The sequence below is a fragment of the Aptenodytes patagonicus genome, chromosome 17 (assembly GCF_965638725.1).
Source record: "Aptenodytes patagonicus chromosome 17, bAptPat1.pri.cur, whole genome shotgun sequence".
In the NCBI taxonomy this organism is placed as follows: Eukaryota; Metazoa; Chordata; class Aves; order Sphenisciformes; family Spheniscidae; genus Aptenodytes; species Aptenodytes patagonicus.
Window position 1 is genome coordinate 608,330 of NC_134965.1, and position 276,390 is coordinate 884,719.

The following is a 276,390-nucleotide window of genomic DNA, read 5'->3' on the forward strand; positions in this document are numbered from 1 at the left end:
TGGCCGCGATGGAGGGTGCTGAGCCACCCACCCAGGCTGAGCTGATGGGACCAGCCCAGGCTCGGCTGCCCCATGCATCGCGTGAAGGTTTAGAGGGGTGGAAGCTGCATCTCCCACCCCAACACCCTGTGCCGGGGGGAGGAGACCTGCGACCAGCCCACAGGGCTGAGCTCAGACTGTAACAGGAGGTGCCAAAACCTGGAGCACCTTCCAGCATCCCCATCCCCGCCGAGGGGTCCCCATGCGCCCTGGACGTCTCGCCCCATCTTTAGCTCTGCCGTCCCATGTGTTTTGGTTACTTGCCGGCAATCTCGGCCTACCCCCGCCCCTGGCAGAGCAGAGCACAGCCCACAACATGGCGGGGATATCCACACCCATCAACGCTCTCCAGGGTTTCTGCATCAGCTGCCACCGGAGGGGACAGGCACCGAGTCGGGTCTCATTGCCCTCGCCATGTCCCTTGGGGGCTCGCCGGCACGGAGGAGGGCTGCAAGGGGGGGCAACAAGCTGGGAGACCTGACCCACAGGTGACACACAGGAGCACCCACGGGTGACACACAGGGGTTGTGATTCACACTTCCCATGGGCTTTATCTTTGTCTTGCAGCCCAAGGAGCTGAATTGATGGGTTGAGGGTAACACAACATCTCAGGTTTTGGTTAAACACCCACGCCGGGAAAACATCATATGATATCAGATAATATTTTAATTGAGCAAACGCTTGGCAAAGCTCAGGAGCTGCAGGTTGACATTTGATAAACCCAAACTGGAAATACAAGACCGCTTCTGAGCTGTAACCAACCTTTGGAACAGTTTCTCCAGGGAACACGCTGAAGATGTTTGTCAAACTATTTAAGGGGGGGGGGGGGGGGGGGAAAGAGGCATTTTGGCCAAAAATAAAAATTCCAGTAGCAAACTTCTTAAAGGCCTGCGTTTTTCAATTAACAATCAGAAAGTGTAGTTCTCTGTAGAGATTTTTGTCTGTTTTGCTCAAGGACTTGTATTTCTGTTTTAATGCCAAGTCAAGATCCAAACACATCTTTGATTTTGCCCAGAGGCTGAAAGTTTGTATTTCTTCCTTTAATTAAAACAAAAAAAAAAAAAAATCAGGAAAGTAATTTTTGGCCGTTATTTGGTAAAGAAAAATGGAAAAATGCAATTCAGCAAAGTCTAGTTAACCATGGGAAGTCTCTCGTACAGCAGCAAACTGGCTCTCAACCTGGAGACAGACTCTAGGTCAAATACAAGTTACCAGCCTGGGCTGGGCGACAGCTCGGGGAAGGGTGGTTGCCGTTCCTGCAGCGTGCGCCGCTGGCGGCAGGCAGCTGACGATGGGAGCAGACCTTCCAGAGACTTACAAAGCTCCTCACCGTGCCACAGCGAGCCACCCCACTGACATACCCTTCTACAGTTCAGATTTAGCAGGCGTAACGCCTTCCACAGTGAGTTTTGTCCCTACAGTTTGGAGAGCAGAAGGTCCTGCCTTTGCAAGGTCATCGATGGACACGGATGCGCCAAGTTTCCATTTGCAGATCCAGCTGCCCATGCTCGCTCAACCCAAGTATCCAAAGGCTGTCGGAGAAATGCCAGCATGCCCCACGTCAGAGCAGAGGAAGGTCCATGAAAGGCACAGCTGTCTCCTGCTGGAAAAAACTCGGCCACGTTTATGTTTTCAGACCTATCTTATCCCAACAGTCAGGAAACACAAAGTTCTCCGCTTCTTGTAGGGAAGAGGCATCAGCTTCTGATCAAAGGAAGTTATCGGAACAATTTGTTCAGAAGACGAATGTCCAGATTTAAAGCCCATCAGAAACCAACCCCTGAACCGCTTGCCTTTGGCAAAGCATTACGAGGGAGGCATTGCCATCTAGTGTCGACCCGGGAAAAAGGACTTGGCAAGACATCCACCTCCCCTTACCGCCAGCCCAACGGGGCCTGATGGGGGGGGACAGTTTTAATACCCTCCTGGAAAAGAGCAACGCCAAGCAGACGGGACAAGGCTGCCTGTGACGGGAGGCCGCAAATGGCTGTGGAAGTCCAAACCCAAGAAGCCAGCCGTTGGACAAGCAAGAGCCCAGGCTTGTGATTTTTTAATCAGAACAAGTGATTTGAGTTTCCGGCCCAGCTCAGTTAAAAGTCTCGCTGACAACCTTCCATGCAACACTTGCTTTTCAGGTGCATATTATCACTGCATGCTATTCATCAGGACAAAGCATTGCAGTGTATGATTAAGAGAATTAGTATCATATAACGCCATTTCTTCCTTTCTGATCATCAGGAAGGCTCTTGGAGTCTTCTGGAAAAGAGGCAGATCTGGGGAAAAACTAATCACTGGATTGTTCTTAGGGGACAGATGACAAAACCCAAACCCTGCACTCCTTTTTGGTCTCTTTTCTTCAAACTAAGCAGCACAGCAGGATTTGACCTCCTCTCGGAGACGAAGCCATCCTTTCTCCAAAAGCACAGAGGACCAGAACAAGTAGACAAGCAGCAGGGTCCAGAAGCGTGCTTGCAAGGTGCTGCCAACCCAAAGCTTTCCTAACCCTTTTTTTTTTTTTTCTTCCCCCTCCTCTTTGGGACATCCTACAGAGAGGACATTTTATTTTAAGACACCGTCAGACCACGGTGGTAAGGAATCCAAAAGCCTTAAAGACGCTGGCAGAACAAGAACGCTTCAGACATTTCTCTCCTGGCAAGGGGCCGCCTTGGATCGGACAGCGACCACAGGCAACCCTCCCTGCCTGGCAAGTCAACAACAAGGCACTGAATCATGTTTAGAAGACATTATCCATCCTAGTCAAACACGGGCAGGACAAATACCATGAAAACATCGTTCTTGTTACCAGGTCCCTCCTCCTCCATGGCTCCTTGCTAGTTTTGCATTTACCTGCCACCATCTCACTAAGAAGCATTTGATTTTGCATTTATGAAATCTCAGCCACACCACGAAGGCGTTATGTTCAGAGAGACGCGGGGAGTACACAGCAGATTTTCCTCCAAAAGGAAACCGACTTGATCGAAGCTAGAGGAGTCAGCAATAGTTGTAGGGGATAAAGCTGGTATTCTTGAGTAATTTGAAATTTAGTATCAACATTCACAGGAACATTCAGCCAAAACAAAGAGCATAACATGCTGTTGCCCAAGAAGGGAGCTAGCTGTACAGCAACAAACCAGACCCTATTTCCAAATTCCAGCTCCTTACACTGAAAGAGAGACATTAATCATTCTTGCACAATAAATTGGCACAAGTCCTGCCAGCATTAGTTCTCAGGTTGGTTTATTTTCTCAGAACAAAAATATCAAACATAATTTTTTAAAGAACAACCTGTATAAACAATACAAAACTTCATGGCATCCTACTCCCATTTACGGATTCCCTAAAAGCAGCCCAGAACCTGCAACAGGTAGGATATCAGGAAAGAGTTTTCTTCAAAGAGTGTGCAGGGGAGAAGAGAGGGAACGCTTTCCTCTCTCCTACAGCAGGACTTGGTTCTTCTGGAAATAGCCTCAGAATTTGGCAAACAAAACCAACTTCAGGAAAAAAATCAGGTTGCGTATAAACACAGAACCTCCACTTCACACTCTCAAAACAAGACATGCTCTTGCCCCTTTTTCCAAAACATAGATGCGATGCTGAGACCTCTGTGTGCCCAGAGGTAGGTCTCCTTCCCGTCCAAGAACCGCTCTTTTCGTCAGTGGGCGAGGTCCTAGGATAACAAGATACCACAGTCAGTGTCCCACAGGCATCACCTGTACATTTTATTCCATTTTAGCATTAAGTGGTCAATCGTTACTAGCACACGTCTACAGTGGCCCTGAAAGAAACACCCAGAATTTTGTGGCTTAGCACAAGCGGAATGGGCGCAGTGAAATCCCCATAAAATTCATTCAACCTCCTCACAAAATAACTTGGAGGAAACTGAGTATTCAGTGACAAGAACTCAAAACTAGCAAGTCCACCTCAGAGATACCCTGAGAACACCCTTCAGGTCACCCGCTTTCCTGTACGGGGTCATCCATGCTACCCATCACTTGTGCTTGTCCAACCCTGTTCTGGGAAACCCAGTGCCTGGATACTTGCTCTTTGCCTTCGGGAGATAGTCCTGTGTCTCCTAGAAGATTCACCATTCTCCTCATCTGAGATTTCTATTGCTTCTCACCATACTTACTTGCTCCATCTTCCCCCCTTGCCCACACCCCCTTCCTGTTTGTAGGGCACGACCACCGAGAGGCCTGGCCACACCGCTGCGACACCGGCGATGGATCACAAGGTACCCCCAGCATTTTGTTCTTTGTTAGCTCTCCCTGCCCCATCACTCTCAGCTGCAGTTGGGTCCTCACCAGTCTTGGAGTCCTGGCACACACTGAGAAGGTGACAGATTCTGTACCCAGCAAAGCCTCTTTCTCTCATCTGCAGCCCCCACCCTATCCCTCCCCCTCTTTAGGGTCACAAGAGCTTCACTAGAAGGAAACAAGTATCTAGGCGTAGGGTCAGTTTTCTCTGGATATAAACCAGAACTGTTTCTAAGCTGTGACTCTCCCCCCCGCCCCGTATTTTAAACGGGAACCTCTTGGGTCACTCATCAGGACTTGGATCACCTGCCTCATCTTCTACATGGCTACACTGACCTTGCTGCCGAAAGCTCGCCTGCTCCCAGCCATGCTTTCCCTCTGCCTCTCCACCTGCAGACAGAACCAGCACCTTCTCTTCCCTGGCCCTCGCAAGCTGCTTGACTTGGTTTTCAAGTGCTGGTCTAACACTGCAAGATCTGCAGTGGAGCTGTGGTGCACGCAAGTATAATGTAAACCCTCTTGTCCCCAGAGCCATTAAGCACCTGGGATAAAACACACAGCACACATTCACGCTGCTTTCTGATCTGCCTGTTAACGTATTTCAGCATCCTGCTGCTCACGATGTTGCTGCAGCTGGCACCTCTGAGATACTGACGGAGGAATACTGACACAGAGGGTATTTCCCCGATTTGTCAGAGTGCAGATGGTACCGAAACACTGCTGAAAAGTCGCCTCATCCTCCATAGGATGAACAGCAGAAGGAAAAAAAAAAAAAATAATCAGAAAAATCTTTGGAAACCTTTCCACAAGATAACACATTATCCGTTTCCTGCAGAAGTTCTGAGGATCAAAGGATCCGAAGACGCCCTATCTTCTCTCCGCTCAGGAATACCAGGAGCCCAAACCAATTTTTGATACTCTTTCAGCAGCTGTAGCCACTACAGCTTGCTCAGCCGGCTTGGCTGCAGTGGCCATCTCTGCAAATGTAAATCAAATTACTAGTAGCAAAATGGGGAAGCCTGCTCCTTAGAGGATATCGACTTACAGACTGCTAACCAGAAGGCAAAAAAAAAAACCAAACCCAAAACAACCAGTATTTGTGAGGAAAACAGACGCTTTACAGACTAAAGGATGAGAAGATGAAACATCACATGACGCTCAAAATCCACACCTCATTCATTATATATCCTTGAAAGGCACCACAGGATCACAGGATAATTAGGCCTGCAAGGAACATCAGTAGGTTTCTAGTCCAACCTCCTGCTCAGAGCAGGGTTAGCTATGAGGCCGACCAGATTACTCATCTTCCTCCGATGACCCTGAAGAAGCCCGGTTTTAGTCGGTCTGTATGCTCAGAGCCACACGAAACCCGTGACTCAAATGCCACCCTGCCAGAAAACTATGAGTCTGAATCAGGACAATGTGCCCCCCTCAAGGGCTGCCCCCAATTTAAAGTTTGGGATAATAAAAGTACAAAACAGTCGAGCAACTTTCAAGATTGCCAGAAACACACGAGTAAAGACTTCTAGCCCAGCACAAACCAGGATTCACGGTAACAAGTCAGTGTAGAGCCACTGTCCCGGTTCAGCCAGACTCACGAAATCCCACGTTACAGTCTCATTTAACAGGCCACCTTTTATCGCCAAACCTTCCAAAACTGGGGGTTAACGAGGTTCATTGTAACGCAAGATATTCACAGTCAGCTTCAAGGCTGGCAGCGCTTTCTACTATTTACCCTGACCAGGAGAAGGGGGAGAGGAAGTTTCTAAAGAAGGAAAACTACCGGAGGACACTTCAGCTGATCTCTTCTCTTTGAAAACTTATCAGAAGTAGAAATGCTTTAAGTCATTTCTCCAGTTCACAGCATAAAGTTCTAGCAACTAGGACAAGGAAAGAAAGGTTTCTACAGTGGAAAAAAAATCATTATACTTGATGCGCCGTAGTGTTCTGCACATTATTAGAGAAAAGCGTCTTTGCTCCTTTTAAAATGCAACTGACTTCTACTCTGCTACTTGTCAGTCTAATGTTATCCCCACACAGTGCTTCCTTTTATGTGTCCCTGATAGGCATACTTAAAAGATAATCACTTGATGTTTCCACTGGCTGTTAGCTGTGGTTTGGGGTGTCTAGCTGGGTATAAAACCTACAGCTACTAAGACTTCTTGTGCACCATAAAAACAAAGGATCAAACTGTGAGTCTTCTGGTTTCATGGCTGCTATTTGAAGTAATAAAGTCTTTACAAGGAGCTAATTAAAAAAATATTCAAACTGAAACCCTAAAGCCATTTCAAGGAGTGTTTGATCAGTTCATCTCTTTCATTTCTACCTAATGGCTACACAATCAAAAGAGAAGTGGAGGGGAAACACACGGCCCTGAAGACGCAGAGAGTTGGATCACGTTCAAAGTGTTTGCTGCTCCTGCACGTAGGAGAACAGCGTGCTCCAACCAGGACTCTGCTCCAATATTTGTTTCCTTCCCTTAACAGCAGGTTGGCAGCAACTCAGCCACAAAAACCAGCAAGGCACACACTCGCTTTGAAGTTCAGACAGAAGTCTGTTGGTACCAGCTATTTTAATTCATGCTTCAGAAAGACAAGGCAGTCGATCATCAATTTACAGTAAGCAACATGCCAGGTCACAGGTCATTTATAATCACAGTCACCTTTACTCTGCATTAAAGCCATAATTAACAGTTAATGTTTAACTAAGGCTTTAAAGTTTAAGATGCTTTCTTGCATAAAGAACTGTTGCTGCCTCTTCCTCAGCTCCCCCTTTCCTGCCTCCATCTCTAGCAGGGATGCGGGGAAGTGTCATGTAGGCACCAAACACAGCAGATAAAATTTTCGTCAAAGCACGAGGAAACTGGAAAGTAAGAAGCATGCACTTAAAGCATAGCTCCTGCCAGCTCAGCCCTCATTACACCCATGCTTTGAAGCAGCAGCTCTCAACAGCATTGCACTGAGATAACCCTCAGTGAGAAGAGCGCTCCTCAAGAGAAGTAATCAAGTCATCAGCTTCGTGGAGGGCAGCCTGGAAGGCTGGCCTGGCTTTTACATCCCAGAGAAGTGCCTTTAAAGGATGTTCAGAGAAATGTAGCCTCCACGTCTGGTATGGGACACAGAATGCCTTCTTTTCAACACTTCTGTTCAAATCTAAATAGGTTTGTCACTGACCACGAAGAAGAAAGGAAGGAAAGTTTTGACTTGGTAGTCAGAAGGATACGGTACACCTTACACCACAGCTCCACATGAGCACGCTGGAAAAGGAGATGTCACGTGCACACATTTGGAGCACAGATCAGCAAAGGAGCTAAAACCTTCTTGAACAGCAATTGCCCGAGAAGTGCTTTTCACTCAAACCCCAACAAGTCCAAAAGGAACTGCCACTCTGGGATGACAGCCTGGAGAAAAAACACCGCTACCGGGAGGTGAACAAGCGCCTTCTGAAACGCACCACCTAGACCCCACGAGAGGTTACTGACAGGCTGCAGCTCTCCTGAGTGGCAAGAAGAAAGCCCAGCGACAGCTAGGGTGTTATCAGGTAGCTGATAACAAGATGTGCTGGGCAATCCACCCTGATATGAGGAGAAGAAACAGCTATTTACAACGCCAGGCTATTATGGTTTTATCTGGATAATTATTAGGGGGAACACGACATACCGCCATCCTAGGGAGCCTGTCTCTGAGCATGCAACGTGCCTTCAGAAAATTACCTAATTAGGGTACCGCTTATCTGCTACCTACAGAAGTGATTCTGCAGTCAGCCATACCCTCATTTCTCTCTCCGACGTGTTGTTTGGGGATGTCCAGCTGTTAGTGCTTCAAGTGGGCTCACTTTTATGGCCAAGATGGCTGTGAAGCCTATCTTCAGGGTACGGTAGCACACAGATGCTCGGAGACTCCCCACGTCTGAGGGCTTGAGCAGGCTCAGACTACCCCGTCACAGGTGCACCAGATGTCCAAAAGTCACAGATGAAAGTGCAAGGAGCAGATGCGCTACTCCTTGTTTATATAGCCAAGCTATATGAACTTCCATTGCCATCTGAAGATCTGCACTTACACGCTTTTTTCTCAGGATGTTTGGGTTTAGGGTTTTTTTTTTTTTGCAAGTCAATTTGTCACGATCCTCAGCTCTGCAAAGGATCCACAGCGAGTTTCAAGCACTGCCTGTATGCTAGACAGACAGCTCGTGGCAGGATGAATTCTCCAGAGATCTTCAACAAGTCTCAACTCCAAAGACCCTGAATGCTGATGACAAGTACTACCATCCTGAACCTGAGGTGATGGAAAAAGGATCTGTCAAGCCTGCTCAGATCTGTGACAGGACAAGGATACCTAAAGCAAAAAGGAAAACCAGGAAGTGCAGCCCTTTCCCAAGCATTTCTAGAACAAGTCCCTCAAAACGGCACCCAGACTAAGCAACAAAACAACTTGTTCATAGAGCAAGAGGTCTCACAAGAGGGACAATTATGGGAAGATGAAAGAAGGGATGAACTCTTCAACACACACTTCTGACTCAGAAGGGACTTCATCCAGCAAGTCTGGGCTGAAACTGATCCTTACAGCAGCTCCCAGTCCTTCAAGAGCTCAGATAACTTTCATGTCAATAATACTCAGCATTCTGTCAAATCAACAGGTCCCCGATAAGGCAGGGTGGGTAGTGGGAGAGGCACATGAAGGTCATGTCTACCCTTACTGGAAATAACTCTGCAGTTCTGCAAACCAACTCACAGCAGTGCCAAGACACTCCCTGCATCTTAAGCGAAACGCCTTTCTGAAAGCAGCGTTCCCCAAATCTGAAGCCCTCATTAGTATCTCCTACCTCTTGGTGCTGACAGCCATAAACATTGTCTTTTTGCAAAACGCTGTTGCCACAATGTCAGACACAGCAATCAATGCCCTGGTGCTGTTCAAGCAGTGATGTAGCCCCCCCCCCCCCCCGGTCCCCTGTCAGCTGCTCTGTGTCACTGCTGATGGAAAGGACACCCCATTACGGGGCTGCACTTGGTGAACAATGCTTGGTAGCTCACAAGCAGAGGAGTATTTCCCCAAAACCACAATGAGCACTTTTGAGGGCACTTGGTGCTCTTTTGTTAATCTCAGCTGTCTCTGTATCATCACAGCTACTACAATGCCCAGTTAGAACATTTTAAACTCTTCCAAAGTTTGTCAGTGTTTCACCGCTCACTCCGCTGGAGCGGAAACCTGGTAGGTCTCACAAGACCCTGACCAGCACCAGCACCCTCTCGTAATCAGGTGAGCATCTCACCTGAAGCCTAGGGTATCAGGTCATTAAAAGTTTGCAATTTAATCTGAACAAAGTGGAGACTGTGGAATAAGCAAAAAAAAAACAAAAAACAAACCAACCCATGGAAGGCCCCCCCAAAAAATAAATCAGCCACGAGGGCATGGTTCGCACCACCATCATCTGAAGTTTTTTATTCCCAACCATGCGTTGAAGTTACCTTCTGCTGTGCGCCAGCTCCCCTCTGCTCTGAATGCTGCTATTGGCTCTGACACCTGGTCCTGGTAACAGAGCCCTCAGTGCAGTGCCATGCTGAAGCAGCAAGGGACACCCACATTCAGTGCCACTGACCCCAGTGTGTGGGTAGGGTACGTGGGTACACTGGCCAGGCCACAGCTGGCCCATGCCCACGCACAGTGACTTAGATCATTGAGCGTGTCTGCTCAGGATACGTCTCTGAAATCAAGCACTGAAAAACCTCCTTCACTCTGTGGCGGTGGCAACGTCCTCCAAGCCCAGGAGGATACCCGATTCTTCATATAGGCACGGTTACAGCTCTCCACACTCAACACTCCTTCAAGAAAAGGGACTAGAAGAACAAGCACACGACAGTAAAGTATGGAAAAGGGCCCTTTGTTTTGAGGTGTAAGGCATGATCTTTTAAAATCCCCAGATTTAAGACTAAGAGAAATAGATAGGATAAAAGACATTTCTTCTGGTAGTTCAGAGAGAAAGTCTGGAGCACGCCAGATCAGCGGGACTGGTGGCCAGGCATGCCAGTTCTGCCTGGGCTGGCAGGAGCCCGGGGAGAGCTGCTTACCACCATCTGTAATGCCACAAGGACCAAAAGCGGCACTGGGGAGTTCTGTGCCTCAGCTACCCGCACAACTAAGCTGTAACCTGATCTCAGGCATATGAGTCACAGGCACCTGCGGCAGGCTGCCACCCGAAATCGGTTTGGTCACTACCTACTTGGGTGCAGGTTTATCCAATTTGCCTTTTTACCCATCAAGGTAACAAAACATTTTTACTTACACTTCGTATAGCGTATCGCAACTGAAACAGGAAGGGTAGAGAAAGGAGACTTTAAAAACGGTACTTCAGAGAAAACCTTAAAATAACCATGCATCTCCTTGCTGCTGCGAGTGAAGGCCAGTAACTCTGAATGCTCTGCAAAACTAAAGCTTTCTTCATAAAGAAAGTCGCACCTTACACATAGGCAATTCTCTTTAAACTCTACCTGCATGATAAACCAAGTATTATTATGGGAATGAAAAGAGCCCGGCACCTTTTCCACTCTCTACTGATTTGTGACAGCAGCATATTTTATCTTCCAGCTGCTGGCAAAAGCTCCGAGAAATAAAAGCCCGCACAGGGGTATTCACTGGGGGCTCAGCCGGTCCTTTCCAGGGAAAGTGTGCTGGGTGGCCTCAGGCAGGCAGACAGGAGCTTGAGGAGAAATGCAGCCAGGAACCCGCTCCTACCTCACCTGGGAGCTTCATGTTTGAGCACACAAAGGGGAACCCTAGGCTTTAGACACTTGCTAAATCTTGGAGAGGATGGCCCTGGGCTGGGCCCCAAGGCAGTCCTCTGATGAGGCTGGAGAACCGTCACTTCACTGATACCTTGGAGGACAGGCACGGTAGGGCACTGAGATATTGCATGGGTCTCCCTCCTTTCCATTTCATATCATCTTTTCACTTCTAAGCCCAGGCCAGACCTCCCGATCTGGGCAAAGCCACCCCTTGTGCAGTCAAACCAGGGACCCACATCCAGTACACCTGACCAGGAGGCACGCATGTCATGGGATCCCTAAGCAGAGGTGGTGCGGTCATTTCTCCACTGACAGTTTCTAGAAGAGAACAGAGCCAATCTTCCAGAGAGGTATTACAGGTACTACCGCAGGCGTGAACTGCAGAAGTCCTCTGAAAAAAAGAATGATGCTAGAAGGAGAGAGCTGGAAGGAAAACAAAAAACCCCAACCCAACAACCTTACTAAAGTGTTTCTCCTTCCTCTGCTTAGCAAGGAGAATACTTAATTAAGAGAATGCTTCAAGCCTTCCCGCTCACTCCAGCAATGCTCAGCATAAAGCAGATATTTAACAATTTCCTTTGCAGCACAGGACATCTCGGAGGTACAATAATTTGCATATTCTAAAGGAGAAGTGAAATTGCTGGTTCTCTGTTGTTCAGCTTTAGGCAGTGGGTAGGGACAGTATCGGCAGGAGGCACATTTTAGATCTGCTCAGTAATAAGGGAGAGCAGGAGGGGAAGGAGCAAGTTGCTGTTTACTCCAAGTCTGGCAACTTCCCAAGGCAGGAGTTTTGACTGTGTTATATACGTACTTCTCAGTTTATTTGCAAGTCTCTTTCAGCTTATTAGGTCAGTTTAACTGGCAACTGCTGCTGATTTTAAGCCCAATTATAGTCACTTCTACCTGGTGACACAGCCCCAGTTCTGCAGCCAATTCTCACCAATTAATGGCTTCAGAATTGCTAGACCCTACTATTCGTAGCAATCTCAAGTTTGACCTCAGAGTCATAGTTTCCTGCCATAATTTCAGTATTGTTTGTTTTCACTGGCACACTTCCCTGCGTGCTCTCAACTAGAGACCACTTCTCCTGTATATTGAGCCGAGATACACATTAGAGGCAAGCTTTCAACTTTGGCCCACCTATAATAAAAAAAAAAAAAGGCTCAGACTCATCTTTCTGGGATGAAACTATCACCAAGGACCCTCTACTAGAATCCAGACATTTCTAGGGAATTTGTCCCCACTCTTATAATTAAGTTCTCTTATCATGAAGGACCACAGCAATACGATAAGAAACTCCCTTTTTTTTTCTGCCGGGTCTTTCAGACAAGAACGAACAAAAAGCTCCAATAAGCCAGCGGTCCTCAGCCCATCCATCCTGCAGTTTAGGGGACACTGAGGAGGACTTTCAGCTATGCACGTCCCAGGTAACCTGGCTCAACACGTCTGCACCACACAAAGTGTACAGAGGCAGGCAAGTAACCCAAACCCAAAGAGGGGCAAGCACAAGACCCAAGCCACTGTGTTTGCAAAGAACTGCAGCAAGATGGATTTAAGAAAGTGTTTGTGCTTCTATTTCTCCCTCTGAGTATTTCTGAATTCCTCCAGCAAGCATCACAAGTATTTCACCAAAGAGAAGATTTATTGACCTGAAATTCCATTAAAAAGGAAGAAAGTGTGTTCTGAGCAAGATGATGTTTGCGGCAATTAGAGGAACTGGACTCTACAGTGAGAGGGACACAGAAAGACCAGGCAGTATGAAGATACTCAGGTGTGTCTGGGTTTGAATGTCATTATGCAAAACATACAACACAGCCCTGGATTATTCAGTACAGAGAAATGAAGCGTTTGCCCCTGTAACAGAGCAACTGCTGCAGAACTCACCGAAAGGCATAGCAAACCCACCTGGGAAGGAGGGGGATAGACGTAGCAGTGTTTCAGGAGGGAAAAAATGCCACAACTACAGCTCCGAGTCATTTAGCTGGTAAGCTGGACAACGGGTCAGGTCAACGCTTAACAAGCACCTGCCAGCTGGTATATAGGAAAGTTTTCCGTAACTGTTGCGATTCCACTGGATCATTAAACATGAACCACGGGCAGTGTTCACAGGCCATGTACTCACTCAATGCCTAAGACAGAAAGGATGAAGCAGGCCTGCCAGACCGACCGAGTACAGCTTGTGCCCCAAACTGAACTGGTACAAAGTTGTCAGAAAACATCAAAGAATGTTCTGCCTCAAGTCTGACTAATTAGCCGTGCCTTTGATAGAGAGCAGGAGCTCCAGTTGGAACTGCTTTGCTCCTCTCTGAATATGTAATGAAGTTTTTAAGCAAGATGCAGCAGCAGCAAACCAACCTCCAGCTAGCACAAGGCCCTGCCCTGCCAGAACCTCCTCCAGCAAGGGATTTTTCTTGCTATGAATTAACAGTAGATTCTTCTGTAGGTCTCAGCGATTTATGTTTGTCTGGAAGACTTAGTTTATTTTTAATACTGTAACTAAAATCAACTTCAAAGAAGGTTAGAAATCTTTTTGACTGACTGCTGTCCATCAGCTGTGTAAGGCGGGAGAACTCCAGGAAAGCACTGTACATGTGCACCGGTGGGAGCCAGTGGAGAAACTCTGGCTGAGGAACAGTTCAGCCCAATCTTTAAGCTTGCCTCCAGCAGAGGTTTCTCTTTTTCCCTTCCCCTTTGCACTTCTCAGTCTCCACTAACTGAAGACACTGCTTTACTTACAATAGCTATGTGCCATTACACCAACTGTGTGGAAATCAGCATCTTTGCAAGCCGCTTTTTGGGAAACAAGAGGCCACACAACCTTACCAGTGGAGGACCCGTCTGGCGACCCAGCAGATCACCACATTCATTCAGAGTTCCCACCGCAAAGCAGGGCCAGCTGATGCACAGATCGACACAAGAAGCTTCCCAGATCAGGCACCGTTACGTATTACCGTCAGACACGAGACCCCTGTCCTACAGGCTTCCAAACTGCAAGTCTGAAATTCAGCAAGTGGAGAATCAGAGCCTCTTTGCCAAGTCCAGAGCCACAGACTTCCTGCACACGCTGGCAAGACCGCTCGTCAGTCTTAAATCCCCCTTCACAGCTACTTGCCTGGGGGTAGGTACCTGCTAACAGACACAATGAGTCTCATCCTGAACCCAGGGCAGAAGAATTTGTGCTCCGAGGCAGTTTAGCAACATGCCCAGCTCAGAGCAGGGCACAGGGGCGGCGGGAGGGATGAAGACTACAGCAGGGAGGCACATCCAGCCGAAGAGGGTTGTGTTGCTTTAGGAAGCAGCCGTTCAATCAAACCTCTTCCTCAAATGCTACCTTAGCTTCCTCACAAGCACAGACAAAAGAGCCAACCTTAAAATGCCAGACCTGCACCTTCCACTCGCACTGCTACTGATGGAAAGGCTGCCAATACTCATTTTCTGTAAGTAGAAGAGGCACTGCCTGTATTGCATGAGAGAGAACGGCAGCAAACTCCGACAGCCCTGAGCTGGTGATGCTTTCTGACAGAAGGCTGCTGTCATTTTCCGCAAGTCTTTCCCTAGGGTTTACCCTGAGGCTAGAGACCAGCGAAGATTCCCACTCCCCCTTATACCCCCCCCCCCCCAAAGGTTTTGACAAAAAAAAGAACGATCAAAGAGCCTTTGTGCATTTATAAACCCGTCAATTTTGCTAGAAGATTTAAGGCTTTAAAGAGTCCAAAACATCTATTTGAAATTTTCTATACAAACAGGTTTTTTTAATATTTCAAAAAACCCAGAAATAAAATATTTAGATTTTTCTGAAGTGAGGCATTCCAACAGCTCCAGACAGGAGCGCTGGAGGGGAGGAGGAAATCCAATTCTTAAGTTTGACAGGAACAATTTTTTTTTGTTTCTTTTAATTGGCAGAGAAACAAGACTACACAGCTATTTCTCCTCCTGGCTCTGACAAGGAATAGCTGGGATGAGGAGCACAGGAAACAACAAAACCAAACTTACTCAAGTGCTGCCAGTTTCAGGTTCCTGTCCCACGCCAGCTTGCCTCGCAGGAAAGATTCCCCAAACTGATGATGTAGCAGCGTTTCACCCCACCATCCTGCCCCTTCCCCTCCACACACTCCCATTACTTTCTATTTTGTCCCCAAAATCCTCCCACGCAGAAGAGAAGCAGGTTCCCCACCTGAAAACAGTTCCGACATGACAGAGGTTTAGGGAGACCTCAGCTTTTTTTTTTTTTTTTTTTTTAAACACAACTTGATTACCTTTATTTCTGGTCAGCCAGAAGAAGAGTTGAGAGGGGCAAACATTCGGCAGCACATTTCTTTCTCCTTTTCCATGTAGTCCTTGTAGCAGCTGCAAAGTAGAGCACAGCATGGCATCACAGGCTGTGGACTGCCCGCCCAACCATCACTGCCACAACCAGAAAATATGTATTATTTCTTCTATATAAATTAGCCTAATGCAAGAGTGAGCTGGTAGCAAAGACGCAGCTCCTCCAAGCCCTTCTTTCTGCCACGTCAAGGAAGGAGGGCTGGAAACATTGTGCCTCATCCCCAGACCTTGGGTCTCTGCTTTGCTGGTGACTATTAGCTAAGTAGATAATTTGACTTTTGGTAGCCAGATGCTTTCTACACCAGTTTTGCAAGCATGTGACGATGCAGAGGAACCCCCACCTGTATCCTGTGGTCTAGTTTCACGTCTCCTCATTTATGCCACTCCTCGTGTGAGCTCCTTCAGCACTTTAGGAGACATCGTCCAAGTGCCCTACTCCAGGGTATCTACCACTGACACTGAATCTGGGCAGAGGATGGGTAGGAGACAGCAGGGATTTGCGTTCGGACTAAGTGGATGACAGGGCAGATGCTTCCTCCTCCGTTCTGACTTCCCTGCCAGCGTCACATTAGCATGGCAAAAGCTTCCCAGACTGCTCCATTTTAATCGCTGCTTCTCCAAACACAGCATCCTCTGCACCCTGTGCTCTCACCTCACTGGCAACGAGGTCTCACTGGTGAGGAATCCCTGAGCCAGAGCGTGACTCAGTTTGGGCACGGTCCCAGGGATCAATGGCTGCCCACACGGTCAGCTTTCCTACATCTGCTACCATATAAGGTCAAAAGCAAAGGTTTTTGTTGCAACGCACCAGCACAAGTGTGACCTTGGCTAATGCTCCCTCAGCCCCCTACCATTAGCACCACTGGGCCCAGAACCTCCGAGTGTTTCGTTCAGTGAAATCACAGCACAGCAAGTGTCTTCTGTTAAGTCTCAGACAGATGTTGCCACAACTGTCCACACTGAGTAGATGAGGGATGCCCACCTAGACTGTGGACGGCACACTCACACACCTACCACAGCAGGAAATCCAAGAGCCCCTCATTTGGAGGCACAGATTCATGCCAGATGTCAGAACAACCCCATTTTGTTCTGGATTTGATGCAACGCAAGCCTTCCAATAGAATTGCCAAATCCAGCAGCAGAATTTGCACCAACAAGACCACTACAGCTGGTACCAGAGACGCGTTCCACAAAATCCTCACGCTGTATTCTGCCTGTTGTTCTCCAGTGAAGTGAATTTTGCCAAGAACCTGGTTCAGCTGTTAAAGAGATGCTTTTCAAAGTTTTGTTTTAAACAGCAAAAGGTAGCTGTTGATGAACAAACAATGTTCCTTTTCACAAAGTATAAGTGTACTCAGTAAGGAAGTGAAAAGCCTCTAAGAACAACATTTTGATTCATATTCCATTTCTGAAGCATTTGCCAGATCACATTACGAGTTTTCTCAGGCAAGGCAGTTTGGCAACATTATAGGTTCTAGACTGAGGTATGGCATAATTAACAACACCCGATAACATTGTCTTCATCTATTTTATACTAATTCCACCCTTTGTCAGAGTAAAAGCAAAAAATACACCAATTTTAACCGGCACTGAAGCAGAAACTCCGAGACAACAGTGGTGTGACGCGTACTCAGCTTACTGACACACGCGTTACCTGTACGTGCTGCTGTCTCCAGAGTCGGAGCCGACAAGCCTACCCGCCGCTTCCCTGAAGGCAGAATGCCTTGTTGCTTCCTGGCAGCACAACCTCAACGTTACTAGCAGGACTTCTCTTTTATCTGCCAACATATTTCGAACGAGTCTAAGGGAACATGAGGCTTCTAGAATCGGGACTCCTAGCACTGTACCACGGGTCTTTGACACTGCCCACATGCCAGGCCTCCAAGAGTATCTAGCCAGCCATCCACATCTATTTTAGAACTACTTGCGCTCACCTAGCAATTTGGTAGCTACGTACCCAGGGGCAGATCACAATGAATAGAAGTGCTTTATTTCATATTTCCAGACCAGCAGCTAATACCGCCTTCAAGTTCTTTGTGCTTCAGAAGTAACAGAACAAGTTTGAAGACTTGGTGTTATCACAGACTACTAAAGACGACGTGGATATGTAGGACACCGACGTGCAAGGACAGCCCTCTACCAAAACATTACCTGGTGAGGGCACTCGGCCCACAAGACTGGCTTTTCCAGCCGCACCAACTATGCTAATAAGAGATTTTACTGCTGTCTACAAACCTTTTTGCAAATGCCTGGCGGCGACACACAAAAGAAGAGGGTTTGTATTCAAGGGCTGCTTTGTGATCTCTGAAGCTGGGGACTGCATCGCCTTCTGCGTCTGTGAACAGTGCCAGAAGTACAGCACACACTTTTGGGAATCAGCTAGTGCTCTTGCCAGTTTCAAAGGGAAGAACAGAATGAGGGCAGAGACTAGCGTTAGTCATGTTTTGGTGGGACTAGGGCATGACTAAAGCTGGCAGGATTGTGCTGTACTCAGCCTGCAGGCGAAGGGAAAGTTTGCTTTCAGGATTGCTCACTTATTACCTCCAAGACAGCAAGAAATTCACTTTTAACAAACACTAGTATTTGTAGCATTGTACACTGAAGCACTTGCAGTGCAGAAGAGCTGCTGTAATTAACCAACGCATCTTAAAGGGAATGAAAATCACACTTATTAATCCAGAACATTTCCAGCTTGAGCACTAGCCTACCGCATTTCATTGGTGTTGAGGCACTGCAGCAGCCCCTGTCTCCCCGTCATCACCCTGACCTGCCTACTCACACGGAGCGCAACACACGCATCCCCCCAGAGAAACTGTACAGAAAGAGTGGGTGCTCTCAGCTTCTCACCTATCACCTGTAACCGCTGTGTCTGCAAAATGTTTGAATCGGCTGTCCCCACACTAAGAGAAACCGTCTGCGTTTTCCCCAAGTCACTTACTGACCCAAGAGTTTCGCGTTTTGTTTTTTTAAACATTTTAAATATTTTTGAGTGGGTGTTCCAGCCTGTCTAAGCACTCTCTCTTCCACAGGGATGGAAAGGAGTTCGCTCACCTTGCCAACTTTTTCAGCTCATTGTTAATATCGTGGTTAAACGGCTGTATATGCTGAGCTCTGACCAGGAAATCCCGTGCTTTTTCATATTCTGTCATGCAGAGACAAGCCTGCCATTGAAAGAAGACAGATGCGTCGCAAGATAAATATAGACTCTCTGCCATTCTTCAGGAGTGAAACATGTGCAACCACAAACATTTCTGAGACAGATCCAGGTAGCTCAGGAATCCCCCATGAAAAGATCTGTGTGACAGATTTACAGAGAGACAGATTTTTCCAAGAGGTCAGACACAGGCAAACCACCTCGACTGCTGCAGCAGTTTAGGAGGCCTGGCCCAGAATTTAGTGGTTCTCCTCGGTTCATTCGAGGTTCTCTCCACAGTCAGTCAGGCCGGGGTATTCTTTGATGTGGCTACCAGAGGAACTTATTTTTGCCCACCTGGCCACACCTGAACAGCGCTTTGGCGTTTCTTTGGTCAATCTCCAAGGCCTTCTCCCCGTATGCCAAAGCTTGGGCAGGACGTTCCAGTTTCAGGTAAGTAAGTGAGAGATTCAGGAGCACCAGCAACTTGGAAGCATCGATCTGACACTGCTCTGCCTTACTGGAAGGGCTGCGACCGAGGATGGAGAACGCCTGAGCAGACCGGGAAAAAGAACTAGTGCACAACAAATCTGTTATGGAAGGTGAGAAATCCATCTCATCAGACAGCTACGCTCATGCTTCTGTTTACCTGGGTCAGTTAAAAATAATAATAATCAAAACTCTAAATATACTGCATGGCATTATCAGCATGACTAGCCAGCTCAGCCATAAGACTACAGGTTTAGGAACCTATCAAGAACTTGAAGTAGCAGAATAAAAAAAAAAAAAAAAATTACACCCAGGACTCAGATTTTAAGGGCAAAGATGGAAGAGAAATCCTACAGGGAAAAAGGCAATTTAAATTATTTTTGTTACAAAAATACCAAGAAAAAGCAACTCTGAATGGAGGGAAGAAAAACCTTACAAAACCTCGCTACCTCTGAAACAGCAGCAGATGCATTCCAGTTTGGGAATAGCTGAGTGTTTCCCTGCCTGGAGGGGTTGTGGAGTCTCCATCCTTGGAGATGTTCAAAACCTGAACGCACACAGTGCTGGGCAACCTCCTGCTGTGGCTGACCTTCAGCAGGGGGTTGGACTAGACAACCTCCAGAGGTTCCTACCAACCTCAACTATTCTGTGATTCCCAACTGGAAGGCTAAAAATAAAGTTAGAGTGCCCAGTGTGCCAGTGATATCTGTTTCCAGACCAAAGGGATTCTAGATTCCTTCTCAAAGCATTAATCAGCACGCTGCTGCAATACAAGGACATGCTGCATTACAGTGTCTTCCAGCAAAAGCTGACCTGAAAGGCTCAGCCACGCAAACCGCTCAGGGCTCACACAGCCACCGAGATGTACTCTTCTGTCTCAGCTAGAGCTCACAGGGAGCAAGCCTGAAGGAAAAGGGTTCTACCTATTTCTGCCAACCCTTCTCCTTCGTTTACCACTGCTGCTCACACAAAAGCAGGTACCCAAGATCTGTTCTTAAATAACAAACTATGCCTGGAAAATATAATGAAGTTATGTGATCTCTAAATTGTACTTGTTATGGTGAGCTAGCACTTAATAATCACTGCTTTCACAGTTTTTCACAATGGAAAACGCTTTTTTTCTGGTGTCATACCCTTTTGTATCTGTCTTTGGCACCCTCGAAGTGCCGCTTACGGTAGAGGTAGTTGCCAAACTCTCTCTCCGTGTCTGCCACTTTCAACACCTTTTGTAGCGGAAACGTATCCTGCTGCTCCTGTATAAAGAAATACCTGAATTTCAGCTCAAACAAAAGAAAAGAAGCAGAGAGCTCAGACAGGACAGTCCTGCACAGTCCCCTTCTATTCACAGAGCAGGAGCCAGCCCGTTGCCAAGGCCCCTGCAGCGTCCAGCCAGGCCACCACCACGTGGCATTCCCCTTCGCCAGGCTGAAACATGCCACTGTCTTTGTGCTGATAACTCCTGGTGAAGAGTGCTACCAAGCGGGTCAGGAAGCTCACCAGCACCAAAGGGACTCCAGGGGAGGGAGAAAAGCAGGAATTTGTTCTTAAATCCTGCCCCACTCTCTCACCTGCTCAGCACAGAGCAGACAGTTAACGCAAATGCTATTGCTGGCACAAAAGGTGAAGGTGATTGAAAGGCTCCATTGCTCTAATGGCTCAGCATCACCCAAGGTGGCTGCCTCACGCCAGCTCCAGGACCAGCCTGACACCCACACAAGACATCAACCAGCAGAACAAAAAAACAACCCCAACAATAATAAAAACAGATAAAAATCGAGGGACATTTTTTCTCCTGGGTTTGCAAGTTTGAACCAGCTCACAGAGAGAGGTCAGTTAGCCAGAAAGGGTGGGCAACTGGCAAGAAGGGGAGTAAGCTCTCTTGCAACAAGTGTGGCTGGCTCGCAGGGCTCTGTGCGGACAAAGCGGCCTGTGCAGCAGCAGGAAGGAATGAGGAGGGCCTCCCCCACCAGTGCTGCTGCCTGTGCCCCACTCACTGACCCACAACCACGGCCCAAAGCCCTTTACATGAAAAGGGGGAAATTAACAATAACACCGTAACTCACCAGGGAGGAAAGTGAAGGGTGAAGGAGCACTTGGGAGAGCAGCCAAGAAGCAGAGACAAAGGGTGGGGGCTGGGGGGGGGGGGGCACTTGAACACTGCAGACTGAACAGGATTTTTACAGACAGCTCTTACTGTTCCTTCAGAGAAATTCCTGGAAGCTGGTGCCCTCTAGTGAAACCATGAGGTTTCTTGTAAAGCTAAAAATAAATGGAAGTCGTTCCACTGACTCCAGCACACGGGAGCAAACAAAGGCAGCACCCAGCTTCTCCCTCTGCACAGGAGCGCAAACGGAGCAAGGCGTGCAGGGGCAGTCTTAGAGGGCACGTGTTTGTATCAGAGTGGAGCTAGCAGCCCAGGGTCTGGATAACTGCACCTGTAATTAAGCTACACATATGTAACACATGAGCGACAGCAACTGGAAGGAAAGACAACAAAGGTTTAGCCTCCAGATTTAGATCTCAAACCTTATTAAGGCAACTCACAGCAGTCAACTCAAAGAAAGTGTCAGATTCATCCGAGTCCAGGAAGTCCAGCACCTCCACTTCGAACATGACCGTGGCATTCGGGGGAATGAGAGGAGGACAGCCCTGCCGCCCATAGGCATAATCTGGCGTGAAGACAAATCTTGCCACCTCTCCCTTCTTCATCGTCAGCAGGCCAATTTCCAGGCCCCCCAGCGTAATGTCTGTCACAACAAGAAATGGAAGATCATGAAAATCACAAACCTGGAAACCCCCCTCAGACTCCAAACAACAATTTCTCCTAAAGCCTGGAGGGAAAAAAAAACAACCTTTGGTAGCTCGTGTCTCAGCAACTGCAATGGTCAACTGCCCCCTGTTACGGCTTAGCAAGGCTGTGGGACCAAGCACACAGTAAACAGCGACATCTCCTCTCAGGTGATTTAAAAACACCAAAACAAGCAGCTGCTTCAGGGCAGGCAGCAAGCACCCCCACTGCCATGAACAGCACTGGCACCGGCACCGCTGCTCACTCCCACAGTCAAGAGGGGCAGAGGGTGATCGGTTCCAGATTGACCATCACCTGTGTGAAGCAGGAGGCTTTTGGACTCCATTAACAAGTTTTAAGGGTTTCAAATAACCTAAAGATACTAAACAGCATCTAAATTAACACGTCTTAATGGCCTGGGCTTTATAACCCCAAGTCCCAGGACAAACTTTTCGGCTCAAACCTACCTTTTCCAAGTTTCATCAGCCCAGGAGACTTGCTGTAGCAGTTTGTGCAGAAGGGTTCATCCCAGTGTTCCAAGTACCCGGTGTACTTCACTGTGCAGCCCAAAGCGAGGAGAAGAGAAAAGCAAGAGTCTGATTTCATATGCAGTAACAGTACCATCGGAAGCACACCAGGAATTGGTTTTGCAACATCACCCTTTTATCCTGCTTTTCTTCCTTCCTTCTGCTGTAGAACAGCAGAGGCAGCACAAACTACCTTGTCTTTATACCAAAAACCTGGACACATCCAAGTAGCCAAGTGGTGTCGATTGTGTTTTAACATCAACACCAAATAACACGGCTGCTTCACAGTCTTGATGCCTTTCTAATAAAGAGATGCGATTTTGTGTTTCTAAGAACTGGAATGGAAGCTTCAGCTGTAGAAATTAAAATGCCCCAATTACCTGCAGAAACACGTAATAAAGTCTTTCCCAACCAAAGCCAGAGCCCTAGAAAGAGAAACAAAGGGGGAAGCGTACCCCTCCAAGCTCGGCCACTCCCCAGGGAGCTGTACGGGTAACTCCAGTTCTCACTCAGTTAGAAAACCCACTGTAATGGGCTTCCCTTGACACGGCACCAGGCCCTTGCACTTCAGGAACCACTTTCAGCTTCGAAATTCTGCTCTGTACTGTGAACACAGGTGGGACCTGGAAATCCTGCTTTTCTCAAGGTCAAGATGCCCTTTCATTTAATCTGTCAGCCACAAGAAGTTAAACAGAGTATCCCAAGTGCTAAAATACTGATAAGGGAGAGCAGTCCCTGAAACAGAAAGAAATACTACCGTATAACATAAGCACTTTTAAGTTCTTGTTCTGACCTCACGCTGAAGCCCAAAGCACTCAGATTTGCCAGCCAGGAGCACCTCAACGTTAGAGGCCCAGGGGATCTTTTACAACAGGTTCCATCCTCTCCGTTTCCCCCAGTGCACGCTTCAGGCCCAGCCACACCGACCAAAGCAAGGACCTTGCGCTGAGACGTAAATGACATAGAGGAGCACGAGACCCCGACTTCAGTCCACGCTTCCACGGATTTTAGGTTTTCTTAGTCCTGCTAACCACAGATTAAATTCAGCAGTTGCCATCTACAAAGCAAGCTGCTCAGGAGGTGGTCAGCGGAACCCGCAGGCTTGTACCCACGAAGCAGGGCACGACGGTACCGCAGAGTGCGCCAAAACCCCCGGGGAGCCCGGCTGCGAGCCGCCCTGCCCTCGCTGCCCGACGCCTGGCCGGCGGCACGGGGCAAGGGGACACAGGACCCTGTGGCAGGGGGGCCGCCCAGCCGCTGCCACACGGCCTCCCGCAGCCCACGGGAGGAGCGGGGGCACCTGGGCCCGCCCAGCACCGCAGGCCCCGGAGCCCCAGCAGTACCTGCCACAGAGGCGGCCGGGGGCACGGCCTGCCCGCTGCCGGGGCGCAGCTCCTCCTTGCGCACCCCTCCATCGCCGCTCAGGTCCCGCAGGCCCCGGCCCCGCGCCAGGCACTGGAAGGGGGACATGGCCGGGGCCCTCCCCGCCGGGCGCGGCCTCCCCTCGGCCGCGGGCTCGGCTCCAGACCCAGGCCCCACCGCGGCCCACCACCGCCCGGAGCGCCTCGCCTCCTCCCGCCCCTCACCCTCTCCACCAATCGCTGCCCACCACACCCTGCGCCCCCAGCCAATCACGCTCCGAGGAGCGACCGCGTCCCCACACGCTGCTTCAGAGCCACGCGCCGGCGCCTCGCGGGGAGGACACGCCTCTGCGCAGCTATCGGCCAATGGGCGATGGAGGCGTCACGGGGCTACGCAGTGCACCCTGGGGGATGTAGTCCGCGCCGCCCTCGCCCGTCGGGCGCGGCGGGGCCCGGGGCCTGCGCCGCCTTCCGCCTCCCCCCGCCCCGGCCCGGGGGCCGCTGCCTTGCCCCGGCTCCCCGGCGTTCCCACCGGGCCCGCGGGGGAGAGCAGCCTCTTCCGGGCGTTGTTTCCCTCGGGGAGACCCGGGCCGTCCCGCCCCGCCGGCCGCGTCTGCTCGCGTTCTCCCCCCCCACCCCGGGGCGCCGGCAGCAGCCCCGGCACCGCACCCACGGGCCGGGGCCCTGGGCCCGCTCCCCTGAGCTGGGCCTGTGGGCTGGGGGACCTTGGCTTGGGTGCTCCCGCGGCTGCAGGAAGGCCCCTTCGAGGGAGGGACGTCCCCGCAGCCTGTCCTCACCCGCCAGCCCCCCCCCAGGGGAACGGGTGCCGCACCCTCCTGGTTTACCGCGGCCCAAGGGCCCAACGCCTTCAGCCTGAGGCAGAGGTGGGAGCCCCGGGCTGATCCTCTAACCTCTGTCTCTGCTTCCCCCACCCCACAGCCTCCGGAGGGTTGCCCCGAGGCTGGGCCCTCCTGGCTGAGAAGCCTTCCTCATCCCCAGCTTCCCCCGGGCGATGCCGAGAGGGAGCCCGCGGGCTGGCCGCGAGTCAAGAACCAGGAGTAATTACACGAGAAACCGTTCTTTGCACAGTCAGACAAAAACACGCACGTGCCTTGCCCCGCACTGGAGGAGCGACGCTTTGGGTTTCCTTCTGGTCTTTTTCCAAAAGAACGAAAGGTTTTCACCAAACAACAAAAAAATACTGTGTCAACCAAAAAAGAGCTTTAGTTGGTAAGACAGGGTTTTGGTGAGAACGTTTCCGCTGACCCAAGCAGGGCGGATGAGTGAAACCCCAGCGGGACTCGGGGAGACTGGCTGCTCAGGGAGGCAAACACCGCCGGCTCTTATCAAGGCTCCTGCCCACGCAGTCATGTGATGTGTGTGCCCGTACCTGCGCGGCGGGGCGGTGGGCAGCCCTTCGCGGGCGTGTGTCGCTGTCCTCGGAGCAGGAGACGGGGACAAGAGGCTGCCTGGCCTCTCCCCGGCGAGCAGGGACATCCCCGGCAGGGGCTGAGGCTGCAGGAGGGGAGCGGCTCGGCTCCCCGTCCCGCCGAGGGGCCACCGGTCCCGCCACCTGCCTTGTCCACCCCTCCGAGGGGGTGGAAATCTCCGGCTTGATCGGGAGAAGCCGAGTGACGTCCGTCAGAGTCGGTGCACCGGGACGAGCGGAGCCCGAGCCGGGGCTGGAAGGAAGCAGTGCAGGGCACGTGAGTGGTGTGGCGAGCGGGAGGCTGTTATTTGGGTGTCCGGGAGGTGTTTCTGTGTGAGCAGGGGGAGCAGCTGAAGTTGGTTCCCCTGCGCGGGGTCCTACGGTGTCTGATGGGTCACAGGCTGACGTTCAACCTTTCCTTGGTTCACCAAGCTCCTATAGCAATGTATGATAAAAGTCGAGCTCAGGTCACAGCCTCCCCTCTCCCCGGGGAAATCACCGAGTCTCTGATTTCAGGTTTATTTTCTTTGACTTCAGGTCGTGTCTTTGACTTTTCCAGGATCTTGGCAGTTGTATCTCACAGTGCCCGGAACAGCAGGGGAGGCAATGCTGCACGAACCTTATAGTTCAATAGGCTGGCCACGTGCAGCCCCAGGGCCGGCGGGAGAGGCAGGGATTTGGGCTCGTGTCTCTTGGGGGTGCTGGCCCGGAGCGTGGAGCGCTGCGGGGACCAGAGACCGCAGTGCGTTTCAAGGGGGTGAGCTGCAGTCGCAGCCCTGCACGCTGTGCCTCAGCTTCCCAACCCTCGTGTCGGTCGAATCCAGCCTCACGGGTGTTTACTGCGTGGTAAACAGTGGTAAACAGGGACAGGTTGTCCCTGTCTCCTAGATAAACGTGCTCTTTATGATTTCCTTCTGCTTTTGCCTAGACACATCACTTGAGCTAATGCCAATCCTTCTGAGGATGTCCATGACTGAGACAATGAGCCCAAAGAGATCTGTAGGAACTCATACAGGCCAGGGTCAATACTGGAATTTTTCAGCAGAAAATCCCTCTCGGCTCTGTCTCCAGCCCTGACGCGCAGGCGGGTCTGCCCTGAGGTGGGCTGCAGTCTGACACACCTGCCAGGCAAAGGCCCCAGATGGGAACAGCTTGGTGGTGACTCCTGACACCTCAGGCAGATCCAGCAGGCATGGCCAGGTGTGGTCTCACATCCCCAGAGCCCAAACCCGTCGCGGGTTAAAACAAGCATCTCAGACTTTGCGTGGAGCCTAATGATGAGTTTGCAACTGTCTGCGCTGCTGCCGAGGGGGGTGGGGGGGTGGGGGGGTGGAGGTGTCTCTCTGTTTCGCCTTCCCCAGGTGCTGAGCTCCGTCTTCACTCATCTCTGCTTATCTTGCTCTTGGAGCAGGACTGATCTCCCACCCGTGTTTCCCTGGCCAGGTCTGTGTGGGAAGGTGGCAGGATGGCTCGGAGGATGAGCATCGACGAGCTGGAGGACCAGCTCCTCTGTCCCATCTGCTTGGAGGTCTTCAAGGAGCCCCTGATGCTGCAGTGTGGGCATTCATACTGCAAGTCCTGCGTGGTGTCGCTCTCTGGAGAGCTGGACGGGCAGTTCCTGTGCCCCGTGTGCCGCCAAACTGTGGACTGCAGCGCCTCGCCACCCAACGTCACGCTGGCCCGCGTCATCGAGGCGCTGCAGAGCCGGGGTGAGGCAGAGCCCACCCCGGAGTCCTGCCCGACGCACCACAACCCCCTCAGCCTCTTCTGTGAGGCCGACCAAGAGGTGATCTGCGGGCTGTGCGGCACCATCGGCAACCACCGCCGGCACAAGATCACCCCCATCTCTACCGCATACTGCCGGATGAAGGTTGTCAGGCAGAGCTGGCCAGGGCTCCTGGGGTGGGGGTTAGGGCACCTGCAGTGCTTGCTGGCCACGTGTCCCCTCTCCTTCGAGGGACAGGCTGGAAGTGATGCCAGTGTGGGGAGCACGGTCCCACGGCACAGCCAGATGTGGGGCAGGGTTCCCGGGCCGGGGGGCAGCCGTTTCTCAGGCTGAGCACGTCCCCAGCTGAAGAGGGCTCAGGGTTTTGGTGGTTGAACTGTGGTGGAGAGAGCCGGGGGCCGGAGAGCGTTGGCGGAGCCTTTCAAGACTGTTTCCAAATACCATCAAAAAGAGTCTGGAGATAAGGGCTGAGGCGAGGTGCCACAGGAGAGCGGGGAGGCAGGGAAACAGGAGCCCCGGCCAGGCAGAGTAAACAGCTGGCGTCCCCTGCCCAGCATCACATGAAAGTCCCAGGAATGGAAAAGCACGGGGCCACCCATCCCCTCCGCTCCTGGCACCGGGGAGATAAGAGCAGGAGGCACCAGAAACGCTCCTGCCCCAGCCAGGCTCCAGGCGCTGGGAGGGTGCCGCCGGCCTGGTGCTGTCTTGCGGCTGCTCGCCACCCACTTGCCACCCGCTCGCCCGGTACGGAGCCGCCACGGGGTGTGAGATACGGAGGGTTGGGAATGGGAGCGGAGACACGGTGCTCCTGGCAAGAGTACTTGGTCAGCAGCGTCCAGATCGGGGCCATGCTCTGAGCGCTCTCCTGCCTCTGGCAACCCCAAATCCTCTAGATCAAGAGAGTAAAGATCAGCAGGACATGCAGGGCCCCCGAAAGCTGAGAGGAAGCTTAGGAGAACGTGGCTTCTCAGGGCCACGTGCTCCTTGAGGGGCTGACAAGCACTGCCTGCAATCAAGGAGGCTGCCACAGAGGTCCCTCCTACAGAGGTGCTGTCTTTTCAGGAGGAGCTGTCTGTGCTGCTGACCGACGTCCACCAGTACAAGAGGAACCTGGATGAACACTTCAGCAAGCTCATCAACAACAAAAGCCGCATCGCAGTGAGTGTCACGTGCCAAAGGAGCCTGTGTCCTGGAGTCCTATGTGTCCCACACAGCCCCTGGAGCAACCTGTGCTCCTAGGTCTCCCCAGCTCGCCTCCTCTCCTTCTCTTCCCCCTTCCCTGGGAGAGCAGACAGGGCTTATCTTCCGCCCTGTTACCCGGGGTTCGCGTTCTCCACGAAACTCGGGGATTAAACATAGACCTGTTTTCGGGAAGGGTGACGTAGCCCTCTCTGGTGGCACAGCCCTGTTTTCGGAAGGGGTGAAGTAACCCTCACCGAGCGCCCTGGCTGAGGGCACAGTCACTCAGAGCTGCTTTGACCGAATGTCCTTGGAGGTGGGGAGATAACAGGTGGAAAGGACCCCACTCGGAGCAGGTGAAACGCCGTTGGTTTCACATTGATGCCTGGTTTAGCTGCGTGTCCGTTTCTCACGCAATAGAGGTCTCCAAGGGACCTCCTGGCATCCCTTCTGAGGCTAAAGCTTCCCAGTGGGGCTCCTCAGAAGGGCTCAACCCAAATGCAACTGGAGCTGCACTTTCTCCCCCTTAGCCCAGGACACAGGTTGTTCGCTGGGAGCAGAGGGATCCAACAGCTCTTTCAACGCTCTGATGAAGCTGGTTGGGGGCATCAGGAAATCAAAATCCAGGGGAGGAGAGGTGTAAGACAGGGGTGTCGTGGTGGTGAGCTGCTGAGGGCAGCAGGATGAAACAACATCTAGCCTGCTGTACAGAGCTGCTCTTTATTTGGAAAGCCAGTGGAGGGCGGCTTGGTGGGACACGTTCACATTGCTGGTGGCATCTCTGAAACCAAAAAGCGGGTGAAGGGGATGGAGCGAGGCAGCCCTGCACAGCCACTTGCTGTCTCCCGGCAGAATGAGGCGGATGTCTTCAAGTGGGTGATCCGGAAGGAGTTCCAGGAGCTGCACAGGTACATCGACGAGGAGAAGGCCACCTTCCTGGAGAGCATCGAGGGGAAGGCAGCCCAGCTCATCACCTCCATTGAGTCCCAGGTCAAGCAGACGTCGGACGCCCTGCAGAGGCTTAAGGAGATGCAGAGCTCTCTGGAGGCACTCGGCAACGAAAGCCAGCTTGATTTCATCCGGGTGAGTGCGCTGGCTAGTGAAGGCAGTGACAGTCAGCCAGGCTCTCCAGCCCTGAGCCTGCTGCTCATAGCCCTGAGCCCTGCCCTGGGCAGTGGGAACCCTCACCAAGCACAGCTGGGACACCACGAGAAGCGAGATGTAGGTGCCCTCTGTCCAGCCAGGGCTTCCCGCGATGGGAGAGACTTGCCCTCCACGAGAGGTGATGCCCTTAGCTCTCCCAGGAGAGGAGAGCCCTTGCCTCTCCACCCCGGGACATGGATGTGTACAGCTGTGACCACGCAGAGGAGCTGCCGTTCTGTCAGGCTCCCACCACCGATTCTCTCTTTCTCTTGTGTTTTCCAGAAATACGGCTCCTGCCAGTTCAGGTGAGTGGTGGGACCCAGCAGCAAACAGCATCAATGGGGATGGCAGTGCCTCCGCACCAGGGCTAGAGGTCCCAGGCCAGTGGGCATCTCAGCATTGCTGGGGCAGCCTTGCCCCTGCTGCTGTGATGGATAGCCACGGCCAGAGCCATGCACTCGGCCCCAGAAGAGGGCAAGAGCAGCTGGCGAGACACCAGCGGCTCCATCACAGACGGCAGCCAGGTGAGAAGAGGTCACACACCGTCCCCGCCACCTGTGTCACGGCTGCCCGTGTCTTTCCAGGTCAGAGCTCCCCAGCCTGCACCCCGGTGATGGCATCTTTAGCCCCGTGTCCTTCAAGCCGTGTTTCCACCAAGACGACATCAAGATGACTGTGTGGAAGCGCCTGCACCGCCGCGTCCTGCCAGGTACTGACCTGCCCCGCTGGCAGCGCGCCGGGTGCCCTGGCTCACTGGCGCGTGGGACAGGCCGCCCAGCCAGCGTCGCGCTGCCCCGGCCTCCGTCTTGCTCTCTGCTTGTGCGCTCCTCACCCCCAGGAGAGCTCCTGGAGCGGTGGCTGGCCGGGTCTCGTGCTGGTAGCAGCCTGCTCTGGCATAACGCTCCAGCTGCTTGAAGTTCAGCAGTGCCAGCTTGTCCGGTGGTGCCAGTCCCCGGGGTCGCCCGGAGCCGGACCCTGCCTGCTAGCGTGCCTGGAGCCTGCGTGCTTTCCTTCTAGCTCCAGAGACGCTGAAGCTGGACCCAGTGACAGCGCATCCCCTCCTGGAGCTCTTCAAGGGCGACACGGTGGTGCAGTGCGGGCTCTACCAGCGCCGGGACAGCAACCCCAAGCGTTTCAACTCCAGCAACTGCATCCTCACCTGCAAGGGCTTCTCCTGCGGCCAGCACTACTGGGAGGTGATCGTGGGCACCAGGAACCACTGGCGCGTGGGCATCATCAAGGGCACAGTCAGCCGCAAAGGGAAGCTCAGCAAGTCTCCCGAGAACGGCGTGTGGCTCATCGGCCTGAAGGAAGGGAAGGTCTATGAGGCCTTCAGCACCCCGCGGGCCACCCTGCCGCTGACCGCCCGGCCCCAGCGCATCGGCATCTACCTGCACTATGAGAAGGGCGAGCTGACCTTCTACAACGCCGACAACCCTGACGAGCTCAGCCCCATCTACACCTTCCAGGCGGAGTTCCAGGGCCAGCTCTACCCCATCGTGGACCTGTGCTGGCCAGAGCGAGGGCCCTACTCCCCCCCATCATCCTGCCTGTGCCCGCCGCGAGCCAGCACCCCCGGGCGCCGTACAACCACCCTGCCCCAGAGGAACCCACGAAGCCATAGCCTGGCCAGCGGGATGAGGCTGTGGCCGGGGAGGGCTGTGGCTGAGTCCCGAGGGCCCTCAGCAGAGGACAGTCAGGCTGCGTGCAGGGTTGTCCTCCCGTGGAAGCTGTGTGGTACTGCAGAGTAAGCTTCAGCAGCACAGGAGGGTCCCTCCCCTCTCCTCTAAGAGCATAAATGTCAGCCTTGACCTGTGAATCCCCATCCCTAGTCTAGGAGGCTGACCCTAAAGCTGGCCTGCGAAGATCTCCCTGTGCAAAGGAGCGCCTGCCTGAAAAGCGTGAGCCGTGAGCGTCCGGGGGCCTTCGTTGGCATGTCTTTCTTCTGAATAAATAGAGTTTGTGTCAGGCGAGCTGGCTGCTGGCTAACACTGGTACCGTCTCTGAGGAACCGAACCGCAGCCAGAGCTGAGCGGGCAGCTGCAGTGCCCTGCGGAGGCGCGAGGAGCTGCCGGGAGGGGAAAACGGGAGCCGAAAAAGCAGCTGCAGAGGTCAGGCCCCGGCGGGAGGACGCCGGCGTGCCCGGGGCACCGCCTCTTCCAGCTGCTCCGGGTTGTGAGCGGGCACAGGGATCCACGCGCAGAGCCTGCCCGGGTGGGACGCTGCTCCTGGGGCCGCGGGCTGAGGCAGCGTGAGGGGAGCAGGGCCGGGCAGCCGGACACAGCGGGGAGCACGGCCTGACCAGCTCGGCCGCCCCGCACGCAGCCCGGCGGCAGCTCTCCGACGGCCCCTTCCCTGGGCCCACGGCGAGTCGTCGTTCCCGCCAACCGCAGGGAGTCACCCGGGACCCCTTCCTAGGGCTCGTCACCCGAATTCACAACCAGCCCGTGCCACCCGTGGAGAGGCTAGGACACGAAATAGACCGTTACAAGGGTATTTATTCCTGCGCGTGGGGTGTCCCTGCCAAATCAGGGCACCCGAACGTGGCTTTACCCGGGGCTCTTAACGCCCTTCAAAGGCTCAGGCAGGACACAGCCGGGCTCAGCGCCGACGCCCGCGCCACCCGTTGCCAATCCACGGCAAAACCTTGCAAAGGCAAGACTTGCTCCTCGTCCGTTCTTCCCGACGGCCGGCCTTGCCGCCCTTAACCGACCCGCGATGCTGGCGGGGTTTTCGGGAGAGGCCCTTAACGGCCCGGCCTGATCTCGGCTGACCCGGGGCCATCCTTTATCCCTCGCGGACCAAGCATCCCGAAGCCAAATCCTCCTTCCCAGGAGCCGGGCTGCCCCTTGATTTGTTTTAATTAAGCGTTGAACCCCACCGGAGCTTCCCACAGCGGGTCGCAGCCGCTGCCCTCGGCCCGACCGGCGGCGGGGAAGCGGAGCAGCGTGCGGGGCCGCCCGCGGGGCGGGCGGCCCCGCACGCTGCTCCGCTTCCCCGCCGCCGGTCGGGCCCGGCCGAGCCCTCGCGTCTGCTCACCGGGCCCGAGCCCGCCTCAAAGCCGGCGGCCCCCGGGGCGGGTGTCCCGGCCCTCGGAGGCGGCGGGAGGGGGGTGGGGGGGGGCCGGCCCGTTCCCCCGGCGGCGCGGCCGAGGGGGTCCCGGCTCCGCCGCTCGCCCCCTGCCGGCCGGGAGGTCGAAGCGGCGGCGGCGGCGGCGGCGGCGGCGGCGGCGCACGCGGCCGGGCGGGGGAGATGGCGCTTTACAGCGCGGCCGCCGCCGTCCTGGAGGGGCTGGAGCGCGGCGACGGCGGGATCAAGACCCTGGTGTACAACAGCCGCTTCCCGGTGCGGGGGGACGCGGGGCCGGGGGCGAAGGGAGGAGGGGGCGGCCCGAGGTGGGTTAGGCCCGGGGCAGGGTGGGCCCGGGGCGGGGTAGGCCCGAGGCGGCGGGGCGGGGGGGGGGGGGGGGGGGGCCGGGGGCCCTGTCCCCGGGCAGCCCCTGACCGCCCCGCAGCACGTCCGGCAGCTGTACGCCCTGGTGTCCGAGACCCTCCGCTACTCCCCGGTGCTGGAGAAGCTGCTGGCCGGCGCCGCGCTGCTGCGGGCCGAGAAGAAGCTGCCCCCGCAGCTGGCGAAGGTAAAGGCGGGCCGGGGGGGGGGGAGGCCCCTCGGCGGCGGGGCCCGGGGCGGCCGGGCCCCGGGGCTCACCCGCGTCCCTGCAGGTGCTGGTGTACGACCTGCTCTTCGGCAAGGGCCTGAAGTGCGGGGGCCGCTGGAAGGCGCTGGCCCGGCGGCACCGGGCCCGGCTGGAGGCCGAGCTGGCCCGCCTGAAGGTGCAGCAGAAGGTGAGCCGCAACGAGGAGCTCCTGGCCCCGGCGCAGGCAGCCAGCCCCGGAGGTGAGTGGGCCTTGGGGCCGGGCGGTCTCCCTGCGCTGGCGGCAGCGGTGGGTTGTGTCTGACCCGACCGGCTCCCCCAGCCTCCCAGGTACCGCGCTACGTCCGAGTCAACACCCTGAAGACTTGCGTGGACGATGTGATTGACTTCTTCAAGCGCCAGGGCTACTCCTACCTGGGCAAGGCAGCCAGGTAAGCGCGTCTTTCTGCCGTCCCACCTTATCTGGGACGTCAGCGAGCGGCAAGGGCTTGGGACGAGGTCCTGTGGACCGGAGGGTTGTTGGTGCTCACGATGTCCAGGTTGGGGTCCCCATCACTCCCCACTCTTACCTTCTGCCTCTCCGGGCGCTGCCTGGTGCCGAAGTGGAGAGGAGTCGCGGGGCGAAGGGGGGGGTTCTCGGCCTGGGCTCTAGTGTGGGCACGGTGAAGCAGGACTGTGTGTTCATCCTCCCTGTGCCTCGTGGGCAGTGTGGAGGAACTGAGGGCCCTCTCCGGGAAGAAATTCTTGTTGGATCTGCATCTCCCGGAGCTGCTGGTTTTCCCTCCGCAGACGGACTTCCACGACAACCTGCTGTATACTTCAGGACACGTAATTCTGCAGGACAAGGTGGGGGAGCTGGGGAGCAGGAGGCTGCAGGGGCGGGAAAACCACCGACGTGGGTGGAGGGTCGGCCCCTTCCTCCATGCCGAGGGCTGGGCTTGGGCCGGCTGTGCTGCAGCGCTGGAAGTCTAAGCGAAAATTGTGAAGGCAGCCTGCAGCTGTGGGGTTCCCCTGTGGCTTTGCTTCCGTAGCCTGGAGGTACGGGACGAATTACTCTGAACTGAGCTGTAAACCCCCCCCCCCCCCCCCCCCCCCCCCGCGGGAGTTGGGGACCAGCAGCGGGGAAGAGTGCGGGGCTGTGGGCCGGGCAGAGGCTTCCGGCGGTGGATGGTGGCGGTGGGCTTGGCCCTCTGTTGCTGTGGCTGCCTGCCACCCCGCAGCGTCAGCCATGCCCCGAGGAGGGGCCGGGGGTGCTTGCTGCCCGCACCTCTCACGGGGGTTTGCCCTCTTGCAGGCCAGCTGCCTCCCTGCCTTCCTCCTCGGCCCTGCTGCCGGCTCCCACGTCATCGATGCCTGCGCTGCCCCCGGGAACAAGACCAGCCACCTGGCTGCCATCCTGAAGAACAAGGGGTGAGTGCAGGTTTTTATGTGCTGGGGGGGAAGGGGTGCAGGTGGCCCTGGTCCCCCCGAGCCCACAGAGAGCACAAGGAGAACGCGGCAGGAAGAGCTGCAGCCCGTCACCCTGCCCCGCTAACTCAGGGCGATGCCTGCTTCTCCCTAGGTGGGCTGGTGGCTCTGATAGCGCTGGGCCATCGGAAGGGCCTGAGGGGACGTGAAGTCACGTAGGGGTTCACTTCCCAGGCCCTGACCCCACTCTCTGCCCGACACCGGCCCTACTCCTGCCTGGGGGAGCAGCTCCCGAGCTCTGCCCGCCCGGCGGACGGCTGGTGGTTGGGGCTGCTGGGGCAGCCTGCCGCCGTCAGCACGGTTCCTGGGGCCGGGCGGGGGATGTTCATGCCTCTCTTGGGTGCCGGGCTCTGCCTTCAGCCAGATCTTTGCCTTTGACGTGGACACGAAGCGCCTGGCCACCATGAACACCATGCTGACGCGGGCTGGGGTCACCGGCTTCCAGCTGGCCCAGCAGGACTTCCTGACCGTGGATCCCGGAGACCCCAAGTACAGCAAGGTGACCCATATCCTCCTCGACCCGTCCTGCAGCGGCTCAGGTAACGCACGGGGCTCCGGCCGCCCCACCTGGAGCCGGGCTCTGGGCGCGTGGACCCCCGGGCGACGGCCGCTCTCCCCGCAGGGATGGTGAACCGGGTGCCGAGGGAGGAGGCTGCCCCGAGCGCCGAGCGGCTGCAGGCGCTGGCCGGCTTCCAGCGCAAGGTCTTGAGCCATGCCCTGAGCTTCCCGGCTCTCCGGCGCCTGGTCTACTCCACCTGCTCCCTGCACCGGGAGGAGAACGAGGACGTGGTGCGCGCCGTGCTGCAGGAGCGGGGCTCGGCCTTCAGGTGCGCCGGCCTCGGGGGGAGGGGGGGCGGGGGGACGCAGCGCAGGGTGCTGTGGGGCTCGGCGCTGACGCTTGTCCCACGCCACAGGCTGGTGAACGCCTTCCCTTCCTGGCCCTGCCGAGGACTCGCTGCCTTCCCTGGGGCAGAGAGCTGCCTCCGCGCCTCTCCTGCAGACACGCTCACCCACGGCTTCTTTGTGGCAGTGCTGGAGCGGCACGGGGAAGGGGCTGCTGCCCCCAGGTGAGAGGAGGGCCTGGGGGGGCTCTGCCTGCCTCCAGCAGGTTCTAGGGGGGGAACGGGACACCACGGCTGGGCTCAGGGCTGCCGGGGCACCCAGGGGGAGGGTGTTGCCTTCCTGGCGTGAGGAAGAGGGAAGACAGAGGGGTAGCGGGTGCGGGAGGGGTGGCCGGGAGCCGCGGTACCTCCGGTGCGTGGCTCAGGCTGTTTGCTCTTGTCCGCAGCTCCCTGCCTGCGGCAGCTGAGGAGAACCCACAGCACGGAGAGGGAACGAAGGCAGGAGCAGCTCCCAAGAAGAAGAGGAGGAGGAAAAAGCAGCGGGTGAAGGAGTGAAATAACGTTTTTAGGACTGCAGAGTGCCCAGCTGGGGCTGGCGGGGAACGCTCCTCCGCTGCCACCACTGCCTGAACAACAGCGGGGCCGCTGAACACAAATAAAGCTTTGTGCCAGCTGCAGCCGTGGTGGAATTCTGTTACGCCCCGTTCCCCTGGGACCGAGTGCCAACCCCCGGGGCCACCCTATTGCCAGGGAGGGGGAACTGCTCACCCGGGGCTGGCCCTCGCAGCCGGGCCCCGGTAGAAGGTTTGCCCCCAAAGCCCCTGGGAGGCAGGGGCAGCCTTGGGAAGTCTGCGAACAGCACCAGTGTTCAGCACACCCCCATTTCTGCACCCTGTAGGGCTGGAGGGCTCCAGCTGGATTAAGGGTGTTGCTTTACCATGTTCCCCCCCCCCGCCCCCCAAAGATCCTTACCCCAGCCTGATGCGGGGCTGCAGAAAGCCTTTGACTAGGGCTGAAACGGATTAAAGTTTCTTTCTCTTCACTGTCTTTTCCAGCATGTTTGTGCAGTCTTGCCCCGAAATTGCCACTGCTCATAGCAGAGGCAAAGTGGGGGAGAAAAGGTGAAATAGTAATAACAGCAGCACTAATCCCATCCATGCACCTGCCTTTGAACAGGGGACACACAAACAGGAGGGTGTTGGAGAGCAGTGCCCTGTACCGCAGCAGCAATGCCTGGCCCTGCTCGGACCCAGGAATCGAACACGGGCGAGGCAGACGTGAACACAGTCTTTTTATTTTAAACCAGGGACATAAGCAGCAAGGAAAAAAATTGCACATTCACACTAAAATCCTCATCAGCCACACCAGGAATGATCCAAGTCTTCAGTTTGAGTTAAAACCCAGCCTCCCCCTGGCCACGTACGGCAGCCCAGGCACAAGGGTCTCTCCCAGCAGGCTCTGCGTGGCGGGGAAGGGACGCAGCCTGGCTCCTCGCAGGGCTGGGCACTTGGGACCTAAATGGGGCAGCACCAACAGCCAGTGCTCCCCAGGGTGCCCCCAGCTTGTACCCGGCTCGTCCCCACCTCCCTCTGCCACACGGGTCTCGCTAGAGCTGACCTGGCCAAACCCCAGCCCCCGGCTCCCTCACCCCCAGAGCCGCTCTCCTGCCCCGTGCCGCCGCCGCCCGTGAGGGCTGGGGAGCGGGCGCTCTCCTGGCTCAGCACCCTGCCCGGGGCAGAGGGAGGAATCGCCAGGGGCAGCCCTCGCGTGCACTAACCCCTTTTTGGCTGCCTTCTCAAAGCCCGAGGACACGTTTGCCCAGGCTGGCTCCTCCTGCACAGGTCGGCCCTGCTCTAACAGCCCACTGCACCCCCTCGGCCACGCTGGTAGGGGGAGGCTAGAAACCCCCCTGCCAGCAGCGGCAGCAGAGACCTGCCTGCACGTCCTCTGCGCCCACTCGCTAAGGGGCCGTGTCCCCTCTGCGCCGCACAGAGCTCGGTCACCTGCCCTCCTTCCGCCTGCTGGGAGAGACGCCTTGTTCCTGGCAGACAAGAAAACCACTCGTCACCGTAACACGCAAGAGCTCCTGCTCCTCATCCTCAGAGAATGAATTAAAAAAAAAAAAAAAAAAAAAAAAAGAGAGGTTTAGTCACATCCACATACATCACATTTTAAAATTAAGGAGATGTTGTCACAGGCCGGGAGGAGCGCGCGGCGGCAGAGCCCACGGGACGTAGCTGCCTTTCCCCGGGACAGCTAGTTCCTGCGGGCAGAGCCGGGGCACGGGCCGGCTCCTCACCGGGCTGCGACAGCACAGCTGAACACTACCAACAGCGCTGCGGGGTCTGGCAACCTCACTGAACCAAGCTTGAAGGAATTCAAAGGCAATTTAGCTTAAATATAAAAATAAATTTTTATTTTGTTAAAAAATGTTTAAATATTTGTTTGTGATTTTTTTTTTCTTTTTTCTTTTTTTTTTTTTAATTTAGACTTCGGCAGACACACACACTCACACGGCTCGGAGAGTAAAAAACCCCGGCAGCAAAGCACTCCTGGAAGTGGCGGGGAGCCCGCGGGCAGGGGTGCCCGTCCCTCGCCCGGGGCAGGGTGGGGGGCAGCTCTCAGGTGACCCCCGGCTCCGGCAGTCTCTTCCCGTAGGAGCTCCCAGGCAGGGGAAGGGCCCCGCCCCTGGCTGGATGGGAACAGGGGAGGCAGCACCGTAGCTCCTAGGAGCTGGTAAAACCCAAAAGGATGGGGATGAGCCAAAAATGAAAAACAATTTGGATTGGGGGAGGAGGGGGGGGAACCCATCCGCTCTGGACTCCTTCCGTTAGTGGCTCCAGAGCACCCCGAGGTGGGGAAGGGGCACCAGGAGAGAGAGGAAGGGAGGGGAGAGACTGCCAGGGCTGGAGCCCCCAGACCTGGGTGTCCAGGCCCCGTCCCCCCTACCCCGGCTGCCTGCCTTTCAGTCACGACGACGAAGGGACAACTCCCCCAGCGCGAGTAGCCACGCAGTGATGCTACTGTCAACACCCAATTAGCCAGGGCGCGTCCCCTGCAAAGGGACGTGCGCCCCCCAAAAAAAGAAACTCCAAACAGCAAATCCGGCATAACCAACATGCCGCCACGCACACGGTTCAGTTCTTCCTCCAAACTCGATTCAATGAGCGCATGGAAACGGGAGCACGAATAAAGCAAAACAGAGGGGGCTTTACACGAGCCCGCAGCCCAGCGGGGAGCAGCGAGGGGCAGGGGGGGCCGCTCGGCAGCCGGGAGAGGGGTGGAGGGACCCCCATCCCCACCCCACGCCTCCAGCCGAGGTCCCAGGCTACGGCGCATCCTCGACTGGAGGTCTGATGGGAAATTAAGTCACAGCGAGGGAGTCGTCACCCAGCTGCAGAAGCTGGGCTGGTCACCCATGGCACCGAGACGCCCACGCCAGGCTGGCACTAACCGCGGCTCCCACGCCAGGCTGGCACTAACCGCGGCTCGTGTTCTGCGGGGACGGCAACAAAGCAGGACCCTCCGGAGGGAGCATGTTCACCAGGCCACGGGATGAAACAACGGGGAAAGATTTCGGGACCTGGTGAAGACGGCATCCCTCAGCAGCCTGGAACCGCAGCCGGCAGGAACGCAGCACGTCTCCAGCTGGGCTCCGAGCGGGGACGTGCGGCTCTGCCGGCTGCCGTGCCGCAGGGCAGAGGGCTGACTGTCGGGGGGGCGCTGGGGAGGAGGGCGCAGAAATAGCTAGAAGAAGCAAATGGGGAAAAATTTACACGTTATGAAACATGGCAAAATAAAGTGAGGGAAGAAATGCTGCAGATATGTACAGAGGTTCATCCAGCCTTGGCTGTGGAACTGTTCAAGTAAGAAGAGTTTGGTTTATCCCGTCCCACCCCGGTCGCTGCCACCCAGCACGGTCTCCGGCTGGCATCAGAGACGGGGGCCTGGCCCCATCACCACTGGTCCCGCCACGGGGACCGCTCTAGACCGGAGCCCCCCACGCGTGTGCAGGGGCTCCTCGCGCAGGCCGGCGGCGGGGGCCCAGCAGCACCAGAGGTTACTTTTTGCGGGTGTGCTGTCTCCGTGCCTGCAGCCGCTGGCGAGCGCCCGTCTTGGATCCTGCCCCGATGGAAAAGGCGGGGGTGGACGAACCTGGAAGCAGAAAGGTCGCTCAGGTCTCTGCAGCCTCACTCGGAGCTGGCACAGGGGGTAGCGTAATCCCCACCCCGGGGGGAATGGAAGGTTTTGCATCCCCCAGAGCCCAGCAGGTACCACCCAAGCCGGCTCCCAGAACGCAGCCTGGCCCTTCCGCCATCCCCAGCCCGAGGGGACAACACGACCCATCAGCTCCCCAAGGCCGAAGCACCAACTCCTTCCTTACCGAAGGAAGCGCCGACTCCTCCGAAGCCCGAGGCAGGAGTGCTGGGCGTCCCAAAGGAAAGGCTACTGCTTCCGCTCCCCACTGCTCCCGGGACAGGCGTGCTTTGCCCGAAGGTGGGCGCAGGAGTTCCTGGAAAGCAACACGCCACTATGAGCCACGGTCGGCAAAGGAAGAAGAGCCTGGCCTTCGGGAGCCGGCGGCACCCGCAGGAGGCACAGATATCGCTCCGGGGGCTGAAGCACCACAGTGCCCTGGGACCAGCCTCTTCACCCGAGAAGCCCTTTTAATGCAAGAAGTTGCGCTCTCATGGTAATCCCTGGGCTCTCCTGCCAGCAGGGCAGCACAGGAGGATTTGCAGGCCTGGGAGGAACAAAGGCCTCTGTCTTTCTAGATCAAGTAGTTGCTCAGCATGTGGGTTTCAGCTCTGTGGGAGGCGAGACGGCCCAGCGAGGGTGCAAAGCGGTAGGAAAAACCTCAGAGTGAGCAAGAAGCGATTGCAGTTGCTGGCTGGCAGCGTTTCTACTCGCCAAGAAGCTCCAGATTGCTTTTAAGCACTGGCAAGACCTTGGCTTCTGCAGGGCACCTGGCTGGGCTCAGCACTCGCACGGAGCCAGGGAGCTGGTGCATTCAGAGGGGCCAAGGAGCAGAATTTAAGGATTCCCCTCCACCACCGAGGGCTGGAGACCCGGACAGCGAGCGAGGGAAGCGCCTTCCCTTCACGCGGCAAGGCTCTGCACAGCACGAGCACGGGCCCCTCTAGGGCCGCCGAGCCCGGGGAGCTCAGCAAGGTCCAGCAGGAAAGCTGCCGCCTCAATCTAGCCCTGCCCTTCACCCCCTGAGAAGGCCCGTCCGCCCCGACTCACCTCCAAACACGGGCTTGTTGTTGGGCGTGCTGGGCACGGTGAAGGCAAAGGGCGTGCTCTGATTCTGCGCACCCAGGGCGCTCTGCGTCAGGGAAGAGCCAAACGGCGTTGCCACCGGGGCTGCCCCGCTCTGCCCAGCCCCGAAGCTGAATGCCACGACAGGAGAGCCACTGCTGAGGGCGGGCGTGCCGATTCCGAAGGCGCTGGCGGAGGGGCCCGGCTGGGTGGTTGCCCCAAAGGTGAAAGGAGAAGGGGTGGTGCCGAAGACGGCGGTGCCGGTGCTGCTGCTCGTGGTCTGGGTGGTGGAACCAAAGCTGGTGGTGGTGGAGGTGCCTGTCCCGAAAGAGAAGACCGACGTCGTGGTACCGAAAGCCGCCTGGGTGCTGCTGGTGCCAAAGGAGCCCTGGGCGCTGGTTGTGCCAAAGGCTGGCTGAGCACCGCTGCCGAATGCCGGCTGAGCAGCGGTCTGGGCCGTGGGGGCTCCAAAACTGAACGGGGGGCCAAAGCTGACGGGGCCAGCAGCGGGCTTGCTGGCGGGCGGCTGGCTCTCCGCAGCACCGGCGCTGAAGGCGGGCTGACTAGCTGCGCTGGGATACGGCGGCAGCGGCTTTGCGCTTGTGCTGAAGGAACTGCCAAAAGCTGAGATGGAGGAGCCAAACGTCAACGTCGCTTGACCTGTCGTGGCTGGGGTAGAAGAGGTCAGTGTGGTGCCCCCAAATATGCTAAAGCCCACAGTGGTGGCAGGAGCTGTCGAGTTTGAAGGTGCTTGGCCAAAGGCAGGGCCTCCTGGGACACTGGTGGTGGCAGTGACCGTGGCTGGAGGTGGCTTTCCGAACTGGAACACGGGCCCTGGGGTGGCAAAGCTGGTTTCTGTGCTGGGAGCTGAGCTGGTCGGGCCCCCGAACAGGAAGGGCTGCGACGTGCTGCTGGATGTGACAGCGGTGACGGTCAGGCTGGCGGTGGGGCCGGTGGAGGCAGGCGGGTTGAGTCCGAAGCTGAAGACGGGTTTAATGGTGGCATCTGTGGAGGAACTCTGCGTGGTGGCAGTCGTAGCTGCGGTGGTGAAGATGACGTTAGGGAGACCTGTGAATCCTGCCAGGGTAGTCGTGGAGGCTGCTGGCAGATCTGCGGCCGAGGTCGGCTGTGACGTTGGTTTGAAGGCGAAAGGAGAGGCCTTTGCTGGAGACGAAGCTGTGGTGACGCTGCCGAAGATAGGCTTGAACATGGTGGTGGTGGAGGGTGTCGAGGAAGGGCCTGAGCTCCCAGACAGGGTGACTGTGGTGGAGACGACAGCCGTACAGGGTGCTGTGCTCTCGCTTTTCGGCAAAGTGCCAAAGATGGGTTTGAAGACAGGGGTCGCGGTGGGCACAGCAGTGGTTGTGGTGGGCACAGCAGTGGTTGTGGTGGGCACAGCAGCGGCCGCAGTCATTGCCGGCTGGCTGGCAGGAGGGGTGTTCAGCATCCCGAAAAGGATGCTTGGCTTCGGGAAGGAGGGAGGCTTGCTGGGGGTCTGGCCCAGCTCCGTGAACGCAGGAGGTGCCAGGCTGCTGGGGGCCTGCACCCCCAAGGCAGGGGGGGCAGTAGGGGCAGGCGTGTTCAACACGGGCACAGGCTTGGTGTCAGCAGAGGTGGCAGGCAGAGAACTCGACTCCAGCGATACAGCAGGAGCGGGCGGCTGTGCAGCTGATGAAGGCGGCTGGGATGCTACCGCAGCTCCAGCGGAATCTGGAAAGGGGGAGAGAGCTTATTTAGGGACAGGGGGTCACCTACAGACAGCCAGCCCTTCTGCCAGGCACCCACCCCGCTGCTGCAAAGGCTCCCAAAGCAGTACCCGCCCGTACCAAACAGACCCAGCCCTCCACGCTTACCGCAGCTCTCAACAGGACCACGGGCTCAGTGTCCCCAAACTTGCCCGCCCCCAAGACCTGCCTGCCATCTCCGCTGCCAGCAGAGCACTTGAACGGGGGGTTTTGCCACCTGCCTCCCACAGAGGCAACGCAGAGCCCCCACTGCGCCTGCCTCGCTCTGCCGAAGTCCCGCTCTGCCGAACCTCCTCCTCCTCACCTGCTGGCACAGGCGCAGCCTGGCTGCTCTGCATCTTCTTCAGGCTGTCCAAGAGCGAGTTGGTGCTGGCTGGGGCAGGAGCTGTCGAGGCAGGCGCAGGCCCCGGGGAGGTCACGGCGAATGCCAGCGGCCTGGACACGGGCGTAGTCTCTGCAGTGGTGCTGGGGACCGCTTCTACTGGGAAGGAGCAAGAAATCAGGACCCGCAACTCGCCGTAGGGGACTAACCCTTAGCAGAGCTTCCCCAGCGGGTAGGGAAACTGCATCAACATCCCACAGCTCCGGCCCTGGGGAACCTCACCCATCACCCTGGGGACTCTGGGGCATGAGGTCTCCCGAGTCTGAAGGCACTAAGAGCATCCCCAGACCCGAGGACCAGGTAGGGCTGACCCAGGAGCTTCCCCAGCCTGCGCTACACAGACACCCCACGGCCCTGCCAGCCCTGGGTTTCTACTCCTTTGCCATCCCCTCCGCGTTCCCAGCCTGCCCTTACCAGCCTTATCCTCCAAGACTTTGTTGAACCACTGCAACGCTGCCTTCTTCTCCGCGTCCAGGTCCTCCGACGTGATGGAGTAGCCCAGCTGAGGCGGTGGGGGCTGCCAAGAGAGAGCAGCAGCTTAGCTCCTTCTCAGGGAAGCCGGCAGAGCCTCTCTGAACGTGTGGTGAAGGCTGGCCGTCGCAAGACCCGTGAAGCAGGTGGTTCTGCCACAGCACGCTACCGCGGAGCTCCGATCCCCATTCATTTTGGCCCCCGGCTTGGCGCTGAGGGCACGGCAGGCCTTCCCCAGGCCATTACCTGGTCCGGCAGCAGGCAGCACAATCACGCACAGCCCACCAGACACTGGGGCTGGGGATAGCGTCACTTCCCACTCGGCCAAGGACGGGGCCTCCTTCCTGAGGGCAGGCAGGTCAGTCTCCCCCCAGCCCTGCAGAAATTGCAGTGAGCACATTCTATCGCCAGAGGAGGGCAAAAGGGGCTGCGAGACAGCGACGTACCAGCGCCAGCTGGTCCCCCCGGCGAGACGACAGCAACTGGATCTTCCGCTTGCGCTTCCCACTGCTCCCCGATGCGGACGGCGGGCTCAGGGAATTCTGCTTCTTCCGCGCCGGCGTCTCCACCGCTACAGAAGGAGACAAGTCAGGACCAGCCCCGGGCAGAGGAGGCGTTTGGCTTGTACCAACAGGGTTGTCCCTTCTGACTCCTCTCTGCATGACCCATCTCAGAGGGGCAGAGCCAGGGGCACGGCTTTAAGCCGAGGACAAGGCTGCGATGCCCTGGAAGAGCAGCTGGCCGCAACACATCCCGGGGCAGTCTGTTACAAGAGCCTGCTGGGGCTCCACAGGGCAGCGGCCCCTTCCCACCTCCACGGACGGTCCTTGCACACTGCCTACCCGAACCACAAACCAAGCAAACTGCGTGAGCCACATCTAGCACTGTGCCACGGGACCCTATCTGTGATGGGCACAAAGGATTTCCTCTCCATTTTAGCTGAGGAAGCGTCAGAATAAGCTCAGCCTGGAATTTGATCAGGATGCTACTCGTACCACAGCAGATCTTGCCCCAAGGCTGACACCTGGACCCGTGCTGGCTTGGGGGCTGGCGTTCCCCCTTGCAAGCCAGCTCCCAGGCATCTGCTAGCACACCAACACTGTCAGCACCCCTTGCTTATCACCCGGAAATCCCTTTAGGGCAGTCGCTGAGGCCAGCAGAAGCGCCACTGCCTTGGGACCAGCACGTTCCTAGTTTCCAGGTGACATCTCAAGCCAATCCCACCTGCAGACCTCAGCTACCTCCTGTCCTGCTGCTTGCTTGCACCGGTGGCCCATCCAACCCGGGCACAGAGCTGGGGCCCACCTACGCTCACCTTTCTCTGTCTGCAGCTCCTTGTCCAATTTCACTGGAGTGGAAGTGTTGGAGCGATGCAACTCCTCTTCCCTGCACAAGTGGGAGAGAGCCAGTTAGGGTCAACCCCAGGCGTGGCCCTGTCCCCAGGGAGCAGGACGAGACCGAACACGCTAAGGACTCCCACCAGCATCCCTGGTGTGTTTCTTTGCCTCCGTCGAACAACAGACCTCAGGACAACAGCCTTGCCCTCACCACACCAGCCTGAAAGCAGCTCCAGGCAGAGGAGCTGCTCCCCTCCCCAGGACCCCAGCTTGGTCAGGCCGAGCCTGCGCACCCTCCGCAGGACAAGTCAGCCTCAGGGAGGCAGCCGGGGGTCCCGGATGGAAGCCGCTGCCCCTCGCAGGTTCCTGGCTTGGACCCACCCTGTCACCAGGGCAGGCGGTTGTGTCGGTTTTAGTTCTGACATAAGCTCAGGTCCTTCTCTGAGCCGGGAGAGAGGAGAACAAGGGCCTGCGCTCCGAGGCAGGCGCTAAAATACAACCCTACTGTAGCTCCCATGAATTGGTTTTGAGGAGATGGCAAAAATCGGGGCCTGTCTCCTCCCAACGTTTCGGCAACCAGCAACCCAGGCCAGGCCAACGCCACAAGGCAATGTCGCCTCTGCGGCAATCTGAGCCCTTAAATCTCTAACCCGGCCCGGGAGCAGGGCAGGGATGGTGCAGTTCAGCGCTGCCGCCAGGACCGCAGCGTAACAAGGTGGCAGGGACACCAACTGACACAACAAGGGGGGTTCCACACCGGTGGGTGACCCAGCAGCCACGTCTCAGAAAGGGGCCTGGACTGTCCCGGCTCCAGCGGAGAGCGGGACTTGGGCACCGGGATGGCTTGGAAGGCGACTGCCCTCTTCCCAGCTGGCATCGACGAGCAGGCGCTCGCCGGGTGAGCGGCTAGTTACCTGGCTTTCTTGAGAGGCCACTCCGGCGTCTGGGAGCGGGAGGACGCTGGGCTGGACAGCGGGGACACGCTCACACCACTTCTCTTCCACAGCTGGAATGCAGAGAGACCAGCAGTAACTCAGTGCGGGGGCTGGCAGGGAGCACAGCCTCCCATCCTCCTGCTCGCCTGCAGATTAAATCCCATCTCCCAGGGCCGTGGCTAACGAGCCCAGAGCCTCTCTTGCTTCAACACCGCTTAACTCCCCTCCACATTCCGTGGAGCACAAAGTCTGGCCGTCCCAAACTGAATCCGCCCTGGGAGCAAGCGGCCTCCAGGCTCGTTACAGCCTGGCCGAGAGGACGGGGAGGGAGGACGCTGTTGGTCAGACGCCGGCTCTTGCCTTCGTGCGGCACAGCCAGAGGCTGCCCGGCTGCCTCACCCTCACGTGCGCGGGGCTGCTTTGGCAGGAGCAGGCCACCTCCTCACCGGGAGCTCAGAGCGGACAGATCCCACCTCAAGGATTTTAGACTCGCCCCAGCCAGAGGAAACCTTTCCCTACCAATACATCCTGGAGGAAACCTTTCCCTGCACAGGCCGCAGAGCTCCATTAGCCATGGCTACATCCCATCCGTCACATTTGCAAGCCTGACCCAGGATGCAAGCAGTATTTTATTATAGTACAGCAGCTGCTGAGGGGACCTGGGTCAAAGTGGGAGTGCACGGCTCCAATACTTGCTGACTCCAGCTGAAAAGATGGCAGTGCAAAGTGATTCCCCCCCCCCCCCCCCCCTCCTTTCACCTGGATCTATCCACCCTAGCAGACTGGCCAAGGCTGAGTAGGGAGGGGGAAAAGAGCATCCTTCTTGCTTCGGTGTAAAACAAGCACTGCAGCAGGACAGCTCAGCCTGGGGACTCCCCCAGCAGCGTGCACCGAAGGACAAGTAACATTGCTGCCTTCTGCCGCCGGCCCAGCAGCCTGCCTAACCCACAAGGAGATGAAACCGCCCGGCTGAGCTGCGCTGGAGGCTCCCCGCAGCGCTCACTGCCAGGCACCCAGCGACACCGCTCTCTTCTTACGAGCCCAGGGTTTGAGTTACATGGGGCGATCCCAGAGGAGGGTCGAGCCACTCCGCACCGGGCTCCGGCGCTGCCTTCAGCAGGGTGTTTCCTACCTGTGAGAGGCCGCGGCTGGAGCTGTAGGAGCTGGCGATGGCGTTGCGGATGGAGCTGGGGATCCCGCCAGCGTACGTGTTGTTGAGGGAACTCATGGAAGAGGTGCGTGACCTCTTGTTTGAGCAGTCATCCGGGCAGTGCGAGACAAGGCCCCTCTTCAGAGAGCCAGGCCTAGAGGAGGTTAAAGACGACTTTATGAGCTCTCCATCACTCTGCCCACAGGTCCTTTAAATGCAGGGCGGGTGGAAGAAAGCAGCCCTGCTCTTTCTCACAGCGCAGGGCTTGGAAAGAGGCCTCAGCAGCAGCACAGCCCTTACGGCCACCGGCCTGCGCTCAGGGTGACAGACGGAAGGCACAGCCACAGCCTCTCTGGCCCTCCCCCGAAGCTGGGCTCCGCAAACAAAAGCCAAGCACCTTTTCCAGAGCCCACAGGCTTTCAGACCCCCCCTCCCAGCTCGCAGCAGTTGCTTTTGGCCCGAAGGGCACTTACTTGGGTATGAGAGAGGCAGGGGCACCGTTGGCTACCAGCGGCTCAAACGCCGACTGCCCACTTCCACTGCTATCGTGGCGCCTGTGGGAGAGAGGGCAGAAGCCTGTGGTTAACGCGGAGGCAGCAGAGACAGGGGCTGCCCTCCCAGCCTCAGAACACCCCTTCCAGGCAGGCTCAGCACTGAGAAAGCACAAACCTTGTTTTTTTTCTTGTCACCCAATACCCAAGGACAGAGGTTTTCCCCATCCACATCCTGCTGTGGATTTTCTCTCCACCTGGTCCTGTCCTCACTGATTCTCACCCTGAGCTGCCTCCTCCCAGGCACCAGCAGCTCCACCAGCTGCCTGCTGGGCAGAGTAGTTCTGATGTAACGAAATCTTTGCTCAAATCCGTTATTCCAAGCCAAAACATTTCAGAGTGCGAGCAGCTCATTTTTGGAACAGACCTGAGCTCCGAAACTCAGATCTCCTACCTCTTCCTAGCCAGTGCCCTGGACCGTTTGAGTCAGAAACCGAATCCCCCTTCCCACAATGATTCAGTGAAGATCTGAAGTCTGAAAGTCTTAAAGCAAACGGCGCTGCGAAGCAGAGCTGGAGGTGTACGATCAGCCCTGTAACTTAGCCCAAGCGCTTCCCTCGAGCTCAAGCATGCTGACCCCATCACGCAGGCGATCCAGCGCTCTCCAGCTGACGCAGGCTCCTTTCTGCCCTCAAAGGTCGCAGGATTTTCTGCCTACGAGCATTCTTCGTGCTTGCCAGGCTTTAATGCCCTCAAAATTGGCTTTCGTAGCAGAGCTAGGTATTGGCATGTTAAAAAAATAGAATAAAGAAAAAAACCAAACTGATCCTGTCTGTGCACCCATCCTGTTGTCGTCCTGCTCAGCTCTCGTGGGGCTCAGATTCACCAAGCCAAGGTAAAGGTTCAAAGGTAGAGGGGAAATCCAGTGACGGAGGAGAGAACGGTATGCTCTGCCGCAGCAGGAAGGCAGCCGGCGACCCCCTGCAAACCGCCGCTCACCCCGCTGCGCTCTCAGGGCCACCTCTAGCAGCAGCCCTAGCGCAGCACGTGGGGCAAAGCGCCTGGGCACTGCCCAAACTGCTCTTCTGTGGTCTCTCAGCTCCCCTGCTCAAGCCCAGGCAGGCAGCCCCAGCATGTGAGGGGCAGAGGGGCACGAGGTGAACAGCCTCCATGTACACAAGTGGGAAGGACGAAAAACAGGAGGGGAGAACGGCGAGGCAGCGCTGTGCCCGGGAGGTTAGAAAGGCTCCAGCAGACCTTGGCACTCAGGATTTATGCCTTGTCCTTCCCAGAGCGCTGGCAAAGACACTGCACCCTCATTTCTTCGAGCTCAGAGCTGGAAATCACTGACCTGGACTAACAAATGCAGAAGATAGTCTCTCTTGTTTACCCTTGTGTTTTTACCTCCTTTTGCTAGCTACAGCGCACGAAGGAAGCACGCAGATCTTTTAAAGCGCAATGCTTCCGCCCAGGGCTGTAAGACTTCGAAATCCCGTCTCTCCTGGAAGCCTGGGGCTGACTGAAGGATAGAGATGATGAGCCTACAGCAGATACAAGCATTTCCCACCACGTTTCCCCGGCCTGCAAACCCCCGTGATGACAGAAGCCACTTCCCTGCCAGGGAGTCCTGCCAGGCTTCCCCAAACCACATCCCAGCCGCTCCCAACCCCAGCAGCGCTGGGGAACACGCTTGACCCACGAGCTTGCCTAGACAAAAACCTAAACCACATCCCTTTGATCTCAAGGACAAAACGAAGTCTTGGAGAACTTTCCGACACAGCCCGGAGGGCCGGGTGATGGGGTGTGCTTCCTCTCTGCGGTTCACTTCCCCCAGCACTTTTCCAACCCAGGCTCCTGGTCACACCGGGCCCGGCGCACTCTGGGACACATCCCATTTGTCACCACTGAAGCGCCAGCCCCGTTTATGACCTTCCCAACACACTGGCAACGACCTGGACTGCTGGCTTATTACCTTCTCTTGCTCTCCTGATCGTTCCCAAAAGCCTGGTCCTCCTCCTCCTCCTCCTCCACAGCCCGCTTCCTGCTCTCCTTGATGGCATTTAGCACAGTCTCTTTTGCACATGGGTCCAGGCTGCTGTTGGCCGGGAAGGCCACGGGCGAGATCAGCTGCTCCAGGCTGCGAGGCAAAGCAAAGCAAGGCATTAGGCAAGCCGGGATCCCCAGAGCGAGATCCCCCCACCCAGTGCCCCGGCCGCCCCCACGGAAGGGGGTGGAGGGCTCTCCCGTGAAGCCTCTCCAGGAGGTTCGGACCACACAACGCTCCCTGCAAGGCAGTAACGCTCGGGATGGGGACGGAGCGGTCGCTGCTGGCCCGGGAGCGGTGCGCTCTCCCCCGGGGGACTGCTCCGGGCAGCGCAACCGGCTGAGGGCCAGGTAACCGGTTTCCCCCCCACCCCGTTCAGTCCCATCAAGGTGAAGTTCCTTCGGCCCTGCCCACGCCTGAGGCGAGGCCGAAGCGGGGCCCGGTCCCCACTCCCGTACTCACGCTGGGGAGCGGGCCAGGCCGGCGGCCGGCCGGGCGATCCTCACGGTGACGGGGCTGCGGAGCGGGCCGGCCCGGCGAGCCCAAGGCGCGCTCCTGGGCGAGCAGCCCTCCCAGCGGGCGGCGGGCAGGCCGACCGGCACGGCGCTTCGGGCCTGCGGCAGCGGGTAGCGGCGGCGCGGCGCCCGCGGCGGGCAGCGCGGGGCGGCCGGCGGGGCCCTGCGGGGACAGAGGGGTCAGCGCCGCCGGGGCGCGGGGCTCCCCCCCCCCCCGCCACCCTCCCGCCCTCCTTCCCCGCCCCCCCGCTTACCCGAGGCCGAGGCGGCGCGGCGGAGCCCTCGCGGGCCGGCCCGAGGCGGCGGCCGGGCCCCCGTTGGCGGCGGCTTTGCCGGGCGGGCGCGGCGCGGGCGGGCCGGGCCGCATCGCGCACCAGGCCCCCGCCGCGCCCAGCGCCGCCGCGCCCACCAGCGCGCCCCGCAGCAGCAGGCAGGCCAGGGCCAGCGCCAGGGCCAGCGCCGCCGCCAGCGCCGCCGCGCCCCGCCGCCCCCAGCGCCCCGCGCCCGGCCCGCCCCCCGCCATCGCCGCCGCGCCGCGCCGCGCCGAGCCGAGCCGCCCGCCAGCCGCGGCCGCCCGGCATGCACTGCGCGGGCCGGGGCGGGGCCGGGGCGGGGCCTGCCTGGGGCCGGGGCGGGGCTTGCCCCGTGTTTGGGCGGGGCTTGCCCGGGGTGGGCGGGGCCAGCCCCTCCCGGCGCGGCCGCGGCCCCCGCGGCTCCCCCCCCCCCCCCCCCCCCCCTTGTCCCCGCCTGGCCCCTGCGTGCCCCCACCCCGACCCCCCGTGTCCTCGTCCCGGCCGCGGTGTCCCCTGCTCCATCCCGGCCCCTCTGCCCCAGTCCCAACCCGCCTGTGACCCCGCCCTGACCCCCGTGTCCTCCCGTCCCCATCCCCGTCCCCCCACCCCGACCAGCGTCCCCCATCTTCGTCCACATAGCCCTGTCCCAGCCCACGTGCCCGTGTCCCCACCCTGACCCTCGGGTCTCCCCCATCCCGACCGCTGTGTCCTCCTGTCCCCAGCCCCCCATCCCCACCCCGACACCACATCTCCCCCACCCAGATTCCCACGTCCCCATCCCCACTCCAAAACCAGCGTCCTCGTCGCCATCCCAATCCCCATGTCCCCCTTCTCCCAATCCCTATGTCCCCATCCCCATCCTGTCTCCCACAGCCCCCCCGCACCGTTCCAGCCTCTGTGTCCACCCTGCCCCAGCCCCTACGGTCACCTGCATGTCCCCACACGCCCCCCCCCCCCCATCCTGACCCCATCCCCGACCACGTGTGACCCAACGCTGCAGGTACCTGTGGGCACATGGCCCCTGTCCGGCACCTGCCCGCTCCTGCCTGTCCCCAGTCACCACCGGCTGCAGGGGCAGCTCTCTGCACGGCCAGCCCCTGTCCCCCTGCCCCTGCTCAAGGGTGCCACCACCACCAGCCTGCTCTGCGGGGCAGGGCTGGGGACGAGCCACCCCACGCGGTGCTGGGGACCGTGGGAAGGCCACTCCGGCTGCCTGCGCCGCTGGGTCTCCGGGGCACATAGGTATCCAGGGGAGTGCTGCCCGCCCTGCTGCAGCTTCTGCAGCCCTGCTGTGTCCTGCAGAGCAGGTGACCATGGCAGGGACCATGGCAGCGACGATGGCGTGGACCATGCAGAACACGGCTGCGGGGATGGACCGTGGCTGCGGGGACAGGCTGTCACGGGGCTTTCTGCAGCCCAGGGGGGCCGGGTGGCCCTGGCAGGGCTGGGGGAGGCTGGGTGCTGCCCAGGGTGGGAGGGCACCCCGGGAGTGTGACAGCCTGCTGCAGCGTCACGCCTGGGAGGGGACGTTTCCCTGAGCATCTCCCTGTCCATGGCCTCCACGGGCCACCCAGCAGCAGGACCCCCGTGCCATGGTCCTGCCAGGGTGACCCTGCAGCACAGCCAGGGAGGGCAGGGTGGTCTGCACGGCGCCCCCACTGCAGCATCACCCCCCCCCCCCCAGGAAGGGACCGGGGCGGTGGGGAGGCCAAAGCCATCCCTGTTCCTCGGGGCCGAGCAGGGACCAGGTCCTGGTCCCCTCCCAAGGAACAACAGAGGTGACGTGCAGGGTGGCCCTGGGGACAGAGCTGGGAGGGGGACATCGTTGCCAGGACATCACCTAGGTCACCTCAACAGCATCTCCCCAAGTCATTTTTTTGGGGGTGCTGAGCACACCCATCAGGGCAGAGCCCCAGGACCCCCACGGTGACGCAGGTCCCCTGCCACCCACCCCAGAGCCGGCAGGGCTGGGCTGAAGGCTTTATTGAAAAATCGAAAACACACGACGTCGTAATTATTATTATACAATGAAGAAAAAAAAAAAAAATCAACCCAACCTGCAGTGGAGGGGCACCCCCGCCGTCCCCGTCACCAGCCGCCAGTGCCGGGGACCGGGCGGGGACACGCTCCCCCCGCCAGCGCCCGGCCGAGATACAAAGAGAAGGAGAAGTGGTTTTGGCCGAGAGTGGTGCCGCTGTCCCCGAGCCCCTGCCGCCACCGCGACCCCCTTGCCGCCCCCCGGCCCCGACCCGGCCTGGAGGCCTGAGGTAGTTGGGGGTACCCCGCGCAGGCGAGACCCCCCGCCAAAAGAGTGGGGAGGGTTTTGGGGCTCCCCCTGTCCTGCAGGAACGGCATGGTTGGTATTGCATCCGGAGGGGAGCCGGCGCGGGTCGGGGTACGGCCGTGGTGGGGCGTGGGGAGGTAGTGGGAGCTCCGGGGGGGAGCCCCGAGGTCCCCGAGGGGTCCCCAGCAGGCTGGGGGCACGGAGCGGGTGTGTTGGCAGCAGGGACGCGGGGACACCGGGTCCCTGCACGGTGGACGGTTGCGCTCTCCTGCGCGTAGGGGGTGGCAGCCCTGAGGCCATGGTGATGGCCTGGCCAGGCAGGGGGATGCAGGTGGGTCCCACTGCTCTGAGTGCCAGCCAAGGGCTGATGGACGTCACTGGGAAAGCACGCGGTGACAGCCCAGCTACTCTGGGCGATGCCACCACTTCCTAAAGGGAGAAAGGCCAAATCCTGCACCCCCAGCACCCTGGGGGGGGGGGGCGGTCTGGCTGTCTCCCCCCTCAGGAAGCGGCAGCTGCCTGAAGGCAGGGTGCAGGCAGCGATGCTGCCAGACCGGGAAGGACACCCTGGCCCTGCAAGGGGCACCGGCAGGACCATGGGGGCGGCTGTGGGGGACCGGGGGACATCGCTGCGCAGTCTGACGCCACCATCCCCGCCGCAGCGAGATGAGCTGGGGGTCCCGGAGCTGGCAGACACCCCCCTGCCCTCCGAGCCCCCTGCTGCAAGGCACAAAGGTTCCCCAGCTGGTGCCAGCCCCACGGTTGCCCCTGCCCACAGCAATGCCGGCACCGATCCCCCGTGCACTGAAGAGGGTGGCGAGGAGACAGGGGTGGCACCAGCCCAGAGCGAGCGGGCACGGGGAGCTGCTCGCTCTGGCTTCGGGGTGCTCTGGTTTTGGGGCACCCCGGCTGCCCCCCAATCCCTGTGCTGCTGCCCTAGAGCCACACCCCATCCCCAGGAGCTGGTGGCTTGTGCGGTAGCACCACGGTTGCCCAAACCCACGCCCAGCACCTTGCGGAGGGTTTATTGCTGGCATGAACACAGTGATCTGTCGGGGCAGGGCAGACCAGCTCTGGGGGGGGGGGGGGGGGTGGGCATTTTGGGGACCTGGGATGGGGGGGCAGGAGCTCACGGCAGCATCCCTCCCGCTGCCCACCCCATTCCCTCCTCACCGCCAGCTGCTCCCGGTGTTGCTGCCGGCACCCCGGTCTCACCAGCCAGGTTGTCCCACGGGAACGCTCCCCCCGGCCCTGCAGCAGCCAAAGGCACTCAGTGCCCCCGCTGGAAGGGGGAGCACACCTAGCACCAAGCCCAGCAGCACCCGAAAAGCTGGCTCCTGACCCGGCAGCACCCCCGGGGCCCGTGGCACCGCGGCAGGCTCCTTTGCAGGGGGGTGATGTTTGCGCCGAGCCAGGGACCGGGTTAAGGCTGGAGAAGCAGCGAGAGGCAAAAGAAACCCGACCGCTCTCGCTCAGCCAGAGCCGGCTCAAAGAGTTCTGAAAATCTGTGCAAAAACAAAACTAAAGGGTTAAAGACCCCCCCCAGAGACCCCCCCCCAACCCCAAGCAGCTCTAATAAATACACGTGCGGTTTGCAGCTGGCGTCAGGCCGGCGAGCCCTCGCTCCCGGCCCCAGGGTCTTGCCAGGCGGCTCTCGGTGCTCCGGGCGCTGGAGGCGGCTCTTGGCGGGGGGGACGCGGAGGATGTGTGCTTCGGGGTGGCTTTTGCACCGGTTTATTGTGGATCTTCCCAAAAGGCTGCACTGAGCTGGGTCCCAGCCCGCCGTGGGGGTGTCCCCTGCAGGCTGCTCCCGCCGCGGGTGTTAATCCGCAGCTGGAGAGGGGAGAGAGGGTAAGGGGGTGTGGAGCAACGCGGTGTCCCCAGCATCCCTCTGCCCCATCCCTTTGGGACCCCAGGGTTTCACAGGGCAGCAGAGCCCCAGCAGCACCCAAGCACCCTGCCCAGGGGCGATGCGGGTCCCACAGGCGCAGGTCAGGGTCCCCGTGGCTTTGCCCATGTGTGCCAACTATCCCCGGGCTCTGCTTGTGCCAGCCAAGAGTGAAACCCACGCCCGCCCGCTGCCTGGACTGCAGGTAGGGCTTCCCCATCCTACCCTGCTCCTTCCCAGAGCAGCTTCCCGGCCGGAGCAGGACTGGGATCCACTCACCGTCCTCCTCCCAGCCCTCCGCCACTCCTGCCAGCTCGTAGTGCTTCTTGCGCAGCTCTCCCAGCTTCTGCCGCTCCTTCTGCAGCTGGTTTTCCAGCTCCAGCACTCGCACCTGAAGGACATCAAGCATGCCATGGCCACCCCGCGCCCTGGCACAGCACCCAGGTGCTCCAGCTGGCACGGAGCCGTGCGGGGCAGGGCACCCCCCTTTCACACCCGTTATCTCCCCAGTATCAAGCCCAAAGACCACCGAGGTACACCCCATGAGTGCTCCAATGGCAAATGGTCCTGGGGAGGGGACCGAGCTCAGGTGGGCGCTGCCTGTGCAGGCAGGTGAAGGCAGAGCGACCCGCGTGGGCCACACCGGGAAGGGGAATTCCCTGGGGACGCCCCGTGCCAGGTGGAGGTGGGCGCTGTGGGGCAGGCCGGCGGGCACGCAGGAGCAAGGAAAGGCCTTGGGCTGTTGTGCCATGATGGGGACAGCGTCGGGGAAGGTTTGAGGACCAACTGCATGCGGCTCCTGGGAAAACCCAGCCGTTGCTTTCACACCTTGGGCTTTCCCTGCGAGCTGGAGGTGCCCGGGGCCAGGCAGCCGGGCAGGGTGCCCGCACCCACCGCATTTGGTGCCACCCACCCACCTCTCCTCCAGTCTGGGCAGCCTCTCGTTAGCCCAAACGAGGCACCAGTGGGTGTGTTTGCCAAAGCGTGGGGGAATCTCCTACCTGTGAGTCCATCTCCTGACGCTTGATCTGGGTGAGCGTCATGCTGGAGAAGTCCATGCTGTCTGTGGAGAAAGACACCACCAGCCCCCCTCGAGCTCCGCTCCCCAGCTTGGACCCCCCTGGCAACTCCCACGCCACTGGCAGGGTCTGCCACCACGGGATATGCAGGGAGCGAGGGGCAGCCGCAGGCAGAGACTACCAGGGCACAGACAACCAAAGATGGCGAGTGCGAAAAGCAGAGGTTTCGGGGCAGGTCTATGCTCCTGCAGCCCCAGCTTACCTTTCTCCTCCACCTGTGACTTCCCGGCCTTGGTGGAGGCCACCACGCCGGCCGTGGCCTGGTTGACGCCCCGGGAGGCTTGTTGGAGCTTGCAAAGGTTGGCGCTGTCTTTGTCTGCCTTCACCTACCGGGGCAGTGGGGAGGGGTGCGCTTACTCCCCGCCGGGCGAGCAGAAGACCAGCCCCACAATTTGGGGAGACCACGCAGCGCCCGAGGGTCACCCCAAACCACGGCCAGGGGAGCAGCCTCGCCGCTGCCTGCTCGGGGATGGAGCATCTCCCAGAGCTGAGTGCAGGCAGTGGCGGGGGGAGCTGCCGGGCGATGCAGGCAGCGGCGGGGGAGCCTCCCGGGGCGCCGGGCTCCTACCTTGGAGGCTGCCACCAGCTGAGCGGTGCTGGCTGCGATCTCCCGGGAACAGACCATCAGCTCCTCGAATGTCCCCTTGCCTTGCACCACCAGGTCGGCAGCGTCGCTGCGGGAGGGCAGAGAGGGGCTGGAGCATCCTCCCGCCACCCCCGTCCCCTCCCTGTGGGGACAGCAGGACCCTGCCATTCTCTCCCCCCTCCGGTGACGGAGGGACTTACACCATGACGGTGGCACCCCAGCCCACGGCCTTGGAGGCGGAGATGAGACCCTCGGTCCAGCGGGAATTCTTGGCGTAAAACTCCTTGGGGGACGCCACGCCCTGCCATCGGGAAAGGCACGGTCACGCGTTGGGGACAGGGGGGTGGCAGGGCCTGGGACCCCCAAACCCCCGCTCTCAGGGGAACGGAGTAAGTCAGGGTTTCATTTAGGATGTGCGTAGGAGCTGGGGAGACACCGAACCTGGGGGGTCACGGGGTCCCCTACATGGGGAGATCAGGGACCTCCGTGACACCCCGGGGACCGCAGCCAAGGTGAGACCCTGGGGCTGGGGCAGGAGCTCCTGGCAGCCGGTGTTGATGCCCCAATGGGCCAAGGCTCGGAGCAGCATGGTGACCCCAGCTGGCCAAGCACCTGCTGCCCCGTGCCCTGCCCGCACCCCTGCCTGCATCCCTGCCCCGGGCTCACCCGTCCGCTCTCCACGATCTCCCTCTGGAGGTCCTTGGAGGCCAGGACCAGGACGTGGATGGCCTGCATGAGACCCGTGCAGGAGCCCAGGATCCTGCCAAACAAACCCCACTGAGCCCCACTTGTGGGGCAGGGAGACCCCAGAGCTGTGGGGTAGCCGCTCTGCCTGTGGCACCAGGCCCCATCCTGCCCGCCTGGCTCTCTCCAGCGCCCCGGCCACCGCTCACCTCTCGTTCACTTCCAGTTTGACCCCGGTGTCACCAGCCCGCGCCTTGCTCAGCATCTCCTGGTAGAGGGGGGAAAGGCCATGCTGAGCCCCGCGCGCCATCCTGGCCTCGTGCCGGTGGTCCCGGCAGCCACGGCACCCATGGGTGCCTCGCAGCATGCGGCAACCCTCACCTCAATGCGGGCAGCCGCTGTTTCGATGGCTGCCGCCGTTGCCGCCATCTCCTTGTCCACCAGGTCACCCAGCTCCTCCTGCTTGACGTCCAGTCCTCTGGGCCGCAGCTCCTGGTGACGGGACGGGACGAAAATGACCGTCCAGGGGTGGCATAGCCCCTCCGGCAGTGCCCGCCAGGGCCTGACCCCATCCCACCAGCCTTCCTGGGGCACCCACCTCCCCGATGGCGCTGATCCGGCCCAGGCAGGTCATCACCAGGCTGCAGTCGGCACCTTCCACCATCCCCGGGTCTTGCAGGGCGCTGAGGTAGCTCACGGCCTCGCTGCCGCACTGCTTGCACATCTCCAGCAGACCTGCATGGGCAGCACGAGAGGCTGAGGGTGCCGCACGCGGGGACAGAGACACCCGGCCCCTGCCTGCCCCGGAATTCTGCCCGGCCCGGCCCCTGCCTGCCCCAGCATCCTGCCCGTGCCGGCCCCTGCCCATCCTGGCCCGTCTGCCCCAGCACCCTGCCCGCCCTTGCCCCTGCCCGCCCCAGAATCCTGCCCACCTCAGCATCCTACTTGCCCCAGCATGCTGCCCACCCGGTTCCCCTGCCTGCTGTGGCCCCTGCCTGCCCCAGCACCCTGCCCACCCCAGCATTCTGCCTGCCCCAGAATCCTGCCCGCCCCAGCACCCTGCCCACCCCGTCAGGCAGCACTCACGGTCAGCGGGCTCCATGGGGGCCATGTGGGAGGTAGCGCTGCCCTGCAGGAGGGTGTCGCTGACGAGGTGGGCGAAGAGGGCCAGGCAAGGCAACAGGGAGCCCACGGCTGCAGCGGGAGAGCAGGCGCACGCCTCAGCCCCCGCAGGCGCTGCCCACCCGGCCCAAGAGTGCCGGAGCTGCCCCTTTCCCCCAGCCCAGCCCAGCCCCTGCTCGGGGCTGCCGACTCCCACCTGCGCGATTGGAAAGGTATTTGCTGTGTGCGTCCCGCAGCCGCTCCACGCACTCGGAGGCTGCCAGCGTCCTGGACAGGAGGCAATCTGCAGGCAGACAGCAGGCAGGACTCAAACGCGGGGCGTCCCCGTGTGCAGCACGGCTGCTCTCTGCTGCCAGCACAGCCCGTAGGACAGCGGGGAGGGGGGCTTTGTGCTGTGGCGGACTGGGATCACGCAGGGTTTGGCAAGCACCGGGGAACTCACCCGCCGAGCCAGTGCAGCCAATGTGAGCGGGATCCTCCAGGCGACCGAGGGCATCCTGCACCATCCGCTCCGCCTCCCGCGCGGTGCCCTGCAGCAGGGCAAACTGCTCCTCGGCCAGGCGCCGCTGCAGCGCCCGCTCCCCGCTCTCCTGCCAAGCCGGTGCGGGCGTCACAGCCCCAGCCGCGCCGGCTGGGAATCACCCCCACACCCCACCGGTGCCTCCAGCTCTGCCAAACCCCCGCAGCTTGGAGGGAGGGGGATGCTGGGATGCCCCGTGCCAGCGGTGCCCCCGGGGTACCTTGTCTCTCAGCTGGGTCTGCAACGTCTCCAGCTCCATCTTGCTGCTCTCCTGCTCGCGGCTAAGCGTGTCCCGCAGCTGCTGCAGCTCAGCCCGCAGGGCAGCCATCTCCTCCCCATGCTGCTCCGCTGCCCGGCTCAGGCTGTCCCTCTCCTGCTCCAGGCCGGCAATCCGGGTGCTCTGCTCCGCTCCCGCCTGGGTGGCCACGAAACAGCGGTTGGGGATGTGCTGAGGGCGAACCCTCCAGTTTGGGGATTTGTTCATGGTCCAGGCTCGGGCCACCCCGGCCGTCCCTGCTCGGTGCATCGCAGCCCGTGCAGGTCATCGCCCTGCATCACCCGCCGCCTGGCAGCACCCTTGCAGCACTGACGGTCTCGCCTGGGGCTGGCTGAGGCTCCCTGGGAAGCCCTTTCGCTTTTGCCAGTGAAAATTCACTTTTATTACGACTGTCAGCATCCTGATGGAGGAGCGGATGAAGGGCGGCTGGCTGCCAGCCCCGGAGCCGGCTCTGCCCCAGCCCTGTCCTGCTGCAGCGTGTCTGCCCACCCCGGGGACAGGCAGCTCCATTTTCCTGCCAGCTTCTGCCTTCTACAATAGCCTGGAAACCCCTGCTGTCCTCCACAACTTCGCAGGCATGAAATACCCTCTAGCATGGCAGCAAGCCCGTGCGATGGGGGTATTTCAAGGCTTGCGATGTGATGGCACGCTCCCTGCCTGGGTTTTGCAGCAGGCAGAGCTGCCCTGCCTGACCCTGCTCTTGCAGGAATTTTGTTCAACGATCCCTGCTGCTGGAGGCCATTGCTCCACATGCTCTCGCACCCAGGAGTGTTAAACCCCCTGGTATGATCGTTAAACCCATCTAGATGTGGGGAGGAAGAAGACGGGGAGTTATCAGGTCAATGGTGGGTAACACCTCGCCCAAGCACCGTGACAGCAGGCAGACCTCCCCTTCGCCCGGGCTGCCCGTCCTGGGGCAGTGGTGGGGTTGGTGGGGGCCACCCATGGGCTCTCACCTGCGTGCTGGACTCCAGGGTGCCCTGGAGAACCTGCAGCTCCTGTCTGCTGGCTGCCAGCTCCCGCTTCAGTGTGTCCAGCACCTCTGCCTGCTCCTGAGACTGGGGCAAGAAGAAAGGTTGCTGGCACCGGTGCCCCATGGGAGAGCCCCCCGGCCATCCCTGGTGTGTCCCCCCGTCCCTACTCACCTTCCTCTGAGCCTGCTCGCTCACCCGCTGGAAGGAGTCCTCCAGCTCCTTCTTCTCCCGCTCCACGTCCCCCTGGGCCTGCCTGGCTGCTGTCACCTGCTTGGTCACCTCCGCATTCTGGCGACGGCAGAGAGGGAGCTCAGCAACCCCCAGCGTCGGGGGGCACGGCTGGGAAAGGGGATGCCAGGCGGGGTTTCGGGGAACCCACCTTCCGCAGCAGGTCGGCGTGGTTCTGCACCAGCTCGCTGTACTTCTCCTTCAGCTTGCTGTAGCGCTGCTCGTTGGCCTGCGCCCGCCCTGCCACACACGCAGGGACGCCGAGGTGAGCACCCGGAACCCCCACCCCGGGGCTCACCCCCACCCCAAGCCGGGTGCTGGCTCTCCCCGCTCACTTTCAATCTCCGTCAGGCTCCTCTGCGCCTTCTCAGTGTCCTCCCGCTGCTTCTTCAGCTCCTCCAGCTCTGCGCGCAGGAACTCGCTCTCGTCCTGCGCCTGCTGCTTCAGGTGCCGCTGCTCGGCCAGCTCGGCCTCCAGCTCGCTGGCGCGACCGCGCAGCTGCACCGCGCCCCGTGCACTCTGTGGAGATGGCAGGTGGGCAGCTCCCGGCACCGTTTGGTGGCTGCCGGCACCGTCCGATGGCTGCCGGTACCGTCCAGTGGCCAGCCCGTGGGGAGCATCCCGCAGGGCCCCAAATGCAGCAGGGTGAAGCACTGAGGATGCTGGGCAGTGGGGGTGAGCCTGGCCCCCCCGACAGTGACACAGCTCCCCGCCCCGGCACACCATAACACATGTTATGGGCAGGGATGGCTGCACCAGGGATGCAGAAGCCATCGGGGACAGGGCAAGGACAGAAAGACAGGGTCACCGCCTTGCCCACCCGGGGACACAGCCACCACCCCACCAGCCCCATTCCCAGTGTGAGCCGCCGGGTCTCATCCTGCCCCTGGACTGCCACATGGGTGCTCACTGCGTGACACCACCAGATGGTTGTCACCCACCTCAGCCTTGAAGTTCTCCAGCTCCTCCTTCAGGGCTGCGATCTCCCCATAAAGCTGCTCAATTAACCGGTCCCTGGGAAGGAGAGACACCGGGTACATCCTCAGTGCCACCAGCCGCGCCGGTGCCGTGGGGACACATCCTGGGAGGGGAGGTGTCCCCTGTGCCACCGTGGCTGCTGTGCTGCAGCAGCCTGGCAGGCGGCTGCGGTGCCATGCCGGGGAGGGAGCTCCCATCCGATCATGGCCGCCTCCGCGGCATCACCGGGACTGCTCACTTGTCATCCTTGTTCATCCCGTTCTGGCTGTTGAAGTTGAAGGGGTCGCTGCTGAAAGAGCTGCCGAAGATGTCGTCAAACTTATTGTCAAACAGGCTCTGTGGGGAGAGCAGCACGGACCTGGACTGAACCCACCACCACCCGGGAGCCCTTGTCCCCTCCATGTCCCCGGCGGTACCGCCAAGCCAGCCCACGTGCCGGCAGGGCTGCTGCCTGCTTGTGCTGCCTGGACACCGAGGCTGGATCCCTCCCGCTGATCCCAGGGCACTGAACGTGTTGAACGTGTTGAATGTGTTGAACATGTTGAACATGGAGCATCTCTGGTTCGTCCTCACCTAACTCCCAGGGGGGAGGGGGAAGATCCCCAAAGCCATGTCACCGCACGCCCCTTCCCCTCCCGAAATGCTCAGCGCCTGGGGACAACCCTTGGCGGTGAGGGGGGTTGAAGACCTAATGCAAGCACGCAGAGCTGAGGGGCGATGCTGGGAAGCCAAACATCTCTAGCCGGCCATCACTGGAGGGCACCAAACCACCGAGAGAAGCACCATGAGATGAATTCAGCCTGGCTCAGACCTAGCAGCACCCACATGTGACACCCAGCACCCACACGGCCTCCCCAGTGCCTGAGGCCATCCCCACTGTCTCAGTCCCCACCATGGCATGGTTTTGGAGAAAAAACCCTGGTCTTAGAGCCAAAGGGCGCCCACCGTCCTCTCCGCAGCCCGAGGGGCACGGGCAGCGCTGCTGCGGCTCACCTGCGAGGCCGTGTCCATCTCCACCAGGTCTGTGATGGGCTCACTGTCGGGTGAGGATGCCTCGGCAGGGATCACCACCACGGGGCTGATGTGCTCCGACAGCGCTGAGGCACGCAGGAAATTGGGAGGGTTCTGGGGAGGGAGGGGAGCGTGGCTGGGTGGGGGAGGACTGGCACGGCCGCAGGGCTTCAGGCATGGTTGGTTGGAATCCCGCCCCAGCGCTGAGCTGACCATGCCCGGACCCGTGGGAATGGAGCCAGGACCCACGAGGATGGATCCCGGCAAGGGCGGGGGGTCGGTGCGAGAGGGGATCCCAGCCCCCCGGCCAGAGAGGCAGCTCCATCCCGCAGGATCCCACCCAGGGAGGGATGCAAAGATGAGCCTCAGGCCCCCCAAGCCTCACATTGCCACCGGCCCCAGGAAGCCAGGCAAGGCAGCAGGCGACCCTTTTTGGGCACTTTCACAGCGCCACCGGCCCCTTTGCTGCTCCTGGCCATGGGGACAGTGAGCATGGGGACCGGGGACCACGGGGTCTCACCTCCGGCAGCTGCGGGATCTGAATCAGCCGCTTGAAGTACTGCAGGTTGCTGGAGCGGTAGAAGAGGTCCTTCAGCCTGCGAGGGGCAGGGAAAGGTTAGGGACGGCTCTTGCCCAACCCAGATACCCCACCCCAAATGTGGGTAGCTCCAACCCCTCGCCCGGCTCCAGGAGGGTGTCACCGGGCTGCTGCGCTGCGCCGGAGGGGACAGTGGTGTGGGCTGCCACCAAACCCACGGCAGGTCCTGCGAAGACCCCATCGCCAGCCTCCCACCCCTGGCAAAAACTGACTGCTGGAGGCTCTGTCCCATAAACCCAGGACTTGATGAGCAGAGAGAAGGACCTGAAACTTGAGCAACCTGATCTAGTGGCAGATGTCCCTGCCCATGGCAGTGGGGTTGGACTGGATGATCTTCAAAGGCCCCTTCCAACCCAAACCACTCTGTGAGTCTATGAAACCATGAACTGCAGTACTGGGTCGCACCGAGATACAGCCACCTCTCTTGAGGGCTTGAAGGGACAGCTGAGAAGCATCCCCATTGCTCCCACTACAGCCCCGGCCATCAGCGGGTTGGGGGCTTCCTGCCTGGAGGCCACGTCTGCACCATCACCTTCAGCTCCCTGCAGGAGCATCTCCCGCAGGAGCAGGGCTACCTCTCTTCAGGATTTCCAATTTGGGGGAGGAGCAGCAGTGCCCGGCTGCGCCACTCATGGCTCCCCTTCCTTCCAGCCACCCCGGCATCTCAGTCGGTATCTCGGCACTGTTGATACCCACCCCAAGGTCTCTGCCCTGGGTGGTCAGAGCCCACGGACAGCCCTGCTATCTGCTGACACCTGTGCCTGGTGTTTTTCCCATGGGCACTGGTTTGCAGTTTGTGACCTTGAATTGAGCTGTCCCTCGGTGCCGTGACATCCTCCCCCTGCTCTCAGCGGCCAGTTTTCATTTCGACTACCCTAAATGATCACATACTAGAGGCCGCGGCACTTCACTGCTCGCTCTTTTTCGATCTCATTTAAAATACGTTGAGAGGACCGGTTCCAGCACCGTTGCTGGGGATCACCCTGAGACCCTTGCTGGCACAAAACCCGACCATTTGTGCAGTTACTAATCCAGGGGAGACCTGCCCTCACATCTCATAGAACCATGGACTCACAGGATGGTTTGGGTTGGAAGGGACCTTCAAAGGTCATCCAGTCCAACCCCCCTGCCGGGGGCAGGGACATCTGCCACTAGATCAGGTTGCTCAAAGCCCCGTCCAACCTGACCTTGAACACTTCCAGGGATGGGGCATCCACAGCTGCTCTGGGCAACCTGTGCCAGCGTCTCACCACCCTCATGGTACAACATTTCTTCCTTATGTCCAACCTAACCCTACCCTCGTTCAGTTTAAAACCATTGTCTTGTGCTGGGGACCCCAGAGCTGGACGCAGTGCTCCAGGGGGGTCTCAGGAGAGCAGAGCAGAGGGGGAGCATCCCCTCCCTCGACCTGCTGGCCACGCAGCTGGTGATGCAGCCCAGGAGACGCTTGGCTTTCTGGGCTGCAAGCGCATGTTGCTGGCTCATGTTCCATTTGTCAACCAACAGTATCCCCCAGTACTTCTCCACAGGTTGCTATCCATCCATCCATCCGTCCGTCCGTCCGTCCGTCCATCCATCCATCCATCCATCCCCCGGTCTGTGCTGGTACTGGGGTTTGCCCTGACCCAGGTGCAGGACCTTGCACTTGGCCTGGTTGAACTTCATGAGGTTCTCATGGACCCACTCCTCCAGCCTGTCCAGGTTCCTCTGGATGCCACCTCTTCCCTCCAGTGTATCGACTGCACCACTCAGCTTGGTGTCATCTGCATTTCTCAGGGTAGTTCCGTTTTTTCCCAGAACTTTTGGAAATAAGTATGTTCGCTCCCACTGTACATCACCCTGCAGCAGCTCATGGCCTCTCATGAACCCAACGCCCACCTCCCGCACACAGCAGCGCCCACCCCATCCCACGCTGTCTTTTTCATGAAGACCCTCTCCCACTCCTCGTTTCCCTGCTGTGCCAAGCGCCGGGTCAGCCCCTCCGCAGCCTCCCTCCCCTCTCCCTGGAGCCCTTTTTATCAACCTGCACCGTAACGCTTCTCAGCCCCTGGGCGCTGGCAATACTCCAGCAGCATCACAGCCACCCTCAGGTCCAAGGTCTTGGGTAACTGGGTGACCATGACATGGCGCTCTCCTCCTACACCTTTTATCTGCTGCTTTTAAAATCTCTCTTATTGATATCTTAATTTGGGACACACACAGGTGCCACGAGCTTTACCCTCTCCTTTTCTATCTGCATCCTCACAGGGATGGCTTTTCCCACCCAAAAGCCGCCTCTGCTCCACTGCACCACCCAGCAGCATCCCTGGCACCCAGGCTCTCTGCAAGGCTCTTCATGGACCCCTCCTCAGCTTTGCAACACCCAAAGGTTTCATCCTTTGGCTGCCCCTTTTAACAAGCTCCCTCGGGTTTGTGCAACTGGCATTTTTTTCGAAATTGAACACAACTGGAGGGAAATCTCTTCTCCCTCTCCCACGTCCCCAGCACCATGACCGCGAGTCCCCCCCAGGCCTTGTGCAGACCCTCCCTCCCGCAGCAGCATCTTGAACTGCCTCCATGTGCTGCTTGCATTCTCCTACCCCATTGCTCCTACCAATGCATCCCTCTCCTGATGGAGCCGACGGACCCATTGCAAGCAGAAAACGCTGCTAAGGGTGCTGAGCCCCCTGCTCACCCAACACCCAGCCTGGGGCATCGCTGGGGTGTCCCCACCAGCAAACCCCCGCGCTCGGCTTCTCAGCCTGTGCCCAGACTTTCATCTCAGCACGTCAACTGCAAATCGTATTTAAAACTGCAATTAAAGGGTTTGAGGGTTTTAAATCGTCAGACGTGCCATCAGCGGCTGAATGCCTTGTTAGAATTAATAACGCCATTATCTGGTAATTCAATAGCTGTGGATTAGCCAAGCGGAGCGGCTGTCCTGGAGGAAGCTCCAGGGAAAGCCAAGAGGTAGAAGCAGGCTGGATTTCAGAGCCCCAAGCAAGACCGACTCCTGCACTTCCTCCATCTCCATCGCTTGGCTGCTGAGCCCCCGCACAGGGGCTCCGGCGTCCCTCCGCGCTCCCTCCGCCCTGGGAGCACCCCCAGAGCATTGCCGGCAGCGGGGAGAGCCAGCGCCCCGGGGCTGGGCACTTACTTTCTGAACTGCTCCAGGAAGCGATCCCGGTGGCCCTGCAGCGTATCCGCTGGCAGACCTGGAAGAAGCAGCAAGTAGAAATGTCACTGGGTGTCTCCACGCCGGGAAGGAGCACAGATGAGGGGACAACCCATCAGCACAGCCATGTGGGGATGGCTCTTTCCCAAAGATGGCCACCCTCCTCCTGGGGTCTAGAATGCTCCGGGCTCAGCATCCCGCTGCAGGAGGGGTTCACATCCTCCCCAAGACACCCCCGGGGCAGGGAAAGGCAGCGAGCTGGCACCACAATTCGATGTCCTGGGGGATGTGCGTTTTGCAGCTGGTGCCTGTCCATAAGCCAGGGGGGCTCCTGGCAGGCACCATCCCCACGGCCGAGGGGTGTTTGGCAGGGCAGGCTCCTGGGACAGCTCGGTCCCCCAGCACTTGCACCTCCTTGTCCCTTGCCCTGGTGACTCCCTCCACACCCCCAAAAAGGCTGGGAAGGAGATGGGGGGTGAACGGCCCAGCCTGAGCAGGGTGGTGACGCCCGGTGTCCCTCTCCGTGTGTCCCCCCCTGCCCAAGGCGGTGGCGCTGGGGACACTCACAGGAGTGGAGCTTGAAGAGCAGCTTGACGGTGTAGTCGTAGAGGTGGCTGCAGTCCAGGATCACCTGGATGAGCGGGGCCAGGCGGCACTGCCCCGCGGCCGTCACCGACACCGAGCGTGACATGTCCAGGGAGCTGAACACTGCGGGGAAGGAGCACGGGATCAGGCTCTGGCAGCACTAGCAGCACCGGCGGGTGCCACGCTGTGTCAGCCGCGTCCAGAAATGTCACCCAGAGCAAGAGACCTTCACCCAAAGCAAGATAACTGCTGGCCCCTGGGGACCCAGCCCGCCACCCTGCAGCTGTTTGCAAGCTCAGCAGGAGGGGAAATTCCTACCCGGGACTCCCACGCAGGCCTGGGAACACTTCAGCTTGGCACCGTGGGCTGGAGGTGCCTGGTCCTGAGCCCCAGCCGGGACCCCAGGCAGAGTTCCCGGCCCCCCAAGGACTCTGCCCGTCACTGCCATCCCACTGGCATTCGCGTGTGCTGTGCATGCCGGCAGGGAGACGCTCCAAAACCAGCCGGGAGCAGCTGGCAGCGCCTCACGTCCGTGATCCTCTGTCCAAGTCACATTGAATTGCATCTCGTGCCGGGGTTGCAGGATGTACCCCGTGACACCAGGGCACAAAGGTATTTCTGTCAGGGCTGGGGCCAGGCTGGGGCGTGGGATGCCAGGCTGCTGGAGATGTGTCCATGGTCCATTTTCATGGTCCAGCATTGCAGGTCTCCCTCAAGTCGTGGGACGCCTGCCCTCAAAGCGTGCTGGCGCAGCAGGCAGGCTAGCAGGGCAGTTGGAGAAGATGGCAGCTTCATCTCCCCCCATCCAGCAACTTCCCTCCAACAGGGCAGGGTGGCGAGAGCTCCCAGGAGCGCTCCAGGGATGGGGCTGCGCCACATGGGTGAGCCCCCCCGGCACCGTCACCATCCCGCTGTGCCAGCGTGCGGCCACGAGACGAGGGCGCCTGCTCCAGTTCCGTCGAAACACAGCCCTGTTCCGCCTGCACCCACAACCTAGTGCGTGCAGCAGATGAAGGCTTGTCCCAAAATTGCTTTAATTTACCCCAAACCTGATCCTGCTCGAGCCTGCAGAGGTGCATGACTATCCTGAAGGTTGAGACTGGCTTGTTTTTACCCCTCCGCTGGCTTGCACAGGAGGGCAGGAGGAAGGCGGGGTGCCCCCACGCCTCCCCAAGCTCCAGCACCGCCACAAACACCCACGGCAGCTTGCATTTGCCGCTAATAAAAACCAAAACCTGTCGCAAGCCCACGAGTAAGACAAGAAGAAATTCAGCCCGGGGAGGCTGCTGGAGTGGGAGAGCCCAAAGTCTGGGTGGTGGAAGGGATGCACATGGTGGGGAGCAGGGTGGGCTGCCGTGAGGCATGCAGGGACTTCAGCTAATAATAATTTGGGTGAAGTGCCCAGAAAAGAGATGAGGTGCAATGCCCTCAGACAGCATCCTTCCCGGAGCCTCCCCCCCAACGCAGCTCAGCCCCCGCGGACCCCCCACCCCAACCTCTGGCAGGGCAGCGCAGGGGCTTACCTGTCTGGAAGAGGTTCAGCTCACACTCCAGGTAGTCAAACATCTCCACTGTCAGCTGAAAACTAGGAAAAAGGGATGAGGATGGTTGGAGACCGTCCCCGTGGCCACACATGGGCCTCAACCTGTGCCAGGTGCCACCCCAGAGGGACGAGCGGGTGCTCCAGCGTGGATGCACCAGCCTTGCCCAGGGGCTCTGCCCGCTCCCAGCACCCGTGGCAGGGGTGGGGGGAAGGTGCAAGGTCCCGTCCCCGGCTCGGTCGTGCTGCCGGTGAGGTTGGGCAGTGCCGTGCCACCCCGCCTGCATCCGCCCCCCTCCCTCGCCTCCCGCCCCTGCCCCGTACTCACAAATTATTGACATCGTTCTCCCCTGCCTCGTCAAGCTGCCGGTCGGACATCTGGAGATTGCCGGGGAAGCGGGGATTCTGCGTGGGGAAACAGGAGTCAGGAAAGGGTTTCGGAGGATCTCCTTTAAGAAACCTTAAACCTGTGACTCTGTTGAAGCCCTGCTGAGAAGAACTAAGTCGTGCATGCTCAGCGGTGCTCAGATTAAGTTAATCATTATTTCCCCATCATTCTTGAATTTCCAGGCTGACTTGTTGCTCCCACTCCACTTTTCCTGCCCATATAAAAACCTTGTTTTAGAAAGCACTAGAGTGCCTTACGTCCAAACTTCGGTCCCAAACAAAGGGAGGTTTCTATACACATCTATTTAATTTCTCCTTTGCTGACTGTGGCGAATAACCCTCCATGCTTGCACGCCGGTCAGAGCAGGTGCTGCTGCTCATCCTTCTCCATGCACCAACAGGGACACCCCACCAGCCCAAGTACTTGGCATCCCTCCTCGCATTCGTGGTGACGCAAAGAAGTCAGGCTCCACTGCAGGGTTCTCCAGGGGATTTACACCTTGGTGCTGGCCTCTGCCCTGCCTGCGCTGCCTCCTGCCTGTCCCTGCTGCCTGGGCTTGCTTTAGCCCTTGCAGATCTTGCCAGGGCAGCGCTGGGGATGGGCAGGAGCTGCTCCTACGGTGCGGCACGGCACAGCATGGCATGGCCCCCACAAGCCCTCCCCACTCCAGAACCCCATGGCCTCTTCCACCTCTGCCCATCTAGGATACCTGGGAGAGGATGTGCACTCCAAAGCCGGGAGTCTCTTACTGTTTCTTGTAGCCCCGCAACTCCCAGCCCAGGTGCCTCCAAGGAGCCCTGATCCACCACAAAACCATCCATCCCCAAGGCATTGGTCCTTGGACCACTTTTTATCCAGGCGAAGGATGGACCCTGGCAGCCTGGGACATGTTTCATGGAGGCAGCAGGACGGCCATGACAGAGGAGAGGACCCTCGGGCGTGACAGCACCGGGACGGCTCTGCCAGCCCCTGGCCTGCCCCGCAGCATTGCCACCGCTTTCGCCCCAGCGCCCCATCACCCACCCCTTGCTGTGGCCGTGGGGACGGGGACGGGGCGATGCTCACCTTGGTGTGAAACTCCATCTTGGTTCTCAGCAGTTTGAGGTAGATGCTGCAGAGCTGTCCGTAGCCCTCACTCAGGTGGCCCTGGGGGCACCAAAAAGCTGTTGAGACCTGGGGCAGGCTGTGAAAAAGCCTTCTTGCCTTGCAGCATGAGCGACGCCTCCCTTGTCTCCCCCCAAAACACAGCCAAAACCCTCCTCGCTGACACACGGGCTGCAGGCTGGCTTGCAGCAAATGTGCCGAAAGGATTTGGTCAAGACCTTTTCATCACCTTCTCCGTAGATTTCAATGCTACATTTGACCGCCAGAGCTGAGTTTTACTGGGTTTTGCCATAAAATAGGAAGAAGGCATTTGATTTTGGTGGAAGGGAATATCGAACACAACCAGCAAACCCAGCCCGGGGAGGTCACGGCAGCCATGGGTCAGCCACGGCTGAGCTCAGACCTTGGAGCCTGGCTCCTCCTGGGCGAGACCACCGTCCAAGCCATCGCCACCCCCCAGCCCGGCTGGGGCGCTGGGTGCTGCCAAGGGACCCCCAGGGTGTCCCCACCACAGCGGGTGGCGCAGTCGGCCGCTTACCCACATCCTGCTCATGTCGCTCAGCTCGTTCTTGTATCTCACGGAGTCTTTCAGGACCTGGAGGAATGACGATGAAAATAAGCAGGCAGCACGGGCAGGAGGCAGAGCACCAGGGCAAGGCGTGCCATACTTGGAGCCGGCAATTGGGGTAAAGAATGGGAGGTCTCGATGTGTGGTGTCACTACCGCCAGCCCCAGGGTGCCTCAGTTTCCCCATCCGCACATGGAGCAGGAGGATCCTTGCTGATGGCTCCTGCACCAATGCCCCACGCCGAGCAGTTTCCTCCAGCACGGACGCTGCGGTTGGCACCGGGGTTTGTAGCGCAGGGGGGTTGCGGGCAGACCAGCGCCGGGAAGGGTCCAGCAAAGTGAGCAGGGAGGGGTCCCTGCACCGGTCCCCACCCAGGACTGACCCCCAGGAGGGCACCAACCCACCAGCATCTCCCACCGCCCCGTGCAGCCCTGCGGGGGAAAGGATTTGGCCCCAGGGCAGCTGCTGAGCCAAGCTTGCAGCACTCACGTTTGAGTGGCCGTCCCGGAGGAGTTTGTGGAAGACGTGGCAGAACTTCCAGCAGAGCACGGCGTTGCCTGACAGCGGCAGCCGGTTCACCACCGACCAGAAGGTCTGCGCCCCCTTCTCGTGGTGCGTGCCCAGGATGCATGGTGGCGGCCGGTCAAGGAAACGCCCTTCTCCCCCTCGGCGATGATGGACAGCGGCCACCCCGAAGCCGGATGGTACCCACAGAGCTGAGGGGAGCCAGGCCACCACTGGGAGCTGATAAGCTGCCAAGCCCAGGCACACACTGTCCCCAAGGGTGGCACACGCCATCCCCTCTCCTCCAGCCCCACACGACTGCTCCGGGAGCACCGTGGCATGCTCGGGGCTCGGGCTGTGCCTCTGCTGAGCCTTCCCGGCTGCCCTCCCGGGATGCTGGGGATCTGCTTTTAGTGGCAGCATGCTCACAAGCACCCTTGGGGTTTAAGCATCCTCGCCCCAGGCAGACAACCTGCTGCGGGCATCTGCCCCTCCCACCCTCCCATGGGATGGCAGCGCTGGGAGCACAAGGCTGGGCACCCACCGACAAGCAAAGGCTGCAGCAGCAGGAGCAGGGACCCCATGCCATGCTGGAAAAACCCCAACCAGCATCAAGAGCCCCACAGCGTCCCATCCAGGCACCCTCAGCACCCCGGCAGCCAGCTTGCAGCGTTGGTCCGGCTGTGCCGGCACCTCTCCCCACGTGCCGCCTTGCTGCTGCCCCTTTTCCGGGTGGCCCCGGCCCCGCTCCCATGCTCGCTTGTCCCGCGGCCAACTTTGGGAAGGATATTTCTGGCGTGTTTCTCCTTGACAGCCACTTCCTGCGCATTAATAGCCTTATTGATGCTGACAGTCTACAAAAGAGAAGTGGTGGAGGGGGGGTGAGATGGGAAGGGTTCGGGCTCCCCCCCCTGGTCCCCCCTCACCCGCTGAGACCCCCCAGCTCTGCCGGCACCTGTCGGTGGCTGGGTCCCTTCCAGGTCCCCGGCCCCTGCTCGTGCCAGCTGGATGCTGCCCGTTGCCGGATGCCTTTCTGGGATGTGGTTGGCATCCGCCAGGTTCAGCTGCTGCCAGGACTCATTTACTCAGCATAATAATGATGCAATTAAAGCAGTGACCACAAAGGACCCTCTCCTGCCCTTGGGGCGGTGGGACAGGCAGAGGGAAGGCAAATCCCTCTGCTGCCCTTGGATCACAGGCAGCAGCCGGCGCCTCCTGCTCCGCTTTTGGGGGAGGGCTGAGCGGAGAGGGTGTTTCAGGGGGCACAGGGAATCCGGCAGCAGGACAGCAAGACCACCGCGCGCTGCAGAGCGGAGCAGGACCCGGGCTGCCCGTGCTGTCTGGCAGCAAAGGACAGGTCCCAGCTTAATCGGCACCGAAGCAGAGCGGCTCTGCAATTGCTGGTGTTCTGCCCCAGCCCACCCACCCCGCAGCCAGACACAGCACCAGCTGCAGGATTAGAGGGGCAGGAGACGGACCTGCTGCCCACGGTGCAGGCAGCTGCCCTGGCTGGCACCTGCTGCCACCTTCCCACCCCACTGCTGACCGGCGCATCTCAGCTCGGCCGCAGGCGCATCCAGACACGGCACAACCGGTCCCCACCACCCGGCACTTCCCAGCTGCTCCGATCCCGCCGGGAGCCAGCACAACCCGCCCGTGGGGCAGGCAGCGCTGCAGGCAGCCTCTGCCCAGCACAACCCTGCCCACCCTGCCCGCAAGCTGCCCTTTTGCTCTCTGCCAGGAAAGGCAGGACTTGCAATGCAGATGTCGGGGACCTCGGGAAACCCACGCTGAGGAGCCTGGGCAGAGCCAGCGCTCCATTTAGCCTCCGGAGAGGCAGCAGCAGCCGCTGGAAGCGTTTGCCAAGCAGGATTTTTAACCCTACCCCATTTCTGCCCCTCGGGGAGCTGTGCCGGCAGCGGGGGGACACTGCGGCTGATCCTATGCAGGAACGTGGTGATGCCGGCGTGGGGCTGCCCTCTCCCCACGCTCACGCGTTGCTGGCGGCAGCGCCGAGCGCTTGCCTGGTACCTGCTCCGTGAGGATTCCACTGCCGAGGGAAGAAACCAGCTGGCTCAGCACTGCCAGAAGTAGCTGATATAAACCAACTAAGGATACTGATATAAACCAAAGCAGCAGGATTAACCCCAGTGCCTTCCTCACTGCAACCCTTCTTGCACCCCGGCTTGCTCCCCCTTTCCAAGGCAGCCCTGCTACAGCTTCATCACAACCAACCCCAATGACTCTGTGCTGAGAGGGGCTGGGGGGGCCCACGGGCACCAGCCATGGGCACCCCACGTACGGATGGGCATGGCCCAAACCCCCCAGCACTGAGCCCGACCCACCTCCCCAGAAAGTCCCTCTGCCACCAAAGCATCCACCAGCCGGAGCGGGGACAACGTGCTGAAGGGCTGAGACAGCTTCTGCTCTCACCCACAGCTGCCAACTGCACCCTCATTCCAGGGCCGAGCACCCCCTTAGCTGAAACACGGGGCCTGGGTCCTGATGTCCCAGTATGAACCAGTTCTCCTGTGGGGATGGCTGCTGCTCGCTCTGGTTGCGCTGGCTGCTCTCGAGCAGGGCTGGTCCACGCAGCCCTGTGGTGTTTGCAGCCCCATCCCTATGGCACCGGCTCTGCTGGGGATCACGGCGGGTCTCCAGCTGCGCCGAGCTGCTCACCGCGCTCACCACCAGGTCCCTTCTTACTGGTGACCATGGAGATCATGGAGGTGACCAGTAAGGACCATGGAGGTGACCATGGAGGTCATCAGTAAGATGCAGGAGGCTCATTTTGGGGTGGCAGGGGACCCAGAACACCAGCTGCAAGGCACAAGCGTCCCGGTCCAGCGGCGGGCTGGACACGGACCAGAGCCTGCGTCTTAGCCCGGCTTTATGGGGAGCTGATAGAAACGCTGGCGGTGGAGAAACCTGACCCCGTCAGACGTCCCTTCCTGAGGGGCTGGATGGAGGCGAGTAGGTTCCCAATGCAGGAGGACCAAAGGTGGGAGCCACCTCTGCAGCTCTGCCCGGCCCCGTGGCCGCAGCCATTTATGAAAACATAAAATAAAATTCAGCATTAAAAAATTCCCAACGAAATCCTCAGGAAGGCACCTCTCTGCCAGTGGCGGAAGCCTGGAGCGTGATGCTCACGTCCCAACAGCCGTCAGTGACACATACCATGGATCCAGCTCCAGGTGCAGCTTGTCCTCATCCGAAATCCCAGCCTGCACCCACAATGGCACAGGCAGGCAGGACGGTCGCGACGGGCCACCCAGCACGGTGGAGCGCCAGGATAAGCGTTTAAACACACGTCCCGCCTTGAAACGGGAGTCCTGGACCACAAGTAAGAAGCCAACCGCAAAGCCGGAGCTGGCGAGTGGAAGCTCGTAGCCGGAGGCAGGGTGGGGGCACCACTCTCCCGAAGCCGGCGGCTTCACCGTGGCATGTGTCTGCTTCCCCGTCCTTGAAAGACCGGACGGGGGTGGTCTCCGGTGGGAAGCAGTGCTGGGGGCCACCGCATCCCAGGAAAGCTGGAAATGGAGCTCCCAGTTGAAGTGCTGTTTCCTGCCAGCTTTTCCTGGTAAAGCAAGGACACATTTTTCCAACCGAAGAGGCCTCCAGTGACCCCCCAGAGTTGGGAGACATGGTGGGGGGGTGACGGGGCTCTGGCAGCCCCTGGCTCTAGGCAGTGGCCTCCAGGACCCTCCATCTCCAAGCCCCCTGCTCCGTTTGAAGCACACATGATGTCCACGTGGATGGCAGAAAGGTTTTCCAAGGAAAAGACGGATCCCACGTTTCTGTCCTTGTGGGTGCCATGGGCACCCCACCTCCCTGCTGCATCCCCCGGGAGGGCAGAGCAGGGGTCCCATCCTGGGAGCCGCTCGGAGCAGGCACCAGGACTCAGGAGATGCCCAAACTGCTGCTCCACCAGCCAGTGGCTCCGGCAGCGCCCGCACAAGCAAACCGGAGGAGCGCAGGGCAGCAGCAAGGGACCAAGGCTGCAAGTGTCACTTCCAAGGCACGAGCGGGGTCGGGGAGAGCAACAGCGGTGTACGTTCCTGTCCACAAGTTCTGGCTGCGAAACTGGGTCAAGAAGGAGGGAAATTTGGGGCTGCCTTGAAAGAAATCTCAGACTTCGTTGCCACAGAGAGGGCCTTTCACCCCGATTCACAGGCGCTGCCTCCCAACACCATCCGGCACCTACAGCTGATGGTATTTTAATTTTAATTTAATTACGAGCTTCTACACCACAAGGGCTGTTTCTAACCTGCCAGGCCACGAGCGTGTCCTTGGCAACGCCGCTGGCCTGGCTCCGGTTTCTTGCTGATGGAGGGATGTCAGTCCCCAGCACTGGGAGCAGGGCAGGGGACCACGGCAGGCGCAGGGAGCCTGCATGGGGCAGCTGAGCCCTTCCTCCAGCCCCGCACCCCTCCCCGTCGCTGGGAAAGGAAACCCCGGTGTTTCCTCTTGTGCAACGCCGCAGAGGCAGCGGGGCCGGGAGGGAAGCGAGAGGAGAGGCCGGCGGGGCCCCGTTTGCACAACGAGAGCTGCAAGGAGGTGACACCGCCACGCCGGCCTCCCCCCAGCAGGGCCACGGGGCTGAGGTGTGGGGCAGACCTCAGCGGAGCAGCACCCGGGGCAGGGCTGGGTCATGGGTGCTCCGCCGAGGCTGGGCGAGCTGGACTGGTAATGCTGCAAGCACAGGTAACGCTGCAAGTAGTGTTGATGCTGCAAGCACCGGTAACGCTGCAAGCACCGATAGCGTTTCAAACGCCTCTTGAGTGGGGCAAGGAAACCATGAGCACAGAAAGGCTCAGGCCATTTAGGGGAGGAGCAGAGTCAGGTAATACAGACCAGGAACTATCCAACCATATCTCTGCCCCGAGCAGTGGGACCTGCCCGAGCGGCTTCTCCTCCCTCCGCAGCACCCAGGGGGTCCCCAGAAACCCGTGCAAGGTCTTTTGCCTGTGGCTTGATACACTGCTGCAGCCCTGCCCCGGGGAAATTTAGCCTGTTCCCGCGGGACTCCGGGAATCCTGCTGGCAATGAGCGCTGCCAGCCCTCGGGGCGAGCTGGACCACATCCCGTAGGACCCCCGCGACCCCCGACTCAGCCCAGCTCCTCTCACAAGGAGATGCCACACCAGAGCGGAGCCACCAACAGCTCCACACCGGGGTGACCCCCCCCCCTAGCCGTGGCTCATGTCAACTAAAGCACCTCTCCAGGTGTGCGACTGCAGGCTCCAGACAGGGACAGAGGAGCCCAAAACTGCACAGAGGGACCTGGGACAGAGTGACAGAGGCTTTCTGAGCACTGAGAAACACCTCTCTCTTTCACCTGCACATATGCATACCCTCATCCCCCTTCCAGATCTCCCCAAATTACGCGCTCAGCCTCCTCTGAATTGCAAATCTCCCGTTCGGTGGCGAAGAGCCAAGCTCTGCTCAGGAGCTGCACGGCACCTTCCCGCTTCTCCTTTCATTTCCAAAAGGAAATGAGTGTTGATTAAAGAATCCAGAGCTATTGCAAATTATTTGGAGAAACTGAGTAAGTCACAGTGCAAATCCTCTTAGTAATGCTCTCTCATTTCTCCTTAATTCCTTTCTATAAATGGAGAGCTGGGATGGAGCATACCTCTGGAAAACCGCTCGCAACCAAGCCCTGGAGACGCAGGGTCTCCGGGGGAAGCGAGCGAGGAGGGAGACCTGACTATGACAAGCCTGGGAAAAAAAAAATCCATGAGCTTAATTAAAATGCAAGTCCCAGCCTAGCAAAGCTTCACTCTGGCCCCGGAGGTGTGCAGGACAAGCTTTTCAGAGGGCACACGTATCCCTTTAAACATCGCTCGCCAACAGCAGCTAAAAGCAAATCACAGCCTCGCCGGGGCTCAGGAAAGGTTCTTCTCTGGCAAAATCCTGAAGCAAAGCCAGCTGGATAATGCTGGGGGTGCTTAACGCCCTGCTGGGGACCGGTGAGAGCTCCTGGGGAGAGCCGGGGTGGCCGTGGTCCCCGCTCTGCGGGGCTGCCGGGTGCCCGTGGCCTTCAACAGCAGCGGCAGGAGCAGGGAACAAGCCCGGCTTTGTGCCCGCCGGCAGCCGGAGGGAAAGGAAGGCAGGAAGGCAGCGCCGGCAGGGCTGGCCGGCCGCGCGGGGCCAGGTGCTGTGCCTCGTACGCGCACAGATGTATTTCAACGTATAGGATAAGAGGATGCTCAGCACAAACGGGGTAACTTGTAGTTTTCCCGCTCAGTCCTAAATGCTCCCTTTGAATGGGGAGTGAGAGGAGACATTAAAAAATACCTTCCTATCATTTAATCCAGGCTATTCGGCTGCATCTACTGCTGGATCCATGAGTTTGGAAAGAAAGTGCTCCTCTCCCGCCTGGCTACGCACTGGAGCCGGTCCAGGGATGAAGCGCCTTGACCAGGGCTGCGTGAGCATCTCCCTGAAGGTGCTGCCGCTCTTCTCGCCTCCTGCTCCCGCCAGCCGAGAAATAATCCCCGAAATGGCACAAGTCTCACATTTCCCTTCGCTTGGACCATTAAAAACAACCACATTTTCCCCAAAGCAATGCTGGCCTCCGGCGTTAGAGACCCCGAAACCTCGCTGCGTCCACCGGAGTTTGCTCCCAGCTGCAGTGGCTCGAGATGTACCTCTCTAGGAGGAGATGCTGACACCACCAGCTCGGATGCCAGCAGGAGAAGGTGTACCAGAGAGCCCTGAATCCCGAGGAACACCAGCATGGGTGCCTCGGGGGGGTGTTTGGGGACACCTTGCCCCACACCCTGCCCTGCTGCCCCCTCGCCGCCCTGTGGCACACGGGACGCCCCAAACCAGAGTCACCAGGGAGACGGCCACAGGCTCTGCGAGCCACACTGGAAGCCGATGGCATCGCCACGAGGCTCTTCTTGGCAGAGACCTGCCCTGGCCGCTACGCCCTGTAGCATTGCCGCCTCCGGGTCTGCTCTCCTGAGGTTGGGAGGATGATGACTTCAGATCGACGTCACACTTGGTCTACCCACCGTCAGCGCTCTCCGGCGCGTGGTGAAGCCCGATGTGAGCATTATGGAGGAGCCCTTCCAGCACACGCGGTGCTTCCAGGGGAGAAACCGCCTGGGGCAGGCCAGGGAGGGGCGATGTGGTGTTCAGAGGTCTCCACACCACAGGGAGACATGAGAGGATGGCAGCTGCCATCTGACCGCCAAAAGGACACACATTCTGAGCATCTGAACAGACCACCCCACTAGCTCCCAGCTCCTCCCAAGGGCAGCAAGGTGGCATCAAAGCAGAGGTTGGGATCGACAGGGTGATGTGCCCGTGAGCTGCCTGCGCAAGGACTTAACCCACCGCTCCTCCTGGCCTTTCCAGAGCCTCCAGTGAAAATAATGAGTTCAACACCATCACGAGAGCTGGGGCAGGACGAGACAGCGCGATCCGATCGCTCCTCCACCTTCAAGGCAAGCAAAGGGAAAGAACGAAGACAACCACCCAGCCGACTTGTGGTGGGTCCCAAGGACTCGAGACATCCAATGCCAGGAGGGGAGAGCCGGGCTGGTCACCAGCAGCTGGAAGGATTTGGTTTCACCAGCGCCAGAGATGAGAGCTTGCTACGTTGAACACATCACTGCCCACCATCGGGGGACCAGCACCCAAAGAGTTGGGCCACTGGATTTCTCCAGTGCCATAAACAATGTATGCAGTTTAATTACTTGGATGTCTGGTTTTTAAATCCAGTTTAAGGAATACGGACTTTTCCAATACACAGATAAACCTTTGGGAAAAAAAAGGACAGCGAGAAAACTGGCTTTGGGGAGAAGAGCTGGCAAAAAGTGAGGCTACAGAAGAAGCCAAACCTCACCGATGACCATCGGGGGAATTGACGCTGTAGAACTCGCATCCCTTTGAAGCCTCCAGCTGAAATAACAGTCAAAAGAGAAGTTGGCCGAGGCTGCAGAAGAGCTTGGGGTGTGCTTTGGTCACCTCCAGCACAGGCCCCGGCTGCCGCTGCCGGGCACTTCTGACAAGCTGCAGCCGGAGACCCTGGCACCAGACCCCAGCACGAGTGGCTGGATCTGAGGAGGGGTAGAAAACCAGGAGGCTCCCCAGGACCCCTGCACCCCTCCGCGGCTGCTCCCCACAAAAAACATTCCTTACTCTTCTCGCTTAATTATTGATACGGGCACTCCATCACTCATGCCCCACGTTGCCCAGCCGGCTCGGCCGCGACCGGAGCCTTTCCCACGAGCTGCCCCGTTAGCCAGGCTTTTAATTTTAAGTGGGGATTTTATGCAAAGATAATCTCTTTCAGCAGCGGTGATTTCTATCTGGGGAGGGAGGAGGGCTGTGTTTTCCAGGGTCGGTGGTTCAGGAAGGTCCTCCACCGCCTTCAAATATTCCTGAAATGTTCCCAACGGTCCCGACCGGAATCGTCTTCCTCCCAGCAAATGCAAATATTTGGGCATTTTTTTGGAACGGGATGAAATAAAGGGGCGAGGCTGGAGGATGCGGGGAGCAGACGCCAGGAGCTCATCTCTGGACGCGCATTTCAGTGATCAGCTGCCACGCCAGGACCGACCTTCGCTGGGAAGTTTTACCCCGGCGGGAACACCCGGGGTGCATATTGCCCTAGCGGGATGCTCCCGAATTCTGCGGAGCCGGGATGCCCCAGGGACGCGGAGCCCGGCGGTGCCAAGGTAGCTTTCGTGGAAATCCTTCCTTGCAACGCCTCCCGCCGAGCGGCACCTCCCGCGAGCGGATCGGGGTGTCCCTCGCCCGTTATCCCTCCAGGATGTTTGGATCCTGCAACGGAGCCGAGAACAGCCAGGACCGTACGGGCTCCACGCTGCACCCGAGGGACCTTCCCCGTCCCTAACCCGGCTCTGCCGGAGCACCGTGAAAAGCAAAATCCCTCTTCCCAGGTGAGCAGCGCAGGGGATGAACGTGCCTCCCTGCAGAACAGACCCTAAACCCCCACTTTTCACCCCAAACTTGTTTCCATCCCTTACGGCCGTGTGAGGGGCTGCCCCCACGGGCAGAAGGGGCTGCGACAGCAGCACCGCGCGTGGGGACACGGGTACGTGGGGACACGGGTGCTCGCAGCACCACCTGAACCCAGCCGAGCCAAAGACCCGAGGAAAGCACGTTAAAACGGGTGGGTGGGAGCAAACCCCGGCCCAGGCTGCAGCAGCACGGGGGCGGGGGGGGGGATCCGCTTTAACCGCGAGGATGAGCCCCCCGATAACCGAAGGAGGGGGCGCACGGCTCCCGCTGCCACCCCGAACCCATCCCCTGGTTCCCCCCGATTTCACACCAGGAGACACCGGTATCCGGGGGCTTACAAACTTCCCCGGGAAGGAGTTTCGCTGGACGCAAACCCGCATTCCAGGAATATACCTTGGATGCCGTGCCCTGCCGGGGTGCCGGGAGGGGGCTGTTCCGGAGGGTCCCCGGGGGGTGGGGGGGTGTCCCCGGGGGATCCCCGGGGGGGGGTGTGGGGGTACAGGGGTCCCCGGGGCCGCGCACTTACCACCTTGCCCAGCTCCATGGCGGGGGGGCGGCCGCGGCGGGGGGTCCGGACCCCGCGGGCGCTGGGTGCGGGCTCAGCGCGGCGCAGCGGCGCCCATGGCGGCGGCCCCGCGGGGCGGCGGCGCTGGAAGGTTCTGCCGGGCGGCGGCGGCGGCGGCGGAGCCGGGGGGGGTGAGGGGGGGGGGGGGGGCGCGCACCCGCGCACGGGCGCGCTCCCGCGAGGGGCGGCACAGCCGAGCGGGGGAGGGGGGGGGAGGAGGGGGGGGGGGGGGGCGGCGGCCGCGGCGCTCCGCCGGAATAACAAAGGAGCCCCGCGGGGGCGCGCGTGGGGGTGGGCACGCGTGGGGGTGGACGCGCGTGGGGGGGGGGGAGGGGGGCGGCAGGCCACCGCCCACGCCGAACCGCCCGCCCGCCCACCCGGGAGCGCCCCGCCGCGACGCCCGCCCGCCCGCCCGCAGCCCGCGGGGTGGTTTCGGGGCAGCGGCGAGCGCTTCTGGAGGGGATGCCCGGTGGCAGGGCGGGCGGTGGGCTCCGCACCCCGCGGTGCAGCCTGCCTGAAGCCCTGCCCCACCGCCTGACCCCCTGCCCCACCGCCAGACGCCTTGCCCCATCCCCTGCCCCACTGCCTGACCCCCTGCCCCACCGCCAGACGCCTTGCCCCATCCCCTGCCCCACCGCCTGACCCCCTGCCCCACCGCCAGACCCCTTGTCCCGTCCCCTGCCCCACCGCCAGACCCCTTGCCCCATCCCCTGCCCCACCGCCAGACCCCTTGCCCTATCCCCTGCCTCACCACCTGATCCCCTGGCTCCATCCTCTGCCCCATCCCCTGTCCCACCAGCACCCCTCTGCTCCTTCCCCTGCCCCACTGCCTGCCCCCCTCTGCCCCGTTTCTGTGCCGGGGGGAGAAGCTACATCCGAGGGTCTGGCCGGTGACCCGCACGGGGTTTCCCTTGCACAGGAGCCCACTCAGCTGTCGCAGTCTGGGTTCCAACAACAAAAGCAATTAAACTGGCGTGGTAAACCAGTCCCCCAACCTCAGTCTACCGTTCTCGGGCAGGCACGGCACGCTGACCGCCCACGTTGCCCGCACTTAGAGCAGGGATCACCGCCCTGCCATGGGACAGGCAAACACCCGGGCAGGAGTGGTTTTTGTTTTCTCCCAGCTCCTACCAGTGCTCAAGAAGCACTTTAGCATCTTCCGACGGGAGGCGTGAAAGAAACCCAAACAATTTTTCTATCGTTCTGCGAATCCCCTAAAAGCAACCCCAAAGCAGGGAAGAGGAACAGCGTCGCAGCTGCCCCTTGGCTGAAGGCGGAGGAGAAGCTTCACAGCCCTAAGAAAAAAATGCTCCAGCGGTGCTGGCCCTGGCCGAACACGCTAATCCCCCAGGATTACTGTAGTCTAGTCGTGGCTCAGCCACTTACTCCAGGATTGTGACTTGGCCGCTCTTAATAAGATAATGGGATCCCACATCCCTGCGGGGACCCGTGGGGACAGAGTGCTGCCACCCCCACGCCCCGCCAGCACCCAGCTCCGCACCCATCCCACCCACCCAATTAAGCCCAGCCCTGGGGGGGGGGGGGGGGGGGGGGGCAGCTTTTAGGGCAAAGACCCAGGTCGTGTTTTCCTCAGGTGGCTGTTAAAGCCTCCGCTGTGATTCCTGGGATGGACGCACGCACGCACTGCTCAGCAGCACTGCAGGTACACGCCTCGTCTGTTCTTTGCTGGACCAAATGTGCTTTCCTGGACCAGATGGTTTCAAGCAGCAGCCAAATTCCTCCGGGAGCAGAGTCTGGTCCCTGCTCTGAGCCTGGGGGTGAGCACGAGGCAGCGCTCCGGGTGGGGGTACCTGTCCCGATCGCAGGTGCCTGCCGCTATGACAGGTACCTGTTCCTATCATGGGTACCTGTCCCCATCACGGATGCCTGCCCCTGTCACGGGTACCTGCCCCTGTCATGGATGTCTCCCCCTGTTGTGATTATCTGCCCCTATCACGCCAGGCATGACAGCACGTGTGCCTGGCAGGAATGGCCTCTGCCGCGCCGGCCATGGGAAGCACGGCATCAACCCCGGCATCCCCGGGACAGGGCAGCCAGGCCCCGAAAGCAGAGGGGACAAACCCAGAATCGAGCACCGTGGCTGGAAAGGGGCAACGGGGTTTGTGCCCTCCCCACGGTGAAGCCCCTCGGCGAGCAATTTTCAGCCGTGCTCTCAGCATGGGAAGTGGGAGCTTGGGTCCTCGCTGCGCAGCCCACCCCCCAGCCTGGTGTTCCCCTTGGCTTAATGGGATCCTGGAATTAATTAATTCACCCTTAGCTGGGTTTAGCATTGCTCTGAACCCAATGCCACAACTGCTGCTGCCCTGCCGTCCCGGGATGTCCTGCAGATGCGGTCCACGCTTCCCAGAGCACCGTCTCCAGAGGCACGGAGAAGCCACAGCCTCCAGAGGCTGCAGCCCTGCAATTAGCACTTGGCCATCAGGTTTTAATGCCTCATTTGCATGAAGAGACCTTAAGGCAGGTATGCAAAGAACACACCCTGCAAGGCACAGCCAAAAACAAAGAGCATCCTCTGGAGCAAAACCCAATCCCCACCATAGGGGGAGATGGATAGGACGGATGTGACTTTTCCTAAAATGCCACCTGCATGGGAAATATATAGCTTGTAAAATAACATGCAGGATCCACCCTTTAGCCGTATTTACTGGCGACACCCTGTAATACCGTCGAAACCCATGTGCAGCCATGCCAAGCTGCCCACCTCCCACATACAGGCTTTGTGCTCCCAACATCCCTCCTTAATCCCACAAATTAAGTCAGCTCGTCATCATTAACCTTATTTTTCAAAATCAAGCTTTCACGCAGGCTCACCCCTGAACCAAACATCTCAGCTGCTGCTAAAGCCAGTCCAGAGAGAAGATGGTTATTGCCGTTATCGATGGTCTCCTACGGATGCTGCAGAGCTGGGACATGCAAGTGTCCGGCTGCTGCAGCATGGCCACGGCCACGGCCACTGCGTGGTTCCTCATGGCTGAGCCGCTCCAGCCGGCAAAGCCCAAATTTTCGAGGCCATCAGGAAGCACTCGGGGAAAAGGGAGAGAGCTCCAAGTCCACCTGGCTTCACAGCAAGGGGGGGTCTTCAGCTACAGGGCAAAAATAAGAGCCAAGGCAGCTTTAGAAGAAAACCTGAAAATTAATTTGAAGGCAATTTCGGGAGGGTCCCTGGAGCAAAGGGAAACCCAAATTCCCCAGTGGCAAGCAAAGCTGCGCTCCCCAAGCTGAAAGCACCGAGTGGGGAGTGGGGACGGCAGCGCGCACGACCACGCTGGGGTTCAGGAGGGGCTGGTGTGACCTGTGGGGACAAATCCCACCGCTACAGGGATGCATCAGGAATGCATCCTGATGATCCTGATGAAAGGAATTTCCTTCTTGCTTTACTGAGCCCAGGGGAGTTCCCTGCTGTGGTTCACCGCATCGCCATGGAGAAATGCTGGTGCCGGCACACGAGAGCCGCTCCTGCCCCGCATGGTGCTCCCGGGTTATTCCCAGGGGCTCCTGTAAAGATGCCAAGGTGCTGTCCTGCTGCTCTTTGCAGCTGCAGGAGCATCAGTTTCCTTCAACTGCTACAGATACAAATATATATATATATATATTATACTTGACTCACTCGCACAAATCCACCAAAGGCTGTGCAATAAGTGAACTTGCTCTAAATCTCCGTGCCACTGCTGCAAGAGCGGGGGGATATATAGAGCACCCCAGCCGGGTGTGCAAACCCACACGCTTCATCCCAGGCTCCAGCAACCCTCTCCAGGGCTGCATCCCATCCCAGCAATCGGGATGAGCTTGCAGAGGACCAGCCCCAGCAAGCCTCTCCAGAGCGGACGCGCTCCAGTTGGGATGGAGGGAATTACCTTGCGAATGGAGGCTGTGGGGGGGATGCTGGGGATGCGCTGAAGGGGCTGCTGAAAAACCGCAGGGCATCAAAGGCGCTGCCTCCACCAACCCCTCCAGCCCAGGGGGTAGGAAGGGACCTTTCCCGGAAAGGAATAGGGAAGGCAAAGCAAGGGCTGCTTCCCTGGAGAATCAGGGGGGAGGCAGCCCCTCGCTTCACCCTGTCCCCCGAGTGCCTTCATCATCCTCCCGGCTGATCCGGAGAGGCGGACAGCCCCCTCCTCTCCCTGCCGGCTGTATTTAATCTCCTCCGGTGCTTCACTCCGAGACCCTTTACACCACCCTGGAAACACCCTCCATCCTCCTACAGCTCCTGCGAGCCGCTGGGACAGTATGTGAGGTCCGGACTGCGATGGATGACGAAGGAGGAGAGACATTCAGCATCTTCCCCGAGCCCACCGGAGGCTCCGCGAGCAGCTTGTCAACTCTGTTTCAGCAACCAGCTCCTGCTAAAATGAAGGGAATTAAGGCTAAAACGTCTCGGCAAACATGGCCTTTTGTCATTACAGCCAGCTTGACGAGGTTCGTCGGGTAATGATCTAGAAGGCATTTTCTTCTATCGGTTTTACATCCCCTACTTCTATTTGAGCGAATCTCCGCCTGAGCTGACGCTTGGGGCAGGATGGAGCGGAAAGCCCCGGCCACTCTGCTCTGTGAAGCATTTACGTCTCTCTCAAAGGTCTCCTGCCTCCTTCCCCTCCCCTACTGTTCATTTTACCAGGTCTAAAAATACTCTGAAGCCTTTTAAACCCTCTTCTCCTGCAGCCGCCTCCCTCCTTGATGACTAATAACATCTGTTGCTCCCTCTTGATCTCTCTGTATTTCCCAAGTCTTCCCCAAGGGAAGGAACCAAACAGGAGCTGTGCTCTCAAACCACCCCTTGGGTTCCCAGTCTCTTAAAACTCGTTTTCCTCGGGGAATGCCATTTTTTTCCAGCTGCCCCAGTGTAGGAGCAGTTTAAACTCACCTCCCCAGAGCAGCTCTCTTAGCTCATGATAAACTAGTCCTGCCCCATGGGTTACCCACGTAAGATGCTGCTGGAGCACCTTTCCGGTACGGGATCTCCAGGGTCCCGGGGTTTTCAGAGCTCTAGGTATAAAGCAGAATAGCAGGTTCATTGGGAAAAACACTGAGCACATCGAAAACTGGTTTTTTTTGTATTTTGCAGGTTTCAGCTCTTCTCAGCATCTCTGCAGATCTGGAGCACTCGCTTGGGAGATGCGCCTTCGAGGACTCGTTAGGCTGGGTTTCGTTTGTGGTCCATGGAGCTGGGATGAGCATCACTGGCTGTGCAAGGAGTTCTGTTTTTTAGGGGAAGGGAGCGAATGCCAGGCACCGGGGTGTATTTGTACTAGTGTGATTTAGAGGAAAAACCCACCTTGCCGTTGCCGTTTGTGGCAATGGCTTTTTCTTCCACTGAGCTGGGAAGTTAGAGCATCGTAACGCAGAACAGCTTTCCTGACTGACCCCCTGCGCTGCTCCACGTCCTTCCAAAACAGAGCCGAGACCCGCGCCGGGCACCCTCCCCACGGCCAGCATCACCCCACAGGCTATTTGGGATACAGGGACGGAGCAGCCACATCGGCAGAAGCTGAAGGTGTGACGAGTTTCTCTGGACTCAGACACCGCAATATGGCCAAACCCCTCTGGGCTGATCCCACACCACCGCGATTTTCAGAAGGGATCCAGCAACGAACAACCTTCAGAAAACCCTTACACTCATTAACACTGGTGATGTAAAAAAATATCCCCGAAATCGTCACAGTTTTGGTGAACCGGCTGCTTTTCAGTACCAAATCTGCACTCGCTCGGGAGGCAGACTTAAAGAGTTTTTGGGTGCTCCGATACTTCTGGAAATCCCCCTGGCTGACTAATGCCCAAATACCTTTGCAAATCTTGATTTAGGAAAAATATCCGCTCCGGAGCGGTGCTTAAAAAGCTCAAGGCCGTTTTCAAATCCTTGTAATGCCGCAGTTTCCTGGGCATGTGAAAGCGAGAGGAAAAAGCAGATCAGTCTGAAGCGGGCATGGGTCCAGGGCTGGCGGCCGCACCGAAGGCTTGCGCCGGCACGGTGCAGGCAGCGTGGGCAGGAACGGGCAGCCCGGGGCTGCCGGCGAGGGGGTTATTTCAGTTGAGTACCAAGCTCCCCCAGCTCCTCACCGCGGGCTGGAGCAGCATGGGGAGTCGGAGAGAGCCGCCCGTCCACGTCGCCCCAAGCAGAAGATAAATGAAGAGCTCCTGGGGTGCAGAACCATGCAATCCCCATGGGACCAACAGGCACGGGCGAAGCCGGCGCCGCTGCCAGCCCCAGGCTGGGGCGCGGGCAGGGAGCCCAGCTCCATTATCCCTCCTGCCTTTACAGGAAGCCGCTTTGTTGTGTTGTCAATATACAGATTTTCTTAAAAAAAAAAAAAAATAAGCCGGGGTTCATGCTGCCATTATTGATCATTTGTTATTTTTAGCTCCTTGTTCAATCTATAGCCATTGGCGTTACAGCAACTGCACGAGCCTCGTGTAACATCGCCCAGACAGCGCCTGCGGACAGGGCTGGTCCAAGGTTAGCAGGAGCTCAGCGAGCAGCTCTGCAAAGCCAATGGGATTAAAAATGCAAGAGGGAAAGAGACACAGGATAAGCAGCATCCTCCCCGCTCGCTGCTTCACCCTCCTGCTCACGTTGCAAGGAGCCAGGCAGATCCTCACATCCAAACCTGGAGCAGAAGAAAATCCCTTTCCCCACCTGGTGTGGAGGGCTAGGAAGCCGTAGAAAGGATGACACCGAGCTGAGTGGTGCAGTGGATACGCGGGAGGGAAGGGGTGGCATCCAGAGGGACCTGGACAGGCTGGAGGAGTGGGTCCATGTGAACCTCATGAAGCTCAACCAGGCCAAGTGCAAGGTCCTCCACCTGGGTTGGGGCAGCCCCTGGTACCAGCACAGACCGGGGGATGGATGGATGGATGGATGGATGGATGGATGGAGAACACCCTGCGGAGAAGTACTGGGGGATACTGTTGATTGACAAATGGGACATGAGCCGGCAATGTGGGCTTGCAGCCCAGAAAGCCAAGCATCTCCTGGGCTGCATCACCAACAGTGTGGCCAGCAGGTCGAGGGAGGGGATGCTCCCCCTCTGCTCCGCTCTCCTGAGACCCCCCCTGCAGCACTGCGTCCAGCTCTGGGGTCCCCAGCACAAGACAGACATGGACCTGGTACAGCGGGTCCAGAGGAGGCCACCAAAATGGTCCGAGGGCTGGGACACCTCTGCTATGGAGAAAGGCTGAGAGAGTTGGGGTTGTGCAGCCTGGAGAAGAGAAGGCTCTGGGGAGACCTTACTGCGGCCGCTCAGCACTTAAAGGGGGCTCATAGGAAAGAGGGAGAGAGACTTTTGACCAGGGCCTGCAGCGACAGGACAAGGGGCAACGGTTTTAAACTGAACGAGGGTGGGGTTAGGCTGGACATAAGGAAGAAATGTTTTACGATGAGGGTGGTGAGATGCTGGCACAGGTTGCCCAGAGAAGTTGTGGATGCCCCATCCCTGGAAGTGTTCAAGGTCAGGTTGGACGGGGCTTTGGGCAACCTGATCTAGTGGCAGATGTCCCTGCTCCTGGCAGGGGGGTTGGACTGGATGATCTTTGAAGGTCCCTTCCAACCCAAACCATCCTGTGAGTCCACGATCCTATGACGGATGGGGAAGGCACCACCTGAAGCCCTCGATCTAAGAGGACAGCCTTCAGCAGCCACCTAAGTGAATCATGGCAGTGGGATGTAAACCTGCACACTTAACCTCAGCTAATATGTACGTGACCACTTGCTGATCACTCGCCGATCTCTTCTGTGTCCCCTGCAGCCCAATCTGTACGTGCAGGTTATCTGGAAACCCTTCTCGACTCCAGCCGAGGCTCGGTCATCCTTTACACACACACAATGCACCGCTGTAGTTAGTCGCTTCCTTCTTGTTAGCCTAACGCCGACACCATCGAGATAAGCAAAACACCCAGATGAAGGAAACAGGGTTAGCAAAGGTCACAACCGCGCTACCGAACCATCAGCGCTGTGCTCACCGCTCCCATTTTTGCCACCTCGCTGCACCCTGGGCTGCCAGCGCCCAGAGCTCCTCTGCCACCCACCTCCCTGCAAGCCCCAGAGGTCTACGGGGATAAATGCCCCCAGCATCTGTCCCCATCAATGGGGCCATTTACCCCCATCAGTGGCTCCCAACTTTGTCTGCACTTCTCCACTTTGCAGCCCCTCCGTATCTGGATCAGTGCCGTCAATGATTCAGAAGATGGTGGATAAAACACGGCTCCCACCAATTTCCTTCTGGAACCCCTAAGTTCTGCCCTGGAGGCTTCATGTATGGGGAGCTGGAGGCTTCACGTGGAGCATGGCTGGTGCCCGTGGGGCCAGAGCTGAAGCCATGCCAAAATACCTTCAGCATCTGACCTCGGGTGCCTTCCTCCCTCTCCCAAAGCGCGCGGAGCCCCCTCCCTTCAGTAGTCTCCAAACCTCTGCCTTAGGTGATCTTCGCGTTGCCCCATCAGAGGAATCATTTTAATTATCTGCTTTTGTTTGTCCCTTGAATTGGGACCCGCAGACCCAGCAGCAATGCCACGTGTGTGATGCTTCAGCTCAATGCCCAGCCAAGACTTGCACACCCACTGCTCAGGACCTTCTCACATCTTCTCCTGAGCTTTATTTCCACGCAAACCCAAAGACGGGGGAGAAGGGGGCTGAGCAGATGCTCCCAGCAGATTTGCAGTGCGTACGCACACCTCAGCACCCACAACAAGCCCTAAATGTTGTTAACAGCTCCGGCACATCCACGTAATGAATGAGGAACCAACTCGGCTGAAATGAAACCACCTGATGCAATAGGTTGGGAAATGCCACAGCAAATGTTTACCCTGCGGCCGGACCCCACCCTGCGGGGCCAGACGCTGCCAGACCCCTGCCAGACCCTGCCTGCAGCCTGCAAAGCAGCGCTGGAGGGACTCGGGGGGCTGCAGGCGCCGAGCCTGCCTCTAGCTAACGGGCAGCGGCAAAAGTATTCGTAGGAAATAGGCAACATATTTACAGCCCCGAGAAAGTTTCCAGCTCTGAGTATATCCATATTTAAGCGCCGCGTGGTTGCATGGAGAGATCGGAGCAAAGCAGGCGACGCCGGCTCGCAGCAACGCCGCCGCCTCCTCCGAGTGCTCCCGGAGGTTTTTCTGCTTTCTTTGGCATCGCAGGTCACTTCCCAGCTCTCTCACCCCCCAACCCGGCCTCGGAGACCTCTGTCCACCTCCCTGTCCCCAGGAGAGCCGCTTCCCAGAAATGCCAGCATGCCGTGGGCTCCAAAGAGCTGCGGGTTTGCAGCCTGTGGTCTTGCAAAGGGGCAGCGGGCTTGTCTCCCTCTCACCAGACCCAGCGGGATCAAGGTGCCCATTTCAGTCCAGGGGGAAAATGGCAGAGCAAATGAACTGATGTCCAAATGACAAATAAAAATGACATTTTTAATTCACTGCTCAGCATCCCCCTGCATGCGGCGGGTGACCAGTGCCAGGATGATACCCTGTGGCTGAACCTGCTCCCCTCTCTCCCAGCAAGGACAGAGCTCACTCCTGCAGTCCAAATCTCTGACATTGGGAAGGTTTGTCCTTTATAATTAATAAATACCGTTTTACTAAATACATAGGACCTAAGCCTACAGATATTTAATAAATACATAGGACCTAAGCCTAAAGGCAACAGAGGGCTGTCAGCACTGGAGCAGGATAGAGCTCCGCGTGCACCCTTCTGGAATCTCCCAGGACTTTAGAAATGAGTGTCCAGCTTTGTTAAGCCACCAGCACGGTCCCCAAGCCCCAGTCCCCAGCAGCCCTCCCCGGCGCCCAGGCCACCACGCGCTGCCGGCTGTAACCGGAGCTCAGCATCCAGCGATGGGGTGTCCGTTCCCTGTGCAGAGGAGCAGGATGGGACAGAGGAGGAACAAGGGATGTTTTCTGATGGATATATAACTGGAAAATAAACCAGTCCCGTTCTGGTATGCAAGCTCAAGCTTTCCTCGTGCTCTTTTAAAAGTGCTAGCGGGCCACGCTCCCCGCGTTCGACACCTCTCCTGTGTCTGCGGATGCTCCCCACCGCAGGTGATGCTCCCCGCAAGGAGCTCTGTGACTTTGCGAGGCTGCGAGCATCTGGCACGCCGCCCGCTCGCTGGGTGTGGAAAGCGCCTGGGGAGCACATGGAGCCGGAGCAGGGATCTCCGCTGGGACGCAGGGTGGAGCCCGAGGTGGAAAAAACCCCAGTGTATAAAGGAAACTGTGTTTCATGTGTTATTGCTGCCTTGCAGGCACGATTCCATGCAAAAGGCTGCGATATCCCTTCCTGAGATCTAAATATTAGTTTTACTCATTTTCCTTGTTCGAAAACAAACACTGCTGGCTGGAGCGCGTGCCAGCGCGCCCTTCGGCTTACCCAGCCCAAGAAAGGGTTGCACTGTCCCGCTCCTGCCAGCCCCGGCCCTGCGACTGGGGAGGAACCGAGAGTGTAAAACCCAGCTCTGGGTGTGGAAAACACGCCTGTGCCTCCTGGCAGGATGGGGAAAACAGATGCGGGGCACTTGGACTGGGCACAGGCAGCGAGAGGCGGCTCCATCGGGAACCTCTCCGGTGGCAGGAGGCGATGCCCCCGCGCTGGGAGCTCCTGGTGCCCCACGGCTCACCCACGTGTGATCCCACAGGGACGCGGGCCGGGCTCGGCGGGTCGGGGGGCTGCAGCTGCCACCCTGCTCCCTGCCTCCCCCGGCCCCACAAGCGGGATGATGCATCTTCTGCAGTAGGACGGAGTTAGGGGGGATGCAGTGTTTGTCCCTATGGCTACGGGGGGGGCAGGAAAGCCCCGGACACAGCCCTGCCTGCACAACTGCTGCCCTGCCCACACACCGCCGCCCTGCCTGCACGCTGCAGCTGCAGGCAGCAGCATAGCCCCAGCCCGGTGCAGGACAGGGAGGCAGGGCAGCTGAAGGGCTCTGCACCCCGAGGATGCCCCTGCCAGAGTTAAATAGGGCAGAGGGAAGGGCAGCCCCAGGATCCCCGTGCTGTTTCAGGAAATCAGAGGGTATAATCTGAGAGGGAAATCTCTGCTCTCGAAAGCAAATCCCAGCATCCGGAGGATGCACGATGCTATCGCTGCGAACAGCCTCCTGCCCGCCCGATGCTGGGCGCGCATCACTGGCAGAGGGCCACACAGGACACCAAAACGATGAGGTATCGGCTCCAAGAGACAAAATGTGCGCTCCTGGCCATGTATCATCAGCTGAGCTGGAACTGAAATGCAAGCAGGCACCTCTTCCCAAACCACCAGTCACCCCCCATCTGTGATACAGCACTCACGTCAGCAAACGAGCCACGTGCAGCAACTCAATCCTGCTCTCCCAGAGACGGCAATAAGGGGTCCAGCTCATGCAGCGAAGTCCTAAAGTTTTCCAAGTACTTAAAATCAAACATCCTACTAAACATACCCAATTTCATTCTTTTTCAGCAATTCAGCAGTTGTCAGACGCTGCCAGGCCCGCCCAGCACAGGGGACCGTGGTCCTCACCGCCCCCAGAGCATCCTCCTCCAAGGGACATGCTCTGCTGGAAGGTGACAGGGCTGGCCGGCGTGACGCGGGGACAAGGGCTCCCGTGTGACCAGTGTGACGCAGGGACAAGGGCTCCCGTGAAAGCCGGCGGGTGACAGCCAGCCTCTCGGACACAAAAGCCACAGGGATCAGACTCGTCTGGGCAAAGACGGATGGATGGCTGAGCAAGGCACCAGCCTGAGGACCGCAGGAGCCGCACCCAGCGCTTCTGCAGAGAAAAACCTCTGTGTTCCTATGGCATTTGGGGAATCAGGACTTTTTTTTACATTTTTGGATAAATAAAGAAGATTGTGCTAGAGATCTACTAACTGATATTACCAGAAACAACCCAAAGAGCCCTGAACACAGCCCTGCTGCCATGGCCAGTCCCCCATGCCGTAGCCAAGCGCTCACCAGCGAGGCACGGAGAAACAGAAATCCGCACGGTGAGAACTGGCGAGAACTTGCACAATGCTGCTACCTGGGAGAAAAGCATATTGCAGCTAAACACCAGGACCAGGAAAAAATGCAGGTGAGAAGCAGACGTTCCCGTATGGGAGCAGCCAGGCTGCCAGGACCGCCCGGGCATCGCTGCTGCGGTGCTGCAGTCGTTACGTGGGGCAGTCACGTGGAAGGAGCTGAGCACCGGTCCTTCTGACCCTCTAGGGCTGGGAAAGATGGAAATACCTAGGATAAGAAGAATAAGCTCTTGCCATGGCCACGCATGCTGCTCACAGGACGCTGGTTGTTTCACCGAGCAGTAAACACGCTGCTTCTCTTCGCGGGCTGGAAAGGAATGGTCCCTTGGAGGTGCTGGGATCAGATACCCAAAATTTGCTTATCATCAGAAGAAAGGAGCTGGCAGACTTCATCCCCTCTGAGAGGAATCAGCAGTTCTTAACATTTCCACAACGTGCAAAATCCCTTTTTCCTGCTGATGGGAAGAGAGGCTGGATAACTAGAGAGTAATTGCTCCCGGAGCTAGTGAATGTGGCAGAAAGGGCAGAAAAAGGGTTAAAATGATAAACGATGTAACGGACACAGCCTGGCTAATCGCCATTTCCACGCGATGGCTGATTAGAAGAAAGACTGGGTTCAGATTTGACCTCAGATGCATTTTTCCCAGGTAAGCCCCATTCCCAGCGGGCATTGGTGTCGTGTCAGCCCGTCCCGGCCGACGCAGCCCTGCTGCCTGAACGATGCTGGCACACACAAGGGACCGCGGGGGCCAGCAGACAACTGGCAGCAGGGACCCGAAACGGTTCCCGTGTGATAAAAATCTTCGGAGAGGGAGATTGCAGCCATGGCATGCCCAAAAATGGTATCCAAGTATTAAGGGATTAATGGAGAAGTCTAGAGGTGATACAGTTAATTATACCCCTCTCCCGTGGGAGAGAGGAGCTGGGATGCCCGGGGGAGCCTGTGCCAGCCCTCGGGCAGCGGCAGGGCAGCTCCGCCCGCACGCCCCTGCCCTGGCTTTGCACCGCAGCCGGAATCCCAGCTAATTTTAAGGGGCTGAAAACCACAGGTTTTGTTAAACAAACTGTCCTCTCCTTTTTGCTCCCATTTGTTCGCGGCCATGCAGCAGACGAGGCTTTGCTTCCCTCCCAGTGGGCAGAAATCGCTGAACATTTTGTCTGAGCTCTTTGCTCACTACCCAGCAGCTTTAGCAAATACCTGATCGCTTATCCACCCCCCAGACATCATTAATTTCTGCAGCTTCGTCCAATGCCGCCGGCACACAGGGAGCTCTTTGCCAAACCAGCCGCGCTGAGGCACAAAACCTGGGAGTTACGGAAAATACAGGCAGGGGTGAGGGACCTCATTCCCTGGGAAAGCCATCTTGCAGAGGCTCAACGGCTGGTGTGAGGGCACTGGGAATAAGGCAAAGGAGAAAGATGACCCAGTGCGAGTGGAAAAAATGCAGAACATGGTTCCCAGCTCGGCACTTGCAGCAGTGGGACTCTTCAAACTTGGACATCTCAGCTAAAAAAATAATAAAACTGGAATGCATAAGCAGAGAGCAGCCCTATTTCTAGCTGCGACTCCTCCCTGTGTGCTTGGCCTCCCAGACGACTCAGAAACTCAAGGCATTTCTTTCCGAGCTATAAAAAGAGCTGGAGCAGGACTGCAATAGCCGGGAAGACAAACAAGAGGGGAGCGTGTCCTGCCATCGAGGCCAAGAGCATCTCACCAGGAGAGGAGCAAAGCCAGGAGATGGTCTTGCTCAACCCAGCTCCTCAGCTAACGTCGCCTTTTGAGGTGCGCACAAGGAGGAAGGGCTATGGGGCACAGCAGAAACTCCAGGCTGGATTCCACCCACCGAAACATTGGCTGTGTCATGTCCCGAGTCATCCCACCGCCTCTCACCCCTCCTGCGCAAGGAGGAGTAGTGAAGGTCCAGCTTCATGCCATGCTGCGTGTGACCTCCCCCCCACCCATCACCCCGACATAAGCCTGGGTGACCAGAGCAACGAGATGCTCTGTGCTTGGGGGGGAGGCACAGGTACATCCATGGACATCTGTGGCAGGTACCATGGTGAGCAGAGCTGGGGCACAAAGCCTTTCCTGGGACCACGGGGAGGAATGAGCCGCACCAAAACGCAGCTCTCTGCTCCCCAGGCGGGCTACTAAAGGGGTTAAAAACCCTGCCCTGACACCCGCTCCACATGTCCCAGCAGGACAGTACAGACCATGCAAGTTCCAGGTAACAGAATGAGGACATAAAATTCAGCAAACTCAGAAATACCTACCTTCGCCCTCTCCAGACAAGTATCTACCTCCACAGATGCAGCCAAACCTTGCTGACTCCGTCAGAACATTTCATTCCCATTTGTGAAATGCACAAAACCTTTCTGGCTGGGAAAACACAAGGTCTCCACAAGGTCACGGTCTGGGAATGGCTCCACCAGAAGAGGTGACTTCTTCAATGACTTCATTGACTTACTCAATGCAGAAGTCATCATCTCTTCTGATGGAGCCGTTCCTAGTCTACATCGACTTCTTCAACATAGAAGAAGTCAAAGTCTTCCGCTGCCTCCACTTCAGCATTGCCTTAAGACCCTGGAAAATCTTCACGCACCACTAATTGGTGGCGTGGGACTTTCGTTGTGACCAGTTCTGAGGGTTGTAGAGCTGGACTGGGTGACCCACAAGGAGCAACTTGAAGACAGCACGCTTGGTGCACGCCGTAACCGTGGCTCAGGAGGACAGGGACAACCACTATGCCCACGGACCAGCAAGGGCAAGGGCCAGCACCAGTGTGACCTGCTGCCAAGCCCACCGAGATGCAGAAGTGCTGATCAGTGCTTGATTCAGTGGATTGCAGAGATTGCATTTAGTCCACACCTGGATGAACAGTGACCTTCACCAGCGGCAGGCTGGGGACCTGGGGGCCACATCTCGCTTGTGCAGAAGATGCAGATTGCTCTTTGCAACCGTACCCAGAGCCATCCTGCGCCCAGACACCCAATTCCGGGGAAGCACTGCTCAGTGGGAGCTGTAATCTCAGGACACGCATCACTGTCTCCACAGCAGCGACGTCTACTGCTGCGGTCTCAGCACTCATGCCATCACCTCTTTTCTGGGCTCTCGGGATGAGGAGGGACAATTCCTGGGTGTCCCTTATGTCCTGGCACAAGCACCTTGCAACCCCATTGGCACTTATGAAACCCCATGTTCTTGTTCACTTCCATGTGAACACAATGACTGGAAAACACTATTTTCCAGCCAGCATCTGCTAAATAAAATAAAAAGTGATGCCATGCGCTCTCTAGAGAGTGCCGAGCTGCTCGCATGGAATAAAAGAGACAAATGGTAACAACAAATAGCAAGTCTCCAGCCCAGCCCTGGCGAGAGAAGCCTCTTCTCCCAAAGGGTCCCTTTGTTTGCTGTAACTTGCCTCTTTTCTGCATGGTAAATATTTAACGTGCCCTTCTCGGCGGCAGCGCCTCGGCTGCCAGCCCAGCTCCGGCAGCACCGTGGTGCTGGCCGAGGGGCTGCGCCGTCCCACGCAGGAATCGGGTCACTTGGCAAAGCGGTGAATGCGGTGGAAAGCCGGGCAGCGAACACCAGACCACAGGAGACCCCCAAGGAACAGAAACCCAGATGCCAACAGCCTCTGATGGAGCATTCGGGGCAGCAGGACCAAAAACCCACCCGGGAAGGACACAGGCTGATGCTGTTAAAATGGGACTTATTGCAATCACATCAAGCTGACTACCAGTCAGACTAGGTAAAAATACCATGTGAAGTTATGAAAGTCCTGGAATAAAGTAACCACAGCTTCAGCAGTCTGACCTGCAAGCATGCTTAGCAGAGTTTTGTTAGTTTGCTCAACAGCCGAGAAACAAAGAATCTTCTCCACCTCATCAAAGGATGGCAGATCTGGGCAACTCGAGTCAACCTCACAACCTGAGTTTCATGACAAAGCCATAAAAAAAGCCTGGTAACCTCACTATGAGCTGCATAAAGCTGCACATGCTCTAGAGCTACCTGATTTCTCGGTAACACAGCTTTTGCAGTCACCGCGCTGACGCTTTTTGCATCGGTGGGAACAGAGAATGCAATGGTGTATGCTTGTCCGAGCACCAAACCGGCACGGCCGGCTAAAGGCAGGGCAAGAAGGGATCAGCAAGTGTGCGCCAAGCCCCACGGGAGGGCACAGGCTCCAAGACACAGCTGATGGACATACCCACCTCAAAGCCTGCGGTGGGGGCTGCGACCATCTGGGAGCACCTCTGTGCCGGACTGAAGATGTTGGAAGCCATGGCCAGGATCATAGCCTGCAGCAGCCGCAAGGCTAAGCCTGTCCTTGTGGTACAACACCAACCGTGACCGCAACCAACCTACACCACGTGCTGTCCATCAGTGTGAGACTCGTCAAGCTGCAGAAACATCCCACCAAAGAAGGGACCAAAATTCTGCGGTTACAAAAGGAAGCTCCGTGTGCTAAGACAGTTTTAATCTGAACGAGGGTGGGGTTAGGTTGGACATAAGGAAGAAATGTTGTACCATGAGGGTGGTGAGACGCTGGCACAGGTTGCCCAGAGAAGCTGTGGATGCCCCATCCCTGGAAGTGTTCAAGGTCAGGTTGGACGGGGCTTTGGGCAACCTGATCTAGTGGCAGATGTCCCTGCCCCTGGCAGGGGGCTTGGACTGGATGACCTTTGAAGGTCCCTTCCAACCCAAACCATCCCGTGAGTCCACGATAAAATATTAAATGTCTGCATACGCTTTTGAGCAAGTAACTTCACCTTTTGCATGTAGACCAGGGATCATTTACCTTCCACTGTGATTAGCCCGGAACAGCGCACAATGTATAATTAGTCCAGCCGTGGGCTGGGACTCGCACATCCGGGCTAAAATACCGGCTGCGCTGCTGGTTTCTGCTGTCACCCGGGGAACAGTCTGTCCCCAGGAAGTTTTCTCATTTGGTGACTGTGCAAAATAAATCAGCCAAGCTGGTGGCAGAGATTAGGGCCAGGATCGGCCCTTCCTCCAGCCCTCGTGCTGCTGTGTGACCCCCTGGTTGGCGGCCCCGTGTCCCCACTGCCCCGGCGTGGGTCAGCCTCGGGGGAAAGCGGAGAGGGACCAAATCCCTATAGGACAGAGGGGTTTTAAGTCGATTCTCCGCACCCTGCGCCAGCACCCAGCCCACCAGGGCTGAGCCACCGGGCCACCCGCAAAGCCTCCTCTCCTGCCTGCACCGGGGTGTCCCTGGGGCAGTCCTCACCAGCCCTCCCAGCATTGCTTGCTGTGTGCTGAGTACGTTTTTTTTAAACATAATTATCAATATTCTTAATTAAAAAAATATTTTTTTAATAAAAAATAACTTTTTAAAAATTAAAGTGTCAGGTTTGTACAAGAACAAGCCTGCAAAGATGTGGCAACCTCTGGCTCTAACCACTGCTCCTGTTCTTGCTTGCTTTGAGTTACGAACACATCCAGTTTTCTGGCTCAGAAATACACGTGTCCGAGGACCCAGGCGTCTGTCGAGCTCAGGATCTCTGCAAAGGCCGGGGCAGTCATTTTAGCCCACCCCCCAGAAGAGCGACAGCCGGAGGTGGGCGATGGGATGAGCACGGGCACGGCATTTGGGTGCCGGTGCTCATGCCTTGGTGCCTGCGTGCCGGACGGTGCCGGAACAGGCGATGGTCAGCCTGGTCCCGCATCGCACCCGTGGGACAATGCGCTGGGAGCTGCAACGGGCACCTTCTCCCCATCCTCGGTTTCTCAATCTTCAACCAAAATTGTCCCTCCTGCAGCTTCAGCCCCTTCACTTTGATCTCTCCAGAGGTTTTTTTCCCCTGGAAGAGCAAAGCTGGGATGAGCCACCCCCTCCTCCTGACAGGCGCCCGCTTCCCACCTGCCCTTCCCCACCATTTTCCCTGGGCTCAGGGGTCACTGCCAGTGCCGGCGGAGGGGACCACACACAGTCCAGAGTCCTCCGACGGGGAATTTGGTAAAAATAATCCGCCTGGCTGGCTGCTTCTCCCCAGCTTTGCAGGAGGATGGAGTTAAACAGGCTGAAGTTCAGAGGGCAAGAGCCCCCGCGCTCATTAGTGCAGGACACGCTTGGCGGGGAGCCCTCTCCTAACTGCAGAGCCACTGAAATACAACCACCCCGGCTCACATCGTTCGTGCTGATCTGTATTTTAAAGATCAGATTTTAAAAGAGCCTCCTGTAACCATCAGGGCAGCACGTGCTGAGCGAGGGCAAACGGTTTTTGGGGCAGCAACGTCCCCCAGCCCTTGGCATCCCTGCCCTCCCGCTCAGCCTCCGGCACGATTTGCAGCAAGGTCCCCCCTTGTCACTTGGTGGTCCAAAAACTTCACGTCCCCATCTGGAGCAGCCCCCTGGACTCGGTGGCAGGTGTCCCCCACTTTCAGCACCAAACCTATTTATCCTCCTGAGGCTCGGCCGCTTCTGGAGTCCATCACCACATTAAAAAACTCAGTTATTTCTGCATATATTTTAAAAAAACCCAAACCCCTCCATCCCAGATTGCACTAAAGAGAAAAGCAGCCCCTAATCTGGTAAAAGACAAACTATTTTCTTTCCCTGGGGCTGGAAATAAGTTCCGAAGAGGGACTCGCTGAAAAGAGATGAGATGACTCATTTCTGCGCTGCTGAAGCTGTATTCAATCCCAAGCACCTCTAATACCGATTAAAAGACAGGAGACCGAAAGCATGGGGGTTCACGCAGCACAAAGCACAAGAGCTCATTTTCCTGGAGATGACAGAGCCGTGAATTAATCCCCTGTATCACCTACTCCCCCAGGATGGGCTCAGCTGCCTTCAGCCCTCGCTCCCCGCAGCCAGGAGCTATTTTTTCCTGTTCTTGCTAGTGTCAATATGTTTCTTTAAATATCTTTTCAGAGAGGCTATATATATAGCCCCACTCTGGTGCTTTGAAAGGAGCCTCATTTCCTGTGTAAGAACTGAAGTTCTTGGCAAAGCTGCCGGCGGCTGCAGCATCCGAACCACAAAACTTGGTTTTTTCAGTAGTAAAATCGTATTCCCTCCGCGACTGCAAGTCGTACCGAGCCGGGTCTGGTCTGAAACCAACAGGGCTGCTGTGGACGGGAGATACGGTGCCATATTCCCAATTATGTAAATGATGGGGGAAAGGGATTAATGGCATTAATGGTGGCGGTCGGGCTGCAACGGTGCCCAAAGGTGGCACAGCCCATCGCAGGGACCGGGATGGGCACAGAGCTGCTTTCAACCTGCATTTGGCTGTGAAAAATTTTGGTTCCCACATCAAAAGGATTTACTAACCAAGACTGGGGGAGGAAAAAAAAAAAAAAGCCCATTTCATTTGACATCACTTTGTGCCCGATATGTTTTCTCCTTCTTCCGCACGGTCTCTGAACGCCTGGTTTTTGAGAGGGCTCCTCCAGCAGCGGAGCAGGAAAGAAAACAGCTTTCCAGCCCCTGCGAGATGGTGGTGGGATGGCTCACGGATGCTCAGGACCTTAAAAACCTTTCTGAGGAGACGTGGCATCAGCTGTGTTCAGCGTGCTGCATCTCCCCACGGGGAAGCCCCCAGCTGCAGGGTTTGACACCCCTCTGCACCACGTTGGGGACCTCTTACGATAGGAGTGGTGATGCAGCCAGCTTCGCAATCACCTTCTGCTGCAAATATAGCTTTCCAGGGTCATAAATTGCTTTTATTGCTGGTTCAGCAGCAACACACAGTCCTAAGGACCCAGCATGCAAACGTGCAAGAGAAGGTGGTGGCCGTGGGCAACCCAAGCAGTCCAAGTTTCTCTTTGCTACTTGGTGACTTTCTCAGAAAAAACCTGCAGTCTCAGAAGATAAAGTGCAAGCTTTTTAGATTTTTTGGAGGAATTTTAAACAAGAGGCGACTTCTCCCAACACTCACCGCTATCGGGACGGATCACCCTTGGGATTGTCCCCAGTGGACAAGTGCGCAGGCACCCTGACGGGCACGTAACCTTGGTACAAGGCAGCACCACGTCTCCTGGCACAAAGCCCCAGCAGACACAAGCTCTGAGGGACAAGCACGAAACTTCTGTCCCCCCTCCACAACCCCAGGCACTGTCTTCACCAGCACTGCATGGATGTCCTCATCCCTGGGACCCAGCACCGCCTCCGGACTGGGCAGCCTGCAGTGGTGCGGGGCGTGATGGCTCACGATGAAGCATGGCCGGGGCATTGGAGCAGCGCTCAGGACAGGGGGAAATACAGGAGAGTTATGTTGTCGCCTCTGCAGCCCAGAAGACAACATGCAATCACAATATACTGCTTTCCTTCTGCCCAGAAGCCACGGGGGCAGGAACAAGGTCTGGAGCTCAGCACACGTCCTGCTGGGGCTCCAAGGACACTTCCCCCCGTCTTCGCTTTCTGAGCACATTTGCCCCTCTCCAGCGTTCGGCTCCCTGAAAGAGGGAAGGGGCCGGTGCAGGAGCAGCTGAGCAGAATCACGCCGTGTCAGGAAGGAGACCTTCCTACACCTTCAGCTTTCCAGGCGCCAGCTGGTGCTTGGGGATGCCATGCACCACCTCTGTGAGTCTGCAATTCTGCCTGCACTGATGCCGTGCAGCGCCTGGCCTCGCTGGCCACGTCCCTGCTGGCTACGAAGGGAAATTCCCCACGGCCGTCCAAAACACGAGTGAAGAAGCAGCACAGCCTGGCATTTCACCCCGGCGTGCATCCTCTGTGCCCCGCAGAAGTCCTGCGTCCTTCTGACTCCGTTTTCACCCTCAAGACCTTGGCTCATCCAACCGCTGAACATCTGGTCTTTGCCAAACCAGCCAAACAAGTCAGCACAGAATGAAATTAGCTCCCCGGCACCATCACGGCACAAGGATGTCTGCTGTGGACAACTGCGGCGAGGAGGAGGGGAGGGAGACCCAAGGAGGGAAGATCCCAATGCACCAACCTAAATGAGGAGGTCTTCAGACCTTCCCAGCAGAGGTCCAACACCAGGACACGCTCCTCAATACAACCAGGAGAACTTGCAGGGGATGCAAACGTCAGACTCAGATACCATGTGAAATACAAACATTTATCTCAACATATGGCAGAATTTTCACTTTTGGTGGTTTTTCTCCTCCCTTGGTGACCTTCGCTTTGTCCAAAGATTTATTCTACTGAGGTTGAGGCCATAAGCAGCGGTGAATCACAGCAAGTGAAACACCAGCAAAAGGGAGACAGTGATTGCAAGACTTGTCCCCTCCACGGCAGTGATGCACCCTGTACGGCCATGCAGCTGCAGGACAGCAGAACTGCAGGATCTGGTGTCCCTGTTGCCCAACTTCCCGCAAAAACTATCAGCGTTGATGGCAAAAGGGGAGCCCTTGGGTGTGCGTCCAAACCAGACGGCTCGATCTCCGCAGTTCTCACTGAGCAGCTCTCGCCCAGCAGGCAGCAAGGACACGCACAGCAGCACAACGGCAGGGACACCGTCTTTCGGCAGGTCCTCAGGTTTCTCACATTTGCATCACCAGGAAAACCGAGACACTCGACCAACCGTGGGAGAAGAAAAGAGGCCACCAGGAAATTTATACCCATTTGTCCCCAAGCCAACAGAAGGGTGTTGTCAGGGCAGAGCCGTTGTGCAACGTGATGACCACCACGAAAGCATCCCACCACCAAAGTTTCCCACCACCGTGCGAGTGTCCCACTACCAGAATGTCCCACCACCACGAGAGCATCCAACCACCAGAACGTCCCACCACCAACAGAGTGTCCCACCACCAGACCTTCCCATCATCAGAATGTCTCTCCACCATCACCAGAACGTCCCACGACCACCAGAGCTTTGTAGGGTGCTCTTGTTTTTCCAAGCTGAGTCTCAAACCACATAAATTGGGTGGTGCCAAACCCAAGCAGGTGTTACTCAGGCTCACCAGAGGCCCATTTTGACACACTTTCTGCCTGTTCGGGCTCTTTTAGCCCAGAATAGTCTTTCTGGTGAGTGTGGTGCTGTTAGAAGACAGGCAGGTTTGGAGGCGAGGAGGGAATGAGCCTGTACATGCAGAAACATGGGTAAAATCTTCATCTTAAAGACCATTTAACAGATTAAACTTTTCTTAAGAAAAGTCACTTTCAAAAAAAAAAAAACCCAACCCCAAAACCCCAAAACCCACAACGTTTCTATAAAGAAAACTCAGAAAGAAGAAGTTCGACAAAAAATGTGGATGACCAACGTGTGGAAGATCTGAGGGGTGCCTGGCAAGTTCCCTAAACTGGAGAGAAAGAGAGAATTATGCAAAAAAAAGGGGGGGAAAAAAAGAGGAGTAAGAAAGGAAATTGCACAGAGCCGAACACACAGAAGAACGAAAAGCCAGGCGGGGACTGAGCTCCTAAAAACACATGCTCTGTCATTTGTCTGCAAATCGGACCAGGAAGATTAAATCCAGCTAGTACGGATGTGGCAGGCGGCGCGAGGGCTCGCGGTGCTGCCGGCGCAGCGTTGGGTGCCGCGTGTGCCGCTCCTCCAGCCGAGCCCGCCACCCTCTCCAGGTCTGCCCTTCCCGGGGGGGGGGGGGGGCAGCGGCTCTCGGGGAGCACGTGGGGGCTTTGGGGACCCCATGGGGTCACCTGCTGACACGCAGGACCAGGCAGGCAATTGCATGCACAAACTAGTCCCAGTTCCACCTCTAGTGCTATAAATAATTGATTTTTGAGGTAACTTGAGCAAGGACGGTAACGAGACTCCCTGTGCATAATCTCACATCCAACCTTACATCCTGATGTTTCTCTTTCTGCAAAAAACCCCCCTCAGAGCTGATCCTTGGTCTTTATTTTCATTATGGAGCCATCACCCGTGTGTCATTCCCATTCTGGTCTCATCCAGGTCCTGCTCCCCCCCTGCACCGCTCCCAGAGCGGCCGATCCCGCGGGCCGCCACCTCTGCCCCTCTCCTGCCTCAGTTTCCCTTCCTCTCCCACGGCAGGTCAGGACGGCACCGCTTCGCCTTTACTTTCCATCCCTGGAGACAGAGCAGGGGCGAGCTGTCCCCAGCTCCTCCCGCTGCCATCCCATCCCTCTTCACCCTCCCCGTGGCTTGTCCAGGCATCTCCCCAGCTGCTTTCAAGCATGTCCTTTCCCCAACTCACCAGCTTTTTACCCCAAAGCACCCCTGCTGCCACCTTCCCCTCTGCACAGGACACGGAGCCGTCACTTAAAACACAGGTGAAGGGCAGAAAGGCCCCATCCAGACACTCTGGATGCTGCTGGGGAGCAAACTACAGCCGCGCTTCAACATGTTGGTGCCTCTTCCCAAGAGCTGCCCGCAGGGGCAGTCCCTGTCCTGTGCCCTCCCATGCCAGGTGTCCCCGAGCGGCACAGGAGGCCTTGGGGGGGTAACACCCAACGGGGTGACCGACCCCGCTCGCCACGGAGCTGCACCACGTCCCCTCCAGCCGACAGGGCAGAGGCTGTTGTGTCCTGAGGGCGCCTCTGAGGAGAGGACACAAGATGGAGCCCAGGGTGAAGAGGCAACCGGGCTGGGCACGACGCCCGGCTCCGGCTGGGACCCCCCCAGCAACCCAGGCCAGCCGGTAAGTGCCCGCCGGCCCACAGCCAAGGCCGGGGGTGAGCCCCCCGGCCCCCCGCCAGCAGCCCCGGCTGGGACAGCCGCTGGCGGGAGGGGGCCAGGCAGAGTGGTGGGCCACCCACCGCCGGGCCCAGGCCGCCCGGGTGCCTCCGCCCTCCGCTGTCCCCAGGCAGGCTGCCCGCCGGGCTCCTCCCTCACCACCCCGCAGGGGAAAGGCTCGGCCACAGCCCAGGCCGGCCCGAGGGGGAGCCCGGGGGGGACCCCAGCCCCTGCCCTCCCGGGTGGGGCTGTCCTAGGTGGGTGGGGCCAGCCCGGCCCCGCCCACTCAAGCAATCGCCACCTACCTGGAGCAGCCCCGCCCACTGGAGCCAACCCAGCTCACCTGGGCCGGCCCCGCCCACCCAGGACAGCCCCGCCCACCCGCAGAGGCTCCGCCCAGTTGTGCCAACACCAACCTACCGGCCAACTCGAGCTAGCCCCGCCCACCCGGGACAGCCCCGCCCCCCGCGACTCACCTGGGCTGGCCCCGCCCACTCGACTAAGCCCCGCCTACTTGTAATAGCCCCGCCCACGCGGCCCAGCCCCGCCCAACTGAACCAACTCCAGCTACCTGGCGGGCCCCGCCCCGCCGGCCGGCCCCGCCCCCCCGGCCCGGCCCCGCCCCCTCGGGCGGCACCCCCCGCGGTCGGAATCACCCGCCGGGCCGGCCCCGCCCCGCGGCCCCGCCCCGTACCTGGGCACGCTCGAAGCTCTCCCGCTCCGCCTCCAGGCCGCCGCCGCCCGCCCGCCGGCTCAGCACCTTGGGCAGCGGGTTGGACACCTGCTTCATGGAGCTGCTCACGCGGTCCATGGCCCCGCCGCGCCCGCCGCCGCTCCGGCCCCGCCGCGCTGCGCCCTCGCCGCCGCTCCGCTCCGGCGCCGCCGCTGGCCGGACCCCGCGCCATTGGCCCGCCCACCTGCCACTCAAGCGTGGGCACGCCCCGCCGGCACCGCCTCCACCCCGGCGGCTCCGCCCACCGTCCCGCCCCCTCGCTCTCATTGGCCGCTCCCACTACCAGTCGGGAGGAGCCCCCGGGAAGGCCGGCCCCGAGCCGGCTCAGGCGGCCAGCTCACGTGACCGCCGCCAAGCTCACTGGTCCGGCCGGACGCCACTCAACGCCAACTCCCGCCCCTCCGCGAGAGTCCCGCCCTCTGCCCCGCCTTTAGGGACCGCCCTCTTAGCACCGCCCACCTCGGCCCTGTGGTCACGCCTCCCTGCCATCGCCCTCTGATGATAGGCCTCCGCGCCTGCCGCTCACGCCCCGCTGCCCCTCCCCGCGCCTCGCCCGTGCGCGGCGTGGCGCCCCCTGGCGGGGATGGGCGGGGCCGCTGAGGGCCAGGGCCGGGGCCGGAGCGGGGGGGCTCGGGCCGCGTTGCGAGGCCGCTCGGGCTCCGGCCCCGGCCGGGGAGGGCTCTGCCGTGCCCGGCCCGGCCTCGGGGCTAAGCGAGCCCCCCCCCCCCCCGGGGCCCGGGGGGCCCGCTGCCGAAGGGCTCTGAGCTGCGTCCGGAGCCGGCCCGGGGGGGCGGGCCCGGGGGGGTCCCGCTGCGCTGAGGCCCTGCTCCGGGCTCCCGGCCTGGCCCAGCCCCGCAGCCGGACGCGGCGTCTGCTCTCCCGTCTGCTCTCCCGTCTGCTCTCCCGTCTGCTCTCCCGTCTGCTCTCCGCCGCAGCTTGGCCCACATTATAAACAGGCGACGGGGGAGCACGGAGGCGTGAGGCCCTGCCGGCTGCCCGGGGGGGGGGGGGGGGGTTACGGGGAACCCCCGGCGTGCGGGTCTCCTGCGCGTCCCCTCCGCTCTGCCCCGGGCCGGGGCCGGCCCCCGGGTCAGCCCCTCCGAGCGCTGGGCGCTGGCTGGGCTGGGCTCCCGGTGTCCGGCCGAGCAGGGCTTGTCGGGCCTCGCTCAGCGTACGGGACGGGTTCGGGGGCTTCGCAGCCGAAGGGGGGAGGTCGGGAGAAGGCATCCCGGGGGCGTCAGCGTGGAGAGGGCGACCGCAGCCTGCGGGGAGGTCGTGTGGGCCTTCGCCTTTGTGTCATCCGAGCTGCGGGTGGGGAGCGCCGGCGAGGTGTGTGCTCGGGCAGGAGGCGGCTGCGGGCACCGCTGGCAGAGCAGAGCAAGGAGAACAGGTCGTTTCGCTGGTAGCATTGGCAGAGGGGCAGAAAATGGTTACAGGTGTCTGAAAAACAAGGAAAGAGAAGCAGGAGAAGGTTTTCATTTCCCCTGAACAGCTGGCAGATTGATGGCCGAGATGCTCTTTTGCATAATCTGATCCGGGCTCATGTCTCTGGTCCCCTCGCTCATCAGAGACTTGTGCTGGGGCCTGATCTTTCCCCTCTCTCAACCCAGCGAATTGCTGGACTGTGGCCGGCTCCGGTGGTTTTGACCAGGAATCCCATCCCACTCTGGAGGTCAATTTCCCACTGGGACCTTTGCCAGAACTCGAACACTTCTGCAAGATTCGGACAAATCGGTATTTTTGCAAAGAGACTGAAAACTCTCCGAGGGCGCTCCCCAGTTAATCCCCAGTGACGGCAAAGGGGGCCGTGCTGGGGTCGAGCCAGCTGGGTTCCTGGATCCTTAAAAGCAGGTCACACAAAATCAGTGTCTTTGCTTCAGGTGCGGAGTATCCGTGCAAAACCATCCTGTCTGCCGCTGCCAGGGGTGATGGGGCAATCCGGGAACGACTGTTTAGGATGTGGGTTGTCAGGAGCTCTTGTGCAAGCAATTCTCCCTGCGTAACTCACTTCTGTGGCTTATTTTTCAGCCGAAACAATTGCCACACAAGCACTCTCCTGCAGCTGCCCAGTGGGATGTGTGAACAGGCTGTTTGCATGACAGACCTTACCCGTCTCTGTGCCACGGATATCAGATTCACAGCTGATGGGAAATGGCCTACACTGTGCAGCAAGGCCACCTCCTCCCACCCCAGCTTGTCTCGACTCCCTGTCTGCCTTCTCTCTAATGTACTTTCTGGAAACCTGCCTCCTTCCTTGGGGCTGGTCCCAGAGGAGGTTTAATGGGTTTAATTCAGCCACTGTTGCAGCGAGGTGATTAATAATTGAAGAAATGAAGTCATTGCCAAATAGCCATGGAGGAAAGAAAGAACAGAGGAGGGCATTCGACAAAGGACAGCAAGGTCTTGGTGATCTGCCTACCTTTCCCACCCTTCCGCCTGGCTAAAAGCATCCTGCTCCTGCGTGACCTCTCCAGCATGGAGGCCTGGATCTGGGAGGGCTGGACCTCAACCCCAAGGCGAGGGACCACGAGGCTTGTGTTATCTGCTCCCTCTTAGTGAAGAGCAGAGTCACATCCTCTTTTTCCATGGCCAGGGCTGAGTGCCCGTTTTGGGACCTGGGCTGGCCAACTGGGAGACTCCTGCCTGGGCAGGAGCGGAGGAAGGCGGCTGGATGCGGGTCAGAACGGGCTGTTTCTACCGGTTGCTCCTGCCTCCTCCAAGACAGGGGCTGTAACAGGATCACGGATCTGTAGATCAAGCCCTGCCTCCTCCGAGACAGGGCTGTAACAGGGCCAGGATCCAGCCCACGGGCAGCTGGTCAGACCACCCTGGGCTGGCCCAGCCCACCCAGTGGCTCTGCTGGATTGTGCTTTGGGGCTCTGGCCCGGGCTCGGCTGCTCTGCAGGGATCTGGGAGGCTCCCTTCTGGTGGGACCACGTGCTTCGTTTTTAGGCTGCTCTGCAGGGATTTGGGGGGGCTGCTTTCTGGTGGGAGAGGGTGCCTTGCTTTTAGGCAGGTTGAGAGATGCTCTGGAAGCGGGGGAGGCACAGGGCTGTTCCTGTGTGGGGCCTGTTCCTCTGCCTCAGGTTCCATGGGGAGATGATGAAGAAGGGCTAGTGTGCAGGGCAGAGGAAAGGTGGGTTGGGCACCACTCCTCTCACCCAGCAGGTCCTTTTCAGAAGCCACGGCTGGGTTTCATCTGCTTGGTTGCTCTGTGCTCCTCTCCTGTCCAAGAGGCTGGACTGCAGCCTGGAGGCAAAGGGTGGTGGGAGAGCCTGTCACGGGGGTGTCTGGCCTGTGCGGGGACAGAAACTGGTTTCTCCAGTGTCACCCATCGCAGTGCAGCTGCTTTCACATTTCTGGGATGGAAGACCTTGGTACGTGGCTTGGGCTGTGGACCATGGTCACCTTCCTTGCTTTCAGTAGCTACCTGGGTTGTCTGCACCCGGGTATCTTCTGCAGGATGGAGACCACGGGTCTGGTGTCTGCTGGGACACGAAGAGGATGGTGTGTCCCCTCTCTTCTTCCCTTCGGGCAGCCTAGTGCTCAGCAGCGTGTGATGCCCATCAAGCGCTGGCTCAGGCTGGGCAGGGGGGACCAGAGCTGGTCCTTCCCCCCGTTGCAGGAGTCCGTAGGGCAGCCTCCCCTTGCTACTCACGTGCTCCGAGGCTCCTGCCGGTAACAGCCCTAAAGGGGACTGCTCCCTCTCCGCCAGGACATTGCTTCTCAGCTTGGTCTCAGCCCAAAGGACCTGCAAGCAAAGGGGAAGGAAAAAGTAGCAGGAGAAGGGTCAGAAGGGACTGCAGGGGCTGCGGGCCCTGACCGGGGCTGAGGGATGCTCTTTTCCCAGGAGCTGGGAGCTAGAGGCTCCTTCTCCAACCCCCCTCCCTAGCCAGAGCCGGGAGAGTCCCTGGGTGCTCCTGCAACACTCCTCACCCTCCCATGGCCTGGCCCAGGCTCAGGGAGAGCACAGATCCCCCTTGTTTCAGCAAGAAAATAGAGGCACAGAGAGCGCCACAGTCCTTCCTCTTATCCAGCTGGCTGCGCCGGAGCAGGTGGGCCCAGGGCTCTGTGCAAAGATCCTGCTCTCTTTTCCCCGCCGGAGGTGAGCTCCCAAATGGACCCCCTTCAGTCGCCCCTTTAGACACCCCAAGGCACAATCTCCTGAGCCCACCCGAGCAGACGAGCCGTCCCTGGAGGGCACATCTTCTGGAAAGCCGCACAGGGGGAGGGCAGTGGCCGTGACAAGCCTTCCACAAATGCAATCCTGCAACCACAAACACAACCCTGCCCTGGTTACAGGGCTATTTGCTCAGACCCTGGGACGAAAACATCTTATGAGCCAACGTGCCCACCTGGTGCAGGGAGAGGGCAGGGTCTCGTGTGCAGGGTGGTGGCCCAGACCCAGGAGGAGGGTCCCTGGGAGAGCAAAGAGCACTCGGGGCAGCATAGTGCACCAGGAGGAGCCTGCGTGTGTGGGGGTTTTCATCTTTTGATCCCATTTTTTGAATGCTTTGGGCAAACCAGGTGCTGCTGCTGAGTCCTTGTCTGCTCGTGCTGTCAAAGAGCCCCTGGGCTGTTACGTGGGGCGGCGGGTGGTGAAGGGAAGGGACAGTCCTGGTGCGGGAGGGCCAGCTCGCACCCAGGAGAGCGGCCGAGGCAGAGCAGCTGCTTGAAAAGGGGTCGGGGAGAGGGCTTTGGAGAGCACTGCGTAGCTAAGGAGCATGAAGGTCCGTGGGGCCCTCACCTCTCTCCTGGGCGAGGTCTCCTGCTTGCCCAGCTTTCACAAGGAGGGATGTAACCCCAAAACATCACCGGGTGTGTTCTCTGCACTAAAGCCTCAGCAACTGCCTCTGCCTGTCCAAGAATTCAAAAGCAAAGCTGAGCGTGGTTTCCAGCTGGATCTACAGGAGAGGACTCGAATCCAGCTGCGGTTCTGCAGGGGTGGCTGCCTAGGTGAGAAACTTGCTCCGGAGCAGGGCCTGGAGGTGGGAAGTGTTTGCCATCTGCTGGAGAGCTTCCCCATTGCACGGGCAGCAGGTCCAGCCGGAGCATTGCACCCAGCCCAGCACGCAACCCTGGGGGTGACCACCTCGCGCTGGCTGCTTGTGCCAGGAGCGGGTGGTGGGAAAGGCTGGCCTCTCCCAAGACAGGACATGGCAAGCTTGCTTTGCTTCTGCGTTATGAGACAGCCTTTGGCTGCCGGAACGTGACCACTGAGAAAAGGTTTTCTGTGTATGACTTGGGGTGTGCAGGGTTGTGTCTGGGACCACTGTGCTTGCTGCAGAAGAGCGTGGGTAGTGAACGAGGCAGGGGCTGCAGGAAGGCGCGGGCTGTAGGTCTGGAGAGCCAGTCTATCGCCGTCTTCCCTTTATGATGTGGGCATAACCCAACATTCACCAGCGCTCTTGTGGAGCATTGTCTTTGTTTCTAGATTCCTGAAATCCTGTGGTCTGACTTGCAGACGTCACACATACCTCCAGCTGAAGACAACAGGAGGCAGACTTTGCAAGTACAAAGTACCACGTCATGCCAAGTGCTCAGAAATGTCAGGTCCTGGGTGTCTCAAAGCTAACACCCAAAAGTTTTTCTCCCAGCTTCCCTGGACCTCAGCTGCCGTAGCTAAAACAGTCATGCAGTGCTATAGCTGCTGGGCAAACCCTGCTCAGCTCCAGGCAGGTTGGTGCTCGGTGCTGAGGGCTTCTTCAGGGAAACAAAGGTATATATGCGTGGCTGTAATTTGGCAAAGGCAGCCAGCGTCTGTCCTTGGAAGTACTACCAAATTTCTGAGGGCCACGTCCTGACATGGCAGCTGGCCACCTCCCGCTTTTCAGGCTCTTGGTCCAAAAGTGAGGCTTTTCTAGGCGCCCCAAATTTGTCTTGGAAAATTGCACAAACTGCAGCAATATATTTCTGCCTTGCTGTCTGCTTAGAAACTGTTGGTGTCTTTCTGCTGACATTTACCAAAAATATTCATCTGGAGGCATATCCTGAGATATAAATTTCAATCCAGGGATTTCAATGCAATTTCACAGCTACTCTATAGACCTCACAGTCTTGTAGGACCAGTTGTCCTGGGGAATCAAATATGAACAGTCCCAGAGGATGTAGACTAAGGGTCCATCTAGCCCAGCCTTAATATCTCCAGATGTGGCTGCAGCAGACCTCTTGAAGAGAAAGGCAAATATTTGTGCTGCCTCCCTCAAGTGCACTCCCAGCCTCCAACCACTCTCATTTTACAAATCTTCTTGAGCTTAATTGCTTTGAAATCCAAGCCCTGACTCAGACACATGGAAATTTCCTTGCGATCACCACGTCCCTTGGCAAGGAGCTCCTCGTATGAAGAGCTGCTTCCTTCTGTTCACTTTGAATCTGGCTCTTGCCAGCTTCATTTGATAGTCCATGGTTCTTGCCCTGGGAGAGACAGCGAATAATCATTATTTGTCCCTCTTTCTAGGCCAGTCGTCATTTTGCAGACTTCCATTCCCATGCTGGAAAGTCTCGATCCCTCTGGAAAATACCTCGTCTCATCTGAGATCTTGCTTGTCTTTCTTGGAGCCACCCCACCCTGCGATCGCTGGCTTCCCCCAGTCATTCTCTTTCTGTTTCCAGCTGATTTGCTCCCACTTAAAACCGGAGTTTCCCACATTAGTGATCTGGCAGCTCCCAGGGGCACTGTGATAATGTGAGCCCCCAGACAGGACTCCAGCCTAAGAGTCGGTGTGGTGGAGCAGGCTGCCTTCAGGGCTAAGAAAAGACTTCCTCCTGCATCCCAAATCTGTTCTGGTGAGGGATCCAAAGATACCATGTGTGGTTTCTATCAAAAGCTGAAACACACCATAAGGCAGAGGTTTTACAGACTCCATAAATAGCTACTATTTAGGATGTATGATATGGAGGAGGTTTTAGAAATCAAAATATTTAGAGATTTGCATTATTTGTCTTGGCAGGAAGGAGCAGCCAAGACTGAAATACGAAATCTTCAAGGAAGGAGCACAGTTGAGGAAAACAGTGAATAGGGGAAATAACAGAAGTGTCAAAACCTCCAAGAATTCCTTTTGCGATGAATGGAAGCAGGAAACGCAGCCCGGTATATCTGAAAGGAGAGAGATTCATTGAAAATGTCTAGGTACATTTATATTCCTGATAGAAAATATTGATTTTTCAGGATGAATCTTGACATTTCCATCAAACCCATATTTGAATATTGCAAGAACATCCAGAACATTCAGCTAAAAGCAGCTCCAAGCTGGGCTGTGTTGGTGTGAGCTGCATCAGCGAGGACATCTCCAGCTCATTCCCCAGCCTGTTCTCCTCCTCTCAGTTTTATTCTAGTCCCTGTGTGGTGATGCGTAACAGGAATATTAAGATTGGTCAGAACGGGGAACGTGTGCAAATGTTGGGTCTGAAAGCACTGGTAGAAATGGCAGGAGCAGGGCTACCAGAATGGTAGACCTTGGTGGCAGCTAGGTTAGCAGGGCATCGGTGCATCATGATCATCCCATCTCAATCTGATCTCAGTTTCGTGGTTTCCCGGTCTGCCACTCGGTCAGATCCGTCTCCAAGGCTGTTTCTAGCACCCCCAGCCTCAATCTGCCGTCTGTTGCCTCAGGCAGGGGTGTCAGTCTTGGTCTGTTATCTTGGGCACGTCAAGCTGTCACGTCTCTCGTCTCAGGCAGCACGGTCCGTCAGTCATGCATGGCCAGCCCCATGGGGACAGGGGTGTGCGAGGGGGCCTGCACGGTCCAGGTCGCTCCTGCCCATACACCCTGCTCCCTGCCCAGGAGCCCAGCTTCACCTACGCCTTCCCCAGCGTCCCTGAGCAGCAACTGGGGAAAAAGGGTGCCAAGAGCTCCTGGAGGTGGGGGAAGCGTGGGTGCGGGGAGTCGCTTACGGCTAGGCTGGAGGTGCAGCACGGCTGAATTGGGCATGGGGATGGAGGGGAGCTGCTGTGTCTCTGCCCCAGATGTCCTGGGGGCACAGATGGACACACGTTGCAGGAAGAGCTGGAACAGGGAGGCAGAGGGAGCGCAGAGGTGATGTGGATTTGGCATCATGGCTCGGCACACGCCTTCCTTCCAGGCTGGCCTTGCTGCTGCCGTTGCTAACTTCTCGTGCCAGGCGTGCTGCAGCCTGCCTGGCCCCTTCCTGGCAGCTCCCCAGGACAGCCACTCTCCCAAGGCTCCCCGCTAGATTGAGGTAGACACTTCAGGCAAGATGAGCAGCTCCTGACTGCTCAAGGGATGGACCAGCAGCAGGCTGACACCTTCCTAGCCCCGCTCTGTGCAGTGTGGGGGTGAATGGATCCAGCCCAGGACATTGGTGGTGGGACCTCATGCCCCTGGAGGTGTGAGGCTTTGTCCTAGCATCTGAATGGGCTCTGGAGCACAGGACAAGGGGGATTATAGAGCAGGCAGGCTCCCAGATGAATCCTGAGATCCTTGGCTGCTCAGAGTAGGGTACCGTGAGTCCTTCTCTGCCACAGGCGGGTAAAGCCTCAGCCTTGATTCGGGCTGTCTTGATTCACTCTTGCCCTGGAAATTTAATACCTCGGCATGATCTGGGATGGCCGCAATCCCATCGATGGGGAAAGAGAGATGCAGAGAAGTGAAAGGATGTGCCAAGGCCTTCACTGCTGCAAAGCTGGGACTGAGCTACGATGGCTGCAGAGGAACCGTGGGCTGTGGGCTAAATGAGGGCTGCCTTCTTGCTGTGTGATGGGAGATGCCTGTCCCTGCTAAGGAAGCGTCTTTCCAAAAGCCCCAGCATGTGCCCTGGGGTCCCAGGGCTCTGCAGGCAGACCTTCCCCGGCTGCCCACTCTCCAGGCTTGTACGAGCTCCCTGCCTCCACGGCAGCAAGGCCACCCACGGCTCAGTTTTGCTCATGCTTAGTAACACAGTGTTTTAGTGAAACAAAAGGCTCTGTGTAAAACAAATCCTGCAATGCCACCTAGCCCACACTTTCTAACAAGTCTGGCTCAGTTTTTCAAAGAGTTCAGTCTACTGAGACGTGATGATGGTGTGCATCGTGCCCTGGAACACTTGGGAGCCCCAGGCCTGGAATCAGCTCTCCTTCAGCCAGTCCAGGGAATCTCCTCATTTCCCTTCTAGTTCCTCCTCTGGGTTCCTACAAGGCCACCACTTTGGGCAGTGGTTTCTTTTTTTGTGATCATTCTCCTCCATAGAGGAGCTAGGTCCCTTTCGTCACTGGACCATCATGAAAGGCAGCCTGCTCGTGTGGCTTTCCCACTGTGGCTGTTGTTATCCAGTGCCTGGACACGGTCACTAGCACCATGAAGACCTCGCTCTTCCTTCACTCTCCTGAGACTTCATCCGCAAGCCTTTGCCTGGAAGTCAGCAGAGCCCTTCAGTAGCGATGTAGCATTTCCAACGGGAGTTTCTCTGCCAGCACAGTTCCTGTCCCAAACAATATGAGCTAAACCAGGAAATCTCTTCTGTATGTGTCTGTGGCTGCTGGGACAATGACAAAGCAATGTCAGGAGGACATTGATTCTACACCGCTGGAACCAAATAATCATCTAAACCAACTCTGCTGTGCCAACATGGTCATGAGCTTCTAAAGCTCTTTGTAAACATTAGTGGACGATTCTAATGTCCATGGGTAACTGTGCTGGTTTTGGCTGGGAGAGAGTTAATTTTCTTCACAGTAGCTAGTGTGGGGCTGTGGTTGGGATTTGTGCTGGAAACAGTGTTGATAACACAGGGATGTTTTCGTGACTGCTGAGCAGTGCTGACACACAGTCAAGGCCTTTTCTGCTCCTCACCCCACCCCACCAGCGAACAGGCTGGGGGGGCACAAGAAGCTGGGAGGGGACACAGCCAGGACAGCTGACCCCAACTGACCCAAGGGACGTCCCACACCATATGGCGTCATGCTCAGCATGTAAAGCTGGGGGAAGAAGAAGGAAGGGGGGGACGTTTGGAGTGATGGCGTTTGTCTTCCCAAGTCACCGTTACGCGTGATGGAGCCCTGCTTTCCTGGGGATGGCTGAACACCTGCCTGCCCAGGGGAAGCAGTGAATGAATTCCTTGTTTTGCTTTGCTTGCATGCACGGCTTTTGCTTTCCCTATTAAACTGTCTTTCGCTCAACCCACAAGAGAGTTTCTCACTTTTATTCTTCCGATTCTCTCCCCCATCCCACCAGGGGGGGGAGTGAGCGAGCGGCTGGATGGGGCTGAGCTGCCGGCTGGGGTTAAACCACGACAATCCTTTTTGGCGCCCAACGCAGGGCTCAAAGGTTCGAGATATGCTAGATTGCTAGATCAAATTTATAGCTGTTATTGCTGTTTAGCTATTAATGGGCAGGCTCCTGTGCTTGCCATGGGGTTCACTTGCCTTACTGTATGTTAGAGTCTAGTGCTCATTAGTGGCTGCTTTTTGCTTTCGCTGCTTGCTGTACTGCTGTGCTGCTTATCTCCGTACTCTGCTGTGCCTGGGAACATTCTGATAACAGCAACGGCCATGCGCCCGGGCTGGCAGATGGCCAGGGCATCGCTGCTGTTCCTGTGCTGCTGTACTGGACAGGCTGGAACTCCGGTGTGAACTCGAGTCGAAGGGACTGTGACCTGTGGATGAGTCCACGTGGGAGCAGGACATCCCAAAGTGTCTGTGGCCGTGGATAAGCCCATGCCAGAGCAGGTACATCTCGAAGCGTCTGTGGCCATGGTTATGTCTGTGGCACAGCAGGTATACCTCTGAAGGGATTGTGGCCCAAGGATAAGTCCATGCTGCAGCAGGTACGCCCTGAAGCATCAGTGGCTGTGCATGAGGTGGAGCACCTCAAAGTGTGTGGCCATGGATAAGCCCATGACAGAGCGGGTACACCCCTGGAGGGACTGCAGCCGTGGGTAAGGCCATGTTGGAGCAGGTTCACTCCTGAAGGGACTGTGGCTGTGGGTAGAGCCACGCTGGAGCAGGTGTATCTCTGAAGGCATTGTGGCCCATGGATAAAGCCACGCTGGAACAGGTGCACCTCAAAGCGACTGTGGCTGTGGATAAGTCCATGCTGCAGCAGGTACACCCCTGGAGAGACTGTGGCTCACAGATAAGGCTCCACTTGGAGCAGGTACACCCCTAAGGGACTGCAGTCTGTGGGTAAGTCCAAGCTGGAGCAGGGGCAAGGGGAGGAGTTCATTGCAATGTTAAACCCGATGGTCTGGTCCAAAGGGACCAGGGGTGGAGATTGTAACGGAAATACCTTTAAATTGTTGTAACCCATGATCTGAGTTGCATGTTATAGGAATTACTATAGCAGGAACCACCTGAACCAATGGAGGAGAAGCCTTACAAGAAGCAGTGCAAGTGCAGCAGTGACCCGACCTGAGCTGGCTTTGGTGCCCAGCAACTCCACGCAACACACCACCTCTCCTGTCCTGAGTGACCACTGGAACAGATGGAGACCAAAGTCATGGACTGAATGAACTCGGTGGGCATTTTGTGGACGTTTTACAGACATTTCACAGGGGTGGTCCATAGGCTAAGGGAGTGATATCTGTGTATTATATCAAAAGATGGGAAGGGGGGTGGTGGTTAGTGAGGATGTATTGGATAGTGTGGGACCTGAGCATGGCGTAAATGGTATGGAATAAGGGGTGGAGAATGTGCTGGTTTTGGCTGGCATAGAATTAATTTTCTTTGTAGAAGACAGTATGTGGCTATGTTTTGGATTTGTGCTGAAAACAGTGTTGATAATACAGGGATGAGCGAGTGGCTGGGTGGTGCTTAGTTGCCGGCTGGGGTTAAACCACGACATAGTAACATAGTGCTATTTTAGCTGTCACTGGTATTTGTGAAACTGCAACGTAGCAACAGAAACAGTTTCCTAATGACTCGCTGCAAGTGATGGTCAAGAACAGGAGAGGAGCCCAGAGCTGGGGTGGCACCGCACTCTACCCTCTGCTCTGCACACTTACATACATGATGGCCTTCTGGGTCCCATGGAGAAAGCCCCCGTCTCCTTGGGGCAGTGCTGCAAGCGGGGCAGGGCACGGCTGCCGTGTGCCTCGCCGACCCGCTGGGCGGGCAGCCGGGGAGGGCTGCCTGACTCACGGACTTTCCCTGCTCCAGCCGCTGTGGGAGAAGTGAATTGTCCCCAGTTTGTCTGTGATGCAGATATTCTAGGAAACACGAGCGCGTGCCAGCCACGGTCATTCTCCATCCATTGCCAGCATGTGACTTCTAGGCAAGAGGTCCATCTAGTAATCTTCTGAATTGTTACTTCTAGGTTCTCTACAGAGTCCTTTGGTCAGGGGAAAGGAAAAGAGAGGTCATATCCTGTTCTTCATCATTTCATGATATCATATCATTACATACTATGCCACATCAGGGCACTACTCTCATCGGGGGTCCGGGCACTTCCCTCCGCAGGTCTGCGCGGCACCCTTGACACAGCACTTTTTCCATTGTGTCACGTCGTGTGGCAATGTTTCCGCAATGTTTCCGTCCTCGCTCACTCTCTCCCTCTATAAAGCGGGCTGAACCCAGGGATCCTACATCAGGCACAGCAAGGGGCTCTCTGCAGCAGTCTAGCCTGACTCCTACAATTTGTCTCCACCCAACAGAAGCATGAAGACCTCCACAGCTGCCCTTGCTGTACTTTTCGTGGCTGTCCTCTGCTACCAGGTCTCCTCTTCTCCAAGTGAGTCCAAGCTCTCCTCTCCGAGGAGCTCTCTCCTCTTTCTTTCTGCTGTATAAGGTTTAGTAATGCTTGGCAGCTCTCCCTTCCGAGCATCTGCTGTGGGAAAGGAGAGGCATGTCTTGCTGCTCTTTGGCTTCCTGAGGGAAGGATGGCTGTGGTGGGAGCCCACGGTGGGAGCAGCACCTCCTCCAGCGGGGACCTTCTGGTCTTCTGACCCTGCTTCTCCCCACTGGTGATTTTCCTGGTCTGGTTTAATCAGAAAACTTAACTTCTCTTCCAGCTTCTGTCAACTTTTCTGGTCCCTGCTGCGTCAAATACAGCACCAAAGCGTTTCCCTCGAGCCGCGTGATGATGTATGAGCACACAGGCAGCCACTGCTTCCAGCCAGCCGTGATGTGAGTAGATCTCTGCCCAAATCCTGGGGGGCCCTGCAGCACCAGGAAACCCCGCATTTCACCCCATCCTGGCAAGGGAAAACACCAGGCTGGGCTCTCCTGTTTTAGGAGAACAGCCTGGAAATATCTCAGAGGCCAATCCCACATCCCAGGCAGCCAGTTTCTGGACCTCCCTATTAGATTTGAGCCAAAAGAGCTTCTGATGGTCACCCCCCTCATCCTCAGAGAGCGGGACCCAGGCCAGACGATGTCCCAGCTGGAGTAGGCACGCTGGGGGCGAAGTGGCTTAAGCAGCAGAGAGCAAGACACCTGTAATGACATTAAGCCAACCCCCCACCCCGTTCTGGAGCTGTTCTGCAGCTATAGAGGTGTCTGGTTTGGTGGGGTTCACCAGTGGCAAGAAGCGAGTGGTTCTCCTCTCCTCTCCTCTCCTCTCCTCTCCTCTCCTCTCCTCTCCTCTCCTCTCCTCTCCTCTCCTCTCCTCTCCTCTCCTCTCCTCTCCTCTCCTCTCCTCTCCTCTCCTCTCCTCTCCTCTCCTCTCCTCTCCTCTCCTCTCCTCCTCTCCCCTCCTCTCTTCTCCTCCCCTCCCCTCGTCCCTCCCCTCCCCTCCCCTCCCCTCCCCTCCCCTCCTCTCCTCTCCTCTCCTCTCCTCTCCTCTCCTCTCCTCTCCTCTCCTCTCCTCTCCTCTCCTCTCCTCTCCTCTCCTCTCCTCTCCTCTCCTCTCCTCTCCTCTCCTCTCCTCTCCTCTCCTCTCCTCCTCTCCCCTCCTCTCTTCTCCTCCCCTCCCCTCGTCCCTCCCCTCCCCTCCCCTCCCCTCCCCTCCTCTCCTCTCCTCTCCTCTCCTCTCCTCTCCTCTCCTCTCCTCTCCTCTCCTCTCCTCTCCTCTCCTCTCCTCTCCTCCTCCGTTAACTGGATTTCTTTCTGCAGATTTACCACGGTCGTAGGCAGGATGGTCTGTGGCAAACCTGATGATAAGTGGGTCCAGGACATCGTGAATCACCAAAAGGACAAGGCAGGCCGTGGATGAGCAATACCCTGCTCCCTCCAAGCATCACCTCTGTGAGGACCTTCTCTCACGGGCACCTCCAAGACACGTCCCTTTTTCTTATTGCCTGTGAATTTGGCAGACTATTTAATACAGTGTTTAGCTCTTTTATGTAAGTTTATGCAAAGGTATTTTTAATTTATTTGGCATTTTCAGTGAAACTTTTCATTCCAATTTGTACTGATTGCGGTGAAGTTATTTTGTGTAATAAAAAGGAGCAAAACCTGCAGCTTTTCCCACTGGCTCTCGGCATGCTTCACGGAGGCTGTGGTGGGCAACGGCGGCTGGGAGGGGGTCCAGGCTGACACTAGATGGGTCTGCAGGGCGGCGGGGCGGCTCCCCGCTGCCCCCCAACCCCTCCGTGCTGCACCCCCCCCAGCACGGTGGAGCGGTGCTCATCCTGCCCGCTCCCGGCAGGGCTCTGGGCAGCTGCCTGTGCCTCCTACCTGTGCCTGCCAGGCTGTGCTTGAGCCCTGCCCCGGCCGACACCCAAGCTTGTGGCTCTCTGCGGTGGGTGGGTGTCGCGGGGGATGTTTCCTGGCGTGAGCGGCGGCATGGTAAGGTGCGGAGGTCACCGAGCTCGGCCAGCGCCTTCAGGCAGCTTGTGAGCAGGCAGCGGGCAGGCAACGCCGGGGCTCCCGCTGCAACGAGGGGCTGCTCGGCTCAGCAAACACCGGAGACGACCCCGTCTCCTCTGCCATCCCAGTGCCCGGGGTTATCTACGGGCATGGATTATTTCTGGCGCTTCCTAATTTGTACCGCTCTCCCGGCAGGGTTTTTCTTTCACTTCAACCTGCCGGGGCCGGAGGAAGCCCCAGCCCTTAGGGCTGGCTGCAGCTGTCCTGGCCGCCGCCACGCTCCTCCCCCAGCCGGCGCAGAGGCTCCCACGGCTGGTCCCGCACGGCGGCAAGGCCGGCGTCTCCTCCGGGCTCTCGTGGCGCTGCCGGCACTGCCTCGCCGTGAGGTTACGTTGACCCCGGGGGGAAGGAAGCGCCCGGCGAGGCTGCCTGGCTGTGGCGGCCACCATGGCCCTGGCGGGTGCCCTGGAGCGGCTGCAGGAGGAGGCCATCTGCCCCATCTGCCTGGAGTACATGAGCGAGCCCGTCAGCGTCGACTGCGGGCACAACTTCTGCCGGGGCTGCATCGCCAAGCACTGCCAGGAGAAGGGTCTCTGGGCTGACGGGCCCTTCTCCTGCCCGCAGTGCCGGGCCTCCTGCCACCGCAGCGGCTTCCGACCCAACAGGCAGCTGGCCAACATCGTGGAGAGCATCCGGCAGCTGGGGCTGCGGGGCGGCCCGGGGACGGAGCCGGAGCCGGGGACCCCGCTCTGCGCCCAGCACGATGAGCGCCTCAAGCTCTTCTGTGAGGAGGACGAGGAGGCCATCTGCGTGGTGTGCCGGGAGTCCCTGCACCACCGCTCGCACACCGTCTACCCCATCGAGGAGGCTGCGCAGGTGTACAAGGTAGGGGAGGTTGGGGTGCCGGGGGTCCCTGTCCTGCCCTGATGCACCCTGGGCACGCCGGCACCGGGGGGATCGGCTGCCAGGACCCCACCGCCCTTCTCCCAACAGCCCTGGCGGCACCACCGGGAAAGCAGAGGAGGGGGTGGCAGAGACGGTGGCACCCACCCAGCCGCTCTCATTGCAGAGATGAGGCTAGACCTGCTGGGTCCCAAATTGTGGAGGCACCCAGGCTCACCCCGTCCATCCAGGTGCACAGAGGCAGCCTGGCTCCCTGCCCCTCTGCCATCCCGCCCCCCGGAGAAGGGGGGGGGTGGGTCTTGCCCTGGGGACGTTTTGCCTTGGTGGAGGGGTGCACCCAAACCCCATGTCCCAGCGATGCTCCTGGCAGCACGCCGCCAGCCGCCCCACGTCCCAGCATTGCGGGGAGCCGTCACTTCGTTCTCCAAAACCTGAATAGTGAGAAAAATACGGGGAAAACCGAAGGAGCGCGGAGAGGGTTAATGCTGCGAGCGGAGTGAAGAGCACAGCTGCTGGGTTCGGGTGCCAGGGCTGGCACCGCCTGGCGCGGGGGTCACCGTCCCCTGGCCGCCCGCTGGCACCAGCGGTCCCAGGGCAGAGGCGGCCCAGCCAAACTGCGGTGCTGCTGGGGCGAGCTGAGCCCGTTTCTTCTCTTTTCAGGTCAAACTCCAGAAATCCCTGGAGCACCTTTCAAAGGAAGTGGAGGACATGAAGAAGTGTGAGTCAGCAGAAAGGATGAAAACCCAGGAGTGCAAGGCAGGTGCCTGGCTTAATTCTTAAAGAATGAGCTTCAGAGATATCAGCAGTTACGATCTTGTCTGGGGCCGTGAATTTGGCATAGTCCTCAGGATGGGACATGTCCCCGTGTCCTGCTGTTGTATGGAGGGCTGGTGCTGGAAACCAGGCTCAGTGACTGTGTGTGGCTCTATAAACAAATTAAAAAGGTTTGCAAAGAAATGCTTTGCAAAGAGCAGCATGCCAGCTCCACCAAAACCATGGGGGCTTGTGTGCCGGTTAAACAGACAGACAATGGATATTTTTTATTTGCTTTTTGTTTTACAACCTGTGCTTGAGTTACAAGCCAAGCGTGAGCCATACGGTGAGGTCTGTCTCACAGCAATAGGAACCAGAAGTGTTTTCATTAAAAAAAAAGAAAAGCTGAATTACTGCACCTCTGCCCGACTCCAGGCAGTCCCGGTGAGATATGACGCCAGCAAGAAAGCTGCATTTCACGTCCCCCGGGGTGGAAGCTGGAAAGTAAAAGTAACTGCAGAAAAGGAAACGAAACTGCTGAACCGAGTTATCAAGCCGTGAGCTAGAGTTGATGATTAATCAGCTTTGCCAGGGAAAACAGGTTTCTCCAGACTCCCCTAGTTATTTGCTCAGTTCCCCTGCCTGCCTGCCGCAACCCGGCCAAGCAGGTGGTGGGTTTTTGGGGTGCCCCTGCATGCCCGCCATCCCCCTCGGGGCTGGGCTGGGGCCGGGGATGGAGGTTGTGAAAGAGCTGTGTCACTCTCCCCCCGCCTGCCTGAGTCAAGGCTCTGGGGCCGCAGCTTATCTGCCTCCGGCTTCCTCCCAGCCTGGAGGCTTTTTTAGTAAAAAGGAAAAAATGTCCTTTTTTTGTGAGCAGTGGGGGGGAAGTGGCTGCGACCGTCCTGGCTTGTCAAGCCTTCGTGACTCAGGTCCAAGAAATCACGTGCTTGGACAGAAAAATAAACGCAGTTCAGTATCCTTTCGTTTATCTTCTGGATTTTGAGGTTTCATGGTCCTAGCTAACTGCAGCGTGTTTTCCTGGTGTTTCAGGTTTCGAGCAAAGTGCCAATTTTTAGGGCTCAGGCGAAAAACCCTAAAGCACTGGCAGACCCTGCCTGTTGCTGGCTGTAGTGAGAGCTCTCAGACACCCGGAGAGTCCTCCCTGGCTCCCCCTTTCCATCTCTCCCCAGCCCCGGGGCTTCTTCCACCTCTTTCCCATTGCTGTGGGTTTTTCCAGACATGGAGCATTTCCTCCGGGCTGCCCCAGCAGCGGGTTAGCCTGAATCTAGCTGGAGGGATGACTTGTATCACATCTAATAAAAACCTACCCCGACACCCGATGGCATCTCCTTGCAGCCCAGCAGTCCCCCCCCAGCCCCTCCGTGCTGCACCGAGACATCACTAGACATCTGAGGTCCAGCTGGGAAGAAATGCCCGGGGCAAAGTCCTACTGCTGGTAAACTGAGGATGTTGAGTGGGAGCTCAGGCGAGGTGAAAGCACGGCAGTTAGCCTCTGGCTGTTTTTTTTAAATAAACGTGCTTATGAAAAAAACGCAGTGGTTTCCCAGGGCCTGATGCCGGGCGTGGATGCCAGAGAATCAGGCTCTGTCTTGGCTGCCTGGCTAACGTTGCCTCGCTTCACCCTGTGTATCCTCTTATCACAAGGAGACGGTGAAGAAAAAGCGGGAGAGGATTGTGAGCGAGTTTGGGAAGCTGCATCGGCTGCTGGCTGATGAGGAGAAGCTGTTGCTCCAGAAGCTGGAGGAGGAGGAGAAGCGGATTCTGCTGATGATCAATGAAAACCTGGCCAGGCTGGTGGAGCAGAAGTCCTTGCTGGAGGAGCTGATCCTGGAGATAAAGGAGAAGACCCAGCAGCCAGCCGACGGGTTGCTCAAGGTCAAGCTATGCCACCGGCCCCACTAACTCAGCCCCGATGCCTTTGCCATCTGGGTGGGTGGCTGGTGGGCATGAGGCTCTGGAGCCCCACACTCAGAATGTTTTTTCTCTTCTCCTTCTAGGACATGAAAAGCGTCCTGAGCAGGTAGGTACCCGTGCTTGTTCCTCCTACCATCCTGGCTACCTCCAGGCTCTAAGTGAGATGTTCGTGTCCGCTCCATGCCAGCCACTCCCTGTCCTCCCTGCCCAGCGTCTGGTTTGGTCCTCGCTGGGGCTGACAAAGGAGGGACTGAGACCAGCGGGGGCTGGAGAAGAGACTCCATCCTCTTCTTCCAGGGCCCCAGAGCCAAGGCCTCGCCTGGCCTTGTGGTGTGTGAGATGTGTCCCCTCCTAAGGGGACTGCCTGGCTGGCCTTGCTCCTTCCTTCCCAGGGACTGGCATTGCCGCTCCCCGCATCATTTAGCTCTGGTCCCATTGGGCTTGCCGATAATCAAGCGGTTATCCATAGTGCTCTTCACAGCCGAAGAGCTCAAGGGAGGAGATGCATCTGTGCAGCCAACAGAAAAGCATTAAATCCCCCCCCAGCAGGAGACTGGCCGTGCTGTGGGCTCTGGATACAGCCCACGGGCATCGCTCTCCTTTCAGGTGCGAGGGGGTAAAGTTCCCGTCCTCCAAGGCTGTGTCCGTGACCCTGAAGGAAAACTACAGCATCCCTGAGCGCTGCCTGGGCATGAGGGACATGCTGAAGAAGTTTAAAGGTAAGGGGGCTGCTTCTGTGCTAGCTCCTGGCACATTTGAGCTCCGGTCTCCCCCCCCCTCCCCATACCCTGGGGCATGGGGAAGTTTCTTCAACAAGCTTTGGTCCCAGCTGGTCCCAGTTTGCGTAGTGATGAGTTCAGGCTGGTTTCATGGTGGGGAGACCTTCCTCGTTCTGGTCTTGGATGGGTTGTGAGGTGACCCTGAAGCCTAGGAGGTCACTCAGGAGTTTCAGGCTCCGTGTTGCCCGCGAACTCTTGCTTTCAGTGTTGGCTGTTTCTGAAGCTGTGCTGGGGGCTGCGGAGCCACCCTCGTTCTTTTTCTGCTCTGCAGCCAGATGCCAAATATTTTGATGTGGTTTATGGTTAGCATGATTATCTGTATTGCACTTCCCCACTGCCAGGCAGTGCTGGGAGCTGTGCAAAACCACAGGCACAAGCAAGTAAATGTGGGAGGTAGGAAGATCTGGGGGAGGCCAGCATCTAGGTCGCAGGTACCCACTCGTGTCCACGCCTGCAGACCCCTGAAGCCCCATCTGGCCTTCCACCTTTCTCTCACTCCAGTGGACGTGACTCTGGACCCCGAGACGGCGCACTCTGAGCTCACCCTGTCTGAGGACCGCAAGAGCGTGCGGCGCGGGAGCAAGAAGCTCCTTCTGTCCCTCTTCGACAACCCCAAGAGGTTCAGCACTGCTCCAGTGGTGCTGGGGAGTCAGGTCTTCTTCTCAGGCCGCTGCTACTGGGAGGTGCAGGTGGGAGACAAGCCCGAGTGGGGCTTGGGGCTGTGCAGGGAGTCTGCCAGCCGGAAAGGCAACGTCGTCTTCTCCCCAAACAACGGCTACTGGGTGCTGCGGCTGCAAAACGGGGGCAACTATGAGGCCCTCACCTCGCCTGTCTCCCCTCTGACCCTGAGCGTGAGACCCCGGCGCATCGGGATCTTCCTGGACTATGAGGCAGGAGAAATCTCCTTTTACAATGTGAGTGACCGCTCCCACGTTTATACCTTCACCGACAAGTTTTCAGGGAACCTCCGGCCTCTCTTCTTCCTGGGTGCCTTTTTGGGGGGCAGAAATGCAGAGCCCTTGGTGATCTCCTGGGTCAGGGACACGCAGGGGACCGGGTGCATCATCCTGTGACAGTGGCTGCCCTGGCTTCTCACCGGCGGGCAGAGACCTGGGAGCCCGACCGGCTCCTCCCGTGAGCGGGGCAGCACCGCTGTGTGCCTTGGTGAGCATCATGGCAGGGTCCCCGCGTGCTCCTGGCTGCTGGGGGTGACCCGCCAGGTGTGACACCCACCGCGTGCCATGCCCGTGCTGGGAAGGGCACTTTGCAGCGGGGATGTGCCATAAGCCGCTGTGCTGCCAATGGGGACAGGGGAGCCCGCTGACCACCGCTGCCCTGCTCCTCATCTCACGGGCTGCTGGAGAAGGATGTGCACCCAGCCTGCTGCATAGTGCTGATTTTGGTGTGAATTGTGCTGGAACAAGGCAATAAAGGGTTGATTTGGGGAGCCTTGTGTGGTTAACAGTGTGGTTTTGTGGCACGTCCATCTCCGCTCGTTAGCCCCAGCTAATCCGCAACATCTCAGAGGGCAAAGGGTGCTGCTGGACCTGGTCCTCTCCGGCCCACAGAGGGTCCTCGAGAGATCCCGCTGTGGCACCAGCGGGACACCGCAGCAAGCCGGGCACCTGCCAGGCAGGGATTTGGTAGCGGCAGCTGCCTGTGTAGTTGGCCATGCTTCAGCCTCGCGGTGCTGGGGCCTGGGGTGAAGGCAAGGGGACATCTGTATGGGTGTGGGTACTGCACTGCCTGGTGGCTCCTGGGCTGCTCTCTCTTGTCCCCTGGAAGGGAGATCACCTCCAGTTTGGTAGGTCCAGCCCCTCCGCCGCCCCTCACAAGCTCCGTGGGTGGGAAGTCTCCAAGCGTGGGAAGCTGTGTGTTGCACACCCCAGGGTGGGGGCACTTCGGGGGCTGCAAAACCCAGGGAAAGAAAAATAACCCAGCCTCTGCTGATGTCTCCAAAGGTCACCTTTGGTCTCTCCATCCCCCGGGACATCCCTTCTCCTCCAGGCTGTACTGCTGCCCCAGCCTCTTGCCTCAAGCAGTCTGCCATCGTGTTGCTGGAGGAAAAGCTCTCAGGTCCTTAAGCTCAGCTGTGGCATCAGCCAGTCCTACTCATCTAAACCAAAGTGGCTGTGGTCCACAGGGCCAGGAGGCAGGAGACACTGCCCTGGGGGCAGACGGGGCAGAGGTGATGCCAGCAGCCGTCGACTGCCAGCTGGAGTGGCTGTGGAGCGTGCCCTTCAGACAAAAATAATGAAGCTGCTTAGTTTAAAGACCAATTCAATTCAAATAAAATGAGATTTGATAAAGCATGGTCTTAGATGCCTAGCACAATTTCTCTGTCCTGAATGGTGCTTTAGGAGTCTCCTAGTGAAAAATGATGCTGGACCTGAGATAGCAGTTCCTCTCGGCTGAGTTTTGTTGCGTTTTGGGGAGTCCCACCCTCCTCCCTTCAGCTGCAGGCTTTTTCTTTTGGAGGCTGCATGGCAGAGAGGAGACCAGCCAGAAGAGCCCAGACCCAGCTTTGCCATGTTCCAGGAAGGAGAAGGGCAATGGGTCTCAGTGGGCTCTGCAGCTCATTGACCTCCATGGAGATCTTACAGAGGGAGTTTATGGAGCCTGAGAAGATAAGAAAGTACATGAACTTTGAGGTCTTGACAGAGGGCTGGAAGCAGAGGCAGTTATGGGGGGCAGTGGTGAGGACAGCCAAAGAAACCTGTTGTGCAGGGTGACAGCTGGGAAGGGACCAGGCTAAATGTCACTGAACCGGGAGCAGGAGGAGGTGGTGGGATGGAAACTGTCCAGAAAGCAAGAGCAATCTGACCATGGCAAGGTGACAGATGGGTGGCACTTGCTGCAGCGCCGGATGGTTGAAGAGTGTTTTCAGAAGAAGTGGGAGGAAGTGCAACAGTTTGGAGATCTTGCAAAGAGGGGGAAGAAATGAATGAGCAGAAAGGATGTGAAACCCTGATGCAGCATCCAAAGCGTTCCTAGAAATCATGAATCTGCCTTTCCCAGGAAGGAGAGTCAAGGTTGAAGGCATGAGATAGCTCTGAATATGCTATATAATTTTCCATCTGGTGGACTCTAACTCACCTGCAGCTAAGAAACTGCTCGGGGCAGATACCATTCTGCCCTGAGATACCCAGACTGGTTCGCAATGGGCAGCTAGAGAAAAGCCAGGAGCACTGGGACCTGGCTTTTAGAGCTCCCTGCTGACTTAAAGCTAAAGCTGTTCCTAAAGCTATTTGCAAGCAGTTTTTCTGTTTAAGTCATGACAAGTCGAGCTTGCCCCTGTCCTTGGTGGAAATGCGTTTATTGCCTGGCTCTGGCCTCCACGCAGATCCTGCCCAGCAAGGACCAGGTCCTGCTCGGACCACCCGCCCCAGCCGCGAGGGATGGCTGCACGGCACAGCGCAGTCTGACCGGAGCAGGTGGGTCTTCCCGCAAGCTCCCAGCTCCCCAGCTCCAAGCAAGCTGGTGACCCTCACATGGTGTCATAAGGTTATTTATTACCAAAGGGGCTGACCTGTATGTGCCAGGCTAATCACAGTCACACCATTTCCATTTGATTTCCATATGCTGAAGGAAGACGGGCATATACATAGGCATATACATATATTTTGCAGGGACATTTGGGTCGAGACAGTCGCTTGCTGTGGTGGGTCCCAGGACTGATCTGTTCAAGGTGTCTGGTTTTACCGAAGGCAGTAATCCCTCGGGATACCATGTCTGGCAGAACAGCCGTGGGCTGGGGTTGGGTGATCAGGGAGCTGTTTTACTGAGCCATCGGTAGATTAACGTCACATTTTTAGGCTTTAGCTTCTGGGGCAGTTTGGTCACCCAGAGATGCTGATTATGTCCCCTGTCAAGATTCTCTGCAGCAAAAATTACAGACCTGCAGTTTTAGAAATGTGTTTTCTCAAGAAATGTTAACATCTTTCTTTCTCTTCTAGTACAGTGGATCGTCATCTTAGGGGGATGTGAGTAGTTGTCTGCGTCTTTCTAAGAACTGAGCAGAAATGTTCTTTTGGGGCTTCGTTGCCAATTCTGCCTTCTGTTGGCCATTATGGGGAAGGTGATAGCCAGGCACCATTTCTAGCATAATACTTCCGTGTCTTCCTCAGCCCTGGAAGTCTGGGATATATCGCTACTTTAGGAAAACATTACTTTTGTATGCAGCATGCAAACCCATCCACTTTTACGTGCCTTTTTTGGGTGCTGGCCCCCCAGAAGAGACACGCTCCCCCATCTTGGTGTCGGGAAGAGCCATTTCAGGTGGAGGACTGAGCCTCCCCTCCCTGCGGCGAGCCGGGGCCCTGGGACGGTGGGGAAGGCACAGAGCTAGCAGTTCTGAGCACATGGGCATTTTGCCTTCAGGGTGTCTAATACCTCTCTGAAAAAGTGGAGATGTAAAAGCTGTCAGACCATGAACCTTGGTTGCCATCAATCCGTATCTCCATCAGCACAGCACAGCTCCTTCTGTGCAACGCTTGACTCCGACCTCCAACTCCCCTGGTTGTCGTTGTACCTCAATATGCCTACGGACACACCAGGGTGATATAAACAACAAATATATAGAGATGTGCATGTATATTGTAATAATGATGTAATTCTTATCATAGTAATGATTTTATTTTTGTTCACAGCTAGGCTTTCTCAGGGTTTTCGTTAAAAATATTTACTTTTATATACATGGCACAAAATATTCAGTAAATACCACACTCTGGTTTCGGGATGAGTCTCTCTTTTAGTAGTTTACAAATTCTGAAACCCTTGACACCATTGCTCTTGTCTTGGTCTGAATCCAGAGGAAACCCCCTGCAAGCCACCCTCCTCTTGAGTCCCAGCCTCCCCTTTCTCTTCATCTGCTGCCTCCGGCTTAGTGTCCTCTGCTTCTTGTGTTCACCTGCCCCATCTCCAGTGGGTGCTCCCTGAGCACCCCGCGAGGCTGTTTCTGGGAGGGATGAGCATCATGATTAGCCCCTGAGACCCATGCATGAGCACCGGGGCATCCCGGGGCTCCTCCAAAGGCTGCACGATATGAGGGTTTTCTTGCATCACTCAGCTCTAGCAGCAAGGTCGGCCTCAAACAGCTGCATCAATGTATATGGCAAATATATCCCCTACCCTCCTGCTCTGGACAGGGTAATCCCTGGGTGCAGATCTGAGCTAATGGTGACATGGGTACTGCAGCCCCTGCCTGCCTGTCCCTGCTCCGAGCCACCTTCCTGCACTTCTCCTCCTCCTCCTCCTCTGCAAAACCTGGTGGCTCTGAAGATAGCCAGGGATGCTTTCTCCGTGCTCACACTGCTGCTTGCAGGCCTTGGAGGCAGCTGCCAGCTTGCTGAAAGCTGCTGGCTGCCTTTGCCTTGCTCGTGCGGGCTTCCTTCACACCTCTGTGCCCGGGGGTGTGGATTAACGAGTGCGCTGTATTCCTTGCATGCACTTTAAGGGCTCCTCTGAGCTGTCACGCGTAGGTGGGTGTAAGATCAAGAAAGACATGAGCAATTCAGGACTCCCTGCAGGCTCCCAGAATAGCGGTGAGGAGTTAGCTGAGGTACCCAGGGTGGGTGTCTGCTGTGGGTGGCTTGAATGTGACCCGGGTTGCTAAGGACGTTGGAGCATGGGGTTGTTTGCAAGAGGCTCAAACAGTGCACGGGCTGGATGGTGCTCCGCGGATGACCCTGCACTGTGGGTCCTTCGACAAGAAACCCCAAGGCTGCGGGGCTGCTCCCAGTGCCACAGGGACAGATGGGGCTTGTATCCAAGAGGGACTGTGGAGGCTCAAGCCATTTGGGGGTGACCCCGTTGCAGGTCTCCCCTGTCCTGTCCCCTGCTCCTGCTCTTCCCTGGAGCGAGGACAGCTCTGGGCACTCACCTTTGTGCCAATCTCAGTCTTCAGGGTGAAGCTACCGGGCTCCGGCACTCAGATACGGGGCTGGCTGGTACCCAATGGCCAAGGTGTCCTCACCTGCAGTGTGGCCACGGTGAGCCCTGCTCCCGGAGCTGGCCCTGGGGCCTGCAATGCCCAGGGGGTCAGGGCTGTGACCAAAGCCACTGCCCTCGCATGCAGGAGCAGCTCCTTGTCATCAAGGCACAGCCACCTTCATGGTGATGCCCACCCGAACCACACAGCCATGGGCTCCCTCCCAGCAGCTCCTGGGGGAAGTGGGCTTGGGTCCTGCTCACTGACACAGCTCTCCATTTCACTCCCACTCCTCCTCGGATGCTTTTTTAAGCTGGGTGCAGTCACTGCTGTAGCGGGATGACTGATGGGGTGCACGCCACCCCGTGGGCTGAGGAGCTGGGGGCTGCAGTTCCCGAAGTGACGAGGCTCCTGACATAACTGATACGCTGCTTCCTCCCCCAAGTGCACCCATGTCCCTCTGGTCCCTTCCAGCCCCACCTGAGGCTCCTCTTGCTGCGCAGCTTCCACCCAGCCTCTGCCCTCTGTCTTCTCGCCCTCTGTCTTCTCATCTTCACCCTCATCCCCCGGAGCCCCCTTCCTGCCTTGCTACCCCATGTCTCACCCATGTTCATGTCTGTCCTCCCAAATTCCGTGTGTAAATGCTGTGGGGTTAGCTGAGTCTCTGACCTGAGCCTTTTCCCTTGGGCTGCCCTATAGACACCAGAGGTCCAGGCAGGAGGAAGCCAAACCCTCGTTGTTCATCCAACAGTGCATGCCCACAGCTGATCAGAGCAATCTAAATGCCATCAGTGGTGTGGGCTCCATCTCCTTCAGCTCCGGTGGGAGACCAGCCCCAGGGCTGCAGTGGAGATGTCTCCTTGCAGGGGCAGATCCTGCCCTGGGGCTGGGGTCTGGCAAGGTGATTGCAGGGGCACACTGCATCTCTGGACAGGCATCTCCAGAGATGGGCAGGTTTTGGAGGCACGGAGAAAATGCACCTTTTCTCATCAGAAGGACACATCTACTAAGCCTCATGTCCCAGCTAAATGAGAGTTTAATGAAATAGTTCAAAAAATCTTGTAGTGATACATATTTTTTCCATTCTCAGCTCTGGGAATAGCTGATCCATTTTAGCTGCAGTTCTCAGAAAACGTTCCCTGAAACAGCCAGCACGTTAAATTCCAGCCCCTAAAGGTAACATTTTAATTGACTATAATGGGGCCAGCCATGGAATTTAACTAGCTGCCAGTAGTCATAATGAGTAGTGATTAAATACCTTATAAAAAGAGTGAGCCAAGCTACCTGAATGTAATCTATGCCCTTCTCACACCTCCTCCTTCATGGTTTTTCTCTTCTTATTTTGCAAAACAGCACGTTTGGATAGGGAAAGCTTGTGGGGGTTTTGACAGAAAAGGGAATAAAGAACATGTTGTCACTATTATAATTTCAGCTATTGTCATCGCAAAGAATTGTAATAGAGGCAAAGACAGAAAGTTCTTACAAAAATATTTATTTCTCAAAATTTGAATTAAATATTACATCAAAAATACAATTAATTAAATACAGAAAATATAACCTGAGCATGAGTCTTCATTTAAAAAAATATATCTATTAAATAATACTCTTATTTGTCTGAAGTGGAGTTATTGCACCTGATCCCTCCCCTATAAAAAATTAAACAGCAAAACACTAAAGTCAGATTCTGGAACATTTTCAATTTCCTAACTAGCTTTAAATGACATTGAAGCATTTCCAGCGGAGCCCACAGCTGCCTGTGGCTCGCTCGTCCTGGCGGCTGGGGGATGCAGGGTGGCAGGGTCTGTCTCGGGACCTCAGTTCAGCTCCAGCTCGTTCACGTACTGCTGGACCCAGTCCTGCTCGGGGTTGGTGCAGACTTCACGGCCCTTCTTTGTGATAAACCTGTGGGGTGCAGAGAGATAAGTTTTCGGTGGGAGAGCACTGAAGGGGAATCCTGCCTCAAACCCAGCCTCTCCTGAGGATCAGCAGAATTTGGGCATTCAGCACATCATGCCCATCACGCTGGCAGTGATGTGCCGACAGTGATGTGCGCTGAGCCCATGGATCATCACCTTGCACCTCTTGGCCCCCCATCCCTCCTGTCCCCGGGGCCAGCCTCCATCCCCTGTCATTTGAAAAGGGGTCTTTCCCTCTCTGGATCCTCAGCCCAAAGGGATGGAGCCCACCACCACCCTGGAGGAGAGGACTTACACGATGGCTGGCTGGGAGCACAGGCTGTTGGTCTCGTAGTACTCCACCACGAAGCTGCGGGGCAGCTGCCGGGAGGCGTAGGTGAAGCAGCAGGAGGTCGGCGGGTCGGAGCCAACTGTGAAGGGCAAAGACGGTCGTCAGCAGTGGCAAGGGATGGGGAGCAGGGGCAGGGAGCTGAGACCGCAGACCCCCGGGTCTGGGGAGTGGGGAGGACGTGGAAGAGGAAGAGAAAAGACGGGGCCTTTTTTCTTCTTCCTTTGATTCTTTCTCTTCTGGGTTCACCCTGAGCTGGCGCTGACACAGCCCGTGCTGTGCTTTGAGCTGTGCCTTTCCCATGGCAGGAGAGCCCCAGTGGCCCTGGAGCACCTGCCAGAGGGCCGTCTGACATGGGAAGGGACCCAGGGGTGAAAGGCCTGGCAGAAGGGACCCTGTCCCAGCAGCGACACCTTTCCTGTCCCCGTTTAGAGAGGAGGTGGAGAGCCCGGACTTACTTGGCGCAGCGGAGGTCTGGTAGCAGAAGGCGGCGATGAGAACAGCGAGGGCAGCCACAGAGACCTTCATGTCAGCTGAGAAGTGGTGGTAGGAGCTGAAGCAGGCAAGTGGAGCTTGAAAGCCTCTTTTCTGTCTGATGCTGAGACAGTCAGCAGCTCCACAATTTATGGGGTGAGGAGGTCTGTGCAGCAGCTTGCGTAGGCATGGTGGAATTTCCCCCAGAAAGGAGGCTGCTCATGGTGCAGTCTCGTGGTGGAACAGAGCAGCAGCCCCAGCGCCGGAAGGACGAAGCTCCCTCCTCAATTCAGAGCCTCCCCAGTGACACAGGATATGAAAGAATCACCATTGCTATTTCTGCTTCTTTCATGAATGTCCCTTAGTAAGAAGTTCCCCTATGGAGGTTCCTGCATTTGTCAACGGGCCCCTATTACCCAACCTCCTCAAGCAACTTGGAGGCAAGAGTGCATCCTTCCAAGAGCTGTGCAAATGGGCTGAAGAGCATGGATGGGATGAGGCTGGTTAGGGAAAAAGGGACTGAGGTCTCCTCTACCATGGACTGTTTCCCTTCCACATCTGCACAGCCCATGCTGCCCCAGTAGCAGGAGTGGGCTCTGTGTCCTGTACACGTTTCACATAGCTTGAGGGGACTCAGGGCATGTCCTGCAGCTGTGACAGCACTGCAGGCACCAGCACAGGTAGTGGTGGGCATGAAATAAGAGTCCCAGAAGCTGAAGCACTTGAGTTTCCTCCTCAGTTTAAGGGAAAGGAGAGCTGAGATGGGGCATTATGTCCTCGAGGTCCTGCCCCACTCTAGGTCCCAAAAGGAGACCCTAATGACCAATTTAGATCAGACAGTTAAACTTCAAGGGCTACTGATAGGTGAGGCCTGTCAGTGCTAGGCATGGAGATGCAGAGACCCAAAAGAAGTATGGAGACGTTGACTGTGACCCTGATGATGAGGCAGGAGGGGCTCCAGGAGCAGGGTGAGGAAGAAGACACTGCTTCTGAAGATGAGGAGCAGGTTAACTGCGGGGCAAGGGCATGGGCAGAAACTGGGATGTCCAGAAAGAAAAGAGTATCCAGTCTCAGAAGAAGAGAGAAAATTGTAATGACCACAGACAAGGAGGAATGACCATGTTGTATGGGAGAGAGTAAGAGCTTACAGCTCTCCGAGGGCTGGGCAAGGGCTGCGACCAGGGACGGTTAGAATCATAGAATCATAGAATAGTTTGGGCTGGAAGGGACCTCTAAAGGTCATCTAGTCCAACCCCCCCACCGTGGGCAGGGACATCTTCAACTAGAGCAGGTTGCTCAGAGCCCCGTCCAACCTGACCTGGAATGTTTCCAGGGATGGGGCATCCACCACCTCTCTGGGCAACCTGTGCCAGTGCTTCACCACCCTCAGCGTAAAACATTTCTTCCTTATCTCTAGTCTAAATCTACCCCCTTTTAGTTTAAAGCCATTCCCCCTTGTCCTGTCGCAACAGGCCCTGCTAAAAAGTTTGCCGACATCTTTTTTTATAAGCCCCCTTTAAGTACTGAAAGGCTGCAGTAAGGTCTCCCCGAAGCCGCCTCCTCTCCAGGCTGAACAACCCCAACTCTCTCAGCCTTTCTCCATAGCAGAGGTGTTCCATCCCCCTGATCATTTTTGTGACCCTCCTCTGGACCCGCTCCAACAGGTCTGTGTCCTTCTTATACTGAGGGCTCCAGAGCTGGACGCAGTGCTCCAGGTGGGGTCTCACCAGAGCGGAGTAGAGGGGCAGAATCCCCTCCCTCGACCTGCTGGCCACGCTTCTTGTGATGCAGCACAGGATACGATTGGCCTTCTGGGCTGCGAGCACACATTGCTGGCTCATATCCAGCTTTTTGTCCACCAGTACCCCCAGGTTCACTGGGAAGAAGCCACCAGCCTACACACAGACTGCCATGGAGGTCTACCAAACACCTCTCTGTCCCTGAGGAGGAGGAGAGGTGATGGATGCTCTGGGAAGAGCTGAGGGCTGTCCAGCTGTAATGAGATGTTCCTAGAAGAACATTTTTTCTCAACAGGGTAATAGACACATTTCTGGGAAATGTCTCCATTTCATTATTTTCAAGACACCACCGAATGGTGATGTCTTGGCAGATGCTACCTGAAAGTCAGTGGAAAGACTATAACATAAAGCAGAGCAACCCAACCGCACCACCAGCACCTCTGCACCCCTACCGCAGCACTGGGCGCCGACTCATCGTGTTTCTGTTAAAGGCTCCCAGTTATTGACCCAGGCACCTTCTGTAAATCACCTGGTGTTTTCCAAATATCACTCCAACTCCACATGGTGCGCACAGCCCTCCACCAGCTGCGGCTGGTAGAAGGGGAGGCAGGGCAGCTCACGGCCATCAGCTGCCTTGCCTCCCCTTCTGCCAGCCGCGGCAGGTTAGCTCCGTGCAGGTTAACTGCTCTGCTCCGTGCAGGCAGAGAGGAGTCTGGAGGACAACGTGGTCCTGGACTTGCACAGGAGAAGTCCCAGAGGTGGCTCACCCTCAGGGAAGCTCCTGCTGGGAGCCGTGGTGGTACGCCTGCCCCTCGCCCTGGCTGGGGAGGGCAGATCTACCCCATGGAGCAAATGTGGCTCTTGCCAAGCTGAGCATCACCTCCTTCCTGGCCGCACCGTGGCCAAGCTGGTCCCCTCTCCATCCTTCCCTTTGCCATCTGCAGAGAGAGGCACCTTGCAGGCTCACCCATCAGTTCAGACCCCACTCCCCTCTCCGCTCGTCAGCTTGCCTGTCCCCAAATATCCTGGGAGGATGAGGAGAGAGCCTGCCTCCGCAGGCAAGATGCCCAGCCAGGCAGGAGGTGGGAACCTGGCATTCAGCCGGACACCAGCTGGACCAGAAATTGGCTCTGAGCTCGCGCCGGCTTACTTGGCTCCTCTGTCTGGTTGCTCAGGGAATATAACTTGTAGATGTACGTAAGAGCGTGGTTTGCCTCTGACTGTTCCCTGTGATTGTGCCTTCAAGCATTCATGGGTCATGCCTTGAGATCTACCACCTACAGCCATCTGGTCCTGTCCTGCTCCCAAGGCACACGATGTGGGTAGGGCAGGCAGGAGAAATACCATTTATGGTGCAGAAATATTCTGATAAAAAACAAGTTTCATTAGAACAGAGAATTTGTTGGAAACCTGCATTGATTATTCAAATGTTTTCAATGAGATATTTTTCTGTTTCAGGCAGCTGAAAACCTCCCAGCGTTTATACCTTTGTCAGCAAGCAGATGCCAAATTATTTTGGACCGTCAGGGACCATTTTTTAATTAATCAAAACTTTCTCAGTTTAGCTGAGTCAGTTTAGGATCAGTTTAGCCTAGATAACATGTGTTACAGGGGCCAGATAAGGGCTGAAACTTTTCTACTGCTGAAAGCCAAAAATAACGCCAAAGTCAGGGTGTTTGCTTCCCAGGGGTCTGTTTTTTCCTCAGAAATCTGACAAAACCCCCCACTCTGCCAGCTCTTTGCAGGCTGGATAGAGGTGGGAGGCTACAGTCATATCAGTGATGCCCTGAGATGTTGCAACACGCTCCTAAAAATGTCTCCTTACCCACTCCCCTGCATTCCAGTCATGAAGAAATGAGAAAGTAATTTTTTCTAGCTCTTCCCCCTTTTAGAAAGAGGGGAAGCTGCGTGTCTCGGATGAAGGACCATCTAACCCGGGAGGTGCTCTGAGATGGAGAGGCGGCCACGGAAGAGTGGGCTGGAGCACCTCAGGGGGAATTAGGTTCATAGCAGAGCAAAACGGTGGTGTAAGGTGGAAGTGTTCCCACTGTGGCTCCAGCTGTTTTCAGGCTCCATGACCCAGCCTGTGGTCTCTCCTTGCCCCCACTGCCGGCAGGCAGTGCTTGGAGTCGGCAGGACGGGCTGTCTGAAGCAGTCTGGCTGATGTTGCACCAGTTTGCATAGAGGGATTCTGCAAAAAATCCCAGGAGAAAGTGCTAAGTAAAGCAACTCCCCAAAATAAATTCAGTGACAGCAGAAATAGGGAAATTCTCGATCTTGAATGAAACGGGAACCCTGAAAAAAATGGTGAGACTGGCTGATGTAAGTTGCTATTTATAGCAGGTTTTAATGCTGAGGAGTCAGGATTCTCTCGGAAAAGGAAGTACTTAAAAATGTCCCGAGTTCAGAAACTGTTTCTAGGACAAGCTCCGCTTCCACCTGCAGCGGTCTCCATCCTGCCCTGCTCAGAGCTCGGGCACCGGTGATTTTCCATAAGTGTCCAGAAATTTCACCCCCACCATTCTTGACATTTCTGGAGAAATGTTGGAATTTTTGAGATGACGTCATGTCCCGGAACTGGCTCCAGTGGGAACCTGTGCATGTGGGAGTGACTGGGAACCATCTGTCTCCCCCCGCGCCGGGTGAAGGGGAGAGCATGGCCATCCTGGCCGGGTGGCATGAGCAAGCGCCGGTCACTGCTGGCTGCGTTGCACAAGAGACCCCTTGGTGTTTCCCTGAAATTGTGTGACGCCAGGAAGATGTTTGTAGCTGATAAGAAAAATGTATCTCATTAAAGGTTCAATCATCCGCCAGCAAGGGCATTTTCTGGAAAAAATATCCTGGGGAATACTATCGCTTGCTATTGGCTGATGCCTCAAATTTTTCCTGGCCTTTCTTTTGAAACAAAACAAACCAAAGAGGCTTAAGTGTACTGTCTTTCAAAGCAAATTAAAGTGAAATAAAAAAGCCTCCTTGCTCCCCCCCCCCCTCCATCCTTGGCATGAAAGGAGAAGAAAGAAACAGGGAAAACTTGAGTTTTAGCAATTTTTGAGCCTTAGGGAAGCGGCTGTGGGGCTGTGCTCCTGGCTCGCCCCAACTCCCGGCTCCAGGGGCTGGGACACCCCCGACTCACACGCCTCAGCATCCATCAAACCCTGCAAGTGCCTGGGAGGACCAGACGAAGTGTCTCTGCTGGGGCTGCATCCTCTGCCCTGGAGGACAGCCCACCTCACTCAGATCTTTGGTGGCTCCTCCAGAAAGAACAAGGAAGACCAGGCTGAAAATTGAGAGCTCTGCTGGGATGGAAAACAAAACCAGTTTATAAATGAACCCACTGGGCCCTGTGTGCTCATCATAATCAAGCAAAAAGGAAAAGAAGCAAGCCACAGATTGATTGGTTTCACTTTCATTAGTGTTCCTGGAGCCCAGCTCTCCAGGAGGTTTGGGTGGGCTGGCTGCAGGTGGCCCGCAGAGCGCAGCGTGGGCAGCTGCACCCCACGGGTGTTTCGGGGATGGCCAAGCATTACAACCTTCCCCTGCTCACGGAGGGGGCTGAGGCCAGGGTTAACCTTTAAACTTGTGTCGGGGCCATTGCCACAGCTGGGGGACTTCCCTAATGTACGGCCCTCAGACCTCCTGAAGATCCTGTGTCCACCAGTGCTGACTTGGTCCCTCTCTCTGCAGCGTGCTGGCAGAGATGAGTCTGGTGTCTGTCCCCCCCCCCAGCACTGCCGGGGGGTAGGAAACCCCACAGGAGGTGTGAGCCCCACTTCCACAGCGAGGTGTGAGCTTTCCAGCTGCGGTGGTCATGCACGGAGACTGCAGCGGAGCTCGGATGTTTGCTAGCCTCACGATTTATTTTGGGCTCACTGCAAGGCTGCAAACCACTTCCCATGTGTGGGGGCTGTTTGTAGGTTAGGGCACTCTGCAGTGTCTCTCTGAAACGCAGGTCCCATCCTGCCCCCCATGATGCTGAGGCTTTTGCCACCCCAGATGGGCTTGTGCCCTTCAAAAGGGCCATTGTCCGGCTGCCCCGGCCAGCACGGGCTCTGCCTGACACCCGCATCCCCGGGGGAGAGGGGAGGGCTCGGGGAGCTCCGGCACCGCTCCCCGGCATGCCACGGCCCCACAGCCTCCCCATGCGGCCTCCCGCATCCCCGGGGACCGTGCAGAGAGGTGCAGCCGCAGGGGGGACTTGCTGGGGACGGTTTGCGAGTGGGAGGGGAGGGGAGCTGGACTTGGTCAGGGATCGCCTTTGCCCCAGGCTGCGAGCAGAGGGGCAAGGCTGTGACCCCGGGGCACCGCACCTCTGCCCCAGGCAAAACCACCAGCGTCTCCTAAACGGAGCACCCCACACCCCAGAGCTCGCATCTGCTTGTCGGCTTATGGGCAAGAGGATCAAATGGCTAGCAGGAGTGACAGGGACGGGATAATATCCCTTTACGTGCTCCAAGGTCCTTCTGATGGTGCTAAGATGCCAGGGCTGGGATGGTGCAGCCCCCACAGGGTGAGCTGTACCCCCAGGGGAAGGCAGACAAGGCTTCCCCATCAGCCTGGGGACAGCCATCACCATTGCCCGCGAGCAAAGTACCCTGCATCCCTCTGCCCTGGGGGTATGTGCTTTGTGACCTGTGGCTCTTGGCGAGGGCAGGGTTTCGGCGGGGCTTGAAGGATTCCCAAAGCCTCTGGGCTAATCCTTGTCACTATCTATCCAAGGGGATGAAGACTTAGCACCCCCTATAACATCCTTCCCTCTTTGAATAATTTTAGCTTTCTTTTTCTACCCTACCTGCACCCAAACAAATCTCATGCCCCAGTCTGGGCGAGGCTGAAATGATAAAAAATGGGTCATTTCCAGGAATAATAAAGGAAGCAAATACTTAAACCGCAGGAACTGTGACAGTAGAGGGCCCTGGGATTTGGCAGAGAAGCAAAAAACAGTGTACAGAAACAGAAAACTGGAAACAGAAGCTGGCCGCGGAGGCCAGCGAGGGTGAATTGCTCTGGGAGCAGCCGGGCAGGAGTGTGCAGCCGGGGTTGCAGCCGGGGTTGCAGCCGGGGTTGCAGCCAGTGACTTGAAGCCGGAGTCCTGTGGCAGGGGTCAGCAGTACAGAGGAGTGGCTGGGGAGGGAGAGGTGTCCCCCCTTCCAGGAGGCTTCTCAGCACTCCGGGGGAAACAACTTCACAGCTGACAAAGGGCAGTTTTGTAAGCGCTTGTAAGTTTTGTAAGCATCGGTTTGTGCCGATGACACAACCAAGCGACTGCAGCTGCAGCAGCTCTTTGCAGACCCTCCTGCTCCAGCTCTGTCAAATTCATTAACAGTAAATGACGGAGCCTTTCCTTCCACGGACCATCTCAGGGCTTCCAGATGGAGGACAGAGCTGCCCGATGCAGATCACATCACACCCCCATCACACCTCCCCACCACCCCTGGGTGCTCCGTGCAGCAAGCAAGATGGCACCACACTGGCCACCGTCCCTCTGGCTTGCTCCTTGCAGGTGTCGGGCTGGAGAGCAGAAGCTGTGAAGTTCCCATGAGCAAAGCTGTCTCTGGCTGGTGTTAGCCACAAAGCTGTCTTTCTGCAGCCACAACCTTTCTCACTCGGCGATGCGGTGCCGGCAGCCGGCATTTGTCATTTCCCCGTGCACACGCTAGCATGTGAGTTGCAAGCACAGAGGAACATAAAACTCCCACTGTTGGTTTCTGCATGATTTATTTCCGTGGCAAAAAGCCATAATTTGGTTTTGCTCTGCAGCAATTCAGCCGAAAGCTGGAGCCACTTCTTGTTCTGCCATGAACCTCTGTCCAGAGCTGCTCAGACTTACCCAGGGAAAGCAGAGCTGGTCCTGCCAGAGCTTGCTATGAATCTGGCAAAATCCAACACCTTCCCTGATACTGCGTCAGGACTTACAGGGTCTTTGGCCCCAATAAAAGCACACCCTCAGCCACTCTGGTGATGCCTCTGCCCAGCTGCAGGGTGAGCCTGCAGCCTGCCACAGCCGACAGCACCAGTGTCCTGGGTTGTAACGCAGGATAAGACCATGCAGGCAAGCAGGAGTGCAAAAGAGGTCCTCCCTGGGGGAGTAAGCCTGTGGAGGAGCAGATCATCACCTGTGGCAGGGGCCTTGAACCTTCCTTCTGTCTCTGCCAGAGATGAGCTGGTTTGTGAAGGATGGTGTCTCCACTGCTCTCACTTGCAGCTCCAGGGTAGCCGAGCAGGGGATTTGTACTTCTGGGGATGAAAATCCAGGCCCTGGAGCCCACCCACAGGCCTGAGCACCCTCTCTGCAGTGGAGAGGGGCTCCGACTCCAGCTGCACCCCCAGGCTGTGGCAGGACGTCAGGAAGTCCCAGGTCACTCCTCTCCCTGCAGAGCTGCTGCTCTGCCCTGCTCCCCAGGCAGGAGCTGCCCCGTGCCACGGCACCGCGCTGCCACCGCTCCAGCACCGGGACCTGCCGAGGCTTGACAGTCTCTCCCATGCCAGGCAGGTTCTCCACCACTCGTTTTTCACCTTTTTGGCCAGAAAATCCATCTTGGACTCAAGGGAGCTTTTGGAGGGAGCGATTCAGGCTGGCAAAATGTCTCCGGTGTGGCAAACCACCTCTTCCAGCAAACTCCCCGCTCCCCTGGGGCCTGAGGTTGGGGGTGGCAAAAGACCCTCCTGCCTGCAAAGACCCCCAAAGCAGGGTGAGATCCTGCAATTTGATTGCTTTGTGGAGGCCTGTGGCTGTTAAGGTGACTGTGAGTAGCCTGCAAAGATGAGATGGCTGGCTTGGTGGATGAGGGCAGAGCAGTGGATACTGTTTATTTTGACTTTAGTAAGGCTCCCGTAACATCCTCATAGGCAAGCTGATGAAGTATGGATTAGGTAAATGGCAGTGAGAGGGACTGAGAACTGGCTGAACGGCTGGGCTTGGAGGGTTGTGATCCATGGCGCCAAGTCCAGCTGGAGGCACGTCGCCAGTGAGGAACCCCAGGGATCGATACTGGGGACAGTACGTTCAATATCTTAATGACCTGGATGATGGGATAAAGTGCACCCTCAGCAAGTTTGCTGATGACACAACGCTGGGAGGAGTGGCTGACACACCAGAGGGATGTGCTGCCAGCCAGAGGGACCTCGTTGGGCTGGAGAAATGGGCCGACAAAAACCTCATGAAGTTCAATAAGGAGAAGTGCAAAGTCCTGGCCCTGGGGAAGAACACCCCCAGGCACCAACATACACTGGTGCAGACCAGCTGGGAAGCAGTTTGACATAAAAGGACCCGGGGTTCCTGGTGGACACCAATCTGGACATGAGTGGCAATGTGCCCTTGCCACAAAGAGGGCCAACAGGCTCCCGGGGTGTGTTGGGAGGAGCATTGCCAGCAGGTCAAGGGAGGCGATCCTTCCCCTCTGCTCAGCACTGGTGAGGCCACTCCTGGAGTGCTGGGTCCAGTTCTGGGCTCCCCAGTACGAGAGACATATGGACATACTGGAGAGAGTCCAGTGAAGGGCCATGAAGATGATTAAGGGACAGGACCATCTCTCCTAGGAGGAGAGGCTGAGAGAGCTGGGACTGTTCATCCTGGAGAAGAGATGGCTCGCGGGGATCTTATCAATGTGCATGTGGGGAGCAAAGTAGATGGAGCCCCACTCTTCTCAGTGGTGGCCAGTGACAGGACAAGAGGCAATGGAAAATTCTATTTAAACACCAAACACAACTTTATTACTGAGCACAGAAACAGGTTGCCCAGAGAGGTTGTGGAGTCTCCATCCCTGGAGATATTCAAAGCCCATCTGCACATGGTCTTGGGCAGCCTTCCCAGCTGACCCTGCTTTGAGCAGGGGTTGGACTGGATGATCTCCAGGGGTGCCTCCAGCCTCAGCTCCTCGCTGGTCCCCGTTGAGCCAAGCACTGCGGGACTGGCGGGGGCAGAGCGCTTTGGGTAGCACAGAGCCCGCAGTCCAGCCACCTCTCTGCTCCATGTGCTGCAGTTTAACAACCTTTGGTAAACACCCAACACATAACAGCACGAGCGTACTTTGGAGCTTGCCTGTTTTGTTTTGTTTTTCGAGTTGCATATTCTTAGGCAAACATTGTGCCTTTTGCTAAACAGACTCACAGGGAAAATCCCTCCTGTAGTTCAGATGAATAGTTCTCCTCTTTGTGGCCATGTCACTTGGCACATTTTAGTTTCTTTTTGATTTGATGAAATCGAAAATGAGCACTGAGTCAGAGCTCAACATACTTGTCTCCAATGTGAACCATATCCCATTCTTTCTGACTTCCCTTTGGCTATTTCACTTTCGTGACATCCTCTGTCATCATTCTGGAATTTCCACTCAGGCTTCTCCCAGCTGCCTCCAGGACTCCCTATTAAAAGGGAGCTGAATCCAGCTGCTGCAGTCTGAGCCGCATCTTCCAGAGCTTCTGGTCCAGCTCCGACTGCCCTCACCCAACAGGAAGATGAAGGTCTCTGCAGCCCTTTTTGCTCTTCTGCTCATTGCAGCCTCTTGCTCCCAAACTTTCTCCGGCCCAGGTGAGTCCTGCTTTTTCATTTGTGAAGGAAGAACGGATCTGAGCCTTCATTATCATTTCTCCATTGAGCTCCCCCGGCAGATAACTGGGAATTTTTCAGCATTTGTGCCACTCTCCACTCTGCACTGACATCAGCTACATGTAGGAACCCCAGAATTAGAAAACCATCCATCCATCCATCCATCCATCCATCCATCCATCCATCCATCCATCCTGGGCTCAGAGTACTTATTCCTGGTTATAGTTTAGGGACTTCAGTCTCTGCCCTGGGGCTGGGGGAGGTGGGGAAACGAAGCTCTGAGCGATGACTGGGTGGGAATCTCCCCCAGTACCTGACAAAACTGTTCCTGGCATTGGACCAGATGTTCCCCAATGTCCATTTCAACCTTAATTATTCTCTAATTCCTCACTCCCTTCCCCGCCAGCACGGCTCCCTGAGCTGATGGGCTGGCTGCTCCGACGCACAGCCTGGCACACGCTCACATTGTCTCTCCTTGCCTCTTCCAGTTGGATCCGACCTCCCAGTCTGCTGCTTCTCTTACACACACCACAAGCTCCCGCAGAGGCTCATCCTGCGTTATTACAGCACCAGCACCAGTTGCACCCTGCCAGCCATCGTGTAAGTACCAGCGCTGACTCCTGGGTGCAGACAAGCTGGGGCGGTGCGGGGGCAGCCGCTGTGGGATGTGCGTGTGTGAGCAACCAGCTCTGCAGGGTGGCTGTGGGCACGGGGGTCTGTAGGAGCAGAGCAGGGTGAGGGGAACCCCAAGGGGAAAGGGCTTGCACAGGGACTGCCAGGGATGCTCTTGTGGGGACACCCAGGGATGTTCCTGCAGGAGTTGAGGAGGCAGTGTGGGAAAAGGGATGGGTGTGGGGGAAATCACAGCCAGCTGCTGGTTTCAGCATCAGCTTAGGGCACAGGGGAGAACCTGTTGCAGTGCCCCAAAGTGGGGATCCAGGCTGTCCTGGGATGCAGGTCTGAGAGATCTAATACGTCTCATCCCTGTTCCACAGGTTCATCACAAAGAAAGGCCGCCAGGTCTGTGCCAATCCCAGTGACACCTGGGTTCAAAGTTACCTGCAAAACTTGAAGCAGAACTGAGCAAAGCAAGATGGCAAGCATAGCTGCTGCCATGCTCGAGTTGCGTTATCCTGAGTTCGTGCGATGGAGCAGGACACTGGGGCAACAGGAGCTGCACGAGCCCACGTCATCTGCAGGCAGCGCCAAGAGACTGCTGGAAGGGCACCACGAGACACCTCGTGTTGGGGTGCTGCTACTTGCCCTCGGCTTGCATGGACCAGTCTGCAGCCTCATCCCTCTGCCCTGACACCTCCACGTATGGCCTGGGAAGGCCCATGGGTGCCTCTATTGTTATTATTTTAAATTATTTAAGAAATTATCATATGGGATAGACAGTACTTTCTTCTGTGGATAATAATGCTATTTATGGGATGGTGGCTCAGAGTCTCAGTGTTGGATGATGGGTGGCCCTGGCTTACACGTGTGAAATCATGATCCTGGAGAATAAAGAATTTGGACAAAACCTCTGCTTTTTTCCCTTTATGTGCCTCTGTGTGGTGTTCACCAGCACAGAGACAGAACCTCACTCTGAGCCGATCTGCACACTCTGTATGGCATGTGATGATGGGAAATGGTTTGTGGCAAAACCATAAAGTTTCCATATTGCAGACATATGAACAGCCTCCGACACCTCATGCCCCCACATCCTCTACAGAATTAGAAATGTTTGTACACACATATGGGCCTTTTACATACATGGCTATGCTCTCCACACACCCCAGGCACGTCCCATATGCTTGCTTGCCCCACACACCGCACCCCAGACTGCTCCCTGAGTGCGCCATGTGTGCAATGGGGTGGTGACGGGACACGTTGCTGTAAGGGATAAAATCCTGCCAGAGGCTTTGGAGGGGGGAGCAGGGAAAGCGGCTCATGGTTGGATGGGAGGAAGCAGAGGGCACGGAGCTGCCATGGTGTTGGGAACTGGCAGACACCTGGGGCTCATGAGCTGCTCGTTCGCCCTCGTGCCGAGGGTGCTGGGGCACAAGAGCAGGGACAATTCCCTGCCTGTACCCACCCCTGCTAGCCATTTCTGCCAGCTAAGCAGCAGTGTTTCCCAGCACAAAGCCCACAGGCACCCACATGCACGCTGTCAGTGTCCCTGCGGCATCTCTCCTCACACATATCTGTTCCTCTGAGACATCACCCGTGTGCCACTGAGTCCTGCTGAGCCCGGCAGTGCTGCCTGGAAAGGGGCAGGGACCCCAGATTTCTTTCTGACCACCCCAATGGGGGTTTTTCCTCACTCTCCCACCTGTAAAACAAAGGGAAGGGTTCAGCTATGCTGCAGGGGTAAAACAGCCACCAGCAAAACTGCTGCAGTCATTCCCAGGATGCGGCTTTGCATGGGAACATGAATGGGAGGGAGCAGGTCCCAAGGGTAGAAGCACAGTGCTGGGCACAGCTTGCCCATTGCAATTATGCTCGGCACTCCTCTGCTTCTGTGCACTGAGGAGAAATGCCCCCAACAGCATGGTCACCCAGAGCTGGCCTGGCCTCGCAGCCATCCTGTTCCAGTCAGTATTTCTTCTTCCTAATGCAAAAAAAGCCTTTCTCTTATTGTTTCATTTTTTCCTGCAGCTATAGGTCAGACTTGGCAACCCTGAGGCTGGGAAAGCACCTCCACATTGTCTTGTGATTTCCCTCTAGTCTTGTGTTTTCCAGGCTGGAAAGCTGGCTGCAGGCAGGAGGGCTCATGGGGCACCCAAGGAGCAGCATCCCAGTGAAGGGCAGACCCAGCCCAGGCACCATGTTGTGTCCCAGGAGATGGTGCTGGTGATGGGGGACAACGTGGAGGGCTCCTCTCCAGCTCCATGGGGACGGCTCCTGGCCACTCTGCTGGGAGGATGATTTGGGAAAAGCACAGGCTCTTGCTCACCCCTGGCAGGGTCCCCGTGCTCCCCTGGCACAGCAAAGTCCTAGCAGGGAGCATCAGGTCCAAGTAGGGATGAGGTAGGTCAACATGTTTGCAAAAATCTTGTCCCACTCTATGTCCAGGGCTTGCCATCGTGGGGGAGAGACAAAATCTGCGGAGAGGTGTCCCCTAAGCAGGGCTTCCCCACTGTGCCGTGAAACACGGGAGCAGAGAGTGGCCACTGCATGGTGGGGCGGATGGACAGGAGCTGCTGCCCGCAGGTGGGCAGGTGAGGATCCCGGGAAGGGGGTGCTGGGGGTCTCCTCTACCCCTGAGGGCATCCTGACCTCCCCATGCTTGCTGCACACTCAGTCGCCTTTTGTGCCGAGAAGCTGAGTTTGGTGCTGCAGAGGAACTGCAGGAGCCCAAAATAGCTCCTGATCTGGGGCTCCGCGCGCTGTGAGGGGATGGAGGACAGATGTCATGGTGAGAGGGAAGGCTGGGGAGGGGGTCTGAAGTTTGCCCCAGGGCCGGGGTGCAGGGGACAGGCTGGAGAGGCAGGAGGACTCGGCTCTGCAGCTGGCTCTCCTCCGGACAGTCCCTGTCCGGGAACCCAGACACATGGGAATTTCCCGCTCCAGCCTTTCTGGTTTCGGTTTCTTTCCTGAAGCTCCAGGAGCAGCAGCCAAGCCAGCCTGCTCCAGGAGCCCTGCTCCCCGCTATGTCCCAGACCCACCTCCCGTGGCACGAGCCAGGCACCGTGAGGGCGAGGTCCCTCTGCGTGGGGACCGTGGCAGCCCTGCCCAGGGCTTCCGTGCCTGCCTGCGCTGCCTGGCTGTCCACGCTGGCCCATGGGGATGGGGCTGGGGGGGGGGCAGCACCACGGTGGGGGGTCTGTAAAGAGCAAAGGAGAAATCGTAGCCCCAGGGGTCAAATGTGCAGGGAGCAGCCTGCCTGCAGCCTCTCGCCTGCTGCCAGCTCTGGGCAGGGGAAGGCAGCCAGGAGGGGACACTTGGACAAGCCGGGAGAGCTGCTGTGGGGAGAGATACTGCTGAATCCAGGGGATGTATCAGCTGCTCTCGATGGTCCTGTCTTGAGGCTTGAGGCAGGACCAGCCCTTTCTTACCTGCTGCACAGAAATCTGCAAGAGATGGCTACAGAGCAGTCCCTGGCCCCGACACCCTTCTCCACATCTCCATGTCAACTCTGACAGCCCAACACTCCCTTTCCTGCAGGTTTCTTTGATCTGCAAGCAGTTCAGGGATATCTATGCTGCAAAATGGGGTGCAGGTTGGGATGGGGTCCACCATGAGACCGCATGTGAGACATGGTGCACAAACAAGCATGGAGCCAGGTATCAAGTCTCAAGACACAAATCAGGGCTCAGCAAGGCCAAGTGGTTCACCAGCCAGATCTGAGCCGAAGGAATGAGAGTCCAGCAGAGACGCAAGGGAATAGTTCAGCTCCCCAGTTGCCTGCTGGAAGGTGACCATCGCTCAGCCATCAGGTTTCTCGTGTGCTTACGGAGGTGGACAAAAGCCAAGGCCAGCTGATCCCATGGGGCCTGGCAGGTTGACTCTGCTGGACCCCATGAACCACAGGCTTTTCCTTCACTGCCTGCTGTGGCAGAAGGCACCCAGAAGGTCAGAAGACCCTCATGGTGCCATGGGCAAAGCACCTGACAGCCTGGTTCTCTCTGGTCTTTTTGAGAACCTGAACCCTGTGGCTGTCCCCTTTCTCCCAGTGAAGCTGGGAGAAGCCCTGGGAAGGGAGGTGAGCCATGCAGACCTTCAGACCCAATGGCTGCATTGTCTCCCTGCTGGCCCCTGTTCCTAACCTGATTCTGTAGCTGCCCCCTCCATCAGCCCCTGCGGGGCAGTTCTCACCTCCTCTCGTTCTTCTCAACACCAGGAGTGCAGCTGTGGTTATTTCTAGCCGACGTTGCTGAAGCACCTGCTGTATTAAGGGATGTACATCCTGACATGGCCTCTCCCTGCAGCTCTTTGATAGCTGATGGTTTAAACTTGGCCTCGTGGCTCAGCCTCTTTGAGTTCTGTCTTTCTAACCTACACTGGCCACGTTCTGGCAGCTCCACGTCATTCAAGAAGCCTTTCTCCTAAACCCACCCATTTATATGTCCCGTCACTGGTGCTTCCCTGTGGGAAGTGGGGACTGGATGGATCAGTGCTAAGCACAAACATGGTCTGTATGTCTGCTTAGCTCCTGATGGGAACATGAAGGTCTCTCTGGTTAAACCTTGTTGCTCTCCTTGTTGGTGCCCTCTGCTCCCAATCCTGCTCTGCTCCAGGTGAATCCACCTCTGTCTTTGGGTTGGTTTTTCCTCTCCTGGAGGAAGAAGGGCTCATGATGGTGACCTGTAATGCCTGAGGAACAGGCATGACCTGCTCTGACTCCTTGGTCTGGAGCGTGGCCTGCTGGGAGTGTTTATTCTCTGCTGGTCGTACACATCCATGTTGTGTCCCCTCCTGGTCATACGGATTCAGTCCCATACCCCAAATCTCTTCCAGCCGTCCCTGACACAGCTGTGTGTTTCTTCACATGCACTTGGCAGAAGCTTTCCAGGAAACATGTGAAGGACTATTTCTGCACCACCAGCAGGTGCCAGCAGCCAGCTGTTGTGCGGGTATGGGCTCTTGCCCGTGCAGGAAGCCTTTGGCTTGGCCCCACAAATCTTTCTCCCTCTTGGGATCAAGAGGGGACTTGTTGGTGTGTTATCTGGGATTGGCCATTACTCAGTCCTGGCAAGGAGAGATGCTTTCCAGTTGCAAGGAGATGGCTGAGAAGGACCTGCCCATGCTGGCACTGGGATGAGCCCAGTGGAGGGAGGATGAGAGGTTGTTCCTGGTATCCTGAGGGGTGCAGCCGCCCCAGTACGGCTGAGAAAGTGCTCCCAGGTGAGGTGTTCGGTGTGCAGCAGAGAAATACCCAGAAGGTGCCTGTCCCAGGAGACACCAACCACACACTCTGCAGTGGCCATTTGGGACTGTGGTCTGTGGTCCTTCTCCCTGCCTGTGGGAGCCAGCAGCAAGTTGAGGCAGAGCCAGGAGTCTGGCCCAGGGACCTCAGCACCTCCCCTTGGCTGGCTGCCCCCACACCAGGCAGCGGTCACAAAAAGGACATTCTCCAGCCCTGGTGTGACTCAGTGCAGCTCTGCGGTGGTGCATCCCTTCCCCACCACAAAGGTTTCCTGGTCCCCACTTCCCAGCTTCATCTGGGAGACCAGGAGGAAACACCAGGTCTGCGCTGACCCTGACGCCGTCTGGGTATTTGTGAACTTTTTGGGGACACACTGAGATCGCCACACCCGCCTGGTCCCCCAGTGCTCCAGCTCTGGCACCCGGGAGCCCAGGGCCAGCCCCAGCTTCTTCCACGCCTCTTGCAAAGGAATGATTTTGGTGTCGTGGACTGCTCACTTCTCGCTCGTCACGGTCCTGTGGGCAGGGAAGTGAGACCTGTGGCCCCAACGGGGAGTGCTGGCCCCATCAGCCCACCTCACCCAGCCTGACTCTGCAATGGCAAGCTCGTGCCTCAGTTTGCCCATCTGTAAGTGAGGGATAGCAATGCTTAAAAGCTTTCTGTGAAGTGCTCAAGGAGCCACTGTATGAAAACAAACCAACATGAGCACTGTTTGATTATTCTCATGTTCAGGAAGACCTGGCTGATTTTATATCCCTTCCCTGCTTCCCGCCACTGCCGGGCCGTGTCCCAGGGTCCCCCTTGCCTCCTGCCACAGCGGGCTGTGCCAGAGCCGCTTTGCAGGGATGCAAAACAGAACCTTGTACCTCACCCCTCCCGCTGAGCTACCTGCCCAGCCTGCAGAGCATTTGGGCTCCTTTGAGAGCTACTCTGGGGCACCCCTCTTCTACCCTGAGGGAAGGGGCATTTCAGGTGTGCTGTTGATTAGCAATTTTCACCATTGTTCCGTAGACACGTTTTCACACTGTCTTTAAGGAATAAAGCCTTGTGCTCATAACGCCTGTCTCCATCACTGAGCTTGGGCATTGATGGACTTCCTCCCTGATGCACAGGCTTCCCCTTCCCACCCACCCCCAGCAGAGTGGTCCTTTTGGGACCCCCAAGCCCTGCTCTCCACAGCCCACACCCCTGGATGCACAGGGGAAGGTGTGGGGACCCAGCCATGGGCCTGCTGTGAGCCCCAGTTCAGGATGGAGCTGGGCCCTGGCTCCCTGTGGAGCACATCGTCCCCCATCTCCTCCTGCCAGGTCTTTGTTCACTCTGCAAGGCTGCTGGCAGGGTGGGCTGTGGGGCAGCACCCCTGGGCCCCAGCCCCTGTGCCTGTAAATCCCACTGACCCGACAGGGCTCTTCCCATCCCAGACCTAAGCGCTAGGATCCCTTCCTTTGCTGCATCCTCCCTCTCCCTCCTCTGCCCCTGTCCTCTGCTCCCAGCCTCACAGCTCCCTGCCTCATTTCTCTCCGCATCTCCTTGCTGCCCCGCTGCCCTCTGCACCGCAGGGTGCCCTCATCCACCCATCAGCACCCACCTCCACTCCCCTACACCTTTCCTCCCCATCTCCAGGGACAGCCACCCTCTTCTGCCTGGGGCTGTGCCGCCTTGTGCGTCATCACCAAGGATTTGGGACCCCCCTCCATCCCTGGGACCCTTGGTATGCCCTCCATCCCTCAGCACCTGGGCAGCATGCAGGCAGGTGCCCTGCCAGGATGCAGGGACAAGATCAGTTCAGGTTGTGGCACCAGCTCTTGGTGCACAGATATCTCGGGGCTCCCTCCGCTGCCTGCTCTCGCTGGGAGGATGCTCTGCCAGCTCAGCCTGGCAGAGCAGGGTCTACCAGGGCTGCAAAGGCCCCTTGCTGACCCTTGTCTCATGGCTGGGGCAGCCCCCTCCTCTCTGGGGACCCTCGTCCTGGGCACTGAGAGTCTCCCCTGCACCCTTGGGCTCTGCGAGGCTTCTGCACCCATTCCCTGCACTGATGCAGGCAGCTGCTGCTGAGAATACAGTCCCAGGCTGCGGAGAGCCCAGAGACGGTGGGTGAGAGCTGTGGCCTTGGCTCCTGTCAGAAATAGAGACTCTGAGGCAGTTAATAAGGAACCGCAATAGGAAAATGCTGGGTAATAAACAGGGAGACCTATGGAGAGGTGGTGATGACCAACGGGAGAATAGGAGACAACCTGAACATTTGCAGACCACCGTGGCACCAACGGGCTTGGGGGGTGTTTTACGGACACTGTATCTCACACTGGTTTGCTTGCCCCCAATTATGGGGGATCATTTGTTGCTAGCAATGAGGGGGGCCTGAGAAATTACTCCCAGGGGTGACGAATAGCTCATTTCATGGTGGAAAATGTCCTGGGAGGTGAAGATTTGACGTGCACAAGCTGCCAGGTGGCAATACTCTTGGCCAAGAGTGATACAAAAGTTTCTGAGCTTTTGCTTCAGACAGCTCTGATGGAGAGAACCCGGAGAGCAAAGGTCCCCGTCCCCCCCTGCAGAGCTTCAGCAGCAGGGAGGTCAGACCCGGCAGTTTCATTCTCTACCCACAAAGATATCAGCTAGTTTTAAATGCAAACCATAGGCTGATAAAGTGCTTTTGTCAGTTTTACTTGGTGCAAAAGACCTCTTGTGCTTTTTTAAACCAAATCCAGGTTTCCTTCCCAAAGCAGCTGAAGAACAGCAGATAATCGGTGCCTGTCTTTTGCAGTAAAACACTAACAGAGCGTACCCAGAGCTGAGCACAGCTCAGGCTGCATCCCCAGAGGAGCCTGTGCTGGGGACGTGGCCCTGGCTGGCCAGCCCCTGAGCCACCCTCCTTCGAGCTCACTGCAGAGACGCCGCTGCACCCCCACCCTGTGATTTCCAGACATCTCTTTGCCAAACCCGCAGTGGCAAATCCAGCGGGTCCAGCTCCACCAGCTCCCGGCCTTGGCCACTGATATGATGGGGGGAAAGGGCCGGGGGAGAGGTCTGGCTCCGCAGCAGCGCAGCGGCTGGGAGGTAACAGCCCAGGGAGGCACTGGAGTCGTGATGGGGCTGCTGCTGCTGCGGTGCTGGGAGCAGGGAGGCGATGCAGAAGGGAAGGTTTTTAGGGCTAAGGAGGCCAAGGCATTTCCAGCTGGGAAGTTGGGGTTCTTCCCCTGCCTCTCCCAAAATGGTTGTAATGGGGTCCTGTCGGCCGTGTTTTTCCAGGCAGGAGGGGAACAACCTCTTCCAGAGCTGACACAGAGAGAAAAAATCTTTATTCTTTGGCACCAGCAAGAGACAGCATTTTGAGAACAAGGCTGAACAATGTGGTTCCACAAAGAGCATCCTGTAAGTAACCAGCATACCACTTCCTCTGCTAAGGAGACAGATCTTACAGCATCTACCGTACCATGGCAAAATTCAGCCAGCTGACTTGAAAGTCAGTCTGGGTTTACGTGACAGCGCACTTACCTAATTTTGACAGACCACTTCCCACAAATATCTCTGGGGATAAAATCCCCCTCCCATTCTAGCAGCGGAGGCACAAGGAAGGGACAGTTTAGCCACATGTCACACAGCAGGCTATGCCAAGATGGGTCTGCAAGGCCAGGAGGTCCCCAGCATCACAGCTGCCCATTAAGGGTGGCTAAACTATCATGGATAAATGACATCTTTGCAAGACAAAAGGAACTTCAGGGGTCCCAAGGTGGCTCAGCAGGTCCTGGTTGCTCAGCAGCAGGATTTTTAGGTCTGTGCCAAGACTCTGCTGGATGGTCTTGCAGGACTTCTCCAGGGCAGAGACCTCTCAGCTCCCAGCGCTCACTGCAGCTCCAGGGTGTTCACGTATTCCTTCACCCACCTGGCATCAGGGTTAGCACAGACCTCCCGGTCCTTCTGGGTGATGAACCTGTCAAGTCAGGCAGGGAGGTGTTACAGCCCCGGAGAGGGAAAAGGACATGAGGGCCTTGGGTCACCTCCTGGGCACATGCTGACCTGCTCTGTGATCAGAGCTAGCTCCCAAGGGGATCATCTCCCCTCCAGGCTCCCATCCCACAAACCCCCAAGCATCAGGGAGCTCCAGAGCCTGCTAAAACCCAGAGGGCAGGGAGAGATCAAGGTCCCCTGGGAGAACCCCCCCATGCTCAGATGTTCCTGGCCATGTTCAGTGTGGAGGTGAGCCTGGATGCAGTGCGCGGGCGGCTGGCAAATCAGGTGCAAGTCTTGCAGGTGGCACATTATGTGCATTGGGCTCATCACCACTGGGAGGTCCTGCTGGCTACGCAGGGACCTCCTTCCCACACCTTATTCCCAGCACCAGGATGGTTCAAGGAGACCAGGGAGACCACTTATTTCTCAGCTGAGGAGGATGAGTGCTCACGTGCTGCACATGGGACCCGTGGTGGCTGCCCCTTCCCTTACTCCAGGTATGGCTCCTCACACCACCATGCTCTTGGCCCCATTGGACGTGAAGCAAAGAGCCCAAAGGCTGGCAGAGCCTTTCCTCAGAGCCCAGAGCAGGAGCTGGTACTTACACAACTGCTGGCTGTGAGCACTTGCTGCTGGTGTAGAAATAATCCTTCACATGACTCTGGGGCAGCTTTCGTAAGGTATAGCTGAAGCAGCACACGGTTGTGTCAGCCCCAACTGGAAGAGATCAGGAAAGCCAGCATGAGTCTATCACTCAATAAACTGCACATTCCCCAGCCGAGAGCATGGGCAGCCATCCCCTTAACCAGCTGTGAAGCCCTCTTCTCTTCCTGTTTCCCCATAAAGTCAGCAAGAAATTGCTGTGAGCACCAAAGCTTAATTAAACTCATTGCTAGGATTGGTTGTTAAATGTTTTGCACTCACTTCCAATGATAAATATCCCTTCAGTCACCCTGGGACCACTCCTAAAGCCCAGCAACAAAATCAGGGGAGAAGAAACCTGAAAACTTTGATACTTATCAGTAAAATTCATCCCTAAGATAAAAGGATGCTAGAAAGGAAGACCAGTCCCAAGAAAGCAGGAGAAGCTATTCACACGTTTCCAACCTTTGCATCTAACTTTTTCCAGTTCTGCTTCAAAATCACTGCCAGTCAGAGCAAAAATCCACCCCAAGAGAGCAGAGGGAGATGCTGTACTCACGTGGAGCAGGAGAGGCCTGAGAAAAGAGGGCAGCAACGAGGATGATGGAGAGGCACACTGCAGAGGCGTTCATTATGGACAGAGATGAGCTGCAAGGGCAGAGGCAGGACCAGAGCAGATTCCTCCTGTGTCTGATGCGAGGTGCTGGCTCAGTCCTTGCTTTTTATAGGGACGGTGGCCAGCCCCGTCAGTCAGATTTCAAGGCAAACACTTGGAGTTTCCAAAGCGTAACAGAGCTGATGTCATGGCACCTTTGCCTCAGAAATGCTGAAAAAAAGGAAGCAGCAGGTCTAGGAAATACCAGAATAGCCTTTGTGTGAGGTGAGATAAGTCTGAGCAAATCAACACCCGCATGTGAGCTATACTGACCAAGACAGGATATGAAACCACCCTTCAGCGGCAGGTTCACACTTAGATTCACCAGCACAACAGCAGTACTCATCAAACTCATCTCAGCATCCTCCCTGAAGGACCAGGAGGACCTCAACTCAGTCTCCTTTTCAAGGACCCAGGCCTTGAGGACAAAGGTGCTCAGACCTTCAAAACAGCTTGAGGACGGTGCAGGTCCAGCTGGGGGGTCCTTGCTTCCATGGTGGATCTGGGACATGCACAAGGTGGATGCAGGGGGTCAGTGCGGGCAGCATGGGCAGCAGGCACGCTTTGAGCTCTGCTGCCTGTGCAGGCAGCAAGGATGCCTGGCACCCTGGAGACTGGTTGTAGATCTGGGCTGGCAGTCTTGGCACCATAAAACACAAAATCCTCAATGCTGTGCTTCCAGTATGGAGCTCAGGACCTCCAAACCTCTCCTAACACACCCCAGCATCAGCCAGTATGGGGAGTGCTTGCCTGGGATGCCCGACTTGATGGTCTGACTCTACAAATACCATCTTCTGCCAGAGACACGGGGCAAACACAAGTGCCAGCATGGGTTTGGTACAAGGTGGGATGCAGAAGGCAGAGCAGGAGGTTTCCCTGCCCAGGGAGTGGAGAGGGACCAGCTTTCGTGCAAATGCATACCCCCATCCCCTTGTGCACGCTCACAGTCACGGGGCTCATGATGTGGTCTGCCCAGAGCCCCCCAGCACTGCCATTGCCATGAGGTGATGGGCTCCCCGGGATGCCCCAGGGATCATTTCCCCTTTTTCCACCTCTGTCTTCTCTGCAACAGGCACCAAATTTGCCAGCTCACAGCCTGTGGTTTCTCCGGGTATTTTCATGCCCAGCTCCCAGCAGCAACTGCCATTCACGAGGCACCACGAGCTCGTTTCCCCGGGATTTCCTCGCTGCCTCGCAGCCCCAGTAATGCAGCTGGGACCGCAGGGCAGTGCTGCTCTGCTCCCACTCTCCTTCTCCCCCCCACGCCATGTGCATGTGTGGGGGACCCTCGGAGACCTCCTTGTGTCTGGGTGTATGAGGGCTGCCTCCCCACAGTGTCCCCTTCACTGCAATGTCCCCTTGGGTGGGGACCAGTGCTGCAGGAGGGTCCCCATGTGCTGTGCCAGGGACCCTGCTGGAGTGCGCAAGAGTCCATGGCTTTCCCAAGTCATCCTCATGGGGGATGGGGGTGGTAGTGTCCTGGGGACCCTGAGGACTCCTGCCTTCAAAAGCACGTGAAGGACCTGGAGCTGAACCAAGTGACTGACACCATGGGGTTGTCACAAACACGTGGTGGTGGCATTTTGGGGCAGCACAGCAACATGCTAGCAGGTACTCAGGCTTTGCAAGGGACAAAATCTCAGCTGGAATTTGGCAAGGGACATCCCAGTCTTGGAGATGGGGAGAGGGATTATTTATTGCTACTCCCATATTGCATGTATTCCAGTATTGCAATCAGCCTATTGTTCTGGCTAATTTATGTATGTATTGCTCATGCCCCAGATCCATGTAGGGGTGCAAAGCAAGGCGATGTGTCTCAGCCTCGTCTCCTCACTACAATAGCAATTGCATTTTGTACTGAGCCTTGACCTGTCCCTGCTGCCCCAAGGCTGATCCTGGGGCTGGGACTTCTCTTTCGAAGGAGCACTGCCTGTAGAAAGTTTTTACATCCCCACCACCTGCCTCACCACACACCACCTCACCCGCACACTCCTGGGCTCCAACATGCAGCTCCTGGGCCGCATCTCTTCCTTGTTGCATTTGATGAGGTAGCAGTCACTCATCTCCCCTTCCTCTGCATCACAGACAGAGACTGCCCTGCTACGGGACATGAAAGCGAACCTGTTTTGGTGTGCCCAGATCTGCTGGCAGAGGAAGGAACTGTTAGCGTCTATGACAAAATATCTGACAGGTCCAGATAGAGATCTAAGAAACCACAGAGTGATACTGATGCTCCCCCAACCGCAAGGCTGCCAGAGCTTACACTTTTTTAGAGCTTGTAGAGGCAACTGAAACCATGACATCCGCATATCTTTCTGAAAGCGCAGGGTGGCTGCATCTCAGCCCAGCACAGCTCCTTCTCCCCCCCCACCCGACATGCCCAAGGGATGGCATAATCCCGTATGACCATTGCACAGCCCAGCCTTGCCCCTCACTGGGGGTTTGGCCCTGTGCAGGTTTTTGGAGGTGTATTCTGCAGCCCTGACCATCGCGGCAGAGATGCCAGAGTGTTGGAAAGATGCCAGACCATTCATCGTGGCTCCATCCTTGCTCCAGGTCAGCTCTTGCAGGAGGGTGACACTCCTCCCTGCTCTCCTCCTCGCTCTACACTGCACTCCTCCAAAGCTACCCACTGCCTCCCTTTGCCCTCTCCAGCTCACTGCAATGCAGCTCCTCAGGGAAAGGTGGTGGCAAAGGCAGCGGCCAGAGGCTGGGATCCACCAGGCATTGCAGAGAAACCTGGGCAGAGATTGGGGCACCATGGGGACAGGGGAGCTGGATGCCAGATGTCTCACTGCGACCCCAAACCATGTCACGGAAGGGCTGCAGGGGGGACCATGCTGGGGTTTGGCCTCAGATGGAGAGGGGAGCTGCACTGGCCATTTTAGGGAACTGCATGGGACAAGGCAAGCCACAAGGAGGTTTCCCCACTCTGTGTGCACTGACCCCTGCAAGTCAGAGAGATTTTCTCTCTGTCCGTTTACTTCCCCTCCCAACCACACATGAGCGTCCAAGGAGCACTGGGCCCTCTGCTGTCTTCTGCGGGAAATGTTCCTGGAGCCCTTTCATTCATCTCCATCTCAGTCACGGTTCATCCATCTGCTGAGAAGCCCTGCAGTGCTTCCTCCTGCCTGCCCCAGTGCATGGGTAGGGCTTTCCTCCCTGCACACAGCCTGGGGCAGGCAGGGCTCCTGCCAGCACCGGGCACCCCCCCTGGGTGTCATCCTCTGTGTCAGTGCTTATTCCCCTCTGGGTCTGAACCCCGCTGTGCTGGGTGCTGCAGGGACAGGTGGCAGTTGTACTGTCACCTTGAGCCCTGGGCTCCCCCTTGGGCCTTTTGCCCTGGGCAGGGGTCCAGGGCTCTGCAGCGCCCTGTCGTGCTGCCCATGCTGGTAGCAACCACCTGGGGAGTGGGGGACCCATTTCAAGCCCCTCTCCATCTTCCTATTCAGCAGAAAGCCTCTTTTCTAGGAGGTGAGTGCAGGTGGTGGGGGAGAAGTCTTTTTTTGTTTTTGCCCCAGCCTGACTTAGCCTCTTTTTTTAATTATTTATTTTTCTTAAGTGAAATGTATTCTTAAATCTTAATTTCTTAAGTGAAATGTATGGGGCCAAGGAAACAGGCTACCTGTGGTATGAAGGACAAGGGTGGGGGGATCACAAGCATCACTGCTGCAGGATGCCTGGGCAACACCAGCGCGTTGCTGCTGCCCCTAACTCCCACCCAGCCCCTCCGGCAGCACAGTTTCCCGAGCACGCTGGCTAACGAGGGCCCGCTTCCTTCTGCGGGGTAAATGAAGGCAAAAGTCTCTGCTCCCTCAGAAGGACTCTCTGGAAACCGGGATCACCTACTCTTTGCAGCTCCAGATGAAGTCTCAAAAGATGGCCCCAACAGGCTGTTTTCTCCTAGAAAAACAAGACGCAAATGTTACTGTAAAACCAGTAGGAATGGGGACTCCAGACACACTCCCTCTACCAGCACAAGGGCTCAGACCTTTGTTTCCCCGAACAAGAAAGGCTCTGCTGACAACAATCAGACTGCCCCTGTACTGTTCTGCTTCTCCCGAGGTGACCACGGGGAAACCCTGGCTGTGCACCAGGAGCTGGCGTGGTTGTGTCCAGGAAGCTGGATCGCCTGTGCCCAGTGTGATGTGTGCCACGCGAGCCTGGCAATGTATAGCAGCACAAATGGGGTCCATGCTCCATCACCAGCAGGACTGAACCTCCGTGGTGAACCCCCAGGGGACTGCTAAGTCTTTTCTTGAACCATTGGCCATCATTGCCTTCCCCAAACTTGCCTTCATCGGTGATCAGAGTCCCGGCATAGCCACGTCCTTCTTCCCAGACCTTGCAGAGATGGGGTCCTCTTGCGCAGAGGGTCTTCCCAATGCCACAGCTTTCAGAAAGGAGCAGGCATCCCTGCAAAGTCCCCCAGAAAGGCTGCGGCATCCATCCCATCTGGTCCTCTCCTTGGGCTGTGGGGCCCAAGTGTTCCTGTCCCTTCAGGGCTTGGTTGGTGGCCACCAACAGGTCCACCACCATCACTACCTCATCCCTGGTGGTCTAGTGGTCAGGATTCGGCACTCTCACTGCCGCGGCCTGGGTTCGATTCCCAGCCAGGGAAGGGGCTCCCTGCAGCCACCGCAGGTCCCAGCCTTTTCCTGGGTGGCTGCACTGCCCTCGAGCAGCTCCTTGGGTTCAGCATGGGGTTTGGGAGCTCCCACACCCAGTGCATGGGGCTGGGTGTCAGGTTTGGATTAATTTTGGGGGGTGGCAGCAGCCTCCTGTCCCCCCACTGCCATCAGGCTGCACCCCCCAGCAGAAAAATGGGGGTCAGCCATGAGCCTGTGATGGGCTGTAGGGAGCAGGGGGGCTGTAGGGAGCAGGGGGGCTGTAGGGAGAAGGATGATGGGCTGTAGGGAGCAGGGGGGCTGTAGGGAGCAGGGTGGTGGGCTGTAGGGAGCAGGGGGGCTGTAGGGAGCAGGGGGGCTGTAGGGAGCAGGATGATGGGCTGTAGGGAGCAGGGGGGCTGTAGGGAGCAGGGTGGTGGGCTGTAGGGAGCAGGGGGGCTGTAGGGAGCAGGGGGGCTGTAGGGAGCAGGATGATGGGCTGTAGGGAGCAGGGGGGCTGTAGGGAGCAGGGTGGTGGGCTGTAGAGAGCAGGGGGGCTGTAGGGAGCAGGGTGATGGGCTGTAGGGGGCTGTAGGGAGCGGGGTGACCCAGCTGTGTGGGGTGGACATGCTATTGCAGGATTTCTTCTTGTGATAAGGAGAAGTGCAAGGCTGCTCCCCTGAACACCGTCTTGGACCTCTCCTAAAGGTAAGGGCTCCCTGGGACATCAGGACCAGGGCCAGGGTGGGAATGCAGGGTCCCTTGATGAGGGGTGACAGGTCTGTGTCCATCTGTCCCTCTTGGGGACAGGAGGGCAGGGGCTGCCAGTAAAAGCTCCCGCTGTGAGCAGGATTTGAACCTGCGCGGGGAAACCCCATTGGATTTCAAGTCCAACGCCTTCACCACTCGGCCATCACAGCAGCTTGCACAGAGGGTCTCCGCAGGAGCCCATGGCTGTCACCCTGCCCCGGGGGCCACAACAGGACCTGATCCCACCCCAGACGTGGGTTCTGCCGTCCTGGCCCCTGCTGCACACCCAGCACGGGTACTACTGTTACTGCTGTCACCTGCCCTGCACAGAGCTAAGGCTGATACGGAAATCGGCATCCCAGCAGTGCTGGGAAAGGGAACCAGGCATCAGTTACAACATCAGTGGTGGTGACATGGGAGAGGGAGATGGTGGGACGTCTATGTCCCATCTTGTCTCCTTGTATCCAACAGGAAACTTGTCCCTGGACGACCATCCCCAACCTTCTTTCCCAGTCTGGGAACACCCCCGCCTCCTCCATCCCCTTCTCCCCCCCCCAGTATACATACATTTGGCTCTGTGAAAATAGGTCCAGACCTCGCTAACTGAGGCAGTCTGATACACAGTCCAGGCAGTGTTTTGTCCTGTAGCTGACAGGATGATGTCGCAGACTTGCATGGTTTTCACCAGGGTGCTGCCTGCTTTTTGGCTTTTGGAAGAGGGGATTTGGAGAAAGGAAGAAAAGGTGACTGTCAAGAGGAAATCCTTGCTGAGCAAGGTCTGGTAGTGACCTTGGTCTCTCCTTTGGAGCACAAAGGTCCTGTTTGGAGCACAGTCCTAGAAGCACTTTCCTATCCCTGGTTTGGGTGGGAGCTGGCTCTGGGAACCCATCCTGAGATATCCAGAGCCCTCTCTGTGTTGTCAGGATTATGCCCAAGAGCTGTGCAAGTGCTTCGCTATGTCACTGGCACCCCACCCCTCTCCCATGGGGATTTATCAGCAGGGAGTAGCTTGGATGGAAACCTCACCACGTAGGAACTGTTCCTCCATGCTCAGCTGCCAGCCCAAAGGAATGTCTGTCTGCACTGTCACCCTCCCTGGCCCCTGCCTCGCTGGGTAGTTTGATTTCCCTCCTCCACTGGCCAGGGAGGAGCATAGTCCTGACACTGAGTCAGGCTTGGCACAGTCCCACAGGCATGGATGGATGCCCAGGCATGGGTGGCCACCTGCTCAGATGCATCAATGCGTCAGAAACCAGGTGCTCAAACCAGCTCTGTCACCGGACACATAAGACAATGAGTAGAGCAAGGCCAGCAAATGCGATAGAGCTAAAAAGAAGGGTGAGTGGAGGGAATACTGTCTTTGGACAATTATGGAGAGACTCAGGAGAAAGGTTAAGTTTAAATTCACCCCTTTCAGTTATTCAGGTTTCCTCCTCCCTCTTCTAGACTCCATGTTCACATTCAGAGCTGAGAGATACATTCCCTGGATCTCCTGAAGTGCCTGTGGGGTTCAGGTTAGGGTATGGCACAAGAGTGGAGAGCCTTCAGAGCTGTAAAGCCACTAACATCCTGATGAGCACAGTTAGTGAAGATGAGGTCTATGGTCTGGAATGAGCTGTTTCTCCTTACTCCTTTTGAGCATGAACTACTGCACATTTGGTATCCAAAGAGCTCTGTTGAGGTGAGGTTTCATTTCAGGGTAAGGGTTTGAACATCCTTCAGGTGGCAAATGGAGGAACCTGGAGGGACCAGACCAGAGTGCATAGACTTGCACATTACTGGAGCCCCAAAGGAGGGGCCTGGAGGGGTCCACAGTGCATATGGAAAGGAGGGGGCGCAGTCCAGGCCCCAATGGGGGGACCTGGAGAGGACCAGATGGGGAGCAGAGGGACCTGTAGAGCTGTGGTACCCAAATGGAGGAGCTTGGAGGGGACCAGAGCTTGAAAGAGAGCTCTGAGGAGGTCAAGGAGGTCAAAAGGTGTGGTCTGGAGAGCTCTGAAGCCCAGACAGAAGGGTCTGGAGGAGACCGTATCCTCAGCTGGTTCTTGCAGCCTGGCTGGACTCAGACTTGTGTTGCACTGGCCAGAATTCCCACAATATTTCTCAGAGTGGTTGTTTTTTTGTTGTTGACTTTTTTTCTTATCTAATCTTGTGTCATGAGCAGTGAACACCTATTTTCTTGTGATATTTACAGACAAAACAATCTTGCCTAGTAGAAAGAACAGGATGTGTTTATAGAAAAGTCAGTTCAACAGAGAAGTGACAGCTCTTCTCTTGTAATAAATGGCACTTTTCAGTATTACGCAACATAGGAAACCACAAGGTCTGTCATGAGACAGACTTTATTCTTTTTCAAAGAAATGTTCAGACTCTGCTTCTACTTGCAAGTTTTCACCCTTTGATCTTCCAAGTTTCAGAAAATAGCGCCTGCCTTGCTCAAGTGCTGGCTTTGCTGGACCCAGCACACAGTGGTCACCATTCATGGCTGCGTCCCATTACCTGATGCAATGTTGAAGATACTTTGTCCTGGCCATAAAACAGTGCTTAAACATCTCACTGGTTGTAATAGGATGGCGTATGATGATCAAGAGGAGACTACTACATGTGCATTGTGAATACTAATGAACCCCTGCAAGCTCTGTCCGTACGGATGTTCCTTCACGTGGTTAAGCATTGAATTAAACCCCAAAATTTGTGCTAAATTTTTACATCTACTCATGTATTTAGCCTCTCTAGAAATTAAGCTGTAGTTCAGGGAAAAGACTCCACTGCAGCGAATGACTCCCATGTCTCCCAGCTGGTATGGCATGAGGAAAACTACAGTGAGTATCTAAAGCTTCTTCCACTTCCTCTTTGTTTAAATAAATCTCTGGAACTTTTGAAGCCATGTATTCTCCCAATGGCTTTCTAGGGGCCTGACAACTACTTCTGCTTTGGTGTACGGCTGTGTCCCAGACTCCTGGATAAGATGGGAACCGGTTCCAGAGCAGGAAGATAAAGTAAACTGGAAAAATGGAGAAACCGTCTTCCTGCTTGGCATAAGCAGCAGCTGAGGTCTCCTTCTAGACCTGCCAACCCCATCTTCAGGGAAGCCATCTCCCACACTCCCAGTCTGAGCATGGGGTGACAGTCTGAAAGAAAAGCAGAAGGAATGGAAGGGAGGTTTTACTAAAAGATGGGGAGGAAGACGTTTAGTTCGTAAGGAGGAGCTGAAGATTTTATTCATGGAGAAGAGAGGGAGCTTGGTCCATGGGAAGGGGAAGAAGGGACCAGCCCCCGGGGAAGGAGAGCTGCTCACAAGGAAGAGGTGTGCTCGCTGCTGCTCAGGACAGGGAGTCAGTGGACCTGGACTTCAGCAAGGCCTTTGACACTGTCTCCCACAGCATTCTCCTAGAGAAGCTGGCGGCTCACGGCTTAGACAGGTGGACTCTGCGCTGGGTCAAAAACTGGCTGGACGGCCGGGCCCAGAGAGTTGTGGTGAATGGAGTTACATCCAGTTGGCGGCCGGTCACGAGCGGTGTTCCCCAGGGCTCAGGTTTGGGGCCGGTCTTGTTCAATATCTTTATCGATGATCTGGATGAGGGGGTCGAGTGCACCCTCAGTAAGTTTGGAGACGACACCAAGTTGGGTGGGAGTGTTGATCTGCTCGAGGGTAGGAAGGCTCTGCAGAGGGACCTGGACAGGCTGGATCGATGGGCCGAGGCCAACTGTATGAGGTTCAACAAGGCCAAGTGCCGGGTCCTGCACTTCGGCCACAACAACCCCATGCAGCGCTACAGGCTTGGGGAAGAGTGGCTGGAAAGCTGCCTGGCGGAAAAGGACCTGGGGGTGCTGGTCGACAGCCGGCTGAACATGAGCCAGCAGTGTGCCCAGGCGGCCAAGAAGGCCAGTGGCATCCTGGCCTGTATCAGAAATAGTGTGGCCAGCAGGAGTAGGGAAGTGATCGTGCCCCTGTACTCGGCCCTGGTGAGGCCGCACCTCGAATACTGTGTTCAGTTTTGGGCCCCTCACTACAAGAAGGACGTCGAGGTGCTGGAGCATGTCCAGAGAAGGGCAACGAGGCTGGTGAGGGGTCTGGAGAACAAGTCTGATGAGGAGCGGCTGAGGGAACTGGGGTTGTTTAGCCTGGAGAAAAGGAGGCTGAGGGGAGACCTCATCGCTCCCTACATCCACCTGACAGGAGGTTGTAGCGAGGTGGGGGTCGGTCTCTTCTCCCAAGTAACAAGCGATAGGACGAGAGGAAACGGCCTCAAGTTGCGCCAGGGGAGGTTTAGATTGGACGTGAGGAGAAATTTCTTTACTGAAAGAGTGGTGAAACATTGGAACAGGCTGCCCAGGGAAGTGGTTGAGTCCCCATCCGTGGAGGTATTTAAAAGTCGTGTAGATGTGGCACTTAGGGACATGGTTTAGTGGGCATGGTGGTGTTGGGTTGCTGGTTGGACTCGATGATCTTACAGGTCTTTTCCAACCTTACTGATTCTATGATTCTATGTTTGGGCCCTGCAAGCTGAGGTCTTTCCATGGATGGATGTGCAGTAGCTTGTCCTAGTGGGTGTGGTGGGTCCTCCTGTGCTAGAAAGTCACAGATGGCCTTCCACAGCTTTCCTGCCCTGGGAACTGTGCCTACTACTCAGGGCAGAGTTAGGTCTGAACACCCTACCCTGCTGAGTCATATTGAGTTGGCATAGCCCCCGCGACCACAGGGACTGCCAAGAGCGCTGCAGGCGACTGCGGCAGCAAGAGTGCTCGGGCTGTCCCACAGCACAGCCTGAGAAGGCCACAGATGGTCACCTCATGGGTGTCTTTTCTGGAAAGAGGCACGAAGCAGTCTGTACTCACTGATGGCACTGCCCAGTCTGTTGGGCTTGCCTATTTCTGCATGGCGGGCAGAGCCACTGTGCGCTTGCCCAGAGTATCTTGTCGTGGCTATGAAGTAGTCTCCGTGGCTCATAGAGTGCTGCTCTAAGAAGGCTTCATAGCCTTGGGTTGATGAGTGGTGAGCCTTTAAAGGAAGACTTAAGAGAGAGGTAATAATCTCACCCCTGGGCATCATGCAGCTGGAGAAACCCTTGAAGTGAACACCCCTGTGATGATGGAAAGACCTGTGGTGCCACCTCCTGAGCATCCTTTGCTGTTGCCATGACTCCCACACCAACACTGTGAAAGGTCCTACTGAGAAGAGTCAGAAGTGAGCTGACCATGCCGCAGGCATGGGGCCCTCAAGGACATGTGCAGCTACTGCAACATGGGTACCAGCTCCTGCTGGGGGACTGAGGTTTTTTTCTCAGCAAACCTCACCAGTTACCATCCCAGGCTGGAGACTGAGACCCTCCTGGGTGTTCCAATTCCCCTCCAGAGCTGCTGGCTGATGGGGGTAGATTGGTTGAAGCATGGGCAGAAGGAAAGTGCTCTGGGTGGGAGAGCTACAGCTCTATAGTATGATGACGTAAAGAGGAAATGATCTCTTAGCCCACAGCTTCTCAGTTTTTAATTCGTGTGCTTTCAACCCACATTGCTGCTCTGGGGTTGGCCCCTTACATATTCCCCAGAGAGCATCCAGTAGTGAGCCTGTATGCAGACCCTGGATGTACCTTTGAGTCCATAAGCGCTATTCCAGGAAGCTGGACTATGAGCTGTGCAGAGTATTCTCATCACCACCTTTCCCCTGTGCACCATTTTCTGGAAGTCCTCTGCTGTCCAGGGGCTGTATTTCAGTGCAGCATCTGGCCTTGAGTATAGAACCAGATGGCGTTCTCCATAAACAGTTAAAGTTACTTTTTAGTGCTGCAGCCTTTATTCTTTTAAAGCTGGACAAACTGGTTTTATTAAATGTCACCCCTGAACTGCTGGGAACTTTTCCTCCTCTACTCGCCCTACAATTTCTGTGCTGCTAACCTATTACTTCTTACTTTTTTCTGTTTTATCCTGCTCGCTCCATCCCTATACAAGCTCTGCCCTTCGTCTGTTGGAGCAGAAGATGCACTGGACACAGTTTTGTAAACCCGTAATGGTTCTTCCCATGCCACTGTGCCCTGGACAAGGACAGGCTTGGCTTGTACGGGCTGTTGGCTCTCAGTAGTATGTAAATAAATCCACAGTTTGAAATATAGGAAAAATATGCCATTGGCAGGTGAAGAAGGAGCTTTTTATGTTTGAAGTTGTACCTAAATAAAGTCCTTAATCACTGTTAACCTTGAGACATTGTGGTTCATGCCTAGCTTTTACTAGGCTTTTACTAGCATAAATGTATCTGTGTCATGAAAATGGGTGCTGAAAGAGCTTGCAGGAAAATCAGAGGTGTGTCAAACGGGGAAGGGGAGGATGCTGCTTTTTGCCATTAGGATGGGAAATAAGGAATGTAACAATAAGCTCTTTCTTTTTTCTGTTGCTTAAGTTTAATGATCTTGTTGCTACAGCTAATGCTTAATCACATATTTAGCAAACACCATCAGCGGTCACAGAGCTACAGGTTGCTAGATTTACACAAGGATTTACAGATGAAGATCTTCAGCCTGAGTAATAATACCAAGAAGTAATATTAGTAATGTCAAGAGCCTGGAAGAGAAGAAATCTGCAACTTCACTCAGGACAGAGAGGAGATCTGATGGAGGAATCTGCTGCTTAATTAATTAATTAATTAATTACCCATGAATTAATGGGTAATTCATGCCCTGGCTGCCCAGATGTCTTGAACACTCTGCTGAATGAACATCAGCCTTGGTGGGCAAGATACCCTGCTTTTTCTTGAAGCTCAAAAGATTGCACCAAAACACCATAAATCCTAGTTGGGGGTGACATAGGACAGCTTGCCTGTGGACACGTGAAAGCCCTGGGTGCTGCACTTACACCCAGGCTCGAGTAATTGGTAGAACACATGTAATGTTAATGCAACGTTTGCATGGCAGGTGACTACAATCTTGGAAGCAGCACCAGGCCACCTGCAAACGACGGTGCACACCCTCGAAGGCAGACGGTGTCCCTGTACCAAGGTCAACCGTGGGTTCCCAGACTGTCACTGAGGCACTAATGCAATTGCAATGATATGTGTCAAAAATACAAAAGGAATAGTAAAACCACCCTTCAGGTACCTGGACTTCTGCTTATGTACATTTTGTAGGCAGAAAGCTGGATGGACAAGGTAGAGTGCCTGCCAGGGTGATCAGAGTCCCTCTGATACTAGGCGCCAGCTTCTGCTTTTGTTTTTGAATTTCTCCTTAGGGGACAAATATTGACATTGTATTTTCAGCTTCTGAAAACCTGACCTTCACAAATCTTTTTTTTTTTTTTTTTCCAGATTTAAAATCATACATGTTAGCATTTCCCTTTCTCATATTTTCTTTTTATTTATTTTGGCTTAATAAGAACTATAAAAATATTTAAACAGTAGGAAGGATTGACTACCTAATCTTTTGAGATTTACATGGCTGATTGTCAGTAAGAGTTCAGCATTGTCTTTTGTGATCAGCATGACTGATGTTCAAAGAATTAAATTATTTCTGCTATCTTCCCATTTGTCCGCTGAAGTACAGCTCTTTTTCTGACTGTATAGGTCTTGTAATCCACGTTGAAGTGCTCGGCTGACCCAACACTTTGTTCCTTTCTGGATATTTCAGGATGGAATCTCCCATTTTGTACCTCTGGCCTCTTCGTATTTGCACAGCTATAACTTTGTGATTGTCCATATTACTATGCATATGATTTTACTGGAGGCAGCTCGAGCTTGCTCTGTGCAACTGCCTTGTTCTTTGTCCAGTCTTTGTCATCCACAATGATCAGCAGTTATTTTATATGCATTTCCAAATCACTGACGATCTGACTACTGTTTAATTATACAAACCATCTCACTAAGCGATTTTAAATGGGACACAACTTTGGTTTTCCTGGATACAAATTTTGGCAGGTCCACCATTCAGACACGCTGTATTTGGACCTCGGTGTACTCCACAAATGCATGTTGGCAAAACAACCCATTTCTGGCTTCCCAAACCATCAGACATGTCAACCAACAGGGAAAACGAAGCCAGATTCCACCATCATCATTTTACCATCAGGGCATAAGAAATCTGGGAGGTTCCTGGAATGCATCGATGATAACTTCCTTCTCCAGGTGGTAAAGGAGCCAACTAGGAGAGGTGCTGTGCTGGACCTTCTTCTCACTAACAAGGAGGGGCAGGTGGGGAATGTGAAGCTCAAGGGCAGCCTTGGCTGCAGTGACCATGAAATGGTGGAGTTCAAGATCCTTAGGGCAGCGAGGAGGGCGCACAGCAAGCTCACTACCCTGGACTTCAGGAGAGCAGACTTTGGCCTCTTCAGGGATCTGCTTGGCAGAGTGCCATGGGACAAAGCCCTGGAGGGAAGAGGGGCCCAAGAAAGCTGGGTAATATTCAAGGATCACCTCCTTCAAGCTCAGGAGCGATGCATCCCAACAAAGAGGAAGTCAGGCAAAAACGCCAGGAGGCCTGCATGGATGAACAAGGAGCTCCTGGACAAACTCCAACACAAAAAGGAAGCCTACAGAGGGTGGAAGCAAGGACAGGTAGCCTGGGAGGAATACAGAGAAGTTGTCCGAGCAGCCAGGGATCAGGTTAGGAAAGCTAAAGCCTTCTTAGAATTAAATCTGGCCAGGGACATCAAGAGCAACAAGAAAAGCTTCTATAAATACATCAGGGATAAAAGGAAGACAAGGGAAAATGTGGGCTGTCTCCAGAACAAAACGGGACACCTGGTTACTGGGGACATGGAGAAGGTGGAGGTACTCAATGACTTTTTTGCCTCGGTCTTCACTGGCAAATGCTCAAGCCTCACTGCCCAAGCTGCAGAAGGCAAAGACGAGGACTGGGAGAATGAAGAGCTGCCCACTGTGGGAGAACATCAGGTTTGAGACCATCCAAGGCACCTGAAGGTGCACAAGACCATGGGACCCGATGAGATCCATCTGCGGGTCCTGAAGGAACTGGTGGATGAAGTTGCTAAGCCACTATCCATCGTATTTGAGAAGTCGTGGCAGTCCGGGGAAGTTCCCACTGACTGGAAAAGGGGCAACATAACCCCCATTTTTAAAAAGGGAAAAAAGGAAGACCCGGGGAACTACAGGCCAGTCAGTCTCACCTCTGTGCCTGGGAAGATCATGGAGCAGATCCTCCTGGAAGCTATGCTAAGGCACATGGAGGACAGGGAAGTGATTCGAGACAGCCACATGGCTTCACCAAGGGCAAGTCTTGCCTGACCAACCTAGTGGCCTTCTAGGATGGAGTGACTACATCAGGGGACACTGGAAGGGCTACAGATGTCATCTATCTGGACCTCTGTATGGCCTTTGACACGGTCCCCCACAACATCCTTCTCTCTAAACTGGAGAGGTATGGATTTGATGGGTGGACTGTCCGGTGGGTGAGGAATTGGTTAGATGGTCGCATCCAGAGGGTAGTGGTCAACGGCTCAATGTCCAGATGGAGATTGGTGACGAGTGGCGTCCCGCAGGGGTCCGTATTGGGACCGGTACTGTTTAATATCTTCATCAATGCCATAGACAGTGGGATCGAGTGCACCCTCAGCAAGTTTGCAGATGACACCAAGCTGAGTGGTGCGGTCAACACGCTGGAGGGACAGGATGCCATCCAGAGGGACCTGGACAAGCTGGAGAAGTGGGCCCGTGTGAACCTCATGAGGTTTAACAAGGCCAAGTGCAAGGTCCTGCACCTGGGTCGGGGCAAGCCCCAGTATCAATACAGGCTGGGGGGTGAAGGGATGGAGAGCAGCCCTGCCAAGAAGGACTTGGGGGTACTGGTGGATGAAAAGCTGGACATGAGCCAGCAATGTGCGCTGGCAGCCCAGAAGGCCAATCGTATCCTGGGCTGCATCCAAAGCAGCGTGGCCAGCAGGTCGAGGGAGGGGATTCTGCCCCTCTACTCTGCTCTGGTGAGACCCCACCTGGAGCACTGCCTCCAGCTCTGGAGCCCTCAGCACAAGAAGGACACGGGCCTGTTGGAGCAGGTCCAGAGGAGGGCCACGAAAATGATCAGGGGGATGGAACACCTCTGCTATGGAGAAAGGCTGAGAGAGTTGGGGTTGTTCAGCCTGGAGAGGAGGCGGCTTCGGGGAGACCTTACTGCAGCCTTTCAGTACTTAAAGGGGGCTTATAAAAAAGATGGCGGCAAACTTTTTAGCAGGGCCTGTTGTGACAGGACAAGGGGGAATGGCTTTAAACTAAAGGGGGGTAGATTTAGATTAGATATAAGGAAGAAATGTTTTATGCTGAGGGTGGTGAAGCCCTGGCCCAGGTTGCCCAGAGAGGTGGTGGATGCCCCATCCCTGGAAACATTCCAGGTCAGGTTGGACGGGGCTCTGAGCAACCTGATCTAGTGGAAGATGTCCCTGCCCACGGCAGGGGGGTTGGACTAGATGACCTTTAGAGGTCCCTTCCAACCCAAACTATTCTATGATTCTATGATTCTAAACTTAAGCTAATCTCTTTCACTTGCAGAAAAGAAACGTGCGCCTTTACTCTTTTTCCTTTTTTACTGACTTGTCAAAAAGGAAGTCAACATTTACTCAGAAGGAATGGAGAAGTGTGCACCTTTCTGCTTAATCCAGGAAAGTATACCAGCAGATATTTCCTCTTGGCTCAATCTGGTCCCAGTTTCTCCTTTTCTGGCCACACCCAGGTCAGACCCAGTTAATTTTTGCCCTGGTGCAGGTGCTATAAAGGACTGTCTTGTTTCCCAGTCCTACCAGCTCTGCAGAGATGGCAGGTAAGATCAGTGCTTTTTAATTTTATATCTCTATTTGACTGTTTTAATATTTCTGGCGTGGGTATTGGTTCATTCCACAGATGAGCCCAAGGAGATGAGGAGACAGAGTAGAGCCTTAGGAGCTGGTGGTCCTCCATACTTCTCCCCCCATATGTGAAATAATACATTTATTTTGAGAAGCGAGAAAAGACAGCTTTTCTGCCTCATGTAGCAATACCCTGCAAGATTGCAAGGAATAAGCAGCCTTCAATCCCTGTGAAGATGGTTGAAGAATTTCCACAGATTGTAAATGTAAGATAACCTGCCCCATTGTGAGAAGTTCATTATTTCTTCCAAATTTTGTCTGTCTTTCCTGTTCTAAAAAATTAAAATGTTGACTAAGCTACTTAAAAAATATCTAATTGCAAGCTTTTGGTTAAAGATCTCCTTTCAGGGAAGGCAATCTGCCATTGAGAGGTGAGACCAAATGATACACGTTTCTAGTGTTAATGTGAAAAAGGAATAGAAATAAATTTCAGGGAGCACAAAGATGACTAATAAAGGGGGTCAAAGGCTGGAGGACCAGTGCTAGACATAGCAGCTTGGTTTGCTCAGTAACAAGACTGAGAGGGGGCAGAGACGGACATGTGGGGTCTAACCTCCTCTACACCAGTCACCCGAGAAGGACGCTCCCAACGGCAGGACACCAAGACACCACGCTCTTCCATCACACCTTCCCAATAGTCTCCATCCCTGAAGCCTGGACTGTACTTGGCTGCCTCCTCCTTGGCAATTAATTACTCAGCCCAGTTTACTGAACGTCCCACACCACAGGGATGTCCCTGTGTCCTGCCGACACCTACAGCTACAGCCCTCACAAGCCAGAGTCCCACCTATAGACCTGATCAGAGGGGTGCTGTATTTTATTCCTAGATCCTGAAAGAAATATTCAAACCAAACCTTTCAATCTCTCCCGATGCTTCAGTGAAGCTCTGCCCATTCAGAATATTTATGTTGCATTTCTCTCTAGGCATAAAATCAAGAATTACTCTCTTAGGATCCATCATCACTCTCTGCTTAGTCGGAGCATTGGGGTCCTCATTAAATAGTAAGTTTCTGTTTCTCATTCTGCTCCTACTGTGCTTGAAAGGTTGTGAGTCAAAACTCAGTCTGAGTTCCTAATTAGATAAAACTCCAATATAAAATTGAAATATCCTGTAGATTGACCCACTAACAGTGAAGTCAATGCGTAAGAAACTTGAATTGTCTATTTAACCAACAGGTCTTCCAAGCACATGATCATTTTATGACAGGGAACCTGGGTCACAGATCATATATTTGGCTTCTTCCGTGTATGTCCCTTCTTACAGGGAAGAATAATTTCAAAAAGAAGGGTGAAAAATAACTCCCTAAAAGCCTCCCAAAGCCATCAGAGCCAATTCTGTGAAACGGATAATAAACCACTGCTTTACAGTCACTTCTTGTCCTGTGACTTTCAGGACCTCAGCAATGGGGTGAAGCAGATGAGCAAGAGGAGCACAGATAAAGGTGTCCAGGTGGCACTAAACACACAGTGGGAACTGCGTGTAAAGCGAATCAGTGCACCTCGGCACCCAGCGATGGGGTGGGATGTGTAGCTCCTGGTGTACATTACAAAGTATCCTCAATTTCTGCTTTTTCTTCTTTTTTTAGTAGAGGACTCAGAGGTGCTATCAGACTCATCTCTTCTGAGCACCATTAGAGAAGCTAGGCTGCTGGTAGACACAGCATATTTACAGGCCCGAAAAAGGTGAGTCATTTTTGCATGAGGGCTCCAACATTATAAGAAAATGAGAGAAAATATATGTGTGTTTCTTCTGTTTTTCAATGCATATTTATTATGGAGACACCTCTGTTCAAGGGCTCTCCCTGTCGTAGTTGGAGAGAATCTTTCGCTCAGTTTGGCTGGATTCTAGTGTCCCGTCCCCAGGGCCACCCTTCGTCACCCACAGCTACTGCCTCCTCACCTACACTGCCATGGGCACCTCTCAGTAGCCCGTAGTGGTCACGCTGAACACGTGTTGAGTCCTCTCCTAGCTGCTGAAGTTCTGCCCCTCTCCGGAAGGACCACAGTCATGAGATAGTTGTGCAGATGACCATCCTGTCACAAATAAGTTTCAGTGGAAGTCAAAACCCAGGTATGCCTCCGTGTATTGTTCCAAAAGGCTGGTTCCAGGCAGCAGGGTGCTCTGGGGAGGAATGTCTTTCCACCCACCCTGCGGAAGGTTTTTCGTTATGCAAGAAAGAGCCATGGGACCAGGAAGAGAAGCAACAGGACCAAGGCTGTCTCTCTGGTCACAGGACGTATCTCATGACATACTAAATGTAAAATTTTATCCAGTCACTGAATAACTCAGTTTCCCCCGATCTAGCTTTTAACATGGTATAACAAAATTTATTGTGACAAGGACGTAATGCAAACTTGAAATAGGGAATCACAGTGATTTATTTGCCAAAATCTGTCTGAGATAATGTGCAAAGCTGATGAGCAGCCAGCTTGCCCTAGGTGAGCAGCCAGCTTGCCCTAGGTGAGCAGAGCCTGCCTGGGACCCAGCAGCGCTGTCACGTTTAAGTACACCCAGCCTAGCATGACAGAGGAGGTCTGATTTCAGAGAAGGCACTTCATGGGACTCTTTTATGTTCAGCTTAAAGAGACAACTAGAGGAAAAGGTTGCCAACCCAATGGATTTCCTGAAGCACTTAAAGGACCCAGTAGGAAGAACCAGATCTGCAGTCCGTGCTGCCGAATACTTGGAAATTACTTTGCAACTTCTCAAAATAAAGCTGCATCACTCCAGGAAATGGAGATGCAATGTTACAGGTAATGTGGTTTAGACCAAAATGTCTTACAAACAGCTAAGAGCAGAAAATCTACCACAGCAGGAGTGCCAGAGAGCAGCTCTGCCATGATCCAAATAACTGGTGGTAAAACCCTTCCCCACAATAGCCCCAGGTGAATAGACTTTAAGCATGCTCAGATGCAGACCAAACCACCCGGTGTTTTAATCACCATCTTTGGCAGTGCCTGTCTCATATCTTTGATGATAAAAACAGCCTAACAATGTGTGATAAACCTGGGACAAAACGTGCTGAATCCCAGGAGACTCTGACTGCTGAGAACAGAAGCCCATCTTCCACTTCTGGTCCTCACACCCACCTGCCCAGGTTGTACCACTCTGCATGCTCATAATTTTGTTCCCAGTCTAGGGCAAAACATTGCTGGTGATGATGCTCCCCATGTTCCCCTGGAAAGTTGTTTGATGCCAACCCAGTTTCCCTAGCCCAGAGGTGAGAGCTGATCCACAAAAGGGTTTAGGCACCAAATTAACAATTCAAGTCCAGATGTTATGTATCTACAGCTCTGACTCAGCTGACTCAAACGTTGACCTAGAATACCGAGAAGCTAAAATAAAACATAAGTAAGAGCAGATGTTATTTTGCGTGGTTTCTCTTGCAGACCTACTAGACAGAAAACAGAAGGAGGTGATTTCCAAAGAAACTGGCTGTGACTATCAGATTCGTTCCATTAAATGCCCAAAGCATGACATTTACCGGACCATTACTGGGGAGTGCAACAACAGGTAGGATCTGCATGTGGACAAGGAGAGTCTCAAGTCTGTACTTTGACCCAGGATAGATGGCTCAAGGTCATTTGTTTAAGTACCTTTCAACAGGGCAAGAAGAGTGAAATGCTCATTGTAGTGGCGTCTATAACAAGTGTTTCATTTTTACCTATGCCCGGCAGGAAAAAGATGTCATTTATTGAAAATTTCAGATTTGAGCTCATTGCCCTCCATGTGCTGCTTTGGATGAAGGAAGGGACTTATTGGGGTGGGGGGAGGTGAAAAGTTGAGGAAAGCAGATTTTGGGGCTGTAACAGCCAGCCCCTCACTCAGCTTGAGGCTCCAGGAAATCACCCCTCCACTCTTCTGTAGCATGGATAACACTGATTTCCCCAGGCTGGTTCATATGAAAATATTCAGCTATCAACATACCTGTGTGGCTACCGTTGTGATGCGTAAGGATAGGCAGTAAATAAGACTTTAATTCTTGGCTCTTCTAGCTTCATGTATTGTGTATCCTTAATCTGATAAAATGAGTTCTTCAGCTTTTTGCACATAGCTTCCCTCCTGGTTCAAACCTGGGATCATACATTTATTTGTTTCCTTGTTAGCTTTTTTTTTTTTGACCAGAAGATGGCAAAATTCCTAGCCTAATACTTGGAAGTCAAAATTCGCTGTCCTGTTCTGCCATAGATTTGCTGCCTGGTGTGCTAACTCCAGCCCCCAAGTTTGAGTGGGACTTGCATCTAATGCGCATCTGGCGTGAAACAGATGTGCCAGATGTGAAGACCTAGCACAACTCTGCATCACACGTGCAGGGAGCTCACACTCAACGGTGCTAGTGTTACAGTCAGTCTGTACCTTTACTCACAGACCCCAGAGCCTTCAGCTCCCCAAGGACAGCAGTGTCCATGCTGACTTTTAGGCTCAGGGTAGGGTTGTCCTTGGGCTTGCTAATCTAGTGGGCTGCCAGTGAGACAATGAGGCACTCGGAAGTGAGGGGACTCTGTGATATGTTGACATTTTTCCAAGGGTCTTGCTCAGCTTGAGACACACACCATGAGGTAGCACTTGAATATTTTGCAAAAAGTCTGCCTGCAAGGACAGTAATAGCAATCAAAACAAGAGCTGTGGTGGTACTGGGTTCTTAATATTTGATGGAATTGCTTCAGCTATGGTGTGGCAATTGTTCTAGGGCACGCTCTTATTTCACAGCACACTGTTGTAAATTCTGGGTATACCTCTCCTTTTTCAGTGTAGGCAGGTATTACCCAGGTTTTGTGGTTTGAAGAGCTTAAACACAGAAAGTTGCTGTGCACCAGCTGATATTCAGTAACTGGTTTCCCCAAAATAACCTGTGTTTCTGTGTCCTTAGGGCCACAAATCATTGGCTCAATCAGCATTATTGTTCTTCTGACCAAGAGTTGCTGAGTTTACCGATTCAAATTCTTCTGAGCAGTATGAGGCAATATAACAAGTGGCCAAATCTGCAGATTGCAGCTTGAGAGGTTCTGTGTTGGACATGGGGAAAAAATTCCTGAAGGGGCAGCCTTGGCACAGGTCGCTGCAGGGGTGGAGGATCTTCATCCTTGGAAGCTTCCAGCCCTCAGCTGGACAAAGGCATGGCAACCCCGATCATTGACAATGCCCCTACTGTGAGACTGATTTTGTGTGGAGCAGCAGTGGAGACAGAGGTGCTACAGAGATTTAAATGCCAAATAAAATTAATATAATGGCATGAGGAATCTTTTCTTAATGTCAAAAAAGTTCATTTTTCTCTGCAGTAATAACCTTGGTATTATTTACTTCTCAGTGTTTTCTGGCTATCACCTCTGTTACCAGAGTAATCAGACATGGATTAAAGGGCTGCAAAACAGTCTCTACAAGCCTGTTCACTTCTGAAATAATACCGATGTTTGCTTCTCTTCTTGTGACGCTCCAGAAGGCATTCTCATCTGGGGTCCTCGAACCGCGCGTTTGTTCGCTGGCTCCCAGCAGCGTATGAAGATGGAGTGTCTGTTCCCAGAGGAGCAAGCGAAGGAAAGCTGTACAACGGATTTCCACTCCCACTGGTGAGAACTGTTGTTATACCTGTTCAGATAACAGTAGTGGACACTGCCCTCACTGCATCCATCAGAGATGAAACAGTGGCAACATCTAGAGTGTAAATTGCTTGATCCTTTCCTCTGATCTCAGGTGCTAATTTGAGGCTTGTTTTCGACAACTGAGCTATGTCTTGGGGTGATATGTTTTGTTGGAGACAGACTTGAGCAAAAAGGTTGTGAATACTTCACTACGCAAAGCATGGACAACATAACATTTCCAGAAGTGTGCATCCCAAGGTTTGATGCAGACAGCACCACAGTGTGCTCAGATACACCAGGATGTTTACACAAACCCTAAGGCTTGGGTGTTCCTCAGCCATCTTCTTGACTTTCTGGATGTGTGCATGTACATTAGTTTCAGCCGTAAAAGGCTTTCCATGAAGCTGGGCTTGGCTGAACAACTGTGGAGTCAAGAGGGTGCTACTTATCACATCTGTTTTGATAGAGCTGGGGCATGGCATAGGTCTGTTTAATGCCATAATTAACTCTTATGAATGATCTCACAGCGGGTGTTACACTGAGGGGTAAATTCACCATGGTAGAGATAGTCACACGCATTTTCATTTTGATTTTCTGCAGGTTCGAAAAGTGTCAAATGAAATTGCTTACACAGCCAACGAGAACATCACTCAAGATCAAGAGCTCTCTCTTGTCTTCATGCACTGGGGCCAGTGGGTCAACCATGACATAGACTTAACCCCTGCCAGCGGTGCAGGAGTGAGCCCAGAGCTTCACTGCGAGACCGATTGCGCCTTCAAGTCCCCCTGCTTCCCGATTAAGGTACTCTGACTTTCGTTCCATCCCACACTATCTTAAGGCAGTAAAAATAAAACCACATGACTTTCTGAGGCATCACTTATGTTTGTTTGCTTTAGTTTCCCCCTGATGACCCACGAATGCTGAGTTCAAACTCCTGCATGCCGTTCATCCAGTCAGCGTCCGTGTGCAATCCCTGGACGTTTACTCGTGAGCAGATCAACGCCGTCACCTCGTTCATCGATGCCAGCACGGTGTACGGCAGTGAAGACTCTGTGGCAAAGAGTATTAGAAATCAGACAAACCAGCTGGGTTTGATGGCTGTGAACCAGAATTTTACTGATGCGGGGCTGGAATTATTGCCTTTTGAGAACAAAACAAAAAGTGTTTGTGTTCTCACCAACAAGAGCATGAACATCCCCTGTTTTAAGGCAGGTAAGGTGCATCTGTGGAGTAGTTTTCAGTGACCCATAAAGTCAAAAAGGATCATTATGGCCAGGTGTCTGATGCCTCTTTATATTTGTATGAGGCACTTCAAGACATGATTGTGTAAGGTGAAAGACAGGGGACCCTCCCCCAAATTAAAAAAGAATAATAATTGAACAAGAATTGTTTAATTAAACACAAAAATTATTTTGTTTTAATTTCCCAAAAGAGTTACAGCAAATCATCCTCCCTTTAAAAAGTCTTTTCAAAGGCAGGAGAAATTTTCAATAGAATAACCACCAGTGTTTAAAACTTCTCAGTGACTTTTTTTCCCCTCCTACCTAGAATTCACCATTCAGTTTTCAACTCAATCAATACTAACAATTGAACACTCTTAGTCAATTTATTTAACTCTCCCTGGTACCACATTCTAAATTTTTAATATTTCAAATATCCCAACCTACATCAGAATACAAGCCTAGAAGTTTGTCTGAAATTTAAACAAACTGATGACTCACAACACAGAACTTTTTAAAATGGGAAGTGATCCATCATAGGCACAACATTTTAAAAAAACAAACTATATAAATGTGAAGCTTGCGAAGTCAATCATAAGAATATAGAGTGTTCCCATTGCACGTTATTTTCTCATTCACTGCACACAAGAAGAGCTCCTTGCTGAGTGAGGAGATAGATACTCAGTGCTTCTTCCACCAGCTGTCAGAGGGTCTTCACTGCATCCCCTCCAGTTCTGTCTCAGCAGCTCTGCTGAGGGCACGTTCACAGACCTCTCAGAGGTGTTTACAGCCTGGGTGAACTGAGACAAACTTTCAAAACCAAACATTCACAGCACTGATATAAAAGAAGATTGTATCCTTGAGGTACGAAAGGAAGGCAGACATGAGATTTTTCACAAAACAAGACATTTACAGCTGCTTCATGACTATGTGCAATATAGTTTCAATTGCCCAAAGCCTCTTCTCCAATGGTTTTGGCTAAATGGTTTGGACAGAGAATGTTTTGTCTGTGCTGGAAAGAAATATCTGGCATGAGGGATGACTGCTATGAAGCTTAACCATCAGCATTACTGCCAGTAACACTGACTACCAGTTGTTACCCATCTGTCCTAACACAAATACCTGCTGCTGAAATAAAAAGCAATTTATAAAATTCCTAAAATATTTTCATTTGTAGGTGACAAACGGGTAACTGAAAACCTGGGACTTTCTGCACTGCACACTCTCTTTCTACGAGAACACAACCGCCTGGTTGCAGAGCTGAGGAAATTTAATCCTCACTGGGATGGAGAAAAGCTTTACCAAGAGAGTCGAAAGATTGTAGTTGCCATAATCCAGGTACCGATCACTGCTCGCTGTTTATCATCCGCATGCTTAGGAATGGTTTTTCCTCCAGGAAAAGGAGGAAAACCATGCTTCGCAGATCTAGTGGAGTTGTTTGTGGGAGTCGAAAACTGTGAATAAGGATGGTCCATCTGCGACAGCACGGGTATCCAGAGCTTTTTTATCCATTATTTTACCAATTTATCAATTATTTATTATATTAAATAATTTTAATATATTATGCCAAACTCAGGCCATTGCTACAGCTCTTTTTTCTGAAGATCTTAATGAACTCTGCTTCTGGACGCAGAGTCCATGTTCATGCTCTATATTTGACTTTGACAGCATTTCTGCTACAGCTGCTGACAACTTGCTTTTGTGCTTTTTCAGATAATAACATACAGGGATTACCTCCCACTTCTGCTTGCGGAGGAGACCAGCAAGTGGATCCCTTTGTACAGTGGCTACAATGGGAATGTGGATCCTACAATCTCAAATGTTTTTTCCCTGGCTTTCCGATTTGGTCATGCGTCAGTACAGCCTTTTGTATCCCGTTTGGATGACAGTTTTCAGCCTTTGGGTTCATTCTCCCATGTACCTCTTCATTTGACCTTTTGCGCTACGTGGAGAATTATAATGGAAGGTAAGAACGTGGGGCTGCCAGCAGCCCTGGTCTGGTCCTGAAGCAGACACCCAGGTGGCGGTCAGCTGGTAAGACACATAAGCCTAGACTCCAAAAACTGCTTTAGCTCCATTCATTTAACTGGCCTCACACAAATTACAGTGCCATTCAGCTTGGAAGGTGCTCATGACAAGTCTACCCAAGGGGCTGCAGGCAAATGGGTGGTCCGCTAAACGTGGGACAGCAGGGCAGTCCTGCAGAGTCGTCAGCAAACACGGCCTGACACTGGTTCTGCATTGTACCCAGGCAAAGGAGCCCTGCCAAAAATTACATGCTGTTATACTCCAACTAGTGAACGTTATCAAGCACCAGCTCCTGCAGAAGCAGCCCCATTGGAGCAGGATTTTGCATCAGAACATACAGTTCTGTAGCTTCTTTTGCACAGTTTTTCAGTGTTGTCTTCCTCAGTTCATTGCACGATAATTGCATTCATATTCTGAGCATGTCAGTAAATAACCAGAATATGTAACAGATTAAACCTCCTTCTCAGGTTGCCGTACATCTCTCAGCTCAGCGAGACCCGGCAGTGTGAGCATTGCACGTTCACTCAAATAGTGCTCATGCTCATGCTGTTCCAGGAGGCATGAGACTCATGGCGCCAAATGTCAGTCAACCAAAATTTAAGTCAATCTAAGCTATTATATACCCCTGTAATTAGTAGGCATTGCCAGCGGGTGATGCATCTAGTCTAACTGATCTAAGACAGCATACTTGCTTCCTAGTGGTGACCATCTCTCTTCATGACTCAAAAGGGAGTTATGGGATCCTGCTCTTGTACAGCTGGTATCTGCAGGCATGAATCTTTCCAAGGAAGACAAATGTCTCTTCCAAAATGAGTTATCTAACTAATTACAGAAAACATACCAAAATACACACGTGCAGCCAGGAGGTCCAGGTGGGCAACAAGTGGATTTAGGGCTGCAGAAGGGAAGGTTGAGGGATGGAGATGGGGAGGAGTGGGAAATCTAGTTACCGAAGGGAGACCTCATCTACTGGCATATGCAGGTATGTACATATGCACTAGTATATGTTGAAATGGAAATACGGAGCTAGGTGAATATCCCACACAGCCCAGAGTAGAAAAGACATCTAATGCAGCACTGTTTCAGCTGCACAAAATGGGCCATCAAAGCTGGAACTTGGTACAAAAAGTCTTTTCCTGATTTGCAATGAATGCAGGTGGCATTGACCCACTGATACGGGGCATGATGGTTGATCATGCAAAACTGATGAAACAGAATCAAGTGCTTGTTGAGGAGCTCCAGAACCACCTCTTTGAACAGACAGAGGTAATAGGTCTGGATCTAGCAGCCCTGAACATGCAACGGGGAAGAGACCATGGCCTTCCAGGTAAGGAGACACAAGTCCACATGTCCTGTGAACAATACTCTTTTTTCTTCTGCTGTTTATAGTAGTTCCATGAATGTACTAAGATTTTTCCATACCAATGGGAAGAAACAGTACCTTGATTTGAGGGCAAAGGATGGATAGACAGTGAAGCTCAGGGCAGAAAAGGTCTCTGTATTATAAAGATCTTTTTCTGAGGGATTTAAGACAAGGAGAAAAGGCTTGGAAAGCAAAGATGATAGTTGGGATAATGTAATAAAGAGGGGTAGAAACAATGGTGTATTGCAAAGAGAGAGCATGTGGAGTACAGAAGGTACAGACGCAAGCAACCAAGTTCAGCTTTCACGTGGGCTAGACAGACCATCTGTGCTTTGTTCTTTGCCCATCAATGTTTATTTTGTGTCTTCAGACAACCCAGAGCTCTGAGCAGAAGTAGCTTGCACCCACAGGTATGATTGCCCCCAGGCACTGGAGAAGAATGGGTGCCCTTGGGTTAAGCACAACCAAATGTTGCTCTTTTCTAGGACTTTGATCCTAAAAATTTTGCCTCCCAAAGCTGCAAAGACTGGTGCATTCACCCTCAGCACTAGGTAGCTCTAACCGACAGGATGCGATGAATCTGTAGTCACGTGCAAAGGCAACCCAAACTGTTAGTTTAGTGTGTGCATACAAAAAGGACTTTTGAAAACATGGTGTTTGTTGTGACTGTCTAGACAATAATGTCTTCCAGACCCTTTAATGCCGTGAGAAGCAGCAGACATTGCTCATGGGCCAAGGGGTCTGTTTAGCTCCTGAGCCCGGGCAGATGGTGGGGAGACATGGGTCCTGATCAGCTGCTCTTCTTGCTTTTGCAGGTTACAATGCCTGGAGGCGCTTCTGTGGGCTCTCCCAGCCTCAAAATGTAGATGAATTTTCTGAGGTGCTAGGCAATTCCAAACTGGCCAAGAAGTTCATGGAGTTGTATGGAACACCAGACAATATTGACCTCTGGATTGGGGCAATCGCAGAGCCCTTTGTTCCCCAGGGCAGAGTTGGACCCCTCCTGGCCTGCATCATTGGCACCCAGTTCAGAAACCTGCGTGATGGGGACAGGTAGGTAGCTTTGAGAGCAAACCTTCCCCATGGCATTTATTATGGGAAGAAATGCCTACATTTCATGCAATACACTAGTCCAGACGGTCTCCAAAAGACCACTGAGTGCTCCCGACAAGGCTCATGCCTTGATTTTAGCCCAGTTGCGAAAGGGCTCTTTTTTGCAGCCCATTCCTACAGACCCATACGGTTGAGGAGCACCAGCTCCAGGACATGGGTCATCTGCAGCCTGAGGTGACATTTGCTCTCAGGGTACAAAAGGGGAGGATTAGTCACTGCGTCCCAGCAGCCCGTTGATGCTGCATGGAAGAGGCAGGCTCTCTGCACTGGCAGATGAGTGGCAGAATCCAGACCTGGCCATGCCTGGAGACACCTCTTTCCAAAGGGGTGTGCCAGCTGCCTGATGAATCAAGGTGGACCTGAGCAGAGATTCAGCTTGGCCAGACTCCCATCTGTAACCAGCACCAAACGCCTTCAAGGAGACTATAAGCTGCTTCTGAAAATATGATTGCAGATTCTGGTGGGAGAAACCGGGAGTTTTCACTCCGCAGCAGTTACATGCACTGAGAAAAGTCTCACTGTCGACAGTGATCTGTAACAATACTCGTATCAAAAAGATACCCAAGGATTTGTTCAAGTTCAACAGTTATCCTGAGAACTTCATTGACTGCCATGAGATCGATGCGCTCGACCTCTCACCCTGGAAAGATGAGCCTGAGAGCGGCACAAAAGGTAAGCAGTTGTCTGAGGTCTGTCAAAAATAATAAATGTCCTACAAGGTCAGACTCTTGTGCACCTAAAGAAATAAAAGAATTAAGGTCATCACAGTGACTCTGCCCCCCAAAAGACCTTGACCATCCATTCAGCTCCACTCAGACACCACTGGAGGCAGACATGGTTAGCCTACTCTCCTTGCAATCCATCACCTTCCTTTAGTAGCCTGCCTCTTCCTCTTCAACTAGATGGGAAATCCCTGAAAATCCAGTCTGTTCTGCTCCTTGTGAATGTGTCCTTCTCTAAGCACCTTATTCCAGGACAACTGGAGTCTTTCTTCACAGGAAGAGTGCCCATGAAGAACTCAATCAGAATTAGCCAACCTGCTCCAAATTCTTTTTTGGCTGCTCCGAGCCCCCGTTCTCCCCCTGCCTTCCCTAACGCTTTGAAGAATTTTAAGGTATATCTGGAGTTGTTTTGAGGCTGTATGGCCTGACGCATCAGTAGTTCAATACGCATAGTCAGGGATTATGATGTGCCACATCCTGAAAGACAGTAAAACGGTGTCCTCATCTATGAGATGAGGAACTAGCTGTGTCCTCCTACGGATATATTTTTGGCGTGGGCTCTCCCTGTCGGAAATAATGTAGGGAGAACAGAGACTTGCAGAAGACAGATACGGCCTGAGCAGGTATGGACTGGACTGAATTTTTCCTTCTGGCAACCCATTTATAGATGATCACAATACCTGGGGATCACCTACTCTGTCCTTCTGCAAGGCACAGGCCACAAAGCATCTCCATGCAGTTCCTGTAATGAGTTTGATTAACTGCATTTGAGACAGACACTGCCGTTTAAGAAAGACATTTGCACTTGCTATAAAGGCTAAATTATGGTGACTTCACCTCATTCTTTAGGAACAGAGTCCAGCTGATGCTCACCTTCTCTCTAAACAATAGAGGCTTCCTGATTTCTTTTACTAACTCTCATGGTCACTAAAATTTGCTGAGCTGCTTCCTGTGGCTCTTTTATCACCAGGCTGGGAGGAAGCTGAACTGTGTTTGCATAACCCGGAGACAGTGAGATCCCAAAAAGCAACTGCTAAAAGTTTAACCTTTTCAAATGCCAAGAAATTGCCCCAAAAGCACTCGTCCAAAGGGCTGTCTGATGTTAGGTCAGCAGAAGTACCTTTTGACAAGGCTGGAAGCACCGTGGTGTCTCAGAGGTACAAGGATACAGGGATGACCTGTACTCAGTTACCCGTTCACCAGTGACTATTTTAAGCTATGGAGTCAAATAAAAATGTGGGGAGAAATATTGTGTCTCGGAAAGACTTCCTGCCTCTCAGTAGCTTTTTCTGCTTCATTGACAGTTTCTAATCCTGCTCATCAGACCGGCGCTGGAAAGTCCTACGGGTTGCGCTGAGCTGCTCTTGGGAAACTGCTGCCTATACATCATGCTCAGCTGACTGCTGCCAACTGAACCTCGGCACATGATTTCCCAGAGAGGAGCTCAAGAGTATGTCTACTGTTTTATTTGCTATACTGTGATTTTTATGTCATTTATTTGTAAAAGCTTCCAGTAATGTAAGTCTTCAGATGAAAGGGTGATGACATTTTATTGTCTGTTGCACTAAAAAGATGTTCAGAGGTGCGCAAGTCTTGGCTAGGTGCTGGATACTTTATGACTCTCTAAAGGCACAATCAAGAGAAATCTTTTACTTCCCGTCCTGAATGGGTGTCAAATCTGGAGGCTGTCATGCTTGCATTTCAAAATCAAATTCCTTATACTTTGTACCTGCTCAGAAATTAGCAAGTTCATGTAATCTTTATCAAAACTTTCCTTATCTCCTTCTTGTTTTTCAAGAGCATAAACTGTTTAGGCTGTTTCTAATTAGCAGTGAGATTTCAGTTTTTGAAGACACCGGAGAATGGCAGCTGCATCTTGAAGCCTAGAGACATCTTTTATTTAAATCCTATAGTGATCATGTGTGTGTTCGGGTGTGCTGAGCACTAATAAAATACATTGTATGCACTCATCTACATTTGGCATCAATTCTGGTATGTCAAACGTGTCCAAAACTTTCTTTGGCTATGGTTCATAGCTAAACGCATCAGCATAAAAAAGCAAACCATAAGCTGGCTGGTATGTAAACCACAAGCATTAGGGCTACAAACTAATCATCTGGCTGGCATGATCACTCCCGAGGCTGTATTCAGTCAATAAATACCAAACATGTAAAAATCATATTAAGTTTCCATCTCTCCTTGGCACAACCAGGAGGGAAGGAGGGGACTGGGATCAAGAAGGCGGCAGCCTAAGGTAGAGTCATGAGTGAAGCTTCTGGGTGGAATAGGTGCCTCTCTGATGAGGACTAATGAAGGAGATGCTTGGCAAAATCCCATGGCTACAGCATCTGCATGCGTGCTTTGCCATGGAGGGGGTGCGCTGGCAAGTCATGCCCATCTCAGCCCAGTGCCCCATGGTGCCCACCCATGGCCTGGGGTCCTGCAGGAGACCCGCGGGGCTGCCAGGGCCCAGGGTGAGTGATGGAGCATGGGGACCATGCTGATCCATGAGCCCCCAGCGTGTGGGGAGAGGGGAAAGGCTGTGGTGACCCTGGGCAGAGGAAGACGCCATCCTCTGACACATAGAAGACAGGGCAAAACCAGGCAATATTCAGAAATCAGGAGCTGCAGCTCCCAGAGTGTATTTGGACTGAAAAATATATAGGTTATGTTAAAAACCATGAAATTATCCGGGCATGGCAAAGATGTTAAGCAACACATTTCTGCTGTTTGCCTTTCGTTTCTGAGTCCCCAGGCATGTTGACCTCACACTTTCAGGATCTGCTGAACCACTGAAAGCAAAATCTTGCTTTGCTTAAAAGGAAGGCTAAGAAAAATGAGGAAACCACCAACCCTTGCAGACACATTTAAGGTCTTTAATTCCCCTCTCCCAAAGCTGCCTTGGCTTTCCCCTCTCATGGCAGAGGTACCTCCCAAGTCCACCCCACGGGAAGAGGCAGGAGACAGTGCCTTCTCCTGAGTGTGCTTCCAGGGGAACATGGCAGCCCTCAAACCCCAGGACACCCACTTCCCCAGGTGGGATGGCCATGGACTTGGGGATATTCCAAACCTTCTTGGTTTGGAATAGGAGAAGTTGATTATAAGATGTTCACAGGAAGGGTCCGGTTCTGCCTAGGGTCCAGCTGGAGACAAGTTCTCAGGGTTACGATTACAATGAAATGTCCAGCTACCCACCGTGTGTCTGTCTACGCAGGTGGCACGGTTCTCTGGAGGGAACATGGCAACCATTTCACCACCTCCATTTACAAGCTTTTCTTCCTCTGTGGATGTTTTTCCTGTCTCTGGTATGTCAGGGTTGCAATCCATGGCTGTCTCTGCTTCCAGATCTTCTTGTGGTTGCCATGCCCTCCCCTTAAGCTGCTACACACACAGCTGGAGCTGGAAGATAGGATCGCTAATGGGAAGCCCCGTTCGTCATTCCTGATATCCCCTGAAAGGCAGTGAGCATGGAGTCACGGACCTGCTCGGTGAGCTTGGGAACATCATCTGGGCCCAGGCCGACGGTGTCCACTTCTGGCAGGATCTGGATGATGCTTTTCCCTGAAATAGTGAGACAGGAGGGTTCAGAGAGGGGAGAAGGAAATATGTGAGTGGTGTAGAAGAGCAAGAAAAGATATAGCAGAGGGATCGGTACAAACGAAGGAACAAGACAGAAATGAAGGGAAATGCCCTCTTTCACACACCCACAGCTGCACAGCAACCCAGCCATGTCCCAGATGCGCACAGCAAAAACCCAAACCAGACTTTTGCCATCCACAGAGACCACAAAAAAATCTTTAATACAGAAACAGGTGAATCTCTCCCCAAATACATTCAATGCAATGTTTCATATCGAATAAGTTTTCACAGTGGAAAGACCTCAGGGTCTGTCTGGATCACGGCAAAGAGAATGAGATGTCTGTAATACAACACATCCAAACTGGCCGTGCTCTGATCTATGTATACCAAATTCAGCAGAGTCTCTCCTCCCAGAAACACGCTTTGGGATGAGAGAAATTGCACCCAGGACTCCCTGTTTGGCCAAGGTGTGTCATACTCCTCTTGGGAAGCACCTGAGCAATGGACTGGTGCAAACATGAAGAATATACTGGGGAGCTGTCATCATGCTCTTCTGCTCTGGCACCCAGTGGCCCTTGTTCTGGCCAGCAGAGATAAGACACTGCCTGCACAGACACCTACCTGAGGATCTGGGGAATGTCTGTGTTATTTTTTAACTTTCTTGCATGCCTTTACACGTGTGCTAGGAAATGAGATCCAGAAGCATTGCTAGCAGAGCCATGCAAGGGAGGCAAAACAGAAGCGTAGAGAAGAGCTTCACAAAAGAAGGGGGCATGCTCCCTGCCAGCACATCTTACATCCAAAGCTAGGCCTGGTGTCTCAGGAGTCTACTATGCTTCACTTGGTCCTACAGAAGAAGCTGAGTGATGATGGGGCTGTGCTGAAAAGGTAGGTCTGTTGGGGTATAACAGACTTCCAGCAAGCACCAGACTTCCTCCGTTCATGATAGTGTGCACACACTGGACACAGAGTTGAGCTTTCCAGAAGCTCATCAGCATGTCCAGAGCGACTGTGGACATGGTGAGCTGTCCCGACCTGAGGATCAGCCTGCTCAACATGCAGAAGTCTTGGCCACGTGTAGCACATCTTCAGAATTAGCCCTGGCAAAACTTGCAGGCGGGAAAAGTGGGGAGGTACAGGAAGAGCTAACTGTGGTTAGCTCCAGCAGTGAAGGTCCTACCTGTTTAACAACAATTTGGAAAAGGGCTTAGAGGTCAGCTAACCACGAACTCCCAGGGTGAGGTTATTATAAAGGCAAGCGTACATGCAATTGCAAATAGCCTTTCCTGAAAAGCTCAGGGAGGTTGTGGAATCTCCTTCCGTGGAGTTACTCCAAACTTGGCTGGACAAGGCACAGAGCAAACTCATCTACCTTTGGAGTTTGTCTTGCTTAAAGCGAAAGGTTCAGCTGCTCCAGAGATGCCTTCCCACTGCATTACTCTCTGATTTCCCAGAGGAGTGCTCTATCTTGGTTGCCCAACTGAGCAGGGATGTGATGGGGAGGGAGCAGGCTAGCAGAGCAGGGTTGACATCCCTGCTCATGCTCCTATTGACCCCCACGTGGGGGAATGCTTCCAGTACCAAAAGGCTTTGGTGTGTGGCCAACAGAGACAGGATAGACCCAGCAGGTGAAAGATGAGTAGAAACAGACAGTGCAGTGTTTAACATTTGCACCGACTCTCTCTTCCAGGTGTCTGCCTGCAAGGAATGACTACACACAGGTACAAACAATGGGAGGAATGAGAATCTCAGATGCAAATCCTCCCCTTAGGAAAGAGCAGGGATGGCCTGGGGGAGGGTGGGAAGTGGCAGAAGCCCATTTTGGGGTGGGCGTCAGGGAAGAAAGTGGAGGAACAGGGTGGGTTACTTTTCTCTGTTGGAATTCAAAAGATTTTTTTCTGCATTTTCCTTCCAAAGCCCATGACTTATATCTTTTTTTCCCCATAAAATTTTATCAGTGACCAGCAGAAATCTTTGTCACCATAAATGGATGAAACATGGAAAGAACAGTGTAACTGGGAGGAGCAGGCTCTCAGCATGACTTTTGCTGAGAGCTCCATGTTTGCTTTTGGTCCCCCACTCTCCATGCACCCAGATCCAAGGACAGCGTGGTGGGGCCAGGGGCAGCACCTGCCCCAGGACTCTGCTGCTTCTCTGGGTTCCCCCATATGGGTATTGGACAAGCTGTGAGAACGGTCTCGACTGTGCTTTTGCCAAGAAAGATTGGACCAGGTGATCCTTGAGGTCCCTTCCAACCTGGTATTCAATGATTCTATGATTTAAATCCAAGGGGAGAGGCAAAAGTGATGCCTGAAATCCCCCATTCCCTCCCCTCCCGAGAAGACAGAAACTGCCTTTGTCCGGCTGCTACCTCCACATCGCACATGGTCCTCTGCCCACCCACCTCATGGCTCTCCCCAAGGACTGAGCTTGCACCAACACCCAGCCCGCTCCCTGCACCAAGTCATCCTCACCTGGTGTAAATCTCTTCTCCTTCTGGTTGTAGAAGTTGTGGTAGGAAGAGATCACTACAGGAATAACGGGGACCTGGAGAGAAGGGAGTCTACAGTGAATCTACAAATTTCCCCATTCCTCCCCAAAACGGAACTGGTGTTCTTAGGTGAATCTTGCACCTTGCTGATAATTATCCCAGTCAGCTTCATAGTAGGCACTCAGAGGGATATTTAGATCATTTAACTGTATCACCCAATGTCCTCGCTGTTGGTTTTTGCACCTTCATCTCTGTATTTAGGCCAACAATGCATGGATTGCCAAATTAGTATGTACAGAGGCCTGTTCAGCAGAAACTCCCCCCCCCCGGCAGGTCCAGGGCTCTTGTCAAGGTCCCCCCACTTTTTTCCCAGCTGAGTCATGAAGGTTTTTCACCTGTCCCAGAAACAGCCCCCTCCTGTGCCATCTGCAAGCTCCTGCTGGGTTCTTGGATACATGCTTGATCCAAAGGGAAGCCAGGGGCCAGAAGCCACATAGCCCTGGTTGCTGGTGAACCATGGTAGGCAAACCGCACCCCAAGGGGCAGGAGAAAGGTGGCTCTCACCTGGGCTTTCACAGCCAGCTGGAAGGCCCCACGTTTGAAGGGCAACATGGAGCCACCACGATTGCGAGTTCCTTCTGGGAAGATCAAGACCCGGAGCTGCAGGAGAGAGAACACATTGAGATAGAGGGACCTCCAATTACTATTCTAAACCACTGCACCAGTGTACTCCCCTGGGACTGATCTGTCTGCTCCTGACCATGCAAAGACATCTATTTCCTCCACTTCAAGCACTTTATGGACACACAACACACTGAACCCGCTAGAGATGCTCTTACTCTGTTCTGCCCGGTGCCCAGCCCAGAGACAAAGATCCCTTTCCAGCCACATCAAGGTTCATGTTTTCCAGTGTCTCCTCACCAAAGAGTCCTGCCCACTCACATTTTCTTTGTGCAGGGAGTGTGCCACCTCTGTCAAGGTAGTGATAGACTCGTCCCTCTTCTTGCGGTCAATGAAAATGAGTCCTGAAAGCCAGCATGCTAGGCCAAAAGTGCCCATGTACAGGATTTCCTTCTTTGCAATGGGCACACAGCGATTTGGTAGTATCTCCATCATCACTGGAAGGGGACAACAAGGACAGAACAAGTTGTCATCTGCACTGGGGCTTCCTCCAGATTCTGGGCTACAGCCCTCTGCCCTGGGAGGTGCCATGCCTGCAGCGCTTATCCAGCTTCATAGGATCAGAAACATGTTGGGAAAGGGATTCTGGGGGTCTCCAGACCAACCACCCACTTAGAAGAGGACTATTGCTGACACTGAATGACAGCAGCTATGACACGGCTGTGGTCAACTGACACTCTCATCCCCATTCTCTTGGAAAGGATGAAGCTGATTTAGCTTGAAAATACCTATTGGGCTCTAATACCCTGAAGAACAGCCCTGGCTTGGGGCTAGCTCGTAACGGACTATGTAGCAGCCACTCCTGCCCCTCTGCCTGTGGTACTTGGGATTTTGTACTGCCCTCCCCTACAGACAACTGGGGCCAGGACCAGGAGGCAGGATCACCACATACCAATAATGTCAAGGGAGGTCTGGTGATTCAACACGAGGACAAAAGGTTTCTTAGTCCTGAGGTTCTCCTTGCCCTTCACCACTATCTTGAGCCCAAAGATGTATTTGAGTGGTAGGAACGACATGCGCAAAAACCTGGAAAAGGGGAGCAGACATAAACCAAAGAGACACTGAAACTGGGTAAAGGAACCAAATACCATTCTTCCAAACCAGCCCATCTCACAGACTGCTCCTGCAGAGTAGCCTGTTTCTCTGCACTCCTAGATTTGACCCATGACTTGGAGAACAGCAACCAGTACGTCTCTTCAGCTCATCACTTCATTAGAGAAGACAAATACACCTGGTAGGTTTTCTTCAAGCCAGGTTAGACCAATGGCCAAGGAACTTCAGCTGTGGATCAGCCAAATACTAGATAATGCCCAAATTCATAGTACACCTGTTTGTACTCTACTTCCCTGCCCACCTTGCTGAATCGTGAACACAGGCTGCCATAAACATGCCATGCACCTAACTCCGCTATAGCCCACGCTGTGGAAAGAGAGATGATTTTGCCTCTGGGTGACATTAGACTGCAATTCTGGTAGCCATATTTTAACAGATACTGGAAAAATAAAGAAAAGAATAAAAGTCAAGCACAAAAGTCAAGAACTGAAGAAAATTTCTTAAAGTGAACGGCTGATGCCTAATTAAGAGATACGAACTCCCACTGCAGCATGCAACAATGAAGTAGTAAATCCTGCCTCTGCAGCACTTCAGGAGGCTACAAGCACTATGCTGCCGTATAGCAGAGTCAGCTTCTAGCCCCCACTCAACCCACAGCCCAAGTTACCAATGCCCACCGCTGCTAACCACATGTGTACACCCAGCTGCGCAGCCTCCGGCTAAGTCCAGCAGCTCGTTGCAGAGGCAGTAACAGATGGAGAGAGGGGATGGGCAGCACGGGGACGGGCTCAGAGACTGCCAGACCTGGGGGCACCGGGCTGTAATTGCAGTGATGGGGACACCAGTGACAATGCAGGCGCCAGCACTGCGCCGTGTTAATGTCTGCTCGTGCCGGCTCAGGTGGGCACTGGGTCAGAATAAAGTTGAGAAAGAAAGAGCACCTGCAGAGGCTTTCTCAACACAGCTTAGAAGGGGAATGACCAACCACATGGAGGAGGGAAATACGGCTCGGAAGGCCAGATAGGAGAGGTTTACTAAAAAAATCAAGTTCCTTTACCTGTGCATTACATCCAGTTTGTTGGCATTACCTAGTCTGTCAAATTTATGTCACCTTTTACATCCTTTCCTTCCATCATTCATTATTCTTTCTATCAACTCAAATACAATACTGTAACCCACATTCCTTCTCTGAATTACAGGGCCTGGCAACTCTCCACACCAATATACAACAAGGAATTCCCCCCCTCTGCAGCGCAACTCCCAGGACCCTCCAAAACAGTACGAGTTGACTCTATCCATGCCCAGAGCAGAAAGAAGCCACAGACAACTTACTTACTTAATGTTTGCCACATTACGTCCACGAGGAATACTGATGATAATAACCAGAATGCTTAGGGTGAAGAGCCACAACTTATAGAAGGTCATCTTGCAGAAATATCTGAATGCAGGATTCACCTGGTAAAGGACTAGAAACGTGATGAACAGAAAAGTAACTGGGTAGTGAAGGAGCAAATGCTCCATCCTTCCAGCCCAGAGTTAACCAGAGGAGCGTTGCACAGAGCAGTAAATGAGTCACGAGCACCCGATGTTGTGGAGCAGAGTTCAGATTCCCTTGATCAGCTACATGTGGGTGGCACAAGGCTGGAACGAGATTCGGGAGCGATGCTTCAGAAAGGCTGTGGTCGCTGCTCAGAGCTAAACTAACCGTGGAAAGCCGGTTTAGCAAGGGATCTCCAGCAGCACTGTGTGTAAGAGCTGGCTGGCAAGCAGGGGCAAACACGCAATAGCAAGGCTGCCTATGTGCAGGAGGCGTGTGTGGCTCTGGGCTGGTAAAGCAATGACTGCTTGGAGAGACAGCCCCCCTTCAGGGGGGCTCTGTGCATAGGAACCCTGAGAACTTTTAAGAAAATCTTTAATGGGAGGGAGTGGGATGTGTCGGACAGCAGAGACAGCAGGCTGTCTCACTTTCTGTGCAAGCATTGAACTTCACCAAGAAGTGAGCTGGCTGCAAGATGCCCAGGAAATCAGAAACTAGTATTATGGAGGAGAGAAAGAGAAAAACAGTGATCCTAGCAGCCAGCTCCTGCCCCATACATCTAGGCAATAGAGGGACCAAGCTGAGCAACTGGACATTCCTCAAGAAGAGTGGGAAAAGTGGAAAAAGTGCCACATGTCTAGACAAAAAGATAAACAAAGCAAGAGCAGCTACTCCTGATGTTTTCATGGCCAGAGGCAGGCACATGTTTAGACAGCATCTGCATACGCAAGAAGTAAATCAGGAAGTATAACCCGGGAGAGCTCCAGCTGCATTTCACCTCCTAAAACCATTGCATGAAAAAGACCTTTGCAACTAGTACAATGACTAGGTTGAAAAACAAAAGCTTCATGTTTCATCATCTGCACAACAGGCCTTGCTCAAGCAGCTCTCACTTAAGAGGAGTAACAATATTAAATTCCAGCTGCAGATTTTCAAAAGGGAATAGTCCCAGGACCCATAAAACCACATTGATTGTTACCTGCAACCTAAAGAACAAGATCAAATCCCTGACAACAGTAAAATGGACAAGGTTCAGCAATATTTCATGAAGAAACTGAGGAAAGGTGTGATAATAAAGAAAGGCATTGGTTGTGCTCCCTGCTCCCTTGGCTTAGCCAGGGACCCATCTTCTCCTGTCTTTCGTGGGAAAACTGGAGAGAAGTGACTGCTGGCCTTCCTGCTCAGCTCTCCCAAGGCTTCCCTGCAACCACAGGAGAGGCAGCCAAAGCAAAGAGCTTCGTCCACAGCCTCCTCACTGTCCCTGCACCAGCACATGAAAAAGACAAGCACCTCATGTGCGCACATTGGACCCAGGCACTGTGACCCCTCTGTACTGGAGCTGCAGAGACTACCTCCCCTTTGAATTCAGTTCATAGAGACTAGCCATGGCTGCTTTGTGCTTATCCAAGGTCTGATCCAGCAAACAGTTACTTTCCTCATGCTTATTAACCTTCTTAATATCTCAGCAGTATCAATTATGGCCTTTCACAGTTGGGCAGAAGCTGATTTGACACACAACTGGTTCATCCTGATCTACCAGGAGAGAGGTTGCTAAAATCTAATGCCAGTGAAAGGCATTTTGAATGGCTGTCCTGCAAGGACAGCCGTAGCTTTCAAATCAAGCCTGCTGTCGTCAGGCTCCTAATGGGAGAGGAACATCTTACACAACTCTGCACATGAAAACTCGCCCAGAATGTCTAGGGACAGGGAAGCGTGCAAATAGGAACTCATCACAAATCACTGAAGAGCTTTATTTTTAAGTCACTGACAGTAATTTACAAATACTTTCATCAAGGCCGTAAGGAAATAATGTTCCTGCAGTATACAGTGTACTACCAAACAGGTACTAAGCTGTGGCAAGTTGATGACTTACCCAAAGGAACACAGAAACCTGAAAGTACAGCTGATTACAAGAACACAAGATCCTGAACGTGAGGGAAAGACAGAAAAATGTCTCCAGCACAAATGGTGGTCTCCACGTGGTCGAAACAAAGCATAATGAGAGAAGGACCCACAAAAGCAGATCTACAAGTGTGAGGATCTGTTAGACCCCTGGTGTGGCCGGTTTATGAGAGGACTGCTTCTCCATGGCACCACCAAACTGAGGAATAACCAACATCGGCTGGGCGTCACCGAGTTGCTCCATGCAGAAAGGTGACTCCACGCACTCGGAGCACTGAGGACAGGCACGGTCTCAAGAAGACACCAGATACACAAGAGTTTGAAGCTAGGCTAATGGTTATTTGGGGCTTTCAACAGCTGGTAAGTATCTCTGATGAGTATAGGAAAAGGCAAGGACCTGAAGAGATAATAAAAATTATGCCATTCCCAACTCACCAAGGAGAGCCAGTCAGCTCAGATCTAACAAAACACTTAGGCTCCAAACCCACAGATGCTAAAATCCTCAGCTATAATTTTCTTCTGTTGCAAGGATCCCTGGCACCTAGATCCATCATGCTTCCATTTCAAAAGCAGTCAGGTCTTGCCTAACCTGTAAGGTGTTTTCAGAAACTACAGCTCTAATGAAGTTCCCAGTTTCCAGACTAAATGTATCCATGCTCAGTTGACTCCCTTTTGCCCCTGGGCCTTTGCACCCTTTTCAGAGCCTGGCCCAATTTAAGTGAATCTTAGATAGGGAGAGGAGGGGCTTGCTCATATCATGAGCTTTCATCATGCAGCTTTAGAGACTCTCCTACTCACCAACTCTGCTAAGGCACACATTGGCCCGAAGAGAGAGGTGGAGGCAGGGAAGGTGATCTAATCTAATGGGAAAAGGCTAGGAAAATTGTCTTGTTCATGGTAAGCAAAAGAAAGCTCAGAAGAAAACAGACTGTCAATACAGCAACGCTAGAGAGAGAGAAGAGTTGCTTAAGTTAAAGCTCACAATTGACTTCTCAATGTGAAAACAATTATTTCAGGATTAAATAAGAGGACTGGATTCTGAAATGGGAGAAATTCCCACTGGAAACTGCTGGCAGAAATAGCTCCACTGGAACAGACTGGAACAAGCTATCAAAGGGCAAAGTGTTGGGACTGCTCAGTGCCAAGGACCACATGGGCCACCCAGTCTTCACAAGAACAGGACTAAAAGGGACTCATCTAGCGCATACAGTTACTACACAGTTAAATAGAGGTATTAACAGTGATATTAAAAACTTCAGAGGGATTCCAGGGTAAATATATTAGAGACAGTTCATCAAGACTGAGGAAACTGTATTTATCATGCTCCGGCTGCAGTTCCATGATGAATCCATGCATCGCTCAGTTTTACAAGGCACAGATTGGCTTTGGATACCTATTTATAAGCAAAGGCAGAGTTGGAAATTTTCGTAATGACAGGAGAAGAAGAGTTTCTACAAGAAAATATGTACTGACTCATGAAGATTTCCGTGGCATCCAGACAGCTCTGACAGAAATGTAACTTGACGGGCTAAAATAGCTTGCACTATAGGACTTGCATCCAAGGGGGTGGTGCACAGTACAGCCAGGTGAATGTGGGCTGGAAAATAAATCAGTTTATTACTGTAAATCACAGAAACATTGAGGTGGGAAGGGACCCCTGGAGGTCTGCAGTCCAACCAGCTACTCAGAGCAGGGTTAACTCCAAAACCAGATTAGCTTGCTCAGGGCCTTGTCTAGGTAAGTTTGGAGAATCTCCAAGGATGGAGGTCCCACTAGCTCTCTGGTCCCTGTGTCTGCATTGCACCACTATCATGGGGAATAATGTTTTTCTTTGTCTAATGGGAATTTCCCTTGTTGCAATCTGTGTCTGTTGCCTCTTATCCTTACACTGTGTGCCTCTGGCTTCATAGCTACTCATCAGGAAGTCGAAGACTGAAAAGAAATCACCCCCCCTCTGCCCTTCTCTTCTCCAGACTGAGCAAATCCAGCTTCCTCAGCCTTTCTTTGTACATCATGTGCTCCAGCCCACTGACCACCTTGGTAGGCCTCCACTCAAATGAAGTATAGTCATCACTGGGAGAAGGTCCTGAGCAGGATAGACTCAGGATGGACATCCATTCCCAGAGCTGAAACAGCTGGGGAGGCTGCAGGTGGGGAAGAAAGTGAATGAGAGGCCCTGACAGAGCTGGGAGGGAGAGCTGCATTTCTGAAATCAGCAGCAGAGGCTGAGCAGGGCAAACAACCCCGTCCCGGCTCCTGCAGGCTGTGTTCCCATCTCAGTGGCTCCACAGCCAGGGAAGACACGCTCTGGGCAGTCCTGTTGCAACAGCCCCCATCCTGCTGTACAGGCATTTCACAGGTTTGATTAGGTAATCAAGCTGATAAACTAGATTAAATTTTCCAAATGTCAGCCTTTTCAGCTAAAATTGGAAAAATAGGTCCTCTGTGCTTAGTGCACACAGAAAGATCATGGGTGACTTTGAGACAGTCGTTTCCTCCCCCTTAAGTTAATTGCTGAAGTCAAAAGGTAATGAATGAGCCCTCTGTCCCCAGGGGGGCTGAACAGATGCTGGAAGTGCAGACATTAGAGTTAGACAACTAATACTAGAAAACTAAAGCTAGAGAGACTGAGACACACATCCCCCATGTAGTCAGGCATCTCACACCCATCAAATCTGTTGTCTCCCTTGTAGCTCTCAGCACCAGGAACTTACCCAAGAAACAATGGGCTTCAACCCACTCCTAGGGCAAGCTTGCATGCTTTCTGCCTTCAAAACATGTCCAGGCTTATGTTTGTCAGCTACACACCCGGGGTGTTACGCAGCCCCAGCATCGCCCCTCCACCCTGGCCAAGTGCTGGCAGAAGTTGGTATCTATGCCTGTTCTTTTTCTCCGAGGATCTCACGGGAACTCTTCCCATTTTGGAGGTGATAAGGAGAAGATTACTGTCAAGTGTTTGTTGGAACTAACTCCTGCGCCAACCCCTTTCGCTGAGGAATATTTCATAGTGCCACATGACACAGGAGTATGGGTCAGAAACTTCAGCAAGAAATATCTTCTTTCATTAAAAATACACAGGTTCTTGAATCTGCTTTGTGCAATATCCCCATACAAAACCTACCACCATCTTCCACTCACCTGTGGTTACTGCACCTTTTACAAAGTGCAAGGAACATTTTGGCCTCAGCTCAAAATTGCAATTTATTGATCTATAGCAGTAACACAACAAACTACAGAGGAAGGAGAAAGCAGTTTTAATCCCTTTCAACATAAGATATTGAGGGGACAAAGTTGGAGTAAGACTAGATTAGCTTTTACTTTCTTGTGCTTTAAGACTGTTCTTTTCTTTGCCAGGATACATCCCATCACCTCCACAGCCCAGGGGTAAGTCACTCTGGCTCATGCCAGGCTGCAGGAATAACTTGTCACAGTTTTCCATCACATTAGATGATGCCTTAAGCATTCTGGACTAAGGGCAAAAAATGATGACAGAACAGCTTTCTTCCATGTGGACAATTTCTTCATTCCATATTCAAGCAAAACCTGAAACAGGGCATTTTAAACAAGTCTATTTGGGGTGCATGACAGCTATTGCTTCTTCACTCAAAGGCACTGTGAAATTAGTAGATTTTCTCTGGAAACTGAAGTACGTACTCTCTTTAAGCAAAAAAACTGGAAAGCAAGAATAAGCAGTCATTCCAATACCCCAATCTCTTTCTATATAGGTTGGAAACTTTGAAAGGAAGGTCCAGAACATGTTTTTGACAGTAAAGCTTACTGAAACACAGTGTATGTGAAATTGCCTCAGCTGGTTTGATTGGGAGTCAGTCTCCAGATAACTCATTTTGCTTTGCTTTGTGATATTGAGTGATCTGCACAGATCTGGGACATCTTTTCATGAAGTTCTTTTATTGCTGGACTCCATCTCACTGAAAAGGCTTCATGCAGACTAAATTGAGCAAATGACAGCAATCATGCTCAAACATTTCAGGCAGTAAAAGCATACACACAGTAAAAAAAAAAAAAAAAAAAAAAAATCAATCTCAGCAGCTTCCCAAGTCTGGACTTCTGGTGAATCTTCAATGTTCAGCATTAAAAGTCACCAGGTGCTTCTTCTACAGGACATAAAAAGCAATGTGTTAACAAAAGAGAAAAGGACATGCCATAGTTCCCTGTTATCTTGTGTGATTTATTTCCATAGGTTAAGCTGGAAAAGAGGGACCACTAACTCTGGTACTAGTCCTGATTGCTCTAAAGACCTCCACGGATCCCTCCTTGACTACAAGATCCTACAAGTCTCACTTTTTCTGGCACCATGAAGGTGGCATTTACGGTTGTTCCCTGCCACACTTTCGAGCTGATAATCCCATAGCCCTGTGGAGAATATAATGAACCATCCTCACGCAAAGTGGGAGCTGACTGCAGACGGAGTTATCATAGAATCATAGAATAGTTTGGGTGGAAGGGACCTCTAAAGGTCATCTAGTCCAACCCCCCTGCCGTGGGCAGGGACATCTTCAACTAGATCAGGTTGCTCAGAGCCCCATCCAGCCTGACCTGGAATGTTTCCAGGGATGGGGCATCCACCACCTCTCTGGGCAACCTGTGCCAGTGCTTCACCACCCTCAGCGTAAAACATTTCTTCCTTAGATCTAGTCTAAATCTACCCCCCTTTAGTTTAAAGCCATTCCCCCTTGTCCTGTCGCAACAGGCCCTGCTAAAAAGTTGTCTGAGCTCTTAACGATTGCTGTTAGCTGCAGAGATTTGTTCCTTCTCACAGCCTGGATATCGTCATGAGAGCATGGCAGGGCCTGACCGTCAGAGCAAAGGAAAGATGATGTTTTGTTAGGAAAAGGCATGGCCCTAAGGCACTGAAACAGCCCTCCTTTCCCAGGGGAGAGCTACTCTTGCCTACATCTACTTCCCAGGGATTTCAGAGAGCATTTTGGAAGAAAAGCATTAAACCTCAAGAACTTTACAAATCCTGAAGGCAGCTGAGGGAAATACTGTAAATATAAGCAAAATCTTTCCTAGCAGAAGTCAAACTCCACAGTCTCTTCCATAAAGTAGGAACCTCTACTCAAGTGCAGAGCTGCTTTTGGTCTGACCAGGATGTGCTGACAGCCTGCTCAGAGCAGTGCAAAAGACAGACCAACCGCCTAGACAGAAAGACTAGCCTCCCCGATCCGGGCATCACTTCCCATGCAGAAAAGCACAGGCATCAACAGCGAAGAGCTAAACTGAAAAGTCTGTTAATCAGAAAAAGCCCAGAGCAGTGCACTTAGCTTGGTCTTGCAATGCTGATGCTGGAAAATCTGCATGCTGGAGGTGCTACTCTCAGTGGACCTGATGAAATGGAGTATCTAAACGTGCTAGATATGTACCTGGCACATATGTTCAGACCTGTTTTAGAGCCTCAGGGTCTGGTTATCTCACACGTTTGCAGGAAGGAACTGTCTGCTTTTTGAAGCTTATACCTTGCTCTGTAACTTCCTCGGTCCTCTTTGACTTCCAGGCTCTGAGGTTCAGCTTTGGGATCCAGCTCACAAAGCCACAAGGGTATCTGTTAGCCCAGAAGATATGTCTTGGTACTTTAGAGATGTGGGTGTTGTCACATATTATTCGTGACAAGGAGATTTTGGCCAGTGAAAAGCGCTGCCGAGGAGTGAAAAGCCCTCTGTTCTGCCACCAAAACCTGCAGGAGAAAGAAGACAACACAACAGGTTTTTGCCTTCTGGCTTCTTCACATTCAAGACTCCTGTAACATTATTTCCTATTAACACCAGTAACACATTTCTTTTGCCAAGAACAAATTTAAATTTCTGTTATTTAAATCAAGAGCCCCAGCTCACCAGCTGAATAATTTAACTTGCTTTTCTGCCATGGACGTATAATAAAGATGCAACTGAATTAAAGCCTTGCCCTGTGTTCCCTCAAATGAGGCACAGGCACCCTCTTTCAAATAGAAAAGTCTGCACGTACTGTACGCGGACTGTGGTTACATCCACATGATTGCCATGCTGGAACCAGCCCTATAATTACTCTCTTTAAAAAAAATGGGTTCTTGTATCCTGCCATAAGAATAGGATTTCTAGATATGCAGTAGACTGTTTGCCTTTAAGCTCCCAATACTGGGTTTTGAGCTCACAGTAGGTCTTTCTAGGCAGAAAAGTTTCCCAGAAACACTGGTCATGATCCCATTTTCAGGCAATATTGCTAGCAAGTACCGGGACTTTGCTTCAGAAATGCAGCTTAAAATGGGGCACATAACTCACTTCTGCACCTGATGCCCCTGAGCAACTTCAGGGAGGAGGCGGACTTCAGGTATGTTGAAAGCACAACACTTCTCAAATTATTTTGGCTGGCAAGCAAATCCCAACCCACCCATATCCTGGTGCAGGTGAAGCCCAAGCACTCCTACATGTCAGACCACAGGGTTCCAACTCAGAACTGGGGTGGAAAGGAGAAATAGTGAAAAATCATCTCTAAGACCCCTAAGAAGTGCATAAGACACTGTGATGGTGCAAAGCTGTGTATTGCAAACTCAGGAGATGGGAAGGTGGACAGATGTTTGACTTTTGCAGGGCACAGCAGCCCAGAAGGAGCAGTTCCACAGAGAGGGGACAGGGATGCTGCCAGTGCCGGGGAAGCAGCTTGGGCTGAACTGAGACTTAACCAAGAGAGAACAATTAATCTCTTTTACTCCCTGCAAAGCCTGAAAGTATGTTAGTCTTTGAGCAACATCCCTTGGTCTGCAGGCAAATTTTCAAAACTACCCAAAGCATGAGCCACCACATCAACAGATGCTGAGCATCTACTGTCAGTGCAAGCCATTCAGGCTGATTAAACCTGATGGCTTTTTTTCTAGTTGGTGAAGTCAATCCATCTAGATCCTGGTTTTCCCACCTTTAGAGCTGTACCTGTTTTTCTTGTTAAGGTATTTATATGTTTCCCTTTGCTGGAGTGAGCTGCTGTTTGAACACACAGTAACACGGACCTCCTTGGAACCACTTATCTGAAGGAGGAAAAGAGCTCAAACATTCACACTGGGTGTGAACCATCAGCATGGAGAAGGGCAATCCAATCTGCACAAGTAGTGATTGGCAGTGAATGGACTGAGAGTGAAAACACTTGCCTGGGAAGGGATCTTAGCCTAGGATCTCAGCCATCATCTAGACAGGGAATAGGAACATCACCAGAAAGGGAAAGAAACATTTGGAGGAGTAATGAAAAAAAAGCAACAAACAACTGGAACGGTTTTCAAATCTGCATGAAGAAATACACATAAACTCCAGTCTCCCTCTGCCCTTTGGGGTTTGAATACCCAGTTCCTCTCTTACCTGTCCCCATCACGAATGTTCCTGAACTGGGTGCCAACGAGGCAAGCCATGAGAGGCCCAACTCTGCCTCCATTCACAAAGGGCTCTGCAAGTGCCCCAATCCAAATGTCAATATCCTTTGGTGTCCCATACAGCCGTACGAACTTCTTCGCCAGACCACGATTCCTCAACACTCGAGCAGGTGTCTTCAGTCCAGAGGGTTATGAGAGCCCACAGAATTGTCTCCAGGAGTTATAGCCTGCAAGCAGTTGGGTATCAGAGCAGACAGATCAGTAAGGTGTTTTCCCCTCCTGGAAAGATTTTTCCCTCTCTTTCCCAAAGTCAGGGCACAGGTAGGGTCCCAATATATTTAAAACATTTTTCTAAATTTTTCTATATTTCTGGTAATGCCATCAGCTTTCCACTCCTCCAGAGCCAGTTCATCCTGCCTGGCATTTCAATGCTGTTTGTGGAAGGGCCATGTCTTTGCAAGTGATCTCTGCTAGTGGGAGTTGCTCCATCACCTTCCAGCATCATTTTGCTGTTCCACTTAGCAGCAATGCAGGTGCCTGTGCACAGCCTCCAGAGCCACGGTGTCTGAAAGTGATGGCCATCACCCTCCTGGTGATGGGACCGAGGAGCTATGGGAGGCCCATGCCCTGCTGAAGCTGCAGCAGAGAGCCAGAGGACCGACGCCAGGGCATTTCAAATAGCAAAGGAGATCTATGTTCAGGCACCTGATCCTGCATGTGCTGTGACTGCTCCTAACCCTGTGCTGTGGGTGCTCAGATGAAGGGTCTGGGCATGCCTAATGGCTGTCTCATCTTCACTGTGACCCAGGAACCCTAAGGGAGCATACAGTCTCAGATACCTTCAGCTAGAGCCACAGGAGAGAGGTCCTCACAAAACTTGATGTTGCCTTCATTGAAAGTGAATCTGGAGAAGATGTTGATGCTACCTCTTTCTGTACAATAGGATAGTGGCCAAGTACTTCCCCACAGCTGGTCTCACTTGTGTCCCTGTCTAGCCACAGGGTCTAGCCATCCCACATTGCAAAGAGAGCTCTACATAGCCCAAGTTACTTCAGGTGGGAGAGGGCCACCGGACTTTGCCAGCTGGACTAATTTTTCTGTACTGCAAACAGCTGAAAATCCACTGGACCACAACTGGTGCATAATTCTGCATCTTGGTGGACAGGGCACATACCCAGCAAAGGGCAATTTGCGACTCAGTGTCTTATCAAACGACCGCTTAAGTAGAGGAAAAGTCTATGGAGCACTAACGCCTGCTCCTACCTGCCACCTCAGTGAACTGTTAGGTGCAGAGGTGAGATGATGCTGCAGCATACACCTCTGCTGAGAGCAGGATGTCTAAAAACTGGGGAGAATTCAGAGAAAAAGATACAGCATATGGTGCCTGGATGACACCACTACCAAACAATTCAAGGAGACTGAGAATTTGCTTTATCAGAAAAAGAATTAGGAAGCTTTTTTGATCTTGCTATACCGTCATCCCCTTCATAGGTTGTCTAACATCAAGGAGTACAGTAGCACTCAGGGGTGGGCTGAGACCCAAAGGCTAGGGGCTAAACACAAATTCACACTAGAAATACATGTCAGTCCCGCTGCAGCAGATCAGCAGTCAAAGCCATAAATTCAGGATTTGTGGTTCAGATCAGGTTCTGCACAACAGTGTTCCTAGATAAAGCATGAAAAAATAGCAACCTTCTGTTGCGGCAAAGGCAGAGCAATCCTGTGACCTGACCATGCACCTGGATGTATTGCAAAGCCTCTGTCTGGGCTTAAAACCTGTGAATCCAGCACACTTTTCATTACAGTTTCAAAGTGAGCCCTATTGCATCTCCCAGGACGTTACTGACACAGCAGCTCCAGGCACTTACATCAGCCTAATAACACTGTTAGGCAACGACACACCCATGAGCCACTTGTAAAGTCCTATCAACAATCTGTTTCTCAAGACCGTCTTGCAATGCCATTACACTGTTTTTGCATCCTGCAGGGCCCTGAGAGTGGTTCTGACACGCTTTTTTTCTGGGACACAGTCTTTATCGAGAAGTTACCAAGAGATTTTCCTCACATACTGCGATCTGCTCTTCCAGTCATGTATGGCTGGGCTGGACCACTACAGATGCTTGGAGAGAAGCCACGGGGGACTTCTGGCCCTAATACCACTCCTGCAGACTTGCTGCTGAACTACTTTCCCAATTTTGCCATTTGAACAACAATACAAATGAGTCAGTTACTAAACACTTGACTCTGGTCTGTGCAATGCCCCATGTTCTTCTGGCTGTGTGCCTCCACGTGTCTCCTCCAGCTCCAGCCAGGCTCTGACTTCATTGCTCAACCTCCTATCGACTTACCTGTGGTTGTACAGAAATGATTAAAAGGTTTGGGAAAAAGTAATTTCAGCCAAGCATGGGCTGGAGATGTTTCTCAACGCTCAATCACAAGAGTGCCTGATTTCCACTTGTTTTTCTTTGGAAGCTCTGCTCCCACAGCCAACTTACCTGGAAGGCCATGATCTCCGCTGCACGTTAAGCGCGGGTAAATCAAACCAAATCCTTTCAACCTGCTCAAACATCCAATCCCGGAGCTCATCCACGACCATTTGCTGCTGTGTCATCAGCTTGGCCTGATTAGCCGTCAGGCTCCGTAGAAAGGGGTCAATACCACCTGCAACGGTTACACAGGGACTTGTGAGCAGTGCAGGGTGGCAACTGTGTGTGTAAGAGGCTCAGGAGAGCTGAACGCAGCTTATGTTCAATTATAAGCTTCTACTTCAAGAGAATCAATTTTCCTGCACTTGAAGAATTAAAAAGAAAATACTTTGAATAATGTTCTTAGAGTCTACAGCAATTAAGCAATCAGACTGTATGCTTCATAATAAGATGGGCCGCATTTGACTGCAGAGAACAGCTATATTGGGAAAAACTCTGGCTGGTAGTAAAGGTCATTTAATACATTTAATGCAAACTGCTTTTAAGTTTGACTGAAGCAGGAGCTCATTCAGAGAGTGCAGAAGAGGCTGAATGAAATAAACTGACACTGCAGAAGTGCAAGAAGTTTACCTTCTTTAATGATCCTCCAGACAGCAAAGAAGGCGTTTCTGAGTTGAATTTTGGGACTTATGGGCTTGTAATTTTAATTCAAGCGGTCAACAGTTGGAGGAACTGAAGCATGAGCAACACGAAAAGCCAGGGTGAAGACATTGGATATTCGAGGATCCACAGACTCATTGTAGCCCCAGTAGCGAGGAATCAATCTCCGGAAACTGGTTCCCAACAGAAGAGGCAGGTAGCCCCTGTAGGTTATAATCTAGGGGGAAACAAGGAAAGTGTAAATCATTAATTGCTTGGCCATCAGTTTCTTTGGAAGCAAAGTTATTGTTTGTGTCCAAACTACAGGAGGTGTCACACTGAACTTTGATGGGATTTATGTAGGAGATTTTGCTAGCATGGATGTGGAGCAGAGAGACTCCCCAGGGCCAACCTTTCTTTCACCTCATCAGACCTTCACCCAGCTGCTCTGGCAGTCCGGTGGGGATCCTTTCTGGCACTGCTGAGTGTGACATTTTTGTTTCTTCAGCTCCGTGGCCTGGGTTCAAAGCCTCTTCTGCACCTGGCCATTGTACCATGCCACAGGTGGTGCAGCTCCAGGCACAGACACAGGCACTGCAGGCCACTGCCTGGGCTCCTGGTTTCTCCAGCCATGCATGGTGGGATCTCTACATTCTCTAGCAGTGAAGAGATTTGCATGAACATGCAGTGGTTTGCATGAAAATGCAAAGTGGACATAACTGCTCCAGGAACATCAGGAAGCACAGCACTGCTCATGCCTGACACACGCTCATCCTCTGCCTGTGCACCGGGATCCTCTGCCCGTTGGTGCTGAGGACTTGGCACTCAGGTGTCCCCAGACATGCTCCTCCCTGCCTCAACAGCTTGGCAGGTCAGAGTAAGATGAAAGCCTGCCAAATCCTCCCAAATATTCCCTCCTCATCCTATAGGTAGAGGCCATTCCCATCGGCCAGGTAGATCTGCATTTCCTCCTCCCTCCCACCCTATGTGCTTCAGATGACAAAGGAAAAGTCAACAGTGTTGGCACAGATGATATCACCGCCCACGGGCAGCTGTGTTAGTCCTCCCATAGTAGAGGTTTCCAAACCTGGTCTCATGTCTCTTTGGGATATTGAGGAGGCTGCACAATTTAAAAAAATCAAGTTCTTTGACAGTAGGTGAAAATGTCTTAATTGTCTGAAAATTGCAGGAAGATGAAACCATTGATCTGAACATGATGATGGAGACAACGCTTTTAGTACAATTGTTTGAGTCTCTCCACATTGGCTTACCCAACATGTTTGTTCAACAATACTATAATATTTAAATTGACAGGTTTAAAAACAAACCTTTTGATATTCGTGCTTTTTTTTGTTTGTTTGTTGAGTCAACTCAGAAGAGAGGTTTCCAATTAGGTACGACTAAGCACTGCCTTTGGAAACCCCATGTATTCTTCTCTCACAGGAGCCGGCCTTTTCTGTTGGTTGTAAAACCTCATCTGGCTTTGAAGCTGGTCCTGCTCCAAATGGGAGGCTGGACAAGAGACCTTGAGAGGTCCCTTCCAAGCACAGAAATATTTCTGTGACCCTAGGATCTCATTCAGGGTAAAGTCTGTGGTGCAGCACAGTCCCGAGGGGTTCTTTGCCCCAAAACAGTAAGGACAGAGGAATGCCCTGGCTGGTTGCACCCACCAGCACATGGGGCTTCTTGAGAGGAGGAGACTCACAACCCAGAGGAATTTTAATCCAAATCTCCAGTACCATTTTTATCCTGTACCAAACACTGGTTAGAAAAACTTTTCTTCTGACTTTTCTGTCCCCATGTTTCTCAAACAAATATGTGCAGTTAAAAACCCATCAAGCAATTTGGAAATTTATCAGTAGAGGGGCATCAAAGATTCAGGGGGACCCCTCTGTGCTTGTTATTTCAGGTATCTCCATGTGATTTTGCTTTGGACGAAAGGGGCTGGTGGAAAAAATTTGGTCATTTCCACCCCAAAATACTGCACCCTTTGGACACCCCACACTAACAAAGCCCATCATGTTAATTCTGTGAGACTGCAAGACAAGGCAGCAGAGCCAGGACATACAACATCATGGCTGGTACCTGGATCATGGCACCCAGGATCTTTCGTGCCTCCTGGTAGAGCTTCTCTCCATTCCAGTGGGGATTTAGTCTCTTCAGCTCTCTAGCCAGGCGGTTGTGCTCCCGCACAAAGAGCGTGTGCATGCACGTCAGCTCCAGCACCTCGTTTGCTCAAGAATCACCTAGGAGTATCACAAGTGAGCAGACTTGTACTGCCGGTGACCTGCTGCTTGGCTGCTTCCCACTGGAAGGAGGCGAATGTCACATTGGGAAGCACGCGCAGAGAAATTTTTACGTGTCTCGATATCTCTGCATTGTGACGAAGATGGGTAAGAAACACACAGGAGGAGAAGGAAACCAGGGTCTAGGTCCCGAGGGTTGGAGAGCACCAGAGAAAAGCCAAATTTCTGCTGAGGCAGCAAAAGCCAAGATGCCACCGTGGTTGTGCGCAGCATCACAGAGAGATGGGGCAATGTTTTTTTCAAATGAGGGCTAGGAGCATTAACTTAAGAAGCTAAATACCAGTAGGTGTTCTCCAGGCTCCCAGATCAGGGAGACAGTCTCACAGCTCAAGAGAGAAATGAAAATGGGCAGAGGGAAGTTAGGGTGGCCAAGGGAGCTCTGAAAGTCAGAAGGCATCTTTCAAACCAGCTGAAACTATGGCCAAAGCAAGATGACAGTCACAATCAGGCTCTCTGGTGAGTAAAAGTAAAAGCAAAATGAGTCACAACTTGAAGGAATAAATTACAAATGGCATCACAATGACATATTAAATCCTTTTTCAAACATCTAGGGCAGGAAACCCAAGAGCAAGCAGGTGATGAGAGTATAAAGAAGCACTCAGAGAAAAGTAAATATGTCATATTTAGTCCCATAGTAAATAGAGGGATTTGCTCTTGCATTCAGCACAGAGCCCTTTTCATTTACTGTCAAAGGCTGTCTGTAAGAGACTGCGGAAGGAGAAACAAAAGAAGCACTGTGAGGTTTCCTCGAGCAGAATGCATCCAACCCAGGGCTCCCAACAGAGCTCCAGTAGGAAATCGCTGAACCCTGTTAGGCAACTGCACACGTAAAATTTCCCCAGTTCTCAGGGACCGGAAAAGTCACAAATAAGACACTGAATTTTCAAAGGAGCTTCCGAGCCAGCCTGAACTGTTCACGATAAATTCATTGACGGCTATGTGCCCTGCTATGGAACAGCAACTGCTCCGGCAGCCCCTAGCTGCAGAGTGCCGGGGGCTGGGAGCCCACCCTGGGAAGCATCCAATACGCCTGCCCGTTCTGCTCCTCACTGGGCATCTGCCCTGTGCCACAGGTCCTGCGTGGTCCTCACCAAGGAGAGACCTGCACAGAACTGGGGAAGCAGCTGAAGACATGGAACGATGGATGGGACAGACGGAGAGATGTGAGAGGTTGAAGGAAACATAAAACACCAAGAGCTCAAAAGGAGGGCGCTGGAGGATGACACCAAGCAGAGCTCTCCCACCGGTCCCACCACCAGGTCCTCACGGTATCCAAGGACCATGGGGATGTTGTCCAGAGGAGCTTGGGCCAGATATGTAGGGGGCCAAGGGAACAGAAATCAGCTCCACAGCTGATGAGATCTGTTGTGCCCTCAAGATTTCTCCAGCAGTGCCATGAGCAGCCTAGTGTGGCCAGAGCCAGCAGGAGTTAGCCAGGAGGTCCTGCTCGCCGAAAGAAAAGAACCAGGGAGTGAGACACTAATTCACAAGGTGTATCGGAAACATCCCTCTCTGGGGTCCCACAGGCTTGTGGCAACATTCTGGTCCTCTCCAGCAGGGGCCAGGGAGAAGGGAGCAATGCTCAGGGCTCCAGGAGGTCAGTTATTTTGCCTCTGTGTGCTGGGGACAGGAGAAGACAGCAAACGGCAGCAGATGGGAAGGTTGTGGTGGCTGTGCAGTGTTCTGGCTAGAGAGGAGGCGTGGCTTTGGGAGGCTGTGCCCAGGACAAAAGGAGTTATTTTGGGTTGAAGAAGTGGTCAAGAGGATACCAAAAGCATGCCGAATGATAAACGGAGCAGGAGGCTGTCTTGATAGACTGAAGGCCTGTGCTGATGTCCTGGCCGGCGTGCTGCCAGTGCACCCCCAGCCTTCTCAGCGGTGGTGACATATCTTAAAAGGTCACCTTGGTCTGTGGCTAGCCTCATTCTCAGTCCAGCTGGGATCTGAGCTCCTCTCACAGTGCAGCAGACGCACTGATGTGCAGCAGCACAGGCAAATGTTTCATGGAGGTGACCCAGCCCAGCACCAACACGCCTCTACCCATCCTGATGGAAGAGAGACAGCCACCAAATGACGTAGCATGGAAAAGCCGTTGCCTTCAGGCCAGTCTGCTGTTGCTGCGTTTGCTCGGCTCCATCAGGGCTTGGTTCTCAGGTCACCTCCAGCAGCCCCACGTGATCTCTGGGTCCTACACCAGAGCTGCTGAGCACAGATGGGACAGCTTCACTACAGGCATATAGTCACAAAGAAGACTTGGAGACGGTGAAGACCTTTCTCCTACCCAAGCACAGCCTGTCTCAGTCTTTCATGATGTTTTGCTATGCTCCATTTTCTACTTAAATAAGAAAAACAAACAGTTAAAGAAATAAACCAGAGCTGTTGGAATTGTTCACTCTGGATTTCAGGGTTAGGGGTGCCAGCACCCGACTTACCTGCAAGAAAGCAAGGGATTTTAGCTCCCCGGCTGACTATAAGACAGGGGTCCTTCCGCATGCTGTCAAAGGGCATATATGCCTTCCCCCTATCAGAGAAATTCCAGTTAACAGCCAGCAAGCCCAGCTGGCTGGTCCGATCCCTCAGTTTGTTGGCCAAAGGCACTTCACTGCCGTACACCACGCTGCCATCAAGAAAGGAGGTGAGCGCATTGATCTGATCTCGAATTGCTCTGCCCCTGGTACAAGCAGGAGCTGGGCGGAAGAAAGGAAGGCAATCTCTTGTGGTTTTAATTTGTGGGTCATTGGGTGGGATCTGCAAAGAGATAAAAGAATAATTCATCACCAGTTCAGGGGTGCAGAAACTGCACTGTGATACTACAGCCGTAAGAAAAGCCAGGCAGGAGCCATTTCAAAGACAGTCCCCATGCTAGATAGCATGGAGATCAGTCATAAATCCCAGATACGATTGACAGCAGAGATGCTATTTTAGGAGTCCAAGTCCCAAATATGCATGAAAGCCTGGAGATGCCTAAATTTCCATAAAGTGCTATGGATAGCTAAACTTTTTTCCCTGAATATATACATACTGGATTGAATCTTTAAAGCTCAGGTGTTCCTATCTCATGTTGGAGTCTAGTGTCCATGTCTACATTGTGGACAGCTGTCACCCAGAACTTGTGACCCTGCCTGCATTCTCAAATGCATGTTGGGCAAATACCCAGTGATGCTCCGTCCCTTCACAGTTTTCCTTGAAAGAAAATGCGGGTACGTGGGAGAGCCAGAGCTGCAGTACATCTTCAAAGGCAGGAGAGCAGGGCTGCGGGGTGGACATGTACATCATTAAGCATTTACTGGAGTGGAGACTGCAGTGTGACTATCATGCTAATGCCTGAGCCACTATTGAGAGATGCTCGTCACTTCCTTGCCCCATGCACTACTGAGCATTTAACCATCAAATAGGCGTGGATTTGCTGGGGTATTGACACCCATCAGCACCTGTCTCTGACACATTTACCATAATCCAGGCATCACCCACGTTGCCTTTGCGCCATACCTCCAAAGCAAAGCCATATCGTTGAGGGAGATGGGTAAATGGTTGGGTACGGGGGAAGGACAGGCTGTGACTGTGCCTGACATCTGGGGACAGCCCCTGGCACCCAGCACCGCCACCTTACATAGAGTGGTCTGACCCCCTTGGCCTGCTCTGGGAGGATGTCCCTCCTTGGCCAAGGATGGGGAGAGCCACCAACATCTCCTGGTTGGAAGGCAGATACCCTCTCTCCCTCTTCCCTGCAAGAAGGCGGCTGTACCTTGATGGGAAAGCAAGGGGGCTGCTTAGCACAGCTGGTGTCACAGTCCACCTCACCACTGAAGGTGACTCTGGCTGGGGTGTCCGGACTGAAATCCAGGTTGTGGTCAATAAACTGGCCCCATTGCATGAGCATGAGTGATCTATGCTGGTCCATCCTGAGCTGCCCAGGGGGGAAGCGGACAACCTCGTTTGACACTTGTTGAACCTGCAGGGGATGAAGGTAGAACATGTGCGTTAGGAAATGACTTGTACGAATGGGTGCATCGGTTCGTAGGGTCATCAGCAAAAATTCACAAGGCTTTCCTTATACTTCATGGAAAAAACCCAAATCTCTCTCTGAGTCGGAAGGCATTACTGAGTGCCCCCTTTGCTGAGCATTGCATTGTTCTGGCTCTAGCCAGGTTTCTGAGCCTCTAGGCCAAGAGTATCCCTTGACGGACATGTGGAAGCAGCTAAGCAAGAGCCGTACTGGATAGCCTGGGAAAGGGAGGCAAAAGATTTTAAAAGACCGCTTTGAAATAGAAGTGTGGAAAAAAATAGTCTTTGGGAATTTCTGAAGGTTTTCTCAGTAAACTCCTTCTATCAGGACACTCTCCCAAAGCCCTCTTCCCTTCTCACCCCTTCCTCATCCATCACGATTCCCCCACAGTTCTTCCTTCATGTATTACTACAGAAAAAGCGGTCAAAACTCTGCTCAGGCCCTGGCACTGTGCTGTAGAGCAGAGTTAGGAAGTACAATGAAAGCACGACCATAAAATCGCGGAGCTCCTCATTAGTGCTGTTGTTGCACCAAGCCCAAGTGACCAGAAACCACATCACAGTGCCCCTGCTCCCGTCCAGGCTCCACGAGAGCCACACGCACCCCCACAGATCAGCCCACCCATGGACCCACACACAGAATTTCTAGCTGGATATTTTTTATTCCGGGGATTCACTTGTTTGTTTTATCCTCTGGCATATTGCTTTTCAGGAGACAACCATCTTCCACAAACCAAATCAAAAAAGGTGAGTAAATAACTTCGGCTTAAATGTACTTAATTTAAAAGAACACATTGCGCAATTCTTTCTTTGTCCCGCGCTTCTCCAGTAATCAGATTAATTTTCCTCTGCTTTTCCTGAAAGCATGGGAGTTAGAAAGCATTTCTGTTACATCACCCTGGAGATTCTCATATGATCAGCCTGAAGTTGGTGAATTTAACTTCCTCCTCCTGATCACCACCACGCCAGTTGGTGGACGTGCACTTTGACGCCTGTGATCTATCCAAGGACTGGCAATCCCTAAGCCCTGACACTGCATTTTCAGATGACTGTTACAAACGTTACCAGTGGAAAGGGGAATCCAGAGAAACGCTTTCCTTCTGTCCACCGGTGGGGGACTGACACGCCATCCTCATATTCTGCTGGCAACCATCTGACCAGGGCTCTGTTTGAAGCTCCTAGTGATGGGTTTCTCCTGTCAGAGTGCATGGAAAAACAGCAAACTATTAGTGTCATCGGGATCATGGCAGGGCCAAGAGTTCATGGATGCGGAGAGAGACAGGAACCTCAGAATGGGACCACACAGCCACGCACAATGGTCGGGGAGCTGCTGCAGCCCTACGGGTTTGGTGCTACCAATTAGCCTCAGGTTTAATAATAATAACAATAATAATAATAATACACGCCAAGCCTCAGCTTCTCCCAGGCAAGAACTCAGGTTGCTGGTGAATCCTTGTGTCATCCAGCCTGAAGAAGGGCCCTCGGCCTCAGACCATGGGTGGAACACAAAGGTGAAAGCTTAACATCGGAGAAAAGGGGCAGAGACTTAGGCCCGTTCATTTAATGGTGTTACCAGTGATCTTTAATGGAAATGGGGTGATTTGGATTGTGAGTGCTACTATGCTGTAATTGGACTACGTGGTTATTATAGTTTGATTAGATCATTAAAGCCTTAATTCGGCTAATAATACATTTAATTTTGGAGTGCATGTATAAGATGTGTTCTCTGGTTGCCTGTCATACACCGTGGGTGTAACACTGCCTAGGGCCAAGCAATGGAGGGACGCAGAGCACAGGGCACAGCTGAGCCCACCTTCTCCAGGGCTTCAGGGTCTGGTTCAGGTGTGACGGGCCTGTCCTTATCCCAGAGCCCAGATACCCCTCCTGAATGAAGACACCGCTGTCTGAAAATGGAAGGAGGCAGGTAGCTCTCTCCCTCTTACACAGATACCTGAAGGCTAAAACATCCCCTAGGCAGGCAGAGCTGTCTGAACTCCTTCCTCCGCCTGAGGTGCTCCCAGGAGATGCTCTGCCTACCAGGTTCTTGGTAACGGGAGGGATGGGGAATGCTCCTACACTGTCCCTTTTAAAACACTCCACTTGTCTCTCACATTGCAGTCATGCCTGACCATTTGTCCAACCATGGGACACGCAGAAGGTGCTCTCTCCCAGCCCGTGTGCCAGAGTTCCTCCCACGCACAATGTGGGGCAGGGAGACGGCCAGATCATGCCCCAGTATGTGTTTGGGGCAGGAAGCCCTCTGAGACCCTGCAAAGGGGCAGAGCCAGACAAAGCCCAGGAGAAAGACGAAAGATGCAGCCTGATGACTGGAGAGTTAGTCCCCAACACAGAGCTATTCATATTTTGGCCAAAGAGCTAGTTCATGTACAACACCAAGAACCCTCAAAGCAAGACTGTAATTAAGAGCTCCACACATCTAGAAAACAACACCGTGGGGTGTAAAACTCTAAAGAAGGCCTACTACATGGATCATCCTTGGGGCCATGGGTCTAGTTCTACTGATGGAGGACCCATCCATCCATCCTCCTGTTGACACAACCTCCTCACCTGTTCTTGCACTCACCAGTGATCGTTCAGTAGCAGCAAGAAGCAGCACAATTTATTTTCTTATCCTGCTGGTCACATCCGCTTGCTTTGAAAATCAGCCCCAGCTGAGCTGGTGTCAGCAAGTCTGCCAGGTAACAACGGAGAATAAACATGCAGGAACATACTGGCCAGGAAAAAGTTTTCCTTCTTGTACACTTGAAATGGTTTCTTATCACAGTATTACCCAGAAGAGCACAGGAGGCTGTCATTTAAGGTCTTCCTGCTCAAAGATGTGCTGAGGATGCTCTCTAGAGCAGCAGATTGCTTTCTGTGGTTTGGAAAGAATTAAACCCAACAAAGTTGCAGTCAAATCTTACTTATAATTACATGTTAGGCCTGTGCAGCAGTGGAATGATTTTCTAGCATTAGCAACCCTTTTTCCTTCCTCTCCCCTCCCTTTTTATCTCCACCATAAATTGCTAACAGCTACAGTCATCCTAGTGGTGGGTGGCAAGTTTTTTCCCCCTGTGAAGCAGCCACCAGTGTGTATCACCACTGTTCAGAGCTGCCTGGAGAAGAAACCATCAGGCGGCTGGGCAGCACAAGGGGACGCCGGCTTTGCATTTCCACCGTGCAGATTTCCCCATGCATGGGAGGTAAGTGGATGAGTTCAACCAGCAAAGCCTTCTTGGCTATTGCTGCTAGCACACCACGGCCTCAGTCCCTTGGAGGTTTCCTAGCCACTGCTGCCACCAACAGTTTGGGTCACAGCATGGTTTAAGAAGCCACTGCTGCCTCCTGGGCAGGTGGATGAGAGGTGGCAGCGGGGTGGTCTGGCAAGTCTCTGGAGCGGTGCTGGAGCATCACTCCTGGATGGAGAGGCTGGAGCCGAGCACAGTCAGCCCTGCCTCCCTCTTCCCACTCAGCCCATGCTGGAGCGATGCTGGAGCACCCCATGACGTGTGTCGGCCTGCCAGTGCTTTGCTGTAATGCTGGGGATCCCCATGAGTTCATCTTTATATGGCGGGAGCCCTCCCTGTGCCTCCCTGAACTGCTTCTCTTACTGCCCCTAATTTGCCTTCTGCTCTCAGCAAACTGGTCTTGCTAGGAGGCCAGGACTGCCACCTCATGGAGGACATTGCTCCTTCAAGACACGTGCTGGAATGTCCTTTCACATTGCTCTGTTCTCAATCTCTATTTGTGCCTTTCTCACAGCACCCTGTTCCCGATGCAGAACAGTCTGGCAGTGACTTTGACTATTGCTGGGCAGAAAAACTACTTACCTTGGGGTTGAGCTATTGTGAGTTACATCCTCTGTGTTTGCTCATTCCCTACTTAAGCAAAAGAATATTACCTAGCAAAGTCTTACAAGCTTTGACCCATTGGTACATTAACCGCTATATTGCAGAAAGAACCAGGGAAGTGCACAAAGCACTTTCATTAACAGATAAACCCCCAAATAATTCTTTTAAGATGGAAAGAGAGCACAGAAAAATAACTCAGCTTTGCCTCACTGCAGTCGCATGGGAGGGATTTGAGCCGTGGCCCATCATAACCCCCTTTCATTCCCTCCTCCCAAGCCCCACAAAGCCCCAGTGACCAAGCCCCGTATCTTCCTCCTCTGCCTTCCTCCCAGCAAAGTGAGATCCCTACCTGTGACATTGAAGTCCCCCCTCACAGCCCATCGCAGCTTCTCCTTGAGGAGGGTCAGGGTGGTTTCCATGTAATCTGCAGCCCGAACAGCAGCCCGAGTCCCCGCCACTGGCTGTTTGAAATATCCCAGAAGCTCTGTGGGGGTCAAGGCATCTTTCTGCAGGTGCTCCTTTATGCTGCAAGGGAGAATAAAACAAAATCTACAGGACCGAAATGGGGCAAAGCCAAGAGTCCTGCAGGTTACACACCTGAGCGTCGGGCACGCCAGCTCTCCTGCCACGTTACTAGTCTGAAGCGCAGACAGAGGCAGAGTCATCTACCTCCCTGCACAGTGGCTGGAAGAGACCAGGGCTGGTCCTGCCACCCTCAGCAGAGGAGCAGAGTTGCAGGAAGAGAATCTCTTAAATTGCCCAGCCCCACCTGCCAGAAGACAAATCTTAGGTCTTTACATCCTTGAGGCAACCAAACCTCACGCAACCGTTATCCAGCTCATCAACGTCTGCAGGTGCCAGTCTCCATCCAGAGGTCCCAAACATCTCCAAGTCACCCCGTCTTAATGCTGCTGGAGCCTTCTCTCAGATGGAGGGGTCCCTAAGCCAGCGAGGGGTTTCAGAGGATGGCTACTGAAGGAGGATATGTATGGGCTGGTAGGAAGCCGTACACTCCCAAACCATGGTGGCAAAAGCTGGGCTGTCCTGTCAGATCCCACAAAATGTCCTCACAGCAGTTTGCTCCCTCCATAGGAGGGAACCACTAGAAATCAGCAGGAACTTGTGCTGGCTCCAGTCCTCCTCGGAGTATCCCTGAGGGATGAAACAGAGCCAAGCAATACTGAGCTGGGAGGAACGGCATGCATGGAGGAGGACAGAGTTACAGCTCTTAGTGACCCAACAAACTGGAGCTGTGGTGTAAAAACAGGGTGAAGGCAGGCAAAATGCTGGACTACAGCCCACTGTGCTCCTGGAGGACCTCGCGCCCTTGCCTGCTCTGCCAGAGCGAGGAGGAAAAGCCAGTGATGCTGCAGTGCAGGCAGGGCACACGGCGTATGCCAGCAGCTGAGCCCAGTCCCGACTCTCACTGGTCGCGTGTGCGCTTGTAGGCTGCATTCACCAGCTGCTTGGCCTCGTTCACGCTGCTCAGGAGGGATGAGTCCACAGCTCTGCTGGCAGAATTCGGTAAGGGAAAGGAAAGAGCAGAGGTGAGAGTGCTGTCTCCCACCCGGGAGCATCCCTGTGCTGCAGTGAGGTTCTGGATATCAGCACAGCAGTGCTGGAATTGCTGCTGCTCGCGCTCTAGAGAGAGGTATGTATATACATATATTCCTTAGGGGAGTCTGAGAGAGTCACTCCCGGGCATGAAAAGGATATCTTCATCAGTGAAGGCTTCAAATAGCCACCATGAGAGATGTAGGCATCATCCCTCCTGCCATTTCATAGCAGAGCGGTTGCTATTTCTTCAAGATATTTTGCAACCCCAATTAATGTGATTCATCTTATTTCTACGCCTCCAGCCATAGTTGCCTTCAGAGAGCCTGCACGGATACCACTGGCTGCCGTGACAAGCATGAAGAGCCCAGCATTAAGAGCTCTTGTCTGCTGTTTTTTTCTCATCACTGTCTTTAGTCCCCCACTTTTTATCCTAGGTTGGTTATAGCCACGTTGCCAATACACCTATGGTGAGTTTGGGTCCTTCCCCATGGCATCAACTGGCCAAAGCTCATATATATCCCCCTACACCTCAAGGCAGAGGATACACAGCCCAGTTTCCCCACTGCTTTCTCCAGTCCATCCTGCAGCCTCCTGCCACCCTCACTGCTCCCCCTCCTGCCTGGGGAGCTCCCAAAAATGAATTGCATTCCCATCATCTGCTGGCTGCGGGTCACAGAACAGGAGGGGACATTTTCCTACAGCTTCTAGGGAAGAAGAAAACTTCAGATATCACCACGAAGCGGATAAATATCTCCAAATTGTCCCCAGATTCTTTAAAATATCTTCCTTGATCAACCCGGAGTTCACCTCTTTGACAATCTTGGTGAGCAAAATTATTGCCTGGACCACCATTTGAGACAAATGAAAGGTCAGGCATGTGCTTTCCGTAAGGATTTTACATTGTAAATTAACAGGCAGAGGTCTCTATAGGTTTTGGAGCAGTAATTCAGGGCTGGAAGAGAGCCAAGTGACTGCCCCATCCCCAAACTCCACAGCCCCCGGCAGCTCCGATTCACCAAACGCTGCAGCAGCTGAAGCGAGTTCACTTCAGAAAGAGACAATAATTCATTCCTCACTCTGAGAGCAGGAACCAGCCCCCCCGAGAAGAGGGGAGTTCAGTTTTCAGCCTCCATAAAAAACAGCATGAATGCAGTAAGGGAGCTGCCTGCTGCCGGCACTGCAGCCCCCAGGGCTGAACCGCGCTCTCCCAGGAGAGGCTGCGCTCGCCGCTTTGCAGAGTGTGCAGGGAGGGAGACCGCTGCACCGTGGGGAAGGAGCGGTTCTGAGAACTGACCTCTCCTTTAACGTGGTTTTCAGAAATCAGACAGGGCGTTAACTGGTAAAAACGTGAAACAGGCAGGATTGCTGCCACAATAGATACCAACTGACTATGCTCCTTCTGACACCTCTTCAGGACTTTGCTGCTTGCAATAGAATGATTCGGGCTCTTCTAGACATAACTTTATCTTTTCTACTCAAGAAACCCCCTGATCTGCAAAACCTGAGGAAAGGACAATACCACAGGAAGAAGATACAGATGCCTGAAACAGGCTGAGGATCGCCAGCAACCCCAGGAAGATTTCTGCCTTCATCCCTGCAAAGAAATGCAAGAAGCGAAGAAAACCAAGGATCTGTGGATCTCGCCATGCATTGGAAAGGTCAGTGCTGACACTGCTGATGGCACGTGTTAAGGGAGCTCACCAGGTGTCCCCTTCCCAACACAACACTCCCCAAGAGCGAGTGTGCTGCCTGGGAGGTCCTTCCAGTGGCACATGGAAAGGGAGCTGCCTCCTGTCCCAGGGACCTCAGGCACTGGCGGGAACACACTGCTTTGGCACTACAGGGGCAAGACAAAAGGGAGCAGGGGGCAGAACACCCTGCCAGCGCTGCAGGCAGGCAGCTTGCCGGGGAGCCTCGGCAGCAACACTGACCGTGCAGGGAGAGTTGGTGCATGGGGTTAGAAGAGCTGGAGGGGAAGAGGGATCAGCCAGGGCAGCATGGGAGGTCCTCTACACATAGACATAGGAGTCTTGACTCCTTCTGGGGATGTCTTACAGGGACAGGGTTCCTTTCCCCCTGGTGCTCTTCATCCTTTGCTGCTCTTAGAGGTCAAGAAAGATGTCTTCATATCCACCTATGGAGGCACCAGCTCTACAGGGTGTCTGCTCTGCTCAGCACTCCCCATCTCACCTCCCTAATCCGCCCTGCCCTGTGTCCCTGTTGTGGTCTGGAAGGGTCCATGAATGCTGGTCCTTGTGCACTTCCCTGCGTAGACAGGAGCAGCAGGAGGAGGAACCGGGATGATGGTTTGAACAGGTTTCACCAACCTCCAGCTGCTGATCTTGAGCACAGGGCAGCTCAGGTAGGGTCTCACCCTTGCCCAAACTGCCATTGTACTGGGCGCTCATCTGACAAAGCACCACCTCTTCCCCCGGCCAAAGACCCTCTCCCTGTCTGAGTGCAAATCTAGCTGATGGACAAATCCTTGTCGTGTTACAGCTGTGCCGATGGGGCAGGGCAGTGGGATACTGCTGGGTCAGGCAAATGATGTGCTTGAACAAGCTGATGTACAGAGAAGCAAAGGAGCTGCTCACCAGCGCTCCTCCTCAGCTCACTCCTCACTAATTGCGCATTGCAATTGTGTTTTTCCTTCAGTAACAGAAACTCCTTGGTGCAGCAGCACAGACTGAGAGCACCCAAGTCTCTGCCAGTGTTCCCCCGGGGTAGGTTAAATGAATGTCTATTAGCTGAACTCTTCCCTGCGTGGGGCGCTCCAGGAACCGCAGTGGTTGTACAGTGCCTCTAGCAGCGACTCTGCAGGTGTCCCCGTCCCGAAGCTGGGCTACTTGCAGGTGGAGCCGTACCTTTTGACGCACTGTCTTGGTCCTTCAGTGCTTTAAAGAAAATCTGCAAAGCAAATTGCAATTCTTGCAGTGAGTCACAGGTGAGGCTGCGCCTGGAGCACAGGTCCTGTTTGCAGACCCCTAGTCCAAGACAGGTTTTGGCAAACTGGAGGGAAGCCCTAGAGCACAGGACATATGAGAAAGCTGGGTTTGGTCAGCCTGGAGGGGAGAAGGCTCAGGGGAGCCTCACTATTGGCTTCAACTGTCTGATGGGAGGGCTATAGAGCAGATAGAGCCAGAGTCTTTTCCGAAGTGCACAGTGGAAGGACGAGAGGCAATGGGAACGTGGTGCTGCAAAGAAAATTCCCATTAGACGTAAGAAAACCACCCATGAGAGTGGTGCAGTCCTGGGACGGGGCCCAGAAAAGGGGTGGGATCTGCATCCTTGGAGATAGCGCTCACTTGAACAAGACCCTGAGCAACCTCTCCTGGCCTTCGAGGTAGCCCGGCTGTGGGCAGGGGGGGCACCAGAGACTCAGGAGGTGCCCGCACCTTTCTGCACGTTTTGAGACAGAAGCGGAGTATCTGCCTGAGGTGCCACCACCACCAGCTGCTTGCACAACGGCGAGCGCAGCACTGCTCTTGTGCAAAGGGGCAGAGCTGGCAGATTTTCGAAGCCATTATCTGTGTGCTTCCTCTGCTGTACGATGCAGCTCACCGGTTAGAAGAGGATAAGGATTTTTCAAAGGCTAGTGAGACAGTTAGTGCATATCTGTGCTGATAATTGCATTTCACAATTAGGAACTTACTTAATTGCTCTCAAAACTACTTCAGAAACCATGAAAGTGGGAGGTTTTGAGAGATGCTTTGTCTCTTGAATGTGTTCACTTTCCGCAGGGCCTGTGACCCTGCTCCCAGATAACGGTGTATGGGAAAGGCTGTGTATCTGGGTGAGCCTTCTGTTGAGCATCAACACAAGTGCCAAGCCCTTGTGCTCACCACCTTCAGGAGCAAAGAAGAGACCACGTGCTGCTCCTCTAGAGTAAGGGAACAAGAATATGTTGATGCAAGCAACAGTGCCTCAGAGCAGAGACGTGCCATCAACACCTGGGATACAGCCCAGCAATTAAAAGCAGAGGGTATCTAGATTATATTTGCATTTTACCTTATTTTTTTGTTTCTTGTAGCCTTTTGTGTTTAGCCACCAAAGCCTGAAGGTCTTAAACCTTTCTCAAGAAGACATCTCTCAGCTTTGCTGTAAAACCTGCCTGGTGTTGGGGAACCAGCTGAATTAGGGTGACATTGCTAAATGACCCAACATTTACGCACCAGTGGCCTTCGCAGAGCCCCACATAACACCGCAGATCGCAGTTTCAGGTGCCCACGTTTCCACTGATGGGACTATGAGGCATCAGCTACTCAATGAGTCGTAAGAGCAAGGTACAGAGCCAACACCTGCGGTCTGGCCTCAGAGCTTTTGGGGTTTCCTTATTGTTCCCTCTTTTAGCCAAAGTATATTGAAGCATATAAAGAGTATCATCCAGCTGAACTGTTCCAGCTGAATGAGAGGGGAAAACCACTTTTTTTCTTCTCCTTTCTTGGGGTCAGATGCCACAGACAGCAGCTTTGTTCAGTTCCAGATGTCTTCTAGGCAAACAGGCAGAAAAACTGCAACTCCTAGCAAGACCAGAGGAAAGCTCAGTCTGCCTCCGGCATCTCCACCCCTCTCTTGCCACATCAGAGAGACCACACAGGGTTGAGGCCCTGCAGAACTGAGCAGCTAGAGCAGGTCCACACAGGAGGATTGGACATCGAGTAGCCCAAGAGTCGTGTGTCTGCCATGGTGGCACTACAAAAATCAACACCAATAATAATAATAATGGCATTTTTGATAATACACATTTAGACTTTTGCACAGGGCAGCAGTCCCCAGAACAACGCCAAACTGGGAGACACAGAGGTAGCAAAGCCTCTTCTCTAGGCATAGCACTGATTGAGACCCCCACCTGGAGCACTGCCTCCAGCTCTGGAGCCATCAGCACAAGAAGGACACAGACCTGTTGGAACGGGTCCAGAGGAGGATATGAAAATGATCAGGGGGATGGAACACCTCTGCTATGGAGAAAGGCTGAGAGAGTTGGGGTTGTTCAGCCTGGAGAAGAGAAGGCTTCGGGGAGACCTTACTGCAGCCTTTCAGTACTTAAAGGGGGCTTATGAAAAAGATGGCGGCAAACTTTTGAGCAGGGCCTGTTGCAACAGGACAAGGGGGAATGGCTTTAAACTAAAGGGGGGTAGATTTAGACTAGATCTAAGGAAGAAATGTTTTACGCTGAGGGTGGTGAAGCACTGGCACAGGTTGCCCAGAGAGGTGGTGGATGCCCCATCCCTGGAAACATTCCAGGTCAGGTTGGACGGGGCTCTGAGCAACCTGCTCTAGTTGAAGATGTCCCTGCCCACGGCAGGGGGGTTGGACTAGATGACCTTTAGAGGTCCCTTCCAACCCAAACTATTCTATGATTCTATGATTCAGGTCTCCTAGCAGTAGGCTGTTAATCTCTTGGGTAAGAAATGTGGGAGAAGACCCTTGCAACAACCTCTGAGCAGCTGCTGGCGGTGCCTGGACAGGTCCTGCCGGCTGGACAGGACCAGTCACTGCTGGCAAAAGATGCACGTGGACTCCCTGGAAGTTGCATCAGATGTTTAGGAAGCCTGGAAGTGGACTGTGGATTCCACCTACAAGATTGTTGTGGTGGAGCTGGTCTCCGTTGGGGCCATTTGTTCTGACAAAGCAGATTATCGTCTCAGCCTATCACCCCAGCACAGCAGCGTCTGTGTCAGAAGACAGAGTGACTGCAGAGTTGGTCTACCCCAGCCAACCTGCCCTGTCAGCACAGCATGAAGAGAAGCCAACATCTACAAGGGATACACAAATCGTCTCCACAGGTATGTGCTTCCAGCCTGGCCTGAAGGTGGCTCGCTGTGGAGGAGCCAATTAAAAAATGGAAAACACCAACGCATCTGAAACTTGTGTTTCAGATGTACTTCTAACAAAAGTACTGTACTTCTAACAAAGTTAGAAGCTGTACTTCTAACAAAACCCATCATTGACCTCTTAACTTTTGTTCTATTCTAAAAATGAAATCGTCAGGGAATGAAACACTGCGGTCTGGATGTGGCCACCGTACCCGATGCTGCTTTCACTGCTCTGCTACATCGACACAACAGGGAAGCATGAGTGTAGCTGTATGGCCCGGGTGCTCCTCGGGCCCAGCAACCCTCCCTGCTGACCTGCAATCCCGCGGCAGAAGGCGTTAGTATCAGGACAGCCGCTTCAGCCCCATGCCCTTCACTTCATATCCAGGAGCACCCACATACAGGTAACACCGAAGAGCAGAGAACAGAACTGCGGGAAGAAATCTGGCTGTGCAGCTCCCCCCGGGCTCGGTGGCACCTGCAGTGAAGGGGTCCAGTGCCCAGATCCAGGGACTAATGCTGCATGAAGCCACCCGGGCAGCGCAGCAGGGCTACGTGCACATCCAGCTGAGGTCTGGACATGGTGTAACCGCGCTCAGGCACACTATAACACCGTGTAACTGCTCCTCGGTGCTTTCTCCTCCAGGATTGGGTCTCTGAAACAGCAGAGGCAGAGACTTTTCACTCCCAGAGAAGGTAGCTCACACCATGATCACAGGAAAGGCGGGCTCCTATATGAAGTGCTGTGGAGCATCCTCAAGGTGCAAGTGATTGGTATCATTTTCCTCTCTGCCCTCCCCCCCCCCCAGAAGAAGCATCACTGGATCTTTTGCTTTTTTAAGGAAAATGTATTTTTGTGAAAATAGATTTTATTATAATAAAATTTGATATTAAATAAAAACATACGGTGTCACCAACACTCGTGGACACTGTGCTGGCATCATTCACGTACCTCACATAACTGTCCTTCTCAAAACAAGTACCCCACTGAAACATGCAAAGAAAGAAACACCGAAAAGGATAGAAACCATGTAGTACAAAACTCTCCGTGGCTTAGAAAGGGATGTGTCTTAACTCAAGGAACACATCATCTCATATGAAAATAGCTGCAAACTCTCCATCCCCAGCTCTGCTCTCCACATGCTCCAACTCAGGAGCAGCCCACTGAAACAGCCAAATAAAACTGCGAGAGAGGCAGACAATAAATAAATAAATAAATAAATAAATAAATAAATAAGGCGGAGTCCCCAGCCAGTGTGTGGTCAAGGTGAACCAGCCAAGAGCAGCTTACAGCCGCCCACCCTATAGGCAGAAGTATCGACCCCCTTCAGGGTATTGCTCCTTCCTCCATGGGAATCCTCGTGCTGCAACACGACTGAGGCAGTGTGGGATGCTCCTAGGCACAGCTGCATATTTACAGGTTTACAGTACAAATAACTCACTCGTCAGCCCAGAGACAGCAAAGGGGATTCATGGGAACAGAAAAGTGCAAATTTTCTTTGCAGGAAGTGAAGGAGTTGACACAACCTCCTCTGGACCAGAGAAATACCAGGGTGTGTAGTACAAGGGATCTCTTCCTAAGGGGCCGGGGCTTTGCTGCGAAAAGCCATTTAGCTAACTTACAGCCAGAATATAATTTTTAAATTAAAATATTTACAGGGAACCGGTGCATTGAGGGCTGCATGGAGCAGGACACACTACTGTGGAGGTAGCTGTATCCTAGAGCTGAGGCCTCACACACCCCAGTGCCATGACACTCTGTTCAGACCCACTGCCCACATGGGGTGGGCACCCACGGCTGGGCTCTCAGCAGGGACCACAGCTCACAGACCCACTGAAGAGTTTTCTCTACTCAACATATACTTTTTCCCTATGAAAATGCTCTAATCAGCTTATTGCAGAGGGCTTCTCCTGAATTTTCAGTCACTGTGTGGACTGCACAGGCAGTCTTTACAGAACAATAAATCCCTTGTTAATTTTTCTTACTGGACCCAAGTTTTTTGAAGAGTTTTTTTCCTTTGAAGAAGAAGCCTCTCTTCTTTTTACTCTGACCAGGTACATCACTGCATTTGAGAATGGCCAGCGATGCCTGCTCTGGACACTGCTCGCCCATGACAAGGCAGGAAGGTGGCAGAGTAGGAGGAGTTGGTGAGGAGTCGCTCTGATCAACAGACCCATCTGGATTTAACTGAGTGGGAAAAAGAGAAAACAAAAGAAAAAAAGCAGAAGTTAGAGCTGATGAAAGACATCATGCCAACGTAAACCTCAGCCAGAGAACCCCGCCTTCTCCCCGCCCGTCTGTCCCTCACCCTGCAAGGCTCAGCTCCTCTATGCAGTTGCAGATCCAGTTAGGAAGTTTCCAGTGAATTTAAACTTTTTTGTACCCGCTACCCGGACCCTGCCTGAGCTCAAGACATTCTGAAAATTCCTTAACTTTGGGCTAAGAACAGGACAGCAGAAAAGCCCCACTGAAGACCTGGTGAAAGACGCTGCTTCACAGCTGAAGACGCTGTAAGTGAAGCACCTCCTGAGAGCACGGATGGATAGATACTGATGCATCCACGTGTGCCTGCTGGCTGCCTGGGCCAGGGGAGCCCGGTGGGCTCCCAGCACGCTCTGGGACAGAAGGCAGGACATTAAGAAAAAACCAACCTAATAAGAACAAGGGCAATTCCTTCAGAATTTCAAGGAGGCTGGCTAAGCTGGGAGGCTTCCGCAACAGTGGCCATGCTCTGTCATGGTAAGAGAAATCCGGAGTCTTGCAAGGCTGCTCACCATCCATCAGATCTAGTCGCAGGAGGGGCAGAAAGCAAAGTCTGATGCTCTGCAGTGGCACCGATAATGGAGAAAAAGTTCATGATGGAGCAAGACATGGAGAAGTCTTGGGTCAAGTGGCACACAGCAACTGACACGTGTTCCTAAGTCACCTGAGCATTTGAGAATGTTACCTGGGATCCACAGTCCCAAATGATGCACTGTATGCTGCTCCTTTTGGAAAGGGCTTTTAGAAATCAGAAAGTGCCCTAGTCCTGGGCTCAGTTTCCTCTTCACAAAATACTAATGGCAGGTCAGTTCCCAGCAGCAGCCTTCTTTCCATGATCTCCTCTCTCTGGGCTTAGGTGTCCGGACAGTGACCATTTCTGATCTGGCAAGGCAAGCTTTCCCAAGAAGCTGCAAAGTTCACCAGGGAAGAGGCTCTGGGTTTCTGAGGCCTAGGAGAGCACTTGTCCCGCTGCCTTCTCCTCCACACAGCTTTCACAAACCAGCATCTTCCAAGCTCCCATCTGTACATCCTATCTTGGCACTACCCAAAACACAACATGACAGTGGCTGGAGCTGTGCCAAGGAAGAGCCCTCTTCCTTGGCACGTTGAAATATCATGCCCTCATCATCTCTCTGCTTGGGTCCCACTAAGTCAGGGAGAGTCAAGTGCATGTTCCTTAAGGGTGTGTAAGCAGCCACAAGCTCCAACAGGGAAGATGAGTTAGTGACACCGGCAGCAGGATGCTCTGCCTGGGGTGGAAGCATTACTGAAGAGCAAAGACATTAGCCCTGCACAGGAAATGTGTGAGAATCACAGCAGCTGCTTGCAGTTCACTGGCAGGAGTGGACGTGCTTTGGTCCTGGTCCCACACTGCGCCTGGGGAAAGCTGCTGAATCAAGCAGATGCACAGACATAACATTACTGCTGTAGCTACAGCACAATCATACTTTATGTGCTGTGGGTTAGTTTATTTAAAGTTTCCTGGGGTCAAAAGCAAAAGCAGCACTGCTCTATCACCCTACTGCTGCTTCAGCACCCCACCTCCTGTGTGACAAAGAGCACAAAAAGTGGCTGTGACCTCTCCTCCCCTCACAGGTTGAAGTTATGCTGCTGTATTCCAGTTGCTTCACTCTGCTGCAGGAAGAAAGCACTTCTGGTACAAGATGAGCAGAAACCTCTTCCCTAGAGTCCCTCAGTACGTGCAATATCTATCAAGTCAGTCCTGAGCAGACATGAGTACAGGACTTTTAGAGAGCTCTGTCTTGGTGTGAATATATGACCCCTCCTAACTCCAGAAAGTTGAGAGTCAACTACTGTCTTGCAGCAATCACTTTAAACTGTCCCAAGTGACAGTGCCATCAGACTCTCTCTTACCTGAGCTAAAGGTCTTTGGCTACAGGGACAGAGATGTAACTCCTCTCCACCTCTCTTCCTTACAGTAAACAATACAGTGGCTGATTTTTCCTGAACTCACACTCCATTTTCACCTGGAAATCTGGTTCCACGCACTTACAGAGGCACTTCTGCGACTCTCCAGATACGCAACACTGTGTTGAAAGGCCAGCTACTGCCAAGGACATGCTGCAGAGGGCTTGATGGCACAGCCTGGCCCTTGTGAAAGCTGCACTCTGCCTGCAAGGTCTACTCCTCCAACTAATGCTGCAGCGTCAACTGCAATCTTTGTATCTCCTGGCAGCACGCCCGTGCAAGGTGCAACACTTGGTGTTGATGGCCCAAGTGCTAGTCAGGTCTGAGAAGTCTGGAAATAAATCTGAATGAATCTAGATGAACCATTTTCAGCCAGTAATGCAAGATTTATGGAGGCAAGGAGAAAAAGTAAGCCAGATGAGGGCTAACTTGGTAGCCTACTGGGTTAGCTGTGTGCAAAAAGTAAGAATCCCTGGGTTCTGCTCCAGAAACTGTTTATGTGTTATGCAACGGAGAATCCTTGGATAAAATGCACAAAAGCATTGGACTAACATCAGAAGGGGTCTCACCAACATGCAGTGAGTGATCTCCCCTATGAAGCTCAGGCCTTGGGCTGTCTGGCTCAGCAGCCCCAAAGGATGTGGGAGCGATGTAAAGGCCCCTGTGGAGCCAGGGCAGCAGAGGCTTGGTGCCCATGCGCCACTGGAAACCATTTTTCTGGCAAAGGCGGGACAGTTTTAGGGCAGATCTGAAGTGGCCCAACAAACCTTACACAATTTCTCCTGTAGAGCTATGCATGAAAGACTGCATGCAAAATGAGAGGCAGGTACCCAGACCAACTCACAAATGTCACAATTATTTACTGTAATAAGGATACTGCATTATCAATGTCATTAGCAAATATCGAACGGTTAAAAGGAAGTGACTAGCAGTTTCCCGTCTTTGTGGCTGAAAGTCCTGCTGATTCCCAGCTGTGGTATACGATGCCCAGGCAGATTTCCACACACAGAGGCACTCTCACACACAAGTATGTGCAGATATTCTCAGAGGTCTCTATATGGCAAAAAAGCAACAGAACCAGTTCACAGATTCATCTGGTAAGAGACAAATGATACTAAAATTAGGGTTTCTTCTCTAAGAGAAACATGAAGGAAAAATTGCTCTGTCAAGATCCTGATAAAAGCTATGAGGGTTGATAAACAGAAAAGTCATGTTAGTTTTCAGGGGGCGGTTTTCAGTGCTGTCTCAGGTATTACTGATTCGCACAATTTCAGGAAAACAATGTTTGAACCTAAGAAAAACACGAATCTGCTCCCACTGCCCCCTAAAACCAGGGGTCTCACCCCCCCAGCCCCAAAATTGTTTCTTTAAGTGTTATCAGACAGAACAATTATCCACACAAGGTTGATTTTAGGGACTAAAATGTTACTACTTTAAGTTGATGGCGTGCAGAGTTTTTTTCAGAACTATACTCAGGAAGGAGTAAAATCAAGAAGAAAAAAACCACAGGCTGAATATGGGGTGTGCTCAGCCTGAGCAGGATCTTGCAAAGGCTAAACGAAGCTTTGGCTGTTGACGTGCTTGAACAGTGGTAGAAGGGCCAGGCTGAATTACAAAGCAGGTCTTTTCTAAACCTGAATATCCAGCACAGTCCTGTCACAGTCCCCAAAACCACCAGATAATTGTTCCAAACAATTGCACTTCATGTGCTCAACAGATCATGGCTTGTCCGTAATACAGAACCAATCTGGCAGGTAAAGGTCTGCCACCAGAGGATTTGAAGGTGGACTTGCTAGCAGATCCCCAAACCAGCCTGTCAAACTACGAGCAAGAAAAGGAGTAAACTACAGGTGCAGGACCCTTTAATATGCTAGGCTGGGTGGGAGATTGAAGAGGTCTTCTCACACAGACTTACATGGTTGCTCTCTCTCTCTATGTATCATTCATATCTATCACTGGACTCTTCTCTTCCTCATTCTCTGAAGAAAAGAACCGTCACGGGTGCATAATACAGGCAGAAATAAATACATGAAATCAATTAGAATCAAACACTTTCTGAAGGTGCTTTACAATCAGTCTTTGACAGAAACTGCATATTACTGATGCAAAAAAATTATTTGACAGCCACAGCATTAAAGCAACTGCTCTAAGTTGGTGAGCATGAACGTTTCAGGGCCCTAGCTTGTGACCATAACTTCTTGGATACTCCTCTTGGTGCTGTATTTTTTATTGCTTAATCTAATCCCCAAATGTTGTCCGTTTGACAGTTAAACTGCTTCACCTTTTTCAGTTGCCATCATTTTAAGATTTACTCAGAAATAATTCAAAATGATCCACCTTCCCCAGTTCAATTTGGAAAGTAAATCGTCCTTATTCTCGGGCCTTTGGCATAGCAGCAGGAAGAAGAGAAATGTTAAGAACAGACAGGGTGAAAACATCAAATCCAAGAAGTTACAAGTGATTTAAAAATCACTCCTGATCATGCTGGAGAAGCTTCTGTTAAGATTGGAACTAGCTTTAATACAAGTCCAAAGCTCTGCCAGGATACCATGGTGCATACGCATGCCCCCTGATGTGTTAGGTCTCAAGCTGGGACTGGCAAATTTGATGGGAGTCTGTTTTGCCATGATGTCTTTCCGAAGATTCAAACAACACTTCTCCAGAGGCTGCCATGCATCTTTTGCCTTTGGTGACTTTTTGCATACCCCCCACTCCCCCCATCCCAAACAGCAGCAGCAAAGGTGCTTCTGTTTGTGTTGTATACGCCAACAACACACTTTAACAAGCAAGTTCCTTAACTCTATGGAGTGAATATGTCGCTGGAGTTTGGAAAGCCCCAGGCATGGCTGTATCACTGTGAGAGCTCATTCCAGCTCAGGGATGGCCCTTAGAGTATGTATGTTTTAGAGGAGGAGGTATTCCTTCTGCCGTACCCATCAGGTGTTCTGCCTGTAGGTAGGGATGCTGCCATTGCTGTGACAGAGCCAAAAACTCAGTGGGGTCAGGTTCTGTCTCTCCTCGGTAATCACTAAACATACTTAAATGTAGTTGACTAATACAAGTCTGGTTATGAGCAGGGTAAATGTAAAGGGGGCTTTTAAAAGGGGACAAACATGCCCTTCATATTTGGAAGCTGTTTAGACAGATCCGGGTTGCAAAGCACAAGCAGGAGGCAGGACTGCACATAGTTAAAGAGTGCTAAGCCAGAATCACCCAGGACAGGTATCCCGGTGAAGCAGGGAGGCAGCAGGACAGGAGGCAGTCTGTCACTACACAGAAGCAGCCAACACAAAGTCATGCCTAGATAGTTAACGTCGATTCCACTGAAATAAAATTGGCTTAATCATCATCAGCTGAACTTTCCAAGTCCCCAGACTTCAGACTATGAAGAATAGCAGCTCATGGACCAGCCAAGTACCAAAACTACCAGATCGATCCTGACCTAAGGCAACAGCTTCCTGCTCTGCAGACCCAAAGTTAGAGCCAATGCAAGGGGAAGCTCTGTTGGATCTCTGGCAGAGAGAAGTAGAGACAAATGGAAAGGTCTGAAGGGCAGGCAAGCCTGAAACATGTCTATTTTATATGGGTTGTTTTTATCACATTTGAAAAGCATTTCTGTTAAAAAAAAAAAAAAAAAAAGGTGTCATGAACCATAGGAAAAAAGCTTACAGCCTTGAGCGTGCCAGGGATATCTGGGCCAAACTACTGTGTGCAGGGGAACAGTCACCCACTGCTGAACCCAGCATCAGTGAAAAGCAGAAAGTGGAGCAGCAGCAAGCTGCGGGGCAGCAAGCAGGGGCAGCTCGTGCTGCCTGCTCAGCAGCAGAGCAGACAGGACCTTGTTACTCTGTAAGGCCCGTGACAAAGCCTGGGACATGGCAGGTCAAACTGGTGTTGCAGTTTCCTCACCAGTAAAACAGAAGAGAGGGATGCAAATAGGAATACTTGAAATAAGGGCAGATTTGTTTTATATGTTACCCTGTTTATCAGCCAAATTCCTTTCTCTTACTTGCCCTTAATAAAACACCATTAGCTAAGCCAAATCCTTCACATCTGCAAGTGGCAGATCAGCTCTCCGAGTCCTGAAGGTTACCTGAATTTCCCCATGGTTTCTGGGAGGACCCAGGCTGGGGCTGGAATAACGACCCCTGGCATATGAAACAGGCCCCTGTTGCTGCTGGTTGATGCCAGAGAGAAGGGTTAGATTTGTAATAAGCTACGCTATGAATTCAATCTGTTTTAATTTTACTGGTTCAGGTCTCCTTTGGCACCCTCTATTCCAACAGATGAGTAATTTGGGAAGAGTAAATCATTTCGAGAGGGAAACTGAAGAAGGAAACCCACTCTGAATGCTTGTTTCACCCCAGGAAAGGTAGACTTGTGTAACCTCAGGGCTCTTAAACCTTGGTAGTAACAGCTTATTGACCTGTGATTCCCCAGCATGGACCAGCATTTATGGGCTGTGAGGAAAGGGACCGAGTATCCTAAACAGGTAGGCACAAGGGACCCAGACAACTTCTGAGTTTATAAGATGATCCAGCAAGCTACCCACAAACCTTATTTCTGAGTCAGGCCTGCCACCTGCTCTTCATAAGAAGGCAGTGAGGCTGTAGTGCAGACCCTGTACCCACAAAGGTTGAAATGCCTGGAAGCAAGAGATGGGGCTGCAGGTGAAGCCTAAAGGAGATCAAGCAGCATTTGAAGATAGAAATGGGAGGTGGGTACAGAGAAAAGGAAGAGCTGAGCATGAAAAATAGGACAAGGAACATCTCAGAGAGCAGGAAAGCTATGGTGGCACCAGTGGAAAGTTCAACAGAGGAGGATTCAGGGCCACATACTTCCTTAAGGACTGGCTCAAAGCAAATTTGGGCCTGCTCTTACACACTTTTATGGGTCTGGCTCCATTTGACGGTGCCAATAACCTCCCAAGAAGAACTGAAGGTTGAGTACATGTGAGCTGGCACCAAGCTGTGTCCCTCCCTGCGTCCCACTCTCTAGAATGACACAGCATATGAGGTCCAGGAGTGACCAGGGAGTGCTACACTTTTGGCCTCACCCATTGAGGACTGACTGAATCTGGCAGATGACCCAAATCTCCCGCTTAAGCATTCGTTTCAAGAGTATCAGCAACATAATGCAAGGGGTTAGCTCAACCTTTGAATTCCCTGCATCTGTGGGATGCTTTCAAAGCCTTAGGATCCATCCCACAGATCTGTTTGGGAAACTCCCCAGTGTGTTTTGAATTTATCTGGAAGCACCTTGGACTGGATTAAGATATATCTAACTCAGGATGGGTGGAAGAGCACTGGTGTTTGGGTGTCGATAACTTCAGAACTCTTTGGCATGGATATGAGGATATCTGAGAATTTAATGCGTCTGGGGAGCTGGCTGAATGGCTTTGCTTGCAGCACAGTTTCACCACTGACCCTTTTGTGGACCTAAAGAATTTGCTGGTGGGACCTGGGATGCTCTTTGCTCACCTGACCGTAATGAGACTGAGGCCCCAGTGGATCTTGTTGCTTTGTGCCTCTTTTTGCACTATGGGTAAGTCTTCAAGAAGAGCTCCTAGCACTGCCTTCTAAACTTTTGAGCATCTCCCATGGGATGAACTGAGCTGCATGCAATAATTTAAATGATTCCATCAAATGCTGCATGCTGCGCAATGCCCAGTCTCCAGCCACATCACAGTTCACGTGTCTGTACTATGCAGAGTCACACAATCTTACCTGGCTCTCAGCACTCAGCGGAAAAGCTTCTTTATCTTTTGAATTAAGTTCCTCAACCATGCCTCCATCCAAAGTTACAGCTTCCAAGAAGTTAGACGGGACAAGCCCTCTCTTTTGGTTCAGCTCTCCCTGCAAGATCAACATTCAGTTCTCACATCAGGTTTCCCGGCTGATGGAGAAATAATAAATAGAGGAGCAGTCCCATGCAGAGAAGGCTAGGCTATGGTCTGAGAGAAGCCCAGAAACACACTCATGTTGGAAGGATACTCAGCAAATTTCATGACTCACATTCTTGCTTAGTCGTGGAACAATTCAGAGGGCAAAAAACACAGAAGAGAGTAAAGGAAGAAAAGGTGGCAGCAAGCCATGACAAATGTATTCCAGCAACATGGTCACTTCTACAAACTCAAAAAATTTCTACTGCTATCCTGGAAGCAACTGAAATATGACTGTGCCACAAGCTTTCTAAAGGCCTTTGATTTGCTCTGGCATTTATTTATTTTTTTAAAGAATGAGGTACTACTAGTACAATGTCCTGTAGGCACTGCCTCAATGCTCACTGAGGTCCAGAGCTGCAAACCAAGCTCGGCTGTATTCCTAAAAAATTGTCTCCAGTTCAACAGCAGGTGGTTGGGTGAGACAAAAACAACCCCAGCAATGTTGTTTGGCCAACACTATAGAAGAAGTCAAACAAAACATTCACAGTGATCCCCTCCAGACTTCACCTGGAGCAGAACCTCAACTTTGATGTGTGAAGGCACACTGCTTTCTGTGCAGGAAAAGGTGGATGATCCAAGGGCCAAGGATTGTGTCTAGCACACAGCTCGTTGGCAGGCACAGTCACCAAGTATGCACAGTAAATTAAACAGATACCAGTGCTTGTTGAAGTTGATGTGTTGAAATATGGCTGGATGGGGGTCATCATACATTTTTATTTTTATGTTACCATTTTAGCTTCCTGCCCTGGAAGAGACCATGAGTCTGAGTGCTTGGTGACAAATCAGCTTACAGCAGATGCTGATTCAGATGATGTACGTACAGAAAAATGCATCCTAGGCTTTGGGAAACCTGCGGTCAAGTTATGCCGAGAAATAAACTCAGAACCCTTTGGATATTGAGTTTACAGGAAGAGCATGGACTGCCAGAAACAATCTGCCCTGCACTAAGCAGATATGGGTTTATTTTTTTTTCCAAAAGCAGAATATTTTGTTCCCTGATTTCTGCTCTCCTGCCACTAGATGGACTCCAACGATTTCAGATGTAGCCACAGGACCTTCCCAACCCCTGTACTTACATAATAGAATCCATCATCATCCATGGACCCAAACACAGTGATAATGTCCCCGGCACTGAAAGTCAGTTCAGCCTGCAAAGAGCAAGAGAACAACGGTCACAGGAGAAGCACTGCCTGGAATTTCTCACCAGAAACACAAGCTCACCCTGGGCTTCTTGCACAATCTCACCCTGAGGGAGGGAGGCCACTGTGTTAAGACTTGCAGGACCAGGATGCAGAAGAGCAACTGAAGTGGCTAACTGTGGAATTCAGTGCTAAGGAAGCATTTCATAAATTAAGACGAGCAAAACCTGTTTCTTAAACCAATTTTAATGAGGCTTCAAAACAGTACCTACCACCTGTTCTGGAAAGGTATGTTGAGAACAAGCTGAACAAGCACCAGCAATACCTTTCATTTCTTTAAATGTAAGTACTAAATCCTGCTCCCTTGGATGAGCCTGTTCTGTATGCAATGCTCGGGGATTAGTCACTAGCAGGAATGCAGACAAATGGGAAGATTTGACTTGGAAACAGAAGGTTACCGCACAACATACGTGACCCTTCACCATCACATCCATCCGTCCTGTCAGCCACCCCAGCATGCACTCCATGGAGCACAAGACCAAAGACAAAGGTGTAAGCAGTCTCTTCTAATGGAAGAAACTGCCCAGTTACAGCAAAAAAGCTGCTCTAAGATACAAAGGGTGGAGTCTCCAAACAGGCTGTGTCCCACTCAAGACACACTGGCTTTATATGCACTTCACAGAAGTGTTAGCTGGAAGGGACCTACCTCTAATATATTTACCTTATTATATCCCTAGTACTCAATGTATGTCTGGAGGCTGCAGGTCCCTCCTGTTGGCTGTGAATTACTTTGTTCTAGCAGAAAGACACTTGTAGGGAACTTCACTCACAGACACACAGCTGATCCTACTATGTCTTGGTGCAAGTTCACAAACAGCAGCTGCAGCCTTCTAACAGAACAGGTGACCAAATTTTCTGGGACTGTGAACAGGGAGCATCTCCAACAATGCAACAGAACTGCACCAGCTTTTTTCAATAATCTGAGCTCTGTTCACAGGGAAGGTTCTAGGAAGACCAAATCACTGCAAAAAATACAGTCATCTTGTTGACAAGGGCTCAACGTTCCTTGGACGGATGTATGAATACCTATAAGGATGCTGGTCAATGCACATTCTCATTGTATCTCTCCCAAGATAATCCACTATCCCTAAAACACTCTGTCCTCAGAAGCAGGCTGTCTTGCTCATGAGACACGCAGTTTGGGAGGCAAGCATTACCTGAACTGTGCCACCTCTTGGCCATACACTCCTTTCTGGATGCATGGAAAGACTCTGAATCCAAAACCCATGATTATGTTTGCTCAGAGTAGACTAACTTCCTCTGCTATGGAGGAACAGAGAACAGAGCATGTTCTAATTTAGAAAGGTTTTTTGCAGAAAGGATTCTGCATTGTAATCTTTCCACCTGAAACAGACTTATCCACAAAAATACTGTTTGGATTATATGTAGGGACTGCTTGAAAAGAGGACCAGTCCATTAAATTGAAACTAAGTCTTCTTGCTTGAACAAAGACCCACACAGGTAGTTAACACAAAAGACATGCTCACCTGAAGTATCAGAAGTCCTTTCAAACTCTTAAGCAGGTGGGTGCCCTGGATCAGTTGCTAACAGCAGGGGCTGCTTCCTCCTGCCCCAGAACTGCTAAATCCTGTCTAAGCACTAGAGGATGCTACGGGGCCACTAGAGGATGCTATGGGGCCATGAGATGCTCACATAGTTTCACTGAGACACATACTGAAAATCATTAGGGGTACGTTGCTTCACAAATAACTTAACACTGTTATCAGAGAATGCATGAGAGAACATATTAGCAAACTCTACATTTTATGACTTCAGCCAACCCCTTTTAGCAGTTATATTGCCAAGCTATAATCGTCTTGGTTTTGACCAAAGTGCTAAGTGTCTTGGGATAGAAGAAAAAAGAGAGAGGAAAAAGAAGCCTATAAGAGGAGTGAGCAGGTGGCTGTTACCTCTACGTCTGCATTTGGAGAGCTCTCCTTAGGGTTATAGTCGAAGACAGCCACCATACTTCGAGGAGTCAGCAGTTCAGCTTCAAAGTCCTGATGCTGCTGGCCTGCAGGACAAAAATAAAGCAAAATATCCTGAGCTGAAAGTTCTAAGACAAAATCCCAAATCACAGCAACTCCTTCACTGTTCTTGGAATGGACGGAGCAAAAAGAATACTAGGGGGAAACTGAATGGAAATTGAATGGGAGAGAGATCTTAGAGGCCCCAGGTAAAGCAGTTTTCTGATCTCCTGTATCACCTCACAAGCACAGAACTGGGGACATCTCCCCATTCCAGCATCCTGGTCTCCTGTCTAGATATACAGGAATGTTTTATTTTATGTTTTCTACTTATACACACAAACATATATATGTACACACACAGAGGACAGCAGTCCCTTCACAGTGTCTTGAATGGATATTTCTCCTCCCTCCACGCAATGCTCTTCTATCAAGCTACAAAATTTATCCTCCAAGTGCCAGGGGAACAGCAAGAGCCCCAGACAGCATCGACCGGCAGCCCAGCCACAGCAGCACAGAGCTCAGCACAAAGGGAAGGGCAGGGAACACGCTGCATTTTCACAACCACCTGCCTGCTCAGCCCCATTACTTACAGGTGTGCTGAGTCTACAAAAGCAAAGTCTGGTGCTTTCTGTTACAGAAAACACACATTGTCCAGCCCTTCATCTTACGGATTTAATCGCTGCTTCAAGTCAACACTGGATGGGCTAGCAAGGGGTTTGCAGGCTTGGCCTCTCTGGACATCAACAGATGACTGTGCACCTAAGCAGAGTGAGCACCCCCTCAGGGGACCTTGGATTTTAAGGACTGCGGCATCAGATGAGTAAGAGATTTCCCTGCTCCTGCAAAGCACAACCATGCATGCCCTCCACCTTCAAACACCCCCTGTTTAGTCAAAGACCACTGCACCCACTACTAAATAAAAGAACTAAAACTCTTCTTTCCTGAGAATGACCATTTTCTTACAGTGCTCTGAAGAAGCACTACAGGGTCTTGCATTGGCCCTTGACTGCAAAACGCATCTGTATTACAATCATGCAAATGTACCAACCCTCTTCTCATAGTAAGACAGAGCAATTCTCACCTGGATGAGACTTGTACTTCTCCTGTTTATCCAGCCCTGCTGAGGGAAGAAAATACCTCATCAGTGAGAGTTCATCTTTCAACAGCGACCACATGACATAACTGACAAACAACAATAAAAAGAACAAAGACCAAGACAGCAAACAACAGAAGCAAACCGTTCATGCAACTCAAAGTCTATGCCAGTAACCATGACTCAGGGACGTAACAGGAAGCAGAGGTCAAGCTCCAAAACTATAAAAGACATCACTGTTGTTAAAAACTTAACACCAGCACAGGGATGGGCTCTCTTTCCACTTCCTAGCAGTCGTACAGAGACAAACATCTGAGGGTCCTGTAAGCAAGTAGTAAAAATTCAATGCAGCCTGTAATCCTATTGCAAAAATCAAAGAGGAAGCAGTGGGTGACACAGACCTTTCTTGGAGCGTCTAGGTTTTGGAGGAGGGACGGTTTGGCGGCGTGGAGGTGGAGAAAATGTGCCATTTCCTTAATAAAAATCCAAAAAAGCAAATAAATAGACAAGAGAGACAGTGAATGGAAAGTGAAAAGCATCTTGAAGAGTGAACAGGCAACAGAGTAGCATGACATGCCTCCCCTGGGAAGCAGACACTGATTTCTATGGGCTAAGCCCTAATCTCCATTTCTCGTATGTGGACTCAGATGAGGCATGATCCACATCCCAAATACACACAGAAATCCACACTGTATTTATGCCCATTAGCCATACCACAGTACACATCAGACAAACTTCGCTGCACTTTATCTTCCAGAAGCAGCATCATAAGGATAAAATAAAACCTTGTACCATTAACACCTGAAAAATGCCAGGTGAGGTGCACCTCATCAACTCACTCAGGTGGGAAGGGATCTGGGGAGGTCTCTAGCAGCTAAAGCTTCTGCACTGAGCAGGGTCAGTACTGGACAAGTCCCCAGATGAGCCTGCAGAAGGAGTTCCCAGACCAACCCCTCCGAGGCATTTTCTTAGTTTCGAGGCTGTAATATGGGTTTATGGCAGCAGGAGAACAACAGAGGTACATACAGCCCGGCTGCCTAAGGAAACAAGGTTTACTCTCTGCACGCACGCATAAGGTATGTCTTTTTCACTACCACCACCCTCCTGAAAACTTTCAAACCCACTACATTTCATGAAGCCTCAGAGCTATTGAGTTCCTTTATTCTTCTGAGAGTACGCAGCAGGGCAGGGGACAGAGAGCCTTGTGTATCCACATAGAGACAAAGGCCACCACAGGCATCTAGCCATCCCTGGGCACCAGAGGATACATGCAGGAGAAACATTATTAATGTCCCAAGTGTGAAAAAAGCCTTACTCAAATCTCTCCTCTTCCTAGACATGAGAGAGGCCAAAGGACACAAACCCACCAAAAAAATCACATAGCCACAAAATGAAAGCAACAGGCTCCATCGAGCCCTGTGCTCCTCAGGATCAACCTTCCAGAGACCCACGTTTAGGAGCTGGGCACTGTGAGCCCATTGGCCTCTAGGGCTGGATACTGGGCGTCACTGCAGGGAAACGGAAACAAGTTGGATTGCTTCCTTTTTTCTTGGGTGGTTTTTTGGGGGGGTGTTGCTTGGGTTCTTTCCTCCTGTGAGAGGCAGTGGAACGGCTCAGTCAATGTCAGGGCTTACCTTTGCCATCAGACCCACACTTGTGCTGTTTTACCTTGCTGAACTGGTAGGGAAACAGCGGCCAGCCAAAACAAGAATTGCCTCTCGTTTTAACAAGTGGAGCAGGTCAAACAATTGCCACTGGTAGCAGAGAGTACACAGAGAGGTGCAGGATGAGAGATGGGAGGGATAAGGGACAGGCACTGGGACAGCAGTATGTTGACAGCAGTCTCAGGGCAGCTCACAGCCATCGAACTGCAGCCTAACTCAGCCCGAGCTGTGATGGCTGCACATCCCAGGGAAGGTTCCTCTCCTCTCTGTGAGTACATGAGTGGGAAGAAACAGGAAAGTCTCTGCAATACATAAAGCACTGAACTTACTTCAGGGAGTAAGGAGGAGCCCAAGGACCACTCCTTGTACACTCCTGGCTGCCTACCTTGCTGTCTCACACCCTTCCTTCCCCATCCCCACAAGTCTCTCCCCATCTTCCTCCATTCCCAAGAGCAGGGTCACCCCTATAGGTTCAATTACAGACTCGCAAAACAAAGGAGAGAACACAGAAGTGAAAACTCTTGTTCGCATCCTTCAGCTGCTCTTCAAACTTTTTTGTTTCCCCTTCTCTAGCGAGGATCAGCCTCACACTCCATGCTGAGTTCACAGACACGACACCTCAAGCAGAGGAGCAGCTCCAGCAGCTGCAAATGCAGCCTTGGGCAGCACTGTGCTGCGGTAGAGTCAGGTATGAACTGAGACCTCAGAACACCTGCATCCCTCATCCATTGAGACCTCCCTGCTTGCTACTGCAACAGCCACTAAACAAGCCTTCAGATCCTGGGGACCAGCCCCGGAGATCGTTTGGTGGGCTGCACTGGCCACACAGCTTGACAGCATGACTGAGCTTTCCACATTTCAGCAAAGAAACATGCTGACAATAGCACAGCACACACGTAAAGGAGATACAGTACCTATGCTCTCCATCGGTGTGTCAGCAGGCAGGAACCCTTGCTTTAGGAGCTGCTTCTTGATTTCATTATTCTCCACCTGGACTTCTGATACCATGTTGCAGGGAATGTACCCCTCCCTTCCGGCACATTCACCCCTGTAAAAGCCATCAGCGTCCTTGTCTCCACATACCTGCAAGGGAAAAGACAGGCCAGAGACTGTTTGTGCTACAGGGACTGAGATGCACAGAGAAAGGGAAGCTAAGGAAACTCCCAAAATGAAGGAGGCTCTGCCTCCCAAGGTTTATGCTGTCCCTGGAACATCAGATGGATCCATACAGAGTAGGAGACGTTCACTAAGGTGTGCTCTTACTTTCAGGATCTGTCCCTCCTTAAATGGGAGCTCCTCTTCTGCTGCATCAGGGTTAGGAGACATAGAAACGGGATCGTAGTCAAAAAGAGCCACAAATATTCTAATGCCATCATCTTTAACAGACGTTTCTGAAGCAGTGCTCCTTGGAGGACCTGTGTGCAGACAGGGGACACACCAGAGATAACGTCAGCATCATTCCCCTGCCATAGCCCTGCACGGCTCAAATACTGCCTACTAGCCTCTCCCCTGCCATTTCCAATAGCCTCCCTCTCTCCTGCTGCTCAACTCTCTCCCCCTTGCCCACTCACCTGTACTAGAGAGCAAAGGTTTCTGCATTTGGCTTCTTCTTATGCTCTTGTTCCCTCTTCTGCTGGGAGCCTGCCAGGCGGCTGTGCCAGGCAGCTCCTGGCCCCTAGGATCTTTATTACCGGACGCCTGCAACAGGAACCACCAGAGAGTTAGTAGCAGCCTCTGCCTTACGACTCGTGTGAACAGCGCTCAGCCCAAATGCACTCCACAAAGAGCAGTGCATCCAAATGCAACATTCCTCTTCAGGGACACTCTAGAGCTGAAAATACCAAGGGAGTTGGAAAACAGAACTAAGTACAGGCAGGCACCCTGCCAGGCACCAGTGGCGATCCCCTTGGGGAGCGTGAGGATGCAGGAAAGGGCATTTCGAGGGGAGGCAATGACATTACAGTCCTCATCTACACAAAGCTTTCACAAATCAGCTTATTTCACCAGGGATTTTCATTTGGGTCCCACAGCCTCCTGCCATGGGGAGGAAGACCCAGTGCGAAAAGGAATACTGCATCGGTGACACTCAGTCGTTTAGCAGGAAAAGCAGAAGCAGCTAATACAAGAAAAGCCATGGAGCAGCACAGAACTACCGAATCTCTCAGATATTCTTCCGGACAATCCTAGAGGAGGGTCCTTTCTCTGGACAACACTGAACAAAGCAAGATACAGGCAGGTCAGGGAAGCAGAGGGAAGCTAATGCCACTGCAAGCTGCTTCAAAGCCAGAATAGGAAAAGTCACCCAACCCTTTTGTGCAAGGAGGTGCTACGTATTCCCTTCGAAGGATGTTCGAGCCTCCTTCTCCAGCCAGGTGACTTACAGTCCAGCTCCCAGCCCTGCTCCTCAGAGCTGCTCTCACACCTCAGTGCTTCCTTCTCCTGGCAGAAGAATTGCAGGCGCCGGCTTGGAGACCCAGCCCACTCCATACCCTGCTCTTCCACCATCTCCAGTGTGGTCAGGTCCCTTCTGCCATCCGTGTGGGCAACCTCAGATTGACTGCAGCAATCACTCCAGTCCCTCTGGCAGCTCTGGGACCTTTCTGGCCACGGCCTGCTCTCAGGGGGGGATGCACAGGTCGAATCCTGATCATCTTCGGAGTCATATTCAATGTCTATTTCCAGGCTCCTGGGGCTGGAGCAGTGTGTTGCCATCACAGCAGGTTCTGCAAACCCTGAAACCACTGCTTTCCTGTGGCTTTTTCGTAAGGTGCCTTGTCTGGCACGACTGTACATATCAAACCCCTCCTTACCACCAGCACTGCTCACAACGTTCAGCTCTTCCCTGAGGCTAGGAGCTCTGTATAACCCGCCTCCCATCTGGCTGCAGTTGCCCAGCAGACGACTGCAGTGCTCTGTTAAATCATTCTGTCTCTTCCTACCCATCTCAGGCCGACTCCGGATCTTCTCTCGATAATTATTTCCCTTCTTCTTGCTCCAAGCGGGACTTGCCCCAGTCCCAGACTTCGGATCATTCTCCTGGTAGCCCCAGTTCCAGTTTCCCTTTTTCTGACTCCAGGCCAGCTGCACAAAGGCAGGATTTGCGTGGTCGGCATCCCCTCTGGTCTCCTTAACACAATGCTCCTCCCGCGGAGTCTGAGCAGACAGATCCGGGGAGGTATTACTCCCATCTGCCTTTAGAAATGGCTCCTTGATGTTGAGTGGCTTCTCTGTCCTTCCGGAATGGTAGGTAAGCGTTTCCAAGGAGTCTTGAGGGTCTGCCTTTTCCTCCATGACACACTTCTCATCTTCATCTTCATCCTCATCCTCAGTCACTTCAGGGATGCTAAACAATTTCTTGCTGTGGTTCTTCTGAAGCGGGAGCTCTAGTATCCTCTCCAGAATCTCCTCATCGCTGTCAGTATCACAAAGATCCATCTGTACCCAGCCCCCGAGAAAAGCCACAGCCAGGACAAGCAAAGGAAAAAAGAGAGGAAATAAACATTAAAAAGAGAGTCAAAGTTACAGCTGATTCCCTCCCAGCACAGCAGTATGGAGCGGCGACTGTGGTCTGCAGCAAAGCAAGGGTAGGAAGCAAAAGAGAGCAATGGGTCTTCTGGAAAAAGACAATCAGATGAACTAGCAATGCAGCAGAAAGCGAGAAAGGCCAATGCATGGAAGAGCTCCCTCCCAGCCCCTGCCTCTACACACACAACTGTCTGCAGCACCTTTCATCCTGCCTGCCTGACTTCCCACAGCTTCAGCATCCCCAGTCTGGGATGACGGGGCAGGAGAGGCACGGTTCTTCCACGGCTGTTCACTGCACGTTAGAGCTGATTGGATTCCTCCCTCCTGCGGAGGGAGTCTCACAGCCTGTGCTCACACACGGACACGCAGTCCTCCCTTACCTCTCTGGCCTTGCACTGGAACAGAAGGAAGTGACCCTGTGCAGCAAGACACCCCTTGGAGATGTTGCTGCTATGGGAGGACCATCCCTAGGCCCTTCCCATCATCTGTCAAGGTCCAGCTCTACAGTAGCTCACTGCCTGCAAATCCAGGTGAACAGAGTTGCCACAAATACACATGAAAACCCTTTACCTCAAAGGGGTCACACAGACTTGTATTTCACTTGCAGCTGGGTAAGAGCCTACCAGATTACATAAAACTTTTGGGAAAACACTGCTGAATTTTAAAATTTGTCTTGGACCAACTGTAGAATTTATGTTTTGTCTCTTACTACATTTATACTAAAATAAAAAGGGAGAATCCTAGATGCATAGTGTCAGCTGGAAAATACCTCTGGAGGTCTCTTGTTCAACTCCCCTGACAGTTTATATCATGACATGTTCTAAAAACATTTACAAAGAGTTTACAAAGCATATGTAGCTATTGACGTTTTAAGCTACAGGCATGAGCAGGCCTGTTCAAAGATAATTAAAAACTGAACCATGGTGGAGGAAAAAAAGGCAGTTGTAAGCTGCCTATTGATTATTCCAACCTCCACAACTTTTTCCAAGCAAAAGTTGGTCTTGAATTATATTTAGAATTGGTTGAAGGGGCCTCCAGAGGTCTCCAGTTCAATCTCCTAATTGCAGCAGGACTGTTGCCAACAGTAAATCAGCATCTTTGCTTAGCTGAGGCTTGAAAACACCAAAGAATGGAGATCCTCACCTCTCTGGAGACCTGTCCCAAGGCTGCACCACCCTCCTGGGAAAGAATTTTGCACTCATGTCCAACATGAACTTCCCAAACAGCAACTCACAACTGCTGCCTCTTTTTATATCATCTGCCACGAACAAGATGACTTTGGCGCTCTCATCCTTTTAACCATCCTTCAAATAGTTGTAGGCAGCTAAAAGATCTCCCGCTAGCCTCCTCTTTGCCAGACCAAACAAGATCACCTTCCTCAAACTCTCTTTACAGGACATGCACTCTAGGCTCCTACCTTGTTTACACCAATTAGGAATATGCAGAATTTATAAATGCAACCATAAAATACGTTGAGTAAGACTTATTTTAGCTGTTAACAAAGTTGTGGCTTTTGATTTTGAGTTTTAATATAATAAATGGTTTCAGAAATTAAACAACTTATTTGAGATTAAACGTTTTAAAAGCAGCATCCCTCCATCCTTTCATCCCCCAAATCATGAAAGAGTTGGCTGAGGAGTCTTGAGATAACCCAAAATGCTACTGAACACACAGAATCCTAGAAAACAGCCCTGCTGAGACCTGGCCCACTTCAGTCACCATCTTCCTTCACTCTATAAGGCAGTGTTGGGAGCTCTGTGCCCTAAAGCTTCCTGCCCCTGATGCCCTCTCCCCATTCAGCATCTTGTCATGCTCACACCCTCAACTTGTCACTGCCAGAACAGAAAACAATCACTTTATCAGATCAAGAAGCACCAGTTTGCTCAACTCAACAGGATGTGCGTGGGGTTTTGGTGTTTCTTTTTCAGAAAAAAAAAAAAAACAAAAAAACAAAACAAAAAAAAATTCAGGCCAATAAAACAGCCAGGAAAGAGAGACAAAGAACTGCATTCTTGACTGTTCTTATTTCTTCTTTTCTCCTTCCAGGGAAACTGGTTTTATTCCATTTTTTCCAGTGCAATTCCAACAGCTGGAAGCCCTTTCAACAACTCCTTCCCAGGCAGCCCCAGCATCTCCAGCCACCAGGCTCTCCTGGGACTCCTGACATGCTGCACTGCAGGTCCAACCTCCCCACCCGGGAAGCAGAACCCCCTTCAGAAGGAGAAAAGGAGCGGCAGCAAATTTACTCCAGAATCATTACACTGTCTGCTACCGATCATTTAATGCTCACCAGACCCATCCCATCTGTGCTGCAGGCTAGCAGCCACACAGGTCAGCATCAACAAACTACAGATGTTCTTTCGTCACGTGAAAAAAAATGAGGGTGCTTTCTTGCTATACAGGCATATCACATTTCCTGCAAATCTTTCTAGTTTCTCAGTCATTCAACCTCAATACTTTCCCTCATGCAGATTCATCTCAACTGCCATAATTTGTATGATTATATACCACTTTTCAGTCGTGCAGTTTTAGGCACGTTACCTGTCACAGATGCATTATAACACACTAACTAGCTTTAACTGTTTGAACTTGTAACATGAATTAACATGATCGCTCACAGTTCAGCTCAATCAGCATTTCCTCACTTGCAACATTTGAACCGCAAAGCCACGTCTCCGCTCCTACAAGTCATCCATTCCTACAGAGAGCACCCAGGTCTAAGCAAAATAATCTGCACTAAGTTATTCACATTCAGGAGTGCCTGCAGGACTGAGGCCAAAATATTACATGCCTGTTTTGCCTTAGGAGGGAAGGTGGGTTGGTACAGGATCTACAGATGGGTGGACTTTACAGATTTCTATGTGTTTGTTCTGGTTTTGGCTGGGATAGAGTTAATTTTCTTCCTAGTAGCTAGTACGGGGCTATGTTTTGGATTGGTGCTGAAAACAGTGTTGATAACACAGGGACGTTTCAGTTATCGCTGAACAGTGCTGACACAGCGTCAAGGGCTTTTCTGCTTCTCGCAGAAGAAGCCAGAGAGGAGGCTGGGGGTGCCCGAGAAGTTGGGAGGGGCCGCAGCTGGGACAGCTGACCCCAGCTGACCAAAGGGATATTCTATATCGTATGACGTTGTGCTCAGCAGTACAAGCTGGGGGAGCAAGGGGGGAAGTTTGCAGTTACAGTGCTTGTCTTCCCAAGTCACCGTTACGCGTGATGGGGCCCTGCTTTCCTGGAGATGGCCGAACACCTGCCTGCCGATGGGAAGCAGTGAATGAATTCCTTGTCTTGCTTTGCTTGCGCACACGGCTTTTGCTTGACCTATTAAACTGTCTTTCTCTCAGCCCACGAGTTTTCTCACTTGAACCTTCTGATTCTCTCCCCCATGCCGCTGAGGGGGGAGTGGGCGAGCGGCTGGGTGGTGCTGAGCTGCCGGCTGGGGTTAAACCACGACAGTGTTCACTGTTTATATCTATATTAAGAACTTGATCAATAGGATTGATTTTTAACGCTGGGTTCTAAAGTTCACATCACATTGTGTGTTTTTCCAACTAATTAAACCCTGTGTACATTCATTACATATAAACACCCTTCCCTTTCACAAAGAACCTGCATTTTTACTAGCTTAAGACAACACTGGGAGTAAAAGCAGAGCGGGCAGAAACTAAGCCAAGCACTGTTGAGAGCGCTGGGCTCAGACCAGCACCTCCTCCTGTGAGCTGATGACATGGGATGGCTGCACTGGCGCTCCCCACAAGCATTATTCTGCTACAAGTTACCTTTTCCCCATTCTCCCGGTAACACGGCTCTCTCTGGTCCCACTTCTTCTCTTCCAGAGCTTCTGAAGACAGTTCATCTTCTTCCTCTTCTTCCAAAATATCTGAAAGGTCAGAACTACGGTTGTGCTCAGCAAAAAGGGTCAGCTGTCGTCGTCCCATTTCAGACATTTTTTCTTCTTGCTATTGAAAAGCAAAACAGATTTCCTCAGTCCTCTCAGGCACTCTATTTCAGCAATAAAGCAGCATTTTAACTTTCTCTAGTACACATACAGCTAAAGTGTGGCAGGAAATAAATTGGGCAGCACCCAATGCAGCAATTGGCAGGTGTGTACACACACACACAGACACACAAAACTGGCAGAGACGTTTTATAGCCTGCAGAAGAACAGTACTGCATAAGATTGTAAAACCTAGGGGCGTCAAATACAATCCACATCCCTCCATGGGCAGAGACATTCAACCAAGGTTAAAACAAACCTCTCTTTTCACTCTGGACATTTCTTTCATCACCTCCTTGCCAGGGGACAACCTCAGGAACTCCTGGCAGCTGCTCCCACCCGCGCTTGTGTCTCGGAAGGTGTCCTCTGTCCCCTCAGCCTGGCTCGGGGAGGGCAGAGGCTCTGGGCTCAAGTGCTTCTCCTTTGCCTCTTTCCCTCTTTCAGCACTGGGACCTTTTGGCGACTCTTCCACGGAGCATGCATGGCAGGTCTCCATATGTATCTTCAGACTACTGTTAGACAGGCTTTCCAGCTCTGGCGCTTTGGTTACAGATTGCTCCATCTGGGAAACAAACCAAAAAAAGGTCATCACAAACAATGAAACCTGGGGGAGATATCACGCAACACTTGTGCACCAAAACGGGGCCCTTACCACTCCAAACTCTCTGACACAAACACTATGCGTTCTGCGCTGTTGGCATATGAATATTTTGGCAGGCAATTTGCAGCTGGGAAGGTTGGCCAGCCCTGGAACAAACCCTCCCTGCCATTAGCTGCAAGTAGACACTCGGTCTTTCCACTGCTGCAACTCTGGCCACCACACATGGCTCATGTAAGCCACAGAAGTGTATTGACAATAACTAGTTTTAGAGCAGCAAGAAGAAGAGCCCAAGCTACACAACAAGGTCATTTCCCACTCTTATCTGCCAGAGGAATGTCCTACACACCACCTTGCAGGTTAGCTTGAGCTGGAGGGGAGAACACTACCCCAGCACTCCTTGGAGCTGGTAAGGGCTGTGAAGAAAAGGGGAATTAATGAAGAAGAATATACACAGAGAGTACAACTGCACAGATTCATGGTTGGGTCACCTAGTTGGATTACCGAAATTTTAAATTTTTGTCTGTTTTCCAGTCAGTTCAGTCTGGTGCTTAAGAAAACCTCTGGATGATGGAAGAGTGGAACCCCAGGAACAAGGGAAAGCAAAACCAGGAGGGTAAGGCAGGTGGCCTTCATCAACCACCCTTTTCTCTAACCCTCGCTCTAAAATAAGGCAGCCTCCACTGTATTTTGCAATGGAGCACAACCTTTTCCTTACATACTAGGCACACTTTGAAAATATTTACAGGATCAGACCCCTAGAGAGATTTAGACACTGCAGTGCCTAGTTTCTAAATGTCCCCTGGGCTCAGGCAAAAGCCAGACAGGTCTAGATCTCATGTTTAATCTGACAGCTAGGATCCTTCTGCCCTGTTTCTCTTTGTTGACAGCCAAGTGAAGGCACACATCTCGAGCAAGAAGGATGATTTGCATCCTGGAAGCACCCATTTCACTCCACTGACTACAAAGGAGGCAAAGCGACCCACCCATGTGTAGCCATCTACACTAGACACCTAAATGTGGGCAAATGAATCACAACAATTGATCTAAGGTACTGTGAGCAGCAAATGGCCAGGGGCTGAAGAATGATGATTGAAATTTTGGACTCAACATCTCAATGCTCCTGTGTATTTACCTGGCCTTTGGTCTTGGGCCCACACAGCTGCTGATGCTCCAGCAATTATCAGAAGTCTTCCCTGCTTTTGTCTAACTGAGCCTTCGCAAGCTCACACTGCCATGATTAATAAAGTCATGCTGAATTTAACAGTTTGAAGCACTCCCCTGAATCCCCAATGTCAAAGGTCAGAATGGGAAAAAGATCCTTTTTCCTGATATAATACATCACACACCAACAGGACCCACTTCCCTCTTGTCACAGAGCGAGCACCCTATAAATCATTTACCTGTTTTCTTATGGGGTCCTCAGACATCCTCACCACTGTCCTAAAAAAGCCCTGAAAGCGCTCACCCACCCTACAGGATTCCAAATACCCAATGTCATGACAGCTTGCCAGTTCTTCTCCAGACGTGGCTGCCTCGCTGTGCAGTCCACTAAGGCGCTCCACTGTGCTAGAGTGCCTACTATGCCTTGCACAAACCCACTAGAGTGGAGGAGACCCCTTCAAGTCAGAGAGCGCAGCAATGCCAGACTAACATTGACATCAGTGGGAACATCCTTTTCACCTTCTCTCTCTGATGAATTCTTGCTTTCCTCACTCTTTCCTCACTCTACTCCTGATCTGCTTGCATACATGCGATCCAGTGGCGAGCTTCATCTGGCTCCTCCAGGTACCCAACAGCAGCCAATACTCCCTGCCGGTTTGCCAACCACTGGATGATGACCCAAAGGCAACAGTGTGTCACAGAAAGAGAAAGATGCTCAGTGGCATTTTGTTCCATTCCTCAAAATGATCCATTCTCCTTCCCGGTACTGGACAGGAGATGTAAGCACTTACCTGCACCTCCGTCCCTTCGCCCAGGCCTTGCAATTCTGCGTCCCTTGAAGGGATAGGCTCCGTGCCAGCTTGCTGAGGCAGCACAGTCAGGCATTTCTTGTCTTGTGCAGCATCTGATCCCTGTGGGGAAGTGCCTAAAACCTGCACCAAGGAAGCACTGGGAGAGGAGAGGTGCGGCGAAGAGGCTTTCTCTGGCAGAGATCGCGCTGAGCCGTCGTGGCTGGAGGAGAGATCAGTCAATTTGGCATCTGAGCTATCCGTGGGAACTTTTTGTCGAAGCAGGAGTGCAGCCGTCTGGTGCGTGGGTGGGCTGCATGCAGGCAGAGAGCCCCTGGGTTCTCCATGGGGCAGTCTGGAGGTAAAGGTGGTAGAAACAGCAGAATCTGAAGGTGAAGAGCGGTGAGAGGCTCGCAGCAAGACTGAGGAAATCTGGGCTGGAACTGAATCCACCGACTCCCCGTACAGAGACATCGTTCTCACAGAAACCTCCCGGCACACCTGGAACATCTGAAGCTGGGACAAGTCCACCAGGACACTCCCAGCTGTTGGAGATGTAACTTCTATTGCCTGCAAGCAAAAAAACAGGGAGCAATTATTTATTGTGCACAGCTCAGCCCTTCTGAGAATGACAATTCCTGAACCCAAAGTTAAGGACAGACCCCAAAGCTCTTGAGAGCAGGTGTGCAGAATTCTCACCCTTCTGCACAATATCAGGGAAGAATGAACAGTAAAGAGAAATTGTTACCATAACCATTAGAGAAACTGGATATTCTGTAAAACATGATTATATTCCTTCCTACTCCAGGTTTTAACTCTCCTTGTTCCCTACGCTTTGAAAGGCCATCCCTTTTTTTGGCCTCCCTTTCGCCTACCTTCCCAGACTCCTCCTCTTTTGAACTGTGTAGAGAAAAAAGCATTTCCATGATAAAAGAGCAATCATCCAGCACAGCACCACTCTGTTTTCAACTGTGCTTCTTTAAACAGCTGTGGCTTGCCTCTCCCATGGCCAATGGCACAACATCATGTGTGCAGAAGACCACAGGTCACTTTTAATACAGAATATCCTTGGAAGTTCTTTACCAGTATTCGTACTGGACCCTGGGGTGTTTGTACACCTCTCCCTTCGTCTGTCCCTAATTTGAGAAAGGGCTGGAGAACTACACCTCACTCCTCACAGTCCAGAGGCAAGCCCCAAGCGGTGGCAAGGTGGTGTACTTGTACTTGTACTCTGTCCATGCCCTGTGGACTCATTGCTCATTGAGCTCATTGCTTCCCCAAGGATCAAGCTAGTGCCTAGGGTGAGACAGAGGAGGCTGACACTAATTGTCCTGTTTTGCTAGTGAAGGGTCTTGCCACAGGAACTTTCCTAGCTTAGTTATATCAAGAACACATCAAAAATCTGGACAGATGTCTTTTTTGGTGTGCATCAGTCAAAACAAACAGCCCAAGCATTGTCCCTTCTCTGATATCATTCCTTTCCAGGCCAAGGACTGTCACTGCCTCCTCACGGCATGCTTACTGGATCAAGCTTTCCAGGTCTTGAGGCTCTGCAACTGCCCGCTACCCCTGCACCAGCCTCCAGCCACCCACCTGCACAAACGTCAGCCTTGCACAGCATCAGCACAATACCTTCTGTCCATCCGCATACACCGCGTAACCGGTGACTCGAACTCCATTGGAAGATCCTTCGGCATCAATGGTGACAGGTAACCAGCTGATAACAAGGATACCTGGCGAGGGACCAGCTTCTACCTGGACATCCAAAGGAGCATCAGGCGTGCCTGGGAGAGACCAAACAGATTTTCCTCTTGCTTACCTGACTACAGCATAAAGCTAAACTAAAACCTGGTTAGAATCAAAGAGAAAACTCCCACACCAGACTTGCCACTGCAGAACTGTACTAGAATAGACAGGCTAGTCTTGGGAAATGATAGACAGAACCAGAGAAAATAAGGTGCTCTTGTTCTGTGAAAGCTTTAATGCACAGAAAACAGAACTTTGCAAAAGTAGCTGAGGCCAAGATGCAGCAACCCTTAGAGCAAGGTCATGGCAAGCCAGATCTTCCATGCCCTGAGAGGCATGCTGCTCAAATCAGCAAAGGGGATGTCTTCCCAGAGCAAACGAAAACAAAAAGAGAGAACAGCTTTTTAAAATAAAGGAAGAAAAACATTAAGACAAAACAGTACAGCATCTCAGGCTTTGCGACTTAATAAACCTTGCTTCCCTTTGCCCCAAGGCTTCATAGCAAAGTAATGACAGAGCGCACTGCTCCAAGCACTCCATGCACAGTGGCAACGGGCACGATGCTCTGATACCTGCTAGTGGGGTAGCGAAGCGTATCACAGCTGAGTTCTGCTCCTGCCCCTCTGAGACCTCTTCCCAAGGTGTTTTCAAGGGTCGGGCCTCCAGCTTGGCAACATACTGAGTGCTCGGCTGCAGGTTGTGGAAGGTGTACCAGTAGACCCCAGGTTTTGTTATGTCACATTCCTCCCCATTGAGATACACCGTGTGGTTGTAATTGCTGTTGCAGGGAAGCCACATGACCTCTGCTGACGTGGCAGTGACGCTTCTGACTTTCAGCATGGTTGGTGCCACACAAAAATCTTGCCCCACAAAGAAAGTGCATCGCAGTTTATCAGAACTGCCTTGCTCTGTCACAGTCTGCACAGACACACGGTAAGCCTTTGTCTTTAAATCCAGCTTTTCAATCACTGCTTTGGTCTGAAAGCCACTCTTCACATTTTGACGTAGCTCTTCATCCACATAGATGTTGTAGCTTTGTATGTCTGGGCAGCCAGCTGGCAAAAGTGGTGGTTCCCAGCCTACAACTATGCTTCTGGCAAGCTGCTTGATCAAAGTCAATTTTCTTGGGTAAGGCACTGCTGTATGACTAACAGATTCCTCCTGGTCTCCTTCTGCTCCACTGGCCAATGGACTGATGCTACTCTCTTCAATGGAGAAATCGCTCTTATCTCCACTGCTGGTGCTTGCACTGACAAAACTTTTCTCCTGGTATGAACTATGGGTGATATCATTCAGCTCCGAAGGCAGAAACATCATGAGGTCATCATCTGAAACTCGCTCAACAAAATTGGAGGGGACCAGCCCTCGCCGGCCATCCATCAGCTCCCCTAAACAGAAAACAGGAAACCTGTTACCACTGCACCTACCGTTCAGCCTTCCAACCCATCAGTGAAGATAATGTGACAACATCTACGCTAGGTCATAACTGCACTGCAGTCAGGAATGAAAAAAAACCTCTGGGAGGTTATTCCTGGCAAAATTTCCTGCATTTCCTAGGGCTTCTCTAGTTAGATCCTAATGGCTACAGTGAGGAGACTCACTGCTCCACACATTCCAGAGCCATCTAACTAGAAAGTTGTTTTGTGTAATTAGCTTAAGGGTTTTTTCTTCTTCATCATCCTATTGTTCCTCATCACAGCTCTTTCACTAACTTAAGTGTCTTTTTCTAGCCTTCCCAAACTATGCAGATTCATGATTTTGTCTTCTCCCAGCCATATGGATTTGGGTTCTGTAGTACTTCCTCAAGAAAGTCCATCTTTCCAGCTCTGTGTTCAGCTCTGGCCGCCTTTTCAGTTCCCTCCTTTGTTACGCTAGTTTCTGTAATAAAGACGTCCCTAAAGCACCCATGAGGACGACTGATACCACAGCACTCTTGGTACGTGCAAGAACCATCAAATCACAGTCAAATGAGCAGTGCGTAGGGATTGCACTTACTTTCCCCTTTCAAACTCTACCTACAGCAAATCAATTGAAAGCAGGGAAAGCAGAAAACGTTAGTAAAGAATAACCTTTTCATTCTTTAAACAATAAACAAACAAACAAATAAATACATGAGAAGCTTGGAAATAGAACGAAAGAAAGAGCCAGAACAGTCAAAGAGCAAGCAGTGCAACATAGCATGCATTTGCCTCAGCTCTTGCAAAGCACCTCAGTAAATTAGGATCCTTCATCCCATTAAGTAAGCCAGCTCCACAAAGAAACTTCATTACAAATTTACAGTCCACAATTCTTGGTTTCAATTCCATCTGCCTATTAGTCAACCAGGACCACGTTTTCAAAGGTGCCAAAAGAGAAACACACTGTGTGACACCAAATAGGATAACAATTGTAGTTTGGACTGCTTATCTTACACCCCACTCTGCCAAAAGAGCAAGAAGTAATCAAGACCATAAACTGCCTACAGTCTCTGGCTCACTATGCAGTCACTCGAAAGAGGGAAACAGACCATCTGCAGCAGGTGCCCAGGGCTGAACATGTTCGTCTCCATGGCTAGGGAGGAACCATATGGGGATGAAACCTGGAGCTCTGCTGAAAGCAATGGCAAAATTCCCACCCAAATCACTAGATCAGGATTTCATGTTTCAGACTTAATTTAATCATGACATAAATAAACCCTTTTCCAACAGAATCTGCTCTTCCCTCTGACAAACTAACTTTGGGCAGAAAACCTTTACCTTGAGGTTTCAAGATTCACTAAATTCCTCTCTTGTTTTTTTAAGAGAGAGCAACTCTCCACAGCAGTTCAGTCACATTTCATTCTACTAAAACACACCTTCAAAGAATCCATCTTCATCCATGTCTCCATAGATGTAAATATATTCTCCAGCAGTCAGCGGAAGCTCTGCCTCTGGATTTTCATTAGGTCCATCAAAAGGATTGTAGCTGAAATATTTACAAAATGAAGACTTACTTTGTATAGGAACTTTCACAGCAGCACATTCAAGCTGTGATGTTAGATCAGCTTACAATTCACTGGGACTGCATTCACTTTTTGCAAGCAGCAAATTCCACAGACAAAGGTCAAGACTCTAGTTTATGGTTTTATATATAACTAATAGCATTGCTCCATGTTCAAAGAGCTGCTAGGAATAATTTTCTGAGTAGCAGAACAGATGTCTTGTGACATTTAAAGGAACAGATCAGAGTGACTCAAGAAAGTGTTTAAGAAAAGATTTGAATTACCTGAGTGCCTGTTGTGTTTCTGAGTGTACCAATTAGATATGTTGTAGGACTCTACATTTCTAAAATAGACACCCCTAAATTCACCTGCACCCTTAACTATTTTATCTAGATAGCGCTCTACATTTCATGCATTTAATAGTTTTGACAAAAAAATCGAAAATGCCCAAACCTTGTAAGGTACACTTTACTTGCCATACTACTGTCACGGACAAGCACAGCACAGAATCTCAAAATTCCCATGTTTAAAACCCTAAGAATGAGCTGATCTATGCAAGAAGAATGTTACATGAGTGGAAAAAAAAGGTTTCTAGCCTTTTTCTTCACAATTATCCAGCCCTCAGTATCCAAGTTGTAAAATTCTCAGTGGTGTAACTCAACATTTTAAACAGCAGTCCAAAAGCTTCACTAGCATGAAAATGATAAATACATTGGTGATAGGGTTTGGACTCCAGGTAGTTCTAACCTGCCTACGCAGGGATCCTCAAGCTAATCAGAGGACCTATCACAGGAAAATGCCTCATGAAAAAACTTTATCTTTGCAAGCACCTACTGCCAATTCCTGCTCTTTAGTCTTTAAAAGGGATTTCAACATGCCAAAGCAATGTTAACCTCTTTATGAGCTGAGCGAGACCTTATGGGCCCAAGACTCTGACATGAAGAGACAGATCACATTTGATCTGCTCCTCACAAGCACAGAATCATCCCAGTTCTCTTCCTCCCAATCCACAGTGTAAAAGCTGAAGGATATGTCAATACTCTTTGAACTGTAAATAGCAATTTGGGTTTGACCATGATGGCTCAGTGGATAGCAACAGTTACCAGAAAAATCGGGGTTTATTCTGTGCATTTTTTTGTCCTTTTAAAATTACAGTCAGAAGGATTTTGGCCAAAAACTTCAGGAATTCTGGGCTGAAATCTTCTTAATTGTTGGAATAAGATTTCTTGGAGAAAATTTCTTGGACTATTCTGGAGAAATCAGACATTTCAAGGAATGTGTCAATTCAAACTCAATTTTCCATCCAATATCATATTTTTAAAAAGTTTCACACAGTGCTGTTCACTGAACAACTAATGAGCTTACTATGTTTTTGTTAAGCTAAGCACATTGGATTTGCTTGTGCAAGAAATAATAGGTCTCAAAAAAATCCCATGGAGGAATAAGATACATGGTCTAACCTAATATCCACCCCTAACAGTGGTGAATCCTAGAGAAGAGTGTGAAGTAGGCAACTATGAGATAACCTGTCTAACCTCACAGACCACCAGAAATGACCCAGTACCTGTATCGAGCTAAGAACACCTGGAGCTTTGCAGGGCCTTGGTTGCCTGGCTCTGGCATTAGAGAGATGCTGTCAACATCCAGTTCTTCCATTTCACTTGCAGTGTCCACCTAAAAACATTAAAGACGAAGGATGTGATATGGCCCAAATCAGAGTAAAGGAACACTCAAAGGGTTTGAACATCAGTGAACAAGTCCTCTAAGCTCATGTACGGTTCCAGTCTGGCCACTGGGCTAAGAACCGTCTGGAAGAATGACTTTTAAGGTGACGAAGCAGTAATAAGAGGCAAAGGCTCCAAGTTGCAGCTTCAGGGGTTCCAGTCAGACATTAGGAAAAACTCCTTGCCCAGGTGGGTGATGCAGCCTTGGGACAGGTTCCCACTGAGGTGGGGGATCTCCATTCTTGAAGAACTTAGAGCCTCAGCTAGGCAAAGCCACGGCCAAGCTAGTGGCCTAGTGTTGGTGATAGTCTCACTGGAGTAGGAGGTTGGACTACAGACTCTGGAGGCCCCTTCCACCCTACATATCCATAATTCAGTATATTCATTTCTTGTTACCTCTAAATGGTAGTTGTCCCTGTGTGCAACATAAATGGTAATCTGAACAAAGGAAACCTTATAGCTCTATTAGATGTCTAAGTCTCTAAGCACTTCTGTTCAGGCAGTTCTCCTCCAGCACCAGTAAATACTTCAATATAAAGTTTATGTACTTTCAGAACATTAGATAGAGCTTTGGTTGGAACTGGTAGAGCCATCTCGTCCAAACAGCTGGCTCTGATAACAGCCAGTAGCACATGCTGAAGGAAAGCATACAATAGACAGGGCAAGCATGAAACTCATCTTTCTGGTATAGCCTCTCGCTTCCTAGCAATCAGCTACTCGTGGACTTCCTAAGCTGGAGGCTGCACCCTGAATGCATTTGGTGGCTACTGGCAGAAGCACCTTTGAGAAATTTGTCTTAAGTTTTTTTAATCCCAGTGACGTTTTGGAATTTTACATCCAGTGGCAATGAGCTATGTAATGCAATCATACTTCTTGAGGAAATGCGCTTCCCTTGTGTCTGTTCGAAATGGTGCCAATGAACCAATTCAAGCTGCCTTTTTAAAGCAGACCTCAAGGCAAACGTCTTTTTGATGAAGACCCATTGCAGGCACCAGAATACAAAGTAGGTATTTTTTCTAGTATATGAACTGCCAAAGTTAATCTTTGAAAGAGTTCAGAGCACCTTTTCAAGGTAGTGTACTCCTTGTAATGCAATCTGGCATCCTGTCCTAGGATAACAAACACCTGCACCCTGTAACACCCAAAGGTAGAACCAAATGGAGTAGCTTTTAGTAGCCTGGCTAACACTCTGGAGTGTTCCCATAACCATGTCTTGCTGAAGCCAAATGTTCTACACACTGGCTCTTTTCCAAGGATCCCACACTGATCTCTGTAGGCACTACTGGCCTTATCTCTCCATGGAGGCATGGTGGCTTCCAAGCTTTCTCTTCAACTAAAAAATAGTAATTTTTCCCACTACAGAATTGACAGCAGTCACATACCTGTTCCTCCCCAGGTGTGACCTTCACTTTGTCTCTGAACATGACAGCTTCTCAGAGCTCTTACACGGTGGTAGGCAGCATCCCTTCGTTAGTGCCCTGGCCTCGGTAGCTCAAGACTTCAGTGTCCTCCACATGTACAATGAAGCACTCCATGTGGCCTCGAAGGTCTTAGTGCTCAGGAAACATCAGTGGACCACAAGAGCAAAAGCTGCCTCCCATGCCATCACACCCAGCCCCACTCACAGCACTACTTTATCCTGAACTGTCACATCAAGTGATGTACAGCAGGGAGTATGAAAGACTGCTTAAGTGAATCCTACAATACTACGTAAGAGCTCCTGGGGAGAAGCAACAACCGTCTGAGATCTTGGTGACACAAACAAGCAAAGCCCATTAATTTCATCCCTCTGCTAGCACAAACTCATCCCTCTGCTAGCACAAACTCATCACCTTTTCATGGTTTCTTTCACCAAGTAAAATTTTAATACCTAAAAGCACCAGCAAAGAAGTTTGAGCCCTTCATCCACAGCTCAAGGCCAAAAATCGTCTGGACACAGTTCCTCAGCATGCTAAAAATAACAGTTTATAGCCTTTGTGTATTTTAATGGTAGCTGAGATGTCACAAGGAAGCTTAGCAAGAGCTTTCCCACACTTCCCACCAATCAACTTCCCCACCTCACTCCCTCTCCAAGCTCCCAGCACTCTGTCTAGCCAGCTGTTTCCTTCCTGGAGCACAGCAATATGTTCAAATGAGCATTACAGACATGGGCATCCAAAGCCTTTTCAATTTTTTCCTACAGCTTTTCTCTTCTTTTTTCCCTTTTTCTTCAGGTAGCCAGGAGGGAATGAATGCAACTTTACTGGTGTTCTCAGCAATGCATTTATTCCCTTGTGGCTAGAGAGCACAGGCTGCGGAGTGGACTCCCATACTGACCTCTGGAGTTGGGCAGGATTTTGGACTGTTCTGCATGGACTCTGATTTTGAAGAGTTTGACTGAGATTCCACTTTCTTGGCTTGTTTCTGAGAACTGGTAGCAGCAACTGGGGAGCCAACAGTGGCATCAGGTGCCTGCTGTGACGACTCCAACTCATCAGTCTCTTCATTGTGAAGCTTCTTCGTACTCTGGTGAGTGAGCAATCCAGGAACCGTCGATTCTGCAATAAAATAATCTGTCTATTACTTTTAGCCACAGGGAGAATACAAGATGAGCAGTGAGTATCACAGTGAGGAAACACCCTTTAGAGCAGCTCAAGTCTCTAAAAATGTGACTCATTTAACAGTGCAACAGACTGGACACCCTGGGCTCTCTTTGGTCAGAGAAATGCCAGGTTCTCTTCATGACTACAAAATGAACCAAAAGTATTTACGAGAGAGAGAGAGACAGAGATCCCAAAAGTTAACTAAACATTTGCATTATTTCCTTTACACCTTTCCATTTACACAAATAACAACTCATTTGTCAAAACACTCGCAGGAATCTCTAGCAATTACCCTTCTCCCAGTGGGGCTGCGGGATAGAGCTGCACAGAGCAAGAGGAAGCTCAGAAGTCACCAGCGTAGAGGTGAGAAGCTCAATTTTTCCTGTTTGAAGCCGGAATTGTTTGAGTTCCTGAGACAGGAGGCTGAACTGCTCTGTTTGACTGCGACACTGGTCTTCCAGATCTTTCACCCGGGCCTGACAGGAGAGACATAAGATGAGGCACAAACCCGTATCAAAACCACCAGTGAGGCTCCAAACAGCATTTGCCTTTGCTGCATCTTTTCAGTGGGTCTCAGACTCCAAGAACCTAAAGGTGTGCCCTGCCCACCAATGGTCATTAGGAACTGGCAGCTCCGCACCTATAGTATCTTTGAAAACCTGAGCCTCATCATCTATGAGGAGACTGACTGCAAGCTCAATTAGGAATTATCCCTGAAATGCTGGGTTTGAACTTCAATATCCTCTCCAAGCCCTGCACAAGACCAGATGAGATAAGTCAAAGATAAATAAGCCTTGAAAAGAAAAAGATTGAAAAGGCTTTGCATGTTTACTGGAGCATTAAAATCACATCTCCAAAAGGAATTGCTCTCCCAATGCTCTATCTCGTCCATCACTCCAGAGGCTCCAGCAAGCTCCCAAAACCTAACCTGGCTTCCCCACCATTCTGGGCAGGACTCCCGATTGTCTCTCCAGATCTTGGCTCCTCCAGGCACTAGGAAGGGCAGAGAGCATCAGCACCCTGGCCCGTGTTGCAGAACATTTCTTTGGTGCAGGCAGCCCACACACTTTGCCACCAGGTCCTACAGGGATGACTTGTTCCAGGAAAATGCATGCTGAATACAAGAAAACTACATCTCAGCAAGATGAGATGCAGGGGAGCCTTGGGGAAATACTATGCAGAGGGAAGGACGCATTCCTACTAGGGAACCATTTGTATTTTCCAGTATTCTCTTTCTATCATCTCTAGATCTTCACCTATCAAAATATTGTTGAGTCCTGGCTGTCCTTACACATCCCCACATACTCTCTAGTTGTGGGCATATCAATTCCAAGGAGAACGCAACTGCTCCTTTCCCTCTTCTCACTCTTCCACCATGCAACAGCCTCTCTGGCTTCCTAGACAGATATCCTGTGTAGACCCTGCTCACGCACTTCAGGTAATAAGTAAACAAAAAGCATTAGTGCTGGATGGGAATATATCATCTAATCAGCAGTTCTTCAACTTAGTTAATGCAGACAATATTTAATTTGGCATTAGTGCATCTGGCTGAGGTGCAGGCTCTGCCTTGCAAGAGATGACATTTGTTCCCTTTTTTCTCTTTGGGCTGAGATCACACCAGGCTTTGTAGTCACTCATCTCATCATTTTGCGTAGGTAAGATGCATCAAAACAGATGACTGCATTGTGCTCTTCAAAATTTTTCATTCTACAAAATGTTTTTGAAGTGTCTTTTTCTCCTTCCAACTCAAAAAATAAATCATGCCTTGAAATATTATGAGACAAAGTCTGGTTTTTAGGCAGCTCTAAAAATAACACATCTGACCTGGAAAAAGCTTTCTTTCTGGTCTCAGAGTACCACAAAATCTTTCTAGCCCACTCCCTACCAACTTACAAGGGTGCTTGCATTTTTATTTTATTGTGACATATCTGTTTTAAACATGTCAGTTTATCACTTGTTTCCTTCTCAACTAGCTAGGCGCTCTCAGTCTTTAAGGGAAGCCTGGAGAAGTCTCTGAAGTCTGGCAAGAAGTAACTGTCTCTGAACTGAAAGAGAATATCAGATGCCATGAGCAACTTCAGAAGTGTCTGAGTTCTCCACTTGCTCAGAGTCAACTCCTTGTTCACTAAGTCATGTTGTACAGGATTCCTCTGCAATCATAAATGTCTGAATTTACTTACAGTTAAGATTGTTCACATAAACGCTTCTCCCCTACGCATTACATCTTAATAGAGAAAAGAAACCATGAACAGTAAGAACAGTTGCACTGGATCAAAGTAGGGCTTCCTCTAGACCAACATCAGTCCCCAGTCCCACCTTGGGACACAGCCTACAACAAGACTGCAGGACTAGAGAGGGTTTTCCTGTCTTGTCTGGAGACCTGAGCCAGCAGATGCATCTGGATATTGTGTTTAATAGCAGCATAATAGTATCTTGGTTCTGTAAATTTATTAATCACAGCTTAAATCCATTTATAATGGTGGCTAAGCCAATAGCCTGGATAATCCACAGTTTAATTCTGAGATACCTAATTAGTCAGATGTCTTTTAGATCTTGTGTTATTCAAAACAATGTACAAACATCCCTTAAGTATTACTGCCACATCAGACACAATGCATACTTCTAGTGGACTACTTGCAGAAGTCCTCACACAGCTGGACAAGCAGCAAGTTTCTAGGGCAGGGCTAGGAGGTAGGGGGATAAGGAAGAGGAGCCTAAGGACACGGCCAGGAGTTTCAGGGAACGAGCAGGAATCAAGCCCCAGACACAGAAGAGAGAGGAGTCTTTTGTGTCTATGCCCAACCCAAAAGGGGGAGAAAGGGGAGCCTCACACACCAATTGAGACTGAGTAGCATGATTACCAGAAGAGGCTGCAAGAGCAGGGAGCAGAGCTTGGTGGGGTCAGTTTAACCACCAATTCAAGAACTTACTCTGATTTTCCACACCAAGCTAGACCCAACTACCACCAGCTCAGCCCTGTCCTCTTAGACACTCTCCTTCTTGGCTGCTCTATTATACTTCTACAGATGACGTTCCCCATCCAGATGTCCCTTGTTATCTTTCCCCGTATCTTCTGCTATATGTTTTTGAGATCAGAGAATCACAATTTCGCCAGAAGGGAACTCTACAGGTCTGCAGTCCAAACTCCTGCTCAAAGCAGGGCTAATGCCAAAGGGATTAAAGGAACATCCATAACTCTACATAGATGTGGGTGCTACTTCTACAGGATGTGGGCATACCCTAATAATGTCCTTGGGCTGTTCCCAATTCCTTTCCTAAAAGTTCCCAGCACTGTACTTGCCTTTTTGACCAGACTTGTGAATTAGACTGACATTTTAAAAAAATCACCCCGCCTCAAACACCGCATTTCCTGCCACAACAGGTAATTCAGAGCCCACTACTGTGCATCTTTAGTCACAGCTGCTTCTCCTCCATGTGCATGCCTTTGCACAGTCAGTGTTACCTGTCATTTAATCTCCCCCTTACTCATGAGAACTTCTCTCAGCTCTTTGCAGTCAGATCTGAAGGTGACTGTTGAAAGCAGTTTTCTATCAGCTACAAACCCCATCACTTCCATATAAGCCTTCTTTCCAAATCCTTTGTGAACAGGCTGGCTAGCACAGCTCCCAGACCATAACTTCATTAGTTACTTCCTCTTCTGTGAAAACTATTATTCACAATCTCTGCTTCCCATCTCCCAACCAATTACAAAGCCAGCAGGACCTGTCTTTTCCTCCACAACACTTTCATTTGCAATGATATCACCATTGCTTTTGGGTTTTGAAGGCAACACTTCACTCTTGGACTGCAAGCAGTTCCCAAAAGACCTTTAAATGTATGTGACACGCGGAGAAGGCGCACAGTTGGACAATTCTAAAAATCTGGAAATGCCAAAAAAATAAAGCTCCCAATTCTAATTGGTCGAGAAAGCAAAGCATTTAAACAGAAAAGCAGCTGCTCCATCAAACTCATAGTGGTAGCTCCTTTAATTACATTTGGAGGTGACACTCTTGCAATCTTTTCCAGAGTATAGTTAAAACAAGAATATCAAGCAACTGTCAAAGTCAGGACAGAGGAGAAAAATGTCCTGTTTGACAGGATTATAGCAGTACCTGCATGCAATCCAAAGTACTCTGGTAGCAAGAAGAAAAGCAAAAAGAGATATAAAACCACTTCAGCAGTTACACTAGCCAAAAATCAACAATCTACCAAAGGTAACCCAACCCTCAGTTTGAACGAAATTGTCTTCTCACCGACTTATGGTGTCTGCCTTGTTCCGTACTGAGATTCCTACCTCATTCCCAGAAGCATCTGCTTGCTAAACAAAAGCCAAATCTCACATACCAAATGCATGAATAAGATAACCACACACTGTTTGAGGGCCTCCAAATCACAATATGCTTTGAGCCAAATCACAATACGCTTTGAGCATCAGTGCGGAATTTCAAGCTCTCTTTTCCCAGCACATTGCAACCGCCCACAAAATCAATGGAATGGACACTTCGTGTCCAGACCGAGACCAAGGAGTGCTGGGAATCAAGGCACAGCAGAACCTGCCTTTGACACGATTTCAAGCGGCTAACAGCCTGCTCAGTCATGCACCCTGCTCCTAGGTGAGGGAAAACAAGCAAAGTTGAGCTCTGTTCACCATATTTCCCAACAAAATTCTACACTGGATTCCTGAAACCAGGCTGTTGCCTTTTGCATCTATGCAGTGCAAAAGGCAGTTGAGAATCTTGTCTCATGTACTTTGGAACCACTACTGAACTCCTTCATTCCCATGAGCATAACCCTCAAGGTTTTCTTTCTAAGCGGAGACAGTCCTATCCATGGCATTTCTGCACACAGAAACTATCCCATACCTCTACTCACCCCCATCACTGCCTTATCACAGAACTGCAGAATAGCTGAGGTTGGAAGGCAGCTCTGGAGATCACCTAGTCCAACTCCTCAGCTCACAGCAGGGTCAGCTAGAGCAGGTTGCTGAGAGCTTTGTCTAGTTGAGTTTTGAACATCTCCAAGGAGGGAGACTCCACTTATGACAATCATTTGACTGAACTCCTCCGACAGGGAAACAGACCACACTCATTCTTCATTAATATTACATCAAAAAGCAATACAAACACATGTAAAAATGACAATACGCAGTGTAAGCACCCCAAACCCCCTAATTCTGCCCTACACTGATGTTCTGGAATGACTATGATTATAGTTAAGTTGTTTAAATGACTGTTGCTCCACATTAAACTAGCTTTTAATGACAGTTTCTCTTTCTTTGGTCCACCTGGTGTCATTGACTTATAAAGCATCTCTGTACCAGTAACATGAAAGCAAGAACATTTAACTGATGAGGTCCTTGCAGAAGAACATGACCAGCCTCTCAAACATAGAACAAAATGACTGTCCCTTTCTTCCTTTGCACGGGTAGATGTCTAGTTTAAGCCTAAGTAGCTTCTCCAATCCTTCAGTGAATTAGTTCAGAAAACATTTGGCAAGCATCAAACCTCCTTTCCCTTAAAGGCTGCAAAGAAGCCAGCTGAACACCAACTGACATAAGAGCAGCACCTGTATCAGCTCTGATCCTGTCCCTGCAGCTGAAAGCAGATGTCCCAGAAAGGACATGGCAATGGGGCAATATATAATATCACTTCCCCACAATATTCATCCAGCCTGCAACAATTTCAATCCCATTCAGTAGGAGCCCGGCACTCTCAGGCTCTACAGTTCAGATACAGGTCAGGCCCTCTTCAAAGGAGATGTGATTTGCAGCCATGGAGCCATTTCCTCCATCAAGGACACTTACCATCTCGCTCAACTCTCCTGGGCTCTGAACAGCCACAGAGTTGCTGCACAGCAGTGGACACAGGCAATTCAGCCTGCCATCTCTGACAGTATGTCACCACTACAGACAGGGCCATGGCCTCATTAGTATGAGATCTCACTGTCCAGGTGTTGTACAGCGAGGCATTCTGCTCGGTCTCAGATGTTTTAGTACTCAGAAAACCTCAGTGGACTGAGAGCGCAGAAGCTGCCCCATTCGTCATCACACCTAACCCAGCTCTCTGGCAGCCACTAAATCACCACACCAAGTTCTAGGGTTTGGTGCTTTGCCTTTGCAGCTCCAGGAATCCACAGCCGAGGTTTTCTCCAAAGTCATCCTGATAATAATGAGATAATGCAAATCAAAACCAAAACAGTGCTCATCACATCTGCCAGGCTGCACCGTTAAGCTGTCTGCCACCACAGCAAAGCGTGTTCTGTGTGGATGTCAGAGCACTCGCACAGCTGGTCCCAGCCGAGCAAATGGGACAAGGGAGCTGCCTCAAATTTCATCACTCGTTATGCTCAGGCAAAGGCCACATTTCTCCTTTTTTTCCCTAATAAAAAGCATAGAGCACATATACACAAAAGAAATTTCAAATCACATGGATGCAAGTATTCGTCCTCCCTGCAGATGATCCTAGAAAATGGAGCAGGCAGATCTGAGGTTGGTTACTTAATGCATCCCTGAAAGAGTTGTTGAGCACAATCTGAATGAAGTAACCTATCTTGAGGACTGAGCAGGCCAGGATTTAATCCCCGAAAACTTTGACCCCAGAGACTATTCTGCCAGCACAACCGATACTTGTCCACGGCAGCAACACATTGTGTCTGATCAAGACATTAAAGCATTTTGCTCAAGAACCAACAAAACCCAGGGCATCAAGAAAGCTGACATTAAGAACAAAAGATACCAAATCTGCAGCCACTAATCCATCTTATTTTCTCCTGTCTTACCTCTAGAAGCTGTACTGCTCCTTCATGTTCTCTTTTTGCCTCTGCCTGCGCCTAAGAAAAAATAAGAAATGGAATAAACAAGAAAGCAGCCTACCTAAGTTCACTTCTACTATCATCACCACCTTGATAGACCATTATAGATTTAAAACACTATACAGACTGAAAGCATCTTTGGTCTTTGGACAAACAGCAGTGAGAGATCAGAACTGCCATTCATGAGGAAAGCCCTTCACTTTGCTCAGGTACCAGAGTTCGCCTAGACACAGACACTCTTCCCTGGTTTACTTTATCCTGTAAACTCACATATACCTCCTCCATACACTGCACTTCCAAGGTAACGAGGTGCAGGAGTCCCATCCCTTTCCTGGGGTTCAGAGAGTAAAATGTCCATTCTGCATACCTGCTGCAACCGTCTGACTTCCTCTTGCTTCTCCTGCAGGACTAGCAGCGCTTCCTTGTGCTCGACTTCCAGCTGCTGCCTTCGCTCAGCCACATTTCTCATGTGCTGCAGAACAATTCACAGACAGCTGAAGGGCGACATTACTGAAATACTGTCCTGTGTCCTATCATGCGCCATGAAGTCAAAACATGGCCTGTATTTCATGTCATCATCATTAAACAGAGGAGAAAGTAAGAAACTCTTACCACAGGCCAGAGCAACACAGTCAAAGAAAATCCTTCAATCAGTGATGGCCACCTTATTTCCCCTCCCACCCAAATCCCAGAAGCAGCCTTTCTAAAGCACCTCTGCCTATTTTGGAATATTATTTATAATATATATAGAATCCTGTATTTTCCAGGATCCCGCAGGAGAATTCCCAATGGAAGCAGAGACAGAAGAATGGACAAAAAAAGCAAAGAGATAACATGTGCCATCCAAAAGCAGCACTAAGTGTCTGGACAGTCCTTCCAGCCATGTGGATCCTACTGACCTTCAGCACCTGCTCCAGATTCTCCAGCTTGCTTTGGAGTCCTTGGTTCGTCTGAATTACTGAATCCCGTTCCTTAGTAACCAAAACAACCTGCAATTTCAGGTCAGCATTCTCAGATTCAACCTGAAGAGAAAGGATTTTCAATTAGCACAAGTAGCCATAGGTATTTCCTGTATAAATAATGGAGGACAATTTATTTCTCTATCTCAATAGTTTGTTTTGCAGACCTGCTTTCTACTTGTGATGATACCAAAATCATGAACCTCCTCTCCCTCCGGCTTTCACTCAAAACTAATACATGAGCATTTGTATCAGTCCTCAACATGATGAACACTTTATCTGCACGTACCGCTTCTCCCACTAGACTCATCTCCCCTCCCCATCTGCAAGGAGGAAGGGACTGGGATATGAACAGGCTACATAGTGAAGAGAGATGAAAAAAGCACAAAGGTCTACAAGCTTTTTTGATCCTAGATGGTAGGATTAAACACAGAACAGTACAGAAGTTCAGCAGCCTGCTGAAATCATGTTTACCTCCTCCACTTACTACAGGAAATTCCAGCACCATATTTTGGTTCTAGAGTGCACTATGGCTTGATGACTATTAGCAATGCAGGTTACCAAGCAAAGAGAAACATTTCCACTTCGAACAAAGAGTTATTAGATATGCGGGAAGCCTTATGCATGGTGGCAACATTGACATATGGGATAGACAAGTGACTTTCTAACTCTTGCGCATTACATTTGTCCAGAGAAGGAGCTGGGAACAGAAACCCATGGAGGATCTTCATTGGAGTACCAACTCTTCCACCATTCTCACAGGCAACAACATGTTCCTAGAACACAACCCTCCGAGGTGCAGCCACCCCCCCCCCCCCGAAATCTGCTCTGCAAACTGAACAACGCAAGTATCTTGCCTTTGTCCCAAGACCTGAAGCTTTTGGGTTTTCCATCTGGCAAGGGCAGCTCTGAATTGCAGGGCTGGCTTTCTCCCCTGCCCCATCATCCGCCACCAAAACCCCTCTTCGAGGATGACAAAAAAGTGTCAGAGGTGACGGAGGACTGTCAAACCCACCATATGCTTGCGCCACTTGCAGTGCTGGGTTCTGCTCTACTACCACTCTGACCAGTGCACATTGCTCCCCACCAACCACTGTCCGTCTTTGGTTCTGAACTCATTAACAAGTTACCACAGGTAAACCAAGTATGAACTTAAGTAAGGACAAAGCATCTCACTCAAGTCTTGGGAAACTCTGTAATAAAAATAGGGCAGTTAACTGCTCTGCTTGCAGTTACCATGGGGTACGCAGGACAGAGAGGCACACAGATGGGCACACGACCATTACTCAGCTGGCAACCTGAAAACCTAGCACACTAGCAAGTTCTTCTCAGCAAAATTTTACAGAAGCTAATGCTCCATCTGCCAAACACAGATACTGCTTTTTACCTGTCCTGCCCATCCAGCCTTCTCGTTCAGCTGCAAGTTTTCTTCGGCCAGTCGTGCATTTTCACTTTGTGCCTCCTGCAGCTGGATCTCCTGTCCAGAAAGAGCAGGCATTACTACACCAAGGCCCTCAGACTAACTCCCCCAAATTATTCTGCAGAGCAGCTCCGCTGCTCCTGTTGACTGATGGTGCAGAATGCTGATGGGATGCTGCTTGACGGGTAGAAGGCAACAACGTGCAGCACTGCTCAAGCAGATACCAGCCCTGTGCCAGACGATCTGTTAGGTTTCTTTTCCCATTTACGTAGCCTCAAAGCCCAGAATGAGAAAGACTTTTCCTTGTCTACTTCACAGCTCCAGTGTCACATTATTTACATGCTGCTGCCTAGAACTCCATCTTCACCTACAACAATTCATCAAGTTTTACTGTTTGTTCAAGATCAGAGTCTTCTTGACAAGTTTCAGTTAAGGAAGAAAAATTATTTGGAAGAATGATGCTAAAAAGAGTTCTAGACTGCAAACTCAAGAGTTTTAAATGGCTGACTCTGAAACCAGGATTCAGTCTGGAGTTAAGAAAGCAACATGAGCCAGCTATCACTCTGCCTTAGAGAATACTGTCTCTGAGCAGGCAGGAGGCCATGGACATATGGAGAAACACTGACTGAATTTGTCAGGTCCAGTCCATCCGCAGCAACTTTGTATAGCATTAGAGGAATTAAATAGTTGCACAATCACATGACCCCACATAGACACACACACACATTTCCCCACCCCAATGTTTTACGGATCATCAAATATTTTCTGGCTATCCCAAGAGCTAATTCCCTGTGCAGACAGTCTAAGTCCCAGCACTTCAAGGTGAGTTGGTCCCTTCTTGACCTTGAAAAGCTACTGTCTAACAACATACAATGACCAACTTATTCCTTAAACGTCCCATTCTAACCCAGACAATGAGGCTGAGCTATGCACTATGAACTGCATATGAGTCTGAGCTATGCATTAGAACTGACCTGAACTGAGATTTGAGCAAGGCATAAAACATCTATTCAGAAGGTAAGCACCCTTGGGTGAAGCTATACATTGTCATAGTCACTAATGCCACCAGTGCTGCTCAGCAAAGTAGAAACAGAAGGGAGAAATCCAGATGCTGTGATATGACCTGTAAAACCTCCATGAAATTAAACAGAGGCAAGATTTCATCCAACAAATAAGAAGCACAAGAAAATGACCGTGGGTTTGTGTAATTACCATCTCAAGATGCAGAAATCTTTCGATACTTGTCTGGAGTGCATGTGAAAATGGTAAGTATCTCCTCAAACTAGCAAAGGCCACAGAGTTTCATCCAGTGATTTATGTAGCTATATTAAACCCACAGCTAGCTGAAAGACTAAATAAACAATTCCAGCCTCAAGGACTAGAGCCCAAAATTTGTGACACTGTTCAAATTAAGAGAAAGACTGGTGATTCCTTATTAAGAGAAACTGAAGAGAATCCAAGAGAGTCACGGAACAACCTAGCTCCTCTTCTACCATTATGCTCAGAACAGTAGGCAACAAGAACACTTACCAGTTCTTTGCATCTTTTATGCTTTTTCCTCACTTCATGCTCAAGGTTTTCACATTTTTTGCGCTTTTTCTTGAGTTCAAATTCCTGCACAAAGCAAGCATAAGTAGATCAGCAAGTCCACATTCTTACAATGCATAAGAAATTCAAGCCCAGCTACTCAGACCTAATGCTGTATTAGCTATTTTTATTTTCTTAAGAAAATCTCTTTGTGACAAACATAAAGAATACAGAAACCAAGGGAGATTTTTTTTAAAAGGTAGTAAAACCAAAAAACTTCTCAGGTGAAACAGCTATTCCTCTCTTTCCCAAGCCTTTCATCTTCTAAAAACAGTTCTCTGCTTCCCATTTGCACAGATTGTTCCTATTTGTATAGAACAGTATGGAGGACAGGATGCAGGGGACAAAAAGACAGAGCTGTGCAAAATATTCATCTTGAAACTGTGCTATCTTAGCTCCTATTCTAATCCAAATGGCATCTAACAGAGAGCAGACATCCTCTGGTTATGTACCTTTATCTGCAGTTACTCGCTACCACTCTTGGTTCCTCAGACAGGTAAGAACTGCTAAACCTCACTGTGAACTGTCCTAGCTTGCTGGAACAATTCACAAGGGACATATTCCGCACACGGCATCTGTCCCAGGTCAGTCACATCTGTTCCCAGTTCAAATTAGACTAAACCAAACACAGCACAGAATCTACCGGTGTGTTTCCCTCTCATTTTAGTGTGACATATTGTCTCACCAGCCCAATACCTGGAGCTGCCACCCAGCAACGCTCTCCATGCAGACAGCCTGTGTTTTCCCACCGATTCCCCAAGCTTCCCACTTTTGCAGAGCAGCTGCACCTAAAAAGACTTCAGTCCCCAAAATCTCTGCCTGAATTGCACAGGTGAAAACCCCAAGAAAAAGTATAGCACTCCTTCACCCAAAACCAGGTTCACAACTCACCAGCTGCTGTATCTGTTGGCTGCTCTCTTGGTCTGTTATTGCATTTTTGGGAGGGAAATTTTCATGTCCTTCAGAGGCAGGTCCCAGCGGTTGCACACCTGGTTCCACCTGGAAAGCAAGCAAGATGCCAGAGAGCTCAGGGACAGCCAGGACTACAGAGCACACCATGCACACTGAGGGAGAAGAGGCTCTCCTGGCAGTACCCGGGAGAGCAACGCTCCACATGAAAACCCCTGATCTCTGAACTGCACCACTGGACATGGAGAAAGGTGAACACCATGCCAGGGATCTCTCGGCCACCTACGCTGGGAGTCTTCTGGAGCCCAGCGCCAATCAATCCAGCTTGACTAAACCACCCACATGCAACAGTGGGCTCCAGAAAGCTCTCAGATCTGAGTTCCCATTTATGCCTCACCTAAGGTTTCAATGAGAGGCATCAGCAACACCTTTCATGGCCCTCTCCAAAGCAATAAAAAGAAGATGGAAGATGGTCAGAAGGGAGAACACAACCTTCATAAACAGCAGAAAGTAGAAATCAGTGAAGGTGTCAGAATCGAAAGGCAGGGAAGAGCAGAGAAAAAATACCAAGAAATGGAGCATCCCACCTCAGCTGGTAGCTGAGAAGAACTGAAAAGGCAGCAGATGTGCTATGGCTTATGTGCCACCACCAAACCAGATGAAAGAAGAGACTTTTCTGTACGCGTTTGTACACAAGTTTCTAACAAAATGCCTTTTAATTTGGGCTACAGACAAACACACTTTTAATCCTCTGAATTTTCACTCTCAGCTGATATTTGACTTGACATTGTCTGCCTAGAGTAATCCTTGACAGCAGGGCAAGGCCTGAGATAAACAAAAGAGGGCTTTGATAATGTTTTAAACATTGAATTTAAAGTTGGTTTTGATAAATAGATTTTAGGGACAGGAGATCTTTAGGATCATCAAAACCAACTTGTACAGTGAGGAAGCAGCGGATTTTGTGACTCCATCTCAGCCTTTAACCTTCGGTTGGCCTCTCATCAAAAGTGGAATTTCTCATTTCACTTTGAACACCTACAGTGCTGAGGGACCTACGTTACTAAGTCTGAGCTCCCTTTACGGTCAGTCATAAGGACAGTGTCTAAGCACTATACCTAAAAAGTGATTTCTTTTACCTCTTTTAGGCTTGAAAGCCACAGGTTTTAACTATGTCTATATTCGTGGCTCCACTGCCGAAAGTCAGAAAACTCTAAGAGACTACATTCAAGCCCAGGCTATCAAGGTTTTCACATTTTCTGCTACAAGGAAAATTCTGAAACCACTTCCCATGTGAACCTTATTCCCTACCACCCACGGAATAAGGTTCACTTGGGAGCCTGGCAGTCTGAGCACCAACCAGCGGCTGGAAATCTTGAGATGCTCCACCCAAGCCACGGTACCCTGGGAGCTTTCAGACGTGCTCTGAAACCAGTATTTAACTCTGGTATATCCATGTGTAAATGTTTCTGAGACTTTTTTTTTTTAAACCACTTGGCACATACTAAGTTTCAAATCTGTATTTCACACCTCCCCTCCAAAATTATGCTTCCTTGCAAACGGAAAATCATAGAATCATAGAATAGTTTGGGTTGGAAGGGACCTCTAAAGGTCGTCTAGTCCAACCCCCCTGCTGTGGGCAGGGACATCTTCAACTAGATCAGGTTGCTCAGAACCCCGTCCAACCTGACCTGGAATGTTTCCAGGGATGGGGCATCCACCACCTCTCTGGGCAACCTGTGCCAGGGCTTCACCACCCTCAGCGTAAAACATTTCTTCCTTATCTCTAGTCTAAATCTACCCCCTTTTAGTTTAAAGCCATTCCCCCTTGTCCTGTCGCAACAGGCCCTGCTAAAAAGTTTGCCGACATCTTTTTTATAAGCCCCCTTTAAGTACTGAAAGGCTGCAGTAAGGTCTCCCCAAAGCCTTCTCTTCTCCAGGCTGAACAACCCCAACTCTCTCAGCCTTTCTCCATAGCAGAGGTGTTCCATCCCCCTGATCATTTTCGTGGCCCTCCTCTGGACCCGCTCCAACAGGTCTGTGTCCTTCTTATACTGAGGGCTCCAGAGCTGGACGCAGTGCTCCAGGTGGGGTCTCACCAGAGCAGAGCAGAGGGGCAGAATCCCCTCCCTCGACCTGCTGGCCACGCTGCTTTGGATGCAGCCCAGGATACGATTGGCCTTCTGGGCTGCGAGCGCACATTGCTGGCTCATGTCCAGCTTTTCATCCACCAGTACCCCCAAGTCCTTCTTGGCAGGGCTGCTCTCCATCCCTTCACCCCCCAGCCTGTATTGATACCGGGGGTTGCCCCGACCCAGGTGCAGGACCTTGCACTTGGCCTTGTTGAACCTCAAAATGTTGCATTTCAGTCAACTTTAATGAAATTAGGTCCCAAGGAATGCTAGTGGATGCCAGCTAAGGTTAGATACTCACTGCACAAGTACCATGCACTATGCTTCACAAGTCACGCTCTCTTGCAAATAGATATGCAATACAAATCTGCTTATTTGTGATCATTTCCCAGCAAAAAGCTAAATAAAATTATGACATTCCTAATTACAAACAACTTACAAAAACGACAAAATTATAAATTTGCCCACATGGACCTAATTTCCACCCAAGAATAAAGATATGCCCCAGCCACATGCTCACATACTGTTATTTTTATGCAGAACCCAGACTCATCACCATATTAAACAACTGATAAACAAGACTGGCACACATCACGAAGAGAGCTGTGCCACCTCATTCACAGCAGGGACTGGAAGATGCTCAATGAATGAGCCAGGTGCAAGGAATCTGTTCAACCATACAGTTAAAAATCACTGTAGAACAGCTGCTTTCCACCCCCAGCACCATCCACCTGGAGTGCACTGACCTTGGCAGAGACTCTGCTGAGAGAGCAGGATGGGGCTGTACAACTGATCAGCATCCCCACGCTGTACCAGCTAAAGCCGAATATACAACAGGCACAGAAGTACCTGTACTTTGGAAAATGACCAGAAAGTTTAAAGCACGCAACAGTAAATTAAAAATGTTGTAGACTTTCTAGAAAGCTCTGCCCTTGGCACCCAGAAAGCATCATCGCAATCCTGCCCCCAAAGAATCGCTACAGCGTTTTCCACCTAACCATGGCCCGTTCCCTCAGCTGTGCCAGGGCAGCTCTGTGCAGTGTCAGGCAGAGCTGGACCAGAAAACTGACACAAGTTTCAGGACAAGGGGGAGGAAGGCTGGGTTTGCTAGGTTGTTTTTAACTCAGATCTGTCACATCCCACTGCTCAACATGAGTTGCACCAACACAACTGAAGGGGCAGTGGGAACAAGCGGTGGTGCGCAGGAGGCTGTTTAAGCCAGCACCACCACTGAAAGAAATCCCTGCTAAATTATGATTTGTCATTACAGAGATAAGCATCACCCCAAAACCCAAAATAAAGAAGTAGAGAATTCAGAAGGAGAACAGAGAAATGGGATTTTCCGAGGACACTTAGAGGAGAAGCTTGCTCCTTATACTCTGAGGAAGTTCTCTGAAAGCTGGGGAGTACTGCCATGATGCACTGTGCTGGGGAGCAGGATAGAACAGCAAAGTCATTTCTTTTAATTACGATAACTGCGATTACTGCCCCAAGAGCTGACTTCATCCTCAGCATGGCACCACTGCACCTGCATGAATACAGCCCGTTGAGCCTGGGGTATTCTGCGCTACAGGTTTCAGCTAAGAGACTGGCAACAGCCTCCTTGCTCCCCCTCCACTACTGCCGTCGGGCTTACTCTTATTGCTATTTATCATCCGGAAAATGTTTTGACAATGAGGACAGACTCTCCTGAGTCAGAGAAATAAAGAGCATCCATGAGAAAGACCGCAGTGCACGTTCTTGTCTGACAGAATCTACAGGATCAGTTGAAAACCAAGGTATGGAAGGGCCGTTCAAGGAAGATAAGGGCAGAGCGGGGGGGCGGGGGGGGGGGAATCATCTGTGCATCCCTCTTCATCATGGAGGAATTTCGGGGGTGAGGAGCCGCCAGGGCAGAAATCTCAAACTGAAGAACAGAGCTGAGGATCTCTCTCAAACTGAACTGTCTATAAGAACTGTGGAAGCCAACAAAATAAACAGTAACAAATCACCAAGATGAGACAATATTCACCCAAGGGTTCAATAACCCCCTTCAGCATGAACTGAATCTCTCACTTCAGCAGTAACTGAATCAAGAGGTGCGGTGTGTCACTCCTCTGACACGGCCTTAATTCGAAATAACTGGAAGGTGGCAAATGTCAAGTTTTAAGAGTATTCCAGTGGAGATCTGTGGAAACACAGACCAGTACATTTGACACCTGTTCCGGGCAAATTGATAGAAATTGCAACAAAGGTTAGGCAGATACTTAAAAAAACCCCCAAACAAACATATATTGGGAAAAAAACCCCACACTCACAAATCTATAAGGAGTTTTTCTAAGATGTCAGCAAGCAAACAGGTGAGGGAGATCCAGTAGGTACAATCTGCTTGGGTGCTCTGAACACATTCAGCTACAGTGCTCTGAAAGGCTTTTGCAGACACTGAGCCACCACAGGATGAGGGGGAAGGTTTTCTCTCCGGTAAATATCTAGTAAAAATGAGAGGACTAAAAAAGAGGCAGCAGGAACCGTGCTCTCCAAGTACTGATGTAGCAAAGAAACAAATGGTGAAGAGGGCCTCATGACACTGAGAGATTACAGAGGGCCGTCAGACAAATGATGTTTTAATAGAACCCAGTGCTTAGACAAAAAGGCAAAGAGATCTATTGGGAAAGGGAGATAAAACTTCATTATGCCACCATATAAATCAATGACACAGCGGCTGGGATACTGCGTGCAGCGCTGCTTCCCCCAACACAAAAACGACAGAGAAAATGTAGAAAGGAAGGAGACAAAGATGATTAACACTGAATAATGGAAGAGGCTATGAAGAAACAAAAAAAAAACGGCTGAAGGAGAGGGGCCTATAAACTCACGAGTGACTTGGAAAAGACGAACAAGGAATGAATATTCAATACATCTGTAACAGCTGGGGAGCAATAAATGAGAGCAGCTGATGGGAGTTTGGAGGGGAGATGAGTAGCCCGTCCTCACACAGCCTACAGATGTGAAATTCTGCCACGGGACACGGCGGGTACCAAAAGCTTCGGAAGGAAACCGGGTGCACCCACACAAGACAAACCCGCCAGGAGCCAGCGGACCCCCCAGTGCCGCCCCTGGCTCAGGGAACCCACAAACCGCCGGAGCTGGGGGGCACCCGGGTGCATCTGGCACCCGAGGCCCGGCCTCACGCACCCATCCGCCTGCCAGCCCGGCCTGCGGGCAGCCCGGGAGGCCTCCGCCGGCCCCTCACCCCCGGCCCGGCCCGGCCCGGCCCGGCCCCCGGGGGCGGTGCGCCCTTGACGGAGGCGCGCACCAGGACTAGCCCAGACCTCGGCCCCCCACGGCGGGCTGAGCCCCTCGGCCGGCCCCGGCCCTCTCACCGCGGCTGCGACCTCCTTTGTGGAGGATTTCGCCCCCGAGCGCTGAGGAGAAGCCCCGCTGCCCTACCCCGCTGGCAGCGGAGGCCCCGGCAGGCCTGTCCCGGCGGCCCGGGAGCGGCTCGGCCCCGCCGCGGGAGAGGCGCTCCCCGGCGGTGCCTCGGGCCCGCTCGCCCCGGCCCCCGGCGGAGGCCGCACCGCAGCCGCCCCCGGCCCGGCCCGGCCCGGCGAGGGGCGGCGCGGGAGGGCCCTGCCTTACCTGCCGGCTGCGCGGCCCGCCAGCGGGAAGGCGGCGCCCTGAGGCGGCCCGGATTTGCCGGGCCGTACCACTGCGGCCGCGGAGGGGCGGCCGGGGCCGGGCCGGGCCGAGACCGCGGGGTCGGGGCCCGGGAGGCGGCCAGGCCGCGGCCCTGCTCCTCAGCGCGGCCTGGGCGTGAGGTCCGGCCCGCCTCGGAGGTTCGCCCTGGCTGGAGACATTGCGGCGGGGGAGGTGGGGGACGGCGCAGGGGCCGTGCGGGGGACAGGGCCGTGTGGGGGACGGGCAGGGGTTAGGGATGGGCGTCACGGAGCAGCAGGCCTCCCTGCCACCGCCACTGTGGCCATGGGTGCCCATCGCTCACCCATTGGGAGCCAATGTCCGAACCTCCGCAAACACCAAAAATGTGTGTTGTCAGCAAATGAGGGTAAAAAAGAGGGGTTGCCTGCTACCCTAGGCTGGAAAACTCAGCATGGGAGACCCGTGCCGAGGAAGATGAGCAGGACCGAGCCCTCGGCATGGCTCAGTGTCCCCGCGCTGGAGTGGGCTGCCACGAGCGTCCATGTCCCCCCTCGCCCGATGAGACCTGGCGCTTGAATCAGTCATTTCAGAAACCAGCGCAGAACCTGTTCGCAGCGGATGCAAACCGCAGTGCTCACATACTCTTAAGAAGTTTCCTAAGAACAGTAATTAATTGAGTAATTAAACAGCAAAACTTTTAGATCGCTGACCCACTTGTCTCACCTCCCTGCGTGCTTCCCCTCCACGCACTGGGTCTCCCAAGCGGGCCTCCTTCGGTAGAGGTGAACCTTTGATGCAGGTATTTAGCATTGGTACGGGCGGTCCCAAGCGTGCGGGAGCACTTGGCAAAGCGCCGCCTGAACTGATTTTAGAGGAACGTAGACACTCCTTGAAATTCTTCAGCGCGATCTGTCTCTGCAGCCGTAACACCTCTCTCTGGGACTCCCGCAACAGGCGATCAAACTCAATGACGTTCAGGCAGCGAGGGTCATCCTGCGGGAAACGCAAACACGACATCGAGTCGCTGACAAGCTCCAAAAGGTGGAACAGGTCGGGGTGGTGATTTAACATGCAAACTCCAAAAGCCTTTACTGAGGAGACACTGGTGAAAACCAGGTAATGTGGCATGCAAAGATTTCTGTTTCCTGGCTCTCCAAAGCCTCAGAAGGAGTCACTTTGCATCCCTTATGCAAATACGCTATTCCTCCCGCAGATAAAAACTAGCCTGTAGTGCTTCTGCAGCTATCCCAGTGCAAAGCAAAAGGGCTTTTCTAAGCGTGTGCTTTCTCAGTGCTTGCCAGCAGAGAGCGTGTCAGGATAATATAATTTCATTTCCCAGCCAAACGAGAACCTTAGCTAGTTTACCTCCTTGATGTGGGTGCTGGCATTCTCTGCAGCCCTAACGGTGGTTAGGGCTTTAAATGCTGGAAAGAATGAAGAACATCTGGGATTTGTTCAGTTCTCGCTCAGGATAATGTTTGGTTTTCAAACATTCTTGATTTCTAACCTCTTCAGAGACAGTATGTGTGGATGGGCCCCTATCTTTAGCACAAGGGGTCACTCCCATCCACTCGGGACCCAAAACCAGCAGCTTTTGAAGGAAACCAGTGCAATCTTACTCTCACAAAAACGTTGAGACTATGTCACCAGCTTGTTTAATTCTTCAAAGGTTTTCAGATTTCAGGAAGCTGAAGAAACACGTACCTGCATGTCCATACATACGTACAAAAGCCAGTTATGAAAACCTGTCTTTACAAATATGCTGCTGGAGGAGACATTGCTCATTCTCCTGGAAAGCTCCTAAGCCAGTGAATTCAACGCATAATTGGTATCCAGGACAAATTTAATCTCCTTCCCTGTTCACTTCTTATTCGCCCTAAAAATAGCATGTGCTTTATAAATACAATTTGTGTAGAAAGCCATGGTTATTCTCACGCTGCAAGGGGGAAACTGAGGTAGCATTAATGGGAACTGATTACAGATTCAAGAAGTGAGCAGCTGGGCCTCCTCTGTGCCAGACCCATGTTCACGCCATCAGGGTAGTAGTTCTTTAAACAAAATTGGCTGTGGCTCTGTATAAAATCTCCCTTCCCCCACCAAAAAAAGGCAGCTATTCCCAACAGACAGCCTCCAAAGCCTGGGGGAACAAGGGAGTAGAAAAAAAGCTCAGTCCTCCACTCACAGTTTCTATTATACACGTCCCCTGCAGCTGCCTCGCTGTTCGCCACAATCCCCCACTTCCAAGAATCCATGCTGCAAGAAATTGCAGCCTGGTTTTAGCTGGAGCTGGGGTTTGGTTGGAAGCCCATCACCGGAGCATGATCTCAGGAAATCATTTTATCCTGTCCTAAGAGCCCTGACTTTGCAAAACAAGGCCAATGCTTTTGCAGCCCGGCATGCAGGGTGTCCATCCTGCCACTGGAAAGGAACTGAGTAGATCCATTTCATAGCTACTGAAAAATTTGTGCAGATTTAAATACCCTAGATTAAAATTGATTTGGTTACAAACTCTGAGCGTGCACATAATATCTCTGCATATAAACCCCTTCATTGGCATAATGCATTTTGCATGCTGCAGGCAGATTACGTGAATTTTGAATTTTAACTAGCTGAAAATTAAAATTTAATGAGCGGCTCGCTTGGAAGAGAAATGGGAAAAACAAGATCAGACAGAATGATCTCCTCTCTTGCTGTCTTCTCTGTAGATTCCCTGCTCGTGTATCGATGCCCCCCATTACTGGTGCCTCGGCAGTTACACAAACAGACGGTCTCACCTGCTGAGACAGGGTGGTCACCCATGCCCTAGCAAGGCAGCGGCTGAATTCATCAACCCTGAGGACTGCAGCCATGTGTATTTCCTTGGCCAGTAATGAATCCTGCTCACCTGCCTTTGTCACATTCCTCTACAATTTGTCATTCTCCTGTCCCTGGCAGATTCAGGTTGCCCAGCATGCTCTGCTAGGAAAATCAGACTGCTCTGGAAAGGGTCTGTTCCCACTTCTGTGGGGGTCTGCGGTGAGAAATCAAGGGGACAGGAAGGGAATTTCTTCTTGGTGACACTGTAGAGCAGAGTCAGACCTGGATAACTTTCTCCTGTGGTTTAATGCCAGAAGGAATCAGTGAGGCAGCCTGTACAAACAGCAAACACCCGATAGTTCTATGTAGACCTAGATGAGGTCTACATTAGGGAAAGACTGAGAATCTACCTTCAAACCCATAGTTAAAATGAACATACGGGGAGGTCAGGGACAGAAACAAAGCTGCTTTCAGCAAGAAAGTATTTGTCACCTAAAGATCATGTAAGTAGGGTAGGTAGAAATGTAAGTATTCATTCAGCTCAGCTGGGTGCAGGAACATAAGGTTGCACTTGACCACATCTGCATTAGCAAAACGGGCCCTAGCGTTACTGAGCTTCTCCTGAGAGTTTATTAACTGACCTAAACTGAAAACGTCCAGCTCGTGAACAAAAGATGTATCTGATATGCCCAGAACAGGTTGCTTTAGTCACCTTGAGTGGGAATCACTTCACCTAGCTTCAGATGTCTGCAGAGGCTCCTTTCAGAGTCATCGCAGAGAAGCACTGCTTTGAGCGA

The 276,390-nt window shown here is 53.3% G+C and overlaps 14 protein-coding genes and 2 non-coding genes across 26 annotated transcripts in view; 7 read left to right on the forward strand and 9 right to left on the reverse strand.

The window, feature by feature from the left end:
* Positions 1–3,622: 3,622 nt before the first annotated feature.
* FKBP6 (FKBP prolyl isomerase family member 6 (inactive)) lies at positions 3,623–23,851 on the reverse strand. The gene is made up of 8 exons (XM_076354705.1): positions 23,677–23,851; positions 22,274–22,363; positions 21,563–21,765; positions 20,152–20,271; positions 18,887–19,081; positions 18,448–18,557; positions 15,327–15,417; positions 3,623–3,706 (listed from the first exon to the last, which is right to left on the reverse strand). The coding sequence occupies exons 1-7, from the start codon at positions 23,801–23,803 to the stop codon at positions 15,339–15,341; spliced, it is 924 nt and encodes a 307-aa protein (XP_076210820.1). The 5' UTR covers positions 23,804–23,851; the 3' UTR covers positions 3,623–3,706; positions 15,327–15,338.
* A 1,275-nt stretch (positions 23,852–25,126) lies between these two features.
* Positions 25,127–31,160, forward strand: TRIM50 (tripartite motif containing 50). The gene is made up of 7 exons (XM_076354703.1): positions 25,127–25,400; positions 26,567–26,993; positions 27,912–28,007; positions 28,881–29,111; positions 29,454–29,476; positions 29,756–29,880; positions 30,189–31,160. Exons 2-7 carry the CDS (start codon positions 26,589–26,591, stop codon positions 30,920–30,922), a joined length of 1,614 nt encoding a protein of 537 aa, XP_076210818.1. The 5' UTR covers positions 25,127–25,400; positions 26,567–26,588; the 3' UTR covers positions 30,923–31,160.
* Positions 31,161–32,403: 1,243 nt separating this feature from the next.
* On the forward strand, positions 32,404–35,812 carry NSUN5 (NOP2/Sun RNA methyltransferase 5). 2 transcript variants are annotated; one of them, XM_076354722.1, is made up of 10 exons: positions 32,404–32,516; positions 32,686–32,808; positions 32,894–33,068; positions 33,149–33,257; positions 33,534–33,672; positions 34,121–34,236; positions 34,654–34,832; positions 34,916–35,120; positions 35,208–35,360; positions 35,582–35,812. In XM_076354722.1, exons 1-10 carry the CDS (start codon positions 32,424–32,426, stop codon positions 35,688–35,690), a joined length of 1,401 nt encoding a protein of 466 aa, XP_076210837.1. In that variant the 5' UTR covers positions 32,404–32,423; the 3' UTR covers positions 35,691–35,812. The 2 variants fall into 2 exon arrangements, with proteins under 2 accessions (XP_076210837.1, XP_076210838.1); XM_076354723.1 differs by having other exon boundaries at positions 32,698–32,808.
* Positions 35,813–36,413: 601 nt separating this feature from the next.
* On the reverse strand, positions 36,414–49,834 carry POM121 (POM121 transmembrane nucleoporin). The gene is made up of 13 exons (XM_076354896.1): positions 49,722–49,834; positions 49,415–49,639; positions 48,881–49,045; positions 46,891–46,971; positions 46,400–46,571; positions 45,247–45,338; positions 44,311–44,381; positions 43,442–43,566; positions 42,939–43,041; positions 42,447–42,620; positions 40,383–42,107; positions 39,520–39,648; positions 36,414–39,290 (listed from the first exon to the last, which is right to left on the reverse strand). The coding sequence occupies exons 1-13, from the start codon at positions 49,832–49,834 to the stop codon at positions 39,196–39,198; spliced, it is 3,270 nt and encodes a 1,089-aa protein (XP_076211011.1). The 3' UTR covers positions 36,414–39,195.
* A 3,822-nt stretch (positions 49,835–53,656) lies between these two features.
* HIP1 (huntingtin interacting protein 1) lies at positions 53,657–103,808 on the reverse strand. 2 transcript variants are annotated; one of them, XM_076354578.1, is made up of 31 exons: positions 103,677–103,808; positions 70,623–70,686; positions 69,818–69,960; positions 69,299–69,355; positions 68,722–68,802; positions 67,597–67,673; positions 67,252–67,313; positions 65,711–65,851; positions 65,126–65,183; positions 61,912–61,987; positions 61,374–61,505; positions 60,619–60,716; positions 60,344–60,416; positions 59,738–59,921; positions 59,554–59,642; positions 59,346–59,462; positions 59,157–59,258; positions 58,144–58,338; positions 57,846–57,993; positions 57,600–57,686; positions 57,368–57,475; positions 56,880–57,016; positions 56,663–56,773; positions 56,491–56,549; positions 56,264–56,357; positions 55,798–55,898; positions 55,580–55,685; positions 55,214–55,337; positions 54,934–54,995; positions 54,212–54,323; positions 53,657–53,877 (listed from the first exon to the last, which is right to left on the reverse strand). In XM_076354578.1, the coding sequence occupies exons 1-31, from the start codon at positions 103,791–103,793 to the stop codon at positions 53,867–53,869; spliced, it is 3,126 nt and encodes a 1,041-aa protein (XP_076210693.1). In that variant the 5' UTR covers positions 103,794–103,808; the 3' UTR covers positions 53,657–53,866. The 2 variants fall into 2 exon arrangements, with proteins under 2 accessions (XP_076210693.1, XP_076210694.1); XM_076354579.1 differs by lacking the exon at positions 103,677–103,808 and adding an exon at positions 79,358–79,414.
* Positions 103,809–116,165: 12,357 nt separating this feature from the next.
* LOC143168259 (C-C motif chemokine 4 homolog) lies at positions 116,166–118,053 on the forward strand. The gene is made up of 3 exons (XM_076354514.1): positions 116,166–116,374; positions 116,655–116,769; positions 117,697–118,053. Exons 1-3 carry the CDS (start codon positions 116,302–116,304, stop codon positions 117,794–117,796), a joined length of 288 nt encoding a protein of 95 aa, XP_076210629.1. The 5' UTR covers positions 116,166–116,301; the 3' UTR covers positions 117,797–118,053.
* Positions 118,054–118,717: 664 nt separating this feature from the next.
* On the forward strand, positions 118,718–124,209 carry TRIM39 (tripartite motif containing 39). Its single transcript, XM_076354731.1, has 6 exons — positions 118,718–119,277; positions 119,956–120,051; positions 121,714–121,944; positions 122,067–122,089; positions 122,590–122,702; positions 123,264–124,209. The coding sequence occupies exons 1-6, from the start codon at positions 118,840–118,842 to the stop codon at positions 123,833–123,835; spliced, it is 1,473 nt and encodes a 490-aa protein (XP_076210846.1). The 5' UTR covers positions 118,718–118,839; the 3' UTR covers positions 123,836–124,209.
* A 5,965-nt stretch (positions 124,210–130,174) lies between these two features.
* On the reverse strand, positions 130,175–131,463 carry LOC143168300 (C-C motif chemokine 4 homolog). Its single transcript, XM_076354602.1, has 3 exons — positions 131,394–131,463; positions 130,903–131,017; positions 130,175–130,593 (listed from the first exon to the last, which is right to left on the reverse strand). Exons 1-3 carry the CDS (start codon positions 131,461–131,463, stop codon positions 130,506–130,508), a joined length of 273 nt encoding a protein of 90 aa, XP_076210717.1. The 3' UTR covers positions 130,175–130,505.
* A 10,110-nt stretch (positions 131,464–141,573) lies between these two features.
* Positions 141,574–143,215, forward strand: LOC143168298 (C-C motif chemokine 4-like). The gene is made up of 3 exons (XM_076354601.1): positions 141,574–141,672; positions 142,179–142,290; positions 142,686–143,215. Exons 1-3 carry the CDS (start codon positions 141,600–141,602, stop codon positions 142,771–142,773), a joined length of 273 nt encoding a protein of 90 aa, XP_076210716.1. The 5' UTR covers positions 141,574–141,599; the 3' UTR covers positions 142,774–143,215.
* A 7,597-nt stretch (positions 143,216–150,812) lies between these two features.
* Positions 150,813–152,956, reverse strand: LOC143168297 (C-C motif chemokine 5-like). The gene is made up of 3 exons (XM_076354600.1): positions 152,697–152,956; positions 152,101–152,212; positions 150,813–151,475 (listed from the first exon to the last, which is right to left on the reverse strand). The coding sequence occupies exons 1-3, from the start codon at positions 152,767–152,769 to the stop codon at positions 151,388–151,390; spliced, it is 273 nt and encodes a 90-aa protein (XP_076210715.1). The 5' UTR covers positions 152,770–152,956; the 3' UTR covers positions 150,813–151,387.
* A 4,385-nt stretch (positions 152,957–157,341) lies between these two features.
* On the forward strand, positions 157,342–157,413 carry TRNAE-CUC (transfer RNA glutamic acid (anticodon CUC)). Its single transcript has one exon. It is a non-coding gene; the product is annotated as a tRNA-Glu (tRNA).
* An 824-nt stretch (positions 157,414–158,237) lies between these two features.
* TRNAS-UGA (transfer RNA serine (anticodon UGA)) lies at positions 158,238–158,319 on the reverse strand. The gene has a single exon. It is a non-coding gene; the product is annotated as a tRNA-Ser (tRNA).
* Positions 158,320–169,890: 11,571 nt separating this feature from the next.
* On the forward strand, positions 169,891–182,368 carry LOC143168456 (myeloperoxidase-like). The gene is made up of 13 exons (XM_076354897.1): positions 169,891–169,987; positions 170,572–170,668; positions 171,564–171,739; positions 172,376–172,499; positions 174,424–174,553; positions 175,166–175,366; positions 175,462–175,777; positions 176,963–177,123; positions 177,499–177,751; positions 178,970–179,140; positions 179,992–180,229; positions 180,744–180,961; positions 182,316–182,368. The coding sequence occupies exons 1-13, from the start codon at positions 169,891–169,893 to the stop codon at positions 182,366–182,368; spliced, it is 2,235 nt and encodes a 744-aa protein (XP_076211012.1).
* A 1,498-nt stretch (positions 182,369–183,866) lies between these two features.
* On the reverse strand, positions 183,867–190,546 carry LOC143168305 (1-acyl-sn-glycerol-3-phosphate acyltransferase alpha-like). Its single transcript, XM_076354616.1, has 6 exons — positions 190,152–190,546; positions 188,655–188,788; positions 188,024–188,199; positions 187,646–187,741; positions 187,065–187,137; positions 183,867–184,572 (listed from the first exon to the last, which is right to left on the reverse strand). The coding sequence occupies exons 1-6, from the start codon at positions 190,334–190,336 to the stop codon at positions 184,427–184,429; spliced, it is 810 nt and encodes a 269-aa protein (XP_076210731.1). The 5' UTR covers positions 190,337–190,546; the 3' UTR covers positions 183,867–184,426.
* A 5,749-nt stretch (positions 190,547–196,295) lies between these two features.
* On the reverse strand, positions 196,296–215,981 carry LOC143168208 (myeloperoxidase-like). Its single transcript, XM_076354410.1, is given in 15 exon segments — positions 196,296–196,369; positions 197,732–197,949; positions 199,595–199,832; positions 202,101–202,117; positions 202,119–202,266; positions 202,662–202,908; positions 204,756–204,916; positions 207,409–207,724; positions 208,722–208,928; positions 210,047–210,176; positions 211,550–211,673; positions 213,182–213,357; positions 214,260–214,340; positions 215,775–215,782; positions 215,904–215,981. Coding segments are annotated over 15 exon segments (2,172 nt in total). The 3' UTR covers positions 196,296–196,346.
* A 5,067-nt stretch (positions 215,982–221,048) lies between these two features.
* TSPOAP1 (TSPO associated protein 1) overlaps positions 221,049–276,390 on the reverse strand; it is a 73,211-nt gene continuing 17,869 nt past the window's right edge. Inside the window, exons 5-31 of one of the 9 annotated variants that reach the window (XM_076355000.1) lie at positions 273,521–273,790; positions 267,015–267,122; positions 266,067–266,150; positions 264,504–264,593; positions 263,057–263,179; positions 262,525–262,629; positions 262,125–262,175; positions 255,640–255,823; positions 255,082–255,302; positions 252,606–252,715; positions 250,916–251,025; positions 248,655–249,470; positions 247,969–248,120; positions 246,340–246,906; positions 244,046–244,348; positions 243,569–243,748; positions 238,575–239,702; positions 237,839–237,965; positions 237,531–237,682; positions 237,182–237,350; positions 235,005–235,076; positions 234,592–234,630; positions 233,451–233,554; positions 231,418–231,489; positions 230,124–230,252; positions 226,313–226,376; positions 222,326–222,393 (exon numbers count right to left, since the gene is read on the reverse strand). In XM_076355000.1, the coding sequence (XP_076211115.1) occupies positions 226,350–226,376; positions 230,124–230,252; positions 231,418–231,489; positions 233,451–233,554; positions 234,592–234,630; positions 235,005–235,076; positions 237,182–237,350; positions 237,531–237,682; positions 237,839–237,965; positions 238,575–239,702; positions 243,569–243,748; positions 244,046–244,348; positions 246,340–246,906; positions 247,969–248,120; positions 248,655–249,470; positions 250,916–251,025; positions 252,606–252,715; positions 255,082–255,302; positions 255,640–255,823; positions 262,125–262,175; positions 262,525–262,629; positions 263,057–263,179; positions 264,504–264,593; positions 266,067–266,150; positions 267,015–267,122; positions 273,521–273,790 (5,493 nt within the window). In that variant the 3' untranslated portion in view covers positions 222,326–222,393; positions 226,313–226,349. The other 8 variants (XM_076354997.1, XM_076354996.1, XM_076355004.1 and 5 more) reach the window with 8 other exon arrangements.

What these genes read in the sequence shown, in the direction of transcription:
- LOC143168456 (XM_076354897.1), top strand. Translation starts at nt 169,891, where the DNA reads ATGTTGCATTTCTCTCTAGGCATAAAATCAAGAATTACTCTCTTAGGA. An exon ending in ATTGGGGTCCTCATTAAATA is followed by an intron (nt 169,988 to 170,571) that starts GTAAGTTTCTGT and finishes TTCTTTTTTTAG; the next exon opens with TAGAGGACTCAGAGGTGCTA. An exon ending in CCCCCTGCTTCCCGATTAAG is followed by an intron (nt 175,367 to 175,461) that starts GTACTCTGACTT and finishes TGTTTGCTTTAG; the next exon opens with TTTCCCCCTGATGACCCACG.
- LOC143168305 (XM_076354616.1), bottom strand. Translation starts at nt 190,336, where the DNA reads ATGGAGCATTTGCTCCTTCACTACCCAGTTACTTTTCTGTTCATCACG. An exon ending in CGTAATGTGGCAAACATTAA is followed by an intron (nt 188,789 to 190,151) that starts GTAAGTAAGTTG and finishes CCCCTTTTCCAG; the next exon opens with GTTTTTGCGCATGTCGTTCC. An exon ending in AGCTGGCTGTGAAAGCCCAG is followed by an intron (nt 187,138 to 187,645) that starts GTGAGAGCCACC and finishes CCTTCTCTCCAG; the next exon opens with GTCCCCGTTATTCCTGTAGT.
- LOC143168259 (XM_076354514.1), top strand. Translation starts at nt 116,302, where the DNA reads ATGAAGACCTCCACAGCTGCCCTTGCTGTACTTTTCGTGGCTGTCCTC. An exon ending in CCAGGTCTCCTCTTCTCCAA is followed by an intron (nt 116,375 to 116,654) that starts GTGAGTCCAAGC and finishes CTTCTCTTCCAG; the next exon opens with CTTCTGTCAACTTTTCTGGT. An exon ending in TGCTTCCAGCCAGCCGTGAT is followed by an intron (nt 116,770 to 117,696) that starts GTGAGTAGATCT and finishes TTCTTTCTGCAG; the next exon opens with ATTTACCACGGTCGTAGGCA.
- LOC143168298 (XM_076354601.1), top strand. Translation starts at nt 141,600, where the DNA reads ATGAAGGTCTCTGCAGCCCTTTTTGCTCTTCTGCTCATTGCAGCCTCT. An exon ending in CCAAACTTTCTCCGGCCCAG is followed by an intron (nt 141,673 to 142,178) that starts GTGAGTCCTGCT and finishes TGCCTCTTCCAG; the next exon opens with TTGGATCCGACCTCCCAGTC. An exon ending in TGCACCCTGCCAGCCATCGT is followed by an intron (nt 142,291 to 142,685) that starts GTAAGTACCAGC and finishes CCTGTTCCACAG; the next exon opens with GTTCATCACAAAGAAAGGCC.
- POM121 (XM_076354896.1), bottom strand. Translation starts at nt 49,834, where the DNA reads ATGCGGCCCGGCCCGCCCGCGCCGCGCCCGCCCGGCAAAGCCGCCGCC. An exon ending in CCGCGCCGCCTCGGCCTCGG is followed by an intron (nt 49,640 to 49,721) that starts GTAAGCGGGGGG and finishes CTGACCCCTCTG; the next exon opens with TCCCCGCAGGGCCCCGCCGG. An exon ending in GATCAGGAGAGCAAGAGAAG is followed by an intron (nt 46,972 to 48,880) that starts GTAATAAGCCAG and finishes TCTCTCCCACAG; the next exon opens with GCGCCACGATAGCAGTGGAA.
- NSUN5 (XM_076354722.1), top strand. Translation starts at nt 32,424, where the DNA reads ATGGCGCTTTACAGCGCGGCCGCCGCCGTCCTGGAGGGGCTGGAGCGC. An exon ending in TGTACAACAGCCGCTTCCCG is followed by an intron (nt 32,517 to 32,685) that starts GTGCGGGGGGAC and finishes ACCGCCCCGCAG; the next exon opens with CACGTCCGGCAGCTGTACGC. An exon ending in TGCCCCCGCAGCTGGCGAAG is followed by an intron (nt 32,809 to 32,893) that starts GTAAAGGCGGGC and finishes GCGTCCCTGCAG; the next exon opens with GTGCTGGTGTACGACCTGCT.
- TRIM39 (XM_076354731.1), top strand. Translation starts at nt 118,840, where the DNA reads ATGGCCCTGGCGGGTGCCCTGGAGCGGCTGCAGGAGGAGGCCATCTGC. An exon ending in CAGCCGACGGGTTGCTCAAG is followed by an intron (nt 121,945 to 122,066) that starts GTCAAGCTATGC and finishes TTCTCCTTCTAG; the next exon opens with GACATGAAAAGCGTCCTGAG. An exon ending in CATGCTGAAGAAGTTTAAAG is followed by an intron (nt 122,703 to 123,263) that starts GTAAGGGGGCTG and finishes CTCTCACTCCAG; the next exon opens with TGGACGTGACTCTGGACCCC.
- FKBP6 (XM_076354705.1), bottom strand. Translation starts at nt 23,803, where the DNA reads ATGTCCCCCTTCCAGTGCCTGGCGCGGGGCCGGGGCCTGCGGGACCTG. An exon ending in CTTTCTTTGAGTTGACTGCT is followed by an intron (nt 20,272 to 21,562) that starts GTGAGTTGCCTT and finishes TTCTTTATACAG; the next exon opens with GAGCAGCAGGATACGTTTCC. An exon ending in CCAAAGACAGATACAAAAGG is followed by an intron (nt 19,082 to 20,151) that starts GTATGACACCAG and finishes CGGTCTGCTCAG; the next exon opens with GCGTTCTCCATCCTCGGTCG.
- TRIM50 (XM_076354703.1), top strand. Translation starts at nt 26,589, where the DNA reads ATGGCTCGGAGGATGAGCATCGACGAGCTGGAGGACCAGCTCCTCTGT. An exon ending in ACAACAAAAGCCGCATCGCA is followed by an intron (nt 28,008 to 28,880) that starts GTGAGTGTCACG and finishes GTCTCCCGGCAG; the next exon opens with AATGAGGCGGATGTCTTCAA. An exon ending in GCACCGCCGCGTCCTGCCAG is followed by an intron (nt 29,881 to 30,188) that starts GTACTGACCTGC and finishes CTTTCCTTCTAG; the next exon opens with CTCCAGAGACGCTGAAGCTG.
- LOC143168300 (XM_076354602.1), bottom strand. Translation starts at nt 131,463, where the DNA reads ATGAAGGTCTCTGTGGCTGCCCTCGCTGTTCTCATCGCCGCCTTCTGC. An exon ending in CCAGACCTCCGCTGCGCCAA is followed by an intron (nt 131,018 to 131,393) that starts GTAAGTCCGGGC and finishes TGCCCTTCACAG; the next exon opens with TTGGCTCCGACCCGCCGACC. An exon ending in TGCTCCCAGCCAGCCATCGT is followed by an intron (nt 130,594 to 130,902) that starts GTAAGTCCTCTC and finishes TGCACCCCACAG; the next exon opens with GTTTATCACAAAGAAGGGCC.
- LOC143168297 (XM_076354600.1), bottom strand. Translation starts at nt 152,769, where the DNA reads ATGAACGCCTCTGCAGTGTGCCTCTCCATCATCCTCGTTGCTGCCCTC. An exon ending in TCAGGCCTCTCCTGCTCCAC is followed by an intron (nt 152,213 to 152,696) that starts GTGAGTACAGCA and finishes GATCTCTTCCAG; the next exon opens with TTGGGGCTGACACAACCGTG. An exon ending in TGCTCACAGCCAGCAGTTGT is followed by an intron (nt 151,476 to 152,100) that starts GTAAGTACCAGC and finishes CTGACTTGACAG; the next exon opens with GTTCATCACCCAGAAGGACC.
- HIP1 (XM_076354578.1), bottom strand. Translation starts at nt 103,793, where the DNA reads ATGGACCGCGTGAGCAGCTCCATGAAGCAGGTGTCCAACCCGCTGCCC. An exon ending in TGGGGTGCCACCGTCATGGT is followed by an intron (nt 55,686 to 55,797) that starts GTAAGTCCCTCC and finishes GCCCTCCCGCAG; the next exon opens with CGACGCTGCCGACCTGGTGG. An exon ending in AGCTGGTGGCAGCCTCCAAG is followed by an intron (nt 55,338 to 55,579) that starts GTAGGAGCCCGG and finishes CTGCCCCGGTAG; the next exon opens with GTGAAGGCAGACAAAGACAG.